The 263,525-nt window shown below is 41.6% G+C and overlaps 5 protein-coding genes and 4 long non-coding RNA genes across 29 annotated transcripts; 7 read left to right on the top strand and 2 right to left on the bottom strand.

Annotated features, from left to right (window-relative positions):
* Positions 1–32,820: 32,820 nt before the first annotated feature.
* LOC133226019 (uncharacterized) lies at positions 32,821–52,909 on the bottom strand. Of its 4 annotated transcripts, XR_009729355.1 has the most exons (5): positions 52,628–52,909; positions 48,254–49,069; positions 47,841–48,207; positions 44,757–44,901; positions 32,821–33,074 (listed from the first exon to the last, which is right to left on the bottom strand). It is a non-coding gene; the product is annotated as an uncharacterized LOC133226019 (long non-coding RNA). The 4 variants fall into 4 exon arrangements; XR_009729356.1 differs by lacking the exons at positions 44,757–44,901; positions 47,841–48,207; positions 48,254–49,069; positions 52,628–52,909 and adding exons at positions 37,782–38,257; positions 39,936–41,216; XR_009729358.1 differs by lacking the exons at positions 32,821–33,074; positions 44,757–44,901; positions 47,841–48,207; positions 48,254–49,069; positions 52,628–52,909 and adding exons at positions 37,268–37,902; positions 37,990–38,257; positions 39,936–41,216.
* A 4,953-nt stretch (positions 52,910–57,862) lies between these two features.
* Positions 57,863–117,293, bottom strand: FRRS1 (ferric chelate reductase 1). Of its 18 annotated transcripts, none has more exons than XR_009729348.1 (17): positions 116,861–117,292; positions 110,367–110,562; positions 110,015–110,151; positions 109,167–109,261; positions 108,363–108,513; positions 107,369–107,548; positions 106,378–106,476; positions 105,775–105,922; positions 105,127–105,243; positions 103,851–103,966; positions 103,475–103,561; positions 102,617–102,714; positions 102,407–102,465; positions 101,581–101,724; positions 61,886–61,994; positions 60,721–60,801; positions 57,863–57,946 (listed from the first exon to the last, which is right to left on the bottom strand). XR_009729348.1 is itself a non-coding variant. In XM_061379113.1 (17 exons), the coding sequence occupies exons 1-17, from the start codon at positions 112,211–112,213 to the stop codon at positions 100,186–100,188; spliced, it is 1,992 nt and encodes a 663-aa protein (XP_061235097.1). In that variant the 5' UTR covers positions 112,214–112,225; the 3' UTR covers positions 98,562–100,185. The 18 variants fall into 18 exon arrangements, 14 of the variants coding, with proteins under 14 accessions (XP_061235086.1, XP_061235094.1, XP_061235096.1 ...); XM_061379113.1 differs by lacking the exons at positions 57,863–57,946; positions 60,721–60,801; positions 61,886–61,994; positions 116,861–117,292 and adding exons at positions 98,562–100,278; positions 100,385–100,446; positions 111,061–111,064; positions 112,002–112,225 and having other exon boundaries at positions 110,367–110,556; XR_009729350.1 differs by lacking the exon at positions 101,581–101,724 and having other exon boundaries at positions 57,864–57,946.
* On the top strand, positions 69,279–95,313 carry PALMD (palmdelphin). The gene is made up of 9 exons (XM_061379114.1): positions 69,279–69,721; positions 74,894–74,974; positions 80,273–80,403; positions 86,220–86,334; positions 87,218–87,251; positions 87,340–87,447; positions 88,578–89,675; positions 93,672–94,572; positions 94,787–95,313. The coding sequence occupies exons 1-8, from the start codon at positions 69,677–69,679 to the stop codon at positions 93,713–93,715; spliced, it is 1,656 nt and encodes a 551-aa protein (XP_061235098.1). The 5' UTR covers positions 69,279–69,676; the 3' UTR covers positions 93,716–94,572; positions 94,787–95,313.
* A 12,696-nt stretch (positions 117,294–129,989) lies between the features above and the next one.
* AGL (amylo-alpha-1, 6-glucosidase, 4-alpha-glucanotransferase) lies at positions 129,990–166,434 on the top strand. The gene is made up of 34 exons (XM_061379130.1): positions 129,990–130,073; positions 130,453–130,602; positions 132,828–133,038; positions 133,926–134,092; positions 134,540–134,743; positions 138,935–139,116; positions 139,347–139,458; positions 139,763–139,883; positions 140,063–140,165; positions 140,257–140,354; positions 140,894–141,033; positions 143,837–144,024; positions 145,500–145,623; positions 146,192–146,355; positions 146,843–146,944; positions 147,257–147,409; positions 147,490–147,640; positions 148,984–149,108; positions 149,213–149,325; positions 149,450–149,584; positions 150,073–150,203; positions 151,193–151,329; positions 152,862–152,995; positions 154,124–154,299; positions 156,035–156,137; positions 157,415–157,640; positions 158,031–158,142; positions 158,478–158,613; positions 160,985–161,097; positions 162,431–162,642; positions 163,193–163,290; positions 163,932–164,019; positions 164,108–164,241; positions 165,625–166,434. Exons 2-34 carry the CDS (start codon positions 130,521–130,523, stop codon positions 165,740–165,742), a joined length of 4,593 nt encoding a protein of 1,530 aa, XP_061235114.1. The 5' UTR covers positions 129,990–130,073; positions 130,453–130,520; the 3' UTR covers positions 165,743–166,434.
* Positions 166,435–189,676: 23,242 nt separating this feature from the next.
* LOC133226086 (uncharacterized) lies at positions 189,677–209,763 on the top strand. The gene is made up of 13 exons (XM_061379227.1): positions 189,677–189,772; positions 190,477–190,649; positions 194,085–194,177; positions 196,552–196,600; positions 201,472–201,667; positions 203,890–204,026; positions 204,307–204,398; positions 205,191–205,299; positions 205,737–205,763; positions 206,153–206,191; positions 207,026–207,070; positions 208,652–208,693; positions 209,686–209,763. The coding sequence occupies exons 1-13, from the start codon at positions 189,677–189,679 to the stop codon at positions 209,761–209,763; spliced, it is 1,176 nt and encodes a 391-aa protein (XP_061235211.1).
* Positions 209,764–211,456: 1,693 nt separating this feature from the next.
* Positions 211,457–217,259, top strand: LOC133226120 (uncharacterized). Its single transcript, XR_009729412.1, has 4 exons — positions 211,457–211,493; positions 215,991–216,029; positions 216,676–216,693; positions 217,223–217,259. It is a non-coding gene; the product is annotated as an uncharacterized LOC133226120 (long non-coding RNA).
* A 719-nt stretch (positions 217,260–217,978) lies between these two features.
* LOC133226082 (uncharacterized) lies at positions 217,979–220,972 on the top strand. Its single transcript, XR_009729400.1, has 4 exons — positions 217,979–218,030; positions 219,917–219,946; positions 220,247–220,279; positions 220,941–220,972. It is a non-coding gene; the product is annotated as an uncharacterized LOC133226082 (long non-coding RNA).
* A 930-nt stretch (positions 220,973–221,902) lies between these two features.
* On the top strand, positions 221,903–222,935 carry LOC133226165 (uncharacterized). Its single transcript, XR_009729428.1, has 3 exons — positions 221,903–221,933; positions 222,234–222,266; positions 222,904–222,935. It is a non-coding gene; the product is annotated as an uncharacterized LOC133226165 (long non-coding RNA).
* A 136-nt stretch (positions 222,936–223,071) lies between these two features.
* LOC133226085 (uncharacterized) lies at positions 223,072–241,503 on the top strand. The gene is made up of 26 exons (XM_061379226.1): positions 223,072–223,217; positions 224,978–225,010; positions 225,937–225,969; positions 226,549–226,590; positions 227,534–227,566; positions 229,126–229,164; positions 229,282–229,320; positions 229,504–229,539; positions 229,656–229,685; positions 230,591–230,620; positions 231,691–231,769; positions 232,277–232,318; positions 232,511–232,552; positions 234,015–234,056; positions 235,997–236,038; positions 236,141–236,179; positions 236,575–236,616; positions 236,720–236,758; positions 237,076–237,117; positions 237,220–237,258; positions 237,654–237,695; positions 237,799–237,837; positions 237,970–238,014; positions 238,484–238,525; positions 239,352–239,387; positions 240,955–241,503. Exons 1-26 carry the CDS (start codon positions 223,072–223,074, stop codon positions 241,135–241,137), a joined length of 1,296 nt encoding a protein of 431 aa, XP_061235210.1. The 3' UTR covers positions 241,138–241,503.
* The last annotated feature ends 22,022 nt before the right edge of the window (positions 241,504–263,525 follow it).

The raw sequence follows: 263,525 nt of genomic DNA, 5'->3' as shown, positions 1-263,525 counted from the left end.
GAAACTAATTTGTCCCATTCTGATTTCAATACCATTCTTTATCATTAAACGTTTTAGCCCTAGGATATGCACTGTACTGTTTCACTGTACATTTTTTACTGAGGAACAAAAATCTGGAGTTAAGATGTAAAAATATACACCACAATTATTACTTTGCCACACTTGAGATCCTCATTAAAAAGAGACAGCCTTATATTAGAGTTCAGCTAATGTGAAAGCAAAGCATTAAGACTTCATTGGTTGTGAACACATCAGTACTTGTCATGGGAGAGAGGAGTTTCACCAACATTCTCATGCACGCTTCACAGCCAGACCAACTGCTAGTGTGAATGGAATTACAAATCCAAGAACAGACAAACCAAAAATCGTTCTTTACCAAGAGGGTGGTCCAACACTGCAACAATCTTCCTAAGAAAGGTGGTTGACGCCCCAGGCCCATCAGTGTTGAAGCATTTGGACAATGCCCTTAATAAGATGCTTTAGCCTTTTGTCAGCCCCGAAGCGGTGAGGACTAGACGGTCTTTGTGGGTCTTCCAAGTGAGGCAAAATTGCCTCCTGATCTCAACTAGATCACTAGACTAGTAAAAATAAGACACACCAGCTTGTAGAGCCAACTTCACCCAAAGGAATGGTTTCACTTAGCATCACATCTGCTTACTTTTGCCTTCTCAGCCCAAATGACCAGATACCCATTTGCAGAAAGCTCAGACACAATGGTCCTTAGCACAAGTTCAGAGTGAGGCTAGAAACACAATAAGTAAAACTGAATCATTCTGCTTCATGCCTTTCACAGTATCACAGTATGTTAGAGATTGGAAGAGACCTCAAAAGATCATCTAGTCCAATCCCCCTGCCGGAGCAGGAACACCTAGATAAGGTTACACAGGAACGTGTCCAGGCGGGTTTTGAATGTCTCCAGAGAAGGAGATTCCACAACCTCCCTGGGCAGCCTGTTCCAGTGTTCCGTCACCCTCACTGAGAAGAAGTTTCTTCTCAAGTTTAAGTGGAACCTCTTGTGTTCCAGTTTGTACCCATTGTCCCTTGTCCTTTCATTGTTTGCCACTGAGAAGAGCCTGGCTCCATCCTCGTGACACTCCCCCTTTATATATTTATATACACTAATAAGGTCACCCCTCAATCTCCTCTTCTCCAAACTATAGAGACCCAGCTCCCTCAGTCTTTCCTCATAAGGGAGATGCTCCACTCCCTTAATCATCTTAGTTGCCCTGCGCTGGACTCTCTCCAGCAGGTCCCTGTCCTTTTTAAACTGAGGGGCCCAGAACTGGACACAATATTCCAGATGAGGTCTCACCAGGGCTGAGTAGAGGGGAAGGAGGACCTCTCTCGACCTACTAACCACCCCCCTTCTAATACACCCCAGGATGCCATTGGCCTTCTTGGCCACAAGGGCACAGTGTCGGCTCATGGTCACCCTGTTGTCCACCAGGACCCCCAGGTCCCTCTCCCCTACACTGCTCTCTAACAGGTCGTTCCCCAACCTATACTGGAACCTGGGGTTGTTCCTGCCCAGATGCAGGACTCTACACTTTCCCTTGTTATATTTCATCAAGTTATTCCCCGCCCAGCTCTCCAGCCTGTCCAGGTCCCTCTGGATGGCAGCACAGCCTTCTGGCGTGTCGGCCACCCCTCCCAGCTTAGTGTCATCAGCAAACTTGCTGATAGTACACTCAATTCCCTCATCTAAATCGTTGATGAATATATTAAATAATACTGGTCCCAGTACCGACCCTTGAGGCACTCCACTAGATACAGGCCTCCAACTAGACTCCGCCCCATAGACTACAACTCTCTGGCTTCTCTCCTTCAGCCAGTTCACAGTCCACCTCACTACCCGATCATCCAGATCACACTTCCTCAATTTAGCCGCAAGGATGCTGTGGGAGACCGTGTCAAACGCTTTGCTGAAGTCAAGGCAGACCACATCCACCGCTCTGCCATCATCCATCCATCGTGTTATTTCCTCATAAAAGGCTATGAGATTGGTCAAGCATGACTTCCCCTTGGTGAAGCCATGTTGACTGCCCCTCATAACCCTCTTATCCTTGATATGCCTTAAGATGGCACCAAGGATAAGGTGTTCCATCACTTTCCCAGGAATTTTCCATATGTAATTCCTCTTACAGATCCCAGCTGAAGGCAGTCACACAATTTATTTACACATTTCTCTCCCATGCCTTCAGTGTCAGCCTTAGTTAACAGAACCCAAGAGCATTGTCCACTTTGGATTCCAACTGCAAGCATACTCTGTTTTAGGCGATATGTCAGGGAGCTGCACAATTATCCTGGAATTATAATAGGAAATGTAAGTTTTAAGTGCCAACAGGACAACAGACTGGCTGCTGACACATCCACATAACTACTCTACACATCGCTTCATGGTCACTTAAGCTCAGGAAGTCATTTTCCTCTCAAATACACATTTCTGCCTGATCATTTCCCTCCAGCTCTTCAGTGTGCATCGTCTATTATCTTGCTCACACATACAAGCTACAACACTGATATTTTAGAATCCCAGAGAAAGAAAAAGGTAGAAGAATGACCATAGAAACAAGTACTGCTGGCAAGTGCAATGAAGTCTGGAGAACTATCATCTCTCCTCTTTCACGCTTGTATGGATTGGCTGTGCGAACACAGGAGACGTCTATTCATAATGGTTTTGCACAAGCTGCTGTGAAATAAGCTGTAGGGAAGGAGCAGTGCAGTGCTATAAGAAAATCTCGGGTTGTAGTGTATTTTATGTCTCTGTAGAGCTACCAAATGGTAATGGCTAGGAGAGAACTACACAGACCAACCAAACCACTCCTGCATATTTCATCAGGGATGTTAATCTGAGAGTTCTTAACCAATCTGGGACAAAAGCGTCAAATTCATTTATAAAGTCATCTCTGTGAACTGCATTTCAGAAGACTCACTCTGCATGGTTGCCTAAATAAATAAACAGGGAGCACTGTGCAACACTGAGCCTAGAAGCATTATTCACACTCACGGGTAGTACTCTTCTGCTTGGCTGAGGAACACGTGGCTACTCCTTGGCTGAAAGGAAACCATTTACCCTACATTTTTTGTTCTTACTTCACTTCAGTGAAATCAAACAATGCCACTGATCTGGTGCAAAGGCAAACAAAAGCCAAGGAAGCTGTTTAGCTTAGTACAGTGTTCAAAAGTGAGTGCAAGTCTTTGTGAGGGTTCATGCTAACCACTGTCAATCTGCTGTTTTCATGGCTAAGCTTCAGTGAACACCTCAGGAAAAAGCAAGTTACTGCAAGGTTTTCATCAGGGAGACTTGCCTTATCTTACTTAAATGTAAAAGTAAATCAATTCTAGCAGGGTAACTCAATTCAGCCTCTCCACAGAGCAGACAATGGTTACTAAACTAAACCACCAGTTTGCTGACTTATCATCAATTAAAAACCATCTTTAAGCAATCATAAAACAAATAAGAAGCTGTACTATGTCAAAACACTATCATGACAACAAAGGTGAAACCATCCAGCTTTAGTATAGCATTGTTATAATGAAACACAAATCTAGACACTATACAGTTGAAAGAAGAGGGTACCAAAATAGAAGGATTGACAGGGTTAAAACATTGCTTCCCTCTTATGAAGTCGTATTTCAGAGCTTCTCTTAGGATACGTATTCTGGGTTCTGGCTGCTTATTTCTGTAGATCCAAAAAATAAGCAGTTAGCAAATCACCACTGCAATTATAGGCATAAGAATTTGAGGGCAAAATATAAACAGTTATCTCTTTATTTCCATCTGCAGAAGCAAAACTGGGTTGTCTATAGTGTTGAGTAAGCTTGTATCAGTGAGCTGCAGGAAAACCAATACTGCTGGTTAATGCTCTGCTAAAAATGTAGTTTTCAGAAGACTGTCACTGATGTCAGCCTTCTCTTACCAAGCAAGAGCTTTAAAGCACAATGAAAAAAAGTAACAGATGAGCACATCTTTAAAAGTGAAGTAGTCCCTCTTGTTCAGCAGCTATGCAAATGGGTCAGCATGGATCTAAGTATACTATTGAATGTCAGGAAAGGATGTTGAAACACCAAAGTGTGCCCTGCTCGGGCAGCCACAATGGTGCATCAAGTGCTCTTCCTGACAACACCTATTCCCATCAATGTAAATCACAGCATCACAGGATCATCAGTGTTGGAAGGGGCCTCTGGAGATCATCCAGTCCAACCCCCTGTCAAGGCAGGGCCACCCAGAACAGGGCACACAGGAACGTGTCCATGGTGGGTTTGGCATGGCTCCAGAGAGGGGACCCTCAATGCAAAGCAGCTCTTCCTCATGTTGAGGTGACACGTGTTGTGTTTCAGTTTATGGTCGTTGCTCCTTGTCCTGTCACTGGGCACCACTGGGAAGAGTCTGGCCCCATCCTCCTGGCACCCGCCTTTGAGCTATTGATCTGCATCGATGAGATCCCCACGCAGGCTGCTCTTCTCCAGGCTAAACAGGCACCATAAGATAGCTGCTCCAGATCCCTGAGCATCTTTGTGGCGTCTGCTGCACCATCTCCAGCAGCTCCTTGTTTTTCTTGTACTGAGGAACCCTTTGAGAGCTCATTAGTACATGTCTTCATAAACCACCATAGGTAACAACAGATGAAATTATCTACTGAAACTCTCAGAGAGACAGAGTCTGACATTCAGTCTCTAATGGCGTGTAGCCCTAGGAATGCATACAGGTTTACTCTCTTGAATAGTTTAGAAAGCACAGAAGCACTCAATTTTCCATTTCCCATGTCCTCTCGGAAAGGCTCACAACTCCTAATGCTCTCTGCATCCAAGACCATGCCTGTAAGAATGGAGCACAATATGCACGGGCAGATCCCAGCACACTGAAGATACTGCATTCCACACCCACTCCACACCACTGTGGGGATCTGAACACATTTAGCACAGGAAGGGAGCATATGGGCTGGGTTTGTTTTGCTCATTTCTGTTCCCAAGAGCATGGGGAGAACAGCTTTGTGCATGCTACTGTTCAGAACAGCCTGTCCCAGCAAGGAAGTGTGACACCACAGGAAGAATTGTCTAGTGACATGTAGAAAAGATTTCAGATGGATCCTCTCTGAACAGAAGCTATCTTAGTATCAGCCAAGATATCCAAACTGACAAAAACACGGCCACAACATCACCGAGTTTAACAACACGTTTTCAGAGATTAAAATTTAATGGGCAGATGCCAAAGGGGAAAAAAAAAAGGTGATGTGGCATATTGTATATTTTTATGACAGATGGTTTCAAATGGACTAATGAGGTGAGTGCTGGATTTCTAGGTTGTGGTTAATATTTAACCTCCAGCCAGGGGCCACCTTTAAGGTTTTTACACCTGAGTGGTAAAGCAGCCTTACCTAATTAAGCTGTTGGAAACTCTTTGCTCATTTGAAGAGCATCTTCCAAATGAAAAGCATGAACAGATCTTGGAAAGGGGAGGGGGAAGTAGACAGAACTCATCCCAGTGCTGGTAAGGGATTAAAACTTTAATGGGTTTTTCTCCCCCTAAGAAGCTCTGTTGGGGAGAGACACCCAAACTACATGAGCTTGTATTATACTGTGTCAATCTAAGAAAGAAAGAAGATCAGTAAGGGCCATAGTTTTTTCACTTCATTTCTAGACAATTTCAGACTGGTAAAATCCTACGTTTCCCTTAACACAAAGACTTCAACCAAAGAAATGTTAAACAACAACAATGAATCTTGTCACTGCCATTGGGATTTCATAACTTTTATTTGCTTGATATAACCAAAGACATGGCATGTGTTCAAAACCTCTTCAGTACCTCCAGACTTTCACAGTTCAGGTGGCTAAGCACTTACAGCAGAGGCTACCACTTTGCAGTAGGCAGAACTTTTTGAATACTAAACAAAGACTGAAAAATAGTTGTAAGCAATACTTAAAATCATGGATTGTGGCTAAACCAAAGCGAGATGGATTGACATATGCAGGGTTGCTGGTTAAACACTTCAGAGTGACTCCTAGTATTCACTGTCGTTTACATTGTGAAGTAAATACTGGAAATGCATTGTACAACAGCATCTACAAGAATTCAGAGACAAGTAAGAGCAAAATCAAATAGGAAATATTAACATTCTGAGTGTAAATATCTACTATCACCATGAAAATAATTCTTAGGCCCCGTGCAACAGAAAGAGCCAGCACAGGGTTATTTGCTGTCACCAATGGGATGCTGGCACTGATGCCAATACTCTCACTTACGTTTCTCTCACAAGTACGTGCACAATGACAGAATGAAATTGTTTCTGCTCCAAGGGTGTACAGGAACCGCTGAGCAGCACATCACCAACAGCTCAGATCTTCCTAACAGATATTTGCTGCGTGCAAAGCTTAAACTTTGGGTGGGAAAGTTTCACATTTCAGAGCAAACCAAGATGTTTTCACCAGGAAGAAATACCTGACCCAGGACCTGCTACTCAGGTTACTTCCTCTCCTGAAACACCTTCGGAAATTTCATACAAAGTTTCATCAAAACCAGCATCATTTCCTACACAGCTTCACCACTCAAATTCTAATAAAAATCATCCTGCAGGACTCAGGGCACTCCAGGACCCTGGCAGAGCTGTCCCACAGACTTTCATGGCCCTGCTCCCTAACAGCGCTTTGCATTACTCATGGAAAAGGCAAGGGAAAGCTCCAAAGAACGCCACAGCTTTGCTGCCCCAACAGCCAGATCCAGACTGAGCTCTGGCCCACACCACAGAGGGACGAGGACAAGAACAACCCAAAACTGCCACCAGCCGCCTTCCCACCACCACCACTGCAAAACATTGGGAAGCACACCCATCAGCTTCGCAGGGACAGCGCTGACAGACCCATCCCTGCTCCTTGCACATGAAATTCACCTCCCCAGAAAACATCACTGGGATGGGAAACCATCGCGGGCTGGGAAAGCATGACTTAGGACAGGGAATCATCAGCAGGGCAGGAAACCACTGCAAGGGGAAGCATTGGCTTCCATTGTCTGCCAGGCTGCCAGAGCAGCCACCATTGGTGGAACCTTGGGTGGCTCCTCTTGGAGAGGGGGCGTTGGCCCAAGCCCAACTGACACTGACCAACGGTCACGGCAGGTACAGCAGCAGCTCCTGCTCCTCCTGATGCTCCTGCCCCGCAGGTAACCCCAGGCCCGCTCTGCCGGCCACTTTCTCACCCCAGCACCTCCCTCTGCTTCTCCCAACAGAGAGGTTTCCCCTCCACCTGCCAGTGCCATTGCAAGTGTCTGGTCTGAGCCCCAGCGCTCTGGCCATGGCGAGACGTCCCTCTACTCGTGACCTACCCCCCGTCCCGGGGGTGCTGCTGCCCTTGGGGCCTACCCAGGACCTGCCTGGTCACCACCACCTGGCTCAGGGAGGGTCAGGGCCCCCCGTGCAGCTCCCCCCCGCAGCACGGCTACCCTGCGCCCATGGCCAGGAGGCGACCTCCACCAAGGACCGAGCACCCATGGAGGACACTGGCCACTCTGCCAGGCCCCACTGGCTTGGCCCGGCTCTGCCCACCTTCGAGAACCCCACAGGTGAGCACTGGGGGCTGAGGAGCCTGAGCACAGGCAGCCAAGCTGAGCAAAGCTTGCATCGCCCTGCGCCTGCCTTGCCTTTGCTTGCTTTTGCAGCAGCAGTGACCACCCCAGCAGCTCTGGCACAGCCCATGCAGCTGCTCCAGCACAGAACAGCCACCTTCACAGAGGCCCTTCCCGAGCAGGCAGCGGACACCAGCTTCAGCCATCAGCTCGCCTGCTCTGACACCGCACACAGAGGTGACACCATCCCAGATGTCCCCGACTGGCCTGCATTCCTCTGCCAGTACCCTGAACTCTCCGAGTACGTTCCACAGGGTGGCAGCGTGGCGGGGGGCGCGGGGGGGGGGGGGTAGGTGACACTGAGCACGCTGTCCCTCATGTCTCCATTCCCCCAACAGCCTCACCATCACCGACTTCTTCACGGAGCTCCTTGACTTCTTGGAGTGCCAGGCCCGCGGCAACGGCCCGCAACTCAGCCCCTCGCACCCCTTAACTGAGAGCTCTCTGGAGAGCTCAGGGCAGAGCTCCGAGGAGGCTGCGGAGGCTGCAGGGGACCACGCTGCACAGACACCCTGCAGGGAACCCCTGACACCAACTACACAGGATCCAATCCTGAGCCCCTCCAGCCAGCCCAGGGTGCTTCGAACCCACTTGAAACAGCAGAGCCCACAGGCCAACCCCTTGCCTGCACCCCTGCACCAAGCATCACTCATAGACAAGCTGGTGCAGGAAGCACTCCACAGGCAGCCCAGGGTGCTTCTAACCCGCCTGACACTGCAGAGACCACATGCCAGCCCCTCGCCTGCGTCCCTGCACCATGCACCAAGCACGGACACACTGGTGCACGAGGCACTCTACAGGCAGCCAAGAGTGCTTCGGACACGCTTCAGGCCGCCCAAGCGCCCTGAGCCAGCCAGCACCACCACAGACCAAGAGTCCTCCCAGCACAGCAGGGCCCCACCAAAGAAGAGGAGGAAGAAGATGGTGTTGCCCCGGCTCCGCAAGCGCTAGGAAACGCTGCGCGGTGGGCACACGCACGGACAGTGTGAGACCTGCCATGACATCACTGCTATGGAGTAAAAGTAGACACTGTCCTGATTTCAGCTGGCATAGAGGTATTTTTTTCCTGGCAGCTGGCGCAGTGCTGTGGTTGGGCTTCCGTCTCAGGACACTGCAGATAACACACGGAGGTTTCAGTTGTTGCTCAGTAGGCACTCACCACCATCAAGCACTTTTCAGTCTCCCATGCTCTGCCATGGGGAGGGGCACGGGAAGCCAGGAGGGAGCAGAGACAGGACACCTCACCCAAACTACCCAGAGGGGGATTCCACACCACACCACGTCATGCCCACGATCTAACCTGGAGGGAGTTACCCAAAAGGTACCAACCACTGCTTGGGTCGGGCTGGGCACAGACCTGAGGGTGCTCAGCAACTGTATTGTGCATCACTGTTGTTTACTGGGCTGCAGGGCCCCTTCAGAGCTGCCTATTGATGCACACGCTGGGACCAGCGGCAGCTGGTCTTTGTGTCAAATTGACAAAGGATGCGTTCAGCACCATTGCCAACCCACCGGAGAGCTGGCATGTGCCGCCTCCAACCACAGAAACAGAAACTGCAGCTACTCCAGCAACAGCAACAGGCACTGCAGACACTGCAAGCACTGCAAAAGGAACTGCAGAACTGCAATCCCAGCAACAGCTGCTGCAGCCACACCAACCACAGCAACACGCACTGCAGCCACTCCAATGTCACTGGTATATTGCAGGTGCTCTGGACCTTGCCCCTCTTCCAGTGCAGTGTGGATCAGTCCATGGCAGATGGTAGGGCTGTGTTTCCACCTCTGTCTCGGTCGGTTCCGGCTGTGCTGAACGCCTCTCCAATTAAAGGGGAACTGCCATTTCTGCTCGTTCTTCCTTGCAGTTCATGTACCCGTAGCTTGGTGTGTTTTCCATCTAGGAAATCTAGGAGTCAGGTGGGTTTTCCATCTCACTTCCTCCTGTCCTGTCTCTGGCCTCACAGGTAAAAGCACAGGGTACCCCGTGGCGTCTGGCTTCCATATCCTCCCCCTGCAGAGGAAGGAGGCTTCTGTCAATAGCACAACACTCTACCCTAATATCATCATGGGCCACAACCCATTTCTAGTTCTGGAGCGACAGGGGAGTGACAGAGCACTGGAACAGGTTGCCCAGGGGGGTTGTGGAGTCTCCCACACTGGAGATATTCAAGGCCCGCCTGGACAAGTTCCTGTGTGATGTACTCTGGGTTACCCTGCTCTTGCCGGGGGGTTGGACCAGATGATCTCTTGAGGTCCCTTCCAACCCTTGGGATTCTGGGATTCTGTGAAGTAAACCTGACTCGCAAGCACTGGGAAAAGCATCCCACTCTCACTGGCCCACAGGCTCCATGCACCCTGGGCACAGAGTAGCTCATGACAAGGTATTTCTAGGACACAAAAATGGCCTTTTGGAATAGCTGCTGTAGAGAAGGAGGAAACGCAGCAGCTCTCCACCTTGCCTGCTCTCTCTCTTGTGCGGCTCCTGAAGGGCAAACAACAGCAAGTGCCAACGGCGACCACAGCACTGCACCGGCAGCAACATCGCTCCAACCGAGACTCCCCGATTCCCATCCATGAGCTGATCCGCCCACTGCAGAGCCAAGCAGTGACCAGCAGGACCCGCTCACCCTTTAACAGCTACATCCAGCCACTGCAAAAGTCTCATGCGGGGTGGAGGCTAACGGTACACTGTCATGGCCTGAAGGAATCACAGAATCCTACAACGCTTGGGGTAGGAAAGACCCTCAAGATCGTTCAGTTCCCAGCCCCTGCCACAGCCAGGGACACCTCACACTACAGCAGCTTGCTCCAAGCCCCGGCCAACCTGCAATCCACCCTCCAAGGCCGCACACAGACATTCCCAGTGCTCAACTTGACATTTTTGTGTCAACATGACTTGACTGGGACTTGATTTTGTGACAACATGACTTGATTGCTTCATCAATCAAATTGCCGCCAGAAACAAACCCCATCCTCAGTGGTGCTTCCAATTCTGGAGAGACTTTCACCACGCAAGAAGAACAGAGGGGGTCAAAGCTTCCTTTCTATTAGCTGTACCTACAGCACCTGCACAAAACGGCTCTCTTGTGCCTGCCCCACCAGCTCCTCAGCAACTGACCTGGAAAACCCTCAGCTGAGGATGCACACAATTCCCAAACACCACCCTGGGGAGAAATAAAAAAGCAGCCACCTGCCTTATACGGGATGAGATCCAGCATGAGCAGCCTCTGACAGGACCCCAAAGCTCTGCCCTACAACCTCAGAGGCCCACTTAAAGACAAAGCCCCCACTGCTACCCAGGAGTTCAAGCCCCTCTCTCATCCTAGTCCCCGCCAGCCCGGCCTTATTCTCCTCCAGGAACTGGCACCATTGCTCACCTTTGCAGGGCACGGGCTACTTCCCCCAGTGACATCTACGGGCCACTGCCAAAACAGGCCGTGCCACAGCTCCAGCACATGGCCCCACATGGCATCCTGCCACAAGGACATCAACCACGCAGCTGCTTGCCTGCACCCTTCTCATCCTTCAGACACCAGACAGAGACAGACCCCACATTGCTGCAGGGCCCCTTCAGAGCTGCCTAGCGATGTAGACGCTGGGACCACTGGCAGCTCTTTGTGTCACCTTGAGAAAGGATGCACCGTTGCCAACACACTCGAGAGCTGGAACGTGCCACCTCCAGCAATGTATTCCTACTCCCTTGCTCCACAAACAAGAGAAACAGAACCAGCTTTGCCATTGAAGCCTCTCTTGTGCTCTTGCCCATTCCAGACAGCTCACTTTCAGCAGTGCCCTTGCTCACGTGTATTGGTAACAGGGCAGAAGACGTTTGTCTGCCAAAGGTGGAAACAGGCACTGCCTCACTCACAGAGATCCACCTATCATGCTCCTTGAAAAGTAAGTAGCTTTTCCACTCCTCAAAAAGGAAACACTGAAGATCCCTGCCATTGGGACCTGGGGAATCTACCCTAGCAGATCCACTGGTTACATTAAAAGTAGGGATGAGAGGAAATAAAGCGGAATTTTGGTGGATACAGGAGCAACTTCTTTGGTGTTAAATCAGAGAGAAAAGAATTCGTTACAGATGTGGGAGCTACTGGCCACCAAGAAAAAGAAAAAAAAAAAGATAAAAAAAAGGAGAGGCATTCTTCCTGAAACCTTTAAAGTACAAATTGGGAAAACAAATAGGAATGCATAAATTTTTATGCATGCCAAATTCTCTAAAATCTTTATTAGGGCAGGAAGCAACATTTAAAGAAGGCAAAATGGAATTCAGAGTTAAAAACAATTAACTGCAGTTTTGAGTTTATCTTTAATTCAACAGAAAAGCAAAAAGGAGGACCTCCCTGAAACAGAAGAAATCCTTAATCAGGTATATGTGGGAGTACGGGCATCTGAAGTTCCCGGTAAGGCAAAAAACGCTTTGCCTGTTAAAGTGGAAATAAAAAAGGGGGGCCTGCCCAATTAGAATAAAACAGTATCCCTTCAAATTAGAAGATCAAAGGGAATAAAAAAACCAGGTAAGTTTTAAAATACAGATTATTAATTGAATGTGAATTGGAATATAATACTCCTATCTGGACAGTAAAGGAATATGATGGGAAAAGTTGCACACTGGTTCATGATCTCAGGGCAAGCAACAAAATTGCAGAGGATATTCATCCGGTAGTAGCTAATTTGCATGACTTATTGACTAAATTGAATAATAATCAGCAATGGTTTGCCGTCCTGGATTTTAAGGACGCTTTCTTTTGCTTACCGTTAGCCAAAGAAAGCCAAAATTTACCTGCTTTTGAATGGGTAAATCCTGATGCAGGAAGGGAAACTCAATTAACTTGGACAGTATTACCACAGGGGTTTAAAAACAGTCCAGCCAGTTTTGGAAATCAGCTGGCATGAGAACTAGAATCATGGAAGCCACCTGCTCAGATGGGGACTCTGTTACAGTATCTGGATGACCTGTGAATTGCTACAGAAACACGGGAAGAATGCATCCGGTAGGCAGTGGAATTGTTCCATTTTCTGGGACCGAGTGGTTATCGGGTATCCGGACAAAAGGCCCAACTAATCCAAACCCAAGTTTCCTACCTAGGATATGAAATACCAGGAGGACAGAGAGAACTTGGAACTGCTAGAAAAGAAGCCGTTGGCAAGACTCCATGACCGTCGACCATCAAGGAGCTCCGGACATTCCTGGGAATGACAGGATGGTGCAGGCTTTGGATCCGTGATTAGGGTGTTCTGCTAAGACCACTATATGAACTGTTGAAGGGAAACCCTCCCTCCCTCCCTCTTTGGGCTGGACTGATAAAGCAGAGGAGGCTTTTAGAAATTTAATGAGAGCTCCAGCTCTGGGACTTTCCGGATGTGACTAAACCCTTTTGGCTATATTCTCATGAAAAACAGGGAATAGTTTTGGGGGTCCTTGCTCAGAAACTAGGGCCCTACAGAAGGGCAGTGGCATATTTTTCAAAGCAGCTGGATGAAGCGAGCAAAGGATGGCCCGGATGCCTAAGGGCTGTGGCAGCGGTCATCATGAATATTGAAGAGGCTCGCAAATTCACCTTGGGACAAAAGATTACTGTCCTAGTGTCCCATGTGCTATCTACCAGCAGTCCTGGAGCAGAAAGGAGCCCACGGGTTATCTCCTTCACGGGTTTTTTTAAACACCAGGCCACCATTGCAGATGATATAGAAATTGTGGTCACTAACGTTGTGAATCCACCATCCTTCTTGCAGGAACAAGCGACAGAACCACTAACACACCACTGCTTGACCACCACACAGACTGGATATTCGAGCCGACCAGAACTGAAAGAAAAACCTCTGGAAGATGCTGGTTCTTGGTTTACTGATGGTAGTAGCTTCATGAAAAATGGCAAACGAAAGGCAGGACGTGCCATTACCACCACTTCACAGGTAACAGAAGCTAAACCTTTACCTGCAAACACCTCTGCCCAGAAGGCAGAAATAATAGTGTTAATAAGAGCCCTGGAACTGGCTACAGACAAAAGGATAAACATTTGGACTGATTCTAAATACGCATTTGGTGTGGTCCATGCACATGGTGCTATCTGGAAAGAACGTGGACTTTTGAACACACAAGGGAAACAGATTAAACATGCTGCAGAACTTCTACAATTACTGGAAGGAGATATTACTATTGGAGGAGATAAATAAACAGTGGCAGGGACAAGAGCAAGAGGTCTGGATTATCTGATTCACCCTTTCAGATCTGGAGACTGGGTTTATGTTAAGAATTCTTCAGGAGGTCCTCTACAGGAGAACTGCAGCGGACTATACCAGGTGTTACTGACCACCTTTACAGCAGTGAAGATAAAGCAACAGCCTGCTCGGATACGTTATTCAAGAATAAAGAAAGCACCAGAGCCAGAGAAGACATGGTGGATCGAACCTTCAGGACCCTTGCGGATGAAATTGCGCCGCTCATAATTTGGACTCGTATGATAACTGGCACACGAGCTTGGGACCAGAGCCGATACCTGAAATTAGTGCAGAATGTCACCAATGTTTTTAATCGTAGTGACTGTTGGGTGTGCACACAGTTGCCTAAATCAGGAGAAAGCCTGCATCTCCCATTAACTGGAGTTCCAATTCCTAACACTGTCTCACGGACAAATCTGTGGGTGAACACTAGCAATCTGTATTCGAAGTAAAGGTTAGCATTTGGAATAGTTAATCCTAACCCAGGTAATAAATAGTACACCTGTGCACAAAGACGTATGACACCAGGAACCAGGGCAGGAGATCACGCTTGTTTAAATGCCACAGATGTAGGTCACCATTCAAACTGCAATCATACTATTAATATAGATGGTATCGTAGTTCAGTGGTGGCCTGCTCCTAAAGGGAAAGGATGGTATTGGTTCTGTGGAGAAAATGCTTGGAAGATTCTACCCGCCAACTGCAAGGGGGCATGCACCTTAGGTGCTCTAATACCCAATTTTACTGTTATCAACAGGTATCCTTCCGGGACCTGGATTAGAAGTTTTGCTAAACAAATTAAGCGAGGGTTTAACCCTATTATTGAACGGCACACCGCATTTCATAGTTTTGTAAAAGGGCTAATTCCATCTTTGGCAGTAAGTGAATTAGAGAAGGCAACTGTAAATATCTCAGCAACCATAGAGGAAATGGAAAGTAAAAACATCGACATAATCCAGGCAGAACAACAAGAGGTAACTACCCTATCTAAGCTGATGCTACAAAACCGAATGGCTCTAGACATGTTACCGGCATCACAAAGAGGGGTTTCTTCCATAATCAATGGAAGTTGTTGTTCCTATACAGACTAAAGTGGCAGAATTGAAACAGATCTGGAGGAAATGTGGAAACAAACTAAGACATTTCATGAAATGGCCATGAATGACACCTCCTGGGGTTTTGAAGAAACATGGAAAAAGTCAACTTCATGGCTACCCAATCTCTCCTGGTTGAGGCAACTGGTTGCAGGAATATTGGTGTCAATTGTTTTAATATTGATTCCTTGTGGTATGATACAATGTTCCCTCTGCTGTTGTAAACGCTCTGTGATGAATTGTGGAGACTGGAAAAGGAATGAAATTAAGCACCAAGTAGAAACGGGAAATTATTTCAAAAAGACTTTTGATGGTAACGCTAATATATAAAATGCTGCAAAAGAATTTGCAAAAGGACAGAAAAAGGGGGGAAATTGAGACAAGGGGGCACAAAAACCACAAAATGGATTACAGAAACCTTTGGAATTCGTTTTAAGTAATGTTAAGTTTGATGGCTTTGGAACAGTAGCAACGGAAAATTATTGACATGCATGATACACAGAGGAAAAAACAGAGTACAGCTAGAGAATATACTGAGAATTCTCACGAGATAAATCGCTATAGTTGACACAGTTTTAAGTGAAACAGTCTAGAAGAACAGGAGACAGGGATAAGGAGTATCTGGGAATGGCAGGTGTCCAGGATGGGCTACAGTTAAACTAACTGATAAGTAGGAGGACAGGAGGATTATGATGCCTCTGGTGCTAACGAACCAATTAAACTGGTATGAGCATCTACTGCCCGTGCTTCAAAGGCTGCCACAAGTGATGAAGATTGATGGAAGAAGTAAAGGACCCTCAGAGACCACCACCCCAATTCGGTACGCATGCGGGGAACTTTCTGGAAAATGATGTAAGCCCTATGCAGCCTCATGGATATGTATGCATGTATGTGTGTATGGCCAGGGACTATAAAAGGATGGCTTGTGTGGCAACTGGGGAACACACGTTAGGAGGCGCTATCCCCCGTGCCTCCTGGCACCGCAATAAAGAATACCTGCTTGTCAGCGTGAAAACTTTGTTGGCAAGTTTGCGCCTGGAGTTTTCTCCGAATCAGTTCTCATCAGCACGCACAACAGAAAATGTGTTTATAGCCACTCAGGCTACCACTAACAGGGCGAGAAGCCCGATACTCCCATACAGAGCCATATGCAGGGGTGCAATAAGCCACCAAATGCTGCGTACAGAAAGAGGTGACCCTGCCTCTGGTACCTGCAACGTCTTCACTGAAGCAGTGTACGCTCGCAGCCCAGAAAGCCAACTGTATCCCAGCCTGCAGCACAAGAAGCACCAGCAGCAGGCCCAGGGAGCTGATTCTCTCCCTCTCATCTGCTCTCATGAGACCCCACCTGCAATTAAGCTCTGGGTCCCCTACACAACAGGGATTTTCACCTGTTGCAGAGGGTCCAGAGAAGGCCGCGAAGATGATCAGAGGGCTGGAGCACCTCTCCTGGGAAGACAGGCAGAGTTGGGGCTCATCAGCCTGGAGAAGAGAAGGCTCCACCCAGACCTCAGAGGAGCCTTTCAACACACAAAGGGGACCTACAAGGAAGCCGGAGAAGGACTTTTTACAAGGTGACATAGTAATAGGACAAAGCAGAACGGCTTCTATCGGAAAGAGGGTAGATTTAGATATGAAGAAGATGTTCTCTACTGTGAGGGTGGTGAGACGCTGCCACACATTGCACCGAGAACCTCTGGTGCTCCATCCCAGGCACTATTCAAGGCCAGGCTGGACACAGTGGCTTGGAGCAGCCTGCTCTAGTGGGAGGTGTCTGTCCCTGCCTGTGGCAGGGGGTTGAAGCTGGATGAGCTTGAATGTCGCTTCCAATCAAAACCGTTCTCTGATTCTACGATTGCAGTCTGTGTATATATATATAAATATTACAACCACTGCCACGGGCAGGGACACCACACATGAGAGCAGCTTACTGCAGAAGTGTCCAGCTGTGTGCTCCCTGTGTCCAACCAGGCCTTGAACACTGCCAGGGATGGGGCAGCCACAGCTTCTCTGGGCACCCTGGGCCAGCGCCTCAGCACCCTCACAGGGAACACCTTCTTCCCATAGGAAATGAAATTAAATCCTGTTCCCACTTGCTACCTTTCTGTGTCTTGAAAATGTTTCTCTGCCGGAAAAAACACCTGACCTTTCAGGCAAGCAACACTCTCAACACGTGATTCACGGCCAGTCCAGGGAAAGGCAACAGCAGACAAGAGCACAGCAAACAAGTGCACAGCACTGCACAGCACACACAGCACAGCAGTGCACAGCACAGTACTGCGCAGCTCAGCACAGCAAACAACAGCGAATCACAGCACAGCATGCCAAAAAGAAAAGCCCTAATTCCAAGTGCCGGGATGAAGCACTGCAATGCGTGCACACATATATCTCTCTGTATGTATTTATATAGAGACAAAAAATCATATGTACACACACTCATGTAGATACATACTTGTAGATATATATACACACATACATAGACTCGTGCAGGGGAAAGGCCAAAGAACACAGCTTTGCTGCCCCAACAGCCAGATCCAGACTGAGCTCTGGCCCACACCACAGAGGGACGAGGACAAGAACAACCCAAAACTGCCACCAGCCGCCTTCCCACCACCACCACTGCAAAACATTGGGAAGCACACCCATCAGCTTCGCAGGGACAGCGCTGACAGACCCATCCCTGCTCCTTGCACATGAAATTCACCTCCCCAGAAAACATCACTGGGATGGGAAACCATCGCGGGCTGGGAAAGCATGACTTAGGACAGGGAATCATCAGCAGGGCAGGAAACCACTGCAAGGGGAAGCATTGGCTTCCATTGTCTGCCAGGCTGCCAGAGCAGCCACCATTGGTGGAACCTTGGGTGGCTCCTCTTGGAGAGGGGGCGTTGGCCCAAGCCCAACTGACACTGACCAACGGTCACGGCAGGTACAGCAGCAGCTCCTGCTCCTCCTGATGCTCCTGCCCCGCAGGTAACCCCAGGCCCGCTCTGCCGGCCACTTTCTCACCCCAGCACCTCCCTCTGCTTCTCCCAACAGAGAGGTTTCCCCTCCACCTGCCAGCGCCATTGCAAGTGTCTGGTCTGAGCCCCAGCGCTCTGCCCATGGCGAGACGTCCCTCTACTCGTGACCTACCCCCCGTCCCGGGGGTGCTGCTGCCCTTGGGGCCTACCCAGGACCTGCCTGGTCACCACCACCTGGCTCAGGGAGGGTCAGGGCCCCCCATGCAGCTCCCCCCCGCAGCACGGCTACCCTGCGCCCATGGCCAGGAGGCGACCTCCACCAAGGACCGAGCACCCATGGAGGACACTGGCCACTCTGCCAGGCCCCACTGGCTTGGCCCGGCTCTGCCCACCTTCGAGAACCCCACAGGTGAGCACTGGGGGCTGAGGAGCCTGAGCACAGGCAGCCAAGCTGAGCAAAGCTTGCATCGCCCTGCGCCTGCCTTGCCTTTGCTTGCTTTTGCAGCAGCAGTGACCACCCCAGCAGCTCTGGCACAGCCCATGCAGCTGCTCCAGCACAGAACAGCCACCTTCACAGAGGCCCTTCCCGAGCAGGCAGCGGACACCAGCTTCAGCCATCAGCTCGCCTGCTCTGACACCGCACACAGAGGTGACACCATCCCAGATGTCCCCGACTGGCCTGCATTCCTCTGCCAGTACCCTGAACTCTCCGAGTACGTTCCACAGGGTGGCAGCGTAGCAGGGGGCGCGGGGGGGCGGGGGGGTAGGTGACACTGAGCACGCTGTCCCTCATGTCTCCATTCCCCCAACAGCCTCACCATCACCGACTTCTTCACGGAGCTCCTTGACTTCTTGGAGTGCCAGGCCCGCGGCAACGGCCCGCAACTCAGCCCCTCGCACCCCTTAACTGAGAGCTCTCTGGAGAGCTCAGGGCAGAGCTCCGAGGAGGCTGCGGAGGCTGCAGGGGACCACGCTGCACAGACACCCTGCAGGGAACCCCTGACACCAACTACACAGGATCCGAGCCTGAGCCCCTCCAGCCAGCCCAGGGTGCTTCGAACCCACTTGAAACAGCAGAGCCCACAGGCCAACCCCTTGCCTGCACCCCTGCGCCAAGCATCACTCATAGACAAGCTGGTGCAGGAAGCACTCCACAGGCAGCCCAGGGTGCTTCTAACCCGCCTGACACTGCAGAGACCACATGCCAGCCCCTCGCCTGCGTCCCTGCACCATGCACCAAGCACGGACACACTGGTGCACGAGGCACTCTACAGGCAGCCAAGAGTGCTTCGGACACGCTTCAGGCCGCCCAAGCGCCCTGAGCCAGCCAGCACCACCACAGACCAAGAGTCCTCCCAGCACAGCAGGGCCCCACCAAAGAAGAGGAGGAAGATGGTGCTGCCCCGGCTCCGCAAGCGCTAGGAAACGCTGCGCGATAGGCACACGCACAGGGACAGCACCACAGTGAGCAGCAGCACACAGCGGGTAGGCAGCTGCAAGGGCAGAGCTCAAGACGCCCTGCACAGACCCCACAGTGCCTTCTTCAACCCCATTCCCAACTTTGCACACGCTGGGGCAAGGAGTGCAGGTGCTGAGGACACACTGATAACCACACCCAGGCCCTACAGAGCTGCCAGTGATCCTGACAGACCTGAAAGACAGCACCAGAATCCAACGGGCATGTGGCAAATCCCCTCGGAGAAGCCAGATGCACACGCTGGGACAAGCTGGAAGTGAGATGGAAAACCCACCTGAATCCTAGATTTCCTACATGGAAATCCCACCCACCTATGGGTACATAATCCAGATCCTGCTGAAGGCTGCTTTTGCCAGAAAACAGAGGAAGGTAAAGCACCTGCACAGGACAGCCAGCTCTGGGCAAGGAAATGGCAAGACACATGTCCCCACATCCCCACACATCTGATCAACAAGATAACAGCAATGTCCCTGCCAACGAACCAGAAAGAAACACAAGGTTTCTTGGGTGCTGTGGGCCCCTAGAGAATGCACATCCCAAACTACAGGCTGACTGTAAGCCCTCTCTAGCACAGGACCCACAAGGGGGGCCATTTCCAATAGCAAGTCCCAGTCATTCAGGTATCCCGGAAATCAGCATGGACCGGGTACAGGGCAAAGGGTTTGGAATGTCACCAGAGGAGGAGTTGACACGTGCTGAGGAGGCCCCACCCGACAACAAACTACCAAAGAATCCACTGACCAGGAAAACGCTCTGGGTTATTCCTGCCTCTGCCAAAGGCAAACCCACTTGTGCGACTGCTTTCGCTCAACGACCTGGGTGCACTTGGTGAGGAATGCAGCAGGATGGGGAAGCTCGGTGTGTACCTCAAGGGGATTTAATCTTGGGTGAGAACAACCAATGAACTGGATGTAAATAAAATGAAGAATATGCTCCCTGATCACTGGCAATACTCACAGCATTTGTCAGCTTTGTCTCTTGTGCTCTCTTTCAGCATATCCCAGGCAGACACTCCAGAAGTAAAATAATTAGCCAGACTGGAATACATGATGATTATCCAAAATGGTACTTAGATTTCTGCTCTGAACAATGTGATGAAACCCTTAATGACGTCAAGCAGGAAGGGGAATGGATAGACAAGTGCTTGAAGCTGTTTTCATTATGAAAACTGACAGCTCTTGTTTGGAATTTCACTCCAAACTGCCAGAGCGTTTAATAGCTTTCTTTCAAAGGTACATTTTTATAAGAGATTACGTTTTCCTCTGAAAGCTGAATAGCTCCATTCAGAAATATTTGTTATTGTCAGATGCTGCCTAACTGGGCTGAGAGCCTACTGTAGCTCTGCAGATCTGTGACCTGCACTTCACTCCCTCCAGGCACTATAAATAATTTCCATGGAAACAGCACTGAAGAAGATATCTGCAAGCCAGGAAGATATCTATAGCCTTTCTGTTAGATTTATGTCTTTCATTTTTCCCTCTCCATTTTCTCAGTTAAACCAACATTAAATACATTCATTTTATAAAATGCTTTACACGCACAGATAAAGTTATAAAAGCGGGGGGAAATCTGTAGAAGATTCCTACTTCACAATACGTATGTACCTATTTATGGATTATCTTCACACCCTGCGTTCCCATTTGCCCCAAGGAAAAAGTACATTGAAGCTATGCTGCACCATTTTCCACCCAAGGAAGAATTCCCCCTTAGTCATCAGGGCTGCAGCTAATCATCTGTGTAAGGTATTTCATGAAGATTGTTCTAATTCACAGCTTGACAGGGCAGAGAACAGAAGTAGATCCATGTGAAATCAAAGCTGAAGGGCTCTGAAACAGCCCCATCAGACCACGAAGGGAGGAAATGAACATAGGGCAATGCACTGCAGTCTAGCCAAGCCCAAATCTGAAGCTTGTCAGGCCTGTATGTCAATTTAACACACAGTGAAAATCAGCTTTCCAGCCACTTCTCCTTCAGCACTGGAAAGAAAATGCTCAATATAGTAAAGATAATCCAAATTATCTACCAAATCCTGTTCCCTCACTATCCCCCAATCAATGACAGTGCATATATACTGGAAGTGTACTCCCTCTTTCTTCTGGCCCTAGGAATACCATGGCTTTTAGCCCTCCCTGCAAACTGTACTGCTGGTATTGCTTTCATTGTCCACTGAAGCTGCAGATGACCAGTCCAAAGTTTTAAGAGTTTCCTTACTCACTTTATAGGTATGAGGAGAAACAGAGATTGCCTTTTCTGGGCTTGTACAACCTGGCTGGAGAGAGGGGACAAAGGAAGCAAATCAAAGCATCAGAATAAAGCCCAAACACAAGCACCTAAGGAAAAATAACTGTAGTCACTGCTTCGTTTCTTTTCAGTATAACAAGAGTTGTCACTGAGCATAATTTACTATTTAAGTAATTATCCTTAGCTGCATTACAAGAAACTTTTGCAGCTCCTTCTCCCCTCTGTGAGCCTCCCGTAGGATCTAGTTTACCCTAACAAGCTTTGAGCACTAAGAGAGTTTTCTTTACTAAAACACAGCTGATTCCACACCATCCTTTATAGTTTTGCCTGTATTTTATGATCCAAAACACTTCTCTTAGTACATTCAGTACTATTCAGAAACAGAGTTCATAGTAGCATCAACACTAGCATTAAAAATGACAACTTAGGCTTCCCCAAGCATCACTGCTCTAAAGCAAAGACTTCTTTAAGAAAAGGTTGCCTATCAGTACATAAGCCATTAGCTATAATCTTTTAAGGCTTCTGTTTATACTAGACATGTCAGAAAAATCCTTGAGAAGCCAAGACTTTCTTGGCATTTTTTGATACAAAAAGTTTAGGAAAATATCAACTAAAAGCTAATTTGTCGTAAGATGTTTGTATTTACATCTGTTCCTATAGCTACTGAAATCCAGAGCACTGCTCAGCTTGTGTTTGACAGGTTTGAGGTTCAACAGTTAAAAGAACAAGAGTATCAAGATTAGAATATTATTCCTTGCTCTCAAGATATTCTGAAGGTGCCTTTTCTTTTCAGATTGTTCCCCGATCCCAACTCTACCTGTTATAATTCACACTGTAACTACTTCAGATACAACCCATGTATTTAACATCAACATTACTTATCTGTGCCATCTTACCACTATACAATGAGTATCTCATAATAATTACCCATCTTCTTTCTCAGAATAAGAAGATTAATTCATTAATGTTTGTAACACTCCTGGGACTCTCAGATGAAAAAGTGGTACATGGATGAACGGCTCTGAATTTTGAATTCACCATCATAATCACAATTAAATAAAGGAGACATTTTATGCTGTTACTCTCAGATTCTCATTTTTTCAGTTCGCTATTTTATTTTTTCTTACAGGTTGCCATTTGCTGCCAAGTATCTGAAAGGATTCAAAATTCCATACTATAACTTCTTTTAGAACAAATGTGTGTTGCATCCGTCACATGTTAATGAACTGCACCTAGGCAACAGAGGTGAAGTTAGCTCATGCTCTTGCCATCACCCCTGTGCAAAGAGATGGGCCTAGCAACTCCCACCTCTTTAACCTCTCAAAGTAGCCACATTAGACACAAAAAAGATGCATAGTAGCAAAATTGGTCTTAAGTCCTGACACAAACCAGCTATCTCATCAGAATCCCTTCAGTGGAAACAGCAACTCCCAACATCTTCCTGCCACCAAAGTACTTGCGTACTTTTGACATTTAGCCCCTGGTTTCTCCTGTCAATCATTTTGAATTAAAAACAGAGTAACCAATTATTTTATAAATATGGTCTAGACATTAAAAAAAATCAAATTAAGAATTTGTGGATTAAGAAAGAGTAAAAGAGAAACAAAAAGAAGAAATTCAACTCTACTAGTTGGTTTCCCTCTGGTTGTTTTCAGTCCTTTCATTTAAAGTTACTGACTGAACGTTCCCAAGTGACATTCATTTAGTGTCTGTAACAATTATCTAATAAAAAAATCTCATGAAGTACAGCAAGATAAAGCATTTTCAGAATCACATTCAGACTTTAAGATCATGACATTTGATTCATCAGATTGCAGACTTATTAGAAATAATAGTCTTGGTTCAATTTTCTGAATACCTGATTAATAGCTAATAAGCTTAAACAGCTTAATATTTTGACATAAACTTTGAAACAAGATGCTGTTTTTCTTAAAACAGAAAAAATAAGTTTTCAGAAGAACAAACAGTATGTTTGTTCACTGCAATATATACATTCAAGTATTATACACAATTACGACAATAGAGGGTTGGAACTGGATGACCTTAAGGGACACCTTCCACTAACAGCAGGTTGCTCAAAGCCCCTGTGGCCAACCTGGTCTTGAACACTGCCAGAGATGGGGCAGCCACAGCTTCTCTGGGAACCCTGTGCCAGCGCCTCAGCTCCTTCACAGAGAACTATATGTGAAATATAGGGAATATACAGACTATATGTGAAATCACAGCTGTGAGCAACCCACACGTAACAGCTACAGGCTCACACCTCAGCTGCAGATTTGGAGTGGCCTGGGAATGAGTTCATCCGTTTCTATTCTCAGCTGATTCATCTCCCTTTACAGATACTAAATTCTGTGGTATAATTACTAAAATGTCTTTCACAGTCTTCTTGCTCAGAGATGAGTACTCAAATCATCTGGGATTATGCTATAATTAATTATAAACAGCCTTCCTTACAAGCACATCCACTTTTATGAACAGACCTTGGTTTTGCAATAGTTTTTTGCTCCTCACAGCTATCTGACTTATGGTTGGGCTAAACAGGATTCAGTCAGTGGTCCCTTTCCATCATAGCACAAGTGGGTCATTGCAATAGCTTAGGAAGTAGGCTACTTTCTGCATTATTCCGATACAAGAAACACTTAGGACATCAGAATGCTCCTGAAACTGTGCATGGCATAAGCCTCAGGCTCCTACTACTTTGTTTTTACAAAAGACATTATAATGCTACAGTCCTGAATTGTAGTTAATGTCTAGGATTACCTTCAAACTGTCCTGAAGAAAACTGAAAACTAAAATGCTGCAGAGGGGATTTAAAACAACACTGTTTTTTTTTTTTACAAGACAGGAAATGTAAACATTTATTAGTTAGCCTTATATAGTTTAAAAATGCTTCTGTAAATAGATCATAGGGCTTTTGCTGGTGAGGACACAGAGTACCTCAGAAGCAGCAATACACAGAGATCCACTGAAGCAGACAAGCATTGCTTATATAATGGCCCTCGAAAGAATCTCAAACAGAAGATTTGCTTTCACTCAGAACGTCACACAGCTGCAGAGATTGTCCTTTTGCAGCGTCTGAAGGGGAAAGTAAGATTAAAAACAGAGTTGTTTTTTTTCCCCTTAATGCTCCTTAATTTTTGTCTCTTCCAGCCCCCTGGTGCACAGGCCTGCTGCTTTCACACAGGCACATTTGTACAGCCCTGAATCTGTTAACAGGTATGTGTGAAAAAGAATGCATATCACTTAACATGGGAAGGATCTTATTAAATACTAAGAGGAATACAATAGTATTCCTATTGATTTATCTAAAAATTAACAAAGCATCTGTAGAATTTTCAGTGTTGCAATTTACATTCTTTCTATTCCAGATAGGTATTTAATAATCACCATTAAGTGAGAATGGATAGTACTACATATATATGTATATTTAAACATACTACATTCATCATTGAATAACATTTCAGTATGAGCTCAGGATATAGCACCATCTACAGCATGAGAGAAAGACTGTTTATTTACATATCACATTGATTCCTTTCTTTTATTTCTAGAAGGATCAACAGAGATCCTAGTACAGACCTGCTGTGGGTTACACCTTAGGAGCTGGAAAGGTGGTTTAGATCTAACAGGTAGGAAGGATCAAAGCAGAATTAAAGGCTAAGATGTGTCACCTGTTTAACTGCTGCAATTCTACTCTTACTTATTCCTCATTACTTAGAAGAATGATTTCCTTTAAGAGTTACAAAGTAAGATACTACCAGTACAGGTAAATGCTAAGTTTAGCCTCTTCATCATACTCAGACATGTTTAGGTTATTTTGAGGCAACAAAGTTTGCAAAGGCTCACTATGGCCGCATGAATGGTGACACCAGGGTGTGACACTGGAGTACACTCACCTCCCCATGCTCCAGGAACCACCACAGGCCTCTTGATCAACCAGAACAGTCTTAGCAGCAGCCATGGCTTTCTTCAGGTGCCTTCATCATCTACCTAAAACCCAAATGGATTCTTTATACCTTTCCTTGGTTTTCTAGTGCACAGAAGTGCACCAAAAGGAGCATGACCAGCAGGTGAACGCTCAATCCTGTTCTCACCCAGGCAACACAAATATGTAACTTGTAGAGGCACATGTAGGAACAAAACACTAAAATAGCAGAAAATATCAGAAATCAGAGCAGAAGCTTTATGTTTTCCATATACATTGTGCCCCGGGTTCTCAGGTCGTATTGAGCAGCATAATTTCCAAAGCTCAACTGCTTTGAACTCCCCAGGAATCCAGCCACGTGTGACAGCTTTGGGCAAAGGGAAATCAGACATTTTACTACAGCTGCATGACAATTTGCCTAAACTGTGAATTTACAAGTTGCAATCAGCTTGGTCCACCCCACACAGGCATGTGAAAACACCCCAGGCTACATGACTTACACAGTGCCAGATCCAAAACCTGGTAAGAAAGGGTAGGTTGCAGATGACGATGATCTGCCACCTGCAAACTAATACCAGCATGTTTAGAGAACAGTTGCTTATCACTGGGCATTACCACAGGACAAACTTTTCACTATTCACCCACCCAACACAGATTAACCTGTGCTCAGGCATTTAGGGATTATGTGTCTTTAGGAGCCTCAGATACTGGGGTACACAGGACTGTGCTTTCAGGGCCAACTGAAGGCTTATTTAAATAACACTCTCACTACACAATTAAAACCAGTTTGGTTTCAGTGTAATTAACCTGCCAAGGGTACAAGTAGGTGCTATACAGTCTACTTTAAAAGAAAGTTCTCTCCCTTTTGCTACTGAAACACAGACAGGGTTCTGGTTCACCTCCAGTGGCTGCAAGTGAGTTAGCCCCCAATTGATACAAACTTAATTCTAAATAATTCAGATGAGGACATGATTCTGCAGTCCCTGTTTGTGTCAAACAGGATACAGTCATCTGAACACACCACTGATTTTAATAGTCTAACTGTACACAGGAAATAAGTAAATAAGTAAGTAGGAAGCTTTACAAAATGAGAAAGTACCTTATTTTTTGTGATTCTGGATTATAAAACACTACCATGCTTAACATTGTTGGCTGAGCCATCCAGTCCATAAACAGCTTTGCTGACACAGAATCCCAGGACCTTTAGTGTTGGAAGGGCCCTCTGGAGATCATCCAATCCAACCCCCTGCCAAGGCAGGGACACCCAAAGCAGGGCACACAGGAACATGTGCATGGTGGGTTTGGGATGGCTCCAGAGAGGGAGGCTCCACAACCCCCTGAGCAGCCTGTGCCAGGGCTCTGACACCCTCACATAAAGCAGCTCTTCCTCAGGTTGAAGTGAAACTTGTGTGTTAGTTTATGGCCACTGCTCCTCAGTCCCGCTCAGGAAAGAGGCAGATTGACAGCCAAACAGCCTGCGAGTTGGAGCAATGCCCCTGAAACCAGCAATTGGAATAGAACAAGTCCCTCCTCTCAGGCACAGAAAGGACTCCTCAGAGACCAGCCTCAGTGTTAAGTTCTACAGGAGCTGCAGAATAAAAGAAATTCTCACTTAGCAAGCTCTAGGGCTTTCAAGACCTCCTTGTGTAACACCTCTCTTCTTACCTGCTGTGATGCTTCAGTGTTTTGTCTGAATGCCCAAACACAGAATTACAGCCAACCAAGGGAGGTGGCAAAGGCTTTGGACGTAGCTCCCAGGCATGCTGCTTCACTTCTTGTGGTTGCTGACCAGGACAGCAGACTTCTTTCACCAAACCAAAAGATACAGCTGGGAGGAGGGGGAAAAAAGAGAGGCTTTCAAGACACATGGACATTAATGGCTTTTCTGTGCCCCAAAACCTTGGTTTTCCAACCAACTGGTCTGCCAAATAGAAAGTATCACCTCTACCTATCCATCCTGCATACTCACCAAGCACTTAAAGAATTAGACAAATAATTCTATTAACAGATAGGACTGCTTGGTACACATGTCTTGGCTCTGGACAATTTTTGTTGATGGTCCTCCTTAACCAGTGTGCAGCAAATTCCTTGCAAAACTTGTATCTGTTCCCATTCACTAACACCACAAAGGACAGTTTCTACAGCCTCCCAAACTCTTTCCCTCAACCCATAAGGAGAAAAGGATAGTGAACCTAAAGTAGGAAGATAATCCATCAATCTTGTAAGAAACCATGAAATGTTCCAAGGGCTGGAGCAGCTCTGCTCTGGAGCCAGGCTGAGAGAGCTGAGCTGGTTCAGCATGGACAAGAAAAGACTCCTTCAGAGGAGACCTTAGAGCAGCTCCAGTGCCTAAGGGGGCTACAGGAAACCTGGAGAGGGGCTTTGGACAAGGGCCTGTAGGGACAGGACAAGGGGAATGGCTTTAACCTGCCAGAGGGGAGACTGAGATGGGCTCTTAGGCAGAAGCTCTTCCCTGTGAGGGTGCTGAGGCGCTGGCACAGGGTGCCCAGAGAAGCTGTGGCTGCCCCATCCCTGGCAGTGCTCAAGGCCAGGTTGGACACAGGGGCTTGGAGCAACCTGCTCTAGTGTGAAGTGCCCCTGCCTGTGGCAGGGGTTGGAACTGGATGAGCTTTAAGGTCCCTTCCAAAACAAACCAGTTTGTGACACTACTGATTCTGTACACGTGAAGAATTCTAGAGAAGAGACTACTTCTGTACGTATTACCACTAAATGGCTTCCATATAACCATCAAGTGTCTGAGCACAGTCTCTAGAAAAAAACGCTGCTTAGCATTGCCAAGGAAAGTAGAATCCATAAATATGTGTATGCATGTGAAAGAAAGAGTACCGGTTGCGTGGACAAAGAACAGGAAAGCAAAATCCAGTTGTGCAAATTGACCTCTACTAACTGTTCCTCCATTAGCCCCTGCAGGGCTGCCAAGCACTTCTGTGTGGGGATGCTGGGTTTTGGAGGAGGCCCCTTGCTTTTAACTGGCCTCTTCCTCCTTTTTTTTGTTGTTTTCTTGGTGACAAGTTTCCAACCCCTGCATTAATGCCCTCCACCTTTTTTGTCCGTGCTGGGGGCCGCTTGTGGCCCCTGCGCAGCTTGGGCCTGCAGCCACCACCCCAGCGCCTCTCGGCCTCCCTGGCGTCTCTTCGTGTCGTCTGCCTCCCTCCGCCCAGCCTCCCGCTGCAGCCGGGCACGGCGTGCACAGCCCACTCCATGCTCACCTCGAGAGACAAGCGGAGGCACCTGGGACACTCGGAGACCCGCGCTGCCGCCCGCCCTGCCCAGCTCCCCCCCGGCTGCCACCACAGCGGCCCAGCCTCAGCCCCTGCCCTCAGCGAGCGCGCCCCCTTCCCGCCCAAACTGCGGCGCCGCGCTGCCCGCCCGCCTTCCGGTCATGGCGGTGCCGGCCCGCAGCGCCTCACCGTGGCAAACGGCCGTTAACGGCCGGCGGGGCGCTCGGGCGCGCAGCTCTCCCTGCCGGGACTGACCCGCTTTCCTGCTAGAAGGTCCTATACAGACACAGAATTTTCCTTGTGTGCAGCTGCTTCTTAATCTTTGTTACGTTTAGCACGTAAGCTCCACGAAGGGTCATTAAATCCCCTGATTTTATATTTAGAAACCCACAGAACTTCTCCCAAACCCACAACCATCCACATTTTACCTGAAGAGCTGTAAAGCCCATCACCCCTTTCTCCAGTCACTAATACATCTATGCGACTTGCCAAAAGTTCACCTGGAACACCATAGACCCACATGAATATCATCGCGGGAGTAGCCTTCTTCCCACCAGGAATGTCTCTTCCGCTGCTGCTGTTGGGTACATTTCTCAGTCATTTCCACAAATTCTGTTATGTGAAAACCTGGCCTTTCATTAAAGTAATGAGGTAACTTTTAAACCTGCATTCACTTATAAAAAATACATCTTCTTAGGAAGTAGTTTATATGCCAAGGAGCGATACCATTATTCCTGTGACTTCTCCAAGAGAAAACGATAATGTTATTTGTGCTACAGCTGTGATTCTGCCCCCTTAACAGTGTCTGATTGTGCTGAGCACAGTAAATTCATGCAACTTCAGTGACTTCCTGGCTCAAAGAGGTCACACTTTAAACAACACGGGGAGAAAACCCTGGAGTGTTAATACTGCATGCACCAGAAGGGATTATTCTCACCATGCATGAATTAGACTACACACTCTTGCTACTTGTACTGAAAGTCCTCGGTCTAACACCACAGCTTGCAGGACTGGAGGTGGAATTACATTCTCTTCCAAAGCCTGCAGATTGAGTGCTCCCTCCCACCCATTCCATTGTACTGCTGCCAAAGTTCACTCTCACTGGTATTGTCATTTCTAGTTTGAAAACGCTTTCAAATTGCAAGAGGCTGCAGTGAAAAAAAAAATCACTGACACGAATTTGGCATGCTTCTCTGTGAGCAGCAGAGGGAAACTGCCTGCACTGCAGCATGACAGTCAGCATCCCCCATGGGTAAGAGCATTTGTTTCCCTCATCTGAAAGCAGCACACAGCATAGCTGCACCAAGAGCCATCGTTCACTTTCCTATCAGTGGTCAGCAACAGGGGAAAAGGCGGACTTGGTGAAATCTAGCATGCTGAGCTTGAATCAGCCAGGATGGAGAAGGCCTTTAAGATCCTCAAGTCCAACTGTTGCCAAGGCCACCACTAACCCATGTCACAGCTACCAGAATTTCCACAGAACAAATAATACACAGGGTCTGGAGCATTTCTGCAGCAAACTCCTGACCTGCAAGTCCATGTGGTTTGAAAGCAGTGCCCTTACAAGCAGTTTCCACTCTGATTAAGCCACTTTAAAATCATAGAATCATAGTATGGTTTGGGTTGGAAAGGACCTTAAGATCATCTAGTTCCAACCCCCCTGCCATGGGCAGGGACACCCCACACTAAACCATATCACCCAAGGCTTTGAACACTGCCAGGGATGGAGCATTCACAACTTCCCTGGGCAACCCATTCCAGTGCCTCACCACCCTCACAGGAAAGAATTTCCTCCTTATATCCAATCTAAACTTCCCCTGTTTAAGTTTTAAACTGTTATCCCTTGTTTCACTACAGTCCCTAATGAAGAGTCCCTCCCCAGCATCCTTACAGGCCCCCTTCAGATACTGGAAGGCTTCTATGAGGTCTCCATGCAGTTTCTCTTCCCCAAGCTGAACAGTCCCAACTTTCTCAGCCTGTCTTCATATGGGAGGTATTCCAGCCCCTCATCAACCTCATGGCCCTCTTCTGGACTTGTTCCAACAGTTCCATGTCCTTTTTATGTTGAGGACACCAGAACTGCACACAATACTCCAGGTGAGGTCTCACAAGAGCAGAGTAGAGGGGCAGGATCACCTCCTTCAACCTGCTGGTCACGCTCCTTTTGATGCAGCTCAGGATACGGTTGGCTTTCTGGGCCGCAAGTGCACACTGAAGCTGGCTCATGTTAATTTTTCATCAACCAGCACCCCCAAAAAATCTGTTATGCTTGTCTCTACTGAGAACAGTTTTTGACATATCTTAAAAACATTGTAGAGTGGTTCTCAGTGTTGGAAAGCTTCGTTTCTTCTTCTTATGCTGAAGATGTTTGAGCTTCCATAGAAAGACTAATCAAAGCAAAAGAATACTCTATCATAGACTGTGTGTGGACTGTGCTGCTGTTGATGTTACCAAGAGATTTTTTCCCCAGTGGGTTCATAGGAACAGGAAGAGGCCATATGGTGGTAAAGATAATTTACATAGCACCTTTTATCACCAAATATCACAAAGCACCTTGCAAGTCACCTACTGTGCAGGAAGAATTTCACTCAGAACTGAAATGCAAATACCTTGAGGGTAAAACTTGGCAACCACATAATAGACACAGTAATGCTATGAAACAAGTAACTTGCTGTAAAGAATAAAGCCATAGCAAACTGAATCCTGAGAGGAAGACGGGCGGACAAATTCTATCTACAAATCAGTTTCAATCAGCACAGTTTCCCCCATATGCAAAGCAATACTTTATGAAAACTAGTATCTCCTTTTTGATAAGTGCAACCCCGTTAAAATGATTGGCAAATATAGACACTGGAAGTGGAACACAAGACTAAGTGGGCAACTTCTTATTAGTTTTGTAGACATTTACTGCACAGTAAATGTGTATCCATCACCTTAATCTCAATGTCCCAAAAGGTAATGTGGCCAAGAAAAGTTGTACTAGTTTTTTTATACTTGTGACTAGGAGGTAGTTTAGGAGGCTCTAGGCAGTTTCTGATTCTGTCACGAATATCATTACAGAAGTTACAATAACCAAGAAAAAGGAGGTGTTTAAAATACAATAACATTTTCCTTCTATCCATCTTGGGGAAAATGAACAGTAGGAGAAAGAACACATGATAAAGTGCAACCTGTATCAGGAGCAGTAAAGAAAACAGTACTGTCTTTTCAAATAAATCAACATAAAATTCGTTTAGTGAAGTCTGTTATTTAAAAAATGTTCTTTTCTCTGGTTAAAATTCTACCACTTCCAGACTGATGCTTTCAGCCCAGAATCTGTCTGATCTCCAGTAGGTACATTCATATTATGTTTAAGTGCTGTAAGAAGGCAATTCTAAATGCTGCTCAACAAATGAAATGAATATCAAGTAGACAGACACCATGGTTTAATTTATGTTCTGGCAGTTTCTGATTCTGTCCTGGGTTCAGCAGTAGCAGTCATTTTTCTCCTTCTTGGTAGCTGGTGCAGTGCTGTGTTTTGACTTTCAGGCTGGGAACAAAGCTGATAAAAATGATGTTTTAGTTTGGCCAAGGACTTTGTGAGCCTCATGCTCTGTCAGGGACGAGGGAAAGCCGGGAAGAAGCAGATACAGGACACCTGTCCCAAACTGACCAAAGAGGTATTCCATACCACAGCACGTCATGCCCAGGAGGTAACTGAGAGCTACCCGGAAGGGCTAGGACTGCAGGGTTGGAGGAGGTATCGGTCGGTGCTTGGTCGGGCTGGGGGGAGCAAGTTATCGGTCAGCTGGTGATGGGGTGTTGTATTCTCTTCCCTTGTTATTTCCTTTATCATTACTATTATTGGAGGTAGCAGTAGTGGTTTGTGTTATACCTTAGTTACTAAACTGTTCTTATCTCAACCCGTGGGAGTTGCATTCTTTCTGATTCTCCTCTCCGTCCCTCCAGGAGTAGGGGGAGGGCAAGAAGGGGGGGGGGGGAGGGGGGAAGGGTTAAAAAGTTGTCTGGCTGGGGTTAAACCACAACATATATTTATAGAGCTCCCAGAAGAACTAACTACAAAATCCTTCACCGCACTTCAAATGAACCTGGAAATGTTGTTTATGGAAAGAGACTTTGGAAACAAGGATTTTCGAAGAACCTGGGAAGTTCAGCTCCTACCTTTGTTCTCAGCTCCTTTTCTGTTCTCAGAATTGCTGTCCTGTCCATGCACAGTAACCCAGGCCTAGTCGCACAGTCACAGCCGTCTTAGAACCACATTTGCCCTCGCAACCTAGCTGCAGTGCTCCTTCCTATCCCAGAAAAGAGGAAGGTGTAAAGACAACGTTACTGACTCTGTAATAAATGAGGTAATAAGTAAGACATGTAATAAATGACCAGCAGGTCTTCTCCTCATCCCAGCACTGCAATTTGTGTAACCAAGAGCACAACGTTTTCAGCACACCTATGGGACAGCCGAAAAACTTACGGGTATTAAACCAGTGGCAAGTTAGGAGGAAAGGGGTTTCTTGGAGCTGTTCAGACCCTTAAAATTGACTATGACAAGGACAGAGTGTCAGGATATTCCTGTTCGCTCCAAAAGAGTAACAGCAGAGGTTTTACAGCAGACACACCAACATGTGGCTGCCTTGAAAATCATGGATTAGAAAAGATGCCAAAGGTTTCCTTGACTCAGATGTCCAAGGGGGAGCAGCACAGCCATGTACTGAAGTTCTGTACTCTTACCCCAGTATGGACCTGATAAGCATTCCTGGGAAGTGTGCAGGAGCAGTATCACTCCATAATGATGATGCCCATTTCCATGGTGGTGTTTTGTTCCCCTTCCTGATGTACTTACAATCAGAGGTGCAGAGCAGCATGATCCAGTACGCTCAACCCCCAGAAGCAATTTACTTTTTTCATTTTTAAAGTAAGAGTCATAGGCACTAAAAGGCTGTGAAATGACTATTATTAAGCTACCTTTAAATATGTTTAATGCACCACATGCTGACTCAGAAATTCCTTTCCTCCAAGCCTATAGAAAGCAGAGGGTTTAATTGTGAATGCTTTATTACTGTGTTGATAAATGTACCATAGCATTCATGCCCTTTCAGAAAAAATTCACACAGACCCTTTTTCAAACAATGTCTTAAAGATAAAACTTCAATAAATCTCCTTAGAAGATCAATCTTAGCTTCTGTAGTAAAAATAATAATAAAACTAGCACTTACCTTACTGTAGACCTTCAAAGTGCTGTTTGGATATTAAGCAATTTGTCCCTGTTGCCAAGGATTTTAGTTTGCATTGGACAGCAAGTAGCAGCAGGTATCTTCCCACCTCCCTTTTCCCCTGTCTCCATTAGGGTTTTTTCTCCTTCCTGTTCTGTTACAGATATGCTAGATGGACTTCCCTGTACATGGGAATTCCAGACATCTCTTCCTAATGCTACTGAATGGTTTGAATTTGCTTTTATTAGCCGGTGGAACCCTATTATTTCTAAGATTTCTCAGGAATGGAAAGGAGAGTCAACTTTCTTCTAAAGCCTGCTCTCTTGCCGTAACTCTGAGATGCCATGGGTATGTTTTACAAGGAAATATCCCCTTTTTTCTAGCTCCAATGCCCTTATTTTCTACCATAACTAATGAAACCAGGGGGAGTAGCACAGTATTTGTGCTTACACAAATACAAAGATAAATACTATTGCCCTCAATTTGTATGAAGTGACAATTCTAGCTGTTTATAGGAGACCACGTCCTTTTCAGGTGGCAGGAAGTGCAGGGAAAAGAGTCAGCGCTGCTCTACAAACTGGGGACAACTGTACAATAACTGAGATTTGCAGAGCCAGAGCCTGTCAAGGCAGCAATGCCAGAAAGCAGTTGTACTTCAGATATATTGCACTCCCACCCCACCCAGAACCTCAGAAGCTGGTACAGTCCTGACTCCTCTTTACAGCACATCTTTCTGTACGTGCTCAGAAGTGTAAAGTAAACCATATCCTTGAAATGTTAAATTAAACCCCAAGGAGACTGAGGAGTTTGCAGATGTAACCAGCATTAATTCTGCAGGCAGAAGAGCATCCAATGTCCAAGTGCCTTACAGCCATTTATCTTTTGCTTATCCAGGAAGCTTTCTATAAGCTTGTGAAGGGAACATTGTCAATAAACATGAAAATAAAACCACCACAACCTTGTCTTGAGGAAATTAAGTTAAGGATTACCATCGCCCACTGATGCAATCCCACTTCCAGATGGTACCAGCACAGAGGCATGGCACATCCCCAGCAGCTGTGATTGAGCTGTGAACCTTGGGTTGCTTTATTGTTTTCTCTCCCTGTCTCATAGAATCACAGCATCAATCAGGTCAGGAAAGACCAACCTGAAAGTGAGAAGCATAAATAGTACATGTCCTGAAAGGGGTCTGCCACATGCTTGGACTTCATGGCTGCCCCTGCAGAAGCGGTTCTGACAGGCTGTGTTAAAACCCAGCCCCCTGTTTGCATGACCAGTACAAATCAGTAGACATAGAGGAAACAGCCCCTGCACAGTGATCATTAAGGTCCTTTCCAACCCTAACTATTCTATGATTCTGTAATCTTACCCTTTGCCAGTACCAGTAATCGGTGCTCCAAGAAGATGCAGACAGGATCACAGATCGTACTAGATAGATTCACAGAATGGTTTGTATTGGAAGATGTCAATTACAGGAATTAGGAATGTATTATTGGTAGAGAAGAATTGATACAGCTGAGGCAAAACCATAAGATTTGGGGGTCCGAAAGCATGAAGCAGAATTGTTTCTCTCTGATGGCATGCAGCAAAGATTTCTGAGCTGATTTATTACATAGCTTATGAAAGATCAACACATGTACAGAGAACAAAATCACTGTTTTCTTTTCTTCTTCCCAGAACCATAATTGAAGTGGAGGCTGAGATGGAAAGGTTGAACTCTGACTCAGTTTTCAAGGGCAGGTCTCTCGCTACTTAACCCGGGAATTGTCTGTTACGTTCTATGCTGCCATCATCTGGCTCTTTTCAGAAAACGACATTTTCCAAATCGCTTGTTACCTCCAGGCCTGTTTTTCTCTGAGTAGGGAGCTTCAGTGATTCCTGGGAAGGTATTTCACATCAAGGATTTGCGCTTGTCCAAACAGCAAGCTTCTCTCCAGCTACCACACTCCCTTTTGGCTAGGCATCCAGCTCCCTTTGCTTAACTGAGCACTCAGGGCAGAGGAAGGATGTTGATTTATGTGTCTTTTCACACTCCAACCTACTAGTCTGATCCTAGCTCTTCTCAATCATCCAGCAGAGGTTCCTTGATAGCAAGGCAGTTTTAGCATGCAAGCCATCAGGGTTCTGACCATGTCTTCCTAATTTAGGGAACACAGACACATTTCTTCCTACAGTAAAATGGGTGTTCCCAGCTCTTCCAGTGATTAACTTCAATACAAACAGGTTGTTTACTTACTCTGAGGCAAATATTATCTGCTGTCTGACAGGGCAGTGATAAAAGGTGAGAGAATCTTTCCAACCAGCTTACACTGACCCAAGGCCACACTGCTCCAAGAGATACAACCTTCTCCCTCCCGTTCCACTAGCAACCAGAGTACTGTGTAAAGCTTCAGAAACATTGCTCTGTCTAAAAATTGGATGTCTGATGGCTGATAAAGCTCTCAGTGAACCATGAAAGCAGTGATGCTCAGGCAAATCGAGGGGGGGGGGGGAGGGAGGGGGGAACAATACGTACAATAAACTTGGCTTCATCTTCAGGCTGCAACACACCTAAGGCAAATCTTTTCTATTTTTAACATTTCCAGTCATAGAAGGGGGAAGGAATTGTTCCTCAGCTCCATCTAAACCTGCCCTGGTGCAGCTTGAGGCCGTTTCCTCTTGTCCCATCCCTTGTTCCTTGGGAGCAGAGCCCAGCCCCTCCTGGCTCCATCCTCCTGTCAGGCAGTTGTAGGGAGTGATAAGGTCCCCCCTGAGCCTTCTCTTCTCCAGACTGAACCCCCTAGGTCCCTCAGCCATTCCCCATCACACTTGTGCTCCAGGCCCTGCACCAGCTCCATTGCCCTTCTCTGGGAAATGCTGGGCATTTTGTTTACTCCCTGTTCTTCCCAGGAGCCCTCTGGTATCTGCATGTGTCAGACTAAAGTCTACTAAGCAAAATATGCTCAGCTTTGTCTCCCTGCCAAAGGATTCACATAACCTGTTGTGTAGGTAGGAAGAGCAGGAAAGCAGGGCTGCCTGCCTTTCTGCTGGCCAGCCACAGCCCAGTCCCAGTGCAGAACAAGAAGACACCACACAGAACACTGCTGTTGTACGGGAACTGCAAACAAGCAAAGAGAGAGCACATCAATCAGTGTGCACTTCTTGACCGGACACTCACTGATCACCACAGGGAGGCAACAGCATGGGGTTACTGGCAGACATTCCAATATGCTTCCCTTTCATTCCTTTTCCTGAGCCCAGGAGATGTAGATAAGATAAGCCTCTGCTGGACATGTCCCTGTTTTTCACAACAGGGAACTACTGCATCCAAAAGAGACTTTGGGGCCTGTAGTTCAGAAATGACAAATCTTGGGGCAAAGCAGGAAAAAAGGGCATATTTAAACAGGGACTGTAAGGAGAGACAAACCTAAAGGAAGAAAAGAAGAAGGGAGACTTGGTCTTAGAAACTTTGAGAGCAGCTGCTTGGATTTAATCCCCACAGCTCAGCCTTGAGAAAATCTGCAGAATCAAAACTGAAATTAGAGAGACCCTTCCTTAATGGCCAAAGTAAAACCATGGCTAATACTGGATATGCAGAGCATGCATTCTGTCCGAGCAGTAACTGCAAATGACAGTGGGCTGAAGTTTACAGAGACTCTGTTTGCTGCTTAGTTTTTACTGACAGAACAGAGGTGGGACAAAGAAGATGGAGGATGTGACAGGTGAATTAAAGCTCCATTGGGAATTCAAATCTGAATTGGACATGAATCAATGCACGCAGGTCTTGTGCTTCCCCCAAAGAGCTTCACTGACCTGAATACAAGCTGAGTGCCTCCCTCATGCATCCTGGCAAAAATGGGCTGAGACTTCCAGACCCATTGAGGAACTGGCAGAAATGGACCTGGGCTTCCAAGGCTTGAAATATATCCCAATCCTATAGAAGCAACACTGAAAACACACGCATACCTCTGTAAAAATACCCATGTCAGCACGGTTAAACATTGTAGGCTTGAGAAAATACCTTGCATACAGTTGTTTGCAGAGGAAATGCAGACAATTCCTTTATTGGCCCTGTATTGTTTCACTGATGTTTATTTCTTATGCAGCCAATTTTCCCAGCCTTGACCTGCTTAACTTTAGAGCAAGAAGGAAACAGAGAAGCAGCAAATCATGTAGAAATATGTGGTGAGTGTTCCTGTCTTGTGGATTAAACCAACCAAAGAATGCTTCATTTCATTTTTCAAGCAGGCTTTCTTATGTTTCTGGAGAGTGCTGATGCCCTGTGATATCTGAGCAAGACAGCATTAGGACCATAGACACGGTACTCCTCCTTGCTTTCTTGATAAAAGAATAATGAACTCAGTGGTGCAGAAGCAGCACAACATGCCTGTACAAAGGCGACCTCAAAGCCCACTCAGCTGCTTCACTGATGTGTATTAAAATTAATGAGTTTCTGCTACAAAAAGAAAGAGGTAAGAGGTGTCCTTAGGTGGGAAGGAGATCTCTGATCTTGTATTATAGCACAGCCACTGAGCACCACAGAATCCTGCAGTGCTTAGTCTCAAATAATACATTTCTTCTTTAACAGGGGAAGCAAGGACAGGCTGAATACACTTATGCTATCTACTGAAAGAGGGGATAGGAGAATTTTTCATTTGCATCTTAAGCACCTTCCCATTAGTAAAGACTGGACTGCCATTAAGACTCTTTTTTTCTCCCCGTTTATATAGCTAATAGAGCAAAAAATTGGCAATATTGAATGCGAGGCAGCACCTGAGGCTGCTAACTCAGCCAATACAGCCACAGTGCTTAATGGATCTCAATTACAGAGCCCTTATTTTTGTGCACGGAAACATCTATCTGGAGGTCAGCACGTTTCATTAATATTTTTGATTAACACATCCTTCACAATGGTTTGGAGCTTTTAATGCTCCTCGGTTAATGAAGCAACATCCTGAAGCAGGCATTAGCTTGGGACATAATACACATTCAAAATTGCTGTTTCATTAAGACAGCTCAGTTTTACCCCGGATTCTTCAAGGCTTCATCCAACTGCAAAGAAGAGTTAGTAACACCCTGTGACACTAACATCGCTTTGAAGCTCCTGTCCTGCCTAAGTATTCCAGCAAGGAACAAAAGTGACAAGCATGTTTCACATCTGAAAAGCCCATAGAATCATAGAATAGTTAGGGTTGAAAAGGACCTTAAGATCATCTAGTTCCAACCCCCCTGCCACGGGCAGGGACACCTCACATTAAACCATGTCACCCAAGGCTCTGACCAACCTGGACTTCAAGTATTTTACGAGCTCTGCTCAAGCTGTCTGCTTGGATTGAAATTCTAACTGGAAGACACTTTTATCATAGACTACCTGAATTGCACAGCAGAATTGCCTACAATCTTAAGGAAGGTCACTTCCTATTTTTAGATGCTAGAGACACATCAATCTCAGATACATCAGCGACTGCTAGCTTTGGCCATAGAATAAAATTACAAGTAAAAGTCATAAAACCAAGATCACCTCAAAACTGCTCTGGACTATCCCATATGCTCCAAATATTCTCCTCTTATTGACGAGATCTGATCTCAAACTATTCAGATTTGACATTTATGCACTTTCTGTCCCAGAGTTGAGTGAGAAGGGACTCAGAGAACTCAGAGAAGGGGGGAAAGAAGCTCAGTCTACTAATGTATGGAGCTTTCCAAATGTAATGTGCCTGTGATTTATGCCTAAAAATCTTTGCCATGTCACTGATGCTGAACTTACTACTTCTACAGTATACCTTCCTCAGTCTGATGACTGTTTATGGTCTAATTTAATCAAGTTCAGCCTATTAATAGTATGACGTAAAGGGCAGTTATTTTGCTTATCTCATTAAACCCAGAAATTTGCTATACTGCCATGTCGTTAAATCCCAGACAGTCGAGGAGCATTGAATTAGGACTGCATTATTCATCATTACTTACATTTAGTTTTCCTTTAGTCTCACTAGCTTCAATCTTTCTCAAAATACATACCACACGAAGAAACATGGCATCTGAAGGTCAGCCTCTATCACTTCTTCTGGGAAAGAGATTTTTGGGAAGGCAGGAAAGAAAATGGAAAAGAAAATGTGTCCCAGAAGCCTCCAGAAACATTATTTAAATAAATAACCTAAATACAGTTGATTCCAGCTTCTCCAGTTAAGGCAAAATAGAACTCCATCACTGAGCAATATGCCATGTATTCAGTAAAACCTCACACTGGGCTCTGGCAAGGACCTGATTTCCCTCTTCCTTCCCTCCTAATATAAAGAAAGTTCAATTGGATGTGTGGAAACATCATGAAGAGACATTTCCACAAGGACTTCCAGGACCAAAGAGACAGATACCACTCCTGCTAACAGCAATCACATTCACAAGACACAGGCCATGTACACATCAGCAAGGACCGGGGTTCACTAGGAAGAGAGCTGTGGAATGAAGCAGTGGGTGCTGATGACCTGACATCTTCACTGTGCATGCTTCATGGGAGTTTACCTCAAACACAAACTAGGCAGGTTCCATCAGGGGCTGAATGCAGCTGGTGAGCATCAAATGTGCGCTTGGAACACATCAACCTCTTCAGTTTCATCTGAAAGAGATGAAGTACCCCAGGACTGCTCCATGATGTGAATCAAAGCACATTCAGCAGGGACAGGCAAATTGGCTTCAGAAGCATATTCCTGATCTGAGCTAAACCACAGATCTAGACAGGGTATAAATTCTTCTGCATAAGACCCTAATAGCAGAATATACAGAGGAATCAAATATATTCTGTACTGTGCCCAGAGATGCACCTTAGAAAGTGGAATCAGGATGGGTCTTCCAAAGCGAGGTGGTACTGTGTGAAAGGCAAACAGAAGGGCAGGCAATGCTTTCAAATTAGAGAGAATGGAATGAGGCAATTTCGAGTCATTTTACTCCCTCTAAGAGTAAAACCTGCTTTAGTATTTGAATCAAATGAAAGCAGCTCTGCAGCACGAGCCCCAGAGCTGAGCACCAAAAGGACTGTCTCCTCCAGTGGCTGGGGTATTTCTCCAAGTCTCAAGTGACAGAAAAAAGATCAAGGGTTTTTACAGGCTGAAGACCTGCGACACTCAGCTTTTCCGTATCTGGGCTTTGTCACACAACATTAACCAACAGTATTTTGAGATGCCTAAACAGAAATAAGCTTATTTTTATTCAGACAGAAATGAAATATAGTAACAAAAATTGAAAGCAATCTATTCTATGATTCTATTCTGTGCACTCTGTAAGAAACTGGAAGACATGGATATTTGTTTGGAAACATATACAACACACCTAAGAAGCAGGCAACCAAGTTAGCCCAGATTTCTAATTCAGTCAGAGCAGCACTTCAGGCAGGTCTTTGTGTGGGAATGTGACACATGGGAGATGACACAGGGAGGGTGGATCACTTTCCTGTAACACAAAATCGAACAACGTATTACGAAACATATAATTTAAAAGATAGTAGTCAGAAAGGTGATCCAGTGCCAGATGAGACACAGCTTTTATCCACTGCAGTGGACCAGAGAATCATAGGATCATAAAATCTCAGAATGACCCAACCTGGCCTTGAGCACTGCCAGGGATGGGGCAGCCACAGCTTCTCTGGGCACCCTGTGCCAGCGCCTCAGCACCCTCACAGGGAAGAGCTTCTGCCTTAGATCTAACCTGAACTGCCCCTGGTTCAGTGTGAACCCATCACCCCTTGTCCTGTTGCTACAGTCCCTGATGCAGAGTCCCTCTCCAGCATCCCTGGAGCCCCCTTCAGACACTAGAAGCTGCTCTGAGGTCTCCACACAGCTTCTCTTCTCCAGGCTGAACACTGCCAATGCTCTCAGCCTGTCTCCAAACGGGAGCTGATCATCCTTGTGGCCTCCTCTGGACTTGCTCCAACAGCTCCATGTCCTTACACTGAGGACACCAGAACTGCACACAGTGCTGCAAGTGGGGTCTCACTAGAGCAGAGCAGAGGGGAAGGATCCTCTCCCTTGACCTGCTGGTCACGCTCCTGTTGATGCAGCTCAGCACACAGGGGTTTCTGAGCTCAACACACATTGAAGTGGCTCGTGTGCAGTTTCTCATCGACCAACACCCCCAAGTTTTTAATGATCATGAGTGATATTCGCAAACCTGGAGAGCCCTCAAGTCAAGCTGTAAACCTGCAATTCTGCTTTAAAGCTGTATTGGGTTAAAATTCAATAGCAGCAAGACTCAAAAGAAAGTAAGCAGGAAAGTATTATCACATCTGTAACACCATGTAGCAGTTCTGAGGACACAATAATATCTTCAGACAGAGTTCCTGAAGTACAGCAAATAATATTAAGGTAATTTCAAGCTACAAACACTGGTACTATATGAAGACAAAAGTTTCAATATAAAGACAAAATGGTCTGTGGTCCTTAACGTATATCTATGCTAGAGAGCAGTTCAGCTGAGGAGGACATGGGTGTATTGGTGGATGATGAGTTGACCATGAGCTGTCCCTTGAGCCAGGAGGGATCCATCAGGAGTAGTGCGGCAGCAGGCCAAGGGAGGTGATTCCTCTCCCTCTACTGACCCTGGTGAGCCCGCATCTGGAGCGCTGTGTCCAGTGCTGGGCTCCTCAGTATGAGAAAGACAACGAGATGCTTGAGAGGGGCCAGTGGAGGCCACAGGATGCTCAGGGGTCTGGAGCATCTCTCTTATGGAGTCTGGTTATTCTGGAGAAGAGCAGCCTGAGAGGGGATCTCATCAATGCAGATCAATAGCTCAAAGGTGGGTGCAAGGAGGATGGGGCCAGACCCTTTCCAGTGGTGCCCAGTGACAGGACGAGGAGCAATGGCCATAAACTAACACACACCAAGTGTCACCTCAACATGAGCAAGAGCTTCTTTACATGAGGGTGTCAGAGCCCTGGCACAGGCTGCCCAGGGGGGTGTGGAGTCTCCCTCTCTGGAGCCATCCCAAACCCACCATGGACATGTTCCTTTGTGCCCTGCTCTGGGTGGCCCTGCCTTGGCAGGGGTTGGACCGGATGATCTCCAGAGGGCCCTGCCAACCCAAATGATCCTGTGATGCTGTGATTTTTGAACATCCAAAATAAAACCTGTAGAGCACTAACTGCATGTTCCCTTGTCTTTTGCATCACACAGACCCACATGAGTAGAGGGGAGCAGAGGGGAGAAGGAAGGGAAAAGGAGGAGAAGGGAGGAGGATGGGAAGGCGAAAGAAGCAAAGAAAGGAGAAAAAAGAAGAAGAAAAGATGGGAAGAAGTCAAGAAGGAAGTGTAGGAGGTGGTACCATGACACGGTTCACCAGCCTTCAACCCTGCTGGCAGGAGGACACAGGTCAGCAGAGCTGCCATCAGCAGAGAGCAGTCCTTATTTACAGTTCATAATCTTGTCAGCAGGAGTCACCTCTGGGAAATGGGCTACACTGATTGCAGCTTCCATCAGCCAGCACATGCACCATGGACTTGGACCCAACTTGCCACACAGCTGGTATTCCTGTGTTAACCAGTGCCTATGACAACCCACCTTTAATTAGAGCACAAAACACAGAACAAGATCCCAGCTGGCTTTTGAATATTTCCACATTGCCAAGAAATCCCACGAGGAATCAGAATGGTTTGGGTGAGAAAGGACCTTAAGGTCATGCAGTTCCAACCCTCTGCTTCAGGCAGCAACACCTCACACTAGACCATGTCGCCCAAGGCTGTGTCCAACCTGGCCTTGAACACCGACAGGGATGGAGCATTCACAACTTCCCTGGGCAACCCATTGCAGTGCCTCACCACCCTCAACATCACCAAACTGGAAAGAACTAAAAAGACCGTGGCTTTCTGGGATAGTTGAGAGGTTTACAGCCACATTCTCCAACCCCTGAACCTTCCACTGCAAGTGGCAATGGCCCTCCACATTTCTGACCAGTTCACAATTTCTCTGCTTCCTTAACTCTTTGTTCCTGACCCATCTATTTAGAGAAGCAGCTTTTCCAGACTTTCAATTTGTCTAACATACAAGGGGTGATGGGCTTAAACTAAAAGAGGGAGATTAATGCTGGATGTGAGGAAGAAATTCTTTACAGTGAGGGTGGTGAAACGCTGGCACAGGTTGTCCAGAAAGGTGATGGATGCCCCATCCCTGGAGACACTCAGGGTCAGACTATGGTTCTGGGCAATCTGATCTGGTTGAAGGTGTCCCTGCTCATTGCAGAGAGTTGGACTAAATGAGCTTTGCAGGTCCATCCAACCCAAACCGTTCTGTGATTCTATAGTACTCTCGTGGTATCTCTAAGAAAATTCAGCATTCCTGGTAACAGGAGTTCAGTTTTAGAATGGATTTGCTGTGATTTTTCCTGAAGACTCTCAACAGACCTATTTCACTTACAAGACTTCATGACATTTATGCTTATAATGCTTTGTAAAAACCAACCCTTATCACCTGCCTAGCATTATCTGTCCAGAAATTACAGTAAATCACCACAACCTTTACCTCACCCACTAATTCAGTTTAGCTACGTCCAGAACAAAGGGCCACAATAAATGCCAAAGCAAGTGCTACACCCGCTTATAAATCACACAGCCCCAATTCCCTTATTTAAGAAGTTATATATTTACTAGATTATAGCCAGCAAACAACACATTAGGTCCCTCAGACAATCACTGATTTCTTAGAGGAAAAGCCTGTGGCAAGTATTTCTTAGCCCCACCATGGACGTTTCTAAAATATCTTTTTCAACCTTCTTTCCTTAAACTCCCAAAAGAAAGTTAAACTTCACCTGGATGGATATGTGCATTCCCAAAGCACAGTAACACAGCATCGACAGGATTTAGCATCTCAGACTGGTTTTCTTCCAGTCTTTTTACCTTGTCGCCGATTGCAAAGGCATCGTGATAAATGTGACATCGAAATGCAGTCCCGCACTTTGGCTTCGGAACGTCAAAGACAAAGAAGGTAAGATCTGTATTTCTTCACATCTCTTTAGGCCGCACACCACTCTTAAGAAATATGGCTACCAAAATCTGTCTTTCCATAGTATTTTGATCCTGCTCTTCGTTCTGTTTTTCTTACTAAATAAAATCCTGGTTTATGCTTCCCCAAGTTGTCTGGATTATAAGATCTCGTGCTTTCAGATGTGGGAGGAGAGGACTGAGAAATATGTGTGTTATTCCATCATACCTTTAATGTCTTTATGCCAGTTTACAATGGATGAGTATCTATTTCAAAGGTAGAACTACACAAATCTTGAAATATCTGTGTGACTGGACTATAGCTGCTCTTGGGAGACAGGGGGAAAACAGGACAGAAAGGCAGGGCGAGGAAAAAGGAGAGGGGGATGCTGCAATGTTGTTAAATTTGATCCATGTCCTAAACCTGCTTCTGTGACATTAAAAAGTATTAGAGAGTGATTTTGAACACGGAAGAAACACTGTGGTCAGGGTGCTGATTTGGCCAACAGCAAAGCAGCCATGCGTAGCAGGAATCACAGCTCACATAGAGATACACAGATTGGGTGGTTTGGCTTTCATTTAAACCACAACCCTTACCACCAAAGCTAGGACTATTTTAATGACAACCTAATTAGCCACATCTGGTTAAACCATTCTGTTTGCTCAGGAAAGGCATCAAAAAGCATTGTGAGGAGAGCCATCACTGAGAAGTATAAACAGAGACAGCTTTTGCCTTGCTCTGCATCCTCATGGGGTAATGGTTGGACTTGATGATCTCAAAGGTCTTTTCCAACCCTGTTGATTCTATGATTCTTTGGACACCAGAACTACGTGCAGCACTGGATTGCCTTAGACATGCCCCACACTGAGTTTTCTTCTGGTTTATGGGATGATTCCATGTTTGGAGCTGTGTTCACATGAAGCTCCTGAATGCTCCTGTTAAGGGGGATGACAAATGGAAATTAACATGAAAAATGACCATAAATGCTTCTGGTCATGTTAAAATGTTGATTTAATATATTTTCAAAGTGTGTGGATGCATTAGACTTGTTCTAACCTGCGTTGTTGTGGGGTGATCTTTTATACAAAGACTCAAGAACATTGCTTTGCCGAGAGGAAAACCAGCACAGCAGAAAGAGGCTCTGTAGTCAGCAGAGGGAGTCAGCCACTTCCAGAAAGCTATTCAGCTATGTTACGGGTGGCCAAAGTGCCCTCTGGAGATACCCGTCTCCACTGACACAGAGAGAATCTAACACACACCTACCCTACATCTATAGTAAGACATGGACATGGAATTGGTGAAACAACGTTCTCCAACTAACTTAATGCTGGTGTGTAATTTGTTAACTCTCAGGATACCTCTCTCAACACAGAACTGTTCTGCCAGCTTCTTGTGAAGCAGATAAAGGTTATTACATAGTGAAGATTTTCACTGACTCTGGTTTTAAGAACATCCCTCATTTTAAACAGCAGAATAAATCCCACCTCAGGCACAGGGAAGGCTGGAGCCAAATTCTGGCAGCTTCAGCCCCACCAAGTGACGTTGATTTCTACAGCCTTTTGCCTGAAGGAAGGATGTATAAAGTTGTCCCGTGCTCCTGTTGGCTGAAGCATCATGGCAAGTTCCTTTCAGAAACCCAGGACCAAGATGAATTTTGAGATTTTCCAGTGTTTCAGCAGCCATCCCTCTTCCAAGCTGTGTCAGGAAACTGGTTTCTTAACAGCTGCCGGTGGGACTGTGTCAGAAGCGCGCAGGACATGGCTATGTAGAGCAAAAGGCAGATAGCAAAGAGCAGCACTGTGATTGCCTGGCACTGTCCATATCACCTTCAAGCTGGAACTTGTATAAATCAGTAGCAACCAGCTATGTAACTGATAACAAAGTGTATCTGCACACACAGCAACAGGAGCCTGTGTGATTTCACTAATTTAAGTACTTGGAAGCAGCAAAGAAAAGGTGCAATAGGTCATGCCATGAAGGCCTGAAGGCAGAAGGGCTCCGGGGAGGGTAGGAGGGCTGGGTCCTGTGGGGAAGGCTGGACTGACTCCGAGTGGCAGCAGTAACAGCCTGTTTGACTGCAGGACTCAGTGGCAGCAGTCAGCTCAACACCAATCCAGCTGCTTTCTGGTAGTGTTTTCTGTAACAAACTAGAGGTCTTTAAATCAGGGTGAACTGGTACTCACAGAAGGTGGCTTAAGACTCAAGACAGATGGGGGTCTCTGTGTTTAAAGATGCTTCAAGTTTGGGAATTCCAGAGGGAATTCACAATCCACTATGGAATTACAGTGTCAGATTCTCTACTACTGCATAGTACCACGCATGCCAGCAGATAATGTGATTCCTAGCAAGCACTATGAAGGTGTAATTATAGGGGGGGTTCTACGTGTAGCACCAAAACTTTACTTACTATCATGTTGGAAAGGTTTCCTTGGCTTATGCTAGAGCAAACATAGCTCCCTTCTTCTGTTTAATTCCTGCACTCCTTTCCCAAAGGCTAAATGGCAAGGGTAAGCATGAAAGGGAAACCGCTAATGAGCAGCACTTATCAATTAGCCATTACCTAGGGAGATTCCCACTCCATCTGTTGACTGAGAGATATTTCAACAGGAAGATTACCCAGATCTGATAAGGAATACTCCCAGCATAGGCAGGTCTCATGCTCAATAGATAGTAATAACACTAGTCTAACATTTAAAGAGTGCCAAGCAGTACAAACAGGTTCAAAAAGCTTTGATTATGGATTCACCCTGGCATAAATGAACTAAATCAGTGGTGCTATCCTGATAGCTTAATTCTCAAATCCATCCTACAATGGACAAACCACGCACTAAATGCAAAGTCAACAGAGAGCTCTGGGCAAGTTAAATCGTGGCAGAAGAGGTGAATTTTTGCCTGGTTTACTTTATAACACTCTACTTACCTTTGGCCTGTAATAAAATCCATGAAATGAGCAGAGCAATTTGCAGGCTCTTAACAAATATAAGAGATTGGAGAGATCGTTGATCCGTGAAGGCTTGACAGCCCTGTCAGTGACCATTCTTATGCAAACATATAGAAGCTACCACAGAGTTCCTTAACTTCTTAAAGCATCTGCAGGGAGATGAGATATGAAGTGACAAGTGAATTGCCACACACCATTCCTACAAAGCAGGCATTTCTAGCAATTACATCTATACAAATATGCAGACAAAGTTATATAAACCAGTACTTTGTGCTGGTTTCTTCACTTGCTCTTTTCTGGCATGTGCAAAGCACAACTCCTTCTGTGATCAGTCTATCTATCTATCTCTCTCTCTCTCTCTCTATCTATCTATATACACACACACACATAAACAGAATGACAATTGATTCATTCAGCTGGTAATCCATTTCTATTTCCTAATCTGGTTTTTAAGGCAGGGAGATCACAATAACTTTATATTTAACTATGGAACTGGGTTTGTTTAAAGCTTGTTACAGAAAGTTGGAATATTTTTACATGCCCATTTACTTGTACCTTCCTTTCTGCAATTCAATTTTAAACTCTATTTTCTAATTAAATTCTATTTAATTGAGGCCTTTCCGAATGTGCAGAATTCCCTGAACTATAATATTGCTCCATGTGCCAGATAAATCTGAGAAGCAGCTCAGAAGATGAGCATTTTATATCCTGAACAAAAGACCCATGCAACAATCTGGCTGCTGACTGCAGAAAACCAAGGGAGACAGCAGTCGTGCTCTCTTGGGAGGCCTGAAAATGGTGACTAGAGAACAAAAAAGGCCAGATTTGCAGGACCATGGATGCCTATCACAAGAGTTGCACAAGAGCTGGTAGGTAACAGATATCTCTGTCACCATGGTTGCATCCACAATACCTGACCACTCCCATTATAGAACTGGATCAACCAATTAAGAACACATCAGGACACAGGCGCAGAGATCCTTGTGCCTTAACAGCTGCTCATGGAGGTGGACACATGGCCCCTGCACCCGGTTCTAAAGTTGCTGCTGATGACTGCAGTGGAATTTGGGTGTGAATCCATTCAGTTTCCATTCCTCTATCTAGAATGTAATAAGGCCAAGCCAACAATTCAGCTGTGCTTCTTCCTTAAATGCCTTCTTTTCCTGTTTGCCACATTTCCTTTCTCAAAACACCATCTCCTGTGGGCAATAAAGAGCTCAAGCAGCAAAGTAAAAGAATAACTGGTATTTCATTAGATGTTTAGAGCATTCATCTTCCTTCACATTCCCAAATGTTTTTCCAGCTCACAGCTATTTCAGAGATGCATTTGGGCACAAAGAGTGCTTTGCTTCTATATTTATGGTAAGATCTTATTTCTTTGCATGTAAAGATTACAAGTGTTTTCCATTTTCAAAGAGATGGCAGCACTAGTTGCTTCGCTCAGAAGAAAGTTTCCATTAGTCTGAAAGAGCTCATGTTGGCAATGCTAGCTGAGGAAGCAGCAGTCTGGAGAACAGAGCAGCTGTTCACTGAAAGAGAATGAAGTGAGAAAGCTAACAAACCTTTGTCTCCAAGCTTGGGTTTGTCCATCAACTACGGTTTCATTGTGATGGCCTCCCAAAAGCAAGTACTCAAAGGTGTTAGTCTGCTAGGTAGACCAGAATGCCAAGTAGCTGCAACTTGCTCTAGGTTGCAAATGCTGTGAGTCAGTCCTGTTGAAACCCTAATGTGTTGCTAAGGGCACAGTATTGGGCCACTTCTACCATGGGGATTATCAGGGGCAGAAAACCCAATTTAATTCTCCAAGGGAAAAGCCATCACTAAGACTACAGAGCAGCCAGTAGAAAAAAATGTGAACATGGATAATGCTCATCCTGGTGGGGATCCTGCAGAGCACAGCAGAGTAGAGTGGAGGTAGAGTTACTATTTTGTAATGACAAAAGGAACGCTGTGAAGTCTTTTGGGTATCAAGAGAGCTTTAAATGCAGTAATGGAAACAAAACATTGTCACTGAAGTGGCCTTTCCCCTACCTGACCCATCTCATTAACCCACACATACTGATGGGCCTAAGCAGGATTCTCCATTGTTTTCAGGAGGGTTTCTTTTGTGTTTCACTGAGAACAGAGAGAAGGCAAAACCCACTTCTTCACAACCCCAGGCAGGAGGGTGATGCACAGGGAGTGAAAAGCCGCAGTAAGCACAGCATTCCATTAGGGAAGATGTCTCAAAAGTGGATTCTCCCGCAAGATTCAGCCCAGCCTTTCCACTAAGAAGTGTGGGACTCAGCGCAATCATAACTCTTCTGACTTCAAAGATACCCGAGAAACGAATTTGGCCCTGGCTCTTTGGCAATGGCTGTCTGGCTGAAAATGAAAGCTAAAAGACTCAGGAAACACCAGGGTAATCTTGTTTCCTTTTCCGCTGGTGCAGCAAGTGCAGAGCTGACTGCAGAACACAGGATGCTGCGTGTCTGCGCTGTCACTTGTCCACGTGCTGCTGCTGGAAATCAAAAGATTCAGCTTCTCAAAGAAGCTTCTTGGCAGATACTGCTAATGGCACCGCAGAGTAAATCGAGGTACTGAAGCACATTAATGCAGTTTGTCTTGTATGTGGGCAAGGGGCAGATATATTCCTCTACAGCCTTGATCCCTAGCTGGCATTTCCCACAAAGATTCTCTGTCTGGAGGCAAGAAAGCTTGACCTTGAATCTGCCCAGACAGAGCTTGTAATTACAGGTTTTGAATGATGAATACTTCGTTTCTGAGTGGTTTTTACCTCCTCAGCCCCTGCACGGTAGAGATCACCATGCCCTAGGATTGCTCAGTGGAGTCCAGAGTCAGCAAATTCCACAAGAGAAATTCCCTGTAATGAGAAAAGAACTTTTTCTGATCAATCCTTGCATTTCAAGATGTTCTTTTACATAAACACTGAACTGTATCTATCTACCAACATACTATTTTGCTTCAGAATGAAATTTTAGAGATGCCTAAACTAGTAATGCATGGCTGCTGTTCTGGGCCATGCACTGAGATCCATGCAAACCTAAGCATAAAGATGGACACAATTTGTTCCCTAAGTGGGATTTTTGGTTGAAGTTGAAGGATTTTTGTTTTAAAATAAGCAGTCGTGAAGAAATGACCTCTGAGAACTGAGCTGCAGTAAGAGGTGATATTGCCCATCTACACAAAGCTTTTCAAGGGCCTCCAGGTAGAGGGTAGGTGTGGGTTATTATTCCTAGCATAACTCTGCAGCATCTGTCAAACTAACAGACAACAGTACTCAATCTTCCTTACAATGCTGATGCTAGAGGAATAAAAACTGTATCCTCAGAAAGATACCCACAAGAAATGTGGGCTTAGAAAACTACCCCCAGGAGCCTATGAATGAGCCCAATCCTGCCCTATGCGTGCCACTGAAAACGACTGCTCACTTTCCAGTCAGTTTGGAGCACTACAGGACTGATGCTCTTTTGGCTGGGTCTCTCAGCGCAGATGAGATGCTAAGTTATGTGTCTGGCCTCTACTTAAACCCAAGCTTGCAATATCCCAGCGGATGCTATACAGAAATTATATTGTGCAGCCAGAGCCTTCTTTAATGAATTTGATCTCTGTAAATAATCAAAGCTACTTCCCCATCTCCCCACTCCCATGAGCAAACTTTGTGCTGTAACTCAGGGGACCAAAGCTCTTTGGAATCTCATGTTGGTCAATAGTGCCCAGAGCTGCTCACAAGCATTGACAGAAACCTGAAGTAACTCTTATCAAGGCTACACATCAGATTTGGGGGACTTAAACTGGATCTAAACTGGTGAACATAGAGGATCAGGCTCTATAAATTGAGGACCAAGTTCCATATCATTAAGCCCTAGCCACACCAAGGCATTAATATTAATTTCCCTATGCTGCAGGCTGGACAGATCACAGTCAGTAACTAAGAAGTGTGTGCTCATACTCACATGGCTCTCACAGCCACGGTATGCACGCACCTATGGACACCTCTTTGGCAATCTTAGTTTCATCCAGTACAAAACCACATGTTTTAAAACACGTGCAAACATTTTTACACCCCCTCAGTGCCATGGGTTAGTGGTGGCCTTGGCAGTGCTGGGGTAAAGTTTGGGCTTGATGATCATGAAGGTCTTTTCCAGCCTTGTTGATTCCCTGCAAAGGGAATTGCTGGGACCCTCAGGAAAAAGGGTTATCATGTCAGAGCTTCGGAAGAGGGAAGGCTCTCTTAGGTTGGCATTCCAGCTCAAGCAGTGTCTTTCTGCTCTCTGAGTTTCATGCAGTCTGATGACTGTGTTGCTTCTACACTTGGGCAGCTGTGCCACCCCACATTTGATTGCCATAACACAGCACAGGCTCTCCATGGGCAGTGCAACCCCTGCCAGGATCTGACAAAACACGGGGAGAATCTCCCCACCCACCACAGACAGATGAGACCTACAAGCCCCAGCAGGTTCATCCCTGGAGCAAGGCCAGTTTCTGTGCTCCCCTTTTTGACAGTGCTTCCTTCCCACCAGACGAACAAGTAATACTGGATGTGCTGTTTGTTAACCTTCCTATGCTCTTCTCCTGCACACTGCGGTTGGTAGAGGTTTACTCTGTTACCGTTCTTACCGATGCCACATCGCCTTGTGCTCTGTGCCCATCCTGTAAGTCCATCTCTTTGTCAGGATGAAGTGCCATCTGAGCAAGCCCTGCCCCATTCCCAGTGTGAGAGCTGAACTGCTGATCAAAACTTTGTTGTTATATACCAGCCGATGGCCAGACAAAAGGCCAAATTATAGATGATGAATACTGCTTCTTCAGCAACTTACTTTCTCATGGGTTAGTTAACTTTTTCCTAGTGTTCTTTATGATGTCTCAGCCTCGTGATTTCTTCCTTGGTTTATGTTGTTCTTGAGATTATGTTTAGATCTGTTCCAGAGTTTCAAGCATCATCTATTTGAATGTTTCCAAAGGTGCTAAGGCACATGCAGAAGTTAATCATTGACATGAAATAGTACCAAAAGTAAAATGAAGTCAAACTAATCAAAAGCAAGAACTGGGCCTCCTGTATCCTGTAGGTTTTTCTACTTGTTTGTTTTTTCCCCTGGTCTTACATACCCTTTCTGGGGTTCATTTTCCCCTCATCTCACTTACTGCTATTACTGTGGCCCACCACCAGATATGTTCTTCTACAAATAGCCTCTGTCTGCTCATCAAAAGACTCTCATAATCTGTGTGTGTGGGACCACAGTCTGCTATGCCCTACCTTTTCCATTAGATTTGGCAACCTTTCAGGCAGTGAAATGCTCTGCATCTTTCCCAAACTGTGTTGTTGGAAAACCCACTAGAAATGCCATAAACCAGGCTACTGCCTAGGATAAATACAGACAGCTGAGCTAAAAAATGAGTTATCTGGTTACCATTACAGTTAAGGGAATGGAAGGCTATGTAAGTCCTGTTAGTCACAGATGATCTTTGGTCACAGTAAACACTGAATCATGTTATTTAATGCACATTAAAAAGATGTGTTTTCTAACAGTGCACTTCGCCTGGTATTGATAAGGTCTCAAACATGATCAGAAAATTCAGCACATACAAAGCATCATGGATACAAAACCAAACCTTTTATTAAGGCTTCTTTCAGTTAATTTATAAGCTCACTATGGCACCATCGCCTGCCCAAGTGTTGGTAAAACAGCTCGTGGTGTGTCTGGAGTGCAATATGCTTCTTCAGTTGTAGAAGCCCCTGCACAGACAGTGATGAGTTCTCTGAATGAAGGAGAGGTTATTTGGAGGGGAATCTGGATTTGTGGATTTCCCATTCACAGATGCACACTTTGTCACATATGTGCATGCAGGTAGAGAGACGTGTTAAGCCTTGTGCCCAGTACTGTGGCTTGTGCTGTCATCATGGCTTGAGTTTGTGAATGAAGATTTAGGAAGGGCTTTGCCCACGCTTATTACAGGCGCGCTGATAGCTAAGAAGGCTGATGTAAGATAGGCAAGTCCGGCTACAAGAAGCACAGCAGAAGGCTTGTGCTGTACATACACCATAACTTACCACCACTGACCGCCACTTATCAAGGCAGATGGAATTCAGTACCAACCAGAAGCTTGGTTATTGACAAGTCTCAGTTTTTCCTTTCAAGAGCTAATAAAAGCCCCTCTGAAAACAAGAGAACTTGTGGTTATGAATAGGATCACTGAATGGTTTGGGTTGGAAGAGACCTTCAGACCTCCTCCAGTCCAACCCTTGCAATAAGCAGGGACATCTTCACTAGATCAGGCTGCCCAGAACCACATCCAGCCTGGGCTGGTATAGGACTTTGCTGCACATAGAAACAGACTTGCAGCACTGCTGGCAGAGACAGAGGTTTTACAGCTTCCCTCTGTTTGGAGCTCCCTGTCCCAGGTCTTCAGAAAGCTGCCTGTGTCACAGAACTCACCGAGCCCTCTTGAAAACCTGGCCCTGTGTGCTGAGCCTGTCACACCAGCAGCATGTTTGTGAAGAGCAATGTGTGCTGCAGCAAACGTCCTTGTCACAAAGGTTGAACTGAGGCAGTGATAGTGCTGTGATGTAACAGAGAAGGAAACCCTGAATGCAAGGAGACACAGGGTCTACTCAAAGCTCTGCTTACTGGATGCATTTTCTGCTGCATCTGAAAGCAGCCAGGGACTGCTGGACAAACTCAATGGCAGCCCCTGGCTCAGCCTCCAGCCTCCCAGGGTGAAAAATGCCACTCCTCATCTCCAAACCAAGTGCTGTCATCTGCTAATGCATAACATCAGTCTGGTTGTTGATTTAGACAGGGCACTAAGATGAGACCTGAACTATATAGCCCTCTGTGATACAGCCAGCCTGCTACATCCAAACAGTCTCAGCATGCAAAGAATTGAGAAGTCAGCCAAGCCACACAGAGACATTTTTTGCGGTATTAAATCACAGGGCAGGACCTTTCCTTGGCAAAGCAACAAGGGCAGGTTGCTTTCAGCAAGTGCAGTTACTCGTGGAAAAGGATGGTAAGAGCCTAAAATGATTAGCATAGGAGACTGTTCAAGGGCAAATCACATTCGCTGATGACAGCTCTGGTGTATTAGTCTGCCTCTGGGTCTGCACCAGCCAAAGCAATCTGTTAAAGGGTAAAATTATGGAGACCAGTAAGGCACAGCAGCCTGTTGGAACATGATAAAATAGAACAGAAACACCCTTTGAACCATACCTCACAGTGAGCACTTGCTCCTGACTCCCAGGGTTTCCAACAGGAATCAAGGATCTGTTTCAGTTCTCTTCTGGGTTGGGCTGGGCTGCATTCTGGTAGCATGGTTTTGGCAATATTCCATCACTGCTATGGCTGGTTGCACTTGTTATTTTGCATGGACATCTATAAAAAAAAAAGGGCTGTTGAAGTGTTTGGGTGGGTTTTTCCCCCCTGACACTTATTTTACCAAATGACCAACCCTCACTTTAGGCAGATTCTGAATTCAGATCTCACCTAAGTGGCTGTGCAAAGAGTAGTCTATATTCAACAATGGCTCTCCTTCCCCATGAGCTTTCTCACCATTCTCCCCATCTGCCACATGGGAAGCAGGAAATACACAGTGGAGCAGGATTGATTTTCCTGATTTACACAAACTCATTCACACTTCATCTGGGCTCGTAATTAGACAGTGAAAAGACAAAGTCCTTATACTCACATTTCATTACTCACACCACCAAAATAATGGTAAATCCAGTCTCCATTTAAAAAATCACTGCTTCTGCAATAAAGAAGACACCTTGCCAAGTCCCAAAAACCAGGTTGCAAGCAAGTGCATTCAGCAACTGTCAGCACAAACCTGTTGTTCTGTAACTGGTACGGTAGCACCGTAGATGCTAATACAACACTAACAGCTACCTGCCAAACCCACCTCCTACCTGTGACAAACAGCAAGTTCTCATGGGTTCGATGTTTCAAACACTTCTTCAGGTAATGTAAAAAGTCAGAAGAAAATTGACTGAAATATCGGTAAGGGATATTTCTGCATTGTTCTGAAGTCCCTGTTTCCAGTTATCCAACAAGACATTTGTTTCTCGGATAACTTTACTGGCCTTCACTCATCTAATACTGATTCCATTACTAACACTACTTTAAAAAGCGGTAAAGAGTTGAATATATTGTTTAGGTATAAATATTAAAGGTATTTAGTTTAAGGGAAGAGTCTTACTGCCACCAGCACTCTGAACTGTGTCTGTGAGCCATCAGGAAACTTTGTCTTCAGAGAAGAACGTGGAAATGTCTCATTCAAACCAGACAGTGCTGTCTGAGATAGAAAAGAAAGCTTGAGTGTTCTCATAACCTGAAAACTGTGGAAGAGCAAAGAGTGTTTCAGATAGCTAGGATGGTGGAATGGCTGGGACAAGGGAATACCAGCCCTCTGTCAGGGGTTTTTGGTACCTTTATGGCTGTAAATGCCCAAACCAGTACTAATAAGGTTGGCTGAGCTTTAATTAAGACCCTAATTTGTCACTTTGTCCTGAAGATACTAAGAAATTTCTCAGCTTTTGTCATAGGTTTCATCACTTTGCTTTTGCCACTGCTCTAGTATTACTGTCCGTTCATTAAAAGGCCATAGGAATCTGCTGGTTTTAGTCTGCAGCAGTGAAGACTGTGCTCAGACCTTGTCGCAGTCACTGCTTAATGCCCATGTTAAAAAGCTGCTGGTATGCAGAAATTCCCACCTGCAACACCCAGTCACTGAATTTTGTTATCATTTTGCTAAAGCAAGAGGCCTTTCACTGTCAAATTGTTGTTTATTACAGTGTTCCTGAAGAACCACTTAACTTCCTACGGAATAAGTTAAGCTCCTTTTGCAGAATAGAGTTTCTATTAAATCCTTCTATCATTCTTCTCATAACATTCCACTCAGATTTTAGCATCCTTCTTGATACATTGCCAGCAAAATTGGACAACGCATTCCCCACAGCAGTTGTACTCATTCCCAAATACAGAGGAACTTCCATTCTTGTTAGAACATTAAGCATTTTAGCTACAGGCTTGCTATCATCAGTTAACATCGATGCGATTATCCAGAACGACTCCCAAGATCTCCTCAGCACCATGAGGTTTCAGGGCAGTTCCTTAATCTGAGGAATTTCATCCTTTCTAAAGAGATGACTGCTTTTGATACGGATGTTGGTTATGAGCATACAGTCTGGATACAGTTACTTCTTAGCTCTCACCTCTTTGTTCTTGACTTGGCTTGATGTCAGTTTGGTTCCTAATGAAGGTATCAACGAAAATAACGTAGGTACTCTATTGCCCTTCCCAGAAGGAACATCAGATGAGTGACAGGAGTTATTTCCCATCTGTTGGTACTCACTATCTCACTTTAATGCATTATTAGGTCTTGTATGAGCCTACCCAACACTTGGCCTGGAACTGACGATGTTAGAGTGACAAGCCAGAAATCATCTGGGTTATTCCACCTACATCTTTAAATAGGCAATGCACGTTTCTGTAAGGAGATTTGAACTGCAGTATGTGCTACAGGTTAAAGCAATAACTTCTGCCGCAGAACACACTTGTGCTGATTGTACTAAACAACGGCTAAGAAAATAACTATTCCTCTCCATTGAAGAGAAAATGATACCTTGCAAAGGAGAAGAACCACAGCCGGGGCTTTGAGGCTTTGTGGAAGCAGCTGTTACTGCCTTCAAGTGTCACAGCAGTTCAGATGGCTTCTTAGGACTCACTAGGAGCCGTCACACTCCAATATGATGTGTACACATATAAACTGTTTCTTGACTGTGTAGCACTGCTTGGTTTTCATTTAATGCAGGGCTATGAGCACTAATTCTGATCCCTCATGGTGCTGAGGGGTGAGACAATCCACAATAAACTCATTGTGCTGATCAAGTTGTCTTCAGAATTCTATCAATTTCTTCTCCTATATCACAAATCTCTCCTGCAAAGAGTTTTTATACAGCAAAGAAGTTGTAAGTTGCTAGCATTTTTGTACTTATTTTTAAAGGAACAAGGAATTTCAATGATTGTCTCATTGCCCAGCCAATATGTTATTCTTCAAGCAAGAACTGATCGAGATACCTACCAGGAAGACAGTACCAGTTGACTTTGATTTAGGTTTTAGATACAGTTGCTTTCAATCACTTCCTGTTTTTAAATGAGGGCCACAGCTCAAAACACTGAGGCCACATACAGTTGTATTTAACAAGCACAGCTAAACGGCGCATCAAAATCTCAACTGCTGTGAACACTGTAGAGTTGGTTTAGCTCTAAGCAGTACTGGTTTTGAATTATAACAGTTGTGAATTACTGCTGTCATTTATATCATGGCTCTTACACAGGTCAGCCTTAAGGAAAGAAAACGAGAATCACTTTCTTCACAGTACAAACCACACGTGGAGCAGTCTGTGATTTCTGAGCTGCAGAGGGTCACTTTGAGGGTCTATTTGTCCCATAGAGGCATTATTGTCAGAGGAAAAATGAGAGACACTGCTAAGCATAGAATCCCAGCCTGGTTTGTGTTGGAAAGGACCTTAAGATCATCCAGTTCCAACCACTGCCACGGGCAGGGACACCTCACACTAGAGCAGGTTGCTCCAAGCCCCTGTGTCCAACCTGGCCTTGAACACTGCCAGGGATGGGGCAGCCACAGCTTCTCTGGACACCCTGTGCCAGTGCCTCAGCACCCTCACAGGGAAGAACTTCTGCCTTATTTTCAACCTGAACTGCCCCTGTTTCAGTGTGAACCCATCACCCCTTGTCCTGTCGCTGCAGTCCCTGATGCAGAGTCCCTCTCCAGCATCCTTGTAGCCCCCTTCAGACACTGGAAACTGCTCTGAGGTCTCCACACAGCTTCTCTTCTCCAGGCTGAACATCCGCAATGTTCTCAGCCTGGCTCCATACGGGAGCTGCTCCAGCCCCTGATCATCCTCGTGGCCTCCTCTGGACTTGCTCCAGCAGCTCCATGTCCTTCATACGTTTGGGACACCAGGAATACGCACATGAAGTACTAATGAAGAATCCTTATGATATGTGTCCAGATAATGAGTCCTTTTATGGGCTGATATAAGTCCAAGCAAAAATAGAGATCTTCAGCTATTCCTACATAACACTTTGTAATTGATAAGAGCCTTGGAAACCAGAGTTTGCAAGGAAAAACCCAAAAGCCTGATTAGGCAAATCTAGCTGTTTTGCAATTAAGCAGATTGGAGGCAGATGCCACCAAAGACCCCCTGTAAACTTCTAAAGTGCTGAGATTAACCCAGGCAGACTACTACTGCAGCCTACAGATAAAGGAGAAGGCCTGACATCTCCAACTGCTTGAGTTTATTTATCCCACATCTACACGGCAAGAGAAGGCACCTTGTTCATGAATTGTAATCCTTTCCCTCACTTGGGAGGATCCAGTTATTTAGAACGACTAAATGACAAAGTAATTGAACAATTAGAGATGTGCAAACTGAAGAAGTAAGATCATTCTTATCCCACTTAGAGGTCTGAAACTGAGGGTATCTAGATAACAGAGGTGACTAAATTAGATACCTTCTCACTAGTTAGGAGCATTCCTGTAAATCAGACAGGTTTGTTGGCTCATTACTCCAAAGATGAAGTAAGTAAATTAAAGGCAAAACTAGATAAAAAATACAACCAAGAGGTTAATCTAGAATAATCAGTTGTAGGCTCTAGTAAACGTATGATTCATCCAGAGTATGCATGTAACAGTATATGGAGAGGGGGGAGAACCAGGACAGAAAGTGGGTCTGAAAATACTGATTTAGCACAGGAGGATTCGTGGCAGTGCCTTTTATACCAAATGTTTCTGACAAGCTATACTACACACAGCTTTTCCCTACAAGAACTAGACAATCACAAGTGGATCATTCCTTCCAATGAAAGGTCAATCAGAGGATTTAAAGTCAGTTTCTAGAAGAGAAAGAGAAGAATCAAGAGCCAAGATGTTTTGCTGATTCACATTCCTCTTGGAAAGCCCTGTGTAACCAGAGTAAAACCCCAGTTGCTTCAGTCATGTCCAGAGTCTGCCCTACACATCTACGTTGTTCACGTTGTTTTCAAAACTGGCATTTACATTTCACTCAGTCCTACACAACAAGCACCTTGTACCCAACCCAAGGAATCAGTACGAAAGGAGTCTTTTCAGAATGCCCTACAAGTGCTTAAAGCTGCTCTGAGGCTTTCATAATTGCTTAGGTGAGGGATTCAAACTGGGGTCAGTTTTGCCTGCAGCCTGTCAGAGCAGACTGTGCACCCTGAGAGCTGTCACCATGGACCCACAGAGGTAGACAGATTTGCTCAGGGTTTATAGGATTAATATAAGGTAGGAAAAAGACCAGGGATTAGGATAATGGTGAGCAGAAGCAGAAGGAGGAGGTGGAAGAAGCTGAGGCTCACCCAAGGGTTTTTGGAAAGCAGATGTTACCAGGCTGGAGAAAGTACAAGCCAGCAGCTCAGGTGTTGCTGTTAGCTTTGCTGTAGCCTTCATGATGGCAAGGACATTTAAGGCAAAAGGCTGCAGTCAAAGGAATGAGAACTTGGAAGAAGAGGTACTTCTAATCCCACTTGCAGCACTGTGTGCAGTGCTGGTGTCCCCAGCACAAGAAGGTCATGGAGCTACTGGAGCAAGTCCTGAGGAGGCCATGGGGATGATGAGGGGCTGGAGCACCAGTGTTATTGTGATATATGGCACACATCTTCATACAGCTGGAGAAAGGGTATTTACCTGAAGAACATTCTTGAATCTCAGAAGAAAAACATATACATATAAGCAAATCCATTATTAACCCTTATTGGTTTTTGAAGTGTAACCTATGTGAAAAAGTGTTGACACAGATGCTGACATGTGGTGCTCCTTCAGGGAAGGGACAGATTACTGTGTGTGGTGCTCGTTCCTTGGTTCTTCTCCCATTGCTGACAGTCCACTGGAAACTGAGGATGTAGAATTTGTCATACAAGCACTGAGCAGCCGTAAGATAATGTCAACCTGTCATCACAAGCCTGAGCTGCACTGGCCAAAAGAAGAGAACAGACCCACTAAATTAGAGGATGCTAACAGTGAACTGGAACTGCTGGAGTGTTCCTGATTTTTCCTTCAAACTCCAAAATTCCTTGTGTCCAATCCAGTGACGAGGATAAACAAGAAATGTGGGTTACGTTTCTAATGCAAACCCCAAGAACCAGCTTCTTCAAGTCTCCTCACTGCACTGGCTCACTGATTACCTTTTGCACTATCCACAGAGGATGATAGAATAGGAACCTTTGATGTGCCAGCAGTGTTTGAAAGGCCCCTTCAGCCTCCAGGGGGAAGAAAAGAGTTTCCCCACATCATGTTAAACTGCCTGTATGGGTAAATTTATGTTCAACAGCTGAGTTTATCTAACAGTTTACCACCACTTCCCTTTCTTCCTGCTCCTCCCTTTCCTTCTCATGCTCTTTACTCCTCCTTTGCACTTTCCAGTAACCACAGTTCCACCCTCTGCCCTCCTCCTTTACCACATTTAAGCACCCCTCAATGATTTGACCCATTAGCTCAGCAACAGCCACCATGTTACTTGGTTAGCTCCCTGCCAGCTTAGTGAGTGGATTCAGTGGGCACACGGCCAAATAAACTGTGGGGATACACATCCAGGACTGAGAGAGGGAGACGGGATGCTTTTCCTCAGCTCCACGCAGCCATTATACACTTCTCATGCAGTATCACCCGAAGTGAATACCAAGTAAAGAGTTTACTGTCACCCAGAGGATCCACCTCAGATTCGGGTGAAAAGAAGGAATATAGCTACATTTTCTCAACAGAAAAGTAATATTATGAAACAAGCCTGAAATCCTCACAATCAAAACAAACCTTACAAGAAAAATAAAGGAAACCAAATTATACCAGGGTTGGTTTTTTGCTCCTAGTTAATAATCACCCCTCTAAGGTAAGGGGTTAAGTAAATATATGCTGCTATGAGAAGCAGAAGCGCAATGTTTGAATCTGTTGCAAAATACAAGTAGGTGACATACTCTCACAGGCATCTGGATGACTGTTCAGCTTCAGCTGCTTGCACTGCATCACTTGGAGCTCCACACAGCAGGCGTCAGCCCCTCAGAGCCCCTGTGTTATTCAGATGACCTGCAGACAAACAGGGGATAGCTGAAATCAGCCTGAGAGACAAGTGAAGAGCTCTTCTCAGCCCCTGTTTCCAGATAACAAACTCCTCACCAAAAGAAATAGGTCTTCCTCACTGAACAAAATACATTTGCAACATGTGTTATCTGCCATAAGTAATCTTATCAGCTCTGCTAACAATAGTTTTTGCATAATCTTATCACGGTTTATTTTTTCCCATTAATAGCTGGAAGGGCTTATGCCAAACAAATTGTATGTGGGATATTTTTTGCCCACCCACAGCACAGGATACTGAGTATCTGCAGCACAGGAAGGATTGCCAGGGTCTGAGGTCATCGTGTTTTCACAGCAGCTTCAAGTTTCAGATAAATAGCTAAGCACACATGCTCATAATACACGTCAGCATAAGATCCCTCATGGTCCATGGACCACTGTAGTAAGGTTAACCTGAGCCTGCAAGATAGCCGAGTTCATCATGCAACTCATGGCTGCCAGAAGAGTCCCATTTCCTCCACCAATTTTCTCCTCCCACTGCTGCTCTCCCAGCCAGAATCCCATTCCTACTTACTCCCTAACCATGGAATCAACCAGGTTGGAAAAGCCCTTTAAGCTCATCCAGTCCAACCCTTACCCCAACACTGCCAAGGCCACCACTAACCCATGGCACTGAGGGCATCATCTCCACAGTGTGTGAACACTTGCAGGGATGGTGACTCCAGCCCTGCCCTGCGCAGCCTGTTCCAATGCCTGGGCACCCTCTGGGGAAGGAATTGTTCCTCAGCTCCATCTAAACCTGCCCTGGTGCAGCTTGAGGCCGTTCCCTCTTGTCCCATCCCTTGTTCCTTGGGAGCAGAGCCCAGCCCCTCCTGGCTCCATCCTCCTGTCAGGCAGTTGTAGGGAGCGGTCAGGTCCCCCCTGAGCCTCCTCTGCTCCAGACTGAACCCCCCAGGTCCCTCAGCTGTTCCCCATCACACTTGTGCTCCAGGCCCTGCACCAGCTCTAGTGCCCTTCTCTGGCCCTGCTCCAGCACCTCAGTGTCTGTTCCCATCAAACCTATTCAGCTCACTGGCACAGTGGGCACTCATGGACTGCGGGGCTTAGGTTTCGTTTTGGGTTTCATTTTTCATTGCTTTCCTGGCAGATGGGGGAATTCCATCAGTTCACAAAATAGTCAGGGGAAGGAGAGTGGCTGGAAAGTGTGGCTGGAAGTGTGGGAGGAGAAAGCAGGAATTCCTCTTTGCTTTGCTGAGAGATATCTCTTCTTGCGAAACACTTGAGCTCCAGAGCTCAGGGTAGAGCTTGCTACAGGTGCAGGCTGGTTAGGCAGCTTCCCAGAGGAGCTCTGCCCATGCCTCAGGAGATGGGAATCAGCTGATGTAGCCCACACAGCTTCCATTCTTCAGCCTGCAAACAAGAGGCTGGTCATTAGGGAAACTTGCGGAACGGTTTCACCACCTCCAGCCTTGTCCCTGGCTCTTCTGCACCACCACGCTCCCAGCCCCACCTGCAGAAAGGCTTTCTCCTAAGGAATTCCTGCTTCAGCTCTGTCCTCTAGTCTAAATCATCTACACATTCAAGGCTTCCACCAGCAGCACTTGTACTCAGAGAAACCACTCCTGGCACTAAATGGTCACAGAAATACGTCTGCAAGGCCCTAATTTTGCTCTGCAATCCTACTGAGGCTTGTGAGACCCACACACCACCACTGTTCTCTTTGTGTCCTCCAAGAGCATCAGAAGAACATGTCACACAGCATACCTTACTATGGACAGCACACTACCCACGTTATGTGCCCCAGGATTTGGCCCTGGCAATGGGGTATTCACCTACTGAAACACAGCCAAACTACACAACAACTAAAGGTGGTTCTCAGAGCCCTGCTAAGAATTGCCCATGCAGTTGGCTGGGTAGGATTTAACTCTGCACTATTCTTGGAAGTGTGTAGTGCAGCAGTTGGAAACTGCAGGGTTGCAAGCAATGCATTCCACAACATGCTCAGAGCCCTGAGCCTCAGCACTTCAGGCTCTCTGTGGTTGCCTTTATTTCAGTTTACGTTTTGAAAAGCAAACAAACACAGTCCCATTGCATCTCTCAGCACCTGAACACACTCTCTTTGGTATCTCACTTTTAGTGTCACCACAGGAATTACACCTGAACTACTCACCGAAGGGGGGGGTTAGATGAGAGACAACAGTTTGTTAAAGCTGCTTTGTGGAGCCTCTCACTTTCAGGGTTTCACAAACCATTCCCAAAATACATGAGACCGAGAACTGACAAGTGTCTGGGAACATGGAAACAGCTATGAAAACCATGCTTAACTGATTAAAATATATAGTATATTTATATATATACACACACACACAATATATATATAATCAATAGACTTTGACAAAGTTCACTGTGTAATTTTAGAAGATGGGGCAGGAGGATTTGTATTTAGCAGAATTTAGCGTTTATAGCTCCACTGTGCACATAGGACACACACTTACCATGGAACAAAAGGTTTTCTACAATATTGAAAGGTATCTGACCATTAGATGTATTATAAAATACTATTAAAATAATCAGCATTTTAAGAACAATTGAAGGCAACAACCAACGGCTTTCTTTAGTTTGATTTTGAAGACTTAATATATTCATGGTTATGAATAGCAACAGGATGGGAGTTGTACCAACAGAAACATAATAGTCCAAGTTTTTTTTTCCTCCCAGGGTGTGCCTCTACTCAAACTAGTAAAGAAGATAGAATTTAGCTTCATAAAACTGTATAAAACAGATACCTGGATGTTGTTTTGTTTCAGTGACAGGACACAATAAATTCATTCTTTTAAAGGACCTGCCTAGGAGCGAGCTCATTCTCCAGACCTGGCCTTCAGACAATGTCAATCCCTGCTGAGAGCTGGCAAGGGTTTTGTTAGGAACTTCCTCTAAGAGCCTAAAAATACACCTTTTTTTATTATCTCCAATATAATCGATGGAGGAACATGTGGCTTCTCCCTTCCCTATGACTTATCACGCATCTTTAGGCATACTGGCTTCATATAATCTGGACCCTGACTAAACTATAACAGAAAGCATCTTAAATTGTATTTGCCTGATAGCGGTCAGGCAATCCCACAGGCCATTAGACTCTCATCATCAGATTAAAGATTTGGTGACCAACAGAAACTGAGAGGCTATACAGCTGTAGATGTATGAGCCATGGAAGGAAAACAAGCTGCAAAAGTCTCCTGAAGACATACTACACACAACTAGTCTCGTAGCTACATGTATCCCTAGATGCAATATTTAAACATGAACAAGTACTCAGAAAGGAACCCAATACCTTTAGTAATTACTAATAACTTTATATATATTTGCATTATATATTATTAGGTATTATAGATATGTATAAATATTATATACATATTATATTTATGTATATAAAATAATACTCTGGGGATAGTTGCTTTAACTTTGTCTCTCTAGGTTATCCTCACTTTAAAGCCTTTCTCTCCCATTATGAACATACATTTTTCGTGAAACACCTTCCAGTTTAGCTTAGAATTTATGACTTGATGGATACATGAAAATGTCAGTTATAATATGAAAAAATTATAATGAAAAAGTTATAATATGAAAAAATATGAAATAAATTCCATGTGATAGGAGCTGCTTCTGGTTGGTAGTCTTCCCCTGGACTTCAAGCCTTTTATTTACTGAGGGCTAAGTTTTCTGTCACTGAGAAGTGTAACTGTCTTAAGCTTTTTAGGGAAAGACACCAAGTAATGCCCCATGATGAACCCCAGAAGAGTTCTTTGCCCAGACAAAAGCTGTTTGCTGCTTATTGAGCAACATTAATGCACTGTTGACTGAAACGGCTGGAAGTGCTTTGCAGATTAATGGTGGAATGGCCTTTGAAACCAGCCTTTGAGACAGACAAACCTTGTTGCTCTGCAGATATAACATGCAGCTAAAGAGAAAGTATCCAAAAAAATTTGGGCGAGCAACTGCCCTAAGGCTTTAGCTGTCTATTTGTGTGCATTCCACCTGGAATAAACAGAAGTGGTTAGATCTTCACATTTCTATTCTTGTTGGTTTATTTTTCCTCTTGAAAATTCAAAACCTCACTTCTGGTTGGAGAAGAGAGCATTTCTCAGTCAGCTGAGGCATCCCAGGTGTAAGAACTCTCAATTGTCAGGATGCTGCAATAGGCATTGTTAGTGAGGAGCCTTCAACAGAATTTCTCTCCTCTCCATTCCTCTGCTGTCAGAGATTCAAAGGCTACGTGCAGACAGATGCATAGTGGCAGTAGATTTACTCACTGTATGAATATACAATCTACTTTGATACCAAATCCAAACCACCCTTCTCCTGATTCAAACAGAGCTACAGAAGGTGGCTCATCACAAAGTGAAATAACCAGACTTAAGATGCTCAAAAAAGTGATTCATGAACACGGTAACCACCCTTTCCAGAAAGTATAGGCCATATTTTCAACTGATCACAATCTGGCCAATTCCATCCTCTTCAGACTCACTTTTTTGAGAAGTGAAAGCTTCATGCTCCTTACCTTTAATGAGATGTTTCCTCTCAGAAGCAATTGTTTGCTACTACAACAATCTCCAACCCACTGTACATGTATTACCTTAAGTTAATGGTTTATTTCAAAAGAAAACCCAGTGAAATGAGTCAGAGTATAACTGAGGATGGCTCTGTTTGTAGAGGAGGGCCAGGGACGGTTCTCAATGCCAATACTAAGATTTTGCTCTGGAAATGGACAAAGAGACTAGCATTTCCAGCTGTGAAAGCACTTCTGTGGTCTTTCTTCTAGATTCTGGTTCAGGATATTGCCTTCTTCTGAATTCCCACCCACTTTTCTGTAAGAGCTCAGAATGCGACTTGTGTTTTAGATTCTCATTATTACACCTACATTAGGCAACCAGTGCAAAATGGAAATGAACAAAGGAAAAAGTGAAGCTGGAAAGAATCCAACCTGTCTGATTCATCTTGTGATACCACAAACAGTTTCTGCTGCATAACTCAAAGAATCTGTTCTACCAAAAGAGACACAGTTGCCTGTTACAGAAACACAGGCTAACGCCTTGTTCTCCCAAGAGTATTTTAGGTTTGGGTTTGGGTTTTTTCTTAAACTCACAGAATAGGGAGGTCGTTTCCTGGTTATATTTCTGCCAGGCATTAAAGTTCTGGAAACCGTTGTTCTAAGAATCCTGCAGACTGAAAACACTGCTGCTCAGATTCACTGATCTAACCCATAACACGGCGGATACTCGAGGCTTAAGGGGCAGACAAAATGACAGCTGGTCCATTTCTTCTCTTGCACGTAAATCCCATTTAAAATAGGATTAAGAGAACTGCAAAACAACCTACTGAGCGAACAGCAAATCCTGCCGAGCAAGGGGATATGTATGATTTAAACAATTTAAAGTGGGCTTTAAATACCTTCCTTAATAATGGCCACTTAAAAAGGTAAGCAACATTGCAGAAACCGTCTGGGGGTTTAGGTTCGGGAAAGGTACAATAACTACTTCTTGAGTCTGTGAGGATATAACATCCACAGTGAGGTTTGTAAAAGCATTTAAATAATTATGGAGCATAAAGTTAGGAAAATATTTGAGATCATAAAAATTCAAGGCAATGCAATCCCATTGATTCTATTTTGAACTTGAAATACTGATCTCATTTCACTCATTGAGAATGGAATCCTATTTATACCGGAGGACAGATTCTGACCCAAACCAGACTTCCTTATTTCTGATGTAATCCTTTGCTGCTTTAAGTATTTTTAACCTTTTTGAATTCCACAGACACCCTTAAATTTTAAGATTAACTTCACTGAAACCAAAGATGAAATAAATTTGGGGGTTTTGTGGGGGTTGGGGGATGTGTGCATCAAAAATGCAATAAGGTAGTCTATACTCACTTATGAAATATTAAACAGAAAGACTGTCTCCGTGCAGCAAGAATCTATTTATTTAATTCAGTGCTGTAGTTGAACTTATTCTCAAACCTATAAACTGAAGACATGGCAATTCCCATGCAATCTGCTTCCTGATAGACCTCAGTGCACTTGCCTTTGAACTTCACATTTGCTTTTATGTGGTATTGCTTTTAATTTTGGGTGCTGACCGAATGAGGCATAAATTAGTATTTAAAATATAAATATTCACTGGAGAATAAAATGGGGTCTTTGCAAGTTTGAACAAAACCTGAGGGTGGATCACAGTAGGAACAAAACATTACTGCGCCCTTAATCCCAGTGTGGAGGGGGATAGTCTGCTTGTGTATACAGATGAACAATGACATACTAGAATCCTAGAATGGTTCTGTGTTGGAAAGGACCTTAAGATCATCCAGTTCCAAAGGTGGAAACTGAAATGAAATATTGATTCCTATTGAATGATGAGGGTGGAACTTCACCACCAAACGTGAGTTCTGTAGTCCTAGAATTTGCTAGTAATGACCCTGATTTGCCACCAAGGTTTAGGTCACTAATGACATGTAAAGTAACACCCCTTACCAAATGTTGCTGAGTTTAGACATCTGAACTAATTATCAGGAGAAAAACCAAACATGCTGACTGAGTGTCCTGTTGGTGTCCTTACAAAGACTTAAGTTACACGATACCAAGGGTAACACAAAGGAATTCCAGGTTCCCATTACATATTCCTGCTATTTGCTTTCAGCTTTACCTTACTTGGAATTTTTTCCACAACTGGATTTTACTACAGGCAGTTTCACTTGTTTTGCAGGTTTCCCAGATGGATTTTGGAAGGCTGACTCCCACTCATGTAAATGGAAAGGTCAAAATGTACACGAGCCCTTAAGGAACACGGTGCTGATTTCAGCAAAAGTCCACAGCAAAAAAAACCCTCCAAGTCAGGTGAATGGAAACTCAGATTCAGCAGGAGAGCCACTGGCATTTCAGACTCATCTTGGTAACATTGAAATGATGATCCCGAAATCCTTACTTAGGCAAAGCTTCCCCCAAGTCCTAGATAGCTGAGCAGTAATTGCACAGATTAACACTTGCATTCAGTGACAGACCTTACTGCTAAAAGCTTATTTTACTTTAGGTTAGCAGTTCTAAAACATTCCTTCAGCTGTGAATACAGCTTCATCTAGGAAACTGAATTAAAACTACCATCTCAATGAAACCCATGCCATCTACAGGGCTAACATTACAACATGGTAATACACACAGGGTGCAATAACTTTCATGAGAAACAGGAGTACTTAAAAAGGTGAAAATCACCAGAATAATACACAAAGGAAAGAAAGAGAAATAGGAATGTAATAAAAAGTTTATTCCTACTGTGGTGCTGGAAGATTCAGTTCTGGGCATGTAACAGTTAAAGCAGCAGTGGCACGCTAACTGAGCACATTAAAACAAAGAGTTGGCAGCTTCTGAAGGAAAAGGGCTTGTGCTCCACTGTTCCAACTTGTCAGTCAACTCATGCCAGCACTCTCCACGTCTGCCTCTTCTACACACCCTCATTGCATGTGTCTGTCTGGACTGATCTGCTCATCTGTGCAGGGACTCTCCTGACAAGTGAAAAATTCTGCCTGCTCTCAGCTCTGGAATTGGATCAAATCACCTCAGCTTCTTCATAGCCCCACCAGGAGGCTTTGCTTATGGTCTCAGCCTGTTTTCCTTCACTGCTTGTCTGTTTTTGATTTCTAGAATGGAGGAAGCCGAACTGCTGAAAGAAAGATTCCAGGCCATAACAGTAAGTGCTTCCAGTTATAAATCACTGCATTAAAATCAGAATGTTTAGAAGGAGTATTGTGTTAATGAGCTACTGCGTGTTTTCTGAGAATGATTTATCCCAGGACAGAAAGAGACTTATGACTGCTTGAAATTGTTACTTGTTAATTCTGGTGTATAGCTATTGCTTTAAGACAGCAAAGTTGCCTGTGCTGACTACATTACAGGTTGTACGGTGAACTCAGCTCAAGGCAGTGAAAGTATGTGTGCAAATCACTGCTGGCCAGTTTAAAATCCATATCACCGTCATCCCAAGTGAATGTTTGCCTGAAGGACAGCAGGTCAAAAGGCAGCTAGAGAATTCCAGAACAAATCCAGTTTTTTCCATGTCACTCCATGAAAGGTTTTTAGGTTTGCACTGTGGAATTCAATGCAGTTTCTGAGTTATTGATAATCTGTTGTAAATATTGCTGTCTGGAACATAAAACAGGATTAAGCAAATTCCTACCTGTCAGTTTGCAATGGAAAGGAAAAACAAAAAAAAAAAAGGACTAGGTGCAGTTTGGGCTGGAAATATTGGAAAATATTCTGTTTCTCCTCTCAGGGGAAATGTGCTTCAAAGGATTTATTCTGTTTTAAAGGAGACACTCAGCTATTTTTTTTAAATATAACCTAATGCAACAAAAGTGGCTGAAGCCAAATTCCCCTCTGATTTGATCTTCCCTGAAACCTATTCACTTACAAAAGAATTAAACTGAAACAAAAGTTGGCCCTTTGGAAGGAAAGGAAAACTGCAGGAGGATCGCTGACTGACACAGGCAATCTTGAAAACAAATTATGGGAACAGAGGTATTTCTCACACTCTTAGCATGACAGATCAGTTGTGAAACAAACACTACTGCCTGAATAATACCTTACTGGAACCAAATACATGGGAGAGGGCAGAACTGAAAATCTGCAGGGCTTGAATAGGTTGGGGTTTAATTATGACACTCGATAAGAGCCAACAGGCTTTGTCTGAGACCTGACTAAAACCCACAGTTTGGAATGATTTCGAGTTTAACTGCAGTGGTGTTTGAACCAGAGGCAAACCTGGACTTTGCCTCTAGCATATGGGCTCTAAAGGTAGAGAAATGTTTTGGCACTCCCGGGAATTCCAGGTCTTGTAATGTTTTGCACTTCCTGGTATCCAGCAGGAGGAATGGGGCAGCAGACTTGCTGATGAGGGCTCCTTTGAACATACTAGGGTTGATGTCCTCTGGTTGCATCTTCACCTCCAGACAAATAGTGAAGAAATTGTCTGAAGAAAGTGTGACAGCTTCCAGTGTCTTGCATTACAGGAAATCACATTTGGGTTCTGGCCATGACTTCATTTATTACACTTGCTGTGTAAAGCAACTATTTCCTCTCTACTTTCATCACTTGAGAGCATTTAATTGCAACACTCAGCGTATTTGTCATTATGCACTGCAGAAATTAAGGAGCCTAAATTAGGTGAAGTTACCACCAGGTTTAAAACTCGGCAGTACAGGGTGTCTAAGAAAACAACACACTGCAATTACAATTGCAAGTTACTCAGTGGCTATGGGGAGGTTTGTCCCACACAACATACCTGGAATTTCATACCTACCAAATGTGTGTTGTAAAGGATCTAACAGAGGATAGCAAGGGGCACCCAGAACAGCTACACTTGCACTAAAAACTTACTGGTTTCTGTTATCTAATGCTTGGCTCCTTTACAGCATCTGGCTCGGAGGGAGCCATTAGAGGCTTTCAAATTAATTTGCATGTCTTCTCTATGTAGCAAATTAAAAAAGGAAAGCCTTATTATTGGTATTCTCATTATTTTGGTGCTCCCACAGCTCTGAAAGGAGCCATTTTTCTCTGTTGTGTAGCTTCCATCTGCTGGTGGTATATGTACAATAGAACAAGTAAGAAAAAAATCATATGCATCCATTTTGTTAGAGAGGCTGTTGTGTCTTAAAATACAACAGCTCTAGCATTTGCTGTGGGCAACATTGAGGCGGAACAGTCAAAGAGGAACCTTAGGCTTAGTCCTTCTTCATGAGATCCTCCATTCTAGAAGAAAACAAATCTGACAGAAGATGTAAACTGTGATTAAACATTTCTGCAGTCTCATGCCATCAGGCTCAAGTGTTCATGGCTTTAGACAAGAGCCCTCAATAATAAAGTATTACCTTTGGAAAAGTATATGAAAACAAAAATACATCAGCTAAAACATTAGCTGCCCCATTGGCTCTGTCAGTGCATGGCATCTGCCATGGATCAAGCAGACCACTATTGGTACCACTGTGGAACACTGACAGAAACTAATGGACTTGGTACGCAAGATACCTAGCAAGACACTGCTCCATGCATGCGTTTCCCTTCCTTTCAGACAGATCCAGCTTAGAACACTGTTCTTTTGCTCAAAAGCCAGGAAAGATGCCTGCATCTTTTAATAAGAATGAAAATTAGGACCAAGGCTGAAATCTTCCCTTGCATTGCACAGAGAGGAACTGATGAAGGTGCTCTTTTGTAAAAACCAAACTTTGCCCACACTAACAAGAGCATAGTAAGAAAGGATTAGAGGATTTCTGCCAGCAACCTGATTACTTAGAGGAGCAGAGTATGAAGTTTAGTAGAAGTATAGGTCCCTTAGGTAGCTATCTAGGAATAAGAAATGATACCATCAGATGTGCTGTCAAAGCTTTGCTCAGCAAGGCAGGATTCACAGACAAAGCACAGCAGAACACATTGCAGGAAGTGTCCTAACAGGTTTCAGAAGTTATGCTGGCAACACAACGTTCAAAGAGGCTCCTCATACATCTCACTTGAATTTAGCTTCTGGCGTTAGACCTGCAGCTTTAATATATAAAAGACCAAGTATTTTAACCTATTTCATCTGGATAATTGTATAATGGATGTTTATTACCAACCAGTGAAATTAAAACATGCTAGAACACCAAAGGATACAAGCAGAAACCTTGAAGAGAAAAAAATACTGGATTCAAAAGAAACATAACAAAAGAAACACGCAAAAGCTTCATTACTGAACAGGTTCCTTATTACACATTTAACTTCAAATCAAGTTATCTGTGCCTTTACACTCCAATTTCTTTTGTGCAGTATTTGTGTGTGCCACTTATTTCAGACTGCCCAAACTCTCGTTATACGTCTCCGCTTGTACAAAAGGAATATTTAAATTGACTTTAAATGTTTTTCATACTATAAACCAAGTAAAAGTCGTTCTCTGGCTCAGAATCTTACCCAGAACTTTAGTAAAGAGAAAAAGCAGGTTTCTGCAGAATTGTAACAATCTGCATACACAAGCTTCTCACACTCATCTAACGATGGGTTAGTTAAAGGCCGTTTATACAAGGAGATCAGGAATATTTCCTAATTAAGGAAAGGTGTGAAGGTCAAAGACCAGATGCTATATCACCAAAATCAGGACGGGTTGAGTAAACTCCAGCACAGCAGCTCTTGAATAGTCTCCAAAAAGGGACAGCGCAGAAAAATTACATATTATAGTGATCCTAAAGCATGTATTAAAGAACATTGGCAAAACTCAGAACCACTACAGGGATGAATGCAGCATGTATCTTAGAGCAAGTATGTATCTTGCCTCATTTGGTGTGTTAAAGAGGCCGACTAACGCTGAAACTGTGAAGTACAGATGGTGTTTACAGGTGGCTACTACCCATTGCATGACTGCATGACAGAAGAGATCACTGACACTCATTCACCTACCAAACCCCAGCATACCATCAGTTATACTCAGCCAGCCTATAGTCCTGCCCTCGATCTCCACAAGGCTAGGTGGTTTCTTCTCATTCCTATTCTTTGACAAAGTGTCCTTATAGCCTGTGGTCCCACTGCTGATTTCTGATTTCCAGTAACAGTGAAGTGATTCAGCCATGTACGCTACAGCTCTTCCTGTTTCCACATCCCAGATCCTAGGGAAACAGTGGAGGACAACTCCCAGCCTTATGCCCAGCACTTCCTTACCAACTTTCCACACTCCTTACACACTGCTGGTTCCTTGGGTGGGCCAAAACAACAGGTCTCTTCCTATGTTTGTGAAGAACTTCTCCTTCCTAAACCACACCTCTTTGAAAGCAGACTCTGTGAAGAGAGCCCATCAGTAATCTGTTCCAACTGAAAGGAAAGGGGGATTAACTTCCAGTCAGCAAATACTTCAGCACAAGACAAGATTATTTCATTTACTTCCCTAAAACATACCAACAAGTCCAAAAGCTGCCATGTCCAGTAACAGGATTGTGTAGCATTAAGGTTGACCACAAGCCTATTAATACAGCTTGTAAAAGTCATCTTCCTTTGGCATCATTTCTTTCCCAGTGGCTGCTGAGGACACAGAGTACTAAATCAGCATTTGGCCTCATATACAGGAGCCACAGGGACACTCCATGTGACAGCAGCTATCCAGAACCACAAGAGGCTCAAGTGTTGCCAGCATTCAGACTGTTCACCCATCACCTTTTTCCTATAATCTGTAGCAAAAAAGATGAAGGTGGCACTATTATAGATCAATATTATTTAGGGTTTTGCCTTCTCTAGTTCAGCAGCCTTTGCAAAGACAATCACCTTTAATTGAGAGAAAACAACATATATGAAGCATACCAAGTTTCTCTGTGTTCATCTTTACCACTATTTGACTAGTTAAATATATTTCTAAGTCTTTGTTTATCCCTATTTATTTCAGATATCAGCCAGATATAAGAGCTGGATTCACTAATAGCCCATTTCACTTAGCAGTGTATCACAGTGCAGACGACACAGACTTTCCTCTCCTAAATGGCACGTGGGCTGCCTTAGGAATTTTGGTCTGGACCCATTTCTAGCTTCATTTTGCATGTACAATTGTGCTCAAGGGGTATTTCTTCCTGTTTTCTTCCCTTACCCTTGACAAAAGTAAATGATTTTCAATTCAGCTCACTGCTTTGCGGTCATTAACGTGTTTAAATGTACTTCGGAGAAGGAGTAATAGAAACCATACCTGCATAAGACACATAAGCTGGTGCTGCTAGGAATTCTGCCCTGAGTGCCATGTAAGCTTTAAAATAAGGCTTTATTTGCATGGATTGATTTCTCCCTCCTGAACACCACCAGATTGTTTTTAAAGAACAAGTAATTTCTCTAAACAAAGTTTTATTGTTCCCTTAATCTGCAGGACAAAAGGAAACTGCAAGAAGAAATTACACAGAAACGTCTAAAAGTGGAAGAGGAAAAAATGAAACACCAACATTTAAAGGTAAGTGTTGGATTTATGTCACTAAAGATAGCCTCAAGTCATGCAGCATGAATAAAGGTTTGGGATTTGGGAATGCAAATCTTCATGCATTTAAGTTGTGCTTTTACTATCAAATTTTCACAGCTTTCTGGAATCTTGCCATGACTCCATTTGACTTTAATAAGCATCACTCTTTGAAAAAAAACAAACCTACACTCAGGAGCTAATGTTATTTGATCACTTTCATGGCACAAAATGAGATCATAACCAGGAATAACTCACAGCTGAAAATTAAGCCTCCCATTTCAGACTGGGTGTGTTCATTCCTTAATTCCACTGCAGCAGCCTCCCTCAGTACAGGGTGCAGCACAGCCATGAGCTCTCATTGCACTTGTTTTCCTGGGAAATCAAAAAAGTAGAAATATAGAATCACAGAATCCACCAGGCTGGAAAAGACCTTTAAGATCAAGTCCAACCATTAGTAGCCTATTTTTATTTGTAATAGCCTATTCTAATTTGGCCGTAGCCTTTTCTCAGCTTGTTCAATGACTCTGTGCTGAAATAACGATGTTCCTTTGTATATTATGGCCTGGTGGCAAACTCAGGATTACAAGGGCCAAATGACTAAGAAACCAAAAGAGCTGTGTCTGTAGACACTTGAAATTGCAGTGATTTCTACCCAACGCCACCATTCTTTAAATGTCTAATGCAACATGTCTATGCTACATGTCATTTAGGGAGATGAGACAGAAATCTATGTTTCTAGAAATATGCAGGACTTGGTATTTTACATACCCTTTTAATCATGTGAGTGGATAAGCAGTTTCAAGAAAGATACGTTGAATCCAATGCCAGGAATGTGGCACGCGTACTTGAACAAATGTGGGAAAAGCATATTTAAAACAGACTCCTCTTCAAAATAGGGACTTAATCCTGGGTTCCATCCACCCTCTTCTTCTGAGTCAAGCCAAAAAAATGAGAAGTTGTGATCAACTAGCTCACTGGGCCAGGCAAGGCAAGGCAAAAGTCACTCATGCTTAGGATTTATTGGAAGGTGACCGTAATCTTACCTAAAAGAGGAGAATAACTTTTCCAAGTCCTGGTACTAATGAGCGGTAAATGTGACTCTTCCTCCACCTTAGTACATGGTTAAATGGAGCACTGTAATTTACGTTCCAAGTTTCCATGCCTGTAACTTCAGAATGACTCTTTTGCCCTTCTTTTATAAAGGATAAACTGATCTATTCTAGACAACCAGCTAATCCTGACTGCTACTACAGATCGAGCCCTAGGGCAGCTTCCTTATTGATTTACTACATGTCTTCAGCCAACACTAATAGGTACAATGGAGTTAAAAAGTTAAGAAAACAAAAAGCCAAAGCCACCTTGCACTCAGCCTGAAGAGGTTTCATGGAATTTTACAGAAGCTAAAACATCCCTGGAAAAACACGACTGACATGCTCTTCCTTTGTGAGAGGACAGAGGATGGGATTTGTTTGCTTGTTCTATGAAAAAATCATACACTTATACAGAAAGGTTTTTAAATTAAATTCAGTCAGATTGCATGAGGCAAATCAAGGATCTATAAAGGAAATAATTCACTAGGCAAAGAGGGATCAAGCGACCAAAATGGAGACTACTTTTTCCAACTGAGTACTAAGGCACCTAATAGCAAATGTAACATTATTATATGAACATCTGCTGTTGATGCCCTAGAAGCCTTGTCCTTTAGCAAACCCCAACACAAGAATCTAGTTGAGAAATTGCCTTAAACCAGATTTAGAATTCTAAAATGTTTAGGCACTTCAGTAGATTTTATTTCTGAGGCTCATTTCCCTAGCGAGTCCCGTTGACTTCACTCATCTATACTCCTACTAGTTGTGCATGGTGAAATCTAGAGCTCCATGACCTATTTGACATTAACTCACACCTGTCCCTTAGGAAACTATTGCAGGTTAGTAAATCTCACTGTCATATGGATGTTCCTGTTCATGGATATCACTATCCAGTTCCTCATTTTGTCCTTTATTCCTATTTATAACCATTAGTGACAGGTTTATTAAAAGGTTGTTGGAGGAGGGTGGGGAGGGTTTGGTCTTTTAAACTTCCTTTTCATAAATAGGAATCTCTGCTTCAGCTTCCCAAGGACTTTGCTGTCCCCAGGCTAAATTCTTACTAGAAAGAGACAGCTGGGGTATCATAAGAGGTCTTATTTATCTGGTAGAACTATACTAGAGAAGGAATATTTACGCTGCACATGAGCACTTCAGCCACATGAAGCAGAGGACATGCAAGCAAATACATAGAACCTGTGTGGTTAGGGGTCCATGGGAATTGCAAGCAGTAACGGGGACTACCAGTGAGGGTACAAGGGAAATTTCATCCTCAAGTCATTCTAGATGCACTAACAAGTAATTCTTCCTCTTAATTGGGATCCTTCTCACTGAGGCAACAAGGGAAAGGACCAGAGTTGCTTGAAAAGCATAATCAACACTGATTTGCATGTGTTTTCCAAGAGCTTTTCTAGTTTAATTGATTAAGTTTTTGGCTTCTGACATGCCAGAACTCATGGCTACTATCTTGTAGGTGCTGGTTACACACCTTTTTATTCCAGGAGTTAACAGCACTCAGCTACATCATCTGTGAAAGCTGTGAAGATGATTTATGCCTCCCCAACATACCATAAGGTGAACTGCCATACTATGGTAAAGCAAGACCCACAAATCTAACACACCTGCGTCTTCTAGCAAAGGAGGAATCTTGGAATATTAGTCTAGCCTTGTTAAGGATCACAGTGGAGTTGTGCCTGGAGCATGTGTAGGACATTATTCATAGACTATGCAGAATATTATCGCAGTACTCCTGATGTGACCATGAACTACAAAAGTGATGACTTTACATCACCCTCGTCATTCCAGGGTCTTATCACATCAGTGTAGAAGTATCCCTTTCCCTTAACATACTCAGCCTAATGCAAAATGAAATGCTTTCATGTAATCCTGTAACACATGCACCGCCTGGTACTGAACTTCATAGCAGAAGGAAATGCTGGGCAGCAGAAAGAACCCCACACCCCCAAAGCAGCTGCTCCTGCACGGGCTTGTGCCCATGCCTCAGCGGAGCAGCCATGAAACTGTCTTGCTCAGAGGCTGTTTCCAAACTGCACAATGTGCCACTCTTTTGAATGTGTCTCATTAAATTTAAAAGATCACATGGCATTAAGTTGGGAGCAGCACCAAACTATTGGAGGAAAAGGCAAAAATAACACTATTGTGTTATGCCTGTATTGACGGAGTTTGTTTTCTTGGGCCTAACCCTATACATACATGAAACTTTTGGTGATTGCAATGGGTGTTATCAGTTGCTGAGGTCTACAGTAGAGATTTGTGGAGACAGCAATGCTACAATAATTCCGTTAAAGCCAGAATTAAAAAAAACTCACTTTTCTAGGAGCTCTGCTTATCATTAAGATCTCATTAGCTTGATTGAAAAGAGCCCTATTCCCTGCAACTGAAGAATACAGGATTTTGTGGTCAGTAAGAGTTGTGCCAACACCAGCCTACATTCACCTACCTGATCAGGTAAAACTATCCTCTTAAAGTCTGCATTTATTTCTTTTAACCCTAAGACACAACTGCCAGGAAGTGCTGCTAAGTGATCCTACAGGGTCAAGGCTCAAGACATCAGTCTGGAGCAGCCCTTGTTGCCCAGAGATCTCCTAGGATCCAATACTGAGATAGAGAATACTATCCCACAGGGCTAAAAAAACTGGAAACACTCCAGTACTGTGGAGTGGCACAGAATTCCCAACATCCCTGTTTTAGCTACAGTTTCTATCACATTATGTATATCAGCCATGAAGCAAGCTGAAAATAGCCTTTAACTGAAGTCTGGTCCTACGTGCATCCTCCTCATCAGCTGGGCATCAGTAATAATATCATGTAAAGTGTACAGTAAACAGAAAAGTGGAGGAAGCAACGGTTTAAGTGACTCAACACACAGGATGCAGGCAGGGATTCCAACAGGCACTGAGGTTAATGCAGCCTTCTCATCAGCGCTGGGCACAGCTCTGCCTCAAAGCAGGCAAAATCCAATCTAACCTTCATCTACATCCTACAATTAATCAAAGTAGATAGAGGAAAAAAACAACCCCAAAAAATACATATGGAAGTCAGGCAGCTCAAGGATCCTAAATTACAAATGGAAAAGTCATGGTTGATGAAAAGCCTTCTACGCATCCTTTTCCTCCCCAGTTGAAAGAGTTTTCCTAAGGAGCCTTGATTCCCACTTCTTCCCCAAGGCAGCAACTGAATTTCTATTCCTGAGTTAGTCTGAAGGGAGTAAAAAGAGCACAATGAAGGTTGCATGGTTTACAACCTCTAACTGCAAACAGGAACTCATCTCCATGAATATTTTCTTACACTAGAAATATTTTGGAAACCTCTGTTGACTTTCAGCTGCCACCTTTCCTATTGTAAAGCAGCTATAGAAAACAATTGGTGGAAACAGTCTTATTTTTCACCAACTGAAAACACAGCTGAGAGATTCACTCATCTGAACACATGCAATACACCCAGTTATAAGCCACTACTGTCCAGAAATCACTCCACAGGCACTATACAGGTCAGGACCTAAATACGTAAGCCCTGGATTGCCCCTACAGGAGCAGTTCTAAACATGTAGCACATCTGCTGAGACATGAACCAGACATCAGCTACCCATGCTCTGCCTTTCCATCCAGTCCCAATCTCAACATACACACCTATATAAATACAAGTTTCCTTATAAACTCCAGAGATACCACTGCATTACTCACTCCCTAGAGATCTCTTCCCCCTACAGCCTTACCTACTGAAATTTTCACCTCTTATACTGCCTCCCAGAAGTTACACAATGCCATGACTCCAGAAATCAGGGCTATTGAAATAGAACTGTACACTTCTAACTAGAGCGTTTTGCATGTGTCTCATATGGGTGCCTTGTTACAACTGTTTTGCTGTATTGAGGACAAGCACAGCACTGGATCCACTAATAGATATTAATCTGTTACAGGTACTAACTGATTAGTTGCATCCTCTAGGTATTTATTGGGTGGATTAATGGGACATTGTTCTTAACCAGTTTGGGTTTAAGTCAATCTCAAAACACAAATGTTCCTTAATATTTCTCTTTCAGTGGCGCTCACTGCTGTCAAGTTGCTTTCTGCTAGATACAGCACAGGAATGCAGATCACACCTATGGCATCAGTGCAAATACAGTAAATTTGAAGAGCCTAACTTTTCAAGTACATTAACTTGTCTTTTTTTTTCCCCCCACCAGAAAAAGGCCTTGCGAGAAAAGTGGCTCTTGGATGGCCTTAGTTCTGTCACTCCAAAAGAGCAAGAAGAAATGCAAAAGCAGAATCGAGAGGACCAGCAACGAACTCACGAGCTGGAACAAGACATCTTCAGGTAGGGTAATAGCCCTGCCCTTCTGTCTGGTTGCTATGTTGGAAGAAGGATGCTTTTGTTCTGACATAACCCACGTTTACACTGTTCCAAACTCTTTAGACAACATCCAGGTGAAGAACAAGCAATGCTCTTACAGTGGAGATCTATCAATGTCTATACCACTAAAAAGGAAAGCTACTGAACTCCTGACATACTGCCTGCCTTAAAACCAGCAAAATCTTTTAGCAAGGAGCATACTATATCTTCAGTATCTAAATCTAGTCTGTCCCCTCATAGCACACTTTTAGGGCTCCTTGCACCTGAGTCACTGTAATTGAACAGCAGGTCCCTCCTGCCCTGCCCCTGGGAAGACCTAGAACGCAGGATTTCATTAGTTTAGAGACTTCAGCAAATAGGGTTGATTGTGTCATTCCCATGTCTCCCAGGATCCCGAGTTTGTAACTACAGCTGTAGTCTTTTGATACTGTTTTTGTAATGACTGTCCCGAATCTGTTGTCAGATCAGTGGCCTTAATTTCTGTTTCCTCAGAGACCAAAACTGAACACATGTAGTGAGCTTTACTCCTCTGAATCTATCCATATCAACTTTTCCTTTCAGTGTTACTAGAATTTATTTCTATTTCAAATAATCAAACAATAATCCAGCTGAAGCTTCAAACCTGGAGAACTCTAATTCATGGATGCGAATCAGCATCACAAAGGAACATTCCTTCTGCTTTAACTCTAGATTGGATCCAAAAGCTGACAAAGGATTACAATTTTTAAAGTTTATCTGAATTAGAAGTTTCCAGGTCTTTTAAAAGACGCCCACAGGCATTTAAAGGAAGATTTCTAAATGTATCTTTGCTTTAAAGAGAGAGAAATTAAGGTGCCAAACCCATCATTTGCCCCCAGTTGCTTTCTGAAATCACAACATAAATCCTGGAGTAACATCTCAGCCTGTCTCTAGTTTTGGTAATTACAGGGAGCAGATGCAGACACATTGTGAATGAGAAGATTGCACATTTAGTACCACATCACACAACCAAGAGCATTGCACCAAACAGGGCTGAGGCTCCTCAGCTTGTACACTTGATGTATGTCTGAGTCTGTAACAGCCTCACTATAGACATGTGCCTGCAACCTTCCCACTGGATTTTTTTTGCCAGAGATTTGATTAACTTTCAGCATGTACAAAAAAACCCATTTTAGAATTCCTTTCCTGTGTAGGTGGGATGCAGGGATGAGAGGTCTCATCTGTTGCGTTGATACTGGTTTGTGGTTTGCATTTTTGTTGGGGTTTATTTGGTTCGGGTTATTTTGTTTGGTTTCTTTCCCAATAGTGTCCTTTTATTTGCCTGCAGTTAGGAGAAATGTTTTAGGTAGGAACTCTTTTCCCACATAGACTCAGCTAACGACAAGCACAAGTAATGCTTGCCTATCTAAATGGCTGATATTCAGACCACAAACCAGCCATTTAAATGCTGCTGATAATGAAATTAAATAAGTTTACTTGCAACCGTAAGCACTACAGTGGAAAGAAGTGCAGTAAATGTTTGTAGTTTCTGGACTTTCTCCTCTTATAAGAAAATATACTTTTTCCAGGAATATAAGGCAATTTGTTTTACTACACTTGTTTAATGAAACCTGTAAATGGTTCCTTTTATTACACATATATACATATATATATGCACTGCTTTTTCATGGCAATTTGTTCTTTTTTTCATGGCAAAATAAGTATTTTCACAGCCATTCGTTACCACTAGTGTTACCAACTAACTTTTTTTGCCTATGAATTTCTCCCGGGAAGCTCCACCAAATTGTTTCTTCCTTAAAACGATTCCTACTTCTTGATGTGCATCTGAAATACTTCAGATTTCTTTGTAGTGAAATGCATCAAATCACATCAGGGTAAGATGAAAAGATGAACTGACAAAGAAAATACAACACAAAATGACACTGCCTTCACTCTTACAACAACTTCACAGGTCTAATGCATTCTAGAAATGAAAGTACAGAAATGCTCCTACTTACATTTCTGAGCCACCCTGAACTAAGAGGACTTAATTTACAACTGCTGAAGTTCTTAGAGGTTTGTAAGGCCTTGATACCAAAAGACATTTTCATTATTGAGATACTCTCATAACCACACAATCTATACACATTAATGTCTTTAGCAACTTTTATCTTCACGATACACAGAGGACTCATACAAGGGCACCCAATTTTACAGATGGAGAATGGAGGCAGAAGAACATACTTGGAGTCAAGTAGGACCTTCATTCTGAACTAGGAATTTAAGCAGATTTATTGGCATAGAGGATCTTTTGTTATAAATTATACTTCTTACCACTCCTCTTCAATAGCTGTCTAGCAAAGGTCTCTAGAAAAACGTCCATGCTGCCTTCCAAATATCATCACATTCTGTTTAGACATACCCAGCCCGGTTTCAAACCTGCCAGCAGCAATACAGAAACCCAGTAATACAGAGCTCAGTATGAACAAAGTCCACTGAAAAGCACAAAAAAATGCACCATACAGTACTTGCATAGTGCTTCTGCTAATCTATACGTATCACCCAAGCTAACAAAAGCTTGTTTGACTACACAGATGTGAAGTCATACCTTTAACCTGCCCTGTAAATCAAAGACTGCTAAACTAATCATGTAGACACTTGTCACGCAGCAGCAGTAAGTTGTATTACTGAGAACCTCACTAGAATTCTTCCTTCTGGGCATCTATTAAACTTCACTTGATTCAAATTCCATCCACCCTGCTGATTATTCTGGGTGGCTTTTACCTTTAGTTGAAACATCTGAATCACTTTAAAGACTTTTTGAATACCCTTAGACCAGTCTTTGTTTCTTTCTGCTGAGAGGACAATTACAATTGCAGGCAGATTATTTACAGTAGTGGCATGGATGGGCTTTTCCATCACCCTTCTAAATGGGGCCTCTGTTTTAAAATATTCTTTACTGGGATGTCAAAAAGAGCTTATCAGTTTGGATTTGAGCATTTTTTGATAAAAAAAAAAAAGAGTTCCCTTCTTTGTATCAATAACAAACCAGTAAAGAGCAAATGCCTTGAACCATCTTGCAGACAAATAGCTGAATGTTCTGGTTATAGACCAAAATAGCATTTACGTTACCTGTCCTATTCACCCCCTTTACATGTTAGAAGTTAGTGAGCCAAGGGAGCATGTCCTTCGTTAGGGTACAAGCTAGATGAAGAATGAGGAGCCCCATTTTCTCATTTAATCTTCAGCTAATAACACTCATTCTTCATGGAATTAGTTGCTAAAAAACATACTTAAAATGCACAAACATCATGGTAACTAAGAGAGGTGTCCCTGCCCATGGCAGAGGGTTGGAACTGGATGATCTTAAGGTCCTTCCCAACACAAACCATTCTATGATTCTGATGGGTGTTTTCTAATGTGATAAATGAAGGTAGGCTAAGGCTGGATAGACTCAAGACCTGCTAAAGCATGTGACTCACCTCAGAACATGGGAGGACTTGCTAAACTGCCTTTTCCTTTCAGTCTGGTATGTGCCAGGGTGGTATCCTCCTACCTGCTTTTCATCCTTAAGCTGTTTATTTTTCTTCTGGGGTGGCAATGGTGCCAACCCCAGCAGATAGCTAGTGGCCAGCAGCAGTCAGGCATACTCTGCAGAATGTCTTCATTCAGCTGCTGCTTTAGAGAGAAACCTCCAATTTAGTATCTCAGCTTCTAAAGTTCCATCTTCCATCCACACCTCCACACTACTTATTTCCCCTCTCAAATAATGAGCACTCCTCAAGGAGAGGATAAATCTCCAAAGGGTTTAATAAAACAGCAATATCATACTCCCATTTCTCTACAAAGCACAGCAACACCATCAAAAGATAGTTTCTTATAATTGTGTAGCTGCTAGACCTTTTCAAATTCATATACAAACTGTGGTGTAACTTCATAAAATGCCCTATTTAGATGTTTCTAAAGACTTAAACACATCAGAAAGATCACAGCCTAACTTCTCAACTGCACCAAGTCAGAACTCTGGGTTCAGAGTCAGTCTGAGCTCTACAGATTGTATCTTTTAAAAGGCTCCTTTCAACAAATCCCCGTATGCACACTCCCAGCATCCTCTGAAAATTAATCCTAAAATCTATGTCTATATGCAAGCATGAATGCAAAAAGAGATACTTAAGGTGTAGAAGCAATTCCCATTACAGGAGTATGAGAATTTTTCCCTAAGTGCACACTGAGCAGTGAATCAGCCATGTTAATTACCATATACAGTGGGTGTTGGTATGGGTGTGAGAGCATACGTAAACTTTAATAATACTTCTCCTGATCTCCCAGATAACCATATAGGGTTTATAACCTTTGATTTATTTGGGGTTGTCTCTTCTCTTTTTCCTCTCCCCACTCCCTTTTCAGGATTTTTCCTCCTCTTCTTCCACCTGTCACCAGGAGTGTTTAGAGTCCAGACTGAAATAAATCCATAGTAAAAGCAAGTCTTCAGTTCGTTATGTTTCTGTGAGCTTTCGATGATTAATTTTCATATTATGATAATATTGCCATCAAGCCTCATGTAAAAATACATTTCAATGTCTTAAGGTAATAAGAATCTGTAAGAAATGCAGAAACATGGCACACGGTCATTGCATTACTTATACATTGCATTACTTATACAGCCCTCCAAGAATATTCATATAGTTTTAGCACTTATACACAGTACCTTTGAGCAGGGTCCTAAGGGCACCCTAAGCTTCTTGCAAAGCTTAGGTCCAAACTGGGATCAGCTTTTAATTTTTAGCTTTTACTTTCATCCTGAATGCCTTTTTCCTCACATCTCAGTTCTGAGATCTGTGATATCCTGGTGCTTCAAAAAAGAGGATATTCTCACTACAAATAATAGTCCATGTAGTATCCTATTATTATAGGTCTACAAATCTGAGTTTAAATAAGGCAAGGGCCACAGTGTAAATTCAGCCTCCTTAAGCAGTCACACACAAAGAGACAAATAATGTGTTTCTGTCAGCCTGCATTCAACTTATCTGGTCTGCTTAAAGGGATGACAGGCTTCTATTCTTACCATTGACTTTGGTGCAATATCGTGGATTTTAAAACACACTAAAGAATAAATCAAAACATCAAACAATTGTCTCTATCAGGGTTATAAGACATCATTACTCTATTTGTAACTGGCTCAGATCATTTAGTTGTAACTCTTCTGACTGATATCAGCAACCAGTGATATCAGCTGCAGTTGCCTTAAGTCTACAGCCATTGGTTTCTGACAGACTCAAAACCAGTGGAAGATATATTTTATTCCAATGTGGAAGGTTTTAAAATTTGCTTTGTTTTCCCTTTAAGTTAAAAGAAATTATTCCAAAAACAATCTCAAAAAGGAAAAGGTAGATAAACCAGAACTCACTTATATAGCACCTATAAGTGAGTGCTATACCCATAGTGACATGGCTTAGTAGTACTTGGGTACTCGGGTAAAGGTTGGACTTGATCTTAAAGGTCTTTTCCAACCCAGCTGATTCTACAATTCTATAGAGAGACATTCAGTTGAAGTTCCAGTTCAGAGTTAAATCTGAACTTGATCCTACATATTCATGGAAAAGTAGGACCAGAAGGAATCTATGGCAGATTCATTTTTGTTTTATAAGAATACAGTTTCACAGCATTTCCTGATGCATGTAAAATGATAAGCCGATCTCATATTCCAGCAGAATCTGTCAGGGTAAGTAGAATCAGCCCCACTAATGTGCACATTCACAATGCATTGAATCTGCAAGGTTGTTCTCTGCCTAGTATCAAATCAAAAGGAATTGTGATTGCAGATTGGAGAAGGAAATTGAGGCCCTGGAAAGAGAAGAAATGGAAGTCTCAGCTAAGGAAGAAGCAATTTTAAAGAAACTTAAGTCTGTTGAAAAAACAACAGAAGACATAATAAAGGTTAGTGCCATATTACTCCAGAAGTAGAATTCATTATTCATTTATCATAATAACCAGGGAAAGTGGAACTAGCTGGTTCTGCTAGTAGCCATGAGCACTGCAAGCAGTCATGAGCTATTGTCTGAAGTGACAGGAGTTCAAATACAAGAGGAATTGAGATATTATACTGATCAAGTGCCCAAATGTCTCCATTTGCTAGTTTATGGGGGTGGGAGAGCAATTCCTATCATTCCTCATCCATAGCACTGCCACCAACCAGCAGCTTTGCATCTCAGCCAGAGAAAGATCTAACAGGTACCAAGTGAATACAGAGATTGATCTATTCATACCCCTGCAGGTGATGTGCCTGGCTAAACTCCATTATGCTTTTCACCCCAAGTCCCTGAGAGAGAGTATAGTGAAAAATGACTTAATATTAGTCATTAGTCTTTGTCAAAATATCATTCCAATATTTAAAAACCATCTTGGATAATCTCAAATCATATAGTGATGAAACTGAACTTTATAATTCTACAGTTGTTCATACACACAGATGCTTGCTCTAAAAGATATGCAGGGAGATAAGAACAACAGGAAAGCCAAAGTAGAACTTTGAAGTGAAGCCTTTGAAGGCAACCAGCTTGGGCCACAGTGTGAGGCTGGGTGACTGTTTTTTTATGTCCTGCCTTCCCCTGTGTGACTTGGAATCACACTGGCAAAAGAGACCTCAAAAATGTCCCCTTCTCCCTTGCCATGGTCCCATGGAGCAGGTTCCACTTTTAGCCCTTCTCACTATGAAGCTGTGCTTAGAAAAAGTTAAAACTAGAAGGTAAAGCAATGCACTGTCTAGTTAACATCTTAAAACTAACTAATCACATTTACTGTTAATGGTTCTCTTTCCTAGTCTGTGAAGGCTGAAAAAGCAGGAGTTGAAAAAGGTATGTTTAGTCTAAAAAAATATTTCCAAAAGGTTCTTGCAGAAGTCACTGAAAGCATACTCATGCTTTGTGGGTCTTCTTTATTCAGAGGCAGACTACATATATGCCAGCATACCTGACCTGCCCAAGCATTTCAGGCCTTCCACACTGAGAAGTCCAGCACATGCTACCACTGACGACGAAGAGAAGAGGAAAGGTACTGCTTATCAGTAACTTCAAAGGGTGCCAATATAGAATCATAGATGGTTTGGGTTGGAAAGGACCTAAAGCTCATCCAGTTCCAGCCCCCTGCCACAGGCAGGGACACCTCACACTAGAGCAGGTTGCTCCAAGCCCCTGTGTCCAACCTGGCCTTGAACACTGCCAGGGATGGGGCAGCCACAGCTTCTCTGGGCACCCTGTGCCAGCACCTCAGCACCCTCACAGGGAAGAGCTTCTGCCTTAGATCTAACCTGAACTTCCCCTGGTTCAGTTTGAACCCATCACCCCTTGTCCTATCGCTACAGTCCCTGATGAAGAGTCCCTCTCCAGCATCCTTGTAGCCCCCTTCAGACACTAGAAGCTGCTCTGAGGTCTCCACACAGCTTCTCTTCCCCAGACTGAACAGCCTCAGTGTTCTCAGCCTGTCTCCATACAGGAGCTGCTCCAGCCTCTGATCATCCTCGTGGCCTCCTCTGGACTTGTTCCAACAGCTCCATGTCCTTACGCTGAGGACACCAGCACTGCACACAGTGCTGCAAGTGGGGTCTCACAAGAGCAGAGTGGAGGGGCGGGATCACCTCCTTTGACCTGCTGCTCACATAAGATAATCCTGTCAATTGAATTGAATACACTTTAAGGGAAGGATAAATTACAGACAGTAGTTCCTCCCTTCATATCAGATACTTTTCATTGTCTATCCACACTTACACCTACTGGGCAGTACTCTGGTTATTTCCCACCTCCTGCAAAGCCTCCTAACCCTTCCAAGTACTCTAGACTCTTCAGTCTTGTAGCACATTGAACTCTTTCAACTGCTGCTGCCCAGCACAGCACCATGGCCCACTGTTAAACCTGGCTTTCTCAGACAGATTATGAAAACTGGCTCCTCAACAGTATGTTTTTCCACACAGAATTGGATCCAAACAAAAATGTTTTTTTCACAACTTCAAGTTTTGACAGGATGTAAGGGGACATTCAAAATGAGGATCCAATATATTGAGTATGTTTGTGGTATTTTCATGTGTTTGATAATTCTGACATTCATTCTCTATCACTAACAGAACTCTTTATAATATTCTGCGCAGCTGCTGCATTATCAGTTTAAGCACTTTTTTCTTTCCACAGCATTGTTTGCCATGGAAATTAAAGTTGAAAAAGACATGAAGACAGGAGAAAACACAGTGTTGTCAACAATACCTCTTCCCTCAAAGGAGTTTAAAGAGACAGGAATTAAAGTCTATGATGATGGCAGGAAGTCAGTCTATGCAGTGTCCTCAAACGGCAGCACAACACAAAATGGGGTGGATGAACTTGCTCCTGTTGAGGTGGAGGACCTGCTACGGCAGGCAACTGAAAAGAATTCCCAGTCTCCCACAGAGTACCATGAGCCTGTGTTTGCAAACAAGTTTTGCAGGCCAGTTACTCCTCAGAAAGACAAATTAGCTCCTGGACCAAAACTGGAAGACACTCATAGAAGACAGATGAATGGATTTAGCAATCATCAGACAGAATTCTTCTCAAAACCAGAGCCCTTTATGCAGCAACATAAAGAGAATGGGCTTGATCTTCCAAAGGTAATACAGCCAAAGTCGCCCTCTCCAGTCCTTCCCCACTCAGAGAAGAATGTGCACACTAATCCTGAGAACAGGATGATACATAATGAAGGACGAAAAGCTGAGCATGAGGAACTAAAACCTTCCCAGAATACCAGAGAAAGACATAATGAGACAAGGTTTTTAAGTCCCTGCCATCCTAATGAAACATCCCCTGCACCCCAAGATGAGGAAGATGCTCGCTACAGCGTTGTCCAAGCTGTGCCATGTTACGTGGATGATTCTGAACCAGTAACCATGATTTTCATGGGTTATCAGCGCATTGATGATGACGATGCAGAGGCAAACCAAAAGTTATCGCAATATGATGGGGTTATCCGCGCAGAGTTAGTTATCATTGATGATGATGATGAAGACGATAGCAAATCTGAGAAACCAGCGTATCATCCCATAGGCCACTACAGTCAGGTTTATCAACCACCGAGCAGGAAGCCCACGGAAGTCCCACAGATGAACCCTGTGAGCAGTCTGGGCACAAGTCTGAACAAGGTACCCCACAAAAACTCCATCTCCCTGCAAGAACAAGAGGAACGCTTAAGCTCTCCAACACACCATGCTCATCTTCATGGCCAGGGATGTGGAGATGGCACCGAAGATCCCTCACTAACAGGTAACAGGAAAGGAAAATCTTGTCACTGCTGTTCACTCATGTAGCAAACTGATACAGCTCTTCCCCGCTAGCAACTGTTTCACTTGATTTTGATCGTTCCATGGACTAATATGCAATTACTAATCATTTCTTTGCTCTTGTTTATTAACAAATGCCAATGTGCAGTTTGGTACTGGTGAATTATTTCATCTTTCGCAATACACTAGTTACCAGCTCAAAATTCAGAAACCAAACTCTCTCAGAAAAGCCATTTCTGTAACCTTCAGAGATGCAAAGTGGTTCTCTCCCAAGTGACAATTAAAAGCTCCATTAATGCTACCCCAATTAGCAGAACTAGTTTTCACTTCTACCAGGTAACTAGCAGCATTGCCTCTTAACACTGTCCTCACTGGAACGTTTCTTGTGCCTATCTGCATTCTAACCAATTCAGAGATATTTGCTCCTTAAATTGCACCCAAATTGCTCCTTAAATCAGAAAGACTGTTTAATAATGAGCTTTACTTGGCATTTCTCTGGAATCAGCATTGCCAATCTTGCCTTGACAATGTTTATACAAATTTTAGCATCTTTTGTTAATCTGAGTTAGGTATTTTTATAGCCTCTGAAAGACAACAAAACAGCTTTCGTTACTTCTGGTTAGTCCACATGGTCCATAGTGTCTATTTGTTTTTTTAACACTTTTTATATTCTATTGATGTTGAAGGTGTCTATTTCTTCCTATAAAGTTTTATAATAAAAAGCTGACAGAACAACAGCAAGACCTTCCAGAAACACAGGAAGTTCTTCTTCAGGATTATGTTGCACTTCAATTTACACAACTGAACAGCACTTAAAATACATTTATAGAGCAGCAGATTTCAGACCATAGTCACATTCTGCTTCAGAGAAAGAACACTGTGCTTGAATTACAGGAAGATCAGGGGTCCTGAACCTACGTTCTCTCCCTACTCCTCTCCAGATTATAATCTGAATTATTTTGCATTTTGGCAGCAGAAAAGTAAGTTTGGGTCCTGCCTAAAGCTCCATTGGCAGCCCAGCATTTCTTTAAGTACAGGTAAAGCCGGGAGGGATGGTGGTCACTGCATTACCTAAGGGGTATCAAGTATTTCTGCATCAGTATGCACTGATTAGGAAGAGCTGTTCAGTAAGGAATACTCTCAGTTTAGAGGAGTATCAGCCTTGTGCAACCATGCACACGACAGCCAGAAATATCTCAGCAGTGCTTCCCAGCCTTTCTGCTCAATGAGGCCATTGCACTGTTCTACCACTTGAGAGGTCCTTTGCTTCCCTCAAGCACTAATTCTGCCATCTGTGCATTTCCCTGTGTCCGCCAGGACCAAAGGCTGCTGTCAGCAGCTGAAAGCAGGAGTAGCTGGTACAGGCAAGATAAACCACCCCAGCAGCTGTTCCAGCCAATTATATGTTGGGAATAGTCCCCTAATTCCCCCATCACATATGTACAGGCATATAATGGAGAAGCAACACTCACCCATTCACATCTAACAATCTTTGCTTATTTTTATCTCCTGAAAGAGGCATCTGAAATATCTTCATTTTCCCCTGCCCCTCATAGGCACCCTCTAAACAATCTGGGTTCTCCCTCTTCTGCAGTTAATGGAAAACAAACACTGACTTTCAGGGGATGGAGATAAGTGTAAATGTAACAAAAACATTTGAGAATCTGTATTGGGTCTTACCCATTTCATTACAACTATTCTACCATGGGAAAAATAGCCCATTAGGAAAAAGATGGTCCCAATTAAATTAAAAGCAAATTAAAAAGTTTGGCAACTGACTGAAAAAAGCACCCCAACAGCTAGCACTGCTTCCAAGTGAGTGTTCTTAAGTACCCAGGAGAATTTGGAACTAAGCCATATGCCACTTTACCTCTCCACCTATTTATTGTCATTCCCTGGGACATTTTGCTCTATGGAAAAAGCCAGGAAGTGACTCAGTTTTCTCCAGCAGTTCTTTAATCCTAATGCGACTTCTAAAAAGGAAACAAAACAAGGAAAGCCTCTTAAATCTACAACAATGTATTACACAGGGTTGTTTCTTAGGGAAATAAATTGTTTTCAAAGGCAGCCACTAGTCCAGCCCAGAACATTCACCCTAACTGCCACCAGTGAAAAGAGGGAGTTAAAATTGGGATTGGTACCTCACCATTCATTACTAAAACAACATCAAAAATAACTCTCTGAAATGAAAGCTTTAGGAAACAATTGCAGCATTTGAACATTAAACAGACATTAAGAGAATGGAACGGAAGGAAGCATGGGACACACCTGGGAGATGATCCCTTATGCAGCAATCCTGCTTTAGCTTTAGCGAAGAAATGAACCTTCAGAGCAAGTTACTGAACAAACTTAGTGATGGCTGAGGACAACTACGAAGCAAAGGAATCATTCTATGTGCCAATCTATGTAAGGAAATGTCAGATTAAACTAGGAGCTTTCAGCATACCCTCAAACTGATAGAAATTAGGACATATCTCCTTCCATATGGAAGTATTCTCCATTCCCCATAGGCTTGTTGCAGGACCAATATCTCCAAGTATGTACCCTCAGAAAAACCATATAGAGAGAAGGATGACAATGCTATAATTAAGGCACCAGTGGTTTGCATTATGAGAGCTTATTTTCCTCTTTAAATTTCAGTCGGTGTGCAAATGTTTTGAAGATTAAATATTCATTAAGGAAATTAAAATTCCTTGGGGGGAAACAAAGGCTAGACATAGTGGAATGAATAAGGCAAGAAAAATTGAAGCTGAACAGGCAGTAAAACCTACTAACAGTGTGGAACAAGCTTTCATGGGGCATGAAGGGCCAAGGCTTTTGGCAGGTCTAGATGAGCTATTTTTAATTCTTACCACTGTAAGCTGTGTAGCCTTCAAACCCACATGTTTGTGTCAAAGAATAATGGACAAAAAAAGCTTTCTCACAGAGGAAGATTCATGCACACCATGTTTCTGTGAAGCATACAGCAAGGGGAAAAGGAATTAATGGCTCTCAGTAAAGCATCAGACTGATTGCTCTTTCAAACCACAAGCAGGACTTGAAGCCTTCAGACCTCCCTAGTCTGCAAACAGTACACAGGGTCTTTGTAAAAGCTAAGCTTAACATCAGTGGCCCTACAATATAAAGTTACACTCAGATGCTTCTATGATTTGCAACAACTTAGGCATTCAAAACATAGCTCCAGTTGGGCATTTGCTGACATGCATAAATCAAGTAAACAGCTGCTTTGATGCCCCTGTCTCTCAGTACAGGGACATGTGCAGGATGAAGGGAAGAGAGATGCTATTTTGGGTGACTCTTCAAACTAAGAGGTCAGAGGGCTGGAGAGGATTCGCAGATCAACTACATGGTGGGGGGAGCTCTTACATATCAAACAGCAGCCTTCTATTGCTGTTCTAAAAATAACCTTAACATTTAATCTTCTGCCCTCCACTGTCACTTTCAAACTAACCCACACTATCCCCAATTACAGACAATAGCCACACTGATGTTTATACAGATTGTAAGTCACTCTATCGGACTTAAATCATAGAAATAACACTGACTTACTACACTGGGAAGCAGGAGAGTTGTCTGTGAACACCAACACAGGAAAAAAGGCTTCCAGACAGTTACAGCTCCCACTGAGGAGTTTAGATTAAACAGAGTTTGTTTAATTATTCATGCATCCTTTGAATCAGTCAAGGACAATACCAGCTGTCTGCAACACATTCGGGAAGGGAACAGTTAGGTAAGCTGTGCTAATCTTAAAATAGTAATACTGGAGCCATTCCTTAATATTTCTTAATATACCTCTTTCTTGCAAAATTACCAGAACTAATGCTTTCTACTGATTTCTTTCTATAATACTAAACCAATGCTTATTCTGCTGGATTAATCACCGGAGGTACGTGTAATTCTTCATTTCTCTATACAAAGATTTAGTGCCAGAAAGAGTAAGTTAGTCTGAAAATGCAATGGCTTTGTTTTCTTTTTCCAGCTCTGAGGATGAGAATGGCAAAGCTGGGGAAAAAGGTGATTTAACAGCTGTAATGACATGGAAGTAAAGTTTGCTACTCAAAACAGCATAAAGCTAAGAAGAATTTCTGCAGCACACCTTTTTTGGATCAGAATGCTTGCTTTGCTCCTCTCTTTTATGCACCTGGGTTGTTTTGCCCTCTGCATAACCCAATGGACTTGAACAGACTTTTAGATTTGACCAACTGCCACATAGACACATATCACCCTGGATTTCTCTGTGAGTAGTGGAGAGTCACCCAAGACCATAAACACAGTATATATCCAAGTATGAAGACATGTGCATACCTGTTCCCACAGTCAGGAATATGCTGTTGCTATACACATAAAGCAGATAAACACCCATCTCCAAAGAACTTCACAGGACACTGTTTCATTTCCAAGTTTGATCTACCAAATTGTGATAGAAAATGCCATTTTGCTGGTAAGAGCATTGGTTAATAAAAAACTAAGCGTGAGAGATAGGAACAGGGAGAAATATAATATAAAACCTGGTTTCCAAGCATGCCACCTTGGCCAAAATTTAAAGCATTCCTTTTTAAGTGGTACCAAAAGAAATTAAACCAATAAAGAAGTCAGTTTAAATCTTTAGCTTCCTTCTAGAGCTCCACACTCTAGCCACCCTTCTGTTTTACATATGACCACACAGTCATCCTCAGCCCCTGCTCCCTTCAACACCATGAACAGCCTGACCTCCCAAGCACCGTTTCCCTTTATAGGCTGCTTAGAAATCCCTGCTTTTCCAGGAAACTGGTTTCCAGACAGACAGTGCTTGGCCGGGCAGTGCAGACATCCCAACAGAAACACTGGAGTTGCCAGTGACTTGTCGTGCAGCATCAAGAGAAGGTCTGTTAGAGATCACAGTATCACAGTATCACAGTATGTTAGGGATTGGAAGGGACCTCAAAAGATCATCTAGTCCAATCCCCCTGCCGGAGCAGGAACACCTAGATAAGGTTACACAGGAACGTGTCCAGGCGGGTTTTGAATGTCTCCAAAGAAGGAGATTCCACAACCTCCCTGGGCAGCCTGTTCCAGTGTTCCGTCACCCTCACTGAGAAGAAGTTGATGATGCAGCTACTGCCAGGCACTGCAGCTCAAGGCTCCCATCAATGAGCAGGTTAATTCTTTCCATGTGAGGGAGGAGCTGAGGACACTGAAAGCAGCCATAAGGTACAGTTATCCTTAGAGAAATATATGCCAGTTGTATTTTTCCAGTACATAGTTCTTGGGGGTGAGAAAAAGTGCCTCCTAGCACTGCATCCTTCTACTCAAATCAGTATGATAGGTCTTAGCCTGGTTTGAATCACTGAACAGCTAAAGCTCAGGTTGTGTTATTCTACTATAGCTGACTCAAATTATGCACCAGCAAAGAAACCAAACGACCACAAGTTTTTTGCTGGCCTTCCTCGTTTCAAAGCAGGAAACTAAAGCTACTACCTCATACTGAGGCAGGATGGTAGGAATCAGCTGATGTGTAGCCTCTGAGTACTTGGTGGCTCCCAGTCTGAAGTGGGTAAAAATCTTCAATCTTAGGACTTGTCAGAGATGGTTACCTGAAGAGTGGAATAGTAGATAAACCAAATAAATATAACTGTATCACACTTTCTCTGTGTCTGGGTTTCTGTTATAGTATATTATTTTCCTTCGTGTTTCTTCTGTTACTTTGTTTACATCTTCACAAGAGGTTCTTAACAGCATATACCCAAAAGTGAGAGACTAGGAGACTTATACCAAGTAGTCACAAGCAGGTTTTGTAACAGTGGCTATAGATGCTCATCCCCTGCCTTCCCCAATCGTCTGTGCTGTAAAACTTAGATGACCTGGCAAAAGGGATAAAAAAGCTGCTGCCAACATAGTATTATTAAAAGTAGCTTAAAAGAGAGGAGACTAAAGAGAAACTTAAAAATGGTGAATACATAGTAAATCCAGAGGTGAAATTTGCTAAAAATACATTAAAAGCAATGTAAAACAAATAGAACCAACCCAAACCCTCCACAGCACAACAAATTAAGTTGGTGCTACAGACCCCTTGGCCGGAAAGCAAAGTACCAGGGCATTATTTTAGATAGCCCTCAGAAAATATTAACTCCATGCTCAGAAGCCATGAAAATGAAGAGGTCTCATTAGGGAAGACCTGGAAAACAAATCAAAACACAACTGCAATGCTTCATGTTTACAATTTGAGTAGAGTTTAGCCACCCTATCTCTGAAGAGACAAATAAGGAAGGATAATGAAGATTATCAGAAATGCAAAATGGCTAAATACAGCAACAGTCATACAGGGAGGGAGACAGTAAGGCACAGACATGAAACACCTAGAGAAACGTGATAAAGGCAGGAAGGTAAAAACAATATAGATAGCATTAAATTAGGGTATGAAGAAGCAGGCTGAAACCAAACCCAAGCACTGTGTCACAATGACTGAGTAAATGGAGGGGGCAAAAACATTAATATTTTTTTATAATAATTCATTGCACACTTCATAGATAAAATCCAACCACCACAGAAGCTCACGGTCCAGCTGTAGTTTCTAGTGTAGGACACCCTTGCATAGATTCTAGCAAGGGGACCTGGATGGGAAGAGAAGAGAAAATATCACTGCAGTCTTGTTACATCTCTTGCTCTAAGCACTTATTCCTACCACTGCTGGAGTCAATATATGGCTTAGGAGATCCCTGCTTTGCCAAAGGGCAATTCTGATGTCAAGTATATTAAAGCTATTCAGTTTGTGCCAGATGAATCTGAGCTGTCCCACACTAACACCCCAGCTACATAGCAGCGTGGATAGCAGATCATTTGTTTGAAGGAATAGACACACAAAATGGAGTAGTCAAGAGCTGTGTGCTTCTGGGAAGCAGAGATGTTCATCATCTGAGTGCTGCAGCCCCAGAGGTTTCCTTGCTTGTAAAGCTCTGTATTAGAAGACAAGAGCAGATTTACAAAAAAGCAAATGACCTTTTACACATCTCTATGGATGCCATGCAAAATTCCAATTCATCACTAAAGCCACGTGATTTTTATGGTCCAGCAAGACAAAAGTGTCTGAAACAAAGCCAAACCTGGAGTCCTTCTTAGGGCAGTTATCATTTGTCCAGGATGAGTGCCATAGATACCTGGTTCAGTGGGATGCAGATGTTCAGCTTTTGTGGTTTACAACATGTGAAGTCACTTTTGACAGCAAAAGATGACCAGAAGCTATAAAGTAGTTGAATTACCTCAGGTATAAGCAAAAACTGATGGTAGCAGGTGTTTGGAGGAATTTTTCCTGTGCCCATTCTGCGTTGCCACTTCCTCAGGTGATTGCAACAGCACTGCCCTTCACACATAGCACTGTAACCAGACTGATGTAGGCAAAGAATTCCTCAGTATTACTAGCAGATCATTCCTGTTAACTATCCTTCTATTCACAGGCTATTCACTTCAGCACCAAAGGTGTAAAAGTCACCAAGGTGTTAACTTCTGTATTGAAGTGCAAAACCCTGCAGTTTTTCCTCAATGACTGCCATTCATCTTAGCTTTTTGGAAAGGGATGTATCCACTTCGAACAGAGTTTACACACATCACAAAGCAAGACAGGCTGTCCAAACAAAAGCTGAAGCATAGAGATCAAGCAAACACCCATTTCATCATATCTACCTGTATGAACCGGCTTGAATTTAAGACAGAGTTTCTTAATAAAGCTTCGGAATTTTCCCAACTAGTTCATGCAGGAACACCTTGTGTTTCAGACATCCTTTACGTGTCTCAACCTCTCCCTGCCAGATTAAAGGAAGCAAGCAGAATACAGACGCTGTTATCTGACCAAGAGCGCCACGCAGTGTCACAGATCGTGATGGAAAACAGGCAGGCAATCGCTCCCAGGCATCCCAAACCTGTGTGAAGCAAAACCACAGGCATTACTACACTGAAAAGAAAGCCTCCTCTCATGGTTTTTGACAAAAACAGAGAACAGTGTAGATTGCAGTGTAAAGAGAAGAAACAAAGCACACCTTATGTCCTTCTACAGCCTGCATGTCAGCTAGCAACGTACTATTTCAAGTCAGTCAAAGTAGCAGTGAATTCCATTGAAATTGAGCTATTTACATCAGTTTTCATTCAAAACACATGCAAGAAACATGGTTTGTAGTCAAGTCAAGCTTAGATGGCCAGTATTTGGAGGCTGCACCTAACAAGTCAGTCAAAACAGTAAACCACTTGTGAGCCTGAGCACAAGTTTCTACTTGACTGGGAGTGTTTGCCTGGCTAGAGGAACCCAAACAGAAACATGCCAATGTTGATTTGTCATCACAAGTTTAAGGTGAGAGTGAGAGAACACCGAAACCTTCTCAGCTCTTCTTGTGAAGAAGTTTTATTGACTTCAGTGGGATTCTTTGTAAGCAAGGCATTGGAATTTCTTTTATGCATTATCATTGCAGAAAATGGAGTAAAATACAGCAGCCACCAGCATCTCTAGAACCAAACTGCCTGTCACCCTGTTCCTGCTGATATCAAACATTTCCATAGACTTCTTCCTTCTTTTTTTTTTCATCCAAAGAGTATAGCAGAAAGTTTGGGAGTCCCTGTTACATGCTGACACTCTGCTTCCTCTTGCTAGTCATGCAGGAGGAGGGCAGGGCCTGGTGCTGTGAACAGACATTACACAAGTCTTGCCATCAAATTAGTTGCAACACCACACAATATTGCTAGCCCTGGGAAGGAACAAGTTATTCAGAGCAACTGTCCATTTTGTGAACTTTAAAGCTGGACTAGATGTGGTAAAAGGAATTTTTTGTCTTCCTGAGGAACATAAACTGCATTACAAGGCAAAACTACTTTAACATTCCATTTCAATACGAGTTTTTCCAGGAAGTATTTAGATAGCTTTAATTTATAAAACATCTCCAAAGAAAACAGACAATCCACTTTGCTGCTAGGCAGGATTATTCTTTCCTAGTTTCTATTTGACAGGGTTTTTGTTCACATTACTAAAAGAGACAAAAACTTTAAGATATTTACATTCATGCTTTAAAAACCCCACATTCATTGTCACATGCAAATGAAAACAACACGCAGCACAGGTATTGTGTTATACAAAGAATCCAGCATTGCCTTTAATTAAAAAGCCATCAATCATGCTTGTTTGAGAGATTTTCATCTATAAACTCATAGTATACAAAAACAAAAGTCCCCCAGAACTTGAGCAATGGATGGGCCTGTGATTCCCAGACTTCTGAGATCAGAGTTCCCTGCAAATTAAAAAGAGACACAAACCCCACAATTAGCCATATAATTTTTGCCCTTCAGCCTGTGGTTTGCTATGTTTCTTCATAATCACCCTTTCCCAAGCTGAACACAACCAGCTTCCGGGAGGAAGGGAGACGATTCAACTTACACTCACCTGCAGTCTGCTGCCAACAGATCAGTCCCAGCTCTATAAATGCCCTCATGGTTAAACCAGCTAGCTACTTAAGCAGCCAAAAAGATCACTGCATACAAACCAACTTGTAGCTTTCTGAGTAGGACTCATTCCTGCAGCAGGCTACACTGTGGATTTGGGGAGATGGAGGAAGACAGAAATAAACAGCTTAGTAAACAAAGAACGAATATTTTAAGAGCTGGCCACCAAGTAATAGAGAGATGTTGCTATATTACTCCAGGTCTCACTGTTCTGTCCAATACTCCAATACCTTCATTCCCAGGTAGCTTAGCAGCCCTAGCCTGAAGAAGCCTAGCACTGTTTGAATTTTGGGTAAGCACAACTGGGTTTGATGAACTTAAACTGCAGACACGTTTTCTCTTTATGGTTTGGAAGCACTGAGAGAATGGGACAAACAGGATCTTGAATGAGGCAAATGGTGCTTCTACTGAAGGACTAAAGTTCCCAAACTCATATGCTTGTGTAAGTGTGCTGCAGAGAGAATGCTCTTTGCATTTTACTGCGAAGACAGACAACAGCATTTAGCTCATGCATCATCTGCATTTGAGAGTTTTCCAGTAAGCTGGTGATTTGGTTGGTTTGTTTTTTAATGCACAATACTGTCATGAGCAGGAAGCCTCCACACCACATGCCATTAGAACATAGTAAAGTGAACAGTTATGATAGAGTTCAGATCAATCTTTTCAGTTTTCCCAATGATATTCACAAAAGGTTTAGGGAACTGTATCAAAACAGCATTTTCAGCATCTTCTCAGTTGTTTTAACCTACAAGCTTCAATCAAGTTCAGTTACTGCACTTAAAAAATAGAGACTTCATTCCTTACTCAGGCAAAGCCTCCCATTAAAAGTCCCATCAGAACACAGCTTTGTAGGACTGCAGCATCCTTCCATAGATTGGAATTCAAGTTCTTCCTGACACTGAGCATGACACATGTGCTGTTATTCTTCAATTGCATCTTCAAGGAGATGTTGAGGGAGAAGTTAAAACAGAAAGCATTCCTTGCAGGTTTAAATTCAACTGCACAAGATTTCATCACAAAATTCTCGATGATTTTTTTCAGATTTGGTTGATTGCTGCCAGAAAGGCAATAAGGAATACTATATTTCCACAGACATAGATGGTTAATACAATCTGTTTAAACAGACGACCCTGCAAGAGAAGGGAAACCCAGCACACAGAAGTGTCAGTCTTTTTATCATTCTGAACAAAAAAATCATCCCATTTTGTAGTAGTTATTTACAAAATTGTGACTTACCTCTGCTTCTGCAGATGTGAGTGACTGCAGTATCTGCACTCTGTCATACTCTATCACTTCAACTGTTAGTGGGAAGAAAAACAAAGTTTGCTCTTCAGAGGAAGGAGGGGGCTCATTTTTCTACTGCAAAAGTCTTGATCCTGTGACTAAGTAACTAAGTCTTATAAAGCATCAAATCTGAAAAGCACTTTTGAAGTCTCACTTGACATTTAATGACCTGCAACATCATGCTCACAGCACAAGTGAAAAATTGTTCTGGAGCTAACCTACAAAAAATAACTTCTGGACGTAGAAATGGCAAAACATTTTGCCTCTTCTGCTAGAGTGAATCATCAAAACACCAAGTTTTGAGCTGAACAAGATACTTGTTTGCTCTAAACCCTTTTCCTTTTCAATTGAACACAACTAGATTTCATTAAGAAGTATTTTCTATTAGCCAACATGAGAACCTTCACTGTTCAAACATTTCAGGTCCATTTCTCTATTTCTAGGAAGTAATTACTGCAGCTGAACTTAAATTCACATCTTTTATAATCACTCCTCCTCTACCTGGCACCTTACGCAGCCTCTTAACTAATCATGCTCTTCAGTTCTGCAAGTGTCTGATCCCTGCTCAAGACACAGGGTATTTACACTTGCATAGTCACCTCCTCTCGGTGACACCAGCCACTGAAGCTAAGAATTCCCAATGAAGTTACTATCAGTCTCTTCATGAGACTGGTTTATAGAGGTCAGGTTTTCACCTTCATTCCCTTGCTCACTCAAAATTGCAAGCATTTGTGCTCAGGTTTCTGATAATTTTGCTCATGCAATAGAGCCATTCATACCAGCAATTTGTCACAATAAAACACAAACCACATTTGCATGACCTAACCTGGACTTTAGCTACTCACCTGGGATCCAAACCATGGCAAACAGTAATAGACTCTTGGAAAATACTTATGCATTTCAGTCTGCCCCTATCAGCTGTGGTTTGAGAAACAAGAGGCTGCTATTCAAAATGGAACAAAACCAACTTTTCTGGAACACTTTGGTCTTGAAACCTGGTTTACTCCCATATTTGCTTATACAGAAGATATGACACCATTACTTGAGGTTATGCCCTTCCAGCTTCCATGTTAGAGGCCAAAGAACATCTGAAATTCAATCAATCCTCAGCACCCAAGATAACACCAGGAGTGTCACTTGATTTTTACCTTTACGTATGAGACAGTAGCTGTGTATTTCCAGGAGAACATCAATGCCGACATGCCAAGTTACAAAAGCAATCATTGTGTAGGTGTCCCAAGGGTCAGGCAGGTCAAGTGCTGTTAGGTTCATTCCCAAGAACATAGTCACCACTAGGCAGTAAAAACAAGATACAGAGACACTAAACATGCTGTGTTCTCAGCACCTTTGGCAACAGATTTCCCACAAACTGCCTGAAACTGCTTGGGGAATGAGGTTAAAGGAATCCATGTAACTCATGTATCTAAAAGCTTTTATTTTTCTGGCAGTGAGGGGGAAGGCAGGAAGGAAAAGAGAAAGCAAAGATACTTTTCATCCTGCTCGGTGCCCTATCACATTACAGTTAAACAAACACTAGCATTCATGACTCTACCAAGACTACAGTCACCACCACATTTGTGCTTAAACTACCTGCAGAAACTTGTCACTATTAACAGAATTAAGCTCAGCTTCTGGTCCTGCAAGTTTCCCTCCTCCCATTACATAATGTTAAATTACTGTAAGGACACTATCCCCAAGTCTTCCAAGGCAAAAAGAAAACACTCAAGAACAGGTCCTCATTACAGAGATACCAGATTCTTTTGGAATCTCTTTGGTTTTACACAGTCACTTCTCCCTAAACCTGTACCTGACGGCCCCTTTAAACTCACACAGAAGATGGCCAGCAAGAAAAGGAATCTTCAGAGATGCCTCGAATGGTTGTCTGTAGGGATTTTACACAAGCAACAGCCCAGGCAATGAACAAAATTCCTTTAAATCACTTAAAAATTAGTTATAAGTATTCTTCCTACTCACCAGCTAGTATTCTAGCTGCTGTACCAGTACTCCAGTGAAACCAGTTAAACAATTGCCTCCTACAAAGCAATGAAAAGCAGTTTATTGATTACATAGCTGGGGCAGGGATAAAAATACTTTAAAGACATATTTTCAATGTAAAAATGATGTTTAAAGAAACAAGCATATTTAATTTCTGCGGCTGTAACTTAAAGAGTTAGTTTTGAGTACCTTGGTGCATGACGAGATGGCCTGAAACCTGCCATAAGCGGTTGAAAGATTGCCAGTGCCATCACGGTACAGCCGAGATAGGGATGAAAACCTGCTTGCTAAACACAGGACACTTGTCTTTAATAACTTATCTATAAAAAGATATATAGAACACACCAAAAAGTTGATCATTTTATTTATGCTAATATTAGTAAGTTACAGTGGTGGAGCAGCACAGTGTTTAAACTGGCAGAGATGCAGAACACAGCAAGGTGTCCTGCAGCAGGATAGAGATTGTACTCCTTGGCAGCATGAGACACTGGGTTTGTCCCACTGTTTTGTGTATTGAGAAGTTCTACCATTTGAAGAGCAGAGAGCAAGATGACTGTAGAAGCTATGCTCCAAGCTCTTGATCCTCAACCCTGTGCCTTCAGGAGAACCCTATCTCATCATTCCTCCCACCACTCATCTCTCCTCTCACCTTGTCTGCTCTGACCTTAACCCTAACCACTGTATTCAGTTTCACTAGCTCTAGCTCATACCTGTGACCACATTCTCACACCTTTAACTCAGATACTCTCTATGCTTTCCAGTTTCTGATATCATCTCACACCAAATATTGTACAGATGCCAGCAACAGGTACACAATCTCTATCAAGTTTTCCAGACCAACCTTAATCACTGGACACAGCTACATCAAGTCATAAAGTCCATCACACCACTTACTCCCAGCAGGTTTGCCATGTTAGTTAGTTAGCCATCCCATTCTCTCTCCCCTCCCAAATTCAAGTAATGTCAGTCATCAGTGAACCTCTTTCTCGTTCGTTTGGTCCACCCTTCATATTTGAGTTAACAAACAAAACAAAAGCACACACTTACTTGGCTCCAACCTCCTCGGTATATAAAAGGTAACACAAAAGAAATGCTTGTGAGCATGACTGTGGTCAACATAAGCATACGATGCACCTAGAAAAGTTAAGTTTGCTTTTAGAAACTTTACAGCTTTCTTATTATACCATTAAAGTACACTTAACATCTACAGTTAAAGATGTTCTTAGTGGCCTCTGTAGACTTTGCTTTTAATTAGTAAAGTAGGTGAACTACTTCTTTGTAATTGTTCCATTTTGTAAGATTAGAAAAAGATAAAAAAATCACATCAAGTTTAATCTTTTATTTCTTGGATCCAGTTGGTTTATAGTTCTGCTTAAAATAAAGCTAGAAAATACAGCAAGAGATAGGAGGAGATTTTGCCCACCTGAAACCACATCTCCTTTCCAAACAGAAATGAATGAGACCAGACAGGTTTGAAGAATCGTGCAACAATGACACCAATACTAACTGTGGTAATCCAAGCAATGAACATCAGTGCTCCTGAAAATGGTAAACAAGGGAAAGGTGAATAAATTAGCTGTAAAGACTGTGTAACAGTTTAGTCTGTACATATATGGTGACAATTTACCAGTATTAAGCTTTAATCACCTGGTTAGGACTACAGCTTTGCAGCAGTTATCTTGCTAAAAGGAAGAAACATCCATAGAGAAGATAACCAAATTATGCCCACACAGCACAACAGAGCAGCTCCGGCTATCACATGTTTCGTATGCACCAGTACAGTCAGTACATAGTAGTGAGAGATCCCTGTTCTGTCACCAACTTGGACATCAGGGAATGAAAGGTGACATTTCTTACAATTTGTTTGACAAGCAATGAGTGACAGTTCTCCCACGGGCCTGCTTTAAAGTCCAGTACTGTGACACAAAATATTCTCATTAACTTCAATGGTTCTGGACAGTCAGTTGAGGGGTTTCTCATTTCAAATGAATTAAGCCAATAATGTAACTAGGAAAAATTAAACCAAAGAGAAAAAGGTAAACAGAAATCTCTCTGATGAGGAGAGACTGAGGAGTTGGGAGCTGGGCCAGTTTAGCCTAGAGAAGACTAAGACTGAGAGGGGATCTCATCAATGTAGATCAATAGCTCAAAGGAGGGTGCCAGGAGGATGGTGCCAGACTCTTCCCAGTAGTGCCTAGTGACAGGGTGAGGAGCAATGGCCATAAACTAACAAACACCAAGTATCACCTCAACATGAGGAACTTCTTTACGCGGGGGTGTCAGAGCCCTGGCACAGGCTGCCCAGGGGGTTGTGGAATCTCCCTCTCTAGAGCCATTCCAAACCTGCCTGGACATGTTTCCGTGTGCCCTGCTCTGGGTGGCCCTGCCTGGGCAGGGGGTTGGACCGGATGATCTCCGGAGGGCCCTGCCAACCCAAATGATCCTGTGATGCTAAGATTAAGCGAAAAGGCAAATACAAGTTCATTTTCCTGGGCAATAAGAATCTTACAGTGCTGTTCTTGAAAAGAAAGACTATTAATAACTTTGTCTTCACAGTCTCACATCTCGCCGGCCAACGGTATAGATAAACATCAGTGTCAGAAAAACAAGGAAATACCTACTCTGCAATAATGAGAAAAACAACTCTCCAGCCTCAGCAAGTCTAGAACTGGAAGACAAAACTAGAAGTTGCATCTTACCATGAGCCTTGATAAGTCGTGGAGACCGGGAACCTCCAATATCCTGAGGAAGGCCTGTGATGTTGTACATTCCATTGGTGATCAGAGGCTGCTGATGATGTTTGTGTATTACTCCACCTAAGTAGTAGCATAAAGTGGTTTATGGCTGATGAAAGCCACTGCACTTGTAAACATGCCCACTCCTTATTTATGAATGTAAGTCCTGTTGTTACCACTGAGCATAATCATACAAACTACATTTCTGACACACAAACCAGTAAGAATCTAAGATGTCATCTGAGCTGTCTTGCACACTTAATGTACAAGAACCAGCTCACCCCTCTATAACTAACAGCTTTCTCCACTACAGGCACAAGACATGAAGAATAATTCCCTTTGATGCTGTCCCCATTTTAGATGCTAATCTCCATTTTAACAGTACCTGGCCAGCTCTCAAGAAGCCATCAAGTGGACAGATAACACATATATAAGTTTAACGTAACTTCCAAAAGCAAACCCATGATCCAGTAAAGATGACTGGACTAAGTGCCTCAAACTTGGAAACCTTACTTCAGATACTAACTCTCAGCTACACCACATCTTACATAAGGGTTACTAACTCATGTACAGCTGTTCAAAGAGAGGCAAGCATACCTAAGTCAAATTTACCTTCACTAGCTTCCCCATCTGCCAGAAAGATGTAGTAACTGGCATCCAGATTAAACCTCCCTTTGTGATCAGGGAGATGAATACTTCTTCTGAAAGAACATTGAAGAAGACCATCCGCAAGCCTCCATGACGCATCCTCAAGGGCATTCTGTGAAACAGGAGACATTCAATACCCAGCCTTTTCAGAATGTCAGAGTAATTGACTAAAAAAAGCAACCAAAAGACAAGCAAAGCACCAAGAAAGATTGCGGCAGAGGGGTGTGCGTAAAAATCTCTTGCATACCTATTCAGAAAGTAGGCCAGTAGGTCAAAACAGCACGTAAATGTTGGACTTATTACCACCAATTGCAACTACAGTCTTAGCAAAGGGACAGAGTAATAAGGCACAAAATTCCTCAGTAGAGCAAGCCCACACACACCTATTTTACTTCCAAAGGTAACATTTCCTAGGAAACAAGTGCCCAACCAATCCCGCCTTAAAGAATTAATGGATCCACTTTACTATAAATGGCTGCTGTGCAAGATAAAAGCACAAAGAAGAGACCATCATTCATTATTTCAAATCTACATTGGTGGAAGTGTCTCAATTGTTTCCAAATGTACCTCTGAATCCAAAAGAGGAGGACTTCGCCCCTTCAAATAGGCAGTGATGGTGTGAATGCGGTGGTCCTCACCAACACACAGATATGCATCGTCATCACCCTGGAGAGATTAAAGGAGAAAGGTATTTATAGCCCAATAAAAACAACTACTGGCAGTCTCCAAAAACTCTTTAACATACGCAACAAGACCCAAGACACATTTCTCTAGCTGTCAAGCCACTACTTCCCAGGTTTCAAACACTTCAGTTTTAAAGAAGAATCACATTAAGTCAAACAGATGACACAGGCACATTACGGTATAGACTCTTATTCCCCACACACACCAGGGTAAGAACCATATTATCAAAAGTTTAATTATTTATAGTTCACTAAATTAAGCAGACAAGGCAGAGGTGGACACTGATGCTACTTTAAAACTCTCTTCAGTTAAAAGTTGGATTTCCTTGTAACGCTTTGCCTTTACAGCTAAGAACCAAGTGTTCCTGCACTAGGGGCATGAATATAAACAGTATCTTCTTTGTGCAACAGTTAGTTTATGGATTATGCATTTGTCAAAAGCATCATCCCTTGACTTCAACACCAATTATAAAAAAGGATCTCTAAACACTGTTTAAGACTGAATGGAATCACTCCTGTACAAACAGTGATGAAATGCAAATGGGATTCAGAAAGCATAGCAACTCAGCTTCTGACAGGTAAGGTGTTTTGGCTAGGTTACAAAGAAGCACTGATCCAACTAGGAATCCCAGTCAGCTATGTCGTGATCATACAAGTTGGATTCTGCCAAGGCAGATCTCCACAGCGAAATTCTAATTCAGATAGCTACAACCGAACATCCATCTAAAAAGGGCAACCTGTGCTAAAGCACTGTGAAAGAGAAGTCACTCTTGTCACTAGCAGCATTTCAGTCTTCTATATGCATGTTTTGCTAAAGTACCATTCCAACTTTACTGAAACCACAAAAAGCAACTAAAGCAGAACAGGATACTCACCATCCACTGGTCGTGGGACAATGCAAATGCTAAATATCCTTCACTTGGACCACTCATTTCAATAAATACTGAGCTCCTCTCTTGTTGGAAGGATAGAAAAAAACAGGAAGCACTTTCAGGATCACAGTTTGAAGGGTTCCTAATGCAGAACTTGGTGCTTCCACAACCGGATGCATTAAACTAGATAATTAAACAAACAAGTCATAAGCAATGAAAGTCTGCCTCTTCTTCCCTTTTTACACCATTCTAGAAGAAAGCATATGAGGAATGGCAACAAAATGCCATCTATGTCTACATACCAATCTCTTACCCCCCCATAAAACTACCCCAGGACTACTAGGTGAAACACTGGTGGGTTCCAAGCTGTACTTTGACTCAAGAAAAGAAAGGGAAAGCTTGAGAGAAACTTCCTTCGGTTTAGTTTTTAAAGAGGTAACAGCAGCTGTAGATGAGGGAGAAACAAAGGAAAGACCAGCTTTTTGTTTCCTTTTTAAAGTAGGAATTCCACTGATGCACAAGAAGAAAATATATGGATTAAAAGTCATGTTTATTCTGGATCAAATAGTGATGCTTGCTCAATTCAGTCAAGAATGGGTAATGGAAATCCATATCAGAAACGAGTAACACAGCTGAACTCACAAAAGGAAGTTTCTCAGCCTGCAGTTACTAAATAGGAAGTAACTAATCAAAACCAGACTAAGCCTCTTTCCCATTTCTCCTCCCAGGTATGCACAGTATTTTCTGACCATTAAGTTCTAAGTGTTCTATCAACCTTCTGAGCCTTGTGTGGCATGATATTTAATCTACACAAGTTCAGGCTACTCCACTAACACAAGAGAAGAGCTGTCTATGTCCTTAGTCTCTGATATCTGTTACTCATCCATCACCTCTCCCTTTCTGTCAATAGGCTTTATCAAAGTGGTTTCATAAAACAAACATTAAGCGTTTATCATAAGCATTAAAAATAGCATTATTTAGGTCTATAATTACTTACGGGCTTTGATAAGTAGGAAACAGGGTGTGAAGTTGGTATAGCCTCTGATATTGCATGCAAAGGTGTTGTTGGGGACAGTGCACTAGTCTGAGAAACAATGGGACCAGGAATCTTCACCCAGAAAGTCTTGTATTTCTTCACAACTGTGGCTCTTAAAAACAAACCACACACATGCTATATTGTACATCAACAACTGGTTGTTACTTAAAAAAAAAAAAGGGGGGGGGGGGGAAGGAAAAGCTATAGTTTGTACAACTTATTGTAAAATCCCCACCTTTGGGCAGGCCTCTACCATATTAAGGATTAAGGTAGGAAAATATCTGACATCCCAGTGGAAAAATAATACTAAAATATATGACAGCATGCTCTGTCAGATATAAGTGATCTCTGCCACATGCATGAATGTTTCAGTCTCAGAGAGAGTTGTATAGCTTTTATCCATTAGTTCCCCAAAACCTAGTAGGACGGTGTTCATACCATTTCATTACGGACCAGCACAGAAAAAAAATCTTAATGCTGTGTGTTACAGACATGAGAAATGAGCAGTTAACTAGAAATAGTAAAGAAATGGGTCTCCAAATCCCTTCTGCTCTCCCCACAAAAATTAAAATAATCCTCTCCAAGTATACCCTAAAGCACAAATCTGTGTATTAATGCAGACTCTGCAGCAAGCAAGATGTGTCCAATTTTCAGGCCATCAGTCCAAGGATAATTCTCAGTTGCTGGGCAATACTTGACACAACAAACACACAGGTTTACTTACTTGCATTTTAATCAGCTAGAACTAATATTACATTTACTTACAGAAACTGTACCCGTATTGGTGCATTGCCAGGAGCAATCCAATAAACTTTAATGTGTTTCTTTTTTGCTTTACTTGTGTGACTGACGGCTGAATTCTGAAAACACACACATATCAAGACACACATAGTGGATATGCAGGAAGGAGATTTCAGATAACACAGTTATCACAGGCTGTAACTAAATCCTAAACAAACACTGCACTGTTACACTGCACAGAGCCACTGCAACCAGCTTCTCCCCAGTCAGTTTAAGTCTGCCACTGAAACTTATACGTACTAATAAACTGTGAGGCTAAAAGGAACAACTAGAGGTCTTTCAATCCAGAAGACTGCAATGGCAGTGTTCAAGGCCAGGCTGGATGGAGCTTGGAGCAACCTGGTCTAGTGAGAAGTGCCCCTGCCCATGGCAGGGGGCTGGAACTGGATGATCTTAAGGTCCCTTCCAACACAAACCATTCTATGATTCTATGACGAGAGACCATGCAGCATTTCTGCTGTAATGGTGTGATAACACTAAATTTTTTTGACAGTAAGATAATGCTCCATGGTTTTGATAGTAAGAGCATGAAGGGACAGTGCAATGACTGTACAGAGAACAGAACTAGTACCCTAGAGGACAAGCTCCAAAAGTAGACTTGGGATTAGACAGTTATTTGCACAAGATAAACAGATCAGACATAGCACTAAACTAAGTCCTTGGAGCACAAAGAGCACAACCCAAACACCTCCATGGCATAACAGCACTGATGAATGCATTAATTGCATGTCACTGAGCTCAAAGGCAGCTGCACAGGGTCTAGTACAAACACCTCAGTGCCTGATGTCCCACTTCAAGACACTAAACCATACCTTGGTACGGCCACATGTCAGGAGCTGAGACACTCTTCGGTCAGCTAACATAAAAGAACCAAGTGCGGGGCTCTCCAGGTGCTCTGCATCCCGGGCTTGGATGAAGAAGCCTTCAAAAACTGGTCCAGACAGATGAACTGAAACCAGAAGAAAAATTAAGCTGAGATATTCTCCAGAGAAAGAATGAAATATTTCAACCACCAGAAGCAAGCTATTGAACAAGTATTGAATGACTGTTGAATGGATCACCTAAGCAAGATTCAACTGCTTATACAGATCTAGTATAACCGAATAAAGACAAGCTACGCAATGAAAGAGTCAGTTAAACTCCTCAGCTGTAAGTGACACGTACCTTCTATGCTGTCCCCTGGTTTAAATTCAGTCCCATTCACTGTAATGGTGTGCTCAGGTGACAGTTGTGGAGAGGTACCATGACAGGGTATCATGCTGGTGCAGGCTTCTCTAACTTTTCCATTTGGATAGCCACTCACAGATGCATAGAAACAAATAAGCATCCAAACAGCAAAAGCAAGGCCAGGCAGCTCCATCTACAGAAAGTAAAGAGTTAGAGACAATTAAATATAATACACATGTACATTACAGGTCACTGCTCATCTTCAAATGAGTCAGTTGAACACTACAGTTTAAAACCAAGTTTTAAAAAGCATGCATGAGAAGACACCATCCCCAGCTGCACACTAATGTGTGTTTCTGGTAACTGCCAGACTTTGCAGCAATGCTCACAGATAGGATGTTTCAGGCCATCAAGGATACAGGTAGTAGACGGATCCTTCCATCCACTAGGTGAATTATTTCTCTCAATGCATTTTGACACAACTTCTCAAATTTCCTTTGCTTACCCCTCTCACATTCTTCCCTCTCAAAGCAAAAAATAATCCAAGTCCCTTGAATATCTGCACAGAACAGATGGATCTTAAAACATGTTTCATTCTTGTATAAATGTCCACAATACTGAGGAACTACACAGCTGATATCAAGCCCACTCTTTTATTAATCATAGTTCCAAATCACACATCATGACAGACTTCCCTTTGTTTCCACAACTCATGTCTAATCCTCATATATGACAAATAATTCCCAGATAACAAGTTCCTCTTTGTGCAGGGAAACTAAAGCTGTCAACACCAGAAGTACATTTTACATGTGCAAAAGAGTGGGAATTTGGTATAAAAACTTAGACAAAGAGACACCGAGGCACTGGAGCTGGTGCAGGGCCTGGAGCACCAGTGTGATGGGGAACGGCTGAGGGACCGGGGGTGGTTCAGTCTGGAGAAGAGAAGGCTCAGGGGGGACCTGATCGCTCCCTACAAGTGCCTGACAGGAGGATGGAGCCAGGAGGGGCTGGGCTCTGCTCCCAAGGAACAAGGGAGGGGACAAGAGGAAACGGCCTCAAGCTGCACAAGGGCAGGTTTAGATGGAGCTGAGGAACAATTCCTTCCCCAGAGGGTGCTCAGGCATTGGAACAGGCTGCCCAGGGCAGGGCTGGAGTCACCGTCCCTGCAAGTGTTCACACACTGTGGAGACGAGGCCTCAGTGCCATGGGTTAGTGGTGGCCTTGGCAGTGCTGGGAATGGTTGGACTGGATGAGCTTAAATAAAGGTCTTTTCCAACCCTGCTGATTCTGTGATTCTATGCAGATGTGTATGTTTGCTAAAGGCATGCACAAGACTTTTTATTTTCTTTCTTTTGGATACTGGACCTCCAGACAATTAGACAAGAAATATCATTGCTTGTAACACTCTGAATAAGGGAGCAGTATGCATGAAAAACACGTGGGGTAGTAGGACCAAAGAGCTTAAAACAGTTATATGAACGCTAACCCCAGCATCCATCATACAATGTTTTGCCCTGCCACAATACCGTTTCCTATAGAGCTGTGGTAATTTTTTTGTTAGTCAGCACCATGCAAGGTTTACAGTTTTATTGTTCACAGAACACCTTAACCAACAACAAGAAGCCTTTGTACATCCAGAAGGCCAGAAGAACAGAGATAAACTTCCTTTCCATCCTTAGGCACAAGAAGCAGGTTATCAGCTGTAGTGGAATATATACAAGGCAAGTAGGTTTGCCTTCTGGAAGAGCCAGGCCCATTTTGTACCAAGGGATAAGAAGTATCAAGTTACAAAGTTTCCTGACAGAGCACAGGTGGACATGAAGATAAGAAAGGCATAGAGGCATTTCAGACTGAACTCTTGACACCTAAAAGGCAGTCAAGATGAAGACAAGGCATGTCATTAGTCTTACACACTGTCCAACAGTCATCAATATTCATATTCACTTTTCCAAACTTCTCCTACATTCAGTGCTAAAACCCCACAATACCCAGGGCAATGCTACATTTGTCCTTCAACAAAATAGCTCCTCAGCAACTTTACATCAGTAAACAGAAGAGAATCGGAGGGGAGGAGGGACTGAACAGTCACATTTCAGGAACTAGGAAAAAAAAAAATGCTCCAACCTCAACTCCTCCTCCCAAATACTCAACATCATGATAGTATCATTAACTGCTAGTTAAAATAAGCCTTTCCTTCTAGCACAATACTTCCCCAAACTGCCACAAGGCTCCATCAACGTGATTTATTCAGGAGTTCAGGAAGCCAACAGAGGGCTAAAAACTGTACAATGGTGGAATTAAAACAGCTTTTACATCTCCCAGTGAAATCTTCAAACCCAGCTGTGGCCAGAAGAGATGAGGCGGCATACTGCAGAGACAAGAAGAAGTGCAGGTTGATGCTCTAGTTTAAGTAGCAGAGGATGTGGTAAGGATTTAAAAGGAAACAAGAAAACATTCTTTGGCAGACTCAACTGACAAAAACTGGCAGAAGACAAGGAAGAAGCAGAGATGAAAAGAATTAAAAAGGCCAAAATTTGGAACTACTGTATTAAGAGGAATTTAGAAACATTTATTTTTTATGCAGGGTTAACTATATCAGAGCAATCTTCTCTATGTACCTCCAACAATGAGGGTTACATCCTGGAAAGAATAGCAATTTCCAGATTCAAATTTAGCCTTCCTCAAACAGCACATATTCAGTTGCTTTGGGAAGTCTTTCCTCACTTAATATGAAAACATGTCGTGGCGCTCTCTGTTCTCCACTTACACAGCAGAAGAGGCAGAGGGAAGATGAGAAGCCCCCTTATAACACCAATCACTCTGTGATTAAAGATTCATTTTGTATTTTTAGGAAAACACCTCCTGAAGTGTTACTGGAGACAAAGCAGTACAATAAGCCAACATGCTAGACAACGTCAAGCTTTAAGGAATTATTCCTTACTTCCAGATTGAAGAGCTCTGGACTTTAACTCAAATACCACAGTAAAACCCTTTTATAACACAGTAGAACTTCATATTTAAAATTGTTGTCTGGAATAGTCAAAACCAGAAGTTTGCATTCACTCATCTGCTGCCCCTAGGATCTCACTGCGCCTCCTTACCCCTTTCACAACATGCACACAAACCCTCAGCCTTCAGGCAAGACCTCTTCAAAACAACCTTCAAACCAACCACAACAAGCAAGGAAAACAAGGACAAAACCAGAACACACAGGAAGGAAAGAAGAGGGGAAAACCAAGAGATGCACAGAACTTCCTCATATAGCAGGTTAAGAAGTCTCCTTTAGCTCTAAGAAAGGACCTGTCACAGGGGCATGAAACAGTATGTGATGCCTCGTGAATGTGACAGGCTGGCCAGAAGGAAACAGTGAGTCTAGAATGCTGAGCACATAGCATTAGGAGTTCAGAAATGAGCATTATTTGAAAAGACACTTACGGAAGTGGCTTTTAGTTAATGAACCAGCAACAAGCAATTCTGAGAAGGGACAAGAGGTATCTTTATACTCAGCCTGAAGAGCATTTATATTCATCCTCAGCCAATAGAGCACCTGCTTTGCTAAACAGACAAAAAGAAACAAAAAAAACAACCAAAAAAAAAGACCCCAGCAAAACAAAAACACACACCACAAAGTCAGCACTGGCAAGCAGCAAATCACTCCTACGTAAAACAGTCACCTCCTTCTGTAAGATTATATGGTTTCCTCTTTTCTCTTTGGAGTTCTATAGCTGTGATAACATAACTTCACTCCAAGTGATGTGATCAGGAATGACTGCATTTTTAGACATTTAGCACATACATTATATATATGATACCACAGTGCAGAACAGTTACTGAGAATTAGAGGAGTAAGTAACTTTAATATTCTAAGAATTGCACACAGAGGTAAAAGAATCCAGGCTTGTAATAAATAAACATACAATAAACTGTAGAATATGCCACTGTTTTCTGATATTCGCCTTTGTAGGAAAAGCAGAGAAGGCAACTAAATCTCACAACTACACCCAGAAGTACAACCCGGAACAAAAAGGGATTTGATTAATGTCACGATGAATCAGCAGACCTCTGCAAGTTCACTTTTTATAGGTAAGAACATGACAAACTGCAACAGAACCTTAAATCACCAAGTATTGCCATTAAAGCTAAGATTCAGAATGAGATCTATGTTAACTCTGGTTTTGAGGTGTGTAAGCTGTGGAACAGCCTGTATTTGAAAACACTGTGTAAGCTGTGGAACAGCCTGCATTTGAAAACACTCTGTGTTTCCACTAGAACTTATTATAAATTGTAGGTTTGTCCCTCTTGACAGATTTTGCTTGCAAGTTGTACTAAGCAGCTTTGGCTGTAGTGTCTCATTTATAACCCTTTAAAAAACAACTCATTGGTAACAGCCTATGAATTAGCAGACTGTCCAGTTCCCTGTACTAAAGAGGAAGAGGAATCACTGACTTCAGCACTTAATGATAGCAACGTCAAATATAAAAGCTAATTCCTAAAGCAGTTTTCAGCTGGCAGCTCTCCAGCATTTTTGTTAACTTACTATGGTTTGAACTGCCTTGAAGAACAACAGGGAGTTTAAGGATTTCTGCACTTTGATCCAATATAAATGCACTTCACTGAAATGCCTGTGTTAACCAAAGGCCTGAGAGTACCCATCATCTCCTTCCTCTACCTTGCCTGCATGCCAGCTGCACCAGAGTAGCATGCAGCAGTAAATGCCCCAAAGTCGTACGACGTGCTACAGAGCATACTCCATAGTCAGAACACAATCACATAGATTCTGATTTTAGTCTTGTACTATAAACAAAGTTTTCAATGTTATATACAACTAGAGACAGTATCAGACGCAGGAGTCCTTTCCATATCCTATAGATAGAGCTACTAGGGCACACCACACTGTTTCACAATATCGGGCAGTTAGTCAAATTGCTGTTCCATACCTTGATTTGGAATGGAAAAAATACTTCAATACTCATTAGTTTGAAGCATGACTGGAAATTTATTATTCCCCTCCTCACCCTCCCTACTTTAATCTTCAATATAATACAAAACTCACACCCACTGGCAGAAAAGAAAACTTCAAAGCAAGTTTGTTCTAACAAACTCCATCGTCACCTGTAATTCTAACAGGGTTTCAAACATCATGCCTCTCTTGGGATGCAGGGAAGGAAAGAGGGAACTGTATACTTAAAACCATTTATAATGCAGCCCTCTAATTAACAGAAAAAAAAATATACACAACAGTCATCTTCTCGTCACCCTTCCCTAACTTCTGCAAAATGCTTTAGAAGGAAATTAAGCTTTTCCAAGGAAGCTGAGTAACTGGAATGTCCATTAATATTTACTTCATATGGAATCTGATTATAACTGTAATTTTCAATTTCATACAAAGATTGCTCAATAATAAAATAATCTGAAATTTTAGAGAATCATTTCTTGAGCCAAGTTGCTTGGTAGGTCAGAACTCAGGACAGAAATAGAGCTTTCATAAGCACCCTTTTTGGGGGGAACTTATATTGCATACGGTGCACCAGAAATTTGGAGTAAAGTCATGCAGAAAGATCAGAACAGGGATCCCAAAGGTACTCCATATGTGGCCAGTTATTCCAACTGCACTGGGATGCAGAACAGCTAGTTGAAGTAAGAGACAGCCCAAAAAAATCTCACTAGGCAACTACAACAGCTGTTCCCAAAAAAGTGAACTAGAAACAACCATTTCAGTTAGTAAGAATGGAGATAAAGTAGCTATACGTCATACTTTTATGATGGACCATGACAAGACCAGAACACCTCTGTGGTAACCCAAACATTAATGGTTAAAGGCCAAAGTAATTACCTGTATACACTGGAATTTACTCTGCTTATTACACCTCACAATCCTACCGTTACTGAATTTGGATAAAAGGAGAACAGCAAGTTACTCCCTCCTCTGATGAAAACACTCCTTCAGTCCCTGCAGGTCTCAGCCCTGGTAGCCTAATTCTGCAAGAGCACAATGCTCATGCAAACTCAGAACCTCCTCACAGAAATCTTATGCCAGTTTTTAACAGACCTTAGCTACGAAATCTAAAGCTAGTTTCAGAGAGGAAGAGGAGATGAGAGAAAGGGCAAGGCAAACATGCTGCCAATTCAAAAGACCAAAAACTGTAATGGTCAGAAGCTTTCTCGGAACCACCATCAGCCAAGAGGGCAAGCAGAAAAGTAAAAAGCCATCTAAAGGAGAATAAGGTGTATTAAAAGAATTGTGCTGTGTCTCTTCAGAAATACACTCTTACAAAGCAAAAGTGGGCTGCCTTGCTGTTCAAGAGTCACCTCCTCTTCAACTTCAGAGGAAGAGCTTGGGTTAGCGCCTGCTCATTTAAATGTGGTCATAATCACAACAGTTGGATTGAGCAAGAGCACAAAACAAGTAGTGCTCACATTCACAATAACTTATTACTTTTCAAATACAAACACACACTCCCATATCCCCCAAGACGGCAAAACATACACACCTCAGCCTCTTGGTCTTTCTACTCAGGAAACACCCAAAGAGAACTTCAAGGCTTGTCTGTTCCAAAATCAGGTTTTATAACAGTTCAAGTGTAGGTATTTACCTCACAGCCAGTCCTTCCGTTAGAGTGAGCAAGTCCAAGTAAAACTGACACTGGCTTTCTAATAAGAAGACAACCTACGCTACATTGGAACCTCTCCTATATGACTTGCATCTAACAGCATTAACCTTTATCAAACCCAGGATCACAGGAAGTTTGTCTGAAAGAAGAAACAGTACACACACTAAAAAGAAACATTTCTAAGAGTGTTCTTTACCTCGAGCCCACGTTTTACACAGCTCCCCAAGCTCAGCCCATGAGACCCTATACATCAGCTGAAGTGCATGAGCTGGAACAAAGCAGTGACCCTCCAGCTTCCTTTGCTTTGGCAGACATCTGCTTCGACAGAGCTCAAGCAGTTTCATATTAAGCAATTATTTTAATTATCTTCTGGTGCAGTTAAAAAAAAAAACCAAACCAAACCACCAAAAAACTATAGAAATAATAAAAGCACCACAAAACCCAACCACAGCTTTTAATAACTTCTTCCTGAAAGCAGAAGTTGGTACAAGCTTGCAGCTTAATTTTAAAGCTTGTTACATATTTACTCCCTACCAGAGACACTTTTTTACTTTTAGAAGCATGAGCAATCTTACAAAGGAACATGGTAATTTTGTCTTTTTCCATATATCCCACCAAGAATGAACAAGAGGCAAGGATTTTGCCCTGATCAGTTAATTATTTAACTTTCCATTGGGCACCTGCTCTGCATAGAGTCTTTAAGGCTGCAACCCTGCAAACTTTAAACTCTATAAAAGAACCGAAAGTTACAGACTGATGTATAATAAGCAAATCCAACTACAGGATCAGTACATTTACTGTCACAGCTACCACACAGCTACCCCCTACACACGATGAAGAAGCAAAATAAACAAGCAATATTCACATAACATTAAGAACCAAACAATATACACGTGGAACATGGCTGGGGTGGTTTCCAGCTAAAATAAGCCAAAGCTTACCTTTTACTCATTAAGGCAAGCAGGCTTAAAGTTTTCCCTGAAGCAATTCAGGGCTGCGTGCATGCAAGGCAGTTTTAAAGGTGCTTGAAAAGCTTCACAGCTACTACAGAACTCTATTAGGCACACCTAGCTTTCGAAACCCCTACCGTCCCCACACTTTGAGCACTCCCTTAGTTAGTTTAAGCGCAGCACCCTACGGCTACAACAGCCCCGTCCACACCGCCCTCACTCACACCAGACACCGCTCCCGCAGGGAAGGGCAACGGGAAAGGAGGCGGGCCGTGGAAAGCCAGCCCTTTCCTCTGCAAGAGCCTCCCTCCTACCTCTCCGCCCAGAAAACTGGGGTCCTGTGACAAGTGTTAGGGACACATCGCTCCTTTGCAGGCTGCAAACACTGGGGGTGTTGATAAACGTCCTGGTTATGCGGCTAGAGTCGTGCCGCTGGGGGTGTTACCGAGAGATTGTCCTTGTAGACGCTTGCTGAGCTCATGTGGAGCGCTATTCGCGTGCCCAAAGGTGTTCCCGTGCACAGGCTTGCAAAATCGGGTTGTTCTTACCGAGAAAGCAAACAAGTACTGGCTGTAACTGGGGTTTACCGGCTGAAACTGCAGTTAATTTACACAGGCTTCTGTGAGTTCGGTTTTATTTCCTCTTGTGCCTGGTCCTCAATTGCTCACAACGCGGCACAGAAAGACGATTACTGCATAAAAATACCGTGGGAATTTTGTCCTGCCTCAGACATATTTTCTTTAAAACCACTTATCCACTAAAATATAACAGAACTTGCAAATGCTCTGTTAGAATTCTACTGATTTCTCAGTTTCTATAAAAGTAGTATTAACCCTAGAGCTTATAATATATATATGAGATATATTTAACATGAAAAACAGTGACTACTTTGTCTAACCATACAAATAACTTGTCTGTTACACTTGTATTATCTTGCTTATGAAAGTCACTGGGAAGCTCAGACTTTCACTAATCTTGCAGCAACTGAACTAAATTTACAGCATCTGAAGAAACATAACACATAATCAATAGCTTAAAATGAAATATGGATATTTCGCCCTAGATGGGGTGAGTGGGCTGTATAATTGGGTTTATGAATGAATATTAATGAATGATCTAATGAATTTATGAACTTAATGAATAACAAGTTATTCATAAAGTCCCCAAAATATGAGTTTGACAGAATTCTAAGCCCAAGTACATCCATGCTTTATTAAGTGCTTGTGTGTTTCTAATTCATATATGCTGATTAAAAGCTGCCTTCCTTGCAGACACAGTATTAGTATGACAAAACTAATACACATACATTTACAGTACGAAAACTCTGGTGACCAGAGTGACCAACATTCTTGATGAACTTTAGATTCTTAATTTACAAAGATTATAGTGGAATCAATATCAAAATATTTTTAAGATCTTATTTTAGGGTCTTGGCTCATGGACAAAAAGGGGTGTCTGAGACATTGTTAGAAATATAAAAATGCATATGGACATAATTTCCTCATTAATACCCACAAGGAGGGATGAAAATGCAAGCAACAATCCTGCTGGAAACTGTAATCAGAGCTTAAGGAAAAAAAAATATCTGTGAAAAGTAAGGGAGGGAATCCTGGTTTGCTTCTCATTTTATAGCTTCTCTTATTTCAGAAGGTGTTGGCTCTATTGCCATAGAGATATAAAGCAAGAAAAGCAGGAAAACACCAAGAGAACCAAGAAAGAAACAACTGCTCTTAAGTACGGAATATGAGTACCTATACTCCTCCTGCACTGGCAATCATCAGTCTGTCTGGAAGGACCCTTTTCAGTCATACCGGTCTCCTTAAAAGAAAAATTGTCAGCAAGTTTTACAGCCTTAATGAAAATATTTCTATGAAAGAGTACTGCATGCTGACTTGTGAAAAGTCAACATCCAACATGTATCAAGGAAATAAAATGCTGTGAGGGTGATGAGGCACTGGCACAGGGTGCCCAGAGAAGCTGTGGCTGCCCCATCCCTGTCAGTGTTCAAGGCCAGGTTGGACACAGGGGCTTGGAGCAACCTGCTCTAGTGGAAGGTGTCCCCACCCATGGCAAGGGTTTGAACTGGGTGAGCTTAATGTTTCTTCCAACCTAACCCTGTCCAGAATTCTATGATTAGGATATATGAACCATAAAGAGTCCCCAGATGCATCTTTGTAAGTATTCTGCAATTATAGTTCTATTAGTGTGTTCATAATAATTCTGTAACTATTGCAAAGCATTAGTTTCTATTTTAACCAAAGTACCGGTTAGAGACAAAGAGGGCTGGAGAGTTGGGGTTTTAGCTTACTACAAGGCTGAAGAGAGATAAAATCATGTAATCTGCTACTGAACTATGTCAGAGGACTACAATGTCAAGTGGCAAATAAGCAACATAACATCTAACATGAAAAGAAGCTGATGACTTTTTATGCATAGTTTGTTACAGAACCTCAAGAAAGTAAGTGAAAGCTTATAATTTGGAAAGCAACAGGGAAGCTTCATGCCAAGTACATAAAGGGAAACTTCTGTTGCTTAAGAACCGAGGAAACAATTAAGTAAAATATATAGCATTTTGGAAATTAAATCTTGCACAGTCCAAGGTATGTACTGATCACTGTGCTATTTTTTAAGCCCAAAGTGATATGGAAAACACTAAGCCATTGAAGCTAGGTCTGAAGAGGCCCCATGTTATTATGTGGTTCCTTGTAATCAGTTTTCCTCTGAGGTATTAAGCTAACTATACAGCAAGACTGGTCTTTTGGAAGTTCAGTCCTTGCTCAAGGTTCATATATGTGTGCACGAGACAAATGGTTTCTCTGTGTTACTGGAAAGATTATCTCAGTAAAACACTACTTGAGCTTAAATCATGTGATGTGCAAAAAGGCTGCATCCCTATCAGATTGTCTCGGTGATGGGTGGCTTGGATCTAAGAAGTTTTTGTTACTGCTGCTTTCTATTTTGACATATTACTATGTGTTTGAAAAAGTGCATTTAGGTTTGGCCCAATACATGCAGGATACTGGTCCTCCTATGAAGACACCCATATTTATTCACCTTACTTCTGTGCATCCTACACTTACAGGACCAGACTTTTGTCAAGCTTTTTTCAAGATTTTTCAAGCTTTTCAGCAGCATCATCTTAGCTAAATACGTATTAGGGAAATAATAACAATAATACTAGATTGGAAATTTTTTTCCTACCAAAGCAATTTGTATATGCATTTTTTCTCCAAAGAGGGGAGAATGGTGAGTCGTTGAAACAACCCTGACCATCTAAAAGGAGATAGATGTCCCAGTGTAACATCCTTAAGCTTCCTGTTTCATACTTATGTGTTTTACCAACTGACTTGCTCTATTTTGTAGAAACAAAGGATACAAAATAGATCCATGTATCAAAGAGATACATGCATCACACTGACCTCCAGAAATACCCTTTTTTGGGAATGCTTCCCTTTGGTCTTTCTTCCTCTCTACTCATCAGCCCTTTCTACTTTCACTACTTTTACATTGTTTTATGTCACGTATAAAATTGAACCCTTGAAACGTATTTATACGACGGTACCTGTTTATCTAGAGAGAAAAGAAAGCCGCACTTTACGGCTTTCAGCCGATTCCCTTCCCCAACCACCTGGTGGCATTAGCTACTAAGTAAATAAGCCTTTGCGCTCGACTACGTGGAAACTTCGCTTTGGTGTCCCGGCACACCACCAGCAGCTGAAGTGCAAGCACTATAGTTCATACTCAAATGTGTATCGACTCTGACTTCAAGAGAATTCTTTCCAAAAACTAACTCCTTGCTTATGTGAAGTAAAAGAATGAAGCTTGCTTCCCTGATCCCAATTTGAGCCAGGTCTGTACGGGTGCTAGGATGCAGTGACAACCTGCCACTGCTCTGGAAAAGTCTCCACCTTCACAGTATCACAGTATCACAGTATCACAGTAGGTTAGAGATTGGAAGGGACCTCAAAAGATCATCTAGTCCAATCCCCCTGCCGGAGCAGGAACACCTAGATAAGGTTACACAGGAACGTGTCCAGGCGGGTCATGAATGTCTCCAAAGAAGGAGATTCCACAACCCCCCTGGGCAGCCTGTTCCAGTGTTCCGTCACCCTCACTGAGAAGAAGTTTCTTCTCAGGTTTAAGTGGAACCTCTTGTGCTCCAATTTGTACCCATTACCCCTTGTCCTTTCATTGTTTGCCACTGAGAAGAGCCTGGCTCCATCCTCGTGACACTCCCCCTTTATATATTTATATACACTAATAAGGTCACCCCTCAATCTCCTCTTCTCCAAACTATAGAGACCCAGCTCCCTCAGTCTTTCCTCATAAGGGAGATGCTCCACTCCCTTAATCATCTTAGTTGCCCTGCGCTGGACTCTCTCCAGCAGGTCCCTGTCCTTTTTAAACTGAGGGGCCCAGAACTGGACACAATATTCCAGATGAGGTCTCACCAGGGCAGAGTAGAGGGGAAGGAGGACCTCTCTCGACCTACTAACCACCCCCCTTCTAATACAACCCAGGATGCCATTGGCCTTCTTGGCCACAAGGGCACAATGTCGGCTCATGGTCACCCTGTCGTCCACCAGGACCCCCAGGTCCCTCTCCCCTACACTGCTCTCTAACAGGTCGTTCCCCAGCCTATACTGGAACCTGGGGTTGTTCCTGCCCAGATGCAGGACTCTACACTTTCCCTTGTTATATTTCATCAAGTTATTCCCCGCCCAGCTCTCCAGCCTGTCCAGGTCCCTCTGGATGGCAGCACAGCCTTCTGGCGTGTCAGCCACCCCTCCCAGCTTAGTGTCATCAGCAAACTTGCTGATAGTACACTCAATTCCCTCATCTAAATCGTTGATGAATATATTAAATAATACTGGTCCCAGTACCGACCCTTGAGGCACTCCACTAGATACAGGCCTCCAACTAGACTCCGCCCCATAGACTACAACTCTCTGGCTTCTCTCCTTCAGCCAGTTCACAGTCCACCTCACTACCCGATCATCCAGACCACACTTCCTCAATTTAGCCGCAAGGATGCTGTGGGAGACTGTGTCAAACGCTTTGCTGAAGTCGAGGTAGACCACATCCACTGCTCTACCATCATCCATCCACCGCGTTATTTCCTCATAAAAGGCTACGAGATTGGTCAAGCACGACTTCCCCTTGGTGAAGCCATGTTGACTGCCCCTCATAACCCTCTTATCCTTGATATGCCTTAAGATGGCACCAAGGATAAGGTGTTCCATCACTTTCCCAGGAACGGAGGTGAGGCTAACCGGTCTATAGTTACCCGGGTCCTCCTTCTTGCCCTTTTTGAAGACAGGAGTGACATTTGCTTTCCTCCAGTCCTCAGGCACCTCTCCCGTTTCCCAAGACTTGGTAAAGATGATGGAGAGCGGTCTAGCAATGACCTCAGCCAGTTCCCTCAGCACCCGCGGGTGCATCCCATCTGGACCCATGGATTTATGGATATCCAGATTGCTCAACTGATCTTTAACCCATTCCTCATCAACTAAGGCAGACCGCTCCGTTGACCTATCTTCATCCGGGGTCTCAGCGGTACAGGGCTCTTCAGGACTGCCTCCAGCAGAGTAGACAGAGACAAAGAAGTCATTCAGTAACTCTGCCATCTCTGTATCTTCTGTCACCAGGGCACCCATCCCATTCATCAGCGGGCCTACATTGCTTCTGGTGTTAGTTTTACCTGCCATGTATTTGAAAAAGCTCTTTCTGCTGTCCTTGACCCCTCTCGCCAGCTTTAATTCCAAGGAGGCCTTAGCCATCCTAGCAGCTTTCCTACATCCTCTAGCAGCAGCCTTATATTCTTCCCAAGTGGCCAGCCCTTCTTTCCATGACCTGTAAACTCTCCTCTTCCACTTGAGCATACCGAGCAATTCCCTATTTAACCACGCAGGTCTCCTGACCCTCTTCCTCGACTTCCTACGTGTCGGGATGCTCCGATCTTGAGCTCGGAAAAAGCAGTCCTTGAACGTCAACCTTCACTCAGTGCACAGCACAGTCAACTCAATGGATAAAGGAATCCAAATAAAGTAATTTTATATGGGCCATCACTTTATCTGATGCACATTGCTGAAGTTTTATTTGATAAAAATACTGAATTACTCACTTTCTTGAGTTTTCTGTATTTTTCACCAACATAGGAGAGTTGTGAGAAGGGTATAAGAGAGATTATTTCATCCCAGCTTTCAAGTCCTACAAGCAGCAATCCTCACTTGATGAGCACAAGGGAATATGAAGTCAGGTGTAGTGACCCAGTCCAGAGATGCTATGGAAAGCTGCCTCCTGCAGAACCAGGTTAGTACATAGTCTCTGTACAAGTTGGTACCTCCAAGGAAGTTTTAAACCTTGGGGGGAACCTGCTGCATGGCACCTGAAGTGACCCAACAAATGTGTCACAGACACACTCGGAGGCAAAATATTGGTTCTGTACTACTGTAGGGGACAGTGATTCCTCCACCACCACGAATCCAGCTGGAATGGAGAGCCAGGGTTTGCACAGAGATAAGATACTCTGAAATGCTGGGCAGCAGCAGCAGTTTATCTCAACATACAGCAGTAATTCCTAGCTCCTGTGAGTACACATAGGAGCTGCTGCCCAGCTTTGGGCAGGCTACCTCTGATCAGCAATCCTAAACTCAAATTCATGAATAACCAGATGTGACAATATCAATAAGACAAAAATAAGAACTTTGAATTTCTGGTAGCAGCAATTGATGATGGCTCAGCTGTAAATGTTGATTTAGGTGCACTGATTGCTATATAGCAGAAGGAGAGCTGTCAGTCTGAATTTTAGCTCTGGAGTGCAAACCTTTGGCTTTAGAGTGCAAACCACTCTTGCATCAGCTTCCCTGCTCATGTTTAACTTGGTGGTAGAATGTAAAAACATGTTGAAAAGAGGCCTGGGACTGAACATGATTTAGAAATGAGAAATCAGGCATTTGTTCCAAGGCATGAAGATGAGGAAGAGATGAAAATTATCTTTTAAAACAAATGCTTCTGTAGTCCTACATCTGGTGAAATATTCTGCTGCAACACATTACAGCATGGTAGACTGTTTAAATTGCTATGGCTTGAATTCTGTCTGTGCTGAATGATTACAAAGCAGGCCTACAGACCCCAGTATTAGCTTTCAGACAACCTCAGGTTATGTGGGACTAAGTACGTAGTTACTTCTTCGCTTAAAAATCAAATGCCAATTTTATATAACAGACACACGTGCTATCAGTTGTTTGCCATTTGACCTTAAAGAGCTGTTTAGGTAAAATTTAAGGATTATAATTTTAATGGATCTGGAAAATACGGTAATCTCACTGTAGTTCGATATGGTAGGAAGGGACATCATAAAGAAAATGGACTGTGCAAGAGACACTCTTTAAATATTTATCTTTGAGGAGGAAATATAAAACCAAAAGAGCAGATCTGCCTGATAAAACTACTAGAGCTCCTTTAAGAATAGATACTCTGAAGTCTTAAATCTCAGCATATATCACTGTAAATGGAACAATTTATGGGAAAATAAAAGTGCTGTTAGTGATTCAGCAAATTGGTATAATATGTTGTCCTTGTAAAACAAAAATTGTCCCAATACATGTGAATTCATTTTACTCTTAACTAAGTTAAATGGTATAAGAGTATCACCCACACACTTAGTTTAAAATGTTTGCCAAGTCACCACAATTGCAGAAGATTATTAATATCAAATAAACGTGATGCTGTTAGCTAAATCATGCTTAAATAAATCTTAAGCAATTATGTGAAAAGTTCCATTTAACTATATAACAAAAAACATACAAAATTATATATAACTATATATTATATATATAACTATATATATTATATATGTTATATATTTAACTATATAACAAAAAATAACAAAATTTTATTTGGACCTCTTTAAAGACAAATGCATTAAATTTTACTAGCTTCTATTAAAACTTTATAGCAGTGTAACTTTATATAGAAGTTGAAGCAGAAAGCATTGCTTTTTTAAGGTCACACAGTAAAAGAATGGCCAGACTGGGGTTAAAAACAAACAAAAAATGTGTCTGCAATCCAAAATTTCCTGATGACACCAGGTTCACCTTTGAAAGGTCAAACCAACAGTGCCAAGTAACTAGAGGAAAGGGCATTTACAAGTTTAGTAAGCGCAAACTGCATAGGCTATTTTCCTAGCCTCTCCACCTCACTCAGTCTCTTATTTATATAGACATTTTTATTCCAGCCTACTAGTTACTTACTGCCTATCAGGCCAATGCAATCCATTATCTATTTAAAAGGGATTTGAGAAAAATAGGCTACATGTGGTTACTTCAATGTTCTGACCAATCTTTTCTCTTAATAGTAGATTCTAAGGCCACGTGTAATTTCCTGCAAGGCATGTAAAGAACAGCACTCGTTTTCAGCCACTGCATAGGAAAGCTCTAACTCACAGAAAATACTTTGATCTCATCAAATTGCAGAGAGAGTTTTAAAGAAAACAAGCTTTCTTCAAAATCAGGGTTGCATTTCTGGGTGAGATCTCCCTGTTAGAAGAGGACAGCTCGACAGAAGAGTCAACAACTCTGAAGCTTCCTATTATTTGAACCACAGCCCAGTGTGAACTCATGAATTTACAGGTCATGGGTGTGGGGCATTGAGAAAAACTGTGCTCTCACTTTAAATGTTATGAAGTCTCTTACTCCTGCACACATGCCAAAGGAATCTGCATTTAATTATAGTTAGCTGTTAGTTAAGGTCTTACTCTGCTAGCTGTTTTTTACTGTTGTCATCAGGAGCTATTGTTCTGTTATTAAAACTAATTATTTCTAAAAAAAGAGGACTGTTATGCAGGTACTCAAAGCTCCCACACTTTGCAGTCATAACCTTTAAAACAGGCATCGAGCAATATGACATCTGACACCTAGTAAATGGGCTCCCCAAGTGTACTGAAGTCACTGCTAGGGGAAGTGTTCTGTAATCCTGTGGTGCAAAACAGAAAGTGGGAGGGGAGGAAGTACCAAGAAATGGATGTAAAAGAACAGAAGGATTTGGGTATGAATAAAATTGAAAAAGCTGGGAAATTATTTCCAGATAATGACATAGATATGGTATCCACTCTTCCTTTGAAGCAATTATTGATCTTTTCCTGCTACGGTATATCATATCGCACACAGAGAAACTGCAAACTGAAGGTAAAATGGCACTGTCAAATCCACCATTTAGATGCTAGCATAGCAAATGCCATGATTGATTGCTGTTGGCTGTGTCCCACACAATATCTACAATGCTAAACAGTAGCACTTGTGCACTGATGTTTTGCTGGTGTGGTTCCCATATACAGAAAGACTGCTCAGTTTATGTCTGCTAACACAGGCCAAGTCTGTGGGGGATGTGTCAGCGTAAGCTGACAGAGAAAGGATTAGTGCAATCTGCTCTGTTTTCCTGATTAAACATCATAAACCTGATATAGTCATTCAGTATCTTTGTAATAGTATTTTTTTTCATATTGAATTGAAGGCAAATGAAATGATACTGTTCTAGTCACTAAGTGACTCAATAGTACTCAGGGAACTTTTCTGACGTGTAATGGATCGTGTCCTTCGTTTAGACTGTTGACATCTGTTTTAGCTACAGCCACAAGTGTTGGTCAAAATAACTGCTTAGGATTTGGAACCAGGAGGCTCTCTGCTAGTCTGGTTTCCGTATGATTTTTATCTTGGGAAACTTCAAAATCCTTTTTCACAAACTTGGATGCATTTCAAAACCTGTCTAAATGTACAGTATAGTGGAGACACATTTTAAAACTTAGTAGCAGTGGTGAAATTGCCTTCAGTGGTACCCTTTGGGATTTTTCTTTTCATAAGGTATTCAACATGCACTTTAGGGTAACTATTAATGCAAAGGACTTGGCTACATAGGCATTATTTGCTCTTCCTCTCTTAGAAGCATTCACTGCCTAAGCAGCTCAGGGAATTTCTAAATCCCACAATAACAGAATGCAGCAGGACAATAGCAAGCCTGGAGGCAGAGACTCTTGTATGAGGCTCTGCGGCAGAGAGTCACTTCTGGCTGCTGAAACCTGCTGAGAACCACAGCAAAGAGATGGTCCAGATCCATTTCAACGATATGTCTGTTGGTTTTATTCCTAAAACTCCCATACGTCTTGGAGCATCTTGTGTTTTCCATTCCTGTGTTATATCTTCTTTGCTAGGACACATCCTAATCAGAGAAAACAGCCAGCAAACCAGGAGAGGTGGGTTTCTGCTAGGTGAAAGTCTGTCTTTGTACACAAAGCACACAAGCCTGAAAGCTGAGTAGGAAATAGGGGGGCAAGGAAAGGCAAGAAAAGACAACGAAGATGAGAGAATCCTACTGGGTCCCCAGCAAACATCCATGTAAAATAATCCAGACTGAAAGTATCACTTTTGGATCCTATCTGAATGAGTCTCACTGAGGTGAATGTTAAGGGAACTGCACAAACACACAGGGGGGCTTTAGTAGGAATTTTCCCCCAGTCTCTCTAGGGACTGTAATATTGTTGGGGCATAAAAGCTGACATGTTCATCACTTACACCAACATGGAAACCTCTCTCAACAATACCAGAAAAACATGAACTGTAATGAGGAACAAACAAATGTTCAGAGGGAGGAGCAAGTGAAGGAGGCAAGGCAAAAAAACAGCTACCAAAAGGTAACAGACTCAGTTTGAACTGGGTGGAAGTGCCTCCATGCATATCATAGAATCACAGAATAGTTAGGGTTGGAAAGGACCTTAAGATCATCCAGTTCCAACCCCCCTGCCATGGGCAGGGACACCTCTCACTAAAGCATCTCACCCAAGGCTCTGTCCAACCTGGCCTTGAACACCACCAGGGATGGAGCATTCACAACTTCCCTGGGCAACCCATTCCAGTGCCTCACCACCCTTACAGTAAAGAAATTCCTCCTTATATTCGACCCTAAATGCATCGTAATCAGGTGAACACATTGCAGTAAGACACAATTATAAGGCTATGCACGGGATGACTGGAAGTAAAACAGTTGTCTGAATTGTTTTCCAGGCTCCTCCCAAGTCCACCAAATACTTTGAAAATAAAAAAGCAATAAAGAGTATAATGCCACCGTGGCTGTAAATTGAGAAGCACTTTGTTGGTGGTATTGTTTTATTTTAGGTAGTTCTAGGCAATAAAAACAAATTGACCTTCTGAAGCTGCAAGGGTGGGTGATCTTTGCAGTGTGGTGCAGTCAATGACTTAGGTGGTGGGAGGCCTGGAGCAACCCTTCCAGGTATTCTGCAACACAAAGCAATGGGAACGGCTGCCTGGTGACCAGGATGCTCCAAAATAAAGGAGGGTGGGTTTTGAGGTCTGGAGTGGTGCTTGTGTTTAAAACCGCTTTATCTCTTGCTCAGAGACAGATCCCCGCAGCCCCTTTCCACGCCCTATATATAGCACTTAAACGGTGGTTGACACCATGTTTGTTCTGCAGCGCAGCCTATCAGACAGAAGCCGGCCGCTGTGTGCCCGCAGCGCGGCCCCGGATGGGCCGCGGAAGCCCCTTGGAGCGGCGTTTCCACCGCCGTAAGGAGCCACTGCAGGCACCGTTTAAAACCACGTTTTCCTCAGCGGAACGCCCTTTAAATCACACAGAGCGTTGGCCCGAGTCCCCGATGGTGGGCGGCCCCTCACGCCGTGGTGGGGGCTATGGCTGTAAACGCAGGGGCTGGCGATCGGCTCCCTCCGCGTCCTGGTGCGTTCCGAGGCCCGGCTGGCAGAGAGCTCAGCCCGCCCGCAGCCGCACCGGGAACCGGGGTCGCTCCTGAGGTAACTCTTCCCTCGGGGCGCGCTTCCCGCAGGGGGGCGGGCTCAAGCCGGCCTGGCCCAGCCCCGCATCGCTGCCGGGGCGGGCCCTGGGCTCTCGCGGGAGCTGCGCAGGCACCGCCCGCCTCCGTGCGCGTACGCGGCGGAACCGATAAAGTTTGTGTCAAGAAAAGCGAGGAAAAGGTCCGGAAAAAGAGTGGTCCCGCTGCGGGCGTGTGCGCGAGTGCCTGCCCGGGCCCGCACCCGAACCGCCGCTGCCCCCGCCCCGCCCCGGCTCCTCTCGGCCTCGGCGGGGAGCTGCGCCTCCGCCGCTCCGCGGGCCCGCTCGTGAGTATGGAGGGGCAGCGAGGCGGGCGCCGCTCCGCGCAGACAGCGCGGCGGTGAGGGACCCGGCAGTACCGGGGCGGGCGAGCGCAGTGACAGGTGTCAGCCCTGCCCCCCCGAGGCTCTGGCTGCGGGCCGGGCCGCGCTGTGGGACGCGGAGCGCACCCGAGGTGCTGCCGGCGGCGGTGCCAGGGCAGGGCTGGGCGCCTCCTGACAGCTCCCTCGCACCCTTCTCCCTGCCCTGCAGCGCCTCGTCCCTGCGCTCCCCCAGCGCCGGGGAACATGTAAGCGGGAGCGGCGGCGTGAGGCGTGCCCAGCGGCCGCCGTCTCCCGGGGGTCGCCGCTGACCTGTGCGGGTTTTGTTTGTGTTTCCTTATGGCAGGGCTTGCTTTTCCGTCCCCGAAGTGAGTTTGCCGGTGCGGGAGGAGCTTCGGGCAGCCGGCCACAGCCATGCCGGGCGGTAAGGAGACGCGGCTGCTGCACCTCGGCGAGATGGAGAAGCTGGACAAGACTCTCTTCAGGCTGGAGCAAGGTAGGTCGGGGCAAGTGGCCTCCTCAAACACTGCCTGCATCTCCTCCTTCTCCTCGCGGGGTGTCCCCGGGACCGTGAGCTCACCACCGCCTCGGGCAGCAGTGGGAAGGGGAGCTCAGCCTGCGGACTGGGTGCCGGTCTCCCGGGAATGAAGTGGAAAGCATTTCTAATGTACTGACGTGACTCCAAAAAGCCTTTATTAATCTAATGTTGATCTGCAGTGTGTTATGTTGCACCCATTATAATTTTGAAATATGTCAATAATGCTAATACCTTGCAAATCTGAGGTAACGTTTCAGAATATGGGCTCTTCAGATCCTCCTGAATCTTAAGTTGCCTGTCAGATGTCTTAGAGCTGTGCTGTGTTAGTGTTCCGGCTGCCTGCTTGTAAGAACTTAATGGTCTCTCTCTCTGGAAGTGTTCTTAAGTCTATTTGGAAACACACACCCCCAAAACCCTCTAAAAAACAAAACCAAACAAGAAACATCCCCACTAGTTGGTCCACCATTATGCTGCTCAACAAATTCAGACTATAAAGCTAAAGCCATCTCTAGAAACCTTCTTTAATGATGCAACGATTCTTACTCATGAAATTTTGTGGGGTTTATTACTTCATTTTACTGATCTAGGAGCCTAATATCAAAGTGACTTAGTGAAGGGGTAAGATTTTCGCTCTTAGGAGTAGAGGCTTCAACTGTATGGATTTCAAAGTTCCCTGACAGTCTGAGCTAAGGAAATGTCAGTAATGAAGATGTGCAGAGTTGACCCTAACCTCTCTTTTTAACTCACTGTGGGAGTTTTGTTGAAAGGAGTCGCACATTGCATGGCTATCAAAGTGCTCTGCTGGTGGCAGTCACTGAGAGGGCAGAGCTAGTTTTAACCACAGCATTCCTGATGTCAGTGTAACTGTTACAGGAAATAAGATATCAATGGCATATACCCCTGTCTTCTAATTTTAGTAATCGCTGCAATGAAATGTCAGGACAGTGCTGGGGAGAGGCTACTGAGCCTTCCAAAAGTGATTTTTTTGTTAAGATTTTTTTTTCCTCTGTAAATGAGCTTCGTCTTATCTGACAGACATAAAGATCCTAAAACCACTGCTTTACACAGTGGGATTTGGTGCAGTGCTGATTATGTTAGTAAGAGGAACTGTGAGCTTGGTGAGACTTCCGTTTAAATGTATTCAGACATTGAACTCTGAACCCATGAACTGCTCTTTTTCAATTTAAGATAGTGGAACTTGCCATTGCTCAGGGTTTTTTAAACTTTATAATTAGTTGTGTATTAAGAACTTTCTCTTTTTGCAAATCCTCAGGTTTCTTTTACTCCCAGTTTTGTAGACTGCTCCAGCTAGTAGGTGTTTCACTACAGTTAACTACATGGCTGGCATGTAATGTAGTAAAAGTTACTGTGCAAGCACTTACAGTCACTTGAAGGGGCCCTGTACTTAGCCATTCACACAATAGTGGCCCTCTACCTGAAGGTGGAAACTGATTCTGAAACCTATTGACTAAACTGAATAGTTCATTTCCAGCATAACAGACTACATGATGGGTTTAGTTCCTAATAGTTTAACTTAATTTTGTCCCCAACATGAGTATCTTCAGCCTAAATACTGCTCTTTCGATGTGTGTGTGACCTGCAGCAAGTATGCAAAACCCCCTTTGGTTTCTTGAGCTCTCTGAAAGTTTAGCAACTTTTTTGTATGCTGTAGATGACACAGAAGTATATATCATTCTAAGTTTGAAAACATAAGGAATTTAGCCTTGTTTAGTGAACCCTCAATAAAGAAGGAAGGGATTTGAAATATTTTCTGTTTCAAAATGTGTTCCTAATTTTTTTTCAGATGCTTTTATGGGTCAGCTTAATATATGGACTTGGTAAACCTAAATACTTGAATACGACATAATCAAAAATCTGCATAAAAGTTTGTGTAGCCTGATGGTTGTTTTGCTGAATTTTATTTCTAAGGCTGTACATACAGCAAAGAGGAATAAATGGGGAAGGAGTTGAATAGTGCCATCCATATAAGTAAAGGACTATGTGTAACATGTACAAAGAACAATGTTAAGAAAGTAGGGAGAGGTAATGGTGCAGAATTGCACCATTCTGCAAAATTCTTGGCAGGTATGTTTGTGCCCTTTCTTCTTAATGTTATATCAAATAGTGATTTTTAACTACAGAATAGAAATATCTTCCTGATAAAGTGGTTTTTATCTCTTGAGGCTTTGAACTGCAATTCCGACTGGGCCCAACTCTTCAAGGCAAGCCTGTGACTGTGTACACAAATTATCCAGCTCCTGGAGAAGTATTTGATCGCCACAAATTCAGGACACTATCATGGCACAATCCCACAGGAAAAGAAGATGACTCTGACAAATACTGCAAGCTGGATCTCCAAATTTCTGGGTCATACCAGTACTATTTCAGTCTTGGGTAAGCGAAATTATACACTTGCAGCCAGATGCAGTCTGCTGCCTTGGTTTACTTTTTAACCTGAAGAAATCACACTTAAGAATAAAAGCATTTTTTTCATTTATTTTTCAAATTGCAACCACGGGGCCTCTCTGAATCTGCTAGTGAAAGGCAGTAGCTGTGGTGCTTATTTAATACTTTCTGATGCATAGATACTCTGGAGAATATACAGAACAGACTCTTGGTGAGTGTTGGAGAGCCAAGCCATTTTTACAAGTTTTCAAAGTCATCGGCATTCTGAGTATTTGGATGATTAATTTGTACTTTCTTCACTGACTTTGAAAGTTGTTTTCTGTCTTTCTTGAAAAAGGTTCTGGCATTCTTCCCACTCTTTATTTCCTTCTTTGTTTCAACAGGACAAGTGCAGAAGTTACACCAGTATCTGTAATGATTGTAGTCTGGTATTCTGAGTTGAGTGGTCCAATTCCCTTAAGCTTAAAAGGGCATTTATCTTGGGGTATCTTACGAAAGATGGTGCTCTAAGTGGAGATCTTTGTACAAAAGATGGGCAGTCTTGCTTTCTTTGTGTCTGTATCCCTCAAGGAGGGAGAAGTGCTCTGCCTCAGAAAATAACAAGGGCATCTCACTTTTGCAGAGAGTTTAAAGCTCTGTATCCCAATTGTACTCTTGTAAGCCTAGTACAGAGAAGATGATGCCTAAGAAATTAACATCTCTTCAGTGTCTCCTCTTCAGGTGCCCTGCAGTCCTGTTCCCCACCTCCCCCCAGCCTCTATACTGGATTACTGTGGTTTTGAAATAGTTGTGCTTGTTGCATTTTCCTTCTGAAACTGGCTGGTACAATGGATGTTTACCATACCTATGAAAATGTTTGGGTTTTTTTTCCCTAGAAATGAAAAAAGTGGTGGAGGTTACATCGTTGTGGATCCTATTTTGCGTGTCGGAGCCGATAATCATGTGTTACCTTTGGATTGTGTTACCCTCCAGACGTTCCTCGCTAAGTGTCTGGGACCGTTTCATGAATGGGAGGATAGGCTTAAAGTTGCAAAAGAAACAGGTAATGATCAGACATGTATTAAAGGATATACTTTTATCTTCTGATCAAACCCCAGAGGTACACTGAAGAGCTTCAGTGGGAACAGCTCATTTGTTCTTCAGTTTATAGACTAAATATTTCCCACTAGATTCAATTCAGTTAACAGATTCAGTGAAATGTTTAAAATATTTGAGGAGGTGTAAAAATTCAGGGATTTCCTAAGATGGGAAACCTCTCTTGTTTTATTGTTTTGATTTCAGGTAGACTTGGAAGTTTGTAGAACTGAGAGGGTCATTTAAAGCTGGTGTTACACAGAATTTCAAGGGGAAGATTTAGATCACTTTACACTGGTTATTCCAATCCCTAGCTTTAAGTACATGTTATAACTGTGATTTATTATGCTGCTTTCAATTAACATTGGATGAAATCAGTTTTTCTTACTAAATAATCTGCTTTTTTAATATGTAGGTTACAACATGATTCATTTTACGCCACTGCAAAAGCTTGGACTGTCGAGATCATGTTATTCGCTGGCTGATCAATTAGAAGTAAATCCTGAATTTTCAAGCCCTAATAAACAGTGCACTTGGAGTGATATAGGAGCTCTTGTGGAAAAGCTGAAAACTGAATGGAATATGCTTTGTGTCACAGATGTAGTCTACAATCATACTGGTAGGATTTTTTTGTGTGTATTTAATAACCAGAGTGGTCCTATAATGGTATTTAATTATTTACCTTAACTTCACCCCCTTGAACCCATCTTTTAGTAGCTGTTTTAAGCAACTTACTTGTCTCTGCCTTTGAATGTCTCAAATCCAGGACAACTCTCTATAATTATAACTGATATGTCTCTGTAACAGTGTAAAAGAATTTATTATTGTTAGTGAAAGAATGAATAGAGCCCTTCTTAAGAGAGAATTAATGAGCTGTTCGTCTGTCTGTATTTTTATGGTATGGTTATTTTTATGATCTGCAGTGTGCAGTTCCCACATAAATGAATGGTATCTGCAGTATGAATTTTTTGGTGAACATGAACTGAGTACTCTCTTGCTAGACAGCAGATTATTCTTGTAGCTGCTTAAAAGTAACTGTCCAAATTTGGATCTAGCATGCAGACAACAAACAGTAGGGACAAGAGAATGGGATTAAGTAATGGAGAAAACGTTACAGCTCAGTTTATGTGTGTGTGACATAGCTTTGTGGGGTTTTTTTGGGGGGGGGGGAGAGGTTAAGCATATATAAGCCAATGCACTGAAGGCTTTACTTCACTGCTTGAGGAGCAGTGGGTTTTCTTCATTGTGATCTGATAAAACTTAGTATTTCATCATTTGTAGTTTTGCTAATTACTTGGATAAGTTCACTTTGATTATGTTTATAATGCACTTGTCATTTTACACTGCAATCCTAAAGATCATACTTTTTCATAGCAGAGTACAACAAATAGTTATGTATGTTTATGTTGCAGTCCTTTGAGGCTTAAAAAAAACCTAGTAAGAGAGACCTGTGAATTTGAAATTTGCTTTAGTTGCTTTAGTTCTTTGGTGGTGACTGCTGCCCAGTATTCTTATCAGTCTGTAATGCAGAGTGGGTCCTGTGTTTGCCATATCTGTTTGCTGAGAAGTTACTAAGTATAGTTATTGGCTCTGTGTCTGAGGGAATTTTAAATCAGTTAAACATGAGGGCTTTTAAACATCCACCCAGTTTCATATCAAAAACTTCTTGCATTTCACCAACTGGGAAGTCCAGTTTTGTTCACATGTGCTTGAGATCCTGTCATCTTTTCACTGTGTATATATGCATGCTGTCAAGGAGAATGTTTTTGTGGACAGGAATACCTAACTATTAGACTCCAAAATATGTTTGAGAAGAAAAATGTCACTTTATTTGGCTACATTTGTAGAAGGGCTTTTTCAGGTTACATTCAGAGTTTGAAGTAACCTTCATTGGGATGGATGATTTATTTGTACTATGGTAAAAGGATGTTTAGGTGTTTAGAAGTCTTCTAACAGGACAGCAATATGTCCAGGTCCTGACTTAACATCATTAAGGAAGCTCTACTTTGATGCCTTAGTTTGCTGCTTTCACACTTTTAAATTCCTATTTCCCGGCCACCTTTGTTATGTAGAATCAAAACCTCTTGATTTACAACTGACTCCAAGCTTAAACACCAAATTTGGTATAAACAGAAGCATATGCTGAGAAATGTGTCAGTAAGCAATGATGTTGTATATGCCTATAGAGCTTTTGGGGGGGTCTTCTGAAATAAGAAAATAGGCAAGTAGTTTTGGGGGTTCTTTTTGTCTGAATCTCGATTAGGTGGAAGTTTAGCTTTGCTTTTGTTTGGTTTTACTGAACAGCAATTTCTAGGAGTTAAATTAGTTCATCCCTGCACATTAGAGTGGTTTAATTATCCCCATTTGAATGGAAAAGACACAAAATGTGTAGGCAGTTACTTAGAGCAGATGATGGATACTTGCACATTGTTATTAATTCTGCAGAGTGTCTGCATTAAAGCTTAAGTTGTCTCGCAGTAAATCCTCTAATGCTGGTAATTCTCACAGCTCATGACCCCTCAGCTTACAGTGGCTGTATCTGTTGGTAGTCCCTGCTTTCTAGCTGAGACCACTGTATAAAAGTGAGAGTGTTTCCTCTCTGTTCCTGCTGCAAGTCAGGCAGCTCACTCTCAGCATTAAGCAGTTAAGGTGCTAGATTTTCACACTGGAGTGGAGAAAAGGCTGTGTGCACAGTGGAAATCAGTGGGAGTCAGGCTTTGATGGTAATGTGTCTTCTAGGCTCTAGTGAAAGCCAGCATCTGTGGCCTGGCTTGAAAATGAAAGTCAGTGCATGTACTAACGTTAAATATAGATGCACCTTTTGGCATGTTACCCTGCGTAGCATAGATAAACTTGCAAACCCTGGCTGGTAACTGGGTAGATGTATCCTTTTAGGGCTGCCATTTCATTTGGGGTGTTCAAAGACCCTCGCATAAGAAATACTGTGTTTGCTGGCATTTAATTTTCACCAGGAGACAGAAAAAGGAATGTCGCTTGGGTGTTCTTCTGAGCTTTCAGTGGCTATAACGAATCACATGAAGTAATAAAAATGGACTAAAATAAATTGTATCTTGCTTTATCTTTCAGAAGAGGTTGCTACTGTATAATTGGACTTTAACACTTGAGCAGATCTTACTGTAAGCACTTGAATAATTGCATCAAACACCTTTTCTCAGCTTTATAAAGCAGAGGCAAAAAATGTCACCTGGGGCAATGAGCAAACTTAATTTATAAAACAATGTCCTTTGAAAAATATGAAATACAGTCATTTAAAAAATGTGAAATTATTTTCTTAAATAAGAATGCAACAGCCTGTAACAACCTGAGCTGCTTGTTGCTTTATGCAACTTTAAAATAAGTAAGGTATTTTTAGTTGTAGGTGGCATTTGAGCCAGGGTGATCTTAATTTCCACCAATGGTTTGACCTTATAAGTATGGAATTTTGCCATGCTCATGACGGTCTTGGAGACATAATGTAAGAGTGTGCTCAGAAGAGCTCGTTGTACTATAGACTGAGAAAGGATTCTCTTTTCTTTCGCTTTAACTTTTTTGTTTGAACTTCTTTGAAATAAGCAAATTTGGGGTTTAGGTGCTCATTGTTTGCTACAATTTTGACACATTAATGGCTCTTCATGTTTCCAGTATAATTTTTCCCTTGTGTGAAATAGTACTTCTGGTTTTTTTTCTGCTTTTCTAATGCAATGGACTAGTAAGATGTGTTCTATGAGAAGTGATTATCAACAAAATAATTGTAAACCCTGAGTAAAAATTGTATTTGTTCCTATGCATTCTGTGCTTTTCGCATTTAGTTTTCCAATTGCAGATATTCATCCAAAGGCATTTATAAACATTATTTTCAGCTGAACAGTGTTTAGGACACTTCCAAAAATGGAAACAAATGGATTTTTTTTCTTCCATGTCATACTTTCAAAATCAAGATCCTCCCTGCCATACTCATGCTGCTACAGGCACACTGCTGTCTATTAGAATCATAGAATCAACCAGGTTGGAAAAGTCCTTTAAGATCCTCAAGTCCAACCCTTCCACCACTAAACAATGTCAAATATTACACCCATTTTCTAGCGAAGGCTCACTGCCTTCTCCGATTTGATTCTTAATGTCCAGTGCATCTTCTGGTGCTTGTCGATACTTACAAGGGTTGTTTAGAAGATAGAACAGTAAAGTGGCATGTTTAAGCTGAACTAGTGTTCCCTTTGTGTGCACTCATCTTCCTGTGTAAGGCTTGATGGCATCGCTGCCCTCTAGTCTGCTACTTCCTATGTACACAACAGGCTCACAGCTAATCCTTTCTAAAAAGCTCATTTAACTACATTTTTCATTCACTTTTTGGGCAGTGTGTGTAGCACTCTTGTTCTCTGGCTGTAACATCTGATAGGATTAAGAATATTAAAACCCCAAAAACTTAAGTAATCTTAAATCTTGGTTTGGGATGTATGTTTAGCTTTTTTTTTAATACACAAAGAACATTTCATGGCCATTGTTTGATGTATTTCCTGCAACAAAAATGTGATTTTGGTTTTTTAGTGTTTTAGAGTTGTTGGTACTATTGCATATTTTTATGTAACTAGAAAGGTTTCTCTGTGGCCTCTGCAACTGTATTTGTTGCAAAACAACTGCTATCAGTAATGCACACTTGCATCAGACATGGAAAACCTCAGTTGAAACATGAGCTAACTGTACATGCCATAGTACCTTAACTTCTTGGTGTTAGGATGTTTGCACAAAACAACAAAGTGTTCAGTGTGTGTACTTACTTTATTTTCTTCCTCCCCTCCCTTTCTGGAATAAGCCACTAACAGTGAATGGCTCAGGATGCATCCAGAATGTGGCTATAACCTTGTAAATTCTCCTCACCTGAAGCCAGCTTGGGTCTTGGATAGAGCTCTGTGGCACTTAACCTGTATGGTGGCTGATGGAAAGTATACTGCTAAAGGGGTCCCTCCCTTGATTGAAAATGATCATCACCTGAATGTAAGTGACTGATAACTAAGTATAAGCTAATGAACACTATAAATAGCTGAATAAACCTGTAATATTTCCAAGGTTGTGGAAATGCATTGAAAATGGTGCATACTTTACAGTTATATTTAATGAAATAACTCTTTACTCCTTTTTTCCTGAACCATTCATATGAGCACTTAGCTTTCCTTAATTCTATCAATTATCAACATTATGAACTAACATGATTTTTATTCTTATAGTGTATCCGTAAAATAATATGGGAAGATGTGTATCCAAAAATTAAACTATGGGAATTTTTCCAAGTGGATGTTAACAAAGCTGTGCAGCAATTTAAAACTCTTCTAACTCAAGGTAAAGTAAGAGTATGTTGCTGAAGCATGTGGATTATGTATTTATAGTTCAAGAAACTTATAGGTAAACTTAATAGTAAGCTGGAGAACAGACTAATACCAGTTTTTGCTACATGAGCAGTCTATCATGCAGATTTAAGCAGACAAAAATGCTCTAAGGGCTAGTGAAGCCTTTGAAAACTTTGCACCCCTTCAAAGCCTTTATTTACCTGCATCTTGCTTATACTAGAAATAAGAAAGTTGTTTCTCTTAAATTCCTGTTTCTATGTTATGGTGAATACTCTTTCTTTTTATCCTATTCTTAGGCAAAATGAGCACTAAATCTGATCCAAATCAACATCTTCAAGTAGTTCAGGACCCTGATTATAGGCGGTTTGGCTGTACTGTAGATATGAATATAGCCTTGGCAACATTCATACCACACAGGTATTGTATTATTGATTACAAGTTAAAATCACAAATGAAGTTAAATTTGTAAAACCAAATAAATGGAACCATTCTCAGAAATGGGAAAAAAGATTTTTTAAATTTCTTTTAGTTATGCATAGTGTGTATTTTAAAAATAAACTATTCAAATTGCTCTCTGCTTTCCATGTCCTGAGAAGCAATGGACCAGCTGCAATAGAAGAGTGTTGTAACTGGTTTCGCAAGAGACTTGAGGAACTGAATGCTGAACAACAGAGACAAACTCATCACCATCAAGAGCAGGTCTTATAATTACTTGTGTTGTAATGCTGGATTGTTTTAAATTGCAAAGAAATCTAGGAGTTTCAATAATGCCTAATTTAATCACTTCTAGGCTGTCAATTGTCTTGTGGGCACTGTGGTTTATGAACGACTGGCTGGTGGTGGTCCTAAGCTGGGTCCTATCACTAGAAAATATCCTTTAGTTACCAGGTACATATCTATTTATTTCTTCTTAATTATCAGAATCTTCCAGGGAAAGTGACTTCAAAGTTCATTAAAAGTATACATTTATACCTATGAGTGTATGTTTTATTTCCCCATGGAAGAATGCTTCCTAATGAATTGTCTTTTTTAAGCCACAGCGGTAACTTATGTGACCAGGGCATGAAACAATACTCAGCACAATGAAGTCATACATAGTGGAAACGACTCTTGTAGGTGGAAGAGGGGTGAACTGGGAAAGCTTACACCTGTCAGGTTTGATGTACTTGATGCCATTCATGTATCTGAAGAGCTAGGGCTTTAATTGTGTGCTACCAGCTGATACCAAGATAGTGGCAGCACCTGTCTTTTCTCCTTCAGGGCATGCTACCAAACAGGAAGCTCTCCATCACTTGTAGTCTACTCTATCTGGTTTATCTGGTTTATTTAGCCAGTTCGTAGCAGATATTTTGATTTTAAAACCAACAAGTTTCAGTTTAGGTTACTTTATGCGGTTGGCTTGTTTTAATTGCCTGTCTGTTCCATAGGTATTTCACTTATCCATTCAAAGAGCTTACTGTGGAGGAAGAAGAAACTATGATACATCAACCAGATAAAGCTTGTTATTTCATGGCACATAATGGCTGGGTTATGGGAGATGATCCTCTTAGAAACTTTGCAGAACCAGGTTTGTAAAAAAAATTTGAATCATCTTACAAACCTTTTGATATTCTAGCCAACGCAGAAAGGGTTTTATTTAATGTACCTTTTTTTCCAGGTGTATTCCTGTGAAGCTGCAGAATAGCAGACAGTTTACAGCAGTTTATTTCCCATTAAGCGTACAGATCAACTGTAAGAACTGGGATTTGAGGTGCAGTTTTGCAAGATTTGAGAGGGAAATAACCAGCTTTCTGCCACTGAAATGGGGATATCCTGCCTCCCTGCTTTTGTCATTGTCTTTTCTGCTTACTTTGTACTTTGTTCCAACGCCACTGCTTGTTTGCATTTCCATAAGACAATGGCAGCGGCGGAAAGCTAATGCAATAGAAAGGTGGATAGTGTTTTACTGCATTAGCGAGCAAAAAGTGGATACTTGAAAGGGCCACTTAGTGGCAGTCAAGAGATGACCCAGTTCATCCAAATTAAGAATGCAAATTACTTGTGAAGGGAAAACAGGGTACGAAATAACCATGCACTAAAGTACTGCATTCTAACTCCTTTGGGGGCAGCACTGATACCCAGTAAAAGCAAGATTGACAACTCTAGTTTTCAGAGTAGGCATTCACTTTGTAAACTGAATCAAAGGTCAGTTTAATTCTTATCTAAGAGTTACAGTCTGCTTTAGAAGCTAACCTAATTGATGTTCCAGAGTGCTCTGGAGTTTGCAAATGCCTCACTTTTGCAAAATAATCTACAGCCCTTTCACTGGTTTTTATTTACTGTTTCATTTTTGTTTGGTTGGGTTTTTTTTAACCTGCTTCACAAGGATGAAGGCAGTACCTATGTCAAGGGTGGGTTTTGTTCAGTTGCCTTTCAGCTAATTGCCCTTTCTTCTGGCAGACTTTCCTTCAGTCTCTGGCTTTAGTTAGCATACATAATGTCTATTACTGAGTTTTCTGTCTTGGAATCATAGAAACACAGAATGGTTTGGGTTGGAAGAATCTTAAAGCTCATCCAGCTCCAACCCCCTGCCATGGGCAGGGACACTTCACACTAGAGCAGGTTGCTCCAAGCCCCTGTGTCCAACCTGGCCTTGAACACTGCCAGGGATGGGGCAGCCACAGCTTCTCTGGGCACTCTGTGCCAGCGCCTCAGCACCCTCACAGGGAAGAGCTTCTGCCTTAGATCTAACCTGAACTGCCCCTGTTTCAGTGTGAACCCATCACCCCTTGTTATATTGCTACAGTCCCTGATGAAGAGTCCCTCTCCAGTATCATTGTAGCTCCCTTCAGACACTGGAAGCTGCTCTGAGGTCTCCATGCAGCTTCTCTTCTCCAGACTGAACAGCCCCAGTTTTCACAGCCTGTCTTTGTACAAGAGGTGCTCCAGCCTCTGATCATCCTCTTAATTCGTCTACAGCTTTTTGAGTGCTTTATACTTGTGTTATATCTTTGGTTTGTGACACATGTTACTGAACCTGAGAATACATTGTGAAAATATGATACAGAAGGGTACTAATATAGGACTTGCAAAACTATTGTGGCTAGTTCTGTAAATGGCCCTTACAAAAATAATGGTGTTCATCCAAAGGAAGCTAGTTTTTTTGTCCATGTGGCTGTGTTGCCATTAGTGAAGACAGAAGGTCAGCTGTGCTTCAGTGAATGCTTTTGGAAGTTCTGGTGAGTTACAGCCCCTGCTCTTTACTTACTCGTTCACATACTCTTGTGCATCTTACATTGTGTAGGCCCAATCAGTAAGGTGTCTATAATGTGAGCTTAGGAAATCAGTGTGGCTGAAAAACCATCTCTTTGCTAACCTAGGATTACTTTTCAGCAAGTTTCCTGATCTAATTCCAGCTTCAACGACTAAAATAACTTGTGCATCAGTATAACCGTGCTGGGTATGCAGAAAGCAATGGAGTAGCTACATTCTACCCATCCTGAGTGGTGCTGACCCTGTTCATGCTTTGATCAGGTTTAGATAAGATGAATATAAATAGACCTTCAGAAGACTGATGGCTCAAATACAATTGTATTTCTCTTATGTAGGCCTGTATATTGACATTTCCATGTTTGTCCTGGATATTACATGTTGCAAACAGTGCGGGGTTTTGGTGTTTGTTTTTTAAGTGGTATTGCTGCACTGTCAAATAAGTGATTTATATAGGCCAGAAATTACTTGTTTTAGATCTGACTGATCATTTAACTCTTTGTCACAATTAAATCTCCATAAGTACATTCTTCGCAGTAAGTACATTACAGATGAACTCAAAGATTTTTTTTGTTACTGATTGCCTCAAAAAGAAGGCAGAAAATTAGTATGTGAAACTAAGTGAGATGAAGGATAACTGTTTTCATACACACAAAAGCCATTTAGGAACTTTGTCTATTTAAGTGCCCTACCGGCCTAAGTACTTTGGAAATTTGCCTTACAGCATGGTCTGCTGGTAACAGAAATGGAATTTGAAGCTGGGATTGTGGCAGTTTCAGTTCAGCTGGTATAAACAACCCAACTACTGATTCCCTTCATTTGTTTGCTGCCTTTTTCTTGGTTTTTTTTCCCCTCAAGTACAGTTTTAATGCTACTTAGAAGAATTAAAAGGAGTTTAATTTCAATTTGAAGAATTAATACCACTATAGAAGTTAACTATTCCCTTGGTGTACTCTGAAATTGTGTGTCAGTGTTGACTACGTAGACTTTGAGTTGATATGGTTATTGTTAGACTCTTTATTCTTCATCACAGTGTTCTAGGAAATGAAATCTGACATTCTGGTTTTGGTGCATGTTCTGTGCTATATGTATACACTATAATGAATTTATTTCCCTTGCAGGTTCAAATGTTTACTTGAGAAGAGAGCTCATTTGCTGGGGAGACAGTGTGAAGCTGCGTTATGGTAATAAGCCTGAAGACTGCCCCTATCTGTGGGCTCACATGAAAAAATACACTGAAATCACTGCCAAGTACTTCCATGGTGTTCGTCTTGACAACTGTCACTCAACACCCATTCATGTAGCTGAGGTATGTAAGATTAGGCATGTTTGTTGTAAAACAGGTTCTGCCTTTGAATTCACCATTGCTGTGGAATTTGCAGGATCTACACAGCAGAGTTCAGGTGTGAGTGAATCTTCCTCATAGCATAAGCAAGGTTTCTTGACTGGTGATGTTAGGTCATAGAGTGCTGTAGCTGTTGTATCTTTTACCTCTGTGCTTTAGCTGAAATACTACATATGCAGATGGACCTGGCTAAACTTTCCCTCATGTAGCTATGGACTAAGTACAGGGACTGCCAGGGTGCAGTATGTCAGTTTTAGCTGGGGTCGTTGCCAAGACATGGTTCAAAGTCTTAGTGTGTCTGTCATACATTTTTTTGCTATTGCTGAATTAATCAGGAAGAGGTTTACTTCCCAGAATTGAAAAGTTGGGAAAGAACACCTGGAAGAAGTTGTCTGGCAGGCTTATTGCTACAATTAGTGCTGCTTGTTTACTACGGTGCTGACTTCATCCAGACATTGTTCTTTGCTAGGAAATGATCTTTAAGTAGAGTTTGAGTAGTACAGCTTGTCAGTGCATAGCCTTAGCTTGGTTACAGAGCTTACCTACAGCTATGAAGAACTCTCTAAAACGAGTTGAGTTGCACACACGGGAGCTCTTAAGTGCAACCGTTTCCAAACTTCTGCCATTCTTTCTTTTATTGTTACTGGGTTTGGAATGGTAACTTTGAAAGCTAAAACTGAAGTCTTTACAAGTATTGCTTTTATCCAACCTTTGTCTTTCCATTTCGAGCTAAAGTTTTGTTTCAAACCAAAGTTGTAATTAGCTTTAACTCTTTAAAAGAATTTCCTAGAATGAATTGTAAAATACAAATGTGCTTTTATCTATCTTAACTGTTAGGAATTTCTTTAATGAACAGCGTATATGAGTTACATAAGTTTGGTTACTGTTCATGTTCATGATTGCATGTATATAGCTGACAATGGATGCCTTGCATTAAAAATGTATTATGATCTATAGGAGATGCTAGCAACAGCCAGATCAGTCAGACCTAATCTTTATGTGGTAGCTGAACTCTTCACGGGCAGTGAGTACATTGACAATATTTTTGTCAACCGCCTGGGAATTACCAGCCTGATCAGAGGTACAATAAGCAGATGGAAATGATGTAGGATTGTCATGTATGGTTTGGGGTTTTTAATGTGAAACTAACATTGGTATGCCTTTTTTTTTTTCCTTACATATCCATGTTCTTTGCTTATGCAATTACCTTTTCTTCATTTTCTATTTAACTTGCCTGTGTTTTATGCTACTTCTTGATTTTTGCTTATGTTTGTGTGTCCTCTTCTATGTAACAACTTTTTTGTTCCATAATTTTGCCTGTTTATCTTTGCTGCATGGCATTTTCCTCTTGTCCACTCCCTGCCTAGCTTTGAAACTTGTCCTTTTTTGTATCTACCTTTCCCCCCTTTCTGTGGCTTTTTTGGCTGTGCTTTTTGCAGTACATGCTGGACACAGCTAGGAAATTGCGAGCCAATTTGTATGTAGTGGCTGAGCTGTTCACAGGAAATGAGGAGCTGGACAATATCTTTGTGAATAGGCTGGGCATTACCTCCTTAATAAGAGGTAGGCTTGCTGTGTGTGTGCTGTGTTCCCAACAAGAGATTATAGATGACATACATGCTTGTTCCAAGGAAAGGTTGCTTCTGCATTATGCAGTATGAATTTCATACTCTGTGCACCCAGAAGTACATTTTTTGTATTGTGACTTCCTTGTTACTTCAGCAGAAAATACAGTACTAGCTGTAAAAGAAGACATCCTGCATCAGTTTACAGAAGGTTAAATATTTCCCTCTTATTCTAGTGAGGGAAGAGGTTGTAGCACAGTTCTGCTGTGCAGGTACTGCATCGTGTCTGATTTCTGTCACATCAGTTTCTTAAAGCCTGTGAGGAACAGTTTCAGATCTTTTTTCTCCCTTTTCCCCCTTAGCTTTCGCTACCTTAATCTATGACACTGAATAGCTCAACAACTCCCGGATTGCATATTCACACTGGAGCATACAGTTGTATGCAATTTTTGTTGGTTTTTTTTAATGATTGAACACAACTGTGAAGTGCTGCATTAACATCTTTCTGCATGTTTTACTCCATGGTAGTTACTCTTATGCAAATATCTACCTGTTTTGTTCTTTAGAGGCAATGACTGCTTATAATAGCCATGAAGAGGGAAGGTTAGTTTATCGTTTTGGAGGTGAACCCGTTGGCTCTTTTGTTCAGCCGCATTTGAGGCCTTTGATGCCAGCTATTGCTCATGCACTCTTTATGGATATAACCCATGATAATGAATGTCCAATTCAGGTGAGCACCTAAACAAAACCCCAGAGTATATAGAGAATGTTTTCTGATTTGCTGTGCTTGAGCCGTGGGAGGGCTTGGTATAAGCTGAATGTTTTTCCTGAGTAATATTGAGGGAAAATGTGTTTCAGTTCTTCAGCTTGTCATGCAGGGAATAGAATTTTATCACAACTCCCTCTGGTGCTCAGGATTTTTTCTTTTAAGGGAAAAAGTGTGTAAAGGTACTTCATGAGCTGGTTTGATTCTTTCATTTCAGCCACTGTAAGTGGTTCTGTTTCTGCTTCTTAACCTGTTCTCCTAAGTCAGTCTACAGGAGAGAATGGGAGTGTGGTGGGAACTGAAGTGCTTATTTTTTGTGGGTTTCTCTCAAGTTGTTTTTGTTAATGCATTTGTAATTAGTTTTACTCCTCTTTTAAACTGAGAAGATATTCTGCATGCTAAATTGGGAGGGGTGAATTATGTCTTTGTTCCACTGTGTTTTTTAATGTAGCACCGATCCGCATATGATGCCCTTCCCAGCGCAATGATTGTTTCCATGGCGTGCTGTGCTACAGGAAGCACCAAAGGCTATGACGAACTAGTACCACACCAGGTATGTGTCTGCAGTTGAACTCCTCAGTTCTTTTTAAATATGTAAGCTTTGTTCTTGTCCTAGGATAAACTTTTATGCTGTTTATTTGTTAGTTAACTAGGTGGTGTTACTTTGGATCACCTGATTTCATACAAAATTTGAATTGATTATATAGAATCGGCCAGGTTGGAAAAGACCTTTAAGATTGTCAAGTCCAGCCATTACCACAGCACTGCCAAGCCTACCACTAAAGCATGTCACCCCCAGCTGTTTGTTTGTTGTTTTGTTTTTCCAGAGTATCTGATATTTGCTTAAATCTTGATTTCTCTACAGATCTCTGTGGTATCTGAAGAGAGGTTTTATGCAAAATGGAATCCAGCAGCACACCTGGCTTCTGGTGAAGTTAACTTCCAAACGGGAATTCTAGCAGGAAGGCTGGCTATGAACAGGCTGCATCAGGAGCTGGGGGCTAAAGGCTTTAATCAGGCAAGAAGTGAGAGTACCACTGTGATTTCTCTATCTTCCTGTTGTGAGTGAGCACAGTTGCAATGGTCTGTCTTTTCTAGGTGTATGTAGACCAAGTTGATGAAGATATAGTGGCAGTGACAAGGCATTGCCCTAACACACACCAGTCTGTTGTGGCTGTAAGTCGAACTGCCTTCAGGGATCCTAAAACTTCATTCTACAGTAAAGAAGTACCTGAAATGTGTATCCCAGGTAATCAGATTTCTTTTCAAGAGATGGCAGGCATACAAAAAATTCAAGTTATTCTCATTCCATACTTTTAATACTGATTTCATGTGTTTCAGGTTGAGAATTTTCAGTATATAACACTCTTTTCATATGTACCAACATGCATCCACCAGAAGTGGTTAAGGAAACCATAAGAAGCTTACCTTGCTTAGGGTTTTCAAAGGCATTCATGTTGAGTCTGCTTTCTCTTAGAAGCTCCCCATAAGGGTGTGCTTTTTTTTTGCTGTCTTGTTTGTGAGCTGGTAAGAAATAGTTAACAGCAAGAAAGTTAGCTGTACAGAGCTGGGGCAGGGACTGCTATTAAGTACTATACTGTGAAGGCTAAAATATCATATTGGTAAGTCATTGATGTTCAGCTTCCTTGTATATGGATTTTTGTAGTTTTAAAATACATATTAATAAGAAACAATTTTGTAGTGCATAAGCTAATGTAGAGATAATATTAATATTATGTATGTATTACCTACATATGCAAAGTATTTACTAAATAGCAGGAAATTATAACAACTTCTATACACTACCTGAACACATTTCTGAAGAGAAGTTTTCCAAACTGGCTTTTTAAGTATATTCAGTTCTCTGTGAGCATGTGCCTGTTTTAGTCACATTACATGTTAAGACATTTACAAGCAACTGCAAGACCTGTATACCTTAGTTTGTAGTTTACTGAAAGCATAGACAAAATTGGATCATTAGAATAATAATGGTAGCTGTTACACTTTGAAGATAAAAATAGGATCCCAGACTGGTTTGGGTTGGAAAGAATCTTAAAGCTCATCCAGTTCCAACCCCTGCCACAGGCAGGGACACCTTCCACTAGAGTAGGTTGCTCCAAGCCCCTGTGTCCAACCTGGCCTTGGACACTGCCAGGGATGGGGCAGCCACAGCTTCTCTGGGCACCCTGTGCCAGTGCTTCAGCACCCTCACAGGGAAGAACTTCTGCTTTAGATCCATCCATCTGTAGCTGCAGTTTGGAAACCTTTCTTATGGCTTCTCCTATAAGATAATAGAGACTAACAAACCAGTAGAAGTCAGTTTGTAATTCACTAACTGGGGACTGATTTTATGGTTCAGTTATGAAATAACAAAACTTTGCAACAGTGAGTGTGTAGTGAGTGTTTATAGGATATTTAAAACACTTCCTCACATCTGCTTGTTCTTTAGCTGTATAACAGAGACTTGTATTTTCAATATTTGATGGTTTCATTCTGAGTATTTAGGGATTTAGTTTTAGATTTTGCTTCATGTTTCAAAAGAACCCCTTTTCAAGTATCTTAACAGCTACAATATGATTTAACTTTTCTTAGGAAAAATAGAAGAAGTAGTACTTGAGGCTCGGACAATTGAGAGAAGTGCAAGTCCTTACAAAAAAGATGAACGTTTTGTAAATGGATTGCCTAATTTCACAGTGGAACTCAGAGAGCACATCCAGGTAGCCTCCTTCGCCTATGTTCTCATGTAATACTTTGTCATTTGTGTTATTTTACCTTAGAAAAGACATTGAATTTCTGTCGCAAATGTGTTCTCTTTTCAAAGATCAAGGACAGTAAAATCATAAAGCAAGCAGGAACCGCCATAAAAGGGCCAAATGAATTTGTTCAAGAAATAGAGTTTGAAAAACTGACCCCAGGAAGTGTAATAGTGTTCAGGTATGTTGTTATAGCTGTGCAACGGCTCTGTTAGTGAACAGAATGATGGGCTGCTTTGCTTTGAGACTTGGGAATAGTTATTTGAAGTGCTCAATTTCTCCAAGTTATGTATTTGTTTTTACAGAGTTAGTCTTGACCCAAAGGCACAAGAGGCTGTTGGTGTACTCCGCAATCACTTGATCCAGTTCAGCCCTCACTTTAAATCTGGAAGTCTTCCTGATGATCATTCAGCACCCATATTAAATACGTTGTTTTCCTCGTGAGTATGCTTTCAGTTTCTAAAGTAGAACCAAGAGAACTACGCTTGGGAGCAAAGAACACTCTGTAAACTCAGTGAGGATTTTGTTGTTGTTGCTCTTGCGGGTAGATTTGGATTGTCAGAAGGCAATAAAAACTCTGATTCTTTTGTATATAATACAAGTAGGGTTAATACTTCAAAACTTCCTGAGCTTTTCTGTTCAGGTTCTGTATAATTGCTGCTTAAAGTGGACATGCTACATGGAGCGCTTGTCAGCATTGGGGTTTGACTGTTCACGGTTTGTACTTAATACTGTGTTTCTAAATAAATAGTGAAACAACAAAGCAGAGCATCTCAAAATTTAGGATCTTAATTTGCAGGATGAAGTGATGAGTTATTTTGATTGAATTCTGAAGCTAGCATTGTTTGTGAAATCCTCTTCTGTGTTTCCCTACTGATGCTGCTCTTTGGGTTTAGACTTGTTTTTGTTTTCTCCACTGTTTTTTCAGTATTGCATCTAAACTGACTTTGGCTGACCTAAATCAAGTGCTGTATAGATGTGAGGCAGAAGAGCAAGAGGATGGTGGAGGTTGTTATAATATACCAAACTGGTCATCACTGAAGTATGCAGGCCTCCAAGGTAATAGTTTCAGCCTTCTTTTTTCTGTCAAGTTAAAAAACCATCACATACAGCTGCCCAGTCTAGCTCAGACCTTAATGCTGGTTTATGACTAGTGCCATTGTTTGGGTAAAGAACATAAGTGAGGGTTTTTTTTTCTGCTTGATCATGCTACTAATCGGAGCTGTACCCAGAAAAATCATATACTAAACCAAACCAAAGCTCCTCTCTCTTGATACTCTGGGCTGCAAAATGAAATTTCAGGATGTGTTTTAACCCCAATGCCATTATTTTTACAATAAAACCAAAATACATATCTCTCCAGTGAAAAGTCACATTAATGAAACTCAGCATTACTAAATTCTGAGCACTGCTGACCACTTCTCAAATGTATGAATTGCACCGTGCTAGTTATTCCACAACTTTCATTACTGTGTATGATGCTTCGAAACTATTACTGAGTTGTATCCTACCTCATTGTGCAGACCAAGAGAATGCAGTTAAATTCACTTAGAGCAGAGAATCATAGAATCACTTGGGTTGGAAAAGCCCTTTTAGCTCATCCAGTCCAACCGTTCCCAACACTGCCAAGGCCACCACTAACCCATGGCACTGAGGGCATCATCTCCATGGTGTGTGAACACTTGCAGGGATGGTGATTCCAGCACTGCCATGGGCAGCCTGTTCCAATGCCTGACTACCCTCTGAGGAAGGAATTGTTCCTCAGCTCCATCCAAACCTGCACTGGTGCAGCTTGAGGCTGTTTCTTCTTGTCCTGTCACTTGCTACCTGGGAGCAGAGACCTCACTACGACCTCCTGTCAGGCAGTTGTAGAGAGTGATAAGGTCCCCCATGAGCCTTCTCTGCTCCAGACTCCAGGTTCCTCAGCCATTCCCCATCACACTTGTGCTCCAGACCATCTGTTGCGCTGTGTACCTTTTCTTCCTGAATTGTACTTGCTATTTGTGATAACAGCATCTTTTAATACAGAGTTCGGTTTGTATCTTAAGGGTTAATGTCCGTGATGGCAGACATTAGACCAAAGAATGATTTGGGTCATCCATTTTGTGACAACTTAAGATCTGGTGACTGGATGATTGATTATGTCAGTAATCGCCTGATTTCACGCGCAGGAGCCTGTGGAGAAGTGAGTAAAAATACTTGCTTGGTGACCTTGGGTTTTTAAATGACTAGTTTGTTTCCTTTTCAGTTGCTGCTCTGTTCTGAACTTCAGTCTGTCTGTAACACCTTTTGTCTAGGCAAGTTCTTGTAGGACTTCCAGGACACCATTTTTCTTCCCTCTCTTCAATCCTGTTTAAGAACAAACTGCAAAAGGAAAGTGAAAACTACCTAGGGCATGGAGAAGTGGATAGCTCTGGTGGAAAGGCTTGCAGGGTCCTTCCCTGTTTATTACTTTTCCTCACATAAAAATGAAGTAACTGTTATTTTTTCAAGTACTTTCAAAAGAGGGCCTGAATACCAAGGTGTACATTATTATGATAGAGTTACTGTAAGATGGCACAGTCAATCACTGAGAAAACAGGGATTACTGAGATTCAGCTTACCTGTATGCAGTCCTTTCCTTTCTTTGTCATATTTGATTTTCCTGCATGGCAATGACTTTGGTTCACAAGATGAGCTGATCTGAATAACTTCCATAATGAATATAATAATAAAGGCTTTAGCATTCTTACTTCATTTTGTTCCTGAAGTCAAGTGTAAGAAAGCAGGAGAATGGATAAAGCAGCTGATGTACTGAAGTGAATGTTGAATTTGACTTCACAGACAGAGCCTTTATAGAACGGAAGTTGCTCTGATACTTGCCAAATTTACTGCTCCTCAAAGACTATTGCTTATTTGTTCCTGTGTAGTTTTTGAGTTCTTTTGTAGTCTTACTCTGTTTTGCAAGAAAATATAAAGTACCTATAGCGATAGGTACTTTCCCTTCCTGATTTCCAGGTTACAAGAACAATGTCATCATGTAATACATTGACACTTACTTTCTTCATCTGCAAGGTTTGAATCTTGAGTAACTTCCTAGTAGGTTGTCACGATGCTTTTTTAACAGGAGAAATACTTCCGATGTGTTGAACACTTTACAGTGACACAGAGGAGGTGAAGCTCCAGAATCTTGAGCCCTAGGCCCAGATCTGCAGTAATTTTTCACTAGTGGCTGTAAATAATTCAGCCTTCTGATATTTTTTCTATCCCTGTCTCAAGCTTCATCTCTTCAACCTTGTCTTTATAAGCAATGAGAAACCCTTCCCATGGGTTGCAATGATGCTTTCCAAGTTGCAGCTTTCCTTTGCTGCTCAGTTTTGATAATGTCTTCGTGGTATTTGGGGTTTTTCCTACAAGACTAGCAAAATATAATCTCTTTCTATAGTTGGTGATTTTGCCCATTTATGACATCATAAATATAGTACAGATTTTTCCCTACTACTTCAGGAGCAGGAGGGTGCAGCAGTTCTACCACAAATATCTGTCATGGACAGCTTTGAAGATGCAAATGGCTGCATGCTGGTGGTGGTGTTACTAACAGAAGAGGATCTCATTTTTGTGGTAGCCAAGCATGACTTGGGTGTAATAAATATACACGTACTTCAGCTAGCTGGATCCTGAAAGCACTGGTTTTGAACCCTAGTGTTATCAAGTTCTAATTATCTTGTATTTTAATAGGTTGGTAAATGGTTGAAAGCCATGTTTGTCTACCTAAAGAGAATTCCACGTTACCTCATCCCATGTTACTTTGATGCCATATTAGTGGGTGCATACACAACGCTTCTGGATGTGGGATGGCGTCAGATGTCTAGGTATGCTGGGCAGATCAGAGCTGTAGAGGTACCTGCACATATTTGCACCTTTTCAGTTTTATCTGCTGGAGAATGTGATTTAAATCTCTTCATACTTGTCCAGTGTCAAAGGGTAAAATGGGTAATGAATATCAAATCCATCTTTTGGATGGCTGAGGGTCTGCATAGCTATACAGGGCTTAAATTTGTAACCCCTGTTGGCGGTGTGCAGCAGGAGGAGGAAGCCTTAAGCCAGCATTTCTTTGCCAAGCTTCAGAAACCTTTTCTTTTTTTTTTTTTTGCTGTAATTTTAGTACAACAGCAATGATTCCTGAACTTTAGGGAAAGAAGAAGATAATCAGATTGTCCTCGGGCTGTTGCTTTGTTCAACGTTTCTAACACTGCTGAATAGCCTTCGTTATCTGAGTACTTTTCTTACTTCTTCAAACAACTGTTTAATTTTCAGCATCTGCTTCTCTTTTCTTATTTGGAAAGGGAAGGGAGATGGATTTAATGGAGGCTTTATTAGCTATGAGTGCTCTGAGCAAGTCAGGTTTGGGGTGTTTTAAATACAGATGTTAAAATGGGACTAGAATTTGGTGTGGCAGCGAACTCCTGTGCAAAGGAGTATATTCCATGAAAAAATGTTTGGGCCTGGACTTGTCAGGAACACAGGCTGCATTAATTTGGACAGTGTTCACTGATCTATACATTTTTATGGATTATAATATATATTAATATGTGGTGATCTTTCTTAAAAAAAACAAACAGGTTTGACAGGAGCTCTTGTTCATGGTAAAATATCTTTCCTCATTTTTGAGGTCTGAGGTCTCTATGAAGGCATCATGTAAACCAAGCTTTTGGTTTTGCCCTTTTCCCTAGGAATATTTGACATCAATACTCCTTCTGCCATTGTTAAATTAAATTTTAAGGCTAATATTGGGCATCCATTTTTTGGGGAAAAATTTGATTTGCAAACTGAATCTTATGTACTGCAAAATAGAAATATTAACCCACTGTTAGTTTATCATATTCATTATACTTACATTTTGTGCTTACAGTAGTTATTGGTAAATGAAAAAGGATAGATTTTATAGATTGATGTTGCTGAGCATGAATTTATTTTAATTGAATTATGTTGCATTGCAGCTTTGTGCAGAATGGATCAACATTTGTGAAACACCTTTCCTTGGGCTCAATCCAGATGTGTGGCATAGGAAGATACTCCTGCCTGCCAGATCTGTCTCCTTCCTTGCGTGATGTTCCCTATAGACTGAATGAGATTACAAATGTGAAAGAGCAGTGTTGTGTTTCCTTGGCAGCTGGTAAGTGAGGACAACATTAAAAGTCTTCCAGAATAGTTCAGCTGTCCTTAGTAACTGCATTTAAAAATGTCTCCATATGTCAGCAACCAGGAACTGAATGTAGGTATAAAACGTAAGCAGCAGTTTTACTTGCCTTTTCCCTCGGTTTCCACTTTAAAACTATGGGAGCTTTGTCTAGTGGTACTACTCTGAGAAACCCATTTTGTTACTGCTATTGGGGGATGGGAGATGGAGCTTATAAACACTTTATTTAGTGGATATAGATAAAAATACCTTTCTTTATCATACATGGAGATCCATAAGTATGTTCTCTCCTTCCAGGAGACTTGCTTGAGAAAGAATAGACTTGGTGTGATAGGCTTTAGTTTATCTTGCTTTAAACATGGATTTAAAAACTGAATTGTAATGAAGTACAAGGATGAATTCATTTTTCACAAGTTCTCAGAGGAAAAGAGCCTTTAGCAGAGCAAAACGCCTGATCTGAAACTCTCCAAAAGGAAAGAGCATAAAAGCAGTCAGCAAATAGTGTTTATAGCTCCTAATGTTCAGCCAGCATCTTGCAATCTCTGAACTGGGCACTTTCCTATGTCCAGAGTATTATCTTCTGTGTTTAGTGGCCTAAAATGAATTCAGTTTTGTTCTGAGCTGGCCCATTCCTTTTCTGCAACCACAGAAACTTTTCACATCCCCAGAGTCTGTGGCATCTGTATCAATGGGGTGTTTATTTCTTCCTTTCTGCCATCTGTCATAGAATTTTACTGTTTCTAGTTTCTGGGTTTTAGTTACATTCCATCTGCTTGCTTTAGTGTTACCTAGCAGGAAAAGAGGCACAGTGTTCCCTTAAACTGGTCATGAAGATTAATTACACCAAAGGGTTTGAATTTACGTATTCCCTTTGCATACTCAGTGGTAGTTGTATCTGAGATTTTAAACTTGTACATGGATTGTCATTCTCAAGTGTTCTTGTCATGTACTGTAAAATCCACAAGTGTGGAGGCAGAATTTGAGTGTTAGCAAATACTTTGGACAAGTTAGGTGAGGGAAGTTAAAACATTCTGTTAAGCATGCACCAAAGGCTGCTGGTTTGAGACTTCACCAAGTGGAATTTTTTTGTCCTGTAAGTTAAACTTTCAGGTTAATAAATGGAAGTAAACACAAGGATGGACCCTCCTGTTGTACATATGAAGATGTATCAGTCAAAATCATAAATTAGGTATTATAAGTCTGCAATAAGTTGTAGTCCTAGAAGCTGCTGGAAAAGAGAAGCAGGATTCCTTTTATACTGGCTGAGAACAGTTTTGGCCTGAACAAACTAATAATGCTCCAGTCTTGTCCCCTGTGTACTACTGAGATGCATGGCCCTCCTGCAGTAACTCTGCTGACAAAGCAGTGTAAATCCTCACATACTTCTGGCTTTTTGGTTGGTTGTTTTCTTTCTCCTCCTGTAATTGAAAGGTGGCACTTGGTTAGGTTACAAAGTGACTTAATTAAAACAGGACTCTTACTGAGGTGAGAATTTCCGTTGCATGACCTTGAAATTCTAGCAGATGTTCTAAAATGAGTTTTTATTTGTTCTATCAAGAACTTGGTTGGGGAGATTGTTTCAATATCATCATCTAGAAAAATCATGATAAATGTGAATATATTCTTACTTGTGGTTATTTTATGTGTACGTGTGTGCGTGGAGATTTCTGCTCTATCAACAAATGAGACAAACAATGACCTTTCTGTTTAGGTTTACCTCACTTTTCCTCTGGAATTTTTCGCTCCTGGGGAAGGGATACCTTTATTGCACTGAGAGGTCTAATGCTGGTTACTGGGCGCTATCTAGAAGCAAGGTAAGACTGGCTTAGACTCAGTTCTTCCTGGGTTTGCAGTTAGGAAAAAGGCATGGTCTCAAAGCCTGAAATGACACACAGGCGGTTAGAAGCAGTTGATGTGCAGTATGGCCCTGGATGGATTTGGGAGCTTTCCCTAAGTGAAATTAAATTACTACTTAAATGACTTGCTCTTGCTTGTTTAGCCCCATGAAGCCAATGTTATGTATAGATTAAGGTAGTTCTAATTCCTGTAGCATTACTTCTTATCCTTAAGCAAAGTGGCTGTGTTTCAGGTGTATCTGCATCATTGTTGCATTGATTTGATACTTTGTTAATATTTAATTTGGACGGAGATTACCACATGATACAATCATAAATATTGGCTTAAACTGATTGGTTTCAGTTGGTATTTGTTCATGCTGTTGTACGTTTGGCAAAGGCTGCCCAGGGAACTGGTAAATGCTGCATCCCTGGCAGTGTTCAAGGCCAGGTTGGACAGAGCCTTGGGCAGCATGGTCTGGTGTGAGGTGTCCCTGCCCATGGCAGGGGTTTGGAACTGGATGAGCTTTAATGTCCCTTCCAACCCAAACCAGTCTGGGATTCTATGATAACTATTACCTTTCTCACAGAAAAGAGATAACTATTACCTTTACTAACATTACTATGGTAACTATTACCTTTCTCATAGAAAAGGGATAACTATTACCTTTCTCATAGATCAGTAAGATCTGCAGTCTACTATTACGTTTGTATTCCCTTCTAAAGCTAAATGGAATTCATGTTTTATACAAGGTATGTGCAAGGGTTCTCAAATGAAACTTCTCATAACTTCAGTTGCCATCACCTCTTTGTATCTTAATAGGAAATTCCCATCTACTCCTGCCCTCCATCCCCAATCCACCCCAGACCCCCATCAGAATGAATTCGAGGGTAAACAACGTCAATCAAATCCTTCCGTATGACCTTGGTGGGATTTGGGTTTAGGTTCTGTGGTGTTAGCTATGAAAAAGCAAACTAGCTTTGTCATATCAGCAGATGTTGTATGTTTTACCCAGTCTGACTCGAATGGATGCATGTTGGGGAACTGATAGGGAACAGAGGTTTTATTGTAAAAGAAGTAACGCCAAATGAAATAACTTGTAGCTTTCACCAGCAAACTTCTGGCATCTCTCTTTAAGATCCTGTGTGTTTCCTTGACGACCTTGCTAAAAACTTGTATGCTTTGTACTTGGTACTCAGTCCAGTAAGGGCCTTGAAAGTAACTTAGTCAAGACTGTGTTTTTGTTTTGTTCTAGGAACATCATTTTAGCATTTGGTGGGACTTTAAGACATGGTCTCATTCCCAATCTGCTTGGCCAGGGGACACATGCGAGGTACAACTGTCGAGATGCTGTATGGTGGTGGCTTCAGTGTATCCAGGACTACTGTACAATTGTGCCTAATGGATTAGACATTCTCAGGTGTCCTGTTTCTCGGATGTATCCAACAGATGACTCTTCTCCCCAGCGTGCAGGCGCTGTGGTAAAGATCCCTTCTGATTCAAGTATTTCATTGGGAATGTATAGCTGTGTTAAATCTGGTGTTTATGGTGAAATTTGAATTCCATATTTTAGGCACTTCTTGCTACACCTGCATCACGTGGTTAGACAAGTGTGGGGATAGGGACTGAGAGAAAAAATTCCATGAGCTTCTAAATTTGTTCTTTGCTTTTTGCCTTGGAAAATTAAAAGTATTAAAATTTGTATGCAACGTATTGCCATTGACAAAGATGCTACTGAAAATAATAGATGGGGGTTTTCAAGCCTCAAACTAGAGGCTAAGAATTGCTACTTGTTTGCACATTAGATACAGCCTTTCTGCTTATTTTTCATCTTGCCTTTCATGTATCATCCAAACTTGCAATCCATCTAGGATCAGCCACTCTATGAAGTAATACAGGAAGCAATGCAACGACACATGGAAGGCATAAATTTCCGAGAAAGGAATGCCGGTCCACAGATAGATCAAAATATGAGAGATGAAGGTAATGGAACACTTGCTGTACAATTCAAAAGATGCTGGTTATGGCTTATATTTGTTTAGGTCTTGAGTATGTTTCTGAAGAACTAAGAATGTTTAATGCAGCTAAAAAAATATTTCTTTAAATACATTTATTATCAGCAACTGTTACATGTCGTGGTACAAGTTATCCTTAAATAAATCTCGACTCAAGTTAAAGTTGCTTCAGAAACCCACCTCAGATCTGTTGTTTGGAGGGGGGTTGGTTTATTTAGGAGGTTTGGAGTGGGGAGGAGGGGAGAAGTTGGGGGTTTGTTTTGCTTAAAATATGACTTCACATGTGATACTCTTTCTTGGCAGGTTTTAATGTAACTGCAGGGGTTGACCATGAAACTGGCTTTGTCTTTGGAGGGAACCGTTTCAACTGTGGCACTTGGATGGATAAAATGGGAGAGAGCGACAGAGCTCGCAACAAAGGAATTCCAGCTACTCCAAGGTATGAAATCCAGGCTGGGAAGGGGAGGATCTTTGAATGGAGGGGAGTTTTAAACTCAATAAATTCTCCTGCAGAATCATAGAATACACCGGCTTGGAAAAGACCTTTAAGCTCATCCACTTCAACCATTCCCAGCACTGCCAAGGCCACCACTAACCCATGGCACTGAGGGCCTCATCTACACGGTGTGTGAACACTTGCAGGGACGGTGACTCCAGCCCTGCCCTGGGCAGCCTGTTTCAATGCCTGAGCACCCTCTGGGGAAGGAATTGTTCCTCAGCTCCAGTCTAAACCTTCCCTGGCACAGCTCGAGGCCTACTGTGCCTTCCATTAACACATCTGAGAGGTGATCTCTCAAACATTCTAACAGTTCGTGCCTACTAAAATGTTAATGCTATTTTTTTCTTTTTGTTCATTTGAAGTAAAATGAAGGGTGTGTTCTTAGCAGATGCAGCCCTCAGCTTCTACCGTGGTCTTTGCTTCCTGCAAAGAATTGACTTTGTAATTCAAGTAGTAAAATGTAATTTAGGAAAAACTGTGTACAAGTAGTACTAGTAGTACTTTGTTATTTGGGCATACTAGAAGAGATATCTGTTGATAATTGTATTGTTTGAATACTTGCTATTTACAATTCAAGAATACCTACCACGTGATGAAGGGACTCTTCATCAGGGACTATAGTGATAGGACAAGGAGTGATGGGTTCACACTGAAACAGGGGAAGTTCAGATTAGATCTAAGGCAGAAGCTCTTCCCTGTGAGGGTGCTGAGGAGCTGGCACAGGGCACCCAGAGAAGCTGTGGCTGCCCCATCCCTGGCAGTGTTCAAGGCCTGTGTCAGGGGGTTGGATTTGGATGATCTTCGGGTCATTTCCAATCCAAGCCAGTCTGGAATTCTATGATTCTATCTAAATTTTTGAAGTTGGGATGAAACACGTTAAAAATAAGCTCTTAATTCTGTGTTCACAAACTGCTGCAGGCTTCCTTGCTTGACTTTGGATGTGAAACTGATGCTGTACTATTGCCATCTGTGGGTGAGAATTGAAAGAAGACAAGTTAGGCAATTGAGAACTGGGGGAGACTGAGGGAACTGCCCCTAAAGAGGCTAAATCAGTGATGCTACTGGAGAGAAATTTTGTATCAAGCAGGCAGTAAAACTCAATACGAGATTTATGCACATGGTGATTATTTGGATATCATCTGACAAAAAAGGCAAGTCCAAGAAGTGCATTTAGTGCTTACTTTAATGCTTCACTTTTGACTTGAGTAAGCTAATACAGCAGAAACATTATCCAAGTTACCAAAGCACATTAAGATAAGCGAAGAAGCAATTTGTTGAACACAGTATTAACAGCAGAGGACCAACTTGTTTGATGCTGATCCTTTTTTTCATGTTCTTAACCACATGTTCTTAGTCACTGGTATAAAATTATCTTAAATATGTTCAAATTAGCTGGGTATGATTTTTAAAAAAAGGATCTCTTAGGCAGTTTGCAGTCAAGCTGGTTTCCTTGCTCTTAGCTGATAGAAAACCTCGCCTGTTTTCCACCCTTTCTTTCATAGTTTCTTCATTGGGTAGAATCCTTCTTATGTAAATAAAAGTAAATTGACCAAGCCTGTGTCTTCTATTCTCGGCCTTTCATGAAACTCAAAAGTGCCACATAAAACTGAACATTCTTTAAAGTGGCAGATAAGCTTCAGTGTTGATGAAGTTAAGATGAAGTTTGCATTTAAGGCAAAAATAGTCTAAACCATGCCTATAGAGTGCTGTCAGAACTGAGCCACTACACAGGAAGGAAATTGATTGCTGGCTTTCTCAAATCATGTCTTAGTGTCAAGCAGCAGCCAAAAAAGCTGATAAAACCCAGTAACACTGGGTGTCATCAGTAAAGGTTTTTAGAACAAGACAGAGGGCATTATTCTGCCTCTTGGTGCAACTTTGTACCTAAGAGATACACTTGTTATCTTGAGTGTTCGTGTAGTGCTGCTCTCAGGAAGGGCATGATAAAGGTGGTATGGAGAAGGGCAGTGAAGGCTCAAGGGGATGGAGTAGCTGCCTTGCAAGGAGAGACGGGAGTGTCTAAGAACTCCTCATTTTCAGTTCTTATTTCATAGGTGGGAAAGGTCTGACTGCAGTTTAGGAAATGATGAGTAGGGGTGATGATGGAGCTGTTATTCACAAATCACTGCAATTCACATAACGCTGCAATACTGTAGAACTTTGGGATGCTCACATAGGAGAAATGGAGGAATAGCAGAAGAATAGGGGGAAATGAAGTGTCTAAATAAGATACAGATGTATTTTTTTCAGTTACCTATTGCTTTGAGAGGCTATTAAAGTAATTCTTGGGCTTTTTGTATCATTACTTTAGAGATGGCTCTGCTGTGGAAATTGTTGGCTTGTGCAAGTCGGCTGTTCGCTGGTTGCTGGAATTATCTGGGAAAAATGTGTTTCCATTCCGTGGAGTCACTGTAAAAAGACATGGTAAAAACCAAGCACATCTCATACTTGCCCTACTGGAGCATCAAAATAACCAGACTCGTGCAGTCTTGGCCATATAGCATCAGGGATGGTTATCAAACTACTCAGGAAGGCTTAAGGGAAAAAGGGGGAAAACTTGGGAAAGAAACCGGTATGATTAAAATCTTTTGTTACTAAAAAAAGAAAAATTATTGAGTTGACAGTCTGCTCTATTTCAAATATTTTATTCCGTATATCAAGGTGTGGGTTACAAAGGAATCTTGGAGTCTAATAACATTTCTCAAAATGGATGCAAGTGATGGGATTAGTATAAGTTACGTTACAATGACTGCATCACTCTTTACAAGAATGCCAAGTAAAATGTCCAAGACACTCTTTCTGTCCCAATATTCACAGCACAGAATACCATTTCCTCTGAATTTTTACATAAGTATCTTTAGCTGTCCCATATGTTTCAGAGGGATGCTGCTCTGTTTACAGAGTTACTCTGAGCTTACCGAGCCCAAGTGAATATACGTGGCCTGTAAAGCTTTCTTACTCTTCAGTGAAGGAGAATATTGGACAGCAGTTAGCTTACTGGTTCTTTTATTCTCTTTTAGGAACTATGAATGTGTTTTCCTGTCAGTCCTAGACAGGACAGATTCTTAGGTCATGAACTTACCTGTCATCTCAGGATTTCTTCAAATACACAGACAGAGCAAGACAACTTAGATTTCAGTGCACAGCAGTATTATAATCTGTAAATGTAGAAATGCTATTTATAGGAGTTGCCTTACCTTTTTTGTCCCAGGGCTGTAAGCAGCTTCTTTAGATCCGGTTTGATTTGCGGACATTCCCTGTTTTTTCTAATCTCCTGTAACTGGGTTTAAATTTCATTCCTCTGCTGTTGAAACTATTTTAAAACTATATAGGAAATATATGAAGAGAAAACTTTTAAGTGCTGTTTATCCTAATGTTTTGAGACCGTCTTTGAAGTGTCCAAAAGAGCAAAAAGGTGTACCAAGGACTATAAAAGAGCTGGCATGTTACCATGCGGAAATGTTAAGTATAGATTTTAAACTTAATTACTATTTACTGTAGATCACAGTACGTCACACTATTTGCTCTAGCAAGCTGCATAAAAAAGTTGTGCATGTGTTGGAGTTTATCTGCAGTAGAATTCAGCTTCTAGGTAGTAACTCTTTGCAATGCTACTATGGCCTTTCTTGTGTTAGGATATCTTATGTAAAACTTCAATAAGCAAAACAGTAAAAACCAGACACACACACACATACACTGCTGGTGTTACCACTGTGGCTGTTCTCAGAAAATAACCCCTGTATGCAACATCTTGCAGGAAGGGAGGAGACCGTCACATACGATGAATGGAACAGAAAAATCCAACAGCACTTTGAAAGACTCTTCTTTGTCTCTGAGAACCCAGCAGATCCTAATGAGAAACATCCCAATCTCGTTCACAAACGTGGCATTTATAAGGACAGCTATGGAGCTTCAAGTCCGTGGTGTGATTACCAACTCAGGCCAAATTTTACAATAGCCATGGTTGTGGTAAGTGAGGGGCAGTGGGGGGAAGCATTTCCACTTGAAATTCTATTTATTATTGAACTAAGCTTGCCTGGTAAGGTCCATTTGCTTGGCATTATATTGCTTAGAATAACTTTGAAAGCTTTTCCATGCTTTTAATATTGGTCCGTCTTGGAGTATGTCCTAAGAAATACATCCTTGGCTAGACTTGCCTAAATGAACCTGCTGTCCAGGGTATAGCTACGATCAATTTGGAATGTTTGCTGTATTCAGTATGTCTCTTTAGGTTAGATCTGGGAGGCTGCTTTTCCTGTCAGACTGGCTAAAAACCATGGGTTGTTTGTCTTTATCGGGTTTGTGAAGAGCTTCAGCAATAATACTTGGCAAGTTGATTCTTATTTTCAATGCTGGAAAGCATTAATGGCTTCTGTCTTCTTGCTTACTCTGACATGTAGGTTCCAGAAGTTGATTCAGTGGTATAAAACTGGAGCTTTTTGTGTTCTACATTTGTATGCACAGTCTTACATGTGTGTGTGCATAGAGTTTACTCATTAAGTTTTTATTATTTGATTAGGCCCCTGAGTTATTCACACCTGAGAGAGCTTGGAAAGCTCTGCAGATAGCAGAGGAAAAGCTGCTTGGTCCATTAGGCATGAAAACCTTAGATCCGGAGTAAGTATAGCAGAGATAACTGTTCATTATAGTGTGACAGTGGGAATTACTTGACACATGGGGGTAGTATTTCCTGTTTCTTAACCTTAGGTCCAAAGTATTGTAGAGATGTGTGTTCATTGTAGAATGTGACAGTTGTGATTATTTGACACATGGGGGTAGTATTTTTTATTTCGTATATACCTGTGAAATAAGGCTCCAATAAATATTTCCAGAACAATTCTTCTACTATTCTAAAAGCCCATGAAGTTAATGTTATTCCTTTACACAATTACCTGTGGTTTTGGATGCCACACAGTAAGCTAGTCAAATTTGGTGTCATAAAAGATGTTGAACTTGTATCTTGATACATACTTACATATGATACAGTGAACAGCACTACAGTTTGAGTAAACATACAAGGGTAAAATTATTAATCTGAAGTCATTCCAAGACTTTAAGTGTTTTCCTACAAGTTTAAACTGTATGTGGAATTCCATTGTCACGCAAAACACAGAACCTGGCAGAGACCTCCCTAAGTTACCCATCCTTAAATGTAAAAAAGACCCCAAACAAACAAATTTTTGGGTTACTTCTGCATTCCATTTTTATGTATCTTTATTCTTAAGGCTTTGTATAATATCTTTTTTTTTTCCTTGCAGTGATATGGTTTACTGTGGAGTGTATGATAACGCTCTTGACAACGACAACTATAATGTAGCCAGAGGTTTTAATTATCACCAAGGACCTGTAAGAGCCAGTTTCTTCAGCTTTAGAAGAAGTGCTGTTACCTTTTCAAACTGACAGCTCTAATCATCTCTCTTTGTTCTTTGCTTAGGAATGGCTGTGGCCAATTGGCTATTTTCTTCGTGCCAAACTGTACTTTTCCAAACTGATTGGTCCAGAGATGTATGCAAAAACTGTAGTTATGATTAAGAATGTTCTTTCTCGACACTATGTTCACCTTGAAAGGTAAGACACCAACTAACACAGATTCCAAGTGTTCAGTAAGCCTACTGGTATCCACTATCCAATTGCATCTATACACATCTATAATATCAGCAGCATCTGTTTTCTACATAGAAAGTTCACTGCTATAAGAGCTATTGCAGACGTCAAGTCAGGTTTTAAGTACAGCTGAGATCTAGTGCTTTTTAGAGACTGCAAAATTACTAACACCCATGTAAAGACTGGGTGAAATAAACCTTATCTAAAAATTAGGATCTAGTGTCATATAAAAAGTTAATTTCACAAAAAAAGTTGGTGAGTTATTTTTTAAAATAAAACGTATTTCCAAACAACCTGCAAAACAAAATCATGAAGGGGCTGGTAGTGACAGGTAAAATTTGGGGCAGATCAGACAAAACCATCAGTGTTGGCAGGGCCCTCTGGAGATCATCCAGTCCAACCCCTGCCAAGGTGGGGCCAGCCAGAGCAGGGCACCCAGGAACGTGTCCAGGCAGGTTTGAGATGACTCCAGACAGGGAGACTCCACAACCCCCCTGGGCAGCCTGTGCCAGGGCTCTGACACCCTTACGTAAAGAAGTTCTTCCTTGTGTTGAGGTGAAACTTGTGTTTCAGATAGGCTGCTGAAAAGTATAGTTAGGACTTCTTATGTTAGAAATGAGGAAATTAGTATTTCAGAATCTTAATACTCTTGATATTCTGAGAGGGCAGGAGAACTACCTTTGCATTTTGAATTCTTCCTCAAACCAAACTACCAACACCACACTGTTTTTTTTCCTTTTTTCTGTTACATTTTTAATTCTAAAGGATTTGAGACAAATGAAAACAAACACACAAAGGTCTTGCCCTTGATATCTCTTGCATACAATCTGTTCTGCAGTACTTCAAACATGCATTTGTTTGTATCCATAAAAGTAACTCAGTAGAACTGGTCATGATAGAAGGGTTTTGTTAAACAACTTTTTGCACTACATAGTGTCTTGTCCCATTGTCTTGTTTTGTAGTAGTACCAAATAATCCACCATAATCCACTTTCAAGTGTAGCTTAATACCATTCAGTTATCTCAGATATCATTCCTGTTCTTCCAACTGCACAACTGCCTGAATGACAAAGAAGAGCAGCGTGACAGCAGTGTAAGTTCAGATATTACTAGTAGCAAAGAATCTACTTTGAAGGAGAGGCACCCGCAAAAAACACAATTCCCAGCTGCAGGAAAAATCACTACATCACAGTTATTAAAGCACAGACAGTGCCTGTAGGACAACAGAGCTTTAGTCATGGTTTTCAATCCCTACTAGGTAACTTTCCGAATGATTTTAAACTAAAATGTTCTATTAATATCAATGTATAATCTAACAAGAGCACTTGTTTGTTTTTTCTTTTATCAGATCGTCCTGGAAAGGGCTTCCAGAGCTGACCAATGAAAATGGACAGTATTGCCCTTTCAGCTGTGAAACTCAGGCCTGGTCTATTGGGGTTATCCTTGAAATCCTTTATGACCTGTAAAAGTTCATTGATTTTGATCAAACTTCTGTGGTCTTATTATTGGGCATAAATGAACACTTGGCTTATACTGCAGGGAAATGTCCTGTTCTGCACAACCAGTGAAGCCGTGTCCTGACTTTCAAAGATGCTGAATGCCAGCAGCTCCCTCGCCTCTAACTGCGTGAGGCTTGGGTGGTGTATTTGAAAATCAGGCCACGACAATCAAACAAAACTGCAGTGCACACTTAATGCAGAAACTTTTACTTCAGGAGCAAGTTTAAGCATATGCACAAACTTAAAAGTAGCTTTGTGTTTTTTTAGACTTTTTGAATCAAAATCTTAATATAACAAAGGGAGCTCTTTGCTGAGCTAAAAACGAGTAGCACAGCTCTGTTTTTGTTTTTTGTCTCATAAAGAGTAAATGGCTGTTTTGCAAATGCATGCTTAAAGGGGCATACACTAATGTACAGCTTTGAGTTTTGTATGGTTTGTGATGTCGCACCATACATTAATGAAGGCATAACTTGTTGTCTCTCTGTTGAACTATATTACAGGATGTTTTTTTATGTGTTCAGTTGAACACTCCATTAAGCAACCCCAGAAATAAAATTTACAAATGCTGTAATAAACCAACCTTTTAAGTTATATATAAAATTTCCAAAACTTTTAAACCACCTTGAAAGTTAACTTGAGCAACAATAAGATAATATCCCCCAATAAGGTAATATCCCCCACTACTCCATTTTTCCATTTATTTAAAATACTGTGGGCCATGCAGGAAACCTTCTTCATTTAAACCTGGCTTTCCCCATGAGGAATTCATAAGGAGCATGTACATGCGCATACAACACATGTTGGTGGAGGCCAAGGATACAGAAGTCAATGTGCTCGATTGCTTAATTTATGGAAGTGATATAGTCCCCTTGGCCCTTTATTCTTAGGAAGATCCTAACTCTGTTGAAGCAGGTGGAAACACAACAGTAGTGAGAAGAAAGGTTAGCAGTAGGCTACCAGAGAACAGAATGTTTCTAGGTCTTTTGAAATTACACCAGTAAGAAAAAGCATCCTACCTCTATGTACTGTTCTTTGGGTTAGGGTTAGGGTTAACCAGTGAACATGATGCAAACCATGTTCTGCCAGATTTGGATGCCTGTATGCCCTAACAGAGTTCAGTTCAGTGTTCCCACATGGAAGGGTGTTTGACAGGCGTGCAGCTGGTAATTTTCAACTCCCTGTTGGTATTCTGTGATTTGTGAGTTTTCCATCCTAGTATAATAAGGAGACATAGCGAATATGACAACACTTCCTACATCACAAGGGAGGGACAGCAAAACTGTTAATGGCATTTCTTAATGTTAGACAGCACAAGCTGAAAAAACATACACAGGATGTAATTATAATGCACTAATAACACATGTCAAGTTCTCACTATATCCATATTTTAAAGTTTCTATATGCTAAGTACAGTGCAAGTGTGCTGTCTTGTTCTGGGAGATGTGTTATAGGTAGATACACTTAAGGGCCAGTTAACAGGCTCAAGGTAGATGAATTGTAAGAAGTGGCTGTATTTAGACTTTGAAAGGCTAGGAAGCATTTGAAGTCCCTTCTGAAGTGAATAGGCAAGGCCTGTATTGCACCTCAGTTTGAGTGCTGCAGTACGTGGGTTGGAAAGCTTTTATTTTCTCAGCACAGTGCACGAGAGATGTCATTTGTTTGAAAGCGTTACTGAAAGCTCAGCCACAGATTTACTTTTGTATTGTGGAAGAGGCATATAAAGTATTTTTCACCATTTACTGAACCTTCCAAAATTCTTGATAATGATGTTGAGGTGTATCACTAGCTTTTTCTTGTTTTTCTCATTTTTTCTCATTTGTTATTTGAAGGTATGTTTTTATAGCTCCTATGGCTTAGAAAGCAGGAACAATATGGCAGGAAATATAATTCTGACTTGATGAAACCATTTTAAAATTGGAAGAGCTATTGAGGGCTTTTGAAAAATATTTTAAATTGTATACATTGGCAATAGCCCTCTCTCAGTGTTGGGAAAATAAGTGATAAATTAATCATCAAAGCCTTCCTATGTTATTACAGATGATCTTCCACTGCTTTGCAAACTGCACTGGTGATGGAGACTGCATATTTGTCACTGCTAGAGGTTTTTTTTCCCATTCACTAGTACAATTTTAAAGCTAAATCACCACTGTGTACACCAAAGTACGTGTTATGGAACTTCTCAACATGCCCATTTATAATGTTGCTTCTGCACTGGTTTGTTGAGCATAGTTAAATAGGAAAAAATATGTATCCTGGTGGTTGACTTTGCTGTTAAGTAGCAACAGAAGTAAGATTTGAGGTTGTAACTGTTGGGGGATTTTTTTGGGTGGTGGTGTTTATCACAAAGCTACTCAACACTGTGTTGAGACAGTTTAAAAATGAAGAGGGAAGAAGGCAGTGTTAGATCTAACACTCATGGGCTCATATTCATCTAGATGAACTCTATACCTAAATCATTATCACCTAAAAATAGCTGACATGTTGACTGATCCTGAACTGTATTTTAATTCGTTAGTATCATTTATATTACACACTCAGAAACTCAGTAATGCAAAGTTATAATCACTAAAACGTGCTTTAGAAATAAGCTAAGTAACTCGGTAAGAACTGTGAATCCATGTGTTCCAGTTGGTGTTTCTTGATCTATATGGTAATGACACATCCGTCTTCTCTTCCTCTCAGTTGAAATAATTTTGACTGTTTCCAGTGTTCGTAGTTAATAGCTCTTGATTTATTCAGAGATTATTAACTTGAATTCAGGTGAAATCAGGTATCCTTCCATGCTGCGTGTTGTCATGTAAATGGAAAGACAAGTTTTACATGTGTCTGCCTAGCACAGCAACACCTGATTTTAGATGTCATTATTCACTTATTTCTGAAATGCACAAAATAAATAAAACTCTTTCTTTCAGACAAAGTAACCTTTTCATGTGGTTATTGGGGGGGGGGGGGGGAGGCCAAACCAGAAAGCCAAACCTTATTGTTGCTGCTTGTTCAGTTGTTGCCCATTTCACACACATTGGAGGGGGAATGAACATCTCGGGTCAGATGTTAGTAAATGCTAACAACAGTTATCAACTCATTTAAAAACAAAGCAAAATCTAACTCAAACACGGATTCTTATGTTTGTGTCCATGTTGGCTGTCCCAGCTGGGATTGAACAGGAGAATGGGATTGGGCTACAAGTCATCGTATGATTTGAAGCTACGGTACTGCAGATTCCACAATGGGTACAAACTGGAACTCAAGAGTTTCCACTTAAACTTGAGAAGAAACTTCTCAGTGAGGGTGACAGAACACTGGAACAGGCTGCCCAGGGAGGTTGTGGAGTCTCCTTCTCCGGAGACATTCAAAACCCACCTGGACACATTCCTGTGTAACCTTATCTAGGTGTTCCTGCTCCGGCAGGGGGATTGGACTAGATGATCTTTTGAGGTCCCTTCCAATCTCTAACATACTGTGATACTACCGAAGTGCTGTATACGCAGTTATTAACACAGTGCAAAATCCCTGTGGCTACAGAGAAGGGATTTCACTTTCCAGCCTTGCACAGGTGACTGACAGATATAATGGGGTTTGCACCTACCCCTTCATGGCATGCTTTATACAATCAGGGTTTTCCTAGTCCACTTTTCAAGCATTTCCTTCAAGAAAATAATCTGTTGTTGAAAAACTGTTGAGGAAATGGAGAAGTGACCAGCGGCTGAGTTGCTGATGGAGGGAGCTGGTACCCTCCGAGCGGCCAGCCCTGGAGCTCCCTCTCACCTCCAGCAACCAGACGGGAGTCAATGGGTGAAGTGTTAGCGGTGACCGGCCAGCCTCCTGCTGAAAGCGCCTCGGGAGGCTGCAGGCAGCGATATGGGAAACACCTCCAGCCGGCACCCTTGAGCTCTGACCTTGTGATAGCTCACCCCATGGCCTGAGGAAGGGCTTCCTCCTCACGGGAGGCCCGGGAGCCCGCCCAGCGCCCGCCGCCTCAGTCTGCAGCGCGCCTGAGCGGCGGTACCAGAGCACAGCCCAGCTAGCGCGGAGCGAGGCGGGTCGTGACGAGAGCCCCGTGTGCAGCGGTGTGAGGGCTCGGCCGGGGGAGCGAGCGCTTCCTCGCGGTGAGCCCCGCGCCCGGCCCGAGGCGGTCAGACTCACCCTGGCTGACAGAAAACGTGTGGTTTTGCTTTAAACAGTAAGAAGGAACAGGGATTTGCCCATGAGTGTGTGCTTTGCTGTGCTTCGGGGCTTATACACCTGGCGTCTTAATGTAGCAGCGTGAGGGAGAGCTCAGCCCTCAGAGCTACTGCCTGTGTGGTAGCTCACTGAATTAAAGCAGAGGCTTCCAACTTCGGAGTTGTGCATTAGAACAGGGGCAAGTACAGACCTTGACCTCTTGTGACTTGTTTTGGAAATCACTGTTTTTCACAGGGTTAAACTCCAGAGCAGAATTAGGACTTTTCCCGAATCTGTGGTGGTTGGAAACGAACCTGAGAGCAAGGCAGAAAGAGAACTGTGTTCTTGGTGGTCAGTCACTACAAGCCACCTGTGCTGTTGTAGCCTCTTGAGTTGCTGTAGGCACTTGCACGCTCCTGTGGCCAGTTGTGTGTCTCATGCTGGAATGCTCCCTAATCTGCTGCTTTCAGAAATCTTTCTCTCGTCATGCTACATCTGGGCTATCTGCAGCCCTTCACCCACAGGCTGCTGCTCCCCCTGCCTAATAATCTGAGCAGAAACGATGCTGTTATCATTGACTCTGTTTGACAAACACTGTAACTGTTCACCTCAATTCATGTGATTTGTGAGACCCAGTAGCACTTCCCTTCGTTGTGCCAATGTGTGTGCTGCAGCAGTACAACTTCAGACAGAGACAGAGACACTGTTCTCCCTTTTGCAATGGGAATGGAAGGTGGCCACAACAGAAGACAACTGTGCTGCAGCCTGGCAAGGGCCTTAAGCTGGATGATCTGAGCTCCGAGGACTAGTAGAGGTAAGTTCCCCATATTACATTTTCTAACAGACATGGAGTTCTATATTGCTAACTCTGCCGTTGGCAAATAAACCCAGGCCTAATATTGTGTAGTGATGGGAAATGTAAGATGGCATCTTCTAATAGTTCTAAAGGAAGATAATTGCAGCCACTTATGACTCACAGACTTGCATGTACAGTTATTTCAAAGCATGATGCCATAAGGTAGAGTCAAATGGTAATAGTGGAAATCTCTTAAGTGGTTTTTTAAGGTCATCATCATATAAAAATTCAGTAAAACTGAAAGATCTTTTTTTTTTTTTTTTTACAAGTGACATCACAAATGAACGTTTTCTACAAAAGGAAAGATCTGTTCTTTTGTGAGATACATTCACGAGCAGTGTTTTAAATTTCTTTGTAATTTTCTTACAGCCGTTGTCTAGAAGGGTCCTACATACAGCCTAGACCTGGAAGAATGGTACCTGCTCTAATAATATGCAATGAAAAATCGGCTCTAAATGCAAAAGTAAGGCTCACAGTTGCTCACATAACACCTCAAGAGTAGAAAACTAAAGAGGTTATATTGTCTTAGCAAGAGCAGGCATTGGAGAGCATTAGTAGGCTATTGTGGAGAAGTTTTGTGTAATTATGCCTCAGGAGAGTTTGGAGTAGTATTTTGACATAGGTAGCTATAGCCACATATAAACTCTGTGGATGTGAATGATTGGTTTAAACATCATGGGTGACATGTTAGAAAGGATCTTACCTGAATGAATGGTAACATGGAAGTCAGCACTGTGGGCTGGCTGCAGGTAAACATCTCAGTAGAAAGCTGGAGGTGATAGATGGGATAAGGATAATGCACCTTTAAATCATAGCTGAAAAATTAACATGGTTATAGCAGTTCAGATTCATACTAAGACTAGGCTGCGCCATTCAGCTCCCTGGGTCTTCCTTCTGAGGTTTGGGTGTTTCTATGCATCCACACTCTCTTTCCTGTGGTTTAATGGCTGAAGGCTCTGTTCCCAAAGGTCAAAATAGGATTTTTAGATATTTAGAAAATGTTTTGGCAGCATATTCCCAACTAGAGGAAGAGAAAAATGGATATCTGCCTTTGATAGTTTGATGTTTTAAAGCGAACAACGGGCTGTTTAGCCTGGAGAAGAGAAGCTGCATGGAATGCTCATAGCAGCTTCCAGTATCTGAAGGGGGCTACAAGGATACTGGAGAGGGACTCTTCATCAGGGAAGGTGTAGTGATAGGACAAGGGGTGATGGGTGCAAACTGAAACAGGGGAAGTTCAGATTAGATCTAAGGCAGAAGTTCTTCCCTGTGAGGGTGCTGAGGCGCTGGCGCAGGGTGCCCAGAGAAGCTGTGGCTGCCTCATCCCTGGCAGTGTTCAAGGCCAGGTTGGATGGGGCTTGGAGCATCCTGCTCTAGTGGAAGGTGTCCCTGCCTGTGGCAGGGGGCTGGAACTGGATGATCTTAAGGTCCTTTTCAACCCAGACCACTGTGGGAGTCTGTGATGGTATGATAATGGCAGCTAATTAGTAGACTTCAGCATTAAGAAGTTAGAGAATCTATTTATCTCCTAAAGTGCAAGGAAATGCAAGGATGCAAAACCAGGTGTAGGTGTATGTTAGACAGTTTTTTGTGTCATAGTTCATCAAATGGTTCTATAATTGTTCACATTTGTGTCGGCCTCCTATATGTTTTGTTTATTTATAAACATACTAGGAAACCTGTAGTATTTCTGCCTGGGCAACCTTTCACTCTAACTATGGTGATTTGAACTGAAGTATTTTGTTACATCGGTTTCTTTAATGGCATTCAACTTGAACACAGCAATTTTCCAGGACAGTCAGTTGCAAACAGTGAATGTCAAAATGATTGAACTATAATTGAAAATGAATCATTTGGGACTCAGAAGAAACTGTAGTGCTGATATTTAGTTGCCGCAGTTTGCTTTGAAGGCATTTGTTCTCACAGAGTATGAAAAATCCGCATGTCTGAGATTTCTGTTGTGATGTTGTTAATTAAGGATTGTTGTAAGGCTGTACTCTAGGAATAAAAGCCATTTATGGAGAAGTCTGGATAAGAATACCAGCAGCAGGGGGGAGTTGGGATGGACTCAGGCACTAAGACATGGTAAGAATAAAGAATGAAGTTACATGAAATGGTAAATCAGTGGCTCAGAATACCTTTAGATAAAATACTATGACAAAAGCTAAACCACAGAGTGTGCAGCTGAAAAGAATGAAGTTACAGCCATCAGCTTTATGTGCTTTTAATGGGCCACATTTTCTAGCAGTTGTTTCACTTGCTGAAGCTGGGTGGTAACACCACATTTTCCAGCTAATTTTGTAATTTGTGAAGCCTATAATCAGACTTACTGTGACACCTATTTAAAGAGGTGGTTTTGTTCTCTTGTAATGGCTGGTTGGCTAGTGCTGCTCCATGTCTCTCCCCAGGCCCCTGGTACAGTTAGGTTATTCCAGAGCTTTTCCGAAAGCCTCCAGGCACCACTCAAATTTAAGTACGAGAAGCTGTTATCAGCTGGATCAGAGTAAATGCAGGGTAATTTAATTTCCATGCTTTGAGTAACTGCAGGTTTACCTTCACATAACTTTGGTTTTAGGCAGCTTATACACCTTTAGAAACAGCAGTTAAAAGTAGAAATCAGGAGTATTAATGCTATAAACTATTGTTTGTTCCGGGGGGGGGGGAGCCTGTGCTGTGATTTGATATGTTGCCACTACAGGTCGTTTAAAATAGTCATACATAGGGGCTTTTGCCTTCTTTGAAACACAGTAGGTGCCTTTGTAGGACTCTAACTGAACAGACTGCTGTATTCCCCAAAAGCTGGTAGGATTATGTACTTTGGGTTTATCCAATTGGAGAAAACATTCTCTGCAAGAATATTGAAAGCAAACAAAAATCAGTTGATGATAAGGTAGCAGTAGTCAGGTGTTCATCTGATTCTTTCTGTTATGGTTTCCAAGCTGACCTCTGCACAAAAATTCCTTAAAAACATGAAGGAACTGGACATTTTGAGCATATGTTATTAGAAAGTTTTGTTTTGTCACTGCTGGAAGGCTGTCTGGAGAACCTTGAAAGTCAGAATGTTCGTAAAGAGAATGTTCATTAGTTTAGTAGGTAAAATAAGAGTCCTTCAGGCAGGCAATGAAAGCTTTCTTCCAGATCTCGGCACATACTTGTTATCTGTGATGACTTAGGTCATCCTAAACTGAATGTTGCTGTTAAAATGTCATCCTTTTCCCTGAGTTCATTTACCATAAAAGGCCCTATTTAATTGTAGGGGGTAGGTGTTTCTATGTCTGCTTGCCAGGGTTCAAATTATAAAGCACTTAAAATATTTGTCGAGAGGAAGAGCCGCTGTGTTGTTATTTGGAAGAGAATCTCTAGGGAGACAGAATCCCTGTGTTTTGGGCCATGCTTCAGTGCTTCAATTTTGTCTTCAGACTGATTGAAGAGCAACCTGCTGCTTGCTGGTTAGTGAATCCTTCAGGGAAGTCAGAGATGTGGTGATGGTTAAGGGCTGGATATGAGAGAAGGGCTTCTATGAGGACACCAAAGAGGGACAAGGAGGATGTTTCCTCAGCTGTAGAGTGTTTCAAAGGGAGGAGGCAGGAGAGAGGGGCCCCTCTGGTGTCTTGTGTGGCTGTATTCAGCACTGCAACAAAAATGATGAAATGGAATTGAATAGCCTCCTGTTCAGCAGTATAACAACAAAGGTTTATTATGTTCTGGGAATTACGAAAAAGAACAGGCATTTTACTGTGAGTGTTATTTGTGGGATTTAACTGTACAAGAATGTCTTGGCTCATCACCTTCATGTTATACAAAAGAAAAACAATTTAACACAGATTCTGTTAGACTGCTTTGAGATCTGTCTGTAATTGTTTTCATACTACAAAGCCTTTCGTCAGAAAGATGCTGACAAGTAAGTTAGCTTTTAGTATTGAACTCTTCAACTCTATCCGTTTTGGATTCTCTAATCCTGTATAAACTCCCAAATTATTAAACTGAGGTTGCTTAAACTACTTATATTAATGTTGCATTGAGTAATCACTTTTATTTCTTTAATAGATGAATTCTGAGATGATTCTGAATACAAAAAACATGGGCTTGGGTTACAATTTAGGAGAAGCCTTTGCAAAGAAACTTTTTTCAACAATTTTAAAACAGATTTTCTTTTTCTTCTAATCTAGGTAGAAGTTAATTTAGGGTTTTTTTCCTAATTGTATTTATACTGTAAGCAAATAAAAAAACCTCGTGTTCTGCTCAACAGGAAGCACAGCATTCAGCCTGGAGTAAAATAATCCATGTGTGAGACTCAAGAAAAAGTCAGAATGAAAAACAAAGAAGAATATTCTCAAGTTTTCATGGAGTGTTCATTAATGTGTGGGCTGAGGTTCTTCAACAAAGGTAATCAGTAGTCTGTTACGATGATAATAAATGTAAGAATTGAAGAGTCCCTTTGTTGGACACAGCTGTCCAACAAATAAATGGTCTATATTTCCAGATCCTGGAAGATGGAGGAGGAGGAGGAGATGGTGGTGGTTGAGGTGTAGCTTGAAATGGAAATACTGCGTGGTGAGATGTGTGATCCTAAGGACACTATGTCCTGTTTTTCCATCTCCCCACCTGCACCATATGTCCTAGCAGGTATCAACAGTCACAGAGCTCATGTGATATTAGACCAGAATGAAACAGTAGTCTTACTAGGAGTTCTGGACCACAGAAGGGAAGAGCAGCTTGAGGAACTAATTGTAACCACGGATGCATTTCCATACATATTCCAATTGTGACCTGTTTATCACTTTTGAAAAACAGATTTTTTTTCATACTGAAATATCAGGGGGCAAAGAACTCCTATAGAGGCTGAAAGAAAACATTTTCCACCTGACTGCTCAGAATTCTGCATTATTTGGTCAGCTCTTTCTTTAGCTCTTCGACGGGCTCACTATAGTGAGGTCACTTAGACAGGACTTTCAATGTCTCTGTCCTTCACTTCACCCTTCTTCAGTGTAGCTAAAGTACTACTGTGAATTCCACCCAGAAATCATCAAAACCACTGGAAACGTAAATACTGCATCAGACTGTAAGGTTTTATGTGCTCGAACGTCACATTTTAAAGTCTTTTGATGTCATATACAAAAGTAACTCATAATAATAATTACTATAATAGTAACTTTTGTCTCATAAAGTTAATTCTCAGCGTTCTCTATTTAACTTGCTGTAATTATATACTCAATGTGCTGCTAATAAACACACTATTTCAACATGTATATATGTCTGATGTATATGTTTCCAGACATGGGGGAAAGCAGTAGAAGTCAAGGATACTACAAGATCCTTAGCAATTTTTAGCGCTAATGCTTTATTAAGTCCTGTATTACATTAAAATTTTGGCATGAAACTCAGACATGAGGATGCTTTGAAATGCTAACAGTCGTGACAATAATCAGTACACCCCACTCACATTAGTTTCCTGTGTTTCCACTGCTATGAATTTAAGGATTGCTTTGAATTAAGTGAAGAGACATCTGCATAGTAGATAGGTGTCTCTCTGACCTAAACTTCTTTTCCTGGAAGATTGTTACTGTTGTACCCTGAGAACTTTTGGTAGCTTCAGGCCATGCAGATGTGGAGGAGAGCTAGTTCTAGCTGGTTAACACACTTCATTGAGGAAAGGTTTGATTTTGGTTTCCTGCTCCGTCATTTTCACTGCGCTTCGCACTTAATCACTAATGGTTTTCTGCTGAAAACAAGAGTTCTGCTATCTGAAGTCCTGCTTGGCTCAACAAGTAGCTTCTAAGCAAAGAACCATTGCTTTTGCTGCTGCTGTTGGTTGTGATCTCTAAGTATTGCTGCTTCTGTTGGTGGTGGTGCTATTAACAGAAAAGCCCTCCTCTTGTCAACATATGGGTGGGGGTGACTGGTAGGGTGTCATATTCGTGCGGAGTGTCAAGTTCAGCACAACACAGACGTTTAAAAACAGGAAGTCAGGAATTAGTTTCCTATTGTCATAGTTTAAGCCCAGCAGGCAGTTAAGCACCACACAAAAGCAGCTGACTACCCTCAGGAGGATGGGGAGAATCATAACCAAGGTTAAAGCCCTGGGCTGAGATAAAAACAGTTTAATAGTTAAAATAAGGTATAATATATTACTACTAATAATAATAATGAAAAGGGAAATAACAAAAAGTTGGCCCCTCCCAGTCAGCGCCCCCCAGTTTCTATACTGGGCATGACATGCTATGGTATGGAGTATCCTTCTAGCTAGTTCAGGTCAGCTGTCCTGGCTCTGCCTCCTCCCAGCTTTACTCAGGGCAGAGCATGAGAACTCAAAAGTCTTTGATTTGAATAAGCCCTACTGAGGAACAACTAAAACATGGATGTGTTATCAACACTGTTCTCAGACTAAACACTAAAATACAACACTGTGCCAGGTACTAGGAAGAAAATTGACTCTATCCCAGCCAAAACCAGGCCACCCATCCACACAGTGTTAATTCTGCCTGTCAGATCACTCACACAGTGTAGCAGTAACACTAACATTTATCTGAGCACTGCACTCATCAGGAGCTACTTATCTGTCCTATTATCATGACTCTCATGAGGAGTGGTAAAACCTTGGATTCCTCCTCCATAAGTGCTTGATATGTAATCCTACTGTACAAGTGCCGGGGATTACACAGCCATTTACACCATGCCCAGTCTCACAAAGCTTTGCAGTAGGCCTGAAGGTCAGCTTGTGTGTGTGCCTTTAGACGGCCCTACCTGTAGTTTCTTAGTTTGTGATGAATACTTATCTCCTACAGTTTACAGCTCCTTTGCTCTCCCATCTGTCACATATATGTTTAGCCATCAGGAAATCACAGCCTGTGCTTGTCTCTGACCTAACTACACAGCTTTCTGGGCTCTGTTTCAAGCATGATCTCCAAATTCAGTTCTGAAGTGTGTCACAAAGGTTGCCAGAAGTCCAGGACAGGTCTTTCTTTGGATCATCGTATGGCTTTATATAATGAAACAGCTCAAATATCCATTTATCTTCCCTTCGGAGATGTTATTCACCATGTTGCATTGTGCAGAAAATGATGTGGCATTTGAGGAACTGATGTATAAGAGTTGTATCTAGATATTACTTTCATGCAGGCTAAATGATTATTCCATAACTTAGATCTTCAGATGCACAGGCCACAGATTTGTAGACTATAATAAAACCACCAGTAGCTATTACTAGAAGTCACACACTCCTTACTTTGTTTTACTTAAACACTGATGGAGAAAACGTTGGAAATGTAAAAATAAGAGATTCCTTAAATTAAAAATGAAGCTTGTCTTTCTGTGAACTTAAGATGCGAAGTTGAAAGTACCCGGCTCCACAACTAAATCCTGTGGAGTTATGAGTTACCTAGTTATGAGACGTATTTTTTCCCTCAGCTACTTCTTCTGACTTGAGGTGTGCTCCTCTTCTCATTTTTTCCCTTTTCCTATGCTTTCACTTCTGTTTGTGCTTTATTTCCAGCTGGATTACTTTATTTGAATTAACATTGAAAAACTGTGCACAGTGACGTAGTTTCAAATACCTAGTTAATATCTTACACTGTGGATGTAGATGTGGTTTTACCCTTTACAAAGGCATATACATGCATCAGTAGTACAACCAATAGTATGACTATGCAGCTACAGCAGATAATACAAGTTACTGCAGAGCTTCTTCACCAGTGCTTTGTGGATCACTACAGGGTGCTGAATCACTGCCAGGTGGTCCTTAGACATCTGACGTTGAACTGACTCTCCAAAACATTTTCACTTGCAAAACCTAATTAAAAGTAACACTAAGGATATTTATATCACTGTTTCTCTATATTTGCAGTTGCCTCGAGGATGCTATTCTTTTGTGAGAGGCTAATAAGATGTTAACAAATAGTCTGTCTTTCCTACTGTGGATAATATCATACTAAGCTTGAAAGTCTTTAAATTAATGGATTGTAGTAAATCAATACTTCTCCATAAGGATGGTTATCTATTATAACTGCATTTACATTTATTGCAAAAAGAATGCATTCTGTAAGGAACCCATTTAGTAGATGAAACATCAGATTGGAGGAACTCAAGAAAATTAATGTGCCAATATTCATGAGCAGGAAATCTACCTGATCATGATCATCTTTGGTGGCCCAAAGAAGGCTGGGCAGGATTCTTAGGGCAGAGCTAAAATACTAAAAAATGCTGGAAGAATAAGAGGACTTAAAAGTTCTATTTGCCAGGCAATTCACACACTAACTTATTACCTGGCTTTTTGTATACGCAGTCAATATAGGTCTGTCACAGCTGAGAGGGACAGCATAGCTCCCAACAACAGCCTTGCTGGTCAGCAGGTCTTCTGTGGAATCATCATAACATAAAAGCTCCACTGAAGACCAGAAGTGACCTATGACCTGAACTCAGAGTACAATCCAGCACTGCTCTAAAAAGCCGGATTTATGCTATTTACTACTAAGAGTATTCATCACCATCTTACTACCATTTATCTTCATCAATAAAAGCTGCAAAACATTGCATCATCTTACACCTACTCACAACTGAATCGAGTATTTTGGAGTCTTCAAAGTGCAGTGTTTAGCATTAATGTAAGTACAGGTTGTAGAAGGAGCAGGAATTCATGCAATGTGGAAAGTTAAGACAGCTTTTTAAAGTCAGCATGAGTACCACTTTGTTAGCAGAACTGGGTATGGGCCAACATTAATAATGACAGCTGAGAAAACATGGATTTTTTTAATGGTTATTAAAATATAGGTGTCAAATTAGGTAGAGAACTAAGAGCACTTGTAGTTATTCTTGGAGATTGCATAAGGTTGTGGAGCTGCAACCAAAAGACTGAGATCTATGTGTTTGGGGTGGTGGTGTTTCGGTTTTCCTTGTTTGGTTTTAACTGGACTAGGAAGAACACTAGAATGTGTGAAATTCTTGACGCTTTTTCATCTTGTTAAGAATAACACAGTGGTTCTTAAAATAACTTAATCAGCCTATGCCTGTGCAGCACTACTTTTTCTTCATTTAAAGTACATATACATTCAGAAACTCTGCCTTTCAGCCACAAATATTTGGGAGATAAAACAATATTTTTCTTGTGAAACTTGAGTCCTGAAATTATGTTGATACATGCTAATATTTATATATTTACATATGTGTATATTTACATATGTGTATATTTATCTATGCTGATACCATTACAGACTTGTGGTGTAACTTGCTGGATTGGAAAGCAACAAATTGCTGTAGCATGAAGCTATCATGAGTCTGTCAGAAAACAACCAAAGAAACCAAACTCTTGTGCTAGCAAGGTAACACTGAGCAACGTTTCTGGGAATGGCAGAGTTCGGTGGTCAGTAGGAGCATGAAGCATTCGATCAGAACTATCATGGAGCTCAGTTTTCGGTGTATTTCGAAATTATATTGTATGTGATGGATATACAGGGCTTTCACACTCCATATGAAGAGCTTTTAAATCTTGTGAGGTTAATGCCTAGTGCTTCTTTGCCCTTGCAGTAGAATACTCTGTGGCTCTGACTGTTCCCTCCTGTAGTCACCTCCTTCCCCTCCCTGTCCTCTGGCTAAATGGAGGAGTGGATTACCAGCAGAGGAATGTAACACTTCCAATTTGCCACGTAGGTGATAATTGCTGCATTCCAAAGAGGTTACCACAGCAAAAGGCTCGGAGATACCTGTACCTCAAGTAGAAAGAAAGTATAGCTTCACTTCCAGAGTTTGTTAAATATGTCTTATTTATGCCATATTTAATGTGACACCTCATACACTTTAATTTGGCTATTTCAACTCCAAGAAAAACCCAAACAAATAGGTATCTGTTTCCTTGGGTGGCCAGCTTCTCACACTAGTTTTCCCTATCACTCCTAATGCAAAGTAATTATTATGAGCTCAGCCATTTCCTTTTCCTCACCTTCCCATTTTCCATTACCTAACTATAATTATTATTGATTATACCTAATTAGGATTCATTGTGCTTCAAAGACATAATACTTGGTCTCTGCCTCCAGAAGGTGATAATCCTACATTTAGGCTTAACATCATGAGTTATAGCAAGAGACAAGGGGGACAATTACATGGAAGGACAAGAGTGACCACTTCAAAAACAAATGATCTTTGCCTTAGTTAACTAGCTAGGTATTTGTAATTAAGTAAACTCTGAGCTCAAAGCATTTTCATAACTAGGATATGGAAGGGAATACTACTAGGTGAAGGTTATTTGTTTTAGAAAACGGTGTTATCTTGAGGGCAGCTGTGCTTGTCCAGTATACAGAGCACTTGCACTTCACCAGTCCTGTGAACTCAAGGGACTGTTTGCACAACAGGGACTCCTTTCTTCAGTTCCACGGAAGGGTACCCTGTGAGTCAGGATTCTCTTGTCAACAGCCTCTGTTTACACGCCTGCCCCTCAGCTCTTTGGAGCTATATGTTGCTCTGCCGTGTTCAGTTCACTTCTGCACTATGCTCAGGTCTTTGTGTGCCCCTTCTACCCAAAGTTATGTGATAACGAAGCAATGGTAGGAATTGGACTTCTTTGTTCTGCTCCATTCCCACTGTCCTCCAAAGCAGATTCTTCTCCTCAAAATCCTAAGAATTGTGTGTATTCTAATGTTGTGACTTCATTTAGGAAATCACATGTCTGTTGGCATGTCACTCAGTACCTGACTGTCGAGTACTTGAGAAAACAAAGATTCCATAGTCTAGTAAAACTTACATCGTCTCTGGCTTGGTATAGGATGGAGAATTTTGGATATTCCAAGGTTTGTCAATCAGGTCTTTTCAGGATTGAAAGCTTTGCCAGAAGAAAGTTTATGAAGTGACTTTGAAGCCAGGAAGTCGGAATAAGTGACAGCCTGCACAGGAAGACCATGTTCTATCTGATGGAGGAGTCGGTGATGTTGTAGGAAAGGGATTAAGAGTGAAGGGAAAAAAAATAAAGTCAAAAAGCAAAAGGTTATGAGGCCTCAGTAGGAATGTTTTGTCTCCAGCCTTAGGTCCTTTGGTTTATGCTATCTGTAATGAGCAGTATTTGCAAACCAGGCTCCGTAGCTACTTGCCCTACTAAAGTGTGTATGATATATTAGCTGTTCTGAAGCTTTATCCATTACCAATTTTATATGTTACTCCACTTCTATCTATTGCCATGCAATGGGAATGCCAGTGGGGGGTAATGTTAGTAGGCATTAACTGTCCATCCCAGTCAAACAGATTGGAGAATACAGATGTTTCTGAAAACACAGGCATACTAAATATACAACACTTCTATTTGTTTCAGATATGATTCATGCTTAGCATTTTGAAACAATGTGGAAGACATTGTTCCAGGTCTGGGGAACTGTCTACAGAAAGTAAGTTGATTTTTTTCTTATAGTAGTTTTCAAATTTCCATGAAAAATGTTAAAAATACTGAAAAAAATTGTTACCTGAGTATTTCATATAGTGTTATCTGCTGAAAGTGAAACCCCAAGCCCTGTCACATAGCATCGTGAAAGCACATCCGGCCATGACTTCTCACTGCTATGCAGAGTGCAAGGGCAGGCTTGAGAAACACTCAGGGAATACCTTTGGAACTGGCTAGACTCTGGCTGACTGAGAAGTCCTGAGTGCCAAGACACACATTCCAGTCCTCGCACATCTGGAAGAGACCTTTGAATATTAAACAATAAAGATCAGCTGATTGTACTGAGTAAGGCCATAGTTAAAGAGTTTCTCTGTGGGCTTCTCTTGCACCTTCCAAGTCCCTATCAGGGTATTAATTCTATTCTATCTATTATATTAAAGCTATATCTAGAAGGCCGAAGGAGGTGTTCATGTGCTGAGTATAATGACACAGCAATCATGACCCTTGCCTCCAGGAAGCTTACTATCTCTGATCAGACACAATTTTTTTTATTTGTTTAATAGGTGTCCTTTCGTTTTAACAAATTTAAAGTCTAAGTGGTTAAAAATGTCAGTTCCTTAAGCACTGAAATCAAAACCTCTTTAAATGAGTCAATCTAGTACGAATTTAGCCCAATAGACAAATGCAGCATCTCCATGTTACCCGCTCACTGTAACTCATCAATAGCCTTCTGCAAAGAAACAAGAGAGAAGTCTTTCACTTTGTGCCTAGGTTACAAAAAAGAGATGCTGACTCAGCATAAATAAGGACCTTGTGGATGATGCAGAATGGGGCACAGTATAGTTATTGCCAAGGCTACATGCACTAGGATGAGAACTGTAAAGGACCAAGCACATTTCCTTCATTCCTTCATCTGATGGAGGCAGGCAGGATGTCACAATGGAGACTGCAATTTTCAGGTAAATTCTGCATCTTCAGGATTCTCAGGCGAGGAGAGACAAGGAGTGGTTTTAGGTGATCACATCCACATTCTTTCTACTGCAATTACCAATAGCTCTTTAATAAATTCTTACTGAATTAAGCTCAAGTTAAGCTACTGATGCTTTTAGGAGAAGGTACACCTTTATGAATCTTCTTGATTTATAAGGATAAAGATTCTACTGGCGATCATTTAATTCAAAACAGTGAAGCATAACTGATTTATCAGAAGTAAGCAGGTAACAATGATAGCGTTGTTCCCAAAATCCCTAATGTATGGGTAGACCTCTTCTGGATGCTCTTTCTTGGACTACTCTGTTGTAATTGTGATTTTATTTCTGTATTCTTCTCTAAAATGGCATTGTTACTGTTGTGAGAGTGGAATACCTCGCTGAGAAAGAAGGCCCTAACAAAACCATATTCTTTCCTCTGGGGTTCCAACTGCAGCCAAAACAAAAGCCTGTAGCGTCCTTTCCAACCCTAACTATTCCATGATTCTATGAAGTTATGCTTGTCTTATGAATGCTTGGTGAAGATACAGGTAGAAATTGTATTTCCTGAGTGACCATTTTATACATTGGTTTTAAAAATGTGTCAAATTAGTGCCAGTATATGATTTCTTGCATAATAACATTCTGTTGGGTAGTCTAGAAGTAGCTCACTTCTGAGGATGTGAGGAAATTACTGACTGTCAGCAATAGTAAATCTCATTTGTCTTAAGTAAAGATATAAGTACTTTATATAAGTACTTTGTATAAGTAAATCTTATTTTAGTTAAGATGTACCTAAAACATGAAAATAGCTCACATCCAAGAAATAGCTCTTGTTCCAAGCCATTGAGAAATCTTCACCTACATTAAATAGTTGAGCCACCCAGCAAGTTTATTCTTGTGCTGCTTCCAGAAAGATGAATAAACAGAGATGAATCAATTATCATTCTTCTCAGTTACCAACCTAAGCATGACCAGATGTTGGTATGCATCAGACTCTCACAATTTATCAATATAGAATATGTTTAGGGTGATGAGGCGCTGGCACAGGTTGCCTGAAAAAGTGGTAAATGATCCATCCATCGCAGTGTTCAAGGCCAGGCTGGACAGAGCCTTGGGTGACATGGTCTAGTATGAGGTGTCCCTGCTTATGGCAGGGGGTTGGAACTGAATGATCTTAAAGTCCTTTCCAACCCAAACCATTCTTCAGTTCTATGAATAAGCATCCCATGCGCAGTGCCACTGCTCAGTGCCACCTGCCTCTTCCTGTGTCATTTGTGTTCTTCCTCATCATTTTCTGAAAGCGCATCTCCTGTCATCGTATAGCTGTCAAGTGCTTTGGGATGAATCTGTTTCAGAATTGCAAAAATGGTTTAGGTGTAAAGTTGAGAATGGAGTTCTGATGCAATGCCACCCAATCGAGCCCTTGGAAGTAATTATCACAGGCCTGATTTCAGTGTAGCAAGCTATCTGCAGAAATGATAATAGGCATTGCTCAAGCCTGTCACACCTAACTTCTCGTTTCCCAGGCCATATAAGTAAATAGTTGTCTTTGCATGTATAAGTGTATCCACACCTCTCCTGTCACATTTCTGAGCAAAGAAGGGTCCTTCATTTAGATTAGCAGATAGATTGAAGCAGGCACCCTCCTACTTTCATAACACTAGGTATCATTTTGATATGCTTGCAAGTGGGGAGGATAATTACCATTGCTGTACTATCAGTGACACTGCTGTTACTGGTTCCAGAACTTCATTTTTAGGAACCTGGTTTTATTCAGTACCAGAAAAAACAGCTACTTGAAACTTCACCTCGGTTAAATTTTCTCTCACATTCTATTCAACTTTTCATTATTTTTTAGAAATATTTTTGTTAGGAAAAAAGTATTCTAAGAAATAGGTGTAGATTCTGTATTTAGAATTTTACTTCTAGTCTTTTCAATATACTGAAAGTGCTCATTATGAGTTTTAGTTTTGTTAACAAAAATCATCTTAAGCCCTCATACATACAGTATATGCTGTGGTTCTGTTTTTCACTCTTCATTAGCACTTTTGTTTTGTAGGACCCACTGTCTTTCTGCATGTAAAACAAACAATTTCTTTATAGGTTTCATTTTTTTCTCATTCCAAGCTCCAAAATAATATCAGTAGGTCATAGGTCATTAAGTAGGAAGTAACTCAGATTGCTAAGCCTCCTTACTAAGTCCCTAGCAGAACAATTCAAGACTAATGCTATCATCTAGAACTTTGGAATGCAGCAAATAAGTTGCTATATTGACTGTTGACGAACTTGGAAAAGGTTTGTGGTCTAGAATTATCACCAGCTGAGTGCGAGCTTCTGGAGCACAGAGCCAGGAGAGCGCAGTTATCCTTAGGCTGCTGCAAGATTGTTACTAAAATTAATTGTAGGGTAAGTCTAATGAAACTGTTCAAAACAGGATATGGTGAAACACAGAGCACTCCCTCTCAAATCTCTCCCTCCTCTTTATATATTCTCTCTCAAAATAAATAGCTATGGCTAGTTGGAATCAGAGTGCCACTAATGCTACACTTTCTATTTTAATTTCTAAGTTGCTGTGGTTGCTAAATACTGGCACCTGGGACTTACATAGATTCATTCATCTCCCATCTTTTTGCTCTTTTTGTGACTTCAGAGACTATCTCACAGTTGTTACTCACCATTTGTGTTTGCTTAGGTACAAATTCATGGTCAAAATGGACCAGTATTTCTTTAGGACTCTGAGGACTGAGCCTGCTACTATATTGCAATAATAAACTCCCAGATGCACCCTGTTCCAAGCTTTTCACTGTAGTGAAAAATGTCCAGCTTAGCAATGCTGCAGCCTGTGTAGACTCTTTAGGTCTTGTATTACCCAAAAGTTCAAAAAGCTTTATTACACTAGATTTCTGATAGACAAGAAGAGGGTCAAAAAGGTTCTGAACCTACCTAGAAGTTCGTCTTGAAGACACTTGAACATACACTTTCTGCTTTAGAGGTAAGTGGAAAATGCTGCTCTAATTTGCTGTTACTAGCATTTCTTAAAGAGAGTAGCAGTTCTAAGGAATGAAAGGTCTCTCAACAACTTACAAGAAATCTGGTTCCTCATTTCCACAAGCAGCATTGCAGATAAAGAGCTGTTTCATGCCTAACATTCTAAGCCAAAACTATTGACCTAATCTCATTTTTGGAGTAAGGTAGTTCTACAGGAGGAGAGTCTCCTCTTTAACTGGAAAAACAAAAGCACTGTGATTAGATCCAGCATTGCAAATTTAACCATACAAACTACGAGGTTTGAAATATAATCAGTACTTAAAGATACAAATTATGTTTTCAGTTACTTTTGGGGGGGACATAACTACAGTGAAAAAAGAAAGCTGATATTCTGATGTGGTCACTTTTCTTCTGACCCTAAATAAATGCATTATTGATATATGCATATATGTATATAGACAGTGCATGTATTACAACAATTGCCAATACTGTGTTGCTGTAATAAAAATTAATTCTTTTCTTTTGCAAAACCCATGAAGTTGCATGCCTTCAAATGAATTTGCCCAGATTTTCTGTTGTGTTTTTTTATTCCTGCTTTCCACTTGGTTTCCATGAAGCTGAATAGCATACTTAGGAACATGTGTATCCTAACTAGCTCATGTTTCTCTAGCGAGGGAATGAGAATTGAGGTTACCATTAATCAAGAGGCCAGAAAATTGTGTGATGTGCCTCAGCCAGCATCATCATAAATTAAGGGATATCCCAGTTCCCTATGGCTCCAAGTCATCACCACATAGGTCACTGTCAGCCCTTAAACTTTGGGTTTCACCCTTTCAACAAAGTGGCCCTCTACAATTAAAAGACACTTAAACACTTGCAAAGTATAAATTATAAATGTATAAAATGTTAGGTACCTTGCAGCTAACCACATAAACATTGCAATTTGAGGTTTCTTACATACATGAATTACAAAGAAAGTTTTCTACTCTAAACTTATTAACACCACACATTGCAAATATGAATTAGAATGAAAGCTAATTTTTATGCTCTGAAATGATAAATTTCCTATAGTTACCCATTAAACATTTAATATTGATAGAGGAAAAGGAGCAAATTTCACTCAGAATGAATGGCTAGACCACTGATCATTTTGTTAGTTATCTAAGACCTGCTCTTGTAACTGTCCATGCTGGGGGTGGGGGGAGTTGAATGGGGAGAAAATAGCAAGCTCCTGACTTTTGAAGGCCTGGCATTGTTCTTACCAAATGGGAAATTGATTTGAAAGTACTTGTCAGTATCCTCGGTCCTTTAGAGCTACTTCAGGCTCACTCAGAGCTGAAGTTTTGAAAACAAACTGTGAATTCTGTAGTGTTTACCATTCTTACTGCTGGGATTCAGTCCAGTGGAGGACTTGCTTCTCTGGCTTCCTCTCTTCCCTTTTACTTTTCTCATTTCAACCATTATATGCTCCTACCTTCTTAGCAAGGCACAAGATTTTATGCAATTGAAGTCTTGGCACAGTAGTTTCTGTAGCTACATGGGGTAGTATGTCCTTTCTCATTTCACACAGTTCAAATGAGATGGAAAGAAGCAACTGGGTAGTTTGAGATAGGCATGAGACATATCCTTTTTGCCCACCCATATATCCAAATGCATATCAAGAGCAAAATTCAGTGGGAAAAAGTAATCTCTAACTTCTTTCTTTGATGTTTTAAATGCCTTTTCACATGTTCCTGAATTTGCATGAATTTGTTACACACGTTTTTCTTCCTGACATTTCTTTTGGAGTGGTTTATTCTCACCATTGTTTGCATACCAACTCTATGGCACCCTGTCCCTGCACAGTCCTTCAGTGAGCCTTTCAGTAGAAGAAATAGGCCAAATTTTAATGCTCTCGACGTTGCCCAATCCAGTTTATCCACTTGCAGCTGTACATCTTCTAATGCCTACTTTAGTCATACCAAGCTCACATTTTTCTCCACTGAGTGATAGGTTCTGTTGGCAGACACTGCCTTCTGAGTTAAAAGTAGGGCTCATTCTCAGCTGTAAATCTCTTTGTTGTTACAAGCAGGTGTAGATTTGTACAGACCTGTCTGTGATGTCAGCTTACACAGTGTAGTTACTGCAGTCCTTTTGCAGAAAGCAAATATCTGGAACTTACATGTCCTGAGTTGATTTTAAACCCACAGAATCTGGAGCATAAACACATACTAGAAAGCCCCAGCTTTAATGGATGGTCATTTTTAGGTGTTGAATATAGGCCTTATCAGAGTACATGTATTTTTCAGTAATCTGCAAAACAGGTGAATCCTTCTTAGTTTAAAATTTGGTGTAAAGTTAATCCAAGAGTTTTTGGAGGTTTAATGCTGTCTCTCGTACTATATCTGCTATGGTTTGTCTTGCAAGATCCTTTAGAATGCATAGATACTAAAATTATTCTTGTTGCAAAGGCTTACAAGAGCACAGAATCAGGCAGAAAACAGTAAGAGAACAGGAGCGGTCCATTCACATACTCCTACATCTAGTTTGTAACCTTCACATCATGATTCATAGTTTGTCATCTGCTCAATGTAGTGCTACTAGCAAGATTTGCCTTATTCAGTAGTGCCAAGCAGGAACAACCACAGGGGTCCTGTGTTACAAGTTTCCATTTCAACACTCATTTGTGATAGAGTTTTTTAAAAATGCTGTAGTAAATGGTAAATTTTTATTCTTTTTAGGACTCTGACTGATTTTCTCATGTGTATGTCCCTAGGTGCTGGTTGTAGAACAAATATTTTAACCTGTTGAACCACACTGTGTATTCTGGCCACTTACATATCATAATTGGTCTTGTTTTAATAGGGTTGACATGAAGCAAGTCATTTGGTGGTGGAACTCAATGCATCGCCAATTGAATGGATTAGATAGATAGAAGCAGTTTCTAGTGCATCCCCCCATCAGAAGACTTTATTTTGCTATGGTTGTAACAGCACTCCTGGTAATACCATGAAAGCCATGCCTTCACTTTGAAAATGTGTTTTGTAGACAGTGATACAGGAATAGCTTTCTCTGTCTCTTGTATACTGTTTTCACTAGTACGTAACACAGTTCTAATTCCTTGTCATTTAGTAACATGCGTTTGGTGAAAGTCAATACCTGTTTTAAGTTCCTTTTCCTTTTTCAAGTGAAGACGTGGATTGTTTCCTTTAGTCAAGGTACTGGCTGTGGATATCAAGAACTTGTTAAGCTATCAGTAATGGGGTATTAGGTACTTGCAAACCGTTTATATAAACAGATATGTTTACTTCAGGTGACCTTTTAATTTGAAGAGGAAAACAACACACGTCCATTGACATTTTACCAACACTAAAACATCACAGAGGATTTAGATAACCAGTATTAACCCCTTTATCAAAAATTAAGTGAGGATTGCTGTGGTGGTAGCAGAACATCAGTTTGAAGTTGTTGCCTCAAAATAAGTTACCAATAATTTGTCAGCATGAGTTGATTGAGGCTGTAGGAGATAGTCATGACATTTTTCATGTTATGCTGTCCAAAAGCCGTATAGAAGGGTATTTGATGTCATGGCCTTTTCTCAATTAAAGGAATATAAAACAAAACCAAAATCAGGAAACATTGATGAGAAAGAGAGAAAAGACAGGACAGGACACTGGAGAGAGGTGAGACTTTGGGAAGTTAGAACTGCTAAGTATGTGTGTCTAACAATAGGTACCTACATGCATACAGTAGTTCCAAAAAAGGTTATGTGGCTTTTGCTAGAGATTATAAACATCTGTGGTTCCCACTGACCAAATTCATTAATTTTCTTACTTCTTTTTCACATATGCATTCAGAAGCTGTAGTTGCATTCCCATCTGAGAGTATGTGAATGCCAGTCAGTTCAAGACTCACTGTTTGCTAGAATATCAGAAGAAAAAACAAGAAGCTAACATCTGTGCTACTGTCTGTGACTCTGATCTATCACATGGTGGGATGCACTAGTCTGTAGCAGAATTGAAAGCCCATAGGCATGATTCTAAACCTTCTAAGACTAAAAAAAGTATGTGCCATCCTCTGAAGAAGGTATCTCCATAGACTTACCAATTAATCTTGACTTTGGGGTCCAGATAGCGTGCATAGATAGCACAAGGGAAGTAAACCACAAACTTCTTGGTGACTCACTTGATTAGCCAGGCTTGTCCGTGTAATGCAGAATTGTGATATTGATGTGACAAAGTGACTCTCCTAAAACCTTCCCACCAAGCATAATCATGCTATTACTGTTTACACTGACAGCAGCTTCCTTCCATCCAAGGAGCTCAGCACATTTCACAACCATTAAGTCTCCCAATGAAATGGTTAACCGCATTATCCTATTTTCTAGATGAAGCACATGCAGATTAATGACTTGTTAGAGTCACACAGGAAATTTGTGACAGAGCAAGGAATGGCAGCTTCCCCAGCCTACTTTTTTGGTTACAAACTGACTCTTTCTGTCCCCAAAGAAAAGGTACTACCTGCATTTGGAGCAGCACTACTAATGTATGAACTGAAAAGGTGGGTGATCAGTTAAAATCAGTCAAAAAACCCCAACAAACAACCCAACCCAACCCAACAACAAAAAACCCCACAAAACACAAAAACCATAAAAGCAGCTCTGCTTCTCTACTATTAATTTAATGAAGAAATTCAGCTATTATTGGCATAGGATTGCTTTTAAGTAGAGACAGGTTATAAAGATGCAAGAATCCTAGCCCTGACTTTGAAGAGGGTGAGGGAGGGGAAGGGGGATTTCAGCAGTTTGATGCAGCACCCAAAATCCAATATGACCAGCACAGAAGAAACAGCTGTTAATCTGGTCTGGAGGCTTGAACGTACTGATTCATTCTTGGGCTGCTTGATTTAGCTGTGGCTGAATGTCAGCATTTCTGTTTATACTGAGCAAAACACAGTGTTCACTGTGTGGGTCACAGGGGATGATGGTGGCGTTTCCTCTTCCCCAGCATGTGAGAAAGGCACTGATCACTTCTGTGACCCGTATTTGTATCCATGTTAATTCATTTGCTGCATACGAAGAGGTTCTTATTCAATTGCTGACTCATGGGATATGCCCAGTTTCTCACTTTGCAGATTAACACGGGTAAAAGAGTAATGTTTCTGTCTTTCCCCATCAACACAGCTCACTTCCCCTAGTGGGTTAACCAGTCTCCAGAAACTCATACTATTCTTTCACTTCACAGAGTTAGTTGCTCTGTTTATTGTCTGCCATGTTGAGCATACAAAAAGACCAGCATTCAGTGGAAAGACTGTTCTCCCAGATGCATCTGAAATGTAAATTATAATTGTATAAGTTAAAAGTAAATTAAATTACAGAAGGTATTGGTGCCATCAGGCTCTTGTGAAATTTCAGAGTATTTAGCTTAGCAAGCTGTTAAACTATTAAACAGTAAAAAAATACAAATTCTATTGTTACATGCACAAAATAGAGCTTCAAAACAACAGATTCAGGGTGTTTGTTCAAATTCAGGAACAAAACAATCAAGATGCTGTGAAGACATTTCTTCAATTAAAAGAAAGTTTGACCAACTGAAGATTAAAGATGAGGCTCGTGTTTCTGCTTTACCAGCAAGAAGGAGAGGACATGATGTGCCCTTAAGTTTTTTATCACCCAAAGACATCACCCAAACTAAGTACACAAACTGTTCCGATACATAAACATCCAGTGAAATAATAATATGTGAAATACATAACATAAATGCTTACACATAAAAATATATCAGAGCTTTTACTTGGAAAGTTAGTGTAAAAGTGAAATACTTTAGCATGTGAGTTTGTTTTTTTAAGATTATTCTATTTTTTACTGTAAGGGTTGTATGCTTATGGATTTCCAGCTGTAGTACAAGTGCCTATACAGGAGGTATTCTGCTATTTGTGATTTATCTGTATGTGTATATACACATACAGACAAATACACATAGTATATACACACATAGTATGACATGAATTGTGTGATACTTGGAGCTGATTTATGTTGTGTAGAGAAGGAAGGTAGGGTTTTTGCATGCAGGAGTAGAATTTGGGAGATTTGTGCCCTGAGCGTGTTCTGAGAGAAATATGTATGTATCTTTGAAAATAATTACTGCAGATATATATTCTTGGTCTATTTGTACACTATTATCCTGCCTAGCTACATAATTTTAAATTAGAGATGTCCATGAGGAGGAATTCCTGGCAGGGATGAAAACAAAGTAGAATCTTGAGGATAATCATGAGTCCTAAATGAAACATGAGGAAAGCCATTAACTAGGGATCATGCTCAGCCTGACTCTGACCTGAGCTGATGGAATTTCTTCTTTCAGTCAAGGTTAGGGTGGAAGATGATACTTATGAAATCTTAAAGATGCTGTCCTATACAGAGAAAGGGGTTGACTGAACTCTTCAGGGAGTGTCACTGAGTGCTGACAAGGACTGACGCATACTGTGAGTGGCAGCAGACTTTCTATATGACCTTGGCTAAGTCACTTAATCCCTCTGTGACTTGGTTTCCTCATCTGCAGAATTAGGTACAAATAATAATACTTCTCTGCCTTACAAGGAGCTGTGGGGATTACTTCATTACTGTTTGCCAAGTGTGTTCAGAGACAAACAGAAAAGATGCAGTGAAAATGTGATTAGTTATTGCTGGAAACCTGTACAATCTAAAACACCTTGTTGATCATGTCTTGGAAAATATATTATTAATTGGCTGTTGCTGGGGAATCTGATCTTATCAGTAAGCACACGAGCCCATCATACCATCCCTTTTTCCTCTGCTGCCTTTATGCTCTTGTATTCAAGTAGTTGTGCACTTTCTATGATGGCTGCTTTTGGCTTCTATAAATGATGAACCTGAGATACGCTCCCACCCCCCCCCCACCCCCCCCCTCCCCCCAAAGCTAAAGTCTTGTTCTTTTACCTAGGAACTTCTGTATAGATTGACGTAAAGGTAAGTAATAAACTTCCTTGAATTACAGCTTCCAAGAACTGGATTCCAAGTGTTCAAGATGATTCTGAAGTCCAAAGGAATGTCCATTAGTGTGAGTGTCTTTCTTTTGGCCAGGAGATTGAAAGAAACTCTTACAAGCTGCAGCTCTGTGCTTCTTAGTACCAGATGTGTGCATTTTCTCATCACACAGGATATCAGTTACGGATATGCAACAGCATTTCTCTCATATTAGGCAAAACTCAATCAGTCTAAGCAGTCAGCATATTTGAATTCATGAGACTGAATCAACAATGTGAATTTATACCAGTCAGTGTTTTGTATCATGCAGCTATGATACTTTTGACCCAATAATGGCAGGTTGGTAGGAGCTCTAAAGCTAAACTTATATTAATGAACCCAAGCTGAATGAATTAACCAGTATATGCATTGCATTAGCTCCACTATCCAGGTGAATCCTTTAGGCCACAGGAACTTAGAAATAACCTGCAAATCTATTTCAACTGTGCTTGAAGTCTTCTGGATCCAAAGATGCGAATTACATACAAAGAGAATTTTAGAATCATAGAATGGCTTGGGTTGGAAAGGACCTTAAGTTCCAGCCTCACACTAGACCATGTCACCCAAGGCTCTGTCCAACCTGTCCTTGAACACTGCCAGGGACGGGGCAGCCACAGTTTCTTTGGGCACCCTGTGCCAGCACTCAGAAGAGCTTCTGCCTTAGATCTAACCTGAATTTCCCCTGTTTCAGTTTGAACCCATCACCCCTTGTCCTGTTGCTACAGTCCCTGATGAAGAGTCCCTCTCCAGCATCCTTGTAGCCCCCTTCAGACACTGGAAGCTGCTCTGAGGTCTTCAAGCAGCTTCTCTTCTCTAGGCTGAACAGCCCCAGTGTTCTCAGCCTGTCAGTAATACCAGTAGGATGTATGTTTAAGAGAGCATTAACTTCTCTGTGACTGTGAAAAGGGTGAATTTTGATTGTTAATCTTACAGCTTCTGTTTTCTTTTAGACTGCGAATCTCAGTAGTGGGATCTCTCTTCTACAGTATCTTCTGTCCTATGAACAGATGTTTATATTTGCTTAATGATGTCCATGGAGTCTGGTAAGTCACTAAGGAATGGTAGTCACAGTGGCTTATATGAAGTATTGCCTATGTTTGCAGCCACACCCAAGCACTCACCTTAAAGCACATAGGACAATACTGTTTGTTAGCTTGCACAATGCACGAGATAAGATGGTGCAATGTTCACATGTCATTGCTGTTGTGTGTGCTGTCCATGTCAGCTGTTTCTCCTGAGTAGCACATAAGACTATGGCATTGATAAGCTATGCACAATCTTTTTCACCCTCATCTACTATGGCAGAAAAGGTTCAGTAGAAATAATCCATTTGTTCACTCCCTTTCTACTCTTTTGTAGTCAAGTCAAACCTTTTTTTTGCTTGCTAATTCTCATTAGGCTCCCAGTGACATCACCTAACTAGGACTTTCAGGGTGGGGACCATTGTTATTTATAGAGTACCAGACTTAGACTACTGTTGGCAGGGTTTAGATAAGGCAACAAGAGCACTAACTTGAGCAAAGAGAAAAAATGAAAGACAACAAGGAGTTGAAAGTTTTTAATATGTGAGAAAGGATCATTTTTGTATCTTTTTTCCCAGTAAAAATGTATGTTTGCTGAATTACCAGTTACATGTTTATTCAGTGTACATGTAATATATTTCCTTAATAGTGGAACATATACTGTGTAAATTTTAGTTGGCACTTACAATGCACTGTTTTAATGCAGTCTTCTTTTTCTGAAGAACAACACTATACTCAGTTACAGCTAGAGCTATTTTGAGCAGTAAGTCATTCTGCTGTATTATACATTGGTGTATTTTTAAGAAGGCAATATAATTATTGAAAGCAGGATGTATAATGTTCCCTTACAAATAAAAAATGTGGTAATACTTAAAGGCCTTGGAAATAGGATATAAATATTGACACACTAGTATAAGGCAGAAGAAATACTGGTTTTGAAGGAAAAGTAAATAAATATATGTCTTCATATAATCGTTATGATACAATTCACACAGCCTAGTAAGGATTCTCACCACTAAATTTAGATTAGAATGTGTTTCAAAATAACCTCAGTTGAGTACTTTCAAGTTACAGAGAGTATGCCGGAGGATTGCAGTAATGATAACGTCCGCTTAATAGCACTTATAGTGAACAGTAAGCAAACCACTTTCATTTGGAGATGAAATGTAGGATCTTCCAGAAGTATCTCTTGTGGATATTTCTTGTGATCGTTAGAGTAAGCATCAGGAACACAAATATTGTTTTTTATACAGGAATTTTTTTTGACCTTCCCTCTTTGAGCAACGAGGAAACAAAGAGAAGGACTGAGAGAGTTTGGGAAGGCAGCTGGCATGAAGAGGAGGCAATGATGTTCAGTAATAACTGTTTTCTTTGTCAGCACAATGGAAAATAGTTTTCGGAAGAAATAAAGTTTCTTTCTCTCCCTTCCCACTCACTTTTATTGTTGCATGAAGTCAGTTTGGAGTACTCAACAAAAGATTCTCTTCTTATCCATAAACCCACTTCTTCTGCACATTGTCTCTGAAAATGATTTCTGGTGGTGATTAGAGTATCATTCATTGTCTCCCAGCACACCTGAGGTATCCAAGCAAATAGTCTGTCAATTCTCCCACGAAGAATCGGTGGTGATGCTTACTGGAAGCATCAAAGCAGTTTGATTAGGATACCAGACCCTGGTGAAAATAACCCTCACATCTTTTACCTTGTTGTTTATGCTGACAGTAGCTGAAGCACTGTTATGCTTTCTTGCATTTCCAGTGGCAATGTACCAGATCAAAAAGAATCTTTGGCTCAGAAGCTGCAGAAAGCAGACTGAAGGTTGTTGAGGGTCATGAAGGCAGTTGGAGCTCCTGTTGTCAGTGAGGAAAAAAGAAACGGGCTGTTTGATCTGATTTGGTTTGAAGAGCTTTTAGTAGAAGCAAAATGTTTCTAGAAAACTCCACCAGCATTTCCAGTCCTTTATTCAAGCAGATGCTCTTTTGCTTAGGTGGGTAGCTGGCTGGCTTCCCCGTTGTCCTCTGTGTATCCTTTACAGGAGGGATCCCCTTTCTTTCAGTGCTCTAAACTCTGGCCTCCTGGCTTGTTCCTGAAATGAATTGGTGGCACAAGTCTAATGTGTGTATTTTAAAGAAACACCAACAAACTCTATATGGGCAACTATACATTCAGGTATCTTAAAAAATAATAAAATAAAACAGCTAAGATTCCCACAAGAATATGCACAAAAGCATTCCAAGCACCAGGGAAGCCCATGTGCTTCCAGCATTGAGTTGATCTGCTCTGGCACAGTAGTTGCAGTACGCAACAAACTTTGTAATCATGGTTTCACCAGAGTCAGGAATGCACCACTAGTTCAGTCAGTATTTAACTCATGATCTCCAAATTGTCCTTTCAGGTGTGGAGACCTGAAAAGACTTCTTTTTATTGGCAATTCTGGAGAGCAGGTAAATTAAAACTGAATCAGTGCCCTAGGTTTGATTCAGTGGAAATACTGTTCCTTTGAAATAAACCACAAACAGTGTATTGTGTAAGAGCTGGGGCAGCAGGTTTACAACTCTCACATTGTAAACTAATGGTCTGAGTCTTTACCAGCTTATTCAGTATAGTATTTTATTAGTGTTACAACCAGCATAATCATCTTGCTTATCTATGGTTCTTTATAACCATGATATTACCAAGATTACAGCAATTCATTGCCTGACTTTGTGTATCTGTCAAACCAAATATTCATGGAGTACTGATTGCTGCTCTGAGTAGCCTGGAGTAATAGTTCTGATCCCTCTGGTGACCTATTAGTATCTCCTAGATGGCAGTGAAGGAGGTCTTGCATATGTGCATTTGTTTTTGTGTTTCTAGGGCAGTCAGTTGCCATTCCTTTCCTGTGTCACATATTTGATGGTGTTGTCAGTAAGCTGTTGTGTGTGTGTAACATGCACTTTCATTGCTATTTATAATATTGGTATCAATGTTTAGTTTGGTGGTACAGTAAGAGAAGGCAGATTACAATCTCTTCCCCGGTGGATAGTAGCAGATAGGAAGTGATGTCTTTCATAATGGAATAATGTAAATAAAATGCTCCTCATTAATTAAACATAATTAACTGAAAGGGAATACAGTTAGTTAAATACACTAAATCTTAAAAATAGAGACTGTTAGTAAAATACTGTCAGCATTTTGAATTCTAATTTTAATGCGCGACCATCAAGAAGTTGAAGAAGTTTCTTGTGAAAGTCTTTGCATCGTGGATTTCCTGGTATTCACTGGTTAAATGGAAGCGTCTGTCATATTGCTAAGGTCCTTGAATCCAGAGGAGGGCAAGAAAGCTGATGAAAGGGCTGAAAGGAAAGTCCTATGAAGACCAGTTAAGGACTGTGAGCTTGTCTAATGCGGAGAAAAGGACGCTGAGGGGCAACCTCATTGCGCTCTACCACTTCCTGAAGAGGGGAAGTGGGGAGAGAGGTGCTGAGCTCTCTTCCCTTGTATCCTGTGACAGGACAAGGAGCAATGGCCATAAACTAAGACACAAGAAGTTTCACCTCAGCATGAGAGGTGAAACCGCCAAGAGGGTGGTCAAACACTGGAATGTGGTTAATGCCCCAGGCCTGGCAGCATTTAAGAGGCATTTGTACAACGGCCTTAGCCCTGAAATGATCAGACAGATGGACTAGATGATTGTATGTCTTTTCCAGCTGAAAATACTCTATCCTCTATGTCATCCAGCTTTCAGGCTTCTCCCAGTCTTCAGCAGAGACCCTGTGAAAATGCTTCTAAAAATTAAAAATAGGAAGTTAATTTTTAATGCACGTCAGATAAAATAACTTCAGGCCCTTCCCACAAGGTACATGAAATGAAACAGCCTCAGTAACTCTTTGCTCTGAGAAAATGTTTGGTGGTATTTGTAGAATCATAGAATCAAGTAGACTGGAAAAGATCATTCAGTCCAACCGTTCCCAGCACTGCCAAGACCACCACTAACCCATGGCACTGAGGGCCTCATCTCCACAGTATGCAAACATTTGCAGGGACAGTGACTCCAGCACTGCCCTGGGCAGCCTGTTCCAATATGTGATAGGAATTGTCCATGTCTTTTACAGGTGTAAGAAAGGCATAGAAAAGTGAAAAAACAGCAGCAGAGCATCTCCTAGATACTCTCAGAGATACTCCAAGGTCAAGTTAAACCAACCAGTGTAGAACACTTTAGGGAAACCGCTCATGAAATGCTAGTAAGTGTTTTGATTAGCGTACTTCTGTGGCTGTAATCAAGACAGCAGTTGAGGCTATCACCTTGGAGAAGCCTTCCCCGTGCCAGGTTAGGGTTAGAGTTAGAGGTCGGAGGGGCATGACTCACCCATGAGGAGTACGGCGTGTGTTGTCCTCGCCCCATCTGAGCAGCGCGGTCCCACCTCTGCTGTCCTCATTTCCAGGGCAGAAGCATGGCCGGCCCTGATTGGCCACACCAGCTCCCCGCCTCACCCTGGATTGGCTGAGCCTTCCACCTCCTCCCTCTCATCTTGCTGGGCCACCAGCACTACTGGGCTGCAGCTCCTCCACACTGACCACCGAGGGACCGGAGGTGCCCGCACGGAGAGAAGGTGTGTTGGTGGGGATGTGGTGGATGGGTGCACACTAACTGCTGGTACTTGTTCTCTGAGGCTAAGGAGGAGGTCTGTGGCTCATCAAGAGCATCTAGGAGAAGAAAAGAGAGGAAAATACTTGTAAAGGATGGGGTTAGAAAGGGGTCTACAGGACTGTTGGCAGGATGGGCATGCCAGGACTATGCTTTTTCAAATTACAGAAAGGTGTTTATCATATTAAATGCTCTATACTTAAAGGCTTTTAAAACAACTTTTGTCTCTATTCAGAAATTTGCCTAAGGCTCTGGAGAAGCAAGCCACCAAAGTACCTCTTCCCAAGTCCACTAGACTTTGAATACTGTAGCTAAGTAACTACCACCTGGGGATTTAATTGTTGGCCTCAAGTTGTAGTAAACTAAACGTGGAAGTGGATATTTAAGGTAGCAGCTCAGGTACTGCAAAGGTGAGGGCCATGTAGGCTCAGAGGAGGAAGGGATTGTATCTGTGATAAAAAGAATTAGAATCCATTAGATAAAGGAACTGAGAAGACAGTCATTTTTTTCACAATTATATCCAGTTAGAAGCTTGCAAATGATATTTAGTTGACAAAATTCCCTGTGCTTCTATTTTATAAATATTTACTTTTAATTTCTTTACATTTTCCATGAAGAAAAGGTCAACTTGTGATGCAAGATAACATAATTGCATTGAATATGTATTGGAACTCATGGTCCATGGGAATTATTTTCTGCTCCTGCCTCAAGTCTGGACTTGGAGTTTTGTAAGATGCTGCTCTCTCCCTCTTCCTCATCTCAAACCTGCTTCCAAAGGATGACATGTTGAGCCTCTTAGGATAGCTCTGGAACTGTTAAGTCAGGGAGCTGATGCATGGAGAAGGCATCTCGGCTGTGTTTCAACTTGTTGCTCTCTCTTCTAGTCAGAAAAAGAGGAAAGGAGGTTTCAAACTGCTTTCCTTTTGTGTCGGAGTGTAGCTCCAGCCAGTTTTCCAGTCCTAGCTGAACTAGTGCTAAGGACTCTGTGCTTTGAAATAGAACATCTAATTAGGAGCAGTTTTTTCTTCCATCTCTCCGTGAGTCAGACAAAGATTTCAACAACATGTAGACTGGTTCATATTAAATCACTGTTTACCACATCTGTCGCTATAATAGCACCTATATGCTGTGTTTAAAGTTTAATTAGAGGCGGGCCATGTCCAAATCGTCACAAGAGATGGGACAACCGCACCCAGCACACTGATACCAAAACATGATGCTGCCCAGGATCCCATTGAAGTGACATTTTCATGGCACTTTTGGGAGGGATAGTCTCCCTCTGCTTTAAAGACATGGTAACTTGCATATGTATCCTGATTGCTGCACTTACTGGTTGTGACATCATGCAAACTTCTATCTTCCTTATAGGAAACCTTTCAACACTTCACAGTCAGGTCTTTTATTATCTATTGACTCATGAGGCTTTTTGAAAAGCTACTGAAGTTCAGAGTTAAGTGTATGGGTGTTTGGAATTGCGTTCTGAAGCTTTGCCTGCTGCTTCCAAATGCTCATGTTACTTAATTCATTAGCAGATACAAAACCAGATGGTCTTCCACATTCATGTGCAAATGAAGATACACAGGTTGATGATACAAACTGAACATATCTCTTGTGTTTGTAAAACTTAAAAAAATCTCAAGTCAATATCTCCATTCTTTCTGTTACAGCTTAGTGTATCGCACAAGGTGACCCTGTAGCAGACAGCATCAAATATAGTATTTTACTAAGTTCTTCTTGTGATTTAACAGTTGTATCAGCCTTTTTGTAGCTGGAACAGTATTTATATTCATAAGATGTAATGGCCTGACAAATTTTATGGTGCCATGGTTGAATGTTTAGACTTTGAGAATGGGCCAGAAAATCTGGCGTTAGATACCTGAGAATACTGCTGCGAAATGTCTCCTTTCTTTCCTGAAAACAGTTTACTATCAATGTCAGTGCTACAAGTGAATTTATATTATAGTTCATTTAAGAAAATACGTTTTCTTTCCACTGACAGTTCTTGAAGACTGGACTTCAGTTCTGCCTCTTAGTTATTTCTGTGGATTTCTGTCCTGGGTATAATATTCTTATCCTACAGGAAGCATGCAGAACAATTTAGTAGTTTTAACTTGTTTAGAAGTTCCAAAGGACTCTGCGGAAGTCTTGTTAAGTCCTTCAGGAAACAAATATCTTGAAACACTTCTAAGAGTTCTCTGGGGCATTTAACAATAGATTTCTTGGTTGCCTCTTGGAAGTAGGAGTAGGGAAAGCAGTCAAAAGAGACCATGTTAGTCATGGTTAGAGCTACAGAAAGCAGTTTGAGAGACCAAGGATTGTGTCTTAGCTCTTGAATAACAAAGGAGCTGAGCTAAATCTGCTGCATTAACATGGAGGACTTTTGTTTAAACCCTTTTCCAGTCTAAAGCCATAATGCAGCAGACAGGATTGCTGCATTATGTATGGCTGGCGTGTATGTAACGAGAGATTGTATTTTCAAATGGAAATACTTGTGTCATATATTGCACTGCTCTGCCAGTGTATATAGGCAGTTTAGTTTAACTTATTTTCTTCAAAAGACACGAATGCAATGAAAGCCCAGCTCTCTAGTCTTGTTCTGTTTCCTACCCTGGAGAAAAGCAGCTGTTTGTCAAACATAGCAACTACTCAAAAGAAGTCACTTTAATCTATATTGTCTTTATTTCACAGATGAGGAGACACCCCAGCTTCGTTTTTTTGTTCTGTGGGATATTTTTGCCCGGAGCCCTTGGTTTTCCACAGACAAATACCTCAATTGATTGTGATTCTCTGTTACCAAACTATGAAGCTGTACCACAGACGTCTGCACCACCCTATATTATTGCTGTATCTTTTGATAACTTTGAGCCAGGAAACGAAGTCCAAGGTAAATAATCTGCGTTTTTATCTGTCTCTTCCAGAATTCCCCCTTGTCACCAAAATTCTCCAATTTCCCTCTCAGTTTAGTTCAATTTATTTTTTTATTTGAATCCTATTCATCTATACCAGAGATACTAATTTTTTAAAATGTTTTATATATATATGTATATATTTGTATATGCATTTTATCATTTATATATATATACATGTATATCTCTTTTTTTATCTTCCTTGGCTAATAAATTTATTTTAACTTTATGCTGTAAGTTTTGTGACAAAGTTAAAATGAAATGGGATGATGACTGGCCAAACCGGACTAATAATTAGTTGCTCTTTGACTTCGTATATGAGTATTTGCTGTTGTGTCAGGCCTCTGCAATACAAAAGAATCCTACTCAGTAGATGCTCACATGCTGTCATCTTACAGGAAAATAAAAGGTGCAGTATAAGACAACTCAGGGTGCAGTATAAGACAACTCAAGAGTGAGACATTTTGAGTCATACTTCTAAGAGCTGCATCCCAGATTTTATCATACTGCAGGAGGTGGATCTATTGCAGCTTAAACCAACCTATTTATCTTCTTAATCCCAAATTGCTCTCTGGAAGGAACACCCTGACAGCCTTGTTTCTCCACACTAGGATGCCATCTCATGGTGCTATCACACTTTAAGTGGCTTGTGAATGCTGCTTTTTCTAGCCATTTGCTAGAAGCATGGAAGTGGGTGTTGTAACCTGTCACATACCTATTCTTCTAGGTATGACAAAGAGCATTATTCACTAATGCTATTGTCTAGTTCAAATTCTGTTTTACCTAAGACCAGTAGCATGGATGTGCTTCCACAGAGGGTGGTATGTAGGGAGAAGAACGGAGAAGTGTCCTATTACAGCTTCCATTCTTGGAAAAACATGTGAATAGCTCCTACAAGGATGGGAGGGCTCTTTGGTAGCTATTTTTTAAAGAGTATTGCCAGCAAAATGTTGAATGCCTGGATTTAAGTATAAACATACTCTTCTGTTATTTTGTATGGGATTTACCATGACAAAAATACTGAATCCCAAATGTTAATAACCTTTGTTCTCCCCCTTTTTCTTTTAACCATGCCTTTCTTGCTTTAGCACTACTTTTTGTTGCTTCAGATTGTAAAGTGTCCAGTACCTGGTCTCAGAGAGCTGCATTGTTACTCTCCAGTTGAGTTCACTGCAGTTTCACCTGTGGCATGTCATGTGCCAACACTCTTGCAGTTGCATTTGTGCTTGATTGGACAGTGTGTCCACGCATTTGATGTCATCCCTCCTATGAGACCTGTGAAAAATTGGTGAATTAGGACTGAAATTTGATGACAAATTGGAAGGCTAATTATGGAGGTGTTATTGTCAAGGAATGATTGAGCCTTGCCTTGACTTCTGTGCCATTCCTAGTCTATCTGTCCTTATTTTTAATGACTACACATAGATTTGGGCATAAACCTGTTACCCTGATTGTATTTGTGAAAGTGCTTAATACTGGCATTAGCAGAGCAAGTTTCTGATAGATCCTAACAAATTTGGTTATGCCTCTTAAAATTTACTTTTAACTGGGATATGCACAAACTGTTCTCTTCCACAGTTTTCTGAGCTCCTTCAGTAACAAAATTTGAGTCAAATTGAGAAGCTCATAATCACTAATTTTTCATATTTAATAGAGAAAATGAGAGCCAAACTTTCTGGTTCCTCTTTTTCCAATTCTAGCACATAAAAAAAGGGGTTTTGAAATTCAGCATTAGGCAAAAGTTAAATCTTTTCTGTTCAAACAGATGTGGAAAGAAATGTAATTCTCTGTAGCTATTTTGACTTCATAGGCCTAGTTAGACAGAAAATAAATAACATTTTGGTCAGCAGGGCCATTGGCTTGTATTTGGAGTATGGATGTGGAGCAAATGAGATTAGTAAGACAGTTGTAGTCATTTAGTAGGGCAGGATTACTTCTAAAATTGCCACTAACTTAGGTATTTCATGTTACTTTAAACAGAAATGCCTCTCCAAATTTCTTCCTTTTTCTTTCTTGCCATTTCCCTGATTATTAGTAAAAATTGTCATAAATCCCAACATTTTTAAAAGCTGAACAATTTTTAAAGCACTTTTTCTGCGTGCAGTCTTGTGCTTTGCTGTGAGGGAAATCAGTTGTGAAACTTTTAAGAGCTTTTAGTTGTTTGTGAAACTTAAATTTCTCAAAATGTCTGTTTTCACAGTGACTCTGGAAGCACTTCAAGGTGTTGGGTTTAAAGGATTTAATCTACAAGCTCGAGAAATTGATGGAGATGTTCCTGTTGGTACATTTAAAATTACAGATCCAAACACTAAAGGCATGGAGTGTCATAATGTGACGGTACGTGTTCAGTCTTTGGAATACTTACTTGAGCTTAGTTTCCTTTTAAATACTTTAATCAGAATTGACAGAAGTAGTGAGCATTTTTTGTAAAAAAGTTATTTCATTAATAGAGTTTAAAAAATTAGACTTGCACAGGAAATACATGTATCTTCTGCATGTGGAGTGAATCTCATAGAGGCTATGTGACACTTTTTAGGAGGACATCAGTCTTACCTCAAGAGACAAAAAGGTTACTTTTGTATCTTATATAATTATATGTATTTGTTTTTAATTGCAGAATTCAGCAGTAAGTCATGCCAATTCAGATGTGAAACAGAAAGTTACAACAACATGGATTGCTCCCCATGATGTTAAAGATCTTCAATTTATGTAAATAATTGTTTATATTTTTTCTTTTTCTTTTTTTTTCCCTTGAAATTTTATTTCGATGGATTATTTTGACATGGGTTTGTGTTGCTCTTGCTGATGTTCTTGTCTTGCTGCAATTGTGGGGTTTTCATAGTTTGTCATAACTTTCCACAGTGTCCATTAAATAGCATAAAATCATAGGATCATGGAATGGTTTGGGTTGAAAACCCCTAATGCTCATCCAGTTCTAACCCTCTTCCATGGGTAGGGACACCTTCCAGTAGAGCATGTTGCTCCAAGCCCCATCCAACCTGGCCTTGAACATTGCCAGGGAGGGGGCAGCCACAGCTTCTCTGGGCAGTCTGTGCCAGGGCCTCCGTGCCCTCACAGGGAAGAACTTCTGCCTAAAAGCTCATCTTAATCCCCCCTCTGGTAGGTTAAAGCCATTCCTCTTTGTCCTGTCCCTACAGGCCCTGTCAAAAATCCTTCTCCAGCATCCTTGTAGGCCCCCTTTGGGCACTGGAGCTGCTCTAAGATCTCCCTGGAGCCTTCTCTTGTCCTGAAGAGAACAACCTGTTCCTTCTCAGCATCTGTTCTATTTATCTTCAAAATAATGCTGGATGATAACACAGTAACTGGGAAAGCCAAGTGTTCTGGGAAATGATGATGTTCTTTTCAGTTTTGGACTATATACTCTTAAAATCAAAACAGTGGATTTTCTTGGCTGGGGGCAGGGGAGGGAAGAGAGTTCATTGGTATTTTATACTAAAATAATTTGATAGAAAAATAATGGTTATTTTGTTCTGTCTCCAGTGCAACTGTTGTTCAAGATCTAGAGAAATTCTGGGTTGGAATTCAAAGCAAAACTCTCACACCTACACATTCTGAGTCAGTTAATGGGACAGGAAAAAGTAAAAGGAAGGTACGTATTGAGTGAAAGGAAACAAACAATCTAGTTATTAAAACGATCCATAGCATAAAGACAAAGAAAATCAAATTGGTCATAAGGATAACTCTATTATACTTGTGGTGTATTACGCTAATCTAAAGCATAGTACACCAACCTGAAGCCTCAGTCACTGGAACAAGAGCTGTGTAGTGTATTCTTAGAAATGAGTTTGGTTACTCTTTAGCCAAAAATTATGCTTATATGAAACATCTTAGACACAACTGGCAGCTAAAGCAAAGAGTCCGTTCAAATATACAGTATTGGTTCTTGGCTGTAGCAATACTGATTTATTTAATCTCGTGATCTAACCAAGAGTGAGCACCTTGATTTTGTCTCTCTCTCCTGTTTCCTATAATAAGTTACATTTTTTTTTTTCCCAGTAAATAATTTCTGCTCTTTCCCCCCCACAGGTTATGATAGCACTAGAATGTAAGAAGGTAAGAGCAGTTTTTCTTCAGTTTCCCAGTTTTTAGAATTCCTCTCATACTGGCCCGGTTGTTTCATGGTTGTAGCACAAAAAGTTATGTTGTCCCATTTAAATTACTTTCCTAGCAAGATCTCATTTCTGCCTATATTCTCGTATGCAGGTTTGAATTCATTTTTAATTAGTTAATTAATTAGTTTAATTAGTTAATAATTAATTTTTAATCAGTCAATGTCAGTTCTCAGATTGAATTGTTACAATGTGTGAGGTATTGTAAGCAATGAAACACTTGACTCCTTCGTTCAGACCATGAATGTGCATTCAGTTGATTTACTGTTTAAAATCGTCTAGTACTTATACACCAATCAATAAACAGTAACCGGAACCTGTATTTTCTTGCAGCTTGGGGGGACTTACTCAACACAAGGCGGATGCGTCATGGTAAGTATTCTGTCTCCAAATACATTGAAATATTGCTAATTGCTCAAGACCTCAAGAGCCAGTCAAAACCTGCTTCTACTCAAATCCTTATCCATCTTGTTGCACAAGTAATTTTTCTATTTGGTAATTTACCTTGGTTGATGAAAGTCCCAAACTTCCTAAATGGTCTTCAACCTTGTTCCCATTTCCTCCTGCCGGTTCTCTCGAGCTGATCTGGAGTAACTTTCTAAGTGAAGTTTCCTTTCTTCTGTCTTCACTTTTTAGTCATAATGCTTGCTTGCTTTTAAAGACTGCAACAGCTCTGAAAACTTGTCTTTTGCAAGTCGTCATCTACTTACAGAATTCAAGTATTTGATTTTATTTTTCTGAAAGCTATCACTTGCAGCTAAGAGAAGAAGTCTCTTTTTCTTCTTTCCTTTCTCCCACCAAATATGCCCTACATGCCATAGTGTTCAGTGATAAGTCATACCAGTAAAAAGTGTTCATATACTTTTTAATGATCTTGACAGTGTAGATCTCCTCAATGATGCACATCAAGTGTATGAGGCCAGATAAAAAAGGATGCAAGCAACTGAATTATGTTGATTTATGCCAGCTGTTTTGGTGTAGTTTTGAGTATTTGATTTTAGCTTTCAATTATTTGATTAAAAATTCAGAGATCTTTAAAGATCTCTGTGATAATTGTATCACTTGATATAATGAAGTCAGGGAAAACTATTTTGTATGTTCTTCCTTTTCCCACTAGGTAAATCTTTCTTTCATTAAAAAAATCTAAAATTTAGCTAAAAATCAATTTTCTGCAAAATAATAAAAAACATTTTGTTTTCTTTCCAGGTTGGACCTTCCAGTTCCTCTCAGAGCAGCTATTCAGGCAGTCCGGTAAGAGTTCTAACTTCCAGTAACCTCAAATGACTGAAACTCTGTAACTACAAAGTTCTCAGGTGATTTAATACTGTACTGATATATCACCTCTGCTGGCTAATGCAGAATGAGTTATTGTGCCAGTGAACTGTGTGTCCAGTACCTGGACTTGGTTCAGCTTCCTACACTCTGTTGAATTCAGTAGATTGCTGTCAGTATTCTTAACTACAAAATGCTTCACCACCCCTGATCTCACACATTAAACATTTTTATCAAGCTTTAACTTGACCCTTTTGAGGAAAGATTTCTTCCATCTTCCTAGGGGATTCCTACCTGTGTATGCAACAAACATTCTGTGCATTCAGTCAAGCTGGTTTGTTGCTGATCCCTAGGAGTGTTCCCTGTGATCTAAAACCTTTGCATATAGAAACAAGAAGGGTGAGATGTCCCTGCCCATGGCAGGGGGTTGGAATTGGATGATTTTAAGGTCCTTTTCAACCCAAACACTTCTACGATTCTAAGAAGTAAAAGGACCCCCCTATTGTGTGCAGTTCCTTTCAGAAAGAGGAAACTGCAGAGGTGGAATAATTTCTTTTCCATTTGTCATAGTGAGAATGATAATTTTATAAAGCAAGCATAAGCATTTGTATTGTAATCCAAATATATTGTTATAGAATCATAGAATGGTTTGGATTGGAAAGGACCTTGACGATCTAGTTCCAACCCCTCTATGGTTGGTCTCCATGATCTTAAAGGTGTTTTCCAACCTAAATGATTCTGTGGTTCTATGGTATTTATAAAACACAGAACCATAAAATCATTTCTTTTATAGTTTTAGAATTATACTTGTGTTTCACTGCCTTCCCCACAAATTTTCTCCAAACTTCACCAGATATTCATGTGTATATTAAAGCTCCACTATAATGTCTGTATCACTTTTAACAGCAGATTATACTTGCAGTTGAAAATTTAGGGGCTTCACTGACTAGTTAGCCTTTTAAAGCTTCTGGGGAATGCATGTCTGCATTCTCACCAATTGCTTTCACTTCCTTAATCACGGAAATGGATACTTGTGTTCTAGTTAATTACCTCCACTACCATAACATGCCTATTTGCACTTGAACTATCAGATGCTTTCTGGTATGTCTCCAGTTTCTTGAACTGAGCTTCTCAAAGATGTATTTCTTACTACTTATTAATGAATTATCTGGTAATACTATGTTAGTTCAGTTTTCTTTGTATTTCCTTCAGTTATGATACATACTCTTTTCTAAGAGTTAAGTTTCTCATCTTCTCACTTAACTGCATGAAGTTATTTATTTTTTCTAAAATACAGACCATTTAGTAAAACAACTTGCAGCTTTTGAAAGGTTGTACGACAAATGGCAAAGTTATACAAGGTCCAGATGATGACTGACTTAGAATTGATACTGGCCAGATGCCGGTGAACTGGTAACCTTTGTACTTGCTTATCCCCTGTTTGCACATACACGTTCTCAATTGTGCAACTTTTCACACCATAAGCAGTAGGGCTTATCTTTTTTTCTGCCCCCCCTTTATTCTTTACATGGAAATAACTGACTGCTGTTTTTATTTCAGAATGCAGTAGTCTACACAATAAGCAAGAATGGATGTGGCCCTGTAAGCATTTCTCTTACTTTTGCTTTTTTGTCCCCAACATAACTATACTTATACCAACTCCTAACCTTCGACTGCATTATTTATGAGTGTTTATGTGGGAGTTTCTTTTGTAAATAGAAAATACTGGAGTGAGCAAGAAGATGAATATTACAGTTTATTCAATGTTATGAAGTACTTGGCAAACAGAGGTGTTAAAAAGTTAAATAGAAACATATGGATCATGGAATCATGATCCATGCATAACATTACACTCATGCAGGTTGTCTGTTCTCCCCTTCTACTTAAGACAAAACTGATGCAAATTGGTCTGCATGTTCTAAGTTGCTACTCAGTATAAAAAATGACAAAAAAGCTTGAAACAGTCAAGTTTAGTCTTTCTGTGTCGATGACAGGGTTTTGCTTGTTTTTTCATAGTATAGCAAGTAAACAAAAATGCGGTAGTCATAGGTAAGCATTGTCGGTTGCCACTTCCAATTAGAAGAAGGGGGATGACACAGCTCCAACAAGGACAATGTTTACAAAAATGTAAACCATTCCTGTCATTTTGTAAACTGTAAAATTCATCACAATGTATATTGTGTGTTTGCAAACAACAAAGTTACAGTTTGGAGGGGGACCGTTGATTGGATTAATAAGTGAGATTTCCTTTAAAGAAGGAGCTATCATGGCTTATGCTGGACCTTGATATTTTATAGTTGATTGACTGTAAGTCAGGGAGGTGTTAATTCTTACTTCTTTCAAGTTTCTACTTCCTAATTTTTACATATATGTGTACATACACATGACATAGATTATAAGTTTGAATCACAAGCTTTACATTAAATCTTGATTATTTATTTCCATTAATAAATGTCTTGACAGTGTCTGTTTTAAAATGTTTCCTGAGTACCACTAAATAATCATGAATATACAAGTGGCTATTTTGCCTGGTTTCTGAAGTGTGCCTTTAAGCAATTACAGAAGAGAAATAACTGATTTCATTTTGTTCTTAGGGGGGTGCTGCTGATGCCTATAGTCAACAAGCCTGTAGAGATGTAAGTTGGTTATATATGTGTTTACTGGTTGTCTAATACTGTGCTCATCTCCTTACTACAAATTGTATTTTGTTCACATCTGCAGAGTTATATTATTCTTCCTAAATATACTAAGGAAACTGGAGGTAGGCTGAGGTATTATTCTGAGGTTAAAAACCAAGATTAAAAGGTGATGCACTCACTTCCTCAGAAAGTAACAATTTATGTTACAGTTGGTACTCATTGCCTGTTATAAATGCCTAATTTGTTAGCTTACTAAAATGTCAGAATTCCTAACTGCATAATGCTCTTTGTCCAATAGAGTAATTGTCTTTGGCTATTGCATATTGTGCAATACTATTTGGGTTTCTTTTTGCAATCTTTGTGTATTAATCAAATGATTTTTTAATAAGTAATTCCTATTGTCAATCTCAGTCATTTCATTTTCACCTGAAAACAGGTTTATTTCAAAACCTGACATATTTCCCATTTTTAAAACCATAAAAGCAAATAAGAAAACACTCTCAAATATCTGTTAGAAACTGAAACTGTAGACAAGAAACTGCTTAATGATATGCTTAACTTTAAATAAATCATTAGATATGTTAATTCCTAAATGTTAAATACATTTCACCTTTGCTTACTATGTAAGTGTAAACTGTATTTGTGTGCAGTAGAATGTTGGAAAATCTTCAGTTGTGTTTAAGCAAGTTCTGTCTACTTTACTACTGCTCTAGATTTATTTACATAGAGATAAAATCAGTTTGATTTGAAGTGTACATCCTCTAAGGAAAAAGAACTGATGACTTTTCTATACAATTAACAAATCATTATATAAATATATACCTGATTTCTGTTTTTATTTCAGAGTGCATCCTCCAGCAGTGGTATTTCCTACGGCCTGGTAACTATGTGCTTTCCAAAATGTTTTCAGCTTCCTAAGCTGTTCAGAAACCAAGCAGTAATGCCAAACTTTTACCAAATAGTAATTAAATTCATGGAAGGGGATAGAGGGGCACTGTATCCAAATGCTTAAGTGGTAATGGAAATAACTTCAACAGATGAATTATATGCTTAATTCATGTTGTAATATCAGCTTTGTTAGAATTTATTTACTTCTGGTTTGCACAGAAGCTCCATTATATTTGTTCTGTGAATGAACACCAGTTACTTTTATTATGATTTTCCAAAAGTCAGTTCTTTCTTTGATAGTTACTATGAATTAAAAGTGTATTTTGTGGCTTTTGCCTGTGCAATTGTATACATGAGTTGCTGAAATGCAAAACTTTGCTGCAGATTATTTCATGCTTCTTTTAAAGCATTTCTCATCTTATGGCACATCCCATTTATTCAAGTTCACATTTCAACAGTAGGCTTTTCATTTTGGGTGGAATGGAGTTTGGGTTATTTTCTGTCTTGATGATGGTAGAAGAGATTAATTTTTGTTTCTACCAAGAGTTTATTATAAACAAATTCCCAATTGGATGTTGGATAAAGCATTTGCAGCTCTTACACAGTGCTGTGGGAAGCTCACAAAATAACTGGGGTTTGTAGGAAAAAATTAAACCAGGTGATTTCTTTCAGTCTTTCATGTATTCATTGCCAATACTTCAATATTTTTCGTCAGAATCTTATTTTGCTTGGTATTTTCGGGAAATTATGTTAGCTCTAACATTATTGTGACAAATAGTGCTGTAATTAATTTGTCATACACTTACCTAAGTAACAAATGGATTCTGTATTCTTTACAGTCTGTGCCTTCAAGCAGTTCAGAGTCCACTAAGAAGGTAAGCTCTCCTTTTCAACTCAAAGGGAAAACATACTTAGAGATAGATTGTCATTACTCCTTTTATTTCAGTGGTGCTACAGTTCCTTTTACCAGCTGGACAGAGCCTTGGATGACATGGTCATGAGGCGACACTGCCCATGGCAGGAGGTTGGAACTGGATGATCACTCCTTCCATTGATGATGTGGGACGGAATTGGAAAATTCAGTCCATAAATGACTGGCTTCAAGGCTGGTGCTGTAGGCAGGGCTTTGGATTCTTTGATAACGGCTGGTTTTATAGGGCACCAGTCTGGACAATGGCATGTGGGAAAGGTTTATCTCACAGAGGTAAAAGGATGCTGGGGCACGAATTAGCAGGGCTCATTTGGAGAGCTTTAAACTAGATTCGAAGGGGGATGGGGTTGTAGCTGGGCGTGCCCCAGTGGGGCAGCACTCCAGAATTGATGAAGACTGGGAGGCCTCCTGTAATCCTAGGGTGAAATCGGTGTGCTCAGCTCGCTCCCTGAAATGTCTGTACACCAATGCGCGCAGCATGGGAAATAAGCAGGAGGAGTTAGAAACCTGTGTTAAGTCAGGAGATTATGACCTGGTGGCAATTACAGAGACGTGGTGGGACAGCTCACATGACTGGAATATGGTCATGGAGGGCTATGTCCTTTTCAGGAAAGACAGGCCAGCCAGGCGGGGTGGTGGGGTTGCTCTTTATGTGCGAGAGCAGCTACGATGCACTGAGTTCTGTCCGGGGACAGATGATGAGCGAGTTGAGAGTCTGTGGGTGAGAATTAAGGGGCAGGCTGGCGGGGGCGATACTGTTGTGGGGGTCTGTTACAGGCCACCGGATCAGGGTGAGGAAGTTGACGAGGCCTTCTACAGGCAGCTGAGAGCGGCCTCACAGTCACAGGCCGTGGTCGTCATGGGGGATTTTAACTTCCCTGATGTTTGCTGGAAGGGCTACTCGGCAACCCAGCTGCAGTCCAGGAGGTTCCTCCAGTGTGTGGATGATAACTTCCTCATGCAAATGGTGGATGAGCCAACCAGGAGAGGAGCGCTGCTGGATCTCATCCTCACTAACAAGGAGGGTCTGGTCGAAGCAGTGAAGGTTGAGGGCTGCCTTGGTTGCAGCGACCATGAGATGGTGGAATTCAGGATCTTGTGTGGTAGGGTCAGTAGAATAGCAAGTAGAATCGCAACCCTGGACTTTAGCAGGGCAAACTTTGGCCTCTTCAAGCAATTGCTAGGGGAAATCCCATGGGCGAGACTGCTGGAAGGTAAAGGGGCCCAAGATAGTTGGTTGGCATTCAAGGACTGCTTTTTCCGAGCTCAAGATCAGAGCATCCCGACACGTAGGAAGTCAAGGAAGAGGGCCAGGAGACCTACATGGCTAAACAGGGAATTGCTGGATATGCTAAAGTGGAAGAGGAGAGTTTACAGGTCATGGAAGGAGGGGCTGGCCACTTGGGAGGAATATAAGGCTGCTGCTAGAGGATGTAGGAAAGCTGCTAGGATGGCTAAGGCCTCCTTGGAATTAAAGCTGGCGAGAGGGGTCAGAGACAGCAGAAAGAGCTTTTTCAAATACATGGCAGATAAAACTGACACCAGAGGCAATGTAGGCCCGCTGATGAATGGGATGGGTGCCCTGGTGACAGAAGATACAGAGATGGCAGAGTTACTGAATGACTTCTTTGTCTCTGTCTACTCTGCCGGAGGCAGTCCTGAAGAGCCCTGTACCGCTGAGACCTCAGATGAAGAGAGGTCAACGGAGCGGTCTGCCTTAGTCGATGAGGAATGGGTTAGAGACCAGTTGAGCAATCTGGACATCCATAAATCCATGGGTCCAGATGGGATGCACCCGTGGGTGCTGAGGGAGCTGGCGGAGGTCATTGCTAGACCACTCTCCATCATCTTTATCAAGTCTTGGGAAACGGGAGAGGTGCCTGAGGACTGAAGGAAAGCAAATGTCACTCCAGTCTTCAAAAAGGGCAAGAAGTAGCACCCGGGTAACTATAGACCAGTCAGCCTCACCTCCATCCCTGGGAAAGTGATGGAACACCTTATCCTTGGTGCCATCTTAAGGCATATCAAGGATAAGAGGGTTATGAGGGGCAGTCAACATGGCTTCACAAAGGGGAAGTCATGCTTGACCAATCTCGTAGCCTTTTATGAGGAAATAACACGGTGGATGGATGATGGCAGAGCGGTGGACGTGGTCTACCTTGACTTCAGCAAAGCGTTTGACACGGTCTCCCACAGCATCCTCACAGCTAAATTGGGGAAGTGTGGTCTGGATGATCAGGTAGTGAGGTGGACTGTGAACTGGCTGAAGGAGAGAAGCCAGAGAGTTGTAGTCTACGGGGTGGAGTCTAGTTGGAGGCCTGTATCTAGTGGAGTGCCTCAAGGGTCGGTTCTGGGACCAGTATTATTTAATATATTCATCAATGATTTAGATGAGGGAATTGAGTGTACTATCAGCAAGTTTGCTGATGACACTAAGCTGGGAGGGGTGGCCGACACGCCAGAAGGCTGTGCTGCCATCCAGTGAGACCTGGACAGGCTGGAGAGCTGGGCGGGGAATAACTTGATGAAATATAACAAGGGAAAGTGTAGAGTCCTGCATCTGGGCAGGAACAACCCCAGGTTCCAGTATAGGCTGGGGAACGACCTGTTAGAGAGCAGTGTAGGGGAGAGGGACCTGGGGGTCCTGGTGGACGACAGGGTGACCATGAGCTGACACTGTGCCCTTGTGGCCAAGAAGGCCAATGGCATCCTGGGGTGTATTAGAAGGGGGGTGGTTAGTAGGTCGAGAGAGGTCCTCCATCCCCTCTACTCTGCCCTGGTGAGACCTCATCTGGAATACTGTGTCCAGTTCTGGGCCCCTCAGTTCAAGAAGGACAGGGACCTGCTGGAGAGAGTCCAGCGCAGGGCAACTAGGATGATTAAGGGAGTGGAGCATCTCCCTTATGAGGAAAGGCTGAGGGAGCTGGGTCTCTATAGTTTGGAGAAGAGGAGATTGAGGGGTGACCTTATTAGTGTATATAAATATATAAAGGGGGAGTGTCACGAGGATGGAGCCAGGCTCTTCTCAGTGGCAAACAATGATAGGACAAGGGGCAATCGATACAAACTGGAACACAAGAGGTTCCACTGAAACTTGAGAAGAAACTTCTTCTCAGTGAGGGTGACAGAACACTGGAACAGGCTGCCCAGGGAGGTTGTGGAGTCTCCTTCTCTGGAGACATTCAAAACCCGCCTGGACACGTTCCTGTGTAACCTTATCTAGGTGTTCCTGCTCTGGCAGGAGGACTGGACTAGATGATCTTTTGAGGTCCCTTCCAATCTCTAACATACTGTGATACTGTGATACTGTGATCTTAAGGTCCTTTCCAACCCAAACCATTCCATTATTCTAAGGCTTCTCAAGGTTTTAACCCAGACTGATTCATATGATTTGAATCAGTTTGGCTCTTGCATGCTTTATCCTAACTAGCTGTGCTGTGGTGGCTTTTGTTGGTAGTTGACCTAACTGTATATAAAATAAGATCCATACATGTTTATGGTGGTTTGCTTTTAAATAGTTAGCACAGTGACTGTGAGGTAATGAGGACTTTAAAGGATATAGGTTATGCAGTTATTTAGATGGGGCTGGAGAATGAGTGTGGCTCAAAGCAAGTGAAATGAATAGAATTCATATTACTGTATTTGACTGATAATATTTACATGGACTGTTCCTTTCATTTCAGCCCCCAGGAGTGCAGGGCTTATTCTACGGTGTATGTACACCATTGTGTAAACTTAATGTACCCATTCATGTCCTCACAGATCTAGTTTTTGTTTAATTTCCCATTGTTCTAAGAATTCAAAACATCCTGATAGATTATTTTTTGTAATGGCTACTTTTGAAAGCATAATACTTCTCCCTGGTTTATACTAGAATTCTTTTCTTCTGATAGCACCAACTCTTCATTTTTTGCACCACTGGATAATACAAACTGTTTTCAGTCAAAAAAAGTAAAATAAGGTGGGAAGAGAAGCTTCTAATTAGTATTAAAACCTTTACAGAAGTTACTACTACTGCACTTGGCTTCATTTTTTTTAACAAACTCAATACGAAGCCTTTTTTTTTTTAGCATAATGCTGAATAAAGAGGAAAGAAATCGATCTTCCATTTTGAGGTGGAAAGTTGAAGACCAAAAAGGACACACAGTATAGGCCAATGGGTTTGGTACAATACATGAAATCCTGCTTCTGCCTATACAGCTGAGTCCTTGTGTGACTGAGAGCAAGTGTTTAACTCCTTACACTCTTGTATAATATATATATTTGCTTGGTAATGTGCATTGAATGTGTTTATAAAAATAGTATTTTATAAAAGCGATTGTACATAGCATTATTATTAGAGTTTGTAAATTTAGAGAACTCTGTATTCTGTTTCCTAACATATTGCACTATCAAAGTAAACTCTATGATGAATAAGTGGCTTTCTCTTATTCCTCTGTAGGTAGTGGTGGTGGCCAACAGCAACCCTTTTCCACCTGTGGTAAGCACTTTTTCTCTACGCTACTTGAACTTCTGACTCAAAAAGCTTTGAAATACCTACAGGCTTAATTTGTCAGAAACGTTCCTGGTGTACGGAGACAACCCTTGGCAGGCATAGTTTACCCTAGGTGCACAGTTATCTTCAGGGAAAGCCAGTATTAAGATAGCTACAAAACTCATGGTTCTATGATTGCTATTACTACTTGCAGAGATATTGGATTAGCTGCAGATTTCAGGTTTCTCAATGCATACGGTATCTGTTCCTGAATAGTTTTATTGTTCTTTTTTCTGTATCTATTGCAGTTCACTTTTACTCTCATTTTTAAACTGTTCAATTTCCACTCTGCTCACTTGGAGCTCACACAGTCAGTCAAAAGTAAATTTAGCCTGAAGGTGGTTAAAGAAAGTTTCTATGATGAAACATCTGATATATATGTTTCTCTGATGTCTAGTTTCTAGTCAAACATCTTATTGTTCTAACCTGAGTGACGATAATAAACCATTTGTCCTATGCTATCCTTCCTATATCTTTCTTTCACATTTGGTTGTGTATTGTATCCAAAAGATAGGGCCCTTTTTCTCCTGCAATGTTCTGTTGGACAAGCCCTTGTACAAAATAACTAAAGGTTGTTTTCTTTCATTTGTAGCGTCACACCTATCCCCAGGTAAGCAGACTTTTATTATTTCTGTAACAGGAATGTGGTTCTTATGGGATCAAACCAGTTGCCTCAGGGCGGTGTCTGCTACCGTTTTACCCTCATGCCACCAAATACAGAAAACAAATGACTAAATCAGTAATTGAATTAGTCTGTGTGGCGAGATATGTCCAATGCAGGTGACGGTGAGACAAGTCGGAGGGTTGATGGTGTCTTAAGCTTCACTCACCATATCTTAAGCCAAGCTCACTGGTTGTTTAAAGAGGGCATAGCCTCTTCTCTGCTGCTCTCCACAGAAACTGCAATAGAAGCAGGTGCAAATGTAGAAAATTGCTTAGTAGAGAGCTGAGGATAAAAAAACCTAGCTTATTGCTGGGTGTTAACACTTTAATGCTCAATATATTGCATATACAATCTTTCCCTTTATTCTCCCAAGCAAACCAGTACAACTTTGTGTTTTCTGATTAACTGCACTCCATTTAAACAAGTCAAATTCTATGTTATCTGATGTGGGGTTGTGGTTTATTTTTTCTTTCAGAGTTTGGGAAGTTCTGCTGCTAGGGTCGTTATACAGGTAGACATTCTTTCTCCATTATACTCAAGTTTTGACTGAAGCCCTGTGTCAGTAAACTAATGATTCATCTCTTTGTGAATAACTAAATATGAATACCTTATGGGTATCTTAGATATCCATAGACTACAGTGGTGGAGTAAGGGGTTTCTGTGGTTACAGAAAAGTGGTATCTTACTTGGCTGCTGATTAAAGACCATTGCATGTTTTCCACAGCAAAAAAATATGAAAACCTCTGTATGCTCCTTCCATAGTGCTCTCAAAATCTGTGAAATTTAACCATCTCAGCCTACTCAGCAAGATGCATGGAATTCTAGAACTTAAGTTCGAATGTTATTCACTATTAAATCAAATATGCATAAATCCTAACCTGAACAGTTCCATGTTCACTTAAATAGTCTATCTTTAAAATAGAAACAACTAGTTTAGTATTATGGCTATCACTCAGGAGTATTTTTTCTGGGTCCTTTGCAATTTTAACCTACCTACTGTTCTTCACAGTTTAGGCTTTCCTTCCTTTGTATGGTAGTCCTTCAAACTGTAACAAGTTCTCACTTCCATTGAAAAATCAGTAGCAAGTTACCACAGCTGAAATTTGTCTATTGAACATCATTGTTTGCAAAATGTATAACATTAGATTCTACCATCTAGTAGATATAAGGATAGAGTTGCTTTTTTTTTTTTAAAGTTTTTTTTTTTTTTTAAAGTAAATAACCATTTTTTGGTCCCTATGTAGAGTGCACCAAGACCACAAAGCAGCAGTACTTACGTTCTGGTAAGTGAATTTATTTCTGTAGGCTTCACTAAAACAGGGCCACCCCAACTTGGAAATCAGTTATTTCCTACATGTTCAAATGTAATTTCACAGGGTGCAGGTACTTCTATTTCTCTGGGGTTTTGTTTGTAAAATTGTCACCTGGTATTGTTGTTCAGCTATTTTTGATTGAAATGCTCATAAATGTATTTCAATTTGTGGTCAGTTGAAGTGGAATATCTGCATACTACTCAGTGTGTCTTCTAAAAGGGGCATAAAAGTCATGACACTGAGAGTAAGTGATTCTAGGCTCAGTATCACACCATAAATCTTATACTAGTAGATTCAGATCCCATGTATATTAGATCTCACATAGTTGCTTATCCACATTGTGAGCAATGGAGAATCATAAAGTCAAACCTATGTGGAATGTCTTTCAGCCTTGCTAAACCCCATGCAGATAAAGCTACTTATGTAGTGTGTGATTTAACAAATACTACCATAATGATAATAGAAATTGTTGCAGAGGAACACATTCATAGTATGAGCTCAGGTAAGAAGGATCTTCAGAATTCCTTCGATTTGGAGGCAGACAAAAAAAAAAGAAAAGACAAATGTTTGTCAATAGTCTCTATACCACAACATGCACTCAGGAAGATGTTTCAGAAGGGTAGGTATGACTTCTAGGGATCAAAGCCCAGGGAGACAAGTACTCAACAGCACTAACAATCAGTATGCAAAAGGCTGGGAGTCTGCATCTGAAATTGATTCAAGTCTTTCACTTAGAACAGGGCAACCTATTTGCTGAACAGATGCTAGCAGCCTGCTCTGTCTGCTTTGGCTCAGGATAAACCTTTCTGCAAAACCCTTGTGCATCTATACTTTTGTAAACATGATGCTCTCTATAGAAGCCTCTTGTCAAGGTGTTAATTACCTTCTCTTTTTTACAGACTCCCCAGAGCAGCCAATACTCTGGCCAGGTGAGATTTCTTCCTGGAATGCAGTGAGCTTTTCTCTAGGATCCTGCCTTGCAAATGGGCTTTGGGGTTTGGCCGGGGTTTTTCCTCCTTGGTGTTTCTGAGTGGTCCTTGATTTTGGTTTGTGCCACTGAGTGAAGAAGAAAGAACTGAGCACAGAGGAACTGTTAGTGGAAACGGGCTGTTCTGTTGCAGCACTGCTGACACTACAGCTTTACTTACAGCTGACTTCTTGCCTTTCTTACAGGGCTCCCGACCTCAAAGTGTTTCTTACAGCCTGGTAAGTATCTGCCCGTCACCAGTCAGAACACAGCATAGTAACTAGGAGAGTGCCATGGCACTGCAAAAGCACTCAGCAAGCTCTCACAATGGCAACTTTGAAGGACGTTTTCCTGAACATCTGTATTTTCACACTCAATATGCTTTCTTATCTGGAATCCCAGCACATGAAATCATTGCACTCAGCATCATTGTGAGGGCCAGGAGGAAGTCTGGGCTCTTCATACTGCCCCGCACAGCTTTAGGATGTAGTTGCTTCCTCTTCCTAACGCAGGATGGATCCCTTACAAAAGGGGAGTAAGCATGTGTCCTTGTCCTAGTGTGGGCCAAGTTCCTGGGGCAGTAGCAGTTCTTATGGCCAGGGAAGCAAATTGGCCATTCCGTAGAAAGTTCTTCACTGACCCTTCTCTGTGACCAGCACCACTGGCAGGGTTTTGATGTTTCCTTTGGCAGTTGCATCTCAAATGGGTTCAGTGCTTTCACTGAGAATAGGGCAACCTATTTGCTGCAGAGATGCCAGCAGCCTGCTCTGTCTGCTTTGGCTCAGGATGAGCCTTTCTGGGAAACACTTGTGCAGCTATACTTTCATAAACATGATGCTCTCTATAGAAGCCTCTTGTCAAGGTGTTAATTACCTTCTCTTTTTTACAGACTCCTCAAAGCAGCCAATACTCTGGCCAGGTAAGATTTCTTTCCTGAAATGCAATGAGCTCTTCTCTAGGGGTCCTGCTTTGCAAATGGGCTTTGGGGTTTGGCTGGGGTTTTTTTCTTCTTGGTTTTTTTCTTCTTGGTTTTTGTGAGTGGTCCTTGGCTTTAATTTGTGCCACCAAGTTAACATGAAGGAAAAAGAACCTAGCACATTGTATATACTGAAATATATATTGTATATACAGAGGAGCTGTTAGTGGAAATGGGCTGTTCTGTTGTAGCTCTGCTGAGACTACAGCTTTGCTTACAGCTGAGTTCTTGTCTTTCTTACAGGGCTCCCGGCCTCAAAGTGTTTCCTACACCCTGGTAAGCATTTGCCTATCACCAGTCAGAACACAGCACTGTAGCAGTGGAGTGCCATACCACTGCAAAAGCACTCAGCAAGGTCTCAAAATTCTAAGTTAGAAGGACATTTTATATGAACATATGAATTCTCATACTCAGACTTTATCCATGTGCTACTTTCTTCTCTGGAATCTCAGCACATGAAATCATTGCACTCAGCATCACTGTGTAGGCCAGAAGGAAGTCTGGGCTCTTCATACTGCCCTGCACAGCTTTAGGATGTAGTTGCTTCCTCTTCCTAACGCAGGATGGATCCCTTACAAACGGGATTAAGCACATGTCATTGTCCTAGTGTGGGCCAAGTTCTTGGGGCAGTAGCAGTTCTTATGGCTGGGGAAGCAAACTGGCCATTCCGTAGCAAGTTCTTCACTGACCTCTCTGTGACCTGCACCACTGGCAGGTTTTTGATGATTCCTTTCTCAGTTGCATCTCAAATTGATTCAGTTCTTTCACTGAGAATAGGGCAACCTATTTGCTGCACAGATGCCAGTAGCCTGCCCTGTCTGCTTTGGCTCAGGATGAGCCTTTCTGGGAAACCCTTGTGCTGCTATACTTTCATAAATAGTATGCTACTTATAGAAGCCTCCTGGTTAAGGTGTTAATTACCTTCTCTTTTTTACAGACTCCCCAGAGCAGCCAATACTCTGGCCAGGTGAGATTTCTTCCTGAAATGCAATGAGCTTTTCTCTAGGATCCTGCCTTGCAAATGGGCTTTCAGTTTTGGCCAGGGTTTTTCCTTCTTGGTGTTTCTGAGTGGTCCTCGGTTTTGGTTTGTGTCACTGATTTGACATGAAGGAAAAAGAACTGAGCACAGAGGAACTGTTAGTGGAAACGGGCTGTTCTGTTGCAGCACTGCTGACACTACAGCTTTACTTACAGCTGACTTCTTGCCTTTCTTACAGGGCTCCCGACCTCAAAGTGTTTCTTACAGCCTGGTAAGTATCTGCCCGTCACCAGTCAGAACACAGCATAGTAACTAGGAGAGTGCCATGGCACTGCAAAAGCACTCAGCAAGCTCTCACAATGGCAACTTTGAAGGACGTTTTCCTGAACATCTGTATTTTCACACTCAATATGCTTTCTTATCTGGAATCCCAGCACATGAAATCATTGCACTCAGCATCATTGTGAGGGCCAGGAGGAAGTCTGGGCTCTTCATACTGCCCCGCACAGCTTTAGGATGTAGTTGCTTCCTCTTCCTAACGCAGGATGGATCCCTTACAAAAGGGGAGTAAGCATGTGTCCTTGTCCTAGTGTGGGCCAAGTTCCTGGGGCAGTAGCAGTTCTTATGGCCAGGGAAGCAAACTGGCCATTCCGTAGAAAGTTCTTCACTGACCCTTCTCTGTGACCAGCACCACTGGCAGGGTTTTGATGTTTCCTTTGGCAGTTGCATCTCAAATGGGTTCAGTGCTGTCACTGAGAATAGGGCAACCTATTTGCTGCAGAGATGCCAGCAGCCTGCTCTGTCTGCTTTGGCTCAGGATGAGCCTTTCTGGGAAACACTTGTGCAGCTATACTTTCATAAACATGATGCTCTCTATAGAAGCCTCTTGTCAAGGTGTTAATTACCTTCTCTTTTTTACAGACTCCTCAAAGCAGCCAATACTCTGGCCAGGTAAGATTTCTTTCCTGAAATGCAATGAGCTCTTCTCTAGGGGTCCTGCTTTGCAAATGGGCTTTGGGGTTTGGCTGGGGTTTTTTTCTTCTTGGTTTTTTTCTTCTTGGTTTTTGTGAGTGGTTCTTGGCTTTAATTTGTGCCACCAAGTTAACATGAAGGAAAAAGAACCAAACACATTGTATATACTGAAATATATATTGTGTATACAGAGGAGCTGTTAGTGGAAATGGGCTGTTCTGTTGTAGCTCTGCTGAGACTACAGCTTTGCTTACAGCTGAGTTCTTGTCTTTCTTACAGGGCTCCCGGCCTCAAAGTGTTTCCTACACCCTGGTAAGCATTTGCCTATCACCAGTCAGAACACAGCACTGTAGCAGTGGAGTGCCGTAGCACTGCAAAAGCACTCAGCAGGCTCTTGCAATCGCAACTTTCAAGGGCAATTCTTGTGAATATGGGTACTCTTACACTGAAAATACTTTCTTCTCTGGAATCTCAGCACATGAAATCATTGCACTCAGCATCACTGTGTAGGCCAGGAGGAAGTCTGGGCTCTTCATACTGCCCTGCACAGCTTTAGGAGGTAGTTGCTTCCTCTTCCTAAAGCAGGACGGATCCCTTACAAACGGAATTAAGCACATGTCATTGTCCTAGTGTGGGCCAAGTTCTTGGGGCAGTAGCAGTTCTTATGGCCAGGGAAGCAAACTGGCTATTCCTTAGGAAGTGCTTCACTGACCCCTCTGTGGCTAGCACCACTGGCAGGTTTTTTTGGCAGTTGCATCTCAATTGATTCAATAGTTTCACTGAGAATAGGGCAACCTATTTGCTGCACAGATGCCAGCAGCCTGCTCTGTCTGCTTTGGCTCAGGATGAGCCTTTCTGGGAAACCCTTGTGCAGCTATACTTTCATAAATAGTATACTCTTTATAGAAGCCTCCTTGTTAAGGTGTTAATTACCTTCTCTTTTTTACAGACTCCCCAAAGCAGCCAATACTCTGGCCAGGTGAGATTTCTTTCCTGGAATGCAATGAGCTTTTCTCTAGGATCCTGCCTTGCAAATGGGCTTTCGGGTTTGGCCAGGGTTTTTCCTCCTTGGTGTTTCTGAGTGGTCCTCGGTTTTGGTTTGTGTCACTGATTTAACATGAAGGAAAAAGAACTGAGCACAGAGGACCTGTTAGTGGAAACGGGCTGTTGTGTTGCAGCACTCCTGACACTACAGCTTTACTTACAGCTGACTTCTTGCCTTTCTTACAGGGCTCCCGACCTCAAAGTGTTTCCTACGGCCTGGTAAGTAGCTGTCAGAACACAGCACATGAGCCAGTGAAGTGCCATGACACTACAAATTGTAGCAAATCTGTAATTCTTTTTTTCCTCAATTTTACTGATCTCTTCAGAAAGAACAAATCTGAATCCTTTTCAAATCTTTATTTGTTAAAGTGACAGTTGTGCTTGTAATGTATATCTGCCGGAAGCATGAGTTACTGTTGCTGTCTGATATTTTATATGTGTATGGAACTTCAAACTTTATGGTATAGTCTATTTACTGTTGTTCTAGTTGATTTACATGTTACAAGGCGAATTTACAGTAAGTTTTTCGCTGTCCCCTTTGGTCCCGGTACAGAGAAACAGTGTTGAGGAGCTAAAGAATATTGACTTAGGTCCTTAGATGCAGAAAGATTTGGTCTTCAAGCCTGCAGTTGATAAATGTTCACCTCCCTTTACAGTTTCCACGTGAATTAAAGCAGCCCTAAGATAGCTCTGAATTTTGTCAGGATCTTTATGTCAGATGGCAGAAGTACACAAGATAATTCCAATTCTTTTTGGTAATCCCTGACTTCATAACCCTCCCAGAAAGCTGTTGCACATGTCTGAATGTACATGAAGCACCTGCATTTGTTTGACATTCTGTTGAAGGCAAATTGCTTCATCAGCGTATAGTTATCCATAGTACTGGCGTCCTTGATTGATTCATTTGACCTGCTACTTTTAATTGCATTGTTTCCATTTTAGGAATCTTTATCTTTTTGTCAGATTCTTTCTTATTTTTTTCAAATTATTTTTCACCTTTATTTTCCCTCAGAGGAAGGGAATTTTGCAGATGTGGCCCAATAATACAAGTACAGGAAATCAAATGTTGTGGATGCCCCATACAAGGCCAGTTTAGACGGGGCTTGGAGCAACCTACTGTAGTGGAAGGTGTCCCTGCGTATGGCAGGGGGTTGGAACTGTATGAGCTTTAAGGTCCCATTCAACCCACACTAGTCTGTGACTCTAAGATTCACTTACCGTTAGCCATCTAAGCCCAAGGTCCGACAACAGCAGGCAAAAGAAACACAATCAGAAAATATTGTGTCTCTTGAATGTGCTGGGAAACCATTATAATAGTAAAGTCCCACCTGAGATGGACATAAAAATATTCTGTGATTGTCATTTGATAAATACTGTGTGATCAGATATTCATCCAGAATTAAAAGATTAAAATAACTCCAGTAAAGCAGCAAAGATTGTACATTCTCTGTTGTATTCTGGGTGGGTTTGCTCACAAAGAGACAAGATTGAGAGAGGCGTCTACTTCATCAACAGAATAATTATGAATCACTAATTCCTTTCTTACAGGGCTCCCGGCCTCAAAGTGTTTCATACAGCCAGGTAAGCATCTGTCAGTAACAGTCAGAATACAGTACTGTAGCAAGTGGACTGCTACAGCACTGCAAAAGCACTTTGGCAGTCATTCACAATTCCAGCTTTGAATGACAGTTCTCTTTTCATAGGGTCCCCAGAGCAGCCAGTACTCTGGCCAGGTGAGATTTCTTTCCTGAAATGCAATGAGCTTTCCTCTAAGCCCTCCTTTACAAATGAGCTTTGGGGTTTGGCTGGGATTTTTCCTTCTTGGTGTTTCTGAGTGGTCCTTGGTTTTTGGTTTGTGAGTTACCTTGAGGGAAAAAAGAACCGAGCACAGAGGAACTGTTAGTGGAAACGGGCTGTTCTGTTGCAGCACTGCTGACACTACAGCTTTACTTACAGCTGACTTCTTGCCTTTCTTACAGGGCTCCCGACCTCAAAGTGTTTCCTACACCCTGGTAAGTATCTGCCCGTCACCAGTCAGAACACAGCATTGGAGCACGTGGAGTGCCATAGCACTGCAAAAGCACTCAGCAAGCTCTCACAATTGCAGCTTTTAAGGATGTTTTCCCTGAACATCTGTATTTTCACACACAAAATGCTTCCTTATCTGGGATCCCAGCAATGACATCCTTCCACTCAGTGTCATTGTGAGGGCCAGGAGGAAGTCTGGGCTCTTCATACTGCCCCGCACAGCTTTAGGATGTAGTTGCTTGCTCTTCCTAATGCAGGCTGCATCCCTTACAAAAGGGGAGTAAGCATGTGCCCTTGTCCTAGTGTGGGCCAAGTTTTTGGGGCAGTAGCAGTTCCTAGGGCCAGGGAAGCAAACTGGCTATTCCATAGGAAATTCTTCACTGACTTCTCTGTGACCAGCACCACTGGCAGGTTTTTGACATTTCCTTTGGCAGTTGCACCTCAATTTGTTTTAAGGCTGTCACTGAGAATAGCAAGTAGAATATTTGCTGCACAGATCCCAGCAGCCTGCCCTGTCTGCTTTGGCTCAGGATGAGCCTTTCTGGGAAACCCTTGTGCAGCTATACTTTCATAAATAGTATACTCTTTATAGAAGCCTCTTGTCAAGGTGTTAATTACCTTCTCTTTTTTACAGACTCCTCAAAGCAGCCAATACTCTGGCCAGGTGAGATTTCTTTCCTGAAATGCAATGAGCTCTTCTCTAGGGGTCCTGCTTTGCAAATGGGCTTTCGGGTTTGGCTGGGGTTTTTCCTCCTTGGTGTTTCTGAGTGGTCCTTGGTTTTGTTTTGTGCCAGTGAATGAAGGAAAAAGAACTGAGCACAGATGAACTGTTAGTGGAAACGGGCTGTTCTGTTGTAGCTCTGCTGAGACTACAGCTTTACTTACAGCTGACTTCTTGTCTTTCTTACAGGGCTCCCAACCTCAAAGTGTTTCCTACGGCCTGGTAAGTATCTGCCCATCACCAGTCAGAACACAGCACCGTAGCAAGGAGTGTGCCATGGCCCTGCAAAAGCACTCAGCAAGCTCTCACAATTCCAAATTTGATAGAACGTTTTCTATTCTAGAAAATACTTAGAATTCTATTCTAGAAGATTACCTAATAGGGCAAGCAGCTTTGTTTACAAATTAATTCATGCCTTTGTTACAGGGATACCAGCCTCAAGATAGCATTTCCTATGGCCTGGTAAACATAACAGTCAGTATACAACACACCTGATATTCCTTTATATGTATCAAGAATCTGACAGCTTTTTTCTTGAAACAGTATAGTAAGGTCTCATTAGAAGCTGTGAACTTTATTCATATGGGTCTGGTAACTATAGAGTTATTGATACACGTCCTTCCTACTTAGGGAAGTACTTCATAATAAAACACTCACTAGGATGTCCCTGGTTTTCTTAAAAAGTGGTCAGGCAGCTAAAGCCCTTTACAATATTTTCTTGTACTTGAAATGAAGAAAAGGAATATTTAGGTTACTGAGCTGCTCTTTTTTTCCTTGTTTTCTTTTTCTTTTCTCCAACAGGGTGGATCTGGTTACTCAGGTGGCAGCAACGGTTGTGGACAAGTAAGTCCTCTTTCTCCACGCTATCTGAAAACTAGACCTAGCTTTCTTTGTAGTAGTAGCATATTTTCCAGTAAGTTAGCTAATTTTTATGAGTTGAAATCTTTTGGTTTCATTCTTACATGGAACCTTCTAGCACAGAGATCAAGAAGCACTGATATTGTTGGTCATTGTAACCAAAATGAAGTAGCTTCTCAACATATAGTGTTACACACAAAAGGTGGCCAAGTAATGATTCATATATCTTCTCAGTAAACAGGCAAAAATTTTGCTTGGGAATGATTTTTGGATGTTGGCCCATTTACTTCCTGCAGAAAGTGTTAGGATTAGGGAGTGGCTTCTACGGATTAAGAATTGCATTAGTAGTTTTCATCCTGGTTCCATTTCAACTTCTGTATGCCCACACAGTGTAAAGACAGTGTCTTCAATGCTGGGGGAATGGTTGGACTTGATGATTTTAAAGTTTTTTTCCAACCAAGCTGCTTCTATGATTATTGGGCACTGCCTTGCCTAAGATCTATGATGGATGAATCTTGTGTGATTCTGAAGTAGATGGTCGTACAGCTGTAACTGTTGATTCCTAAATGGACTGTCCAAACCAACCCAACCAAACAATTTACCTTTAGCAATCAAGAGGAACTAGGATGATAGAGAGAGTCTGTATCATTCAGCTGCCAGCCTACCTTGCTTTCCATATGGCACACAGTAGTCCTCCTTTGATCATCTGTGTGCATGTGTCTTGGTGCTGTGACTATGTAGGTATGGGAGTGACAGAGGGTAAAGCCACAGACTTAAAGGGTTAAATGCAATTAAACTCACCCTCTGTAAAGTTTTATATAGAGTTTCAGTCCATTAATTCTCACATAGAAGTTTGAAGAAAGCTGACTACTCTGCAAGAAAATGACAGTTGGGACATTTACCTTTTGGTTTGTTTATTTTTTAACAGGGGGTCTCCTATGACAGCAATCCGTGCCACCAGGTAAATGCTTTTCCTTCTCTGATTTTTAAGACAGATTCAAAATTAGTTTTGCCACTAACTCAATGAGAACCAGCTTCTGATTCATAGACTGTAAATCCATGTAATTTTACCAATTATGAGATTAGCACTTATTGTCTTCCTATACACAGGAATATCACATGGGCCTGGGGGCTGTTCTCCCCTTTTTCCTAGCATTATGTCTGTGAAATGTCTAGTTCTATAGGATACTAAGGCCAGATTCTGGAAAGCTGGAACTTTTGGTGCTGGATCTCTAAAAAGCACTATCCTAAAAGATGTCTACTAATATTTAAAGAAACAATCTCTGTAAATGTTAGAAATTATGAAGAAAACAGCAATAGATGATCTCTTTTTTTTTATTTATTCACACTTCTTTTGATTCTTACTGATTTTTCACAAGAAATGGAAAAATGAGATCCATTCATTGTATTAGCAATCTAAAGATATTGATAAATATACAAACAACATAGATGTTGCTGTAATATGTGGTATAGAATATATAGTATTCACAATACACTGTACGTAACTTGAAAGAATAATATATGATATAGGTACATGAGTATGTTTTTTTATAATAGCTATTTTTTTAATAAAGAAGAGCTATTTCTTTCCAAGACTAAAGGCAACACTTAAATTTTGTACTAAAAACTGTTAGAACACCGACAGACAATACTTCTTGTTTCATTTTCCTTTGCCTCTTCTGGATGACGTCTGAGCCCCATTTTAGTGACTGGCAAACATCCCACTCTTCAGTAGCTCAGGATCTCACTGTTCTTATGAACTTTTGACACTAATGCTTCTACAAGTGTGTCTTTTGATTTCACTTGGAGAATTTACATCCCCCTTTTAAAGAGGGCCTGTTGAAACATACCAAGTGCTTTATTTTAAACCTTTTCCTCACGGCCACTGTATCTCACATCTCACAGCTTTCTGTGTAATAATGCTACCACAGGAGTTTTTCATTCCAGGTGTAGAAATTACGTTTTCCACAGAAGAAAAAAAGATAAATTCTCTAGAGACTGTTTAGAATGAAACTCATCTGTGTACTAGGCCTTACTTAAAGCTAAAAGTTTGTAGCTCCTTGGCTACAAATTATGTAGCATTTACCTTTGCACTATTGGTGATCTATGCTCACTACATCAGACATCATATCTGTATCGCATACCTGCCTCTGCTCCTTACTCTTTCTCAGAAAGTATAGCTTTCATTAAAAATAAGCCATAGTCAAACAGCAAGTGTCAAAAGCATGCCTATTTTTGTCTCATTTACAGGATGGATCACAGGGTGGTCAGGTAGGCAGCTCTCTATTATCCATTGGTAAAAACTTTTTAAGCAGGTCTAATTTAGAGTACAGTTTCCTTGTTCATGAGGGTATAGACTCTTCCAGAGGTTCCCCAGCTCCAACCTGCATCTCACTCTCTTAAAAAGGAAGGATTTTTCAGCCTAGAAAGTCCATTTACATAGAAAGAATTCAGCAGCCTTATAAAGCTGCTGGTCATATTCATCTCTCCAGCATTACCTTTGCTGTTTTGTTTTCACAGGGTGGATCATACTCCTTACAAACCTATGATGGTAGCCAAGTAAGTACTAGATTATTATTTCCTCCCACTGAGGTTTTACTTAACAGGTTCTACAAGGGATTATCAATATCTGATTTACAACATTGTAATATTAATCCTATTTGGTTTTGTTGGCAGGGTGGATCACCATCCTCACAAAGTTATGGTGGCAACCAGGTAGGTAGACCTTGATTTTTCTCCTGGTAAGAACTTTTATCATATCTGATAAAGCTGTATAGATATCCAGAAAGCTGTATTTGATCAAAGGAATCCCAGGTAATTGTTTATTCCAGCTTTACAGCCCCCAAATACAACCACAGTTTTTTCTGAAGTAGGGTTTATATTTGTTTGTTTTTACAGGGTGGATCCTACTCGCAAGGCTATTCGGGTGGCCAAGTAAGTAATGCTCTATTTCACTACTTGTTCATAGCTTTGTAGAGGCTTTAGCCTCTGCTCAAAATCAGGTTTCCCATATTCTATTTTTTTCTGATTTTGGTTTGTTTGTTTTAAAGGGTGGATCAGACACCTATTATGATAATCAGGTAACTAGATCTTTCTGTCTTCTAGATACGTGTTATTTCGTGCTAATCTTTGTAGTTCCTGCATCATCTTTCTCAAAGATGTACTAAAACATAACAGTTTCTACGCTCTTTTTGTTTTGGATTGGTTTTGGTTTTTTCTTTAGTGGAGAATTCAACATTCCCTGTAAGCAACTGTTGTATTTGGCTCCTTATTTTCCTTATAAAGAACTTAATTTAATTCAGCTTTTTGTTTGCACAAGCCTCAATTCTGTCTTGCAGAGTACAAAGCTTAGTTTTAACCATCCATTTTTTTGAGGAAATAATTGGTATTTAATGTCCTTCTAGGATTCACAAAGTTACTCAGATGATAACGCTTGTGATGATGTGAGTATGCTTTCTGTAGTATATTTTCATCAGAGTATTTTTCATATAGATGGGAAAATATTGCACTGCTAGATGCAGCCTTGCGCACAGAATGATCCAGAAAGAATGCTGATTTTCCACACTAATAGCATGTTTTCTTACTGAAAATTGTCATGTAAGTGTTGGCAGATGCATTTTGTGCTTTTAAATGCATTTAACTTGGTAAACTGAAATATGGATAAAAAGGCTTTAGTGCCTTTGCAGTAACGGAAACCTTCACTTAAAACCTAAGGATAAATTTTACAGTAATGTTCAAAAATAAAAAAGCAAGTCCCATAGACTAACTGCGTACTAGGAAAAAAAGAAGAGAGATACAGTGGCTATTAAAATATTTTTTCAGACTGAAATAGTAGGATTTCAGACTGATCTAAGCGAGGCTGTGGGGAATATGAGCAACAGTGTATTATTTCTTTTTTATGTCTGTAAGCAGAAAGAATTGGGTTTCTATAAGCTTATTGTATTTAAATAACTCTTAAAGAATGAAATCATTTATTCTTTTCCAGAGTGAGACCACCTATAGTGCCAATGTTCAGGTAAGTACTTTTTTCTTCTGTAGTATTCAGATTCTTATGATTAATGACAGTGTTAGTAACTGAGCACCTCAACATTAGTCCTGTGGGCTTCTGATTGTATAGTATAATTGCTTTATAGTATCCTTCAAAAAGGTAGTTAAAGAAGGAGATTTTTGATGTTATAGCTCTCTGTACTCAGTGCCTTCTAGCCCTTCTCAAGGTTGCTGGGCAATTATTTAAAACTCCACAGTAGTAACACAGGATTTTTGTAGTATATAATGTATATAGTATATACTTTTGTAGTATATGACTGGATAGTTATTTGGGAATTAACCATTTGGATAGGTGAGGCATGTAGCCATCCCAAGCTTTTTCCACTTGTCCTCATTTAAACTTATATATCTGCTGGTGGTGTAAAGTAACATTCTGTCCTACAAGTAGAAGCTGGTAACATGGGTATTTTTTCTATGTTTCAGCCTCCTTTTCTTCTACTGCCATCTAGAGTAACTTTCTGTCATCCGCTGCTTAACCTTCAGTTTCCAGCCAGATACTTTACTGCTTCATTATTTTCCCTATTTTTCCTCTCTAGTATTTTAGTACTGCCCCAAAAACGTACACTAGGAAGTAAGGAGGCCTTCTGAAAACCTCTTTTTCTTTGACTTGAATGCATTGCATTAGGTTTTTGTTCTGCAAACAAAAATCCTTCAGCAGCAAACCCTGTTTGAGTCTCATCACTTCCTCCTTTGTTCACAAAAGATGTTATTATTCCCTTGGTTATCCCTATCCAGTGCATATTGCTGGATTTCATTGTAAAAGAGCTTGCTTCGAAACATTCTCACAAAGGAGGAGAGGGGATTTAAACAAGAACAACAAATCATTATACTGATGGCTTCTGAACCATTGTATTTGAGCTGAGGGAGACTCCGCTCAGCAGGAACTTCTGCTGAAGGAGTGTGAAGGTGACAACAGACAAAGAATATGCTTTTTAAGACTCTTACTGATAGTAAAATGATAGATCTGGACATTTCCTGTGTTAAAATATGCCTCCTTGACAAGTTTAATTAAGTCTTTGCTGAAAGTATTTTGTGAAGGGCTGCATCTATAAATAACTGCCTTCTGGCCCCTTTACAGCGTTCTGGTTGTGCAAAGAAGAAAGTTCTTGTTGCCAGAGTAAGTAGCACCTTTTCTTTTTTCTTTAAGGATAAATATCTTGGCTATTCGCTCTTTGGGTGAATTTATGTTAAAAGAAGTATATAGATGAATAAAAAGACATGAATTCCTGCTGTGAGGTATAGGGCAGCTCAGATTCCTGTTCTTCAGGAAGCACATACAGAGTTGGTCCAAGCTAAAGTCAAAATCCAATGAGTGTCATAAAACCAGAGGACAGCAAAAATTTTAGCTGAAGAAATGTAGAATAGTGAAGTGAGAAAGAATAATGTTTCTAATTAATACTGCTCAGCATGTTGTGGGGGAGATACAGATATGTGTATTGTATAGCTTCAAGTCAAACAATGTGCAAATAAGCTTTAATTTTATAATAAGGTTTTCCTACTCAATGTGTGAATTAAAGGGTCTGGAGTTGTTAGAAACACATAAAAAGTAAAAAAAAAAAAAAGAGGCCTGTCACTGTTCATAGAGTTTTCATCTCCTCATAGTAAATGTCTTTGGTTTTTACAGGATACCTCACATGTTTTGAGCAAAAGAGCCTACGACTCACAGGTAAACTATTCTTGTCACTTTTTCTGCTGGTGTTGCAGCTCCTTGGTCTGATTACCTACAAAAAGAAGAATAAGGATCTAATTCCCACAACAGAGCATTCTGGTTAGGGTTAGGTAGTTTTTTCCCAGTAGAACTATGTATTTTCACTTATTACCCTTACAGAAAAATGAGTCATTTCTTGTTTCCTCACAGAATGAGTCTTCTACCTCAAATAGCAGCCACAGTAACCCCCAGGTAATGACAGTGTCTATTGCATGATATTGCAAAGACTTTTGTGAGAAATCTAATTTTCACTCCTGAAAATTAGATTCCACTCCCTGATCTGTGCTGAAGGATACTAGTTTGATTTGGCAGCATTTTCCCTATAATATGATTTTGCAGTTGTAAATAATTACAATGGGGCCAGAATATACTGTCTCCTCATTCCTTTACTGAGCAGGTAAGCATTGCAGGCATTTGTTTTCATCATATTTTGTAAAATTTGCTTGTAAAACACAAAAGAAACAGGTTTAGAATCCTTTTCTTTTCTTAACACTTATTTTTAGAGGCAGTCCTGCTCTGGTGATGGTTGTGCTCAGATACATACTTCTGTTTCATTTAGAATTTGGTAACAAGGTACATCTTAGTGATGGCATACGTTCCGTTACACAAGTACGTCCAACTTTCCCACTGTGTAGACTTGCATACTGCTGCAGTGGTCTGTGTGTTACAGAATTATGTGAAATTTAATTGATCCAAAGTGACACCTCATTCTGTATTTCTTAATATTTTGTACTGTATTGGTACTCATCAGCTTCCCAGAGATCTGGAATCCCACTGTGCCGAGCATTAGATGTAACACTAGCATAATCCTCTGTCTCTGAGACTTTGAAGCCTAATTCAATAGTACAGTCAGATCTCTGAGCTCCAGAGAGTAACAGTTTCCTTCATTAGTTTTCCTGATAGGCATTCCCTGTGTATTGTATCTGGTCACTAAGTTTCTTCCAAATTGATATTTTCACAAGGATTCATAGAGTTCTTAACAGATTCTGTTTGTTGGTTCAGGGAAGTAGTATAAAGTTTGTCTCTTTCTTCATGCTACATCATTTAATATACCTCAGATTCTGATAAAATGCTTCTATAAAAAAAATAATTGGATTCTTCACAGGGTGGATCTTTTATTGCAACCCATGGATCAAGTCAGGTCAGGATTTTCAGTATTTTTATCTAGTTTTATCCAGATAGCTTCCTGGTAGTTGAAGTAATTAAATTCAGGAGTCAGCCTTTAAGTCCAGTCATTTTGCATGGGGGATTGGTGATGTTATGCACTGAGCTATAATTGAAGTGACCTTGTTCAGATTAGATTTATCTGAAATGGCTCTCCAAAATCACTTCATAATACTGCTTCAATTTCACACATGGTTTATTGGTGAGAACACAATGATGATTCTCTGTACCCTTGACTACCCAGATAATTCTCACTTGATGAGGCATCTGCAGGGACATAGCACTGAGAGATGTAGCATCAGCCTAGCTTCCAAAGCAAATGTTTGGAACAGAGCTGTGCTGTCCTCTCATTTGTTCTAGGTGTAGGAATGGTCACAGCTACTCTGTAGTCCCACAGGCTTTATTCCCCCAAACACAGTTTCACATCTGAAATAAGGTATTCTTTTAAAATTCCACAATCAATAATTATTTCCCTTTTTTTAATTTATAGGGTGGTTGTGTTTGTCCTGATGGCAGCAGTGGTAGCAGACAGGTAATTCTTTTTCTGAGTTTATACTTTGGTCTACATAGTGAATTAATCGCCTAGTAAGTGTGGACAACACGCTTACCAGTAATAGTATTGGGCAATGCTAAACAGTATGGTCAATTTTCTTAGTATGGATAGAATTATATACAATGAAAACACAGAATCCTAGAATCACAGAATGGTTTGGGTTGAAGTGACCTTAAAGCTCATCCAGTCCCAACCCCCTGCCATGGGCAGGGACAGCTCACACTAGAGCAGGTTGCTCCAAGCCCCTGTATCCAGCCTGGCCTTGAACACTGCCTGGGATGGGGCAGCCACAGTTTCTCTGGGCACCCTGTGCCAGTGCCTCAGCACCCTCACAGGGAAGAGCTTCTGCCTTAGATCTAACCTGCACTTCCCTTGTTTCAGTTTGAACCCATCACCCCTTGTCCTATTGCTGCAATCCCTGATGAATGTGTCCCACTTTAACTGCATAGTTACTGTTTGGCCCCTAACTTTTTGTAACTGTGCTTGGTAATCCCCATGCTCTGTCAGTTGACTACTACGTGCTCTTTCATAACTCAAAATCCAGAGTCAATATGCTCTGTAGTAGCCATAGAATTTAATCCCATCCACTTCAGGTTTCTTGTCCTTCTCACAGGTGCAATAAATACTGTGACTAAAATGTCAAGATCTGATAAATATTTTGAAATACAATCTCTTAAAACAATATTTAAACTATCTTTTCCCATGAAGAGTTACTGTAATTTCATGTTCAGTGTCTCTGGATAAACTTTTCTCCTAGGCAGTGCTTTCCTGCTAGGATAAAGCTCAAGGAATGCAATTATGTGGGCATTAGAGACTAGTTTTACCCAACGTCTGTCTTAAATTACCCTACTTGGATTTTAAAGTCACCTACGTTCTACCTAATAACAGTTTTTAAAGCTTCTCTCAAAGCTGCATTTACATGCACCCATTTGAATGGTGTAATATTTTTGTAGTTTTCAAGTTCAACAAGAACCATATTCTGGATTATTATTTCTATAAAAAAGCATGCTGTATTTAAACAAACTAATTGTGTAAAGAAATTACTGCTTCCTGAACTGAAATGTCATTAACTTTAGCATAGAGCGATAGTAATTTTGGTCAGGTAATAAAATACCACCTCTTCCCTGTAATTGAGGCTGAGCAGCAATCATGACCTACGTGTTTTAAAATAGAGACTTTTCTATTGAAATACTTAATATTGAAGCCTCATCAAAGAAAAGCTTTGTTGTGTTGTTGTGTGATTGTAATGCTATGTAAGCAAATCCATTTACAAAGGGAAAGGTGGACATCTTTCATTCTAATAGGGCCTTCTTCTTTGTGTGCTGAAATAGTCAAAGCTATGCATATTTAAACCATCTTGTGTCAAAGGAAGCAACGGGTTTGCCTTATGTGGATCCTCAAATTCCTCGCGCTGCAATTATTCCATTTTTTCTCTAAACCTCATCTAAAGAACTCAGTCTACAAGTAGACTGTAAGGAAACAGTCTAGCCATAGAATATACTTCATCTATTTTGCATATAAAGGGGATGTGACAGTAATAATGGATGTTATGTACTGGTAAATACTCTTCTCCTTTAGGTGAGCTGAAAAATCTGCTCTCCTAAAGCCTATTTACAGTTTTTCAAAACATGACTATCATGACTATCTGTGACAGTACAGAGTCTGCCAGGTATGACATCGGATTCCTGGATTAGAAAGGGTAAAATGAAAAGTAACTAGTACTTTGAGATTTTCTAACCTGAATGAGAAAGTACCTGGTAAAGGTTTTTTTACCTCTAACAAAAATAGCCAGTGTTCTCTTCTAATGATTGCAGTAGTGTCCTCTTTGAAAGCTACATTTTGAAAGAACTAAAACTCAGAAATGGACTCACTCAAATGTCTGTTTGCAAAGAAATAGCTAGTCTGTGTTTTCATTGCAGGGAGCCCCAGGTTCTTCACACAGCACATATTCTGGTAACCAGGTAAACATGTAGATAAATTGCCCTGTTCAGAAGCTCCATCTAAAACCTTCCCTGAAGAAGGAGCCAAATATAAAGCATTAACCCATTCTGTCTTCTGCACAGGGAGGGCCTTCCTTCTATCCTGGAGGATCCTATGGACAGGTAGCTGTTCTTCCTCCCTTACCAGGATAACACAGACTCCTATTGTTCCGGTTCCTACACTCCTGATATTATGGGTGTTGTGACTTGCTATCATACAGTTGTCTCAGAGCAGAAAACTTGCATTAACCCTGCTGTAACCTAGTGGTGTGAGGTTTGACAGAGAACAGCACAGAAAGGAATCTGGAGGTTCCTTGCAGAATTCAGATTTTAGCAGGCCAAGAAAGTTACCACCAGAAGATTTCTTCCACTTTAACACTATTGGACTTGATTTTTACATAGGTACATAAAAGTTAGCTCAAAACTAGGAGTATGTATATAGCTGAGAACTAGATATGCTGGTATTTAAATACTCATCTTGTCTGCAAGTAAATAGCTTGTCTGTATTTTCTTTTCAGGATGGCCAAGGTTCTTCCTACGGCTCTTACTCTGGTAACCAGGTAAGTCTTGTGGTCATCTGTGCCTGCACAGGAGCAGCCTAAAAGTCCTCCTTGAGAGACCATTTCAAGTACAAACCAGTAATTTTTAATGTTTTCTCTACAGGGTGGGTCTTCCTTCTATCATGGTGGATCTTATGGACAGGTGAGTGTTCCTCCTCATTTGAAAAGATAACAGAGGCTTCTGTTATTTCCATTCCTGCACTCCCCATACAGCGGCTGTTGTGAAATGTAACACCCAAGAACTGAATTGACCGGTTATAATTTGCACCATGAAGTCCATCAGAGGAAAATATTAAATTGGGTTTACAACTTCCATGAAATGATCTTTCATCCAGCTAAGAAAATCACTGATAACAAGGTCCTTGTTCTTTGACAATATTGGCCTCAAGTGAGAGTAGGGTCCATTGCTATTTACACGATCCTGTTTGCAAAAAAATAGCTAGTCTGTTTTCATTACAGGGAGCCCCAGGTTCTTCACACAGCACATATTCTGGTAACCAGGTAAACATGCAGATAAATTGCCCTGTTCAGAAGCTCCATCTAAAACCTTCCCTGAAGAAAAAGCCAAATATAAAGCATTAACCCATTGTGTCTTCTGCACAGGGAGGGCCTTCCTTCTATCCTGGAAGATCATATGGACAGGTAGCTGTTCTTCTTCCCTTACCAGGATAACACAGATTCCCATCATTCTGGTTCCTACGCTCCTGATACTGTGGGTGCTGTGATTTACTATCATACAGTTGTCTCAGAGCAGAAAACTTGCATTAACCCTGCTGTAACCTAGTGGTGTGAGGTTTGACAGAGAACAGCACAGAAAGGAATCTGGAGGTTCCTTGCAGAATTCAGATTTTAGCAGGCCAAGAAAGTTACCACCAGAAGATTTCTTCCACTTTAACACTATTGGACTTGATTTTTACATAGGTACATAAAAGTTAGCTCAAAACTAAGAGAAACGGTATAAGTGAGAACCAGATATGCTGGTATTTAAATACTCATCTTGTTTGCAAGAAAATAGCTTGTCTGTATTTTCCTTTCAGGACGGCCAAGATTCTTCTTACAGCTCTTACTCCGGTAACCAGGTAAGTCTTGTGGTCACTTGTGCCTGCACAGGAGCAGCCTAAAAGTCCTCCCTGAGAGACCATTTCAACTACAAACTAGTAATTTTTATTGTTTTCTCTACAGGGTGGGTCTTCCTTCTCTCCTGGTGGATCTTATGGACAGGTGAGTGTTCCTCCTCATTTGAAAAGATAATGGAGGCTTCTGTTATTGTCATTCCTAAACTACCCTTCGAAAGAAGGAATACTCTTTCTTGAGGGGACTAAAATAATAAATTTGGTTCTATTTTCTGAGCAGGGCGGGTCTTCTGCCTATGACAGCACCGGTGAATCCTATGGTCAGGTAAGTAATGTGGTTTTCTATGTTAAAAGGGTGATGAGGACTCCTACATATAGCTGCATTCTGTATTTTGGCTCTTTATTTTAATGAACGTGGCTTTTTTTCTTTCTGGAGTGAAATTTGCATCTACTTTTAACTAAGTAGCCTTAAAATTTATGCGGGAGTAAAAAGTGGGATGCCTCCAACCATTAAAGCTTGTTCTTCTCAACAAAAGTAGCTTTGAATCATCTGCAAGATGAAAGTCTCTCCAAAAGTAGAAATAGAATTTGAGTTTAAAAGATGCTAAAGGAGTGCTTTACAGGGACATAACTATGAGTTGCTCAGTAGCCATTCTGATCAAGTAAATATTCACTTTTTTTTAAATATCCCTACAATAAGCATGAAAATATTTTCTTTTTCCTTTTAGCAACAAAAAAAAATGAAAGGAAAAAGGTCTGTTTGCAATATGATAATGTTTATGTGTTCTGAACAGGGTGGCTCTTCCACATACAGTGGTGCTGGATCTTATGGTCAGGTAAATGTTATTTCTCTCATACATCAAAAGCTTAAGCTCACTGTGTTGGTTCTTCTGCACACTGGGTTCTATATCTCAGTTATTTTGAAGTGATGCCCATTTTACTTTTTGCTTGCCTCTCTTGTGTTTACCCTTTTACCACTCCAAATGTTTCCATAATGGAGGGGATGTGATGCACTATAAATACTCTCTTGTTGACTGTGCCACTGTGACTGTTCAATGCTTTAAGTATTTGATTGTTTATGCAGCAGCTCATTCATGAATAAGATGTTTTGTGCATTTACTTTACCTCTGCAGAAGCTGTTCCAAGTCTAGGGGCAGGCACATGCTATATTTGAAGTCTATATTTATGAATGTGAATGTCATTGGGGGATCACTCTGTGGGACTATCTTATGTTTTGTTTAGCAACACATTTTAACTAGCCCAAGTCATACCTAATTATTTATTAAAACTAGGAAGACATATAATCCCAATTGTTTTTTCATAGCTGTGCTGCTACTTCTAGAGTAGGTTCTAGAAATAAAGCATGGATAGTGGGATTTCTGAATATAAAGAATGCTTAATTTTGCAAATCAACTTTATCCAAAATTTTTTCTGTATAAAAACGCACGTTTACGAGGAGAGTTGGGATTTTTTAGCCACTCTTGCTTAAGCAACAGGTGAAGTTACATATATGGGTTTTTTTTTTCCTTGTGCATTCGCTGGTTTAGGTAAAATTGGAAATTCTAAGTGGCTGCTTATTCTTGTTCTTCTATTTTACATCATTCACAAGCAAGGTCATGTGAGAGTCCTTTTCATATGAAATGTTTTTTCTTTATTTTACAGGATTCATCTTCCATAGGAGGCAGTGACAGTGACAATGTAAGCATTTCTTCTCAAGTATAGCAATATCAGAATTTGCTACCTTTTTAAGTGTCTAGGTGATTACCTGGACCTTTACCTTACCGCATCATCTTATCTTCAAGAGCTCCTTCCCAGTACATTCTAATCTTCTGTGTTGGTTAGTAGTTTTCTGCAATAACTTGCTTGAAATGTTGGGTTTTTTTTCTAGGGATAAAGGAAAGCATAGATTTAAATTATGTCACATTATTGTGCTATGGCAGGGTAAGGACTTGGCAAATTAAAACTCCATTTACAACAGTTCTGACTTGCAGCTATCAAGATTTCTTGGAAGTCGTTACTAGAAGTAGCATTTGCAAAGGAAGCTCTTTTTTCTTTATTTCAGGATTTCCATTGAAACTCAATATTAGTGTATGCTCAAGGTATACAGAACCAGAGACTTCCAACAATTTAATTGGGCTACTTTTTCACTGAGTAAATTTAATAATACTGATTTAACTACAAGAGCGGCATTATCAATATGTCAGATCAGCCATTCTTGTTCTTAAGGGTTATATTTTGTGATTTATTTCCTCAAGAGCATATGCCATTTGTGTTTACTATTCTGGACTCTCAACAATTCCCACAAGTTAAGACTTTCAAATTCAATTGCTCTGGAAGTACAGATTTATTTAAAAATTCAACTTCTCCTTGGTGTTTTGGTTTGTTTTTTTTCTTTACCATTAAGCATTTTCTCATTTTATTTTATTCTTTTTCTTCAATACAACTTCCCTTCTCAATGCTGCACAGACTAGTTCCTGCTCTTGCCATCTCCAAGTCACATTACATTTCATTTGTGTTTTTCTAATGCTGGATACATAAGATTCAAGTTCCTGCATCTGTATATTGCATAGGAATGGTCCCTTTCCATGTAGTGTGGTAACAACTGCTTGCTTTTCTGCTTAAGAACATGCCTGTCCTCCTGACTAAAGTATCTTTCCTATTTATTCTGGTGGAGCTGTTAATACAACTTTGTAGGTTTCATGTCTCATTTTCTCACAGTTTAACTGGATCTCTAACAACTGTTATCCAGTATCCTGCTTAGTAGGAAATTGTTCTCTAAAAATTCAGCTGTGCATTTCAACCACAAGTATAGTGTGTCATTAGTTTCCACAGTTTCTGTATCAAAATCTTCTTGTGGATATTCAACAAAGCTAAAATACGATATCACAGAGGGCCCCAAGGCCTTCTGAAGGAAACAATGGTATGAAAGAAACTAAGGTACATCAACATTGGTGTGTTCCACTGAGCTCTTACAGGAACCAAGACAGCATAAAGTGCTGCTGTTTTCAACTATAGCATTCTAAGAGGAAATAACATAGTTTGAGATGTGATCTCATTCTTTTGTTACACTATATGAGGATTTAGCTTGCCAAAGAAATGCCATTCTCTAGAAATGAGCAGAGAAAGAACTTGAAAAAATGCTGCTTACCCTACAGCCTACATCTTTAACCTTCCCAACAAGCAGTGGTATTATTTGCCTTCCGCCCTTGCTTAGAAAAAAACAGAACTATTTGCTGTGCAGTAACTAGATTCTAACATCTTTTAGGGCTCCAGCTCACTGTCTGGCAGCCAGCAGAATGAACGGGTAAGTACTCCTTCCTTACATGTTGCCAGGGTGTATGCCCCAGGACCTGGCAACTCCCAGCCACCTAAATTACAGCTTGTGTGGAAGTTGCCACAGCAGCTTCCAGTGTGGGACAGAAAAGTCCCACAAGCACAGAGGGAATGAGGATATGACTAAAGTACTGCTAGAAATCCTAGCTGATGCTGAGGTGTACTCTTGAATCTCTAACATTACAAACCACAGTACCACAATTTACTTGTTCAGGTTCCTGCACTTTTTTACTCATTACCTGTCTGCAGAAGGCTTCAATACCATGATTTGTCCAGCATTTATTTAAGTATAACCCTTTGCTGTGATGTGCTGTATTACTCACTTCTGAAGGCTTCCATTTTCCTGTCCTTTATACATGGCACACATTTTATTTATTCTAATGAGAATTAAATGACACAGACTGAGAAATTACTTTGTTGGAGATGTAAGAACTCTTTAATCATTGCATCCGAAAGAATGTCTTTCACTAAAGGAGCAATTGTCAACAAGCATAAAGGAACATGTGCTGTGTTAAACAGAAAGACTTTTTTTTTTTTCTTAAACAATCCGTAAGAGACAATTAAGGCATGTGGAGAAATTCAGCTTCCATCCTGATCTTTCCAGGTTTGGGGGTTTTGGGATTTTTTTCATGTAATTTCAATGCATTTTTCCAGGATTTTTATTCCCCAGGAGGCAGCCAGTCAGGTGGACATGTAAGCATCTATTTTATTCCTTATTTGCAGTTCCCTTCCAATAGAACATGGCTGTTCTATTTCAATTGTCCTGATGAGTAAATGATACCCAACTGTTTATCACGTAGAATTTCTCATGACATCTCGCATCATGTCTTGTAAAACAAAATGGCAAACTGTTTTTAAAAGAATAATGATTGAAAGATTAAAGAAATATGTGTAAAACACAACATAGTCTTGTTTTTCAAAAGCTATGGGAAACAAAAATAAATTGGGTCTGCTTTTTGCAGGGCTCATCCTCTCAAAGTGGTGGCTACTCCGGTGGACAGGTAAATACTAACTATTTGTATTTTTGACCCCAAGTATCTGTTATACAAAAGCTTGAGCCCCCATATTGTACTACAGCAGCTTTTTATCTGGGAGCAAGGTTCATTTGGTACTCAAACACCTTTTCCTTATGTATCTCTACATAAAAATCCACATGTAAGGAGAGTGGTCAAAATACTATTCATCTATCGACTGATGTCCTAACACAAGTGGAAACAAGTGAAAATAAGAAAGATTTGATTTTAATTTCTGATTAATAAATGAAAATAAGAAATATTCCAGAAGTGGAAACAAGTGAAAATAAGAAATATTTCATATTAATTTCTATTGTTAACTGGTAATTAAGTTATTTTTATTTTTTTCAGGACTCCTCCTCATCTGGAAGCAGCCAGTATGGTGGGCAGGTGGGAAATTTCTCTTCATTGTTGGCTTGGTTTTGGTTAAGGGATTTGGGGTTGGTATTTTTTTTTGGGGGGGGGGGTTGGGGTTTTTTTGTCGTTGTTGGGTTTTGGTTGGTTGGGGGTTTTTTGCAGGTTTTATTTGAGGTTTGGGGGGTGTTATTTAATTGTTTTTCCCCAATGTACACATATCAAGAAAATATGACCAGGTTGACAGTACCTAAGGTTCCAGACTACTGTGGGTTTTTTTATCCTCATTAATCTTTCTATAGATAAAACTGGGTTAGTAACCAGATAGATGTCTTCAAACAGACTTTAGAGAATAAAAGACAATCGGTGGTAAATCAAATGTACATGTCAAAGAAAGTCTTTTAAATGAAAATATAACATTTACAGGGTTCAAGTTCTTCAGGAGGCAGCCAGTACGGTGGACAGGTACGCTTTCCTTTCTCCATACAGTTCAGTTGTGCTTGTGGCAGGCACTCACAATTTACTTTGCCTATGTTTCGTACATGAGAACTGTGTTCTGCCTACAGTGTCCTTTCTGCCTAAAGCCTCAGCAATGTCATATTCTTTTTCCATGTCATTCAGACATCCTGCAGGCCAGAGTCACCAGTAGTGACTGAGTGGCAGTTGTACTGGAACTTCTACTCCTGCTTTGTTGATATATATTTTTCTTCTTACCCATTTCATGCAGATTGAATGTGGGAAGTGAGACACTGAATGGAATTCCTGGCCACCTCTCACTTAGACTTATCAGAGTAGAAATCACATGTTTCTATATGGAAAAAAAAATTGCTCTCTGTAGTATGACTCAGAATGTTTTACTTGTCCTCTTAGTGAGTAAGGTTTTGAAGGAAAAGACTGTAGGTAACAAATTAGAAGATAATTATTTTAGAAGATTTTTGCCTCATCAAAGCAGTAAGGACAGGAATAGTTGCATAGGATGAAGAGAACAGAAAACAGCCTAGTTTCTAGAAGACGGGAACTTGGACAATTATGAAGGTAGCTGGGGTGATAGCAAAAGTCATCAGAGTTGTAACTGAAGTCCCTCTCAGTCCTGTGCTCCTGATAAATATTTTCTCCATTCTTTACAGGGTGGATGTGATTGTTCTGGGACAAGTTCTGTAAGTGTTATTTTTTATTATTTATTTTCTTTTACTAAATTATTTAACTGGAAAATTATCTGTGGCCCTATTTATGTATATGTTACTTATTTGAATGTACTCTTAATTTTATAGTCATTGCTCCTTTGGTGACTTATATATTACTGACATGGTAGGAGTTACTTCTCATTATGCCAAGATGAAGAATTAGTAATTACAGAATCATTCAGATTGTAAAAGACCTTTAAGATCATCAAGTCCAACCATAAACCTAACATGCCAAGGCCACTGCCAACTAACCCATGGCACTGAGGCCTTGTCTCCACAGTGTGTGAACACTTGCAGGGACGGTGACTCCAGCACTGCCCTGAGCAGCCTGTTCCAATGCCTGAGCACCCTCTGGGGAAGGAATTGTTCCTCAGCTCCATCTAAACCTGCCCTGGTGCAGCTTTAGGCCGTTTCCTCTTGTCCCATCCCTTGTTCCTTGGGAGCAGAGCCCAGCCCCTCCTGGCTCCATCCTCCTGTCAGGCAGTTGTAGGGAGCGATCAGGTCCCCCCTGAGCCTTCTCTTCTCCAGACTGAACCCCCCAGGTCCCTCAGCTGTTCCCCATCACACTTGTGCTCCAGGCCCTGCACCAGCTCCATTGCCCTTCTCTGGCCCTGCTCCAGCACCTCAATGTCTGTCTTGTAGTGAGGGGCCCAGAGCTGAACACAGGATTCGAGGTGCAGCCTCACCAGTGCCCAGTGCAGGGAGACAGATTGCATTAAATAGCAGAATTAACTGACGAAAGATCTATCATGTAGGAAAGTTAAAATAATGGCAAATGTATAAAATTGCCAACCATTCAGAGTTGTCTTATAAATCAATGTTTACCAAATTTAAAAACAAAAACAGAACAACAAAACAACAAAAAAACCTGAGCCACTTCTCATTTGTGCTTTTAACTCCATATGAAATTATTTAGGCTGTGGTCAATCAATATCTAGTATGTAAAGGACATTCCTGCACTTTGGGTAGCATTCTTATTCACTATGCAATGAGTTATGGTTAGATACAAAATGATTCTTTGTGACACATGGTCTTCCAGGCCAAAAAGGACTATTTGCTATCTTGGCAAATTAAGAAACGTAAGTGAAGTGTAAGTGTAATTTAGTTGCAGGCCGGGATATTCCTCCTTTCCAATGCCACAGAAAAGCCATTCTAAGGTTTTATTTAATTTTTAGTTTATGATCAAAAACAAAGGCTATTTTTTTTTTCTTTTTCTCCCCATCCCACCTCCCCCTTACAGGGTGGATCCCCTACCTTAGTCAGGAGTGATACCTCTGCAAATGTAAGCAATATTCATCAGCTTTTCAGTGTGCCCCGGTTTGGTTTTGTCAATATAATGGCTAGAGAGGTTAAAAAGAGTCAGTGCCTAATAAAAGTCATATACTTGTGTAAAAAACCTAGCTTGGTTACAATTAAAAGTACACACAGGAAATTCATGCAATGCTCATAGTTTCTCTTTCCATTTGAAATGGTGTTCATTCAAAGAGGAGTCTTTGAATGAAAATTCTGTTTGGCACAAGGACAAGTACATAACAATATTTATTTTGGGCATTAGTTTTCCATTGGCTTCCTTAACATTATGTCAAAATATCCCTAAGGACATGGATTTATGTATTCGTATTCTTCTTAGATAATTTACCACAAGAAAGATTAGTGTTCATAGATGGGAATTTTAATTTATCCTGCATGGATACCTATCTCCTCTTTTGCACAAGAGACCTGTTTAGAGCATTCCCAAGGCCAGTTCTGTTCATCATGTGTTAGGAAGTTATGCAGCATATGTCACTGGAACTCTGTGTGTACTGCACTAAAGACAGAAAAACCATTTGGGTCTTTTTGTACCTGCTACAGAGCTCTGCGGCATTGTTACCATTGTTACCAGGAGTGGCATGAACTAATAGATACCAAGATGGTTTGGACACAGCTTTGTGTCCAGACAAAAAACAGTATTACATGATAAACAGGACTGCTGCCTTGAAGGAAAGAGGAATGTGTGTATATCCACAGTCAAGAAAATATTCTTACCCAGCTGTGTTCTACATACCTCATATTATTGGTGCTGGGATTTGTTTCCTTTGAAACTTCCAATTGGGACTGGGTTTTTTTTTTGTTTTGTTTTTGCTGGCTTGCCTATCTTTGGACAGCAGTTTGTAATCAGGGATATTGTGTATAGATTGAGGGAACATAGTTATTATGTCTACACCAACAAGTACTGCAAACTGCTAGGACTGTTTCACCCTACAGAGTGAAACAGTCTGTGCTGATGAATTGATGGCCACACTGTATACATTTCAGGAAGGGTTTGCGCTGGTCTGGTCCCATGGATCAAAAGTCCATTTGCTACGTGAACACACCAAGTATTACCCTAGAAAGCATTCTACAATTTAGATTAACCTAAAAAGTATCCAGTTAATTCATTCCAAGACTCAGTGTTGTTTGTTTTGCATCATGGAGTGGGGACTATCTCAAAGCACACAACTAATCTCTATTTTAATGCACCCAACACCTCAGCATGGGAGAATAGCTTTTGCATACTGAACGTAGATCTTGGTTCTCCCCCAACTCTATGTTCTAGTCCACCTCAGAACATTGTCTTTAATATCTTCTTCAGAGGCCAATTGAAAAGCCATTTTACACAGTTACGATTCCCAATGAAGGCCACATTTCTGATAGATACTTAACATTATGTACTAAATACAAACCAGTTTCATTTCTTTATGAGCTTAGCAGCTCTTGTGGAAGCTCAGAATACTCCAAAGCTCTGTAGGATTCTGCAGGAATGAACTTTAAAAGCTTTTTGTGGAGATGTCATTCTCCAGTGTGCTGATTTTAAACAGAAAGAAGCTGCCTGTCCTTCAGTCAGATCCTTTAAAGTGAAATAACAGGTATTTCCTTTCTGAAAGGGCTCTGGAGGTATTCATCATGATGGACAGGTACAGAGTAAATTTGAGCTGTATTCACAAAGTAGGGAAGGCTGGATTTTATATTTTGAGTAGATTTTAAACCCAAGCAAATTAAAATTAAAATAGGGATGTATAAACTGCTGTCTTTCAAGAAGTTTTGCTTTGAAATAGTTCTGTTGTTAGAGAAAAGTAACCAATTTCTCTGCTTTTCTTTCTTTTTTCTTTTTCTTTATTTTTTTCCCTCCTCAGGGCTCATCTTCTTCTGGAGGCAGCCAGTACAGTGGCCAAGTAAGTACTCCTTCCAACAGGAGAGCCAGCTTGTGGTGGTTGTTCACAAACTCAATTCAGTTTTGATATGGGTACTATGTTTAAAGAGCAAAAACTCAGTAAATGAAATTCAGCATAGAATTCAATATGTCCCAAAGATTATACATGATGGCTTTTTTAGTAAATAGTGCCCTTGTTTTTGTGAGACTTGCATAATGAAGCTCACACAAAACCCACGTGTGGGTAAAGAACAAGTCAAAATGTAGCATTTTTGATTCCTAGTGGACCTAATTCCATTAAGAAGAATAACAGATCCAATCTCCCCTCCTTAAAGAGACCTCTTGTGTTATGAACTTGTTGTATGTCCAGTGAACTTGCCCATTTTGGCTGTCAGAGACCTGTTGGGCAATTTTTACTGATAGCTTTGTCCCAGGATTCAGCTTTCCAAGTAGCGAAATGCCATTCTCCTAAAATGAGCAGAGAAAACACTTGAAAGAATGCTGCTTTAATCTTCCCAAGTCATACACAAACAAAGCAGCAGGAGTTTTGCCTTCCACCCTTGATTAGGAACTTGGGTATTCTCCCAAGGTACCTTGTAAGGCTTGAACTCTAGTTATTAAATCATACTGAAAGTCCTGCTCCTTTGCTCCTGTTGTCCTGGAAGAGTCATGTTTTGATTTAAGGAAATCCTATAGCAGTTAACTCACTTATTTGGTACTTTTTACAGGATTCGTATTCCTCTGGAGCTAGCCAGTATGGTGGACAGGTAAGCTCTTACTTTCATATTTGATGTGATATATTTGTTTTACTGTTATTTGACTCTTGTCAAGTAAAGGATTATCCAGATGGCTCAGTATTCCAAGAAACTTCATAATGATCTATCCTCTGTAGTAGTATTGTGAATTCAAGAAATACAAAGATACAGAGTTTATTCTGGGAAGATTACAGTCAAATAACAAAATACAGATTCTTTGACACTCCTCTCCATGAATGAGGTATTCAGAAATAATCGGTTTTCAATATTTTTCTAGGGGGCATCTTCTTATGGAGGCAGCCAGTACGGAGGACAGGTAAGCACTGATAGTCCCCACTTCTGTAGTTCTGACCTATGCAAACCTGTAGTTTATTTATTGTCTACCTGACTGTCAACCTTAGCCTGACTCATCTTAGTCCAAAATCTTCTCCATAAATCTTTGTAGCATTCTGTGCTACTATGATTAAACTAAACAAGCTCAGATGAAGAGCATTATTTAAGACTAATTAAAAATAGAATGTGAAATACATGATTGACTCAATCGGCTCTTGAAATTTTCAGGATTAGAGGTCCTGTCTTTCAGAAATAAACCATGAGGCTGACCAAAACTTTTCAAAGCCTCATGAATTGATTCTATGATTCTGTGAAATGGGTGTAAAGAAGTTTCAGTTCCCTTTTTTGTTGATATTTAGGGTTCACCTTATTCAGGAGGCAGCCAGTATGGTGGACAGGTGAGAATCCTTCCCTTGTAGTGTCTACTGCTTTATCCAAGAGACTTGATACTTATCTGTGTAAAAGAACATTTTAAGGAGGTTTTTTTCCCCCTCAAGTTTTATTTAATGTGTTGCTAAACATATAGTAGTTATAAATGTAAGTGATACAAAGCCCCAGGAGAACTTTTAGGAGATGTAATTTCTGATGCATCATAATAAATGCACATGAGTCTCACTCCTTTTTGCACAGTCTGGTTCAGTCTACTCAGTTTTGCACTGAAGGAAGTGGGTATCTCTCCTTCATATGGAGCACTGTTTAAAGGAGCACTATGACATGGATATAGAGATGATTTAATTCTATTTGTTCAGGGTTCATCTTATTCAGGAGGCAGCAGCCAGTATGGAGGACAGGTAAGAATCTCTTCCTGTGTAGTCCTTATTCTAACACCCATCTTCTACATCAAAACTCGGTACTTTTCTATGGACTGAAAAAAATTGTGTTTTGAATAAAATCGGGTAATAGATGATCAAGTATCTAAAGATAGGTGATGTGAAACAATATAGAACCTATGAAGGCCCAGTACTTCTGTTGTATCACAGTCAATGTGGCTCTGGCCTTGTTTCACCCTCCCACATGCCCTCCCCATTCTGGATCTGTTTCCCTTCTGCTGATGTTATGGATTCTTACCTCTAGTAGTAATGAGTGGCTGGAAGCAGACTGCATTCCTTCTCTACCTCAACCTATGGAATACCTCATCCCTTCACAAAATGTAGTATCAGAGATACCACAGAAGCATTATGTCTCAGCAAGTGAATGGGGAGAAAGTCAGGATTTCCCAAGAGGCGTTCCATGCCCTTGTGAAATGAAAGATGATGGAAAGGTTCCCAGTGCTGCCTAGTGGTATAGCCTTTACTATAGTGTAAAGTCCCCAACAAACTCATCCTTAGCCTCTGAAAACATTCATTGTTTGATTTATTGGAGAGGAAATTAAAGGAGAGATTTTCAGTCCATATACAGTCTCCTGAAACTAGGTATACAATCCCAATAGCTCATGATCAGTATTCTGGATTATTCACCTGTTACAGACTAACCCTAATTTGCACAGAACACATACAGGGATAGGTTGGGTGATTATCTTTCTGTAATCCTTCATTGTACAGCAGAGAAAGAAACAGTCTTTCTTTCAAAAACCCTTAAAAAAGCTTTTTAATAGAGAAATAATTGTCACCTTTCAGAGTCCATCTTCCTATGGTGGCAGCCAGTATGGAGGACAGGGGCAGGTGAGAATTGTTTTTTTCTGTTTTTTTTTTTTAAGTTGTTCATCTTTCTGGGGTTTTTTTGTTTTGTTTTGGGTCTTTCTGGGGGTGAAAACCAGAGTATTTTGTAAAGGGGTGGCTTAAAGCAAAGCAGTGTTTAGGCAGAATACATAAAGATATGACCTTCTGCTCTGTCAGCCCACTCAGGAAAGTAAAACATCACACAGTCCAGCGCAGCAGCACTGCTAACCCCTGCCTGAAGCTGACTGTGATATAAACTTTACTCTTCTGTTTAAACAGTAGCCATTGTAAAAGCCACTAGAATTCAGTGTTGTTAGAAAGGAAGTGTTGGCATTCCTGTGACACTTAAATCCACGGAAGAAAATAAAAGTGTGTTTTTCCATGCCAGGTCATACCTAAGTTAAAGAATGCGCTCTAAATGTAAATTCTTTCTCACTTTTTTTAGGGTGCTTCATCAGGAAGCAGCCAGTCTGGTGGACAGGTAAAGCTTCTACTTTCATAGTACTTGCAGTTTCAGGACACAATTCATTAGGAAAACTGACCCACGGTTATTGCAAAAAAGGAACATTTTAAGAAAGAATAGCTTTAAGTCAAACGGATTGAGGATTGCCAAGTATGGATCTGTCTGCTGTGTCAGATCATGATGTGAGCAAATGAAACAGGAACGTGTGTGACTGCAGGGAAATGCTTCCTTAAACAACCTGTGTTTCTGAGAAGCCCATTTTTGTTGTTATGTTTAAACAGAAGTGATTTGAAAGTCTAAGCACCACAGAGAACAAGTGAGAATGTTACTCATTAACACATAAATAATCAGTTACTCCTTTTCTCCAGGGCTCTTCAGGAGGCAGCCAGTCCGGTGGACAGGTACACTTCCTTTTCTCCACACAGTTTTGTGCTAGTGGCAGGCACTCACAATTTACTTTGCCTATCTTTCCTTCACAACTGTTTGCTGCCAACACTGTCCTTACGCATTTCATGCAGAATGAATGTGGAAAGTAAGACACTGAATGGTGAACTCCCGGCCACTTCTCAGTTAGTTTTATCACCTAGTAAGCCTCCACTGGAAGTAATGTGTAGTGTTTGCTGTAACATCTGTAGCATGAAAAAGTGCTGCATATATTCCAGGTGCTCTGGCCTCTTACTCTTTCGGTGGGTAAGGATTTTACTGCAAGTTTTAAATGAGAAATTAGAAGACTCTATTTAAAACTTTGATCAGTAGGTACACAGCTAGCCTGAAAGGATGGTAAAGAAAGAAACTCCTTTTTAAATGGAGCTTGGTGAGTCTATGAGCAGGATTTTGGAGTTTGTTTTCTTGCAGTAGCAGAATGTGAGTTTGATTTACTAATTCAGAGGCTCCCTTCAGTCATAGAGTCAGGAAAATAAGTTTGGCTGTTTTCTATGCAGGGTGGATGTGTGTGCCCCGGTGGAAGTACAGTAAGTATTCCTTGGTTTTCTATACTGTTCATAGTATGTAATTCCCAAGGAACTGCATTTCTCGAAATCATTCTGACTGTGAATTTATATGTATGATGAAGTTTTTTCACATTATGCTAAAATGAGGAGTTTTGAACCTGCTAAGGACAAAAATACAAAGTGACTTGAAACTGTTCCTGTATTCAAAACTAGCCACCCAGACACACGTCTATTTTCAAGGAATTACATGGGAAATAAATTACCCTTTCCCCACCCTGGATTAAACAAGTAGTAATATTCCTGGTATCTGTATTTAATACTATAAATAGTGCTAACTCTGTAAAATATTCGGACATGAAAAACTGCTTCAAAGCTTTTATTTCTTTTGTTTTGCAAGAGATACCTGGAACTTTGTTATGAGTCTGTTCCCCAAGTGTCTCATAGTATATCCACTGAGGTTTGGACGTGTGTGTAATAGTGCTCTTCTTATGATGGTTATTACAAGTATGATTGAGCTAGGGAAATTCAGTTCTAAAATCTTGGCCCAAAAGAGCAGAGCTGTACATTTTAAAAGTTAAAGCTGTTTCCATTTTTCTGTCTAATGAGTATATTCCCTGTACTTGGGTAAATACTTAAAACAAAAATGCACACACGAAAAAACCAAAACAAGACCCTTCCCCCCGCTTCCCCTTCCTCCCCCCCCGCCCCTCCCCCCTTGCTGAAATTCAGCTAACTTACTTTTAAGGGAAGGTTCAGTTATCTGTTGTCTCAGAAGAGTCAAAATTGCTTAGGTGACTACTTCTCTTTCTGAGATTATGAAATCAAGCAAAACCCACATGCTGTAAATACACCAGTAATGGGATATATGCCACTTCTGAGAATCTGAAGTGCTGAAAACATGTAAATTATCAGTTTACTTCTCTTTGCAAGCAAATAATCTGAAGAAATGAGGATGAACTAACACTAAATGATTTACTTCTTTAATCAGCCAAATAGAAAGTATACTAGCCAATATAGATGACTTTATCACTGCAATAGGTCAGTATGTTCTCTTGGTTTTCCTATGCATGACATTGTATTTAATTCAGAGTAAAACTTGCTGTTTTTGTTGCATACAGGGCTTTTATGCAGGAAACAATTACCCTGGTAGACAGGTAGGCAATTTGTCTTTAACATTTACACAGATGAGTTCCCTGGCGATAAGTATGGCACAGTTGCCAGAATTGCCCAGAGCCATTAAATATTCAGTTCAGTTCAGTCACTGAGGTAGGGACAGTAATTTCACAGAGTGCATGTGGCTTATAGTGAATTGCTCTTGACATTGCAGTTACACCTTTCTGTCTACTAGAGCCAAGATTTCACTGTGTAGCTCTAGAAGCTTTCTTAACTTGAAAAATCACCAGAGACTATTATGAGCTTCATTTTATTGCATAAACCACTAATCTGGTGTGCAGAGAAGTAGCCATTTGCCACTGCATTAATAGCTATGTATTATTGTTCCAGTTAATCAGTTCCATGAGTATTGCTTAGATGAGGTCCAGGTTTTTGATGCCAGGTGGTATTTAAAAACACCGTTTACAAATGTTTCCCCTTTTTTACAGGGTTCATCATACTCTGGAAGCAGCCAGTATGGGGGACAGGCAAGCAATGTTTCTTTGTTTTCAAGATCTTCCTACTTGCTATTTATTAAATGAAAAATAGGATGCGGTGCATCTTCTGCCAGGCACCTTGTCAGAGTCCTTTTACTCTCAGTAAATATCTGAAAACAGGGGCTCTTTCTCAGTAAATGAAATGGAGTGGCATGAACAAACTCCAATGTAAAGACACTGCACAGATCATCATTTTTGTTCTTTTACCTCTTTTCTCTCAAGTGATGATTCACCATTTTTATGTTTGTTTCACATTCCTATGATACCAAAACCTCTATCTTCTCTGTTATTCTTCAATTATATTATCATTTTCTTTTTTTTTTTATTTGTTTAGATTAAATACTTAGAAACTTGGTACAACATCTACCAATAGATATTGCTTTGAAAATACAAATTCTGGTGTGTTACCAGCAATAATACTACTTTGCTCATCTTCAGCTGCCATTAGATCCTCTTATTGTAAGCTGCTCCCTATGTACCTTTTGTAGACTTTGTAGTTTGTCATTGAGTGAGAAATCTTGCTAGCCCAAGGAGTTAACAGATGTAACGGATGGCTCTCTAATAAGAAGGTGGACCATATTTTTCCCTAGTATTACTCTGTTTGCAAAGTTTCACTCTGCTATACTAAAAAAACTAATTTCTTTTTACTCCATTGGCAGGTATTTGAGTTCAGTATCACTCTATTAAGATAATTTCTTGTAGCATAGAGAGGATTTTTAACAGCTGCAAACCAAATCTTTCCAAAATACTTATTTTTTGCAGTAATACACATGAAACAATCTGAACACGTTTTCGACCTAGAAAATCACAAATAAAGTAGATTTGTTTCCCCTCTTGAACAGAGCCACGCTTAAAGATACTTTATACCTGTATATTTATGTCAGAGAATAGTCTTAGCAGGTGTTTTGTGACTGCCAAATTTATTATTTTCACCTGTTGAGAAACTTAGAAGAATTAAGCAGAAGTGTTTCCACACTTTCCACACAAAAGATCCTTTTATTAGGTTTCATTCTGCACAGAAAAACAAAAAAATGCTTAAGCATTTAGATTTCTTGTAATTTTTTTGATAGGGATCCTCAGGAAGCAGCCGGTATGGTGGGCAGGTGGGTATATTCTCTTCCCACCCCATCAGTCCTACAGCTTTCCCTGTCAGGTCATTTACTTGATGCTGTAAGATACATTCATCTGGCCATGTTACTGAGCTTAAACAGTTGAGGTAATATTGGTTAAAGTTGTTTCAGCAAGCTGAATAAAAGAATTGGTTACAGTGAATTACTGCTCTGTAAAACACTGCCATTGCTATCCTGTATTTCATAACACCACTTTCTTGATTCAGCATAAGAAATTGCCATCATTTTAATTTGCAGTAGAAAGCTGAAGTTGTAGGTACCCCAGTTACTTTTTGTTCAAATAACATCCAAGTAAGTTTGTCCTAAATATTGCACGAATTGTCTCAAGACAGTGATAGAGGATTTATTCATTCAATTAATAGATGTTTGGTTGACTTCTTACAGGACTCGTATTCCTCTGGAGGCAGACAATCTAGTCAAGGAGTAAGTAAAAAAAAAATCAAGTTTACCTTTCTTTTTTCTTACAAGCCTGCTACAAATATATATCCAATTAGATATGGAGCCCAACTTCTGAATTAGTTGTAGTCATCACAGAATGAGGTTACAGGATATTATTATTACTACTATTATACTTCTCAACAGCTATTTCTGTTTAAATTCGTAGTAATCAATGCTCTGTGCTTGGGGCTCACTTTTTCACTGACTTTATGTGCATTTGTTTCAAGCATTCTGGATTGCTTTGACAAAAATACTTTCTGAAGGGAATAACACTTGACATTTGACTATGCATATTTTCCTCTTCTCCCATTTCAGACCGCTTTTTTCTTACTATGTAATTCAGACCTTGCTGTCATTCTCACACAATGGCAAGAGATAAAAATAAGCACACCCAATGTTTTATCTGTTATTAAAAAGCAGGCACAACTGTTACATTTTCTTGTGCATGAATCATAAAGGTGAAAGATTTTGTGTACCATATCTGATGGCATTTCTTAAAGAATCAATGCTTGTCCTATTGCACTGCCATTCAAATAAGCACAGCAACTTTGGCAGAGAGCTGCATAAGTTTACTATAATACATACTTTTCAGTATCCACCTTTATTTTCATTTACTTTGTTATCACAGCTTTCTTCAAGTAGGAAGAAATCTAACTGTAGAGTGATTTGAAGGGGAACTACTGTTTAATCGGACCTTATTATCTTTTCCGTTTCCATATATTAAACACACTGTAACTTCAAATCAGCTCTTTCTACTTGAGTACTTTCAATCAAATTCTCTATCCAATACATCGTTCAAAAGAACACTTGTAATGGAAAGATGTTAATGATTTGTGTTTCAGATAAGCTTTTCTCTGGGATTTTTAGTTGACTAGACACAAAATAGTGCTTGTTCTCCCATGGTCCTTTTCTCCAGATAGCCAGAATATACTGAAGTACAAATAGGCTTAGAGTCAAAAATGGGTATCTTTTTTCAGGGCTCACCTTCCTCAGGAAGCAGTCATCAAGGAAAGCCAGTAAGGATATTCTTCTTTTTAGTATTCCACAACCAAGTTAGAAATGTGGTATTGGGTTTGAAAATAGGTAACAATAATGACGGTGAAACTTAAAATTCTATTACAATTGTGAAGTGTGACCAATAAAAGGTGAATTACTGGGTTCAAACTTGAGCCTTTGGATGAGGCAGCATTCATTCCTGCCATGGCAAAGTTTTGATACACTCTGTTACTTACTCATAGGGTCATTCTGTTAAGAATGATCTATTTATATAGCAGGATATCTGTTTCAAACTTTGTAGTTCAGTCAGTGATGATACACTGCTTTGAAAACCCTCTGTAACTGTTCACGGAATGAAGAGGACAAAGCTGTGCTTACTCAAGACCATCCAATTAAAATACGGGACAGGGGGAAAGTCAAGGAAAATGGTAACATCAAGTAGTCAGTAGCAAAACTACTAATATCTAGGGCATTTTCTAGCCTGCTGTGTGCTCTTTGGGTACAACTCACTAGGAGGCTCATACAACAAAAGTAAATGGCTTATAATTATTGTGCAGGGCTCCTCTACCTCAGGAAGCACTTATTCTGGGAAACCGGTAAGAATACTTTCATCACAGCGTTTTCACCTTCTTTTCTTAGAAAACAAAGAACCTGAGTGGTTCCTGAGTGGAGAGCAATTTTGGGCTGGTTTGTTCTGAAGAGAACATTGTGTATTAGTTCCATTTCTGTTAGAGCACATTTAAAGAAACTGCTGTCGAAAATACAGCTTCAGCCTGGGAAAGCTCTTTCAGTATCAGTTATAGTTTAAATCTGAACCTGCCTTGCTTCCCATTCCAGTTTGCGGCCTTGTTACAATTTGTAATCCTCTACTTTTCAGTTCCTGTTCCCTGTGTAGATTTGATAGGCTCTGCCCAGTTAATCCTTCACTTTTTTTTTTTTGTTGCTGTAAACTGGATTGTTGAGTTTCTCCCTGGCAGGTTACTTTGGTTTGCACTCTCTTCCCCCCTTACCCACTCCCTTTTTCAGTAGTCATCAATTTTTTACATTCTCTTTTAATTGTAGGGATGGAAAACTCTGTATGGAATAGGGTAATGGAATGAGACAGAACAAAACTTTTGCCCTTTCAGTAATTTTAGCTGAAACTTTCAGATGTCAGATGAGGTACTTTTAGTTACACACTCTCCCTATTTCCTTTATTTATGCAAAGCTACTTTCCTCTTGAACAACTTAAAGCCATGCAGTGGGTTAAGCTATGGAAATTTTATTGATCAAAGACAAAATTGTGTTCAAAATCCCCAAAACTGGGAGCACTTTTAGATTGATTTGTTTGTTTATTTTCAGAATTCTCCTTCCTCGGGCGGCAGTCAAGTGGTAAGCACTTTTTGTAGTTTCTACTCATTTCTTTCTCTACATGTTGTAGAAAACTGAAAGCGTTGTTTATCCTGACAGATATCTGTCAGATTTCCTGTCTCTGAATAAAAGGTTGAGAATATGTGCATGGTAATAAAAGGGAATAGTATCAACAAAAATGAGAAAAAATGGGACCATGTAAGTGTTACTAAGCACATAAGAAATACAAACTTTGAATCTTGCCTGTCACTGAAGACCTGTTGATTTACATGTACTATATACGTGGATATAATCTTGTAACATCAGAAGTGTCTGCTTGATAAGAAAAGTTAATAGGAAAAGATTATTCTGAAACTTTACATGCTTTTATAATAGTAATAACTAGAACTATTTCAAAATGGGTTTATCAAATTGCTCTCTTTTTTTTTTACAGAGCTCTGCTGGGAAACACTCCAGTCCCGGATTCCTGCTGTTATTCAGTGTTTTGAGTGCCTTTGCTCTCTCTGCTGCTACATCAAAATGGTCTATATGAACTTCTGAAGAGTTGTTTGGCATCCTAGACATGGATTATATGCTGTAATATTAGATTAATTACTTGTTGTAAGAAAAACAAAATACCCTTAAGTTGAATTGGCAGATGCTACTCGGCTGTTATGTTCTATGTGTAGCTAGTATGTCATGCCTTTCATTAGTTTACCTTTTGTTTTAGTCACTAGTAGATATCATTAGTTTTGTCAGTGTTTTAGGCATCATTTTAAGAGAGCATATTGTACCCTACCTATATGGTTTATTTTTATTTCCCACGGGCAATGCAAAGAACCTGAAATCTGATGGATGCTACAAAAAGCTCCTTAAAAACTATTCAGCTATTGACAAGCGCAGAGGAGGTTAAACAAATTGTTGTATATTGAAACTGCCTGGTCATCATCAGATGAAGTAAGGCTAAGGTGAACATCTGATAAGCAGTCCTCCATGGGACAGAAGATGCTAGCATAATATCAGAGTATTGGGTTTAGCCCAGTAGGCTAAAATTTGGGAAAAAAAAACCCCACATAGGACTAAAATTTTGGGAAATTAATTATTTGTTAAAGAAGCCAAACAGCTCAGAGCAAAGAGATGCTGAATTCTATTCAAATACCTGAAGTTCTATAGAGAAGCATATGAGGCAAATGCACCCTAGATTAGGCTGATAGTATAAAAGCTGCTGAAAACCAATGCATTTTCCCTTGGGAAGGAATGGAAATTTAATTAAGTTCATAAAACTGGTAGTTTCTTGGCTCCTTTTCTCCAGTATTTAGTCTAACCTGTGATACCAGATGTAACTTCAAGTCTAATATCAAGAATGATGCTGACATCTGCAAGCAGGCACAGTAAATGTTGTCACAGAAAGACCATGGCCCATTTTTGAGTTCAGGAGAAGTTCCACATCTTGCAGTAAACTCTTCTGGAACTGCCAGAGCTATGTCTGTATGTGCAGCAGCCATTGCTCTTGACACCCTGTTAGCAGTGGGGTGTCCTGCACCAACACTCCTGCAGCTCCAGCTAAGCTCCTTTGGTGTTAACAAAGTGCCTTCTCCTACGGAGTACTTTTAATTATTGTCTTATGGAAAATGTGCCTAGTATTAAAGTTACATTTACTTGTACTGTGCTTGTCCCCTGTGGTTTACAATTGTAATTGATGAAATACATTTCCATTCAAGTTCTGCTACCAGCTTCAGCAGGGCCAGGGTGTCACTTGTGCTGCACAAGATGCACTGTCCTATGCCAACCACCAGTAAACCAACCTAAGTACTTGAAGCTGTAATTGAAACATAAAGGAGTTTTGCCTAAATATGGTCTTCAAAATTTGGTGGACAATTTGTTTCTTTGCAACAGGGTTCTCTCTGGGATCTCTGTATCTTAGTGCGAACTTGCCTTCTCTAATCAAGTTATCATGGATTTCATACAAAATGCTCATGTCTCTCACTGCAGACATGATCTTGTTGCCAATCCTCATGCAATGTCCCCAGCACCAGAGCCCTTGCTCCATCGGTGAGACCCTGGCCCAGCAGGCTATCAACCCACTTCCCTGATGAAGGAAAAGGTGTGGGCATTGTCTGTTTGGACCTAACTAAAACACTGACAGTAAAAAATACTGTGCCCCACAGCATTCTCTTGGAGAAAATGGCTGCTCATGGCCTGGATGGGTGTATTCTTCACTGGACTGGCCAAATGACAGAGCCCAAAGTATGGTGGAAATGGTGCCACATCTAGTTGGTGACTGGTCACTAGTGGTGTCCCTCAGGCCTCAGTGCTGGGGCCAGAGTTAATACCTTCATTGAAGATCTGGATGAGGGGATCGAGGGCACTCTCAGTAACTCTGCAGATGACACCAAGTTGGGTGGGAGCGTTGATCTGCTGGAGGGCAGGAAGCTCTGCAGAGGGATCTGGGCAGGCTGGATCCATGGGCTGTGGCTAAAGGGATGAGGTTCAAGAAAGCAAAGTGTGGGTCCCGCACTTGGGCCACAACAACCCCCTGCAATGCTCCATGCTTGAGGAAGAGTGACTGGAAACTGCTCATGGGAAAGGAGCTGGAGGTGCTGATTGATGGAGCTGAACATGAGCAGCTTGTGCCCAGGCAGCCAGGGAGACACCAGCATCCTGGCCTGTATCAGCACCAGTGTGGCAGCAGGGCCAGGGCAGTGACTGTGCCCCTGCACTGGGAACTGGTGAGGCTGCACCTCAAATCCTGTGTTCAGCTCTGGGCCCCTCACTACAAGAGAGACACTGAGGTGCTGGAGCAGGGCCAGAGAAGGGCAACAGAGCTGGTGCAGGGTCTGGAGCACAAGTGTGATGGGGAACAGCTGAGGGACCTGGGGGGTTCAGTCTGGAGAAGGCTCAGGGGGGACCTGATTGCTCCCTACAACTGCCTGACAGGAGGATGGAGCCAGGAGGGGCTGGGCTCTGCTCCCAAGGAACAAGGGATGGGACAAGAGGAAACGGCCTCAAGCTGCACCAGGGCAGGTTTAGATGAAGCTGAGGAACAATTCCTTCCCCAGAGGGTGCTCAGGCATTGGAACAGGCTGCCCAGGGCAGGGCTGGAGTCACCGTCCCTGCAAGTGTTCACACACGGTGGAGACGAGGCCTCAGTGCCATGGGTTAGTGGTGGCCTTGGCAGTGCTGGGGTAAGCGTTGGAGTCCATGAGCTTTAAGGCCTTTCCCCTCCCCGGGCCCTCTCCGCTCCCTCGCTCGCGCCACGCCGGGCCGGGCCGGGCCGCGCTGGCTGCCACGGCGCTGGGAACGGAACGGAGCGGGCGGGGCCGCGGCTGCAGCCGGAGCTTTCGCCGGACGGGACCGCGCTGCCGGAAGCACCGTGTGTGTGGTGGAGCGGAGCCGGCGGCGAGCGGCGCCGGTGCTGCAGGTACGGGCCTGGGCTGGGGCTGGGAGCGGTGGAGCCCGGCGGAGGCTGCCCCGGAGGGTCATGGATGAGGGAATGGAGCTCTGGGGAGGCCTTTGAGCGGCGCTCGGGGGTTGGTGGATGGGGTGGGAAGCGGTCTATGGGAGGAGAAGAGAGGAGAAACTGAGGGAAACGCCGGTAACCGGAGTGGTCTGAGGGGCAGGGCAGGCGTTGGGTGAAGGAGAAGTTGCTGTGGGGGAGCAGCTACAACTACCTGGAAGGAGGCTGCAGTGAGGTGTGTAGTGAGGTCTTTTCCAACCTAGTTGATTCTGTGCAGTTGGGAAGGGAGGTGGATGTGGGTTTGGGTGTGGATCTGGTCCGCAGCAGCAGCAGCGGCGGCGGCGGTGGTGTTGGGGTTGTGGCCGCTTGGTGGGTTTGTTGTCTGTGTGCGGGCAGTGCTGTGGCGAGGATGTCTTCTGTGCTCGGTGTAGTGCTGGGGTGGAGGTAGCACAAGAATTACAAAGTTAACACTTCGTAAGTACTGACATGGTGTCACATTCACACGGGGTTTTCAGGTGGGAAATATTTTAGCAGGGCAAAACTTACGGATTGTGTCCTAAAACCATAGAGTGCAGAGATAACGGATGTAGTGAGGTAATGGCATCGCATGGAATGGGCTGGAAGGTAAATGATAAACACCAGCAGGTACTCCCATCTGTTTCATTTTAAAACTGTGTTTTACATTTGTGAGGGAGTCGTGGGTACCAGAGAAAAGGTTTTTAAGGAAGGATTGGGTGGAAAAGGCTGAGACTGCTTTGTGCGATGGAGGGTGTGTGATGTGGGACATGCATGCAACAGACCTCCCAGACTGAGCAAACACCACAGCAGGAAGCTCCTCTGTCGTGGTGTCCTCTACAGAGCAGGGCTGGGATCTGAGGCAGCCTTTGCTTTTCAGAGGACGTGTATGCAGGCTGACAAAATGGGTTTGGAATGAACATTACGTGACAGACTGCTTCTTCCCAAACCTCTGCCATTGGCTTTCTCCATTGGCACTGCAGTTGACTCATCTGAACTCTCTGTCTATGGACTGAGTTGAGCCAGACCCATTCAGCTCCTCGCTGTTAGTTTTGTACACGGGGCCTGCTCCACTGAAGCTGTTGCTGTGCAGACACTTTGCTGGAGGAGACTCCAGCTCTGTGGTGTGTGCTTTTCTTGGGTAACATCAGATTTCTTTAGGAGCTGCAGGGTGAGTTTGAGGGAGGTAATAGTTGTGATTCAGGATTCCCTTGTGCATTGTTAGGCATTGTGAGAACCTGAGCTTGAGAGTTAGTTTGGGAAGATAAGAATCTTCCAGATTTGGAGTGCATGATGCTCTGGTTTGTAGAAGTAGCATATACAGCAAAAACACTGGGTTTGGGAAAGACTGTGGTAATTGCAAGTATAAATTTGCTTTATTTAGAGCAATGTGTTGTTAGGGGTGTCTGTATGTCTTTAACAATCCTACAGGCTTCTTACACAGTCTAATTCCTAATTGTGCTAGTTATGCTGCTGTTTGCAATAACAGAACAAAAAAGGCAGGGATCGTTCAAGCCAGGTATCTAGGCAAAAGGAATCATAGAAACATAGAATCCCAGACTGGTTTGGGTTGGAAAGGACCTTAAAGCTCATCCAGTTCCAGCCCTCTGCCATGGACAGGGACACTGCCAGGGATGGGGCAGCCACAGCTTCTCTGGGCACCCTGTGCCAGTGCCTCAGCACCCTCACAGGGAAGAGCTTCTGCCTTAGATCTAACCTGAACTGCTCCTGTTTCAGTTTGAACCCATCACCTCTTGTCCTGTCGCTACAGTCCCTGATGCAGAGTCCCTCTCCAGCATCCCTGGAGCCCCCTTCAGACACTGGAAGCTGCTCTGAGGTCTCCATCAGCTTCTCTTCTCCAGCCTCAACAGCCCCAATGTTCTCAGCCTGTCTCCATATGGGAGGTGCTCCAGTCCCTGCTTATCCTCATGGCCTCCTCTGGACTTGCTCCAACAGCTCCGTGTCCTTATGCTGGGGACACCAGCGCTGCACAGAGTGCTGCAAGTAGGGTCTCATCAGAGCAGAGCAGACCAGAGGGGCAGGATCCCCTTCCTCAACTGCTGCTCACGCTCCTGTTGATGCAGCCCAGCACACGGGTGGTTTCTGGGCTCAAGCGCACACTGAAGCAGCTGCTGTTCAGTTTCTCATCGACCAGTACCTCCAGGTCCTTCTCCACAGGGCTGCTCTGAATCTCTTCTTTGCCCAACCTGTAGCTGTGCTTGGGATTGCCCTAACCCAGGTGTAGGCCCTTGCACTTGGCTTTGTTGAACTTCATGACGTTGGCATTGGCCACCTCTCCAGCATGTCCAGGTTCCTCTGGATCCCATCTCTTCCCTCCAGTGTGTCAACTGCACCATACAGCTTGATGCCATCACAGACTTGCTGAGGGAACCTCAATTCCACTAATCATATATGTCTGATTAAAACAGTTCCAGATTTGGATTATTAAGTGAGGGCAACACATACTTGATTTTGGTACAGGCTTGCTAGATAGTTATTCCTCTCTTACTGTTCGTGGATTGCTTGGCACCTGGGTTTATTCCTCACCAGTTACCCCAGTTCATACCCATATGCACACTGCTTGCACAGGGTCAGTATCTTCACTGGAGCTCAGCAGGCTACAAAGGTGGGTCACATTGATAGTGGGTGTCCCTAGAGGGGAGGAGAGACTCTTAAGATCTGTACCTCTTAGGATCTGGTATACAAATGTAAGACAGTTAGGAGTTCAGGATTTTCCACTGAATTTTTGGACCTTCTTGTCTTACAGTCATACCCCTGTAGTGCATTGTTCAGCTGTCTAATTTCATTTGTTACTACTAGCTTTCGGCAGTAAGTGTCTACAGATTGATTTTCACTGTAGTATTAGTTTGTGTTACTCATGCTGGGTCACCTTGAGTGAGGGTGGCTGCATTGCCTCAAGCACTGAGGCTTGATTAGTAATTCATAAATAATGTAAGAGTAAGCTGTAGCTTGTATTCAGTGCTCAGCCTTTCAGCACCTTAAGTCAAGTCCCTTCATTGGCTTGAGAGATGTGCAGGATTCAGGCAGTGCCTCCGCTCTTGGCATTGCCCTCCTGTGTGCTTGAACTGAAACTGAGAACTGAATGCCTCCTTGCTCCCAGAGTCTGACTGTGACTACTAGGATCTTTCTGTTCTGTGGTCCATACAATGAGTGCAGTGTATGCTCTGTTTGAAAAGAGAGAGGCAGTTAAGGCAGGTTGTATCAGATTTCTGTGCTGGCAGGCAGAGTTTGGCTTAATGACTGTTATGTCAATATAAAACTATTGCACTACTGTGTGCGTAGTTGAAGGCTTCATCTTACAAGAAATATTGGTGTTAGATTTGGCTCAATGAGGCCCTGAATTTCCTGAATGCTGAATATTTATTCTCCGTATGTTATTTCTTTAATAGTCATCAAAACAAATTCTCCTCAGTCAAGGAAGTCTTGCCTTTGGATTCTTAGCCTTGGTATAAAGTATAAAAGGGGGTGGGGTGGGCTTAAAGAGTATTTAGCCACAGATTTGGCATTTAAGATTCACAATGCCCAACTTTTCCTTTCTGATTCATAGATTGGAATGGTGATTTTATTTTTTTTCTTCTCCCCCACAAAA

The sequence above is a fragment of the Neopsephotus bourkii genome, unplaced genomic scaffold, assembly GCF_033783945.1.
Source record: "Neopsephotus bourkii isolate Nb327-2 ecotype Australia unplaced genomic scaffold, CSIRO-AGI_Nbou_v1 NB_1768, whole genome shotgun sequence".
Lineage (NCBI taxonomy): Eukaryota > Metazoa > Chordata > Aves > Psittaciformes > Psittacidae > Neopsephotus > Neopsephotus bourkii.
Note: the sequence above shows the minus strand (reverse complement) of the source record. Positions and strands in the feature narration are given on the sequence as shown.

What these genes read in the sequence shown, in the direction of transcription:
- FRRS1 (XM_061379113.1), bottom strand. Translation starts at nt 112,213, where the DNA reads ATGCCTCTATGCCTTTCTTATCTTCATGTCCACCTGTGCTCTGTCAGG. An exon ending in TGTCCCACGACCAGTGGATG is followed by an intron (nt 106,477 to 107,368) that starts GTGAGTATCCTG and finishes TAATCTCTCCAG; the next exon opens with GGTGATGACGATGCATATCT. An exon ending in TCACATCTGCAGAAGCAGAG is followed by an intron (nt 100,279 to 100,384) that starts GTAAGTCACAAT and finishes CTTCTCTTGCAG; the next exon opens with GGTCGTCTGTTTAAACAGAT.
- AGL (XM_061379130.1), top strand. Translation starts at nt 130,521, where the DNA reads ATGCCGGGCGGTAAGGAGACGCGGCTGCTGCACCTCGGCGAGATGGAG. An exon ending in ATAATGAATGTCCAATTCAG is followed by an intron (nt 146,356 to 146,842) that starts GTGAGCACCTAA and finishes TTTTTAATGTAG; the next exon opens with CACCGATCCGCATATGATGC. An exon ending in CACTATGTTCACCTTGAAAG is followed by an intron (nt 164,242 to 165,624) that starts GTAAGACACCAA and finishes TTCTTTTATCAG; the next exon opens with ATCGTCCTGGAAAGGGCTTC.
- PALMD (XM_061379114.1), top strand. Translation starts at nt 69,677, where the DNA reads ATGGAGGAAGCCGAACTGCTGAAAGAAAGATTCCAGGCCATAACA. An exon ending in AAAGATTCCAGGCCATAACA is followed by an intron (nt 69,722 to 74,893) that starts GTAAGTGCTTCC and finishes CTTAATCTGCAG; the next exon opens with GACAAAAGGAAACTGCAAGA. An exon ending in CAACAGAAGACATAATAAAG is followed by an intron (nt 86,335 to 87,217) that starts GTTAGTGCCATA and finishes TCTCTTTCCTAG; the next exon opens with TCTGTGAAGGCTGAAAAAGC.
- LOC133226086 (XM_061379227.1), top strand. Translation starts at nt 189,677, where the DNA reads ATGGCCTTTTCTCAATTAAAGGAATATAAAACAAAACCAAAATCAGGA. An exon ending in GCAGCTATTCAGGCAGTCCG is followed by an intron (nt 207,071 to 208,651) that starts GTAAGAGTTCTA and finishes TTTTTATTTCAG; the next exon opens with AATGCAGTAGTCTACACAAT. An exon ending in GCAAGAATGGATGTGGCCCT is followed by an intron (nt 208,694 to 209,685) that starts GTAAGCATTTCT and finishes TTTTGTTCTTAG; the next exon opens with GGGGGTGCTGCTGATGCCTA.
- LOC133226085 (XM_061379226.1), top strand. Translation starts at nt 223,072, where the DNA reads ATGAAGGAAAAAGAACTGAGCACAGAGGACCTGTTAGTGGAAACGGGC. An exon ending in AAAGTGTTTCCTACGGCCTG is followed by an intron (nt 225,970 to 226,548) that starts GTAAGTATCTGC and finishes TTTCTCCAACAG; the next exon opens with GGTGGATCTGGTTACTCAGG. An exon ending in AGAAAGTTCTTGTTGCCAGA is followed by an intron (nt 231,770 to 232,276) that starts GTAAGTAGCACC and finishes TGGTTTTTACAG; the next exon opens with GATACCTCACATGTTTTGAG.